This window comes from Symphalangus syndactylus, chromosome 5, assembly GCF_028878055.3.
Source record: "Symphalangus syndactylus isolate Jambi chromosome 5, NHGRI_mSymSyn1-v2.1_pri, whole genome shotgun sequence".
Lineage (NCBI taxonomy): Eukaryota > Metazoa > Chordata > Mammalia > Primates > Hylobatidae > Symphalangus > Symphalangus syndactylus.
In genome coordinates this window covers 37,844,202-38,074,785 of record NC_072427.2, presented here as the reverse complement: position 1 = coordinate 38,074,785, position 230,584 = coordinate 37,844,202, and the positions used below count along the sequence as shown (strand labels likewise).

At 39.5% G+C, this 230,584-nt stretch overlaps 2 protein-coding genes and 1 pseudogene across 5 annotated transcripts; 1 reads left to right on the top strand and 2 right to left on the bottom strand.

The window, feature by feature from the left end:
* The first annotated feature begins 490 nt into the window (after window positions 1-490).
* PIAS1 (protein inhibitor of activated STAT 1) lies at window positions 491-225,357 on the top strand. Of its 4 annotated transcripts, XM_055277990.2 has the most exons (15): window positions 87,043-87,909; window positions 88,479-88,593; window positions 118,860-119,304; window positions 178,115-178,199; window positions 178,459-178,506; window positions 181,856-181,946; window positions 182,607-182,741; window positions 189,396-189,501; window positions 201,386-201,459; window positions 211,074-211,234; window positions 212,971-213,101; window positions 213,808-213,988; window positions 218,526-218,668; window positions 220,957-220,994; window positions 224,899-225,357. In XM_055277990.2, exons 2-15 carry the CDS (start codon window positions 88,564-88,566, stop codon window positions 225,190-225,192), a joined length of 1,962 nt encoding a protein of 653 aa, XP_055133965.1. In that variant the 5' UTR covers window positions 87,043-87,909; window positions 88,479-88,563; the 3' UTR covers window positions 225,193-225,357. The 4 variants fall into 4 exon arrangements, with proteins under 4 accessions (XP_055133964.1, XP_055133966.1, XP_055133965.1 ...); XM_055277989.2 differs by lacking the exons at window positions 87,043-87,909; window positions 88,479-88,593 and adding an exon at window positions 491-572; XM_055277991.2 differs by lacking the exons at window positions 87,043-87,909; window positions 88,479-88,593 and adding an exon at window positions 86,921-87,011.
* Window positions 5,732-6,607, bottom strand: LOC129482346 (small ribosomal subunit protein uS8-like; annotated as a pseudogene).
* LOC129482347 (small ribosomal subunit protein bS21m) lies at window positions 194,452-194,921 on the bottom strand. The gene has a single exon (XM_055278001.2). The coding sequence runs from the start codon at window positions 194,854-194,856 to the stop codon at window positions 194,593-194,595; it is 264 nt and encodes an 87-aa protein (XP_055133976.1). The 5' UTR covers window positions 194,857-194,921; the 3' UTR covers window positions 194,452-194,592.
* Window positions 225,358-230,584: the final 5,227 nt, after the last annotated feature.

Sequence of the window (230,584 nt, the reverse complement as noted above, 5' to 3'; positions counted from 1 at the left end):
CCTGAGCACCAGCAAGCCGGTCTCAGGCCTCCAAAGCTCTGCATACGTTGCCCTGGCAAGGTCAGACCCTTTGGCTGCAACACGTCCGCCAAGAAGCCAGGCAAATCTAGCATGCAAACCAGGATCATTTTCGGGCGTTGGAGCCCCCCGACCCCCCGCCCCCCCCCGCTTGAAATCTGGTTTCCATGTTCACAAAACGCAGCCCTACTGGTGGAACTCGCGACTCCAGACGCAGAGAAGCTGTGGGCAGAGGCGGAGGCAGAGGGTGGGAATGCAGCCTGGAGTTGGAGTGGGGAGAAAGGGAAGGGAGGAACCGCGCGTCCAGGCCCCACCCGGTTGCCTAGGTGACGGGGAGCGGGAGGGAGAAGTGGGGGCTGAGCTGGTCCCAGCATTTCAGATTTTAATACCGAACAGCTCAGCCCCCAAGAGGGAGTAGGACGGAAGCCCCAAGCCAAGGGAGTTATCTTCATTATTTTACCCTGGTACCTAGTGTTCTGCTGCTCATGGAGAAACAGAATGTCAGTCCTGGAAAAGAGCTTGTGAAGTCTCCTTGCCCAGTGGTTTTCAAGCAGGTTTGTAGCTAAAGATTCTCGTTTCAAAGTAAACCTTACCAAGAACCTCAGTTTGCAAAACAGACCTATAGGGAGTTAAGTCACCCCACTTCACCTTCCTAGATTGTGGAAAAACTCTGGTCTGGGCCCAAACCCTCCTTGTAGAGATGGGAAAACTGAGGTCTCCAGACAGGCACTGCATTGCCCAGGGACACCCAGACATAAATTCGCTGCAGAACCAGGGTTGGAAACGGTCTCCCAGTGATCACCATAGAGCAAGCATGAAGAAGCGGATCCCTTGAAGTAGCTGGGAAGTGAACAGGCAGGCACACAGGATGTTTCAGGAACCTGGAATTTCCAGACCTGCCGAGACAACACAGTCCCTTTATTTTACAGACGAGGAAACTGAGGCCCAGAAAGGAGGCAGTGGCAAGTTAGTAGAGTGATCCTAAGTGGAGTAATATTCTCTTAGAAAGAAGATGAATTTGAGCATTTGGCTTTTTGGCTAGCTCAAGCAATAAATCTTTGCTGAAATTCTGAGGTGCCAGATGGCGCAGGGGAGGAGCCCTGGCCTGAGAGTTTCATCCCCCTCTGTTACTGACGAACCCCGTGACCTTGGGAGATTTATTTTAAAGAGTCAAAGGGATCATCCCCCGGTTTGTAAGAGGTCCAGAAGAGTAATAGGATTAAATGGTGCTTCAGAGTGTTTTATATTGTTTCTAAATGTCAGGGCCTCTTTGGGGGAAGGGAAGTAAGCACACTGCTGTTTAAAGGCTGAATTTGACAGTGGGTTTTTTAAACGCGCTTTATTTTTCTTTTTCATTTTTCATGGCTAATTATAAAGTAACACATGGCCATTTCAGAAAATGTGTAAAGTACAGAAAATGAAAGGAAAAAAAAGCAGAAAGGAAAATCACCCATAAACACATCACCCAGAGGCAACCATTGTTATATATTGTTGTACATTTCCTTTCAGTCTTTTTTCTATAATTTTTTTCTTGTACAGCGTAAATTGTATTTTTAATTATGTTGTAATTTTTAATAATTTCATTTGATTATTTAATAATTAATATTTAACTTAGAATATTAAAACTAAAGATCTGTCCGATCACCACCCACAGCCCTGGATTCTTTGATGTATAATTTTCCAGACCATTTTTTTCCCCACTTATTTACACTCACTTTTCATTTATACCCATTTCATTTACGTAGACCCACAGGAAATGTACAGTGTAATAATAAATATATATATATATAATATTGTATATGTGTTTTACACAATGGTATAGTGTTTTCTCTGCAATTTGCTTTTTTCTTTTTTGCTCATTTGACACCTATATGATTCGATCTTATGTATAAGCCACTTTATATCTGCCCATTTTGTTCTTGATGAGCATATACATTGGTTCCAATTTTTTGCTACTGTGATAAATTCTACAATGAATAACCTTTGCATGTTACTCTGCACAGGGGCTAATGTTTCTCTGGTGGTAGATGCACAGAAGTAGAATTGCTGAATATGCATTTGTTTACTTTTAATCCACACTGCCAAACTGCCCTCTAAAGCTACTGTGTTAGCTTATGACACTGCTTTGCTTGATTATAAAACTTCACTTTTTAAAAAAAACTTACATTTTTTAGAATCTACTGAGTGAAAATAATTTATTTTTGTATGATTTTCCTGATTATTAGTATGATTAAGCATATTGTTTACTGGCTATTTAAAACATTAGTTTATAGAGTTGCTTTATACATTTAGGCCACTATCTTTTTTTCTATATCTATCACAAACATTTTCCTCAGTCTGCTGATTGTTTTTTAATCTTGTTTGCAATGTCTTTTGACATGCAGAATTTTAAATACTTAATATAGCAAAATTTATGTATTTTCCTTTATAGATTTTTGTTTTTTGTTCAAAAAGATTTGATCTACATTTTTCACTAATAATTTTAAGTATCTATTTACTTATCTTTTTTTTAAACATTAAAACATTGACTCTATCTGGATTTATTTTGGTGTATGTATGTGATAGGAATCTAATTTTGTTGCTTTGCATATGGGTCATTAATTGCTTTAATGCCAATTATTGAATAGTCTTTTTTCCACTGATTTCGAATACCAACTCTATTGTATACCAAATCCCCATATAAACACAGATCTATTTCCTGACCCTTTACTCTTTTCCATTTATCCATTTATCTTCTTTTCTATTTTTACGGAAATACTACACTGTTTTGACTATTGATTTATAATGTATCTTAACAGCTGATGGGCAAGTTACCCACTCTTTCTGTTCCATTGCCTTGGTTCTTGCTGTACATTTATTCTTCCATATGAATTCATTTACGAAGGTCTGTGAAAAGTCTTTTGAGTAATTTGATTGTTATTGCATCAAATTCATACCTAGATTTTTAGAAATGTATCTAGAATATAGCATCTTTCTATCCAAGAATTTGACATGTTGATTTATTGAGTCTTTTAAAATGTGTTTTAGTCAAGTTTAAAATCACCTTCATAAAGATCTTATCTTTTATTAAAATTTCTCCTAAAGACTTTATAGTCTTTGTTACTATTGTTTTTTTTCCAATTACATTTTCTTATAGCTTATACTTGTATGTAGAAAGGCAATTAATTTTGGTACATTGGTACTATTCTAACAGCTTGTTCATTTGTTCTTTTAGGTCTTCTAGATAAGGCAACCAAATCTCATCTGTATATAATTAATGCTTTGCTTTGTCTTCTTCCCTTCTAATATTTATATCTCTATTTTGGAGGTAATCTTATTACATGAAGTTGGGTATGATGAAGAAGGGGAATAGTGGGTATTCTAATCTTGCTCTTGACATTAGTGAGAATACATCTAATGATGCACCTTGTTAGTAGGCTCAGTGCTGTAACAGAAAACTCCAATACCTCAATGGCCAAACACAACATACTGGATTAAGGTGGGCCCTAAATCCAATATGACTGGTGTTCTTGTAAGAAAAGAGAAATTTGGACCCTGAGACAGACACACAGGGAGAATGCCATGTGATGACTGAAGCAGAGATTGGAGTGATGTGTCTATAAGCCAAGGATTGCTGGCAATCATCAAAAGACAGTAAGAGGTTAGGAAGCCGCCTCCTTCGTGAGAACATGGTGTCACCAGCACTTTGATTTCAGTTCTAGCCTCCAAAACTATTAGACAATACATGTCTATTGTGTTAAGTCACACAGTGTGTGGTAATTTGTTAGGCAGCCCTAGGGAACCAATGCAAAAGCTAAGTTAATTCATCATTAGTCTTTCTTGCTTTATAATAAGTGCAAGTAAGTTTATATATTTCCCTGAAGACTACTTTAACGTCATCTGAAAGTAGTACTTCAGTTAATTCTAATTTTATTGTAGTTTTTTGTCAACCCATTAATTATTTAGACCTGTGTTTTAAAACTTCTCGGTGTATACAAGTTTCTAGCCATCTTCCTGTTGTTGTTGACATAAAATTTTATCATTAAATGTTTTATACTATTTCACTTTACTTACTTATTTTTTGAGATGGGGTCTTGCTATGTTGCTAAGGCTGGACTCAAACTCCTGGGCTCAAGCAATCATCCCACCTCCTCCTCCTAAGTAGCTGGGACTGTGCCCAGCTATATCACTTAAAAAATTTTTTCGGAACTTACTGTGCAGTTAAATACTTAGTCAATACTTAGTCAATTTTTATAAATGTTCCATTTGTATTTGTGAAGAATGTACATTTTCTATTCAAAGTTCTACTTATATCCATTACATTCACAGGTCGTCTGTTCATTGCTGTGTTAAAGACTAGCTAATTGATGAACAAACTTGTTCCCCTTCCTCCTGGGCACACAACTAGGCTACATTTCCTGGCCTTTTTGCAATTAGATGTGGTCTTGTACTGAGTTTTGGCCAATGGAGCATGAGCAGAAATTATGTGTGCCACTTCCAGGCCCAGCTCACGTGTGATTCTCCTTTCTGTCTGTCACTATGAATGCCAAGATCTCAACACACAGAGTGACCTTAGCAACTACATGTTGAAGGTGGCAGAGTTTCTATCAGCTTGAATTCCTGGCAGAGACCCTTCCTCTGTGCCCCACAACCAAACATTGAACTTTATGTGAAAAAGAAATTAACCTCGGTTGTCTAAGTGTTCAGCTACTCTTAGTTAAGGTTTATTTGCTACAGTTGCTAGTGTGACTTAAACTAATACTGTTTTGCTCTTCAGATACTCTATACTTTTATGCTTTTTTGTCTTCTTGATTTGTCAGTGTCTGATGAATGTGTGTGAGTCTCTCAATATAAATATAGGTCTAGCCTGGGCACAGTGGCTCATGCCTGTAATCTCAGCATTTTGGGAGGCAGAGATGAGAGGATCACTTGAACCCAGGAGTTTGAGACTAGACTGGGTAACAAAGTGAGACCCCATCTTTACAAAAACTAAAAAAATTAGGTACAGTAGTCTGTGCTTATAGTCCCATCTACTTGGGAGGCTAAGGCAGGAGGACCCCTTGAGCCCAGGAGTTCAAGGTTATAGTGAGCTATGATCATGCCGCTGTACTCCAGCCTGGGTGACAGAGCAAGAGCCTGTCTAAAAAAAAAAAAGGCTGGGCACGGTGGCTCACACTTGTAATCCCAGCACTTTGGGAGGCCGAGGTGGGTGGATCACCTCAGGTCAGGAGTTCAAGACCAGCCTGGCCAACATGGTGAAACCCCATCTCTACTAAAAATATAAAAATTATTCGGGCATGGTGGTGCTTGCCTGTAATCCCAGCTACTCAGGAGGCTGAGGCAGGATAATCGCTTGAACCTGGGAGGCGGAGGTTGCAGTGAGCCAAGATTGCACTGCTTTACTCCAGCCTGGGTGACAGAGTGAGGCTCCATCTCAAAAAAAAATAATAAAATAAAATAAACACACAAACACACACACAGACACACACAGCTATGTGATTCCAGATGTATACAAATTATAAATTACTCTTAGTAATCTATAAACTCTTGTTGTATATTTCAGAGCTATGTTGTTAGATATGTAAATTCATGTTATAATTTTTTGGAAAAGTATTCCTTTTATCAGTATGAAAATTATTTTTGCTGATATTTGCCAGGTTTTAACCATTTTATTCATGTTTTGAAAGCACCAGGGTCCATTGAGACATTTTATTTGTAGGTATATATTACACCCCTAGAAAAAGAATCCCAGGATTTTCCCTCCTATGTGTTCTTGCCTTGCTTTTTTTTATGGTCCATGATGCCAGCTGAGGTTGTTAGTACAATGAATTGAAACTGGTGGGATGAAAGCAGGTTATTCTGCCATTTTTCTAGATCTTTGAGTTGGACATTGATATGGTTTGGATGTGTGTCCCCCTCCAAATCTCATGTTGAAATGTGATCGATCCTCAATGTTGAAGGTGGGGCCCAGTGGGAGGTGTTTGAGTCATGGGGGCAGATGACTTAAGATTGGCTTGGTGCCCTCCTTGCCATGATGAGTAAGTTCTGGCTCTGAGAGTTCATCGAGATCAGGTTGTTTAAAGGAGTGTGGCCCCCTCCCTCCATCCCTTGCTTCCATTCTTGCCACGTGATGTGCCTGCTCCCGCTTCACCTTGTGCCACGAGTGGAAGCTTCCCGAGGCCTTCACCAGAAGCAGATGCTGGTGCTATGTTTCTTGTACAGCTTGCAGAACTGTGAGCCAAAATAAATCTCTTTTTTTTATACATTACCCAGCCTCAAGTATTTCTTTATAGCAATGTGAAACTGACCAACACACATCAAATCTGGGGCTGATCACTCCACACTTGTTTAACCTGCCTGTGAGGTTCACCATTTTCTCAGCTCTGTGATCATCAATGGTTTCAAATCACTAATGTAGCCATGCTTCTTCATCACAGTTAGAAACTGGATGATGACTTTGGAGAATGGCCTAATAAGAACCTGGCATTTGCCCCTCTTCTCAGCATTGTTGATGCTCTTGAGAGCATCAGCCAGGACATTCATGTTCACCATTATGGCTGCTGGGTAGCCTCACCCTCCCAAGCTCCCAGTAAAGCCCCAGCAATGAGAAGCTGCACCGCCCACCTGGCCACAAATCCCCAATGCTGCCTGCCCCAGGCCAAGGCCAAGGTGCTGCCTGTCCCAGGCCAAGGCACTGCCTTAGTTGCTAAGAGGAGCCAGGCACTGCAATGTGAGCCTGGGCTACCACCTCTCTGGGCGGTTGAAAGTTCCGGCTCTCACCAGTGCTGCAGCCTGCACTTCATGGACCCGGGTCCCCAGAATGTGGACCATGGGGTGTCTGGACATGTCTCTCCTCTATGCCTGTCTAGGACCCTGCAAGGCCAGGATTCCTGCCCAGTGGGGCCCAGTGTCCTCGAAGAGCACTGAACCTGAGCCTTAGATTGCAGGATGGTGCCAATGACTGATGATCTTAACCATTTTGAAGTGTAAAGTTCAGTGGCATTAAATACATATGCATTGTTGCACAACCATTACTACCATCCATTTCCAGAACATTTTCATCTTCCCCAACTGAAACTCTGTACCCATTGAACGCTAATTCCCCATTCTCCCCCCACTGCCCTCCTAACTGCCGTTTTACTTTTTGTCTCTATGAATTTGACTACCACATATAGATGGAATCATACAATATTTAGCCTTTCGTGACTGGCTTATTTCACTTAGCATAATGTCTTCAAGGTTTCTTCATGTTGTAGCATGTGTCAGTTCTTCATTTTTTTTGCTGAATAATATTCTATTGTAACATTCTTTTTTTAAAAAAACAACAGGTTGGGCTGGGTGCGGTGGCTCACACCTGTAATCCCAGCACTTTGGGAGGCCGAGGCAGGCAGATCACAAGGTCAGGAGTTCGAGACCAGCCTGACCAACATGGTGAAACCCCGTCTCTACTAAAAATACAAAAATTAGCCAGGCGTGGTGGCGCGTGCCTGTAATCTCAGCTACTCAGGAGGCTGAGGCAGGAGAATCACTTGAACCTGGGAGGTGGAGGTTGCAGTGAGTTGAGATGGCGCCACTGTACTCCAGCCTGGGCAACCGAGTGAGACTCCATCTCAAAAAAAAAAAAAAAAAAGATTTATTAAGATACAATTTACATACCATAAAATTCACCCTTTTAAAGTATCTAATGATGGCCAGGCACAATGGCTTACGCCTGTAATCCCAGCACTTTAAGAGGCCGAGACGGGCAAATCACTTGAGCCCAGGAGTTTGAGACCCAGCAACATGGAGAAACCTCGTCTCTACCAAAAATACAAAAAAATTAGCTAGGTGTGGTGGTGTGCACCTGTAGTCCCAGCTACTTGGGAGGCTGAGGTGGGAGAATTGCTTGAGCCTGTAAGGCAGAGGTTGCAATGAGCCTCAATTGAGCCACTGCACTCCAACCTGGATAACAGAGTGAAATCCTGTCTCAAAAAAAAAATAACATTTAAAAATTAAGTACATATTGGGCATTTTTCATATATTTACAGAGTTGTCCAATCATTACCACTATCTAATTTCAGGACATTTTCATCACCCCTGCAGCCATTAGCAGTCAGTCCTCATTTTCCCTTCCCTCCAGGACCTAGCAGTCATTAACGTATTTTCTGTCTCTATGGATTTGGCCCTTCTGGACATTTCATATAAATAGAATCATACAGAGCTGGGCATGGTAGTGTGTACTGGTAGTCCCAGCTGAGGCAGGCAGATCCTTGGAGCCCCAGAATTTCCAGGCTGTAGAGTGTGATGATCATGCCTGTGAATAGCCACTGCACTCCAGCCTTGGCAACATAGTGAGACACTGTCTCTGAAATAAGTAAATAAATAGGGTCATACAATATATGGCCTGTTGTGTTTGACTTCTTTTGCTTATAATATTCCCAAGGTTTACTTGTTATAGCATGTATCAGTACCTCATTCCTTTTTATTGTTGAATAATATTCCATTGTATGAGTATACCACATTTTGTATATCCATCTATCAGTCGATGGACATTTTAGTTGTTTCCAATTTTTAGCTATTATGAATAGTGCTGCTATGAACATTTGTATACAGATTTTTGTGTGAACATATGTTTTCACTTTTCTTGGGTATGTACCAGGAGTAGAATTGCTGGATTATATAGTAACTCTATGTTTAACATTTTGAGGAACTGCCAAATAGTTTTCCAAAGTGGCTGTACTATTTTACAATTCCATCGGCAATGTATGAGGGTTCCAATTTTTTCCACATCCTTGCCAATACTTTTTATTGTCTATCTTTTTTATTATAGCAAGCCTGGTGGGTGTAGTGAGGTGCCTCATTGTGGTTTTTATTTGCATTCCCTAATGACTAATGTTGAATTCTTTTCATGTGCTTATTAACATTCATTTTTAATGCACATATGCAAGTATATTTTAAAGAACTAATTGGTATCTATGTCTTCACTGTCAAAAGACAAAATTACAACAAATTTAGTTTAAACATCTTAATTGGCTTTATTCACATTTCTAGAATCAGGCAACACTTTATTCCACAAAATAGAATAAGTATCCCGATGAGCTGAGCAGAAGAGGTTGGTTTTTATAGGCAGAGAAGATCTGAAGAAAGCAGAAACAAAGAATGAAAAGTGGACTGGTAATTTCAAAGTTACTTTTTTTGTAAGGCAGGGACAAAGAGAAAGAATAATGGAAAGATAACTGATTGGTTAACATCAGGTTACTTTTTTGGTAGGGATTAAAGCGGAGGGAACTTCATTATCATGCTGACTGTAACTGGCCTATTTGGGGAATTGTCTGTTATCTCTCTCCTCTTGTTACCAAAACACCAGGGGTTTGGTCTAGGTCCTGCTGCTCACAGCACAGAAAGCCAATCACTGAGGCAACAGTGTTGCCAAGAAAGAAGGATTTAATTGAGTGCTTCAGCTGAGGAGAAAGGAGATCAGTCTCCAATCCATCTCCCTGATTGACTAAAATTAGGGGTTTATATAACAGGGAAGAAATGTAACTACAAATGGGAAAACAGGAACTTGGGGTAAGGACACAATCATGATGAATGAGGGACCTATCATCTCATTGTCTGAATACTATGATCTCTTGAGTTTCATTTATTTGATACTTCTTGAGAAGCCAGGGGTTTCTTTCCTGAGGAAGGAACTCAGATAAAACAAATGTAAGTTTCGAGCTTTAATACCAGAAGTGTCCATTTCTATGTTTATCAAAAAAAATCTATGGGACTGTTGGGTTGGTTTCATCCTGATTTCTCAGAAGGTCAGATAACAACTTACTTTCTGTTTGGTGAGATGGAACTTTAGCATGGGTGACTCCATTTTGGTTTTTTTTAGCCTGGTCTGTTGAGGCCTAGGGCAGGAGCTTTGTTCAAAACAATGGCCTCCCATAATTATTTTTTACCATCACCCAAACAAGGCAAAAATATTAACAGGAAGCTTTATTTCATTACCTCCACTTTTTGTGGAATGTTCCTATGCACACTCAGTATGCTAACCTCAAATTTTAGTTCCAGGTTGTTATAACTTTTCAGGAAGTTATTTAGATAAAAATAAGATTTATTCAATCATTTTAAGAAATTCACATCTGGGTGTGGTGGCTCATGCCTATAATCCCAGCACTTTGGGAGGCTGAGTCCGGATGATTGCTTGAGTTAGGGAGTTCAAGACCAGCCTGGACAACATGGTGAGACCCTGTCTCAACAAAAAATAAAAAATAGCTGGGCATGGTGGTGCACACCTGTGGTCCCAATTACTTGAAAGGCTCCCAGCTACACCCAGGATTGCTTGAGCCCAGGAGTTCAAGGTTGCAGTGAGCCATGTTTGTGCCACTATACTCCAGTCTGGGCAACAGAGAGAGACCTTGCCTCAATAAAAGAAATTCACCTTTGGTTTTTGCATGCCACTGTTTCCTCTTGGGTTTTTTAACTAGAGTACAACATCTAATTGCTTTTCTTTTTTCCCAAAAAGGATCTGGAAGGGAAGGAGTGAGTAAATTTTCTGAGTATTTTTGTGTTTGAAAATACCTCTATTTCATCCTCACATTTAAATATAATTTTGCTATAAAATAATAAACTGAAATATCCCTTACTTTAGCATTTTGAAGGTATTGAATTTATGTTGCTAAAAACGTCTGATATCATTCTTTTCTAGTGGGTACATCTAATTTTTTTTTCTCTGAGCATTTAGAATTTTTTCTTTATCATTGATGTTGTACAGTTTCACTATGATGAGTCCAGATGTGGGTTAAAAAATTATTTTATTGGTACCTAGTGAAACCTTTCAATCTGAGAACCTACTTGTTAAAAAATACTGGAAAATCTCTAGTTATTATTTCTTTAAATGATACTTTCTCCCTGTTATCTCTGGCCTGTAATTCTAGAACTCTTATTAGATGAATATTGAATCTATTCCCTATATCTTTACCTTTTATTTCTTTTTAAAATCCATCTCTCTTACTTCATGTTGCATTCTGAGAGAATTTCCATACCTCATCTTCCAGTTCCCTGATTCACCCTTTAACTGTGTTCATTCTGCTACTAGCCCATGCATTTTTTATTTCAATAATTATATCTTTTATTACAAAATTTCTGTTTCTTGGCCAGGCGCGGTGGCTCACGCCTGTAATCCCAGCACTTTGGGAGGCTGAGGCGGGTGGATCACAAGTTCAGGAGATCAAGACCATCCTGGCTAACATGGTGAAACCCCATCTCTACTAAAAATGCAAAAAATTAGCCGGGCATGGTGGCGGGCGCCTGTAGTCCCAGCTACTCGAGAGGCTGAGGCAAGAGAATGGCGTGAACCTGGGAGGCGGAGCTTGCAATGAGCCGAGATCATGCCACTGCACTCCAGCCTGGGCGACAGAGCAAGACTCCGTCTCAAAAAAACAAAACAAACAAACAAAAAATTTCTGTTTCTTGTTTACAACCAGCTATTCCTGTATCATGAATAAAATACTTTCTTATCTCTCTGAGGATTTATAATCACATTTATTTTTAAGTCTAGTTCTGATTTTCCCTGTTAACTCTCTTTCTTCAGGTGTGCATTTGTCTGTTGGATCTGTGATCTCTTTTTTATAGTATTGCACTCCTCATGCATTTGGTAATCCTTGACTGTGTGCATTTTTGAAGTTGCAATGTCTTGTTAGGCTGACAGCTGCCTTTGGTTGAGCTGCCTGTGTATAGAGAAGAGCAAAACAGCTGCTGAGCTTGTGCTCCATACAATGTTGATAGGCAGGACCTGCTGCTAGGTGGGAAGCTCAGCAGCTGGTCTTTTAGGCTTGTATGTTTCTCATTCCTCCCAGATTTTGACAGCCACTCAATACATGACCCCTTCTCATTAATCCAAGTCCTTGTCCCCTAAACTCCTACATGCAGGGTAGGTGGAGAAATCCAAGGTTGATAGGCCTGGCTGCTCCTGCTACAGGTCCCCAATTAATTCCCTTGTCAATTTCCCTGGAGTATCTTTTGTTCCAACTTTCTTCCATCACCTCTGGACATGAGACATCTTAGTGTTGCTCCTCCTTTTGAGGTGGTTCACTACAGCTATTGTATCCTGGATTAGAAGAAATTTTTTTTCCTTTCACTATAAAGCATATTATTAGGACAATGATGAGTTTATGTCTACGGATTAAGTAATGGTGATATGGTGTCATATCATCATTAATTTCCTGATTTTGATTATGTTCAGGTTCAAAAAGTCTCTATTTTTAGAAAAAACATATTAAAATATTCAGGGATAAACAGAGCACGTACACACACGTACATATTTTTATGCCATTAAAAACTCTTCTATAAACATCCATTGTAAGGCCTGCCTAAGACTCCACTGGCTGGGTACATTATAAATTGCTTAATTATGACCTTCATTTTGCCATTTCTATTATTTCTTATTTGTCTCTATGACAAGTAATCCTGAAATGAACACTCATATTTAATACTTTGTCTACATTCATTCTATGAATAAATCCATAGAAATGTTAACTACTGTCTAGGGGTATGAACATTTTAAGATTCTTGGGCCAGGTGTGGTGGCTCACACCTGTAATCCTAACACATTGGGAGGCCAAGGAGGGAGGATTGCTTGAGCCCAGGAATTCGAGACAGGCCTGGCAACATGATGACACCTCATCTCCACAAAAAATACAAAAGCTAGCCAGGTTTGGTGGTGTATGCCTGTGGTCCCAGCTACTCAAGAGGCTGAGGTAGGAGGACTGGTTGAGACCAGGAGGTTGAGGCTGCAGTGAGTTGCCATCACACCACTGCATTCAAGCCTGGGTGACAGAGTGAGACTTTGTCTCAACAACAAAAAATCCTTAATACATACTTGATTAATGTGAATTGGAATAACTCAATCGTTCGGGCATATTCTCATTCATTTCATTTAAAAGTTTTGCTAATATTTCATGTTGTTTTAATTGGCATTTCCTTTATCCCTAGAGGGGGTGATTTTTTTTCTCTTAAAGTAGTGGATTTTGTAAGTGTCTGCTCCTTGTTCCTGAGGGGATTTGTGACAGTCACATATTCCTCTCAGGGGTGGGAACAGCAAAGCTGTTTGTAACTTCTAAGAAGTAATACATGGTGATTATCACACTAGAACATGCAGTCAAATCAGTTGTGACATATCCATATTACAGGACAAAATTGAATTGACAATTTATTTAGACTCCTAGAATGAGAAAACACAATATCCCCAGGGAAGGATAAAGAGTGGGTGACAGAAGGAGGTAATTTCTTTGCCTGCTTGTTTACCTACTCCCCTCTTTTCCTCCTCCCATCTCTCTCCCTTATATTCTATATGCATAGATAATATATTGTATATAGATATACATCTAATGTGTACATTCTCATATATATTATAATTTTCATGGAATTATAAATAATCCATGATAATATAATATATGCATGATGTTTCCAGGCGTCAAGAAGATTTACAGCTATAAAGCCAGCTGTCTTTCCTCTGGGGCATATAATCTAGTGAAGGCAAGAAGACACACGCCTCATGATTGCAATGCAAGGGGGCTAAGCCTGGCTCCAGCACCTTTACAAGCATTCTCACCTTACCTACCAACCTGAGCTCCACCTTTTCTCTGAAACCCTCCTTGCTTTTCTTGCTCAGCCCCTTGCTGTGCCTGGAATTCCCTTATCTTATTACCTCTCATCTAACCTAATCATCCTTCAAGGGCTGCTCAGATGCCACCTCCTCCAGGAAGCCTTCTCTGATCCCCTACTCTTAGATGCAATGCTGTCTCTTTCTGCACGCTCCACCTCTCCAATGGGACTTGGCACTTTAAACTTGGCATTGTGGCTGTTGCTGTACTTGACTTGTGTCCTCAATTAGTTGTAAACTCCTAGAGAGTAGGACCTGATCTGATGCAGCTCTGTATCCCCGTGTTACATACCTCAGCTCCTGGCATAGAAAAGGCAAACTGTAAACCTGATAAAGGAGAGAATGAACACGTCTATACAGTGTCCTTCAATTTCACAGTTTTCCCACATCATCTGCAATGTGTGCCTTGTGTGTACCAAATGGGACTAAATGTTAAATGAACACCCCTCGATGACTGCACAGAGGTTGGTCCGTGGACAAGCTCCCAAAATGAAAGCAGGAACTGGGCATGTGAGTGTAGAATGGGCACAGGGCTGGGAATCAGGAAGGTGCCAGGTTTCTACCCCAGCTCGGCCTCTACTCAGCTGTGTGACCTTGAAAGTTCATTGCCTCCCCTCTAGGCTTTGGTCTACCCATCTGTAGAATGGGACTTGGGGGTGACCTCAAATGCAACAGGCTTTCTTTCTTACACATTCACCCTTCTAGCACAGAGTGTGTGTCAACTGCCCTGGCAGCCCCTGAAGGCTCAGTATTCAGAAAAGAGAAAGTAGCTGGGAGATACCAGGGCTGACATGTGCTCTCTGTTTTCTAGAAGGCTATGGAGCTTCCATAAAGATATATTTCATGTGAAACCTTTCTCCTTTTAGATTTCATAAGTTATTTTATTTACATACACTTACATGCATGTGGCCTGTCTTAAAAAGTAATCATGAATGAAAGGCACAGCCCAGAAGATTAACTGTCAAAATATAAAGATGAGTTCATTTTCTATGGAAAAAAATGTAAATGCATAAGAAAGGACAGAGAAGTTTCCACACCTAACTAATAATAATGGTCTCCTTTGGGGAGGTGGGGAGGAAACTGAGGTTAGGGGCTCCAAAAAAACTTTAGTTTTATCAATATTCAATTTTTTTTTAACGAGGATATACATATTATGATTAAAAATTAAATAGTGAATAAGTTAAAAGGCCCAAGTGGTATTTAATGCTGCACTAATTTTGAGTCTTGATACCTGTATGGGTATGTGTTTTTATTTCCCCAGTTCCCTCTCTCTCTCTCTCCTGTCTAAATGTGAGGATTGGAAATCATTTCTAGCAAGAAGAGCTTGATTAAATAAAGGTGCTTGATATGGTTTGAGTCTGTGTCCCCACCTAAATCTCATGCCAAATTATAATCCCCAATGTTGGAGGTGGGGCCTGGTAGGAGGTGTGATTGGATCATGGGGGTGGGTTTCCCGTTTGGTGCTGTTCTTGTGATAGTGAGTGAGTGAGAAGATCTGTTTTTTTGTTTGTTTGTTTGTTTATTTGACACAGGGTCTCACTCTGTTGCCCAGGCTGGAGTGCAGTGGCATGATCTTGGCTCACTGCAACACCCACCTCCCAGGTTCAAGTGGTTCTTATGCCTCAGCCTCCCAAGTAGCTAGATTACAGATGTGCACCACCACACCCAGCTGATTTTTGTGTTTTCAGAAGAGAAGTGGTCTTGCCATGTTGGCCAGGTTGGTTTCGAACTCTTGGCCTCAAGTGGTCTGCCCACCTTGGTCTCCCAAAGTGCTGCAATTAGAGGCATGAGCCACCATGCCCGGCCAAGATCTGGTTGTTTAAAGGTGTGTAGCACCTCTGCCGTCTTTTTCTTCCTCCTTCTCCAGCCATGTAAGACGTGCCTGCTTCTCCTTCACCTTCCCTCATCATTGTAAGTTTCCTGAGGCCTCCCCAGCCATGCTTTCTGTACAGCCTGTGGAACCATGAGTCAATTAAACCTCTTTTCTTTATAAATTACCCAATTTCAGGTATCCCTTTATAGCAGCACAGGAATGGACTAATACACTGCTTTAATTTACAAGAACACTTTGCAAGAATTAGGACTTCTATCTCCTAAGATTATACATTTGCATGGAAAAGAAGCAGGTTGCTTGAAGAAGAGAATCAAGAATCAAAACTTTGCAATGAAGGATAAACTTAAAGAAAGAGTAATAAAATAGAGAATGTGGCCGGGCACAGTGGCTCACGCCTGTAATCCCAGCACTTTGGGAGGCCGAGGTGAGCGGATCACGAGGTCAGGAGATCGAGACCATACTGGCTAACATGGTGAAACCCTGTCTCTACTAAAAATACAAAAACAAAATTAGCCAGGCGTGGTGGCAGGTGCCTGTGGTCCCAGCTACTTGGGAGGCTGAGGTGGGAGAATGGCGTGAACCTGGGAGGCGGAGCTTGCAGTGAGCCAAGATCACACCACTGCACTCCAATTCCAGCCTGGGAGACAGAGTGAGACTCCGTTTCAAAAAAAAAAAAAAAAAAAAAAAAATGCAGTTCAGGAAGAGGAGGTTGCAGACATACTTACAGAAGAGGCACCATGCTTTCTGGGACTGGGCATCAAGCCTGCTTCTGAAAGTCCTGGCAGCCAGGGAGGGAGAAAGAAAAATGCGATTTCTTCCATAATGCTTCTCATCAGAAAGAAGAATGCATTACAATTATACTGTGGGGCAAAGCTTGCCATGAAACGCTAAAAGAATTTTATGTAGGTATCATTATTATTGTCCCATGAAGAAACTGAGGCTCAGAATGATTTAGCATCTTGCCTAATATCCCCCAGCCAGCAAGTGGGATGGCAAGATATTAACGTGGTGCTTTTCCATTAATTATCTTTTTCAATCCTAGTGACAGCAGTAAGAAATAGGCATTATTGTCCCTGTTTTAGAGATAAGGACATGGTAGCTTCCAAAGGTTGATGTGCCCAAGGGCACATAGGGAAAAGGCAAACTTGGATGCAGGCCCACATCTTAGGACTTCAGTGCCAGGAGGCCACAAAAAGCCTCTGCAGCACCTCCTCTCCCATTGTCATGCCCTCTCCACCCCTCCAAGCCCCTATGTCCAAATACTCAACTGCTTGCTATTCTGCAGACACACAGTCCTTTTTGTCTACAATTCCCCATCACTGGAGTGCCCTTAATCACTGCCTTTCTTGGAAAAGCCTTCTCATTCGTCAACATCTCAATCAAATTCATTCTTTAACATCTCAATCAAATTCATTCTTTCTTTGCTCTCCCTTGTATTCATGATCATAACATCATTTGAGCACTTCTCAGTATGCACTGTTGTTTTCTATTTAAAAGTATTGTTAGCTGGGGGAGGTAGCTTAGGCCTTGTAATCCCAGCGTTTTGCAAGGCCAAGGCGGGAGGACTGCTTGAGCCTAGGAGTTTGAGGCCAGCCTGGGCAATGTAGCAAGATCCCCATCTTTACAAAACATTTAAAAATAAACCAAGTGTGGTGGTGCATGCCTGTGGTCCCAGCTGCTCTGGAGGCTGAGGTGGGAGTATCACTTGAGCCCGGGAGGTAGGGGCCTTAGTGATCAGTGATCACACCACTGCACTCCAGCCTGGGTGACAGAGCGAGACCCTATCTCAAAACAAAACCATTATCCTGCTTTTTGAGTTGCCATCTGCCATGGAACAATCACTGAAATGCAGATTTTCATAAAAAGTTTTACAGAGAAGACCATCACTCTTAAGGTTGAACCCTCAGATATGATGAAACATGCAAAGGTCAAGATTAGGAGAAAGAAGGAATTTCTCCTGATCAGCCTTTGCTGATCTTTGCTGGCAAGCAACTGGGAGACTGTATTTATCCATTCTCATGCTGCTGTAAGGACGTAACTGAGACTGGGTAATTTATAAATGAAAGAGGTTTAACTGACTCACAGTTCCACAGGACTAGGGAGGCCTCAGGAAACTTACAATCATGGCAGAAGGGGAAGCAAATACGTCCTTCTTCACATGGCACAGCAGGAAATGCAGAGCAAAGGGTGGGAAAAGCCCCTTAAAAAACCATCAGATCTCGTGAGAGTTCACTATCATGAGAACGGCATGGAGTTAACCACCCCCGTGATTCAGTTACCTCCCACTGGGTCCCTACTATGACACATGGGGATTATCCAGACTACAGTTCAAGATGAGATTTGGGTGGGGTCACAGCCAAACCATATCAGAGATTAACATGCTTTGTCTGTCTACCACATTTGCAAGGAGTCCACTCTCCACCTTGTGTTGAGATTTCACAATGGTGTTAAGAAAATGAAGTCTTGTTGGCCGGGCGTGGTGGCTCAAGCCTGTAATCCCAGGACTTTGGGAGGCCGAGGCAGGTGGATCATGAGGTCAGGAGATCGAGACCATCCTGGCTAACACGGTGAAACCCCGTCTCTACTAAAAATACAACCAATTAGCCAGGCGTGGTGGTGGGTGCCTGTAGTCCCAGCTGTTCGGGAGGCTGAGGCAGGAGAATGGCATGAACCCGGGAGGTGGAGCTTGCAGTGAGCTGACATCGTGGGCCACTGCACTCCAGCCTGGGCGACTGAGCAAGACTTCCTCTCAAAAAAAAAAAAAAAAAAAAAAGGCTTATGCAACTCCCATGGAGACCAAAGAGAAAGAAGGTTAAGCTGGCTGTCCTGAAATACCATAAGGTGGATGAGAATGGCAAAATTAGCTGTCTTTGTAGGGAGTCTCCTTCAGACAAATGTGGTGGTGACATTTTTAAGGCCAGTCACTTTGACAGACATTATTGTGGGAAATGTTGTCTGACTTATTGCTTCAACAAACCAGAAGACAAGTAATTGTGTATGAGTTAATAAAAGACATGAACTAAGAATAAAACAAAATAAATAAAAACTGTTGTCCTCTCCAGATTCTGAGTTCTGTGAAGATCTGGATTTTATCTGAATCATCTTTATATGACCAGTGCCTAGCATTGTGTCTGGCACACAGTAGGTATTCAATAAATGTTTGCTGAATAGATACGTAATATCTATGAAACTGCCCTTGTCCTGGATGGTGAAGGGCACACAATGACATTTGATGGTATGCCTATCCCAGAATAATTTATAATTTCATTGAAAATATAAGAAATGACACCCATGAAGAAATTAGAGAACAAAATAGGTGTAGTCAGACGCCAAATTGCATGGTTTAAATTCTGAGTGCTGAGGGGGAAAAGAAAGATGACATCTTTGGGGTGCTAGAGGGGGCTTTGGGGATGTGAACCCCCAAGGTGTGGGATGAATTTCCCCCCTTTAGTAGGTTCCATAATAGCTATGCAACAGCATTAGTTGGTCAAATAAATTGAAGAAAGGCTGTGCCTTTGATACATTGACGGGCAGAGTGACTCTCAATGGGACCATGGAATCTTAGACCCTTTAGTAAGAAGGATAATAAAAATTGTTTTGCCAAACAAAAAAGGAAGGAGAAGCCCACAGAAATTCACCTCTGTTGATTTCAACCAATGTTCTTTTTGTAAAATTTAAATTGTGTAAAATGTTTAAAGTACCTTAATGCATGATTTAAATTTTAATAATTAATAACTTTAATGTCTATGATTGAAGGTTAAAATCTGATAAGCAATTTAATTCTAAGCCTGATATTTCTATTTTCTCATAAAGTAAAATATGATGGGATTAAAGGCAGGACAGACTCACCCCTCCTGGTTTGTGATTGAGAAGGTCACTGATGGTCATAATTGCCTCCTTTTTTATGTGCTGTTGCCCTGCTGAGACATTTCTTGAAACACTTCATACTGTACTCACCCAAGGTTTCTAAAGCTGTCAATGTCAATTGCTTTCGTTCTTACCCTAACACATGTTGTCACATGAGAAACATAAAGCCTTTCTTGTGAAGATAAGGGGAGCTATTATGGGTGCCTACAAAGACTTGGAGATTAAGGATACCCTCTATGACAGTCAGGTCATGGCAAGAAGCAGAATGCACCCCAGATGGATCAAATGAAGACACTTGAAAGAAAAAGATACTTACAGACACATGAGCAGAGAATAGGGCACCAACAGTGGATGTTAGGGCACTCAGAGACTAGCATCTGAGGGACGGCGGGGAGGGAAGCTGTTATTACCCTTAAATCTGAAGAGACAAGGAGAGTAAATAGTGTTACTGGAGACGAGTATGAGCTGCACCAGGAAGAAAGGAACCACCCAAGAGGAGCTGTAGATATGGAGGGTGGCAAATACTGCCAAAGACAGGCATGATGACATCAGGGAGACGGAGAGGGAGAAAAAGATTTGATCTCACTCTCTTCCTGTCCCCAGTCTCCTGTTAATGTCCCCCCTGGCCATACCCAACCAGAAATGAGCTGTCAAGGGAGGCCAGGAGGTGCATCCACAGAGGTCAGACTTTGTGGCATGGAGTAGGGCAGAGAAGAGCAGAGAATAGATCTGAGTAGGGTGTGTGTGTGTGTTGCCAGGGAGCAGGCGGTGGCCAGCCAGGATGTTCTGAGAGCCCAGCTAGAAAAACCCCCACATGATGGATGCCATGAGCTACTCTGAAGCAACCCTTGTCAGGTAACCAAAGGGTTGAGCAGACCCAGGATTCCACTCACAGTGCTTTGGATATTATTCTTGGGAAGCAGAACTGGAACATAATTTCAGTTAAGGAACTCTGATTGAAAATTAATTGCATTGTACCCAATCTGGGAGTTGTAAGAACTCTCAGTCGGAGTGTGGACAGCTGGGGTGAGAAGGCTCAGAGAGCAAAAATTTGGCCATGTGTCTCCAGCACTGTCCAGGGGAGAAGGTAGGCTCACTATAAATCCCCTTCAAGCCTGCCCCCAAAGGGGAGTGAATGCATTAGACTATCATAGCTCAGTGATATCTGCCATGCACACCATTCGTTTCCTCCCATGGCTCTGATTCCAGAGTCCCCAGAAGCCTTATGTTTAGCATTTGACTTCTCATAAAGCTCTGTGCTGATTAGCCCACAAAGGGTTCTGATTCTCTTGACAGCTATAGCTCATTGTAAATTAATAAATTGGCATCCGGTGTATCTGATGAACTAGAGTATTCTGAATCAGGGCTTTACATCTCCTCAGTCACCTTCTGCTTCATCTTCAGGGACCAGTCACACCTAGAGTCAATAACTCAGTGTCTGAAGCTCTGATGAGGAGTACCAGATTTTGCAGCGAGGACTTTGCCTTTCTGCACAACCTCGCCAGGCAGCCTCACCAGAACACGTCTTTACTTCACTTTTCCAGCTGCAGTGGGAAGCTCACAGTACATACTCCACCTGCCTTTTCAATGCTTGTTCCTAGCAGAGTTTAGAACCCAAGGTTGTAAGGGGACTGTGAGACTAGCCATTCCATTCCCCTCTATCCCCCCGCCCAAATCATTTTTCAGAATAGGAAGGAGCATGATGAGTGGATGAATGCATGCATGAACAGATGCATGGATGGATACAGTCTATGGATGGAGACATGGCTGCATGGCTGCACAGATGAAGGCGTGGATGCATAGATGTTGCACAGATGTATGGACGGTGCTGTGGCCAGGGCTGCTCTTCAACACACACTCTGTTCTTGTTGTGGCAGAGGCTTAGGTGCCCTGTGCCACTGCTGCAGCCATGTTGTATATTTCCATGCATATTATTAGTGCCCCATCTCAGGCATCTCCTTTTTCTGCTTCAAATCTTTCTCCAAAGCTGCAGAAACTCAGCCTAAGTGCAGAGCAAGCAGGAAGTACAGAGGAGTCAACATCCTCAGGGGTAACCCTCAACCCATGGTGGATGAAAATCCATGCTTAAATGTTCCAGCCTCCCATCCTTCAAAGGAACAATTCTGAGATGCATTCTATATGATTCCTCAGAGGTTCCCCAGCAGGACTGACCTGCCCACAACAGTAACCAACTCAGCATCATGCCCTTTACTGGCTTTTCCTCCTTCCCTGCCTCACTCTCCCCATTCCCTCACTCCTGCTTCCTGGGATCATCTCCCCACAAATGCTCAAATCCTTCTCTGAGGCTCTGCTCCCAGGAGAAATGAAACACTGGTCAAACTGGTCTATTTCTCTTCCTCTGGAAGGAAGATGCTGGTATTTATTCATGCATATATGCGTTCCTCCTTTCCAGATGAGCAAATTAAGGCTGAGAAAGATTAAGGAACTTTCCCAGCTTCACAAGACAATAAGTGACATTGCTGAGCTAGGTGGATACCAACCTATAGGACAATCCTTAGTTGTGGGCCTGCAGAATCTCACAGCTGGAAGGACTCAGGACTCAGAATCACCTAGTGCAATGTTTCTCAACCTATTATGACCTTCCCAAAGAGTCTTTAGACTTTTTTTTCCTAATTACCCCCGTGACATTTTAGTACTGAAACTGTATTGCATATCTATCTATGGACTCTCTCTGTCTCTCTCTTTCTCTCTCTCTCTCTCTCTCTGTGTACTTAGCTAGATATTCTTTGTAATATTGACAATTTTAAATAATTTTCAGCAGTTGACATAATTACCGATGGGTTGACTCACTTAGCAGAATGAAATAGTAAAATATAAAGTATTTTTATTTATTTCTCAAGGCTTAAGTTACACACAAAAGCACCGAGGATCAAACATAAGCAATACCCACAAGGCAGCTAATGGCAGCCAATAGGCACACACAAACCAGCTGTCATGATGGAACTTTCTCATGCAGCAAGCAATGAAAAGAAAGTCCCCGCATCCCAACCATCTATTCACCATAGCTTTGCAGCACTGATCTTGCATACATTTTGCGTATCTCCCACAAACTTAACATCGATGCTGTTCATTTAATACCCAAGAAAATCCAATTAGAGAAATAAGTACTAAGGAATAAGATTTTTTTTTGCCTGGTATGGTTGCACTTTGGCAGGCTGTAAACTATTGTAATATATAAGATTTTTTTTTGCCTCCCCAAGAATCAAGTTTCACCCCCTTGCGTGAGCTGAGAATATATGATTTAGTCCAACACCATCATTTCCCAGATTAGAGGGACACTGAAGGCCAAGGCTGCAATCACATGATGAGACAAAGCCGAATGGAGTGAAAATCAGATCTTCAGACTCCAGGCGCAGAGCTCATTTTAAATTACCCAAGAGGCCGGGCACGGTGGCTCATGCCTGTAATCCCAGTACTTTGGGAGGCCTAGGCAGGCGGATCACCTGAGGTCAGGAGTATAAGACCAGCTTGGCCAACATGATGAAACCCTGTCTCTATTAAAAATACAAAAACTAGCCAGGCATGGTGGTGGGCACCTGTAATCCCAGCTACTTGGGAGGCTGAGGCAGGAGAATCGCTTGAACCTGGGAGGCAGAGGTTGCGGTGAGCTGAGATTACACCACTACACTCCAGCCTGGGCGACAAGAGCAAAACTCCATCTCAAAATAAATAAATAACCCAAGAACCTTGCTCACCAGTCAATATGAATTAGGCCTAGGCTCAGCTAGTCTTGGTGCTTTCTGGCCCTCAATAGTCGTTGGAAAAAAAAATCTTCATTTCACTGTGGAAGGTATGGTGAGTATTAAGCTGTGTTATGGTGTCTCCCTGACCCCATTTCCACTGGAGCATACAAAAGCAGAGAGCTAATTATATGATAGTAATTACCCGGAAGTTATACGTTTATTGGTTTTCCATTAGTGGATACTACTATTTTTGAACTCTTCATTGTTATGCTCTAGTGACAGGAGTCACACTGTCTCTACTCCAAATGTCCCCTCCAATCTCATGATTAGCAGGCTTTTTACATGGGGCCATTGCTGGCAGCAGGGACACCCCCAGGGTAGGGAAGGGAGGTTTGATTCAGTCCATACAGGAGGCCCCGGAAGTCTCCACCCACATTCACAGACACCTCACTTGACAAGAGCCTTTAATAATAAAGTACTCAACATCTTCTGGTCTAAATGAAGCACATTCCTATCTTTGCCCTTGGATACTGAGAATAGTATCCAATACAAAGGGGCCTCTGTCACCAGATATATTTATGTATCCTTCAATTATGTGTCTTGGTTAGTTGTCCTTTTCCTTTTTTTTTTTTTTTTTCTTGAGAAGGGGTCTCGTTCTGTCACCCAGGCTGGAGTGCAGTGGTGTGATCTTGGCTTACTGCAACCTCTGCCTCCCAGGTTCAAGTGATTCTTTTGCGTCAGCCTCCCAAGTAGCTGGGACTACGGGCGCGTCCCACCATGCCTGGCTAATTTTTGTATTTTTAGTAGAGACGAGGTTTCATCATGTTGGCCAAACTGGTCTCGAACTCCTGCCCTTGTGATCCGCCCACCTTGGCCTCCCAAAGTGCTGGGAATACTGGCATGAGCCCCCGCAGCCTGGCCTAATTGTCCCTTTTCTACCAGCTCTTCTTACAACAGAGAGATCCTGAGCCTCGCCTGTAATTATAGTGAGGAAATATTTCTATGAGCTTTTAAAAGGGAAGCCTAAACTGGGTCAAAATGTTGAAGGTGATAGGTCAGGGAGCAAGGGTCAATACTAGCTTTACTCTGATGAGTTGGTTGCTAGGGGCTTTGAGTGTCTTTTGCCAAACTTGAGGGCCCTCTCCTGGAATTCCACTATCAGCACCTCATCCTATTGTTGTTATTGTTACAACTGAGATTGATAGACATCTGTGGAGGATTTTACAGTCTGCAAAGTGCCTTTTACATGAAGTACATCACTTATCTTCACTGCAAATGCTGAGGGCAGGTTAGATGACTTGGCCCTACTTACTGCACTGTTAAAATGCATCCTTCACTCCTCCAGAAGGGCCACAGGGCACTTGTTTCCAGTCATATTTAAGTTTGTTGAGGGTAAAAAGCTAGCTTGGGCTGGGCATGGTGGCTCATGCCTGTAATCCCAGCATTTTGGGAGGCCAAGGCGAGAGGCCAGGAGTTTGAGACCAGCCTGATCCCATCTCTATTTACCAAAAAAAAAAAAAGCTAGCTTACAGTACTAGTAGCTCCTGCCTTATTCACAGGAAGATCTCAGTACCTAGCAAAATGCCCAACACATAGAATACAGGAAATGTTTATTGAGATAAAGAATGCGTGCATCTAGCCTAGGAGTTTTTTTCCTTTTTATTTTTTACTTCAATAGCTCTTGGGGTACAAGTGGTTTTTGGTTACATGGATGAATTGTATAGTGGTGAAATCTGAGATTTTAGTAGCATAGGAATTCAAGCGACTATTGCTCATTTTATAGGCCCTCTCCCTGTTCAGTACATTCTCACATCCATGCCTTTGCAGATTCCACGTGCTTGAAACTCCCTCTAAAAATGTCTGTCAGCTTTGGCATGGATGCTACTAATTTAGAGACCCTCTCAGGGCTACTGACCCACAGTGATCCTTTCTTCTCTGAACTCCTTCAGCCCTCATCACCCAAATCATCCGTGCCACTCAGCCTTGACATAAGATTGGAACCCATTAATTACCTGCTCGACTACCTCATGTAAGAAACAGGCCTAAAGATGTAAACAGCCTTGCCCAGTGAGTCAGTGGCAGGCAGGGTTGGACCCAGAATCCAGGTCTTTTATTAGCTGCCCAGTGTACTTCCCATTAACATCAAGAACAGGAAATAGGTTTCACCATGACTATCACCTTTGATCAAGCTGTGGTGGCCACCCAGAGTGATAGACTGAGAACGCCGGTGAGACAGCAGCCCAGGATGGTGGGAAAGAGTGCTGCGACCGCTTGATCATGTCTGCCGGGCTGTGGAAATGAAGTGTTTGGTGTGGAGAAGTGGCTCACATTGCAAAAGTTGGGACCCCCGTTTAACCTGACCTGAATCCTCCACTGTAAGGATGTTGTTGGCTGTCCCTTCACCCTCCCAACTCCAAGAGAATTGATTCAGGGCAACTCCCTTTTGCTCACATTGAAAAGAAATAATAAGCTTTTTTTTTCTTCTGAGACAGAGTCTTGCTCTGTCGCCCAGGCTGGAGCACAGTGGTGCAATCTTGGCTCACTGCAACCTCTGCCCCCCAGGTTCAAGCAATTCTCCTGCCTCAGCCTCCCAAGTAACTGGGATTACAGGCACATGCCACCATGCCTGACTAATTTTTGTATTTTTAGTAGAGATGGGGTTTCACCATGTTGGCCAGGCTGGTCTCGAACTCCTGACCTCAAGTGATCTGCTCGCCTCAGCCTCCTAAAATGCTGGGATTACAAGCGTGAGCCACCACACTTGGCCAAGAAAGCATAATCTGAAGGTCAGTCCTGGGGTTAGGTCAGAACTTCCCTCCTACCCTGCTTAGAGTTAAGGATATAGTGCTTGTTACTTGTCCCCCAACTCGAGTCAGCTTCAAAGATTTGACTGTGTATTTGTACAATTAGAAGAGTAATCTCTAAGAAACAAGCAGCTCAGTAATGAAACGTTACAATCCCAGCAGGGCCAAGCAAGCCTATTGTGGTGCTTTCAAGGCAGAAGGAGGCTTAAGGAAAGGACCAAGCACATTGCTGCTAAGAATGTGCAATACCAACTCCACTGAGAGAGAAGCACGTTTGCAAACTAGGGGACAATTAGATGTTTTCCTTCTTCTTTGTGGATTTGGAAGAGTGGTTGCAAACACAGATGCCTCTAAGGGCAACACAGAGAATATAAATAAGTGAATCGGCCTGGGTGTAGGGCAGCAGGGAGCAGTGGGGACTGTGGCTGAGAGTGCCTGTCCTACCTAAAGGATTTCCAATTCTCAGGTATTTTTGAAAACATAGTACTGGCCAGCCAGGTGCGGTGGCTCACACCTGTAATCCCAGCACTTTGGGAGGCCGAGATGGGCGGATCACAAGGTCAGGAGATTGAGACCATGCTGGCTAACATGGTGAAACCCCATCTCTACTAAAAATACAAAAAAATTAGCTGGGCATGGTGGCGGGCACCTGCAGTCCCAGCTACTCGGGAGGCTGAGGCAGGAGAATGCGTGAACCCAGGAGGTGGAGCTTGCAGTGAGCCGAGATCACGCCACTGCACTCCAGCCTGGGTGACAGAGCAAGACTCAGTCTCAAAACAAAAACAAAAACAAAAAAAAACATAGTACTGGCCAAATAGAAGATGTTTACAGGCTTCGTTTGGCTTTAGGACTTTAGACTGAAAACATTAGAGATATGTGTGTATCCAATCTATCTAATTTATCCATTACTTAATGGCAAAAACTGAAATTACTTTTGCACCAACCTAATAAAAGTTATGCACTGGTGGCCGGGCGTGGTGGCTCACACCTGTAATCCCAGCACTTTGGGAGGCCGAGGCAAGCAGATCACTTGAGGTCAGGATTTCAAGACTAGCCTGACCAACATGATGAAACCCTGTCTCTACTAAAAATACAAAAATTAGCCAGGTGTGGTGGCACACACCTGCAATCCCAGCTACTTGGGAGGCTGAGGCAGGAGAATCACTTGAACTCAGGAGGCGGAGCTTGCAGTGAGCTGAGATAGTGCCACTGTACTCCAGCCTGGGTGAAAGAGCAAGACTCCATCTCAAAGTAAAATAAAATAAAATTTATGCACTGGTTAATCAGAAAAATAAAGAATCATACCTGATCCTCCTGATGGTAGTTCTGTTTTATGGAACAGTGTGCCTCTACTGACTGTGATCAGTCCTGCTGACCCTGGATATCATCCCAGACTAAATAACTCAGACTTAAAGAATGGTACTGAGGAGAAGGAGATGCTTTGGGGTAAGATCAAGCCCTAGACTTTGAAGGTGAGATTTCCTGAAAAAGTGGGAGAAGATTTGCAAGCCAGAGTAAAAAGATGTGCAAGTCAGATCTGTAAGGCAGAAACACAAAGGAGGAAGCTTTCTCAGAGAAGCCTGAGGCTGGGGCACAGGATCAGAGTCTGGTAGGGCCCCAGGTAGGACTGAGTTGTGCAACATGGCAGCCCTGGGGAGGGTTTAACTTACTGATGTGCTCCGTCAAACTGTGAAAAAATATATAGCACGCAAGCTTAAAGTGTTTCCCGCTACTACACAGAGATTCCCCTAGATATCTTATCCTCCTAGTTTCGCCTCATGTGACATTGCTGTGGAGATAGAGAGGTCGGGCAGAGAGGGAGAGTGGCCTCTCCCTCCTGTGAGAAAAGGCACTTGCTCTCAACAGGATCAGGAGTGAGGACTCAGGTGGTCCTCGCAAGTCGTCAGAGGGAGCATGTGGTGTTGAAAAGACTCTGCCATTCAAACCTCCTTGCTGGCAATGCACACTGAGGGACGGGAACCCCTTAAGGGGAAGCAGCTGAGGTTTGGGCCAGCTCAGGTGAAGCAGGCTGGCTGGCCTCTGCCCTAATCCTCAGAAGGAGCTGGAGATGAGAAATGCTCTGACTCTCTCACAGGAGGGCTGGAAGACCCAGTTCAGTGGGAACTGTAAAATGCTTGGGAAAACAGAGACCCCTATTAATGCAAAATATTATTATGAACGCCCCCCCTCCCCACACACTTTTCAATCTCATGAGGTGTTGTCTTTAAGGCCCAGTCTGGTTTAAATTATAAGATGAATAAACTCACCTGACCTGACAAGCAAATGTTCTGCTGGACCCACAGAGCCTTGGAAAGAGCAGCCTTTGCTTCTCCGCCCGCTTAGCAGGAGCAAGCCTGTGGGCCAGTGCGAAATGCAGGGACTGGGTGTCTGGCAGGTCTGGGTTTGAAGCTCAGCTTCATGAGCAGTGGGCCTTGGCCTCGCTGCACCTCATTTTCCCCCCTCACAGGGCTGTCTCAAGGCTGGGTGGAGTAGTCCTCTGGAAGCCCTGAAGCTTTGACCATTCTAAAGCAGTGTTCCAGGTGAATTTATACACTGATGGGAAGGAAAGAAAGTCTGTCGGATTTTTAGACGATGCTTATGCTTTGGATACAATCAAGCTATTTGCCCAAGGGCCAGACCAAGGACAAATGAGCTGTATCCCTAGTAAGCTAGCTTTCTTTTAATATGAGGATGTATTATTTGCCACAAAAGACAAATGTGAAAACTACCTCTTGATCAGTCACAGTCTCTGGGCCTCTTGGGAGTCTGGGAGGTCACAGGTCAAGGCCTAGAGAAATGGCTGTATCCCAGGATTAGGGACAGTGAAACTGCTTTCCCTCCTGAGGCCCCTTTGGTGTGGTCATGGGGTGCTGCTGATGTCTGCAGCCCTCTGGGCACTCTCTCAGAGCTGCCCTGTAGCTGGATCTATCTGCATCCCTACTCAATGCAGAGGCAGTGAAATGGCAGCAAACAACTTCCTTCTATTTCCTGGTGGCTTGTTCTCTGGGACACAGAGAAGAGCATGGTGACCGCCAGCTTTCAGGCCTACCTAGCAGGGCAATGAGAGCTCCTGGGCACCTGGAAGATTCAGAACCACTTATTTCTTTCTTTTTTAATTTTTTTTTTTTTTTTTTTTTGAGACAAAGTCTTGCTCTGTCGCCAGGCTAGAGGGCAGTGGCACAATCTCAGCTCACTGCAACCTCTGCTTCCCAGGTTCAAGCAATTCTCCTGCCTCAGCCCCTTGAGTAGCTGGGATTACAGGCACATGTCACCATGGCCAGCTAATTTGTGTATTTTTAGTAGAGACGGGGTTTCACCGTGTTGGCCAGGATGGTCTCGATCTCTTGACCTCATGATCCGCCCGCCTCGGCCTCCCAAAGTGCTGGGATTACAGGCATGAGCCACCGCGCCCAGCCCAGAACCACTTCTTAATTGAAGAGAACATCTTCCTTCTCTTTGTCTATAGGATAAAGTCCTATACCTGTAACCAAGGCCATACCCAAGGCTCCCCCAAATGGCTCAACACCACTGGCTGATGCTCATGGGTAGCCATGACCCCTCCAGCCCATTGCCCAGCCTGTCACACGCTTCCTGCCTTTCCTATTTCTACCAGATGAACACCTGCCTGTTTATCAGCGTCTCTGAGAAAACATCCCCCCTTTCCCCCCAAGAGCAAGAGCAAGGCTCTGCCTTCATTGCATCCTTAGCCCTCCAATCTAGCTGATCTACTCTCACATCACTCCCCTGACCAGCGTGTAGAAGCAATCCACACAGAAGCAGGCCTGGCATGAAGTGTGGTCCTGGGGCCTCTGTTGGGCCATCTTAACCCATTGGTTGCTTGATCATGAGGTGGGGCCCAAAGAAGTGACAGGGCTGCTGGGACTGAGGGAATTAGGCAATTGATGCTGACCCTACCTTTTTGTGATCAATCTCGTCTCCTTGGTTCCAGGATTTGGAGCTCCGTGCTCCAGCAATGCAAGCTGCCTCTGCACCATTTGTCTTGTCCTCCTGCCCTAGGACTTTCCTTCTGCCTTTGACTTTAATTTTCTGCATGGATCCTGGACATGGTTCAAACTTCTGATTCTAGTGGCCCAACTCTCTATAAAGAGGAATTCCCTACCTCAGCCCCAGAATCAGGTCCTCACCCAGCTTGCTATCCTCAAGGGACAAGTCAGACTCTTTCCTCTCTGCATCCCATCTTTTTGTTCTATAACTTATTTTGGGTTTTGCTTATTTGTTTTTTGAGACAGGGTCTCGCTGTGTTGCCCATGCTGGGGTACAGTAGCATGATCACGGCTCACTGTAGGTTCGACTTTGGGCTTCAGTAATCCTTCCGCCTTAGCCTTCTGAGTAGCTGGGACCACAGGTGTGTGCCAACATACTCAGCTAATGTATTTTTATTTTTTGTAGAGGCAAGGTCTCACTATGTTGCTCAGGCTGGTCTTGAACTCCTGGGCTCAAGTGATCCTCCTGCCTTGGCCTCCCAAAGGGCTGGGATTATAGGCATGAGTCATCATGCCTGACCTAACTGATCATTTTGTCTTCTAACTATTTGTTTTCATGACTAAGCCCCTCCCTGAACTGTGAGCTATTTAAGGGCAGAGTGGGTGTCAAAACATATTTCATAAATTAATGCGTGAATAAATCATGATCAGTGTCTATAGCATTACAATCACTTGTAGTGCTACAGATGATATTATAGCCCTATGAATTACATAGAAAATCATTTTTATCATCCATGACTTCCATTTCAAGTCCCCCAAGAGGGAGGAAAAAGAATCTCTGCCTGTCTGGCCCCACGTGGAGTCCAAGGAATATTTTAGTCCTTTTCCTTGTATTTTTCTAACACTACTACCTTTTGGGGGGCTTATCCACCTTAGTACCTACTAAGTTCAAATTTGGACTAAGTCTGTAGCTCGGTTGTGCATTTTGAACTTCATCTTAAATTGGTCATGGCCCACTGCTACTGCTTCACATTTCATCTGTCGTGTTTTCTCTTTTATTGCTTCTATAGGTTGTGAGTTAGGATAATAAAGTCAAGATAAAATTGCTCCAAGCCATTTGCAGCTCTGGGAAGCTGGCACAGGGCTGCCAGGAGCTGGCTGGGTGCCACCAAGAGGAAAAAATATTCTTCCGTGTTGCCAGCCTTATCAGGACTCCTTACAGTTTCTTGCCAAAATTTTAGGAAAACGATGATCTACTCCCCTGCAGCTATTCTGTATGTTTCTATAGGTGGGGAGTCTTTCAACAAGGATTTTCACTAAAAATACCTCTCATGTTTTTCCCCTGGATTAAGACTGTAACTTGAGCTCCATATTGTGAAATACTGACATTGAGATATTAATCACTGTGCATAGTTGAGGCATCATTGTCATCATCATCAGCCACTCACACTAACTGAAAGTTTATAAGCTATAGAATCCCACTCAGCACGTGCTCATGAAAGAATAATTGGATTTTTTTTTTAACTGTGAAAAATGTTCTTTTGGAGGAATGAGGAGTTGGGAAAGTAGGAACAGATTATAGAAAGCTGGTAGGAAATCGCAATTCTATTCTTTTATTTTCTTTGTTTGTTTTTCCAAGATAAGGGGTCTCCTTATGGTGCCCATGCTGGCCTTGAACTGGGCTCAAGTGATCCTCCCACCTCAGCCTGCCAAAGTGCTGGGATTATAGGCATGAGCCATTCTGCCTAGCCTAAAATTTTCAATTTTTTTATGGACGTGTGGTCTCACTGTGTTGTCCAGGCTGTTGTTGAACTCCTCCCACCTCGGCCTCCCAAAGTGTTGGGATTACAAGCATGGGCCACTGTGCCCATCCCACACAACTCTATTCTTTTAAATATTTGCTCTACATCTCTTTGATGCCACAACAATGACTCAATTCCGACAATTCAATTTATTTATATGGGTGTGGCTTTTTTTTCTTATTTGATGGGGGAGTTTGTCTATCTGGCATAGACAGACAAGCCAAATTTCAAATTCTTGTTTAAGTGTTGAGAAGATGTGACCATAAGCATGTCATTGAACTTCAATCAACAGTGCCTACTGAGCAGTAACTATGTGCATGCCCAGTCCTGTTTTTGGAAGAATACAGAGAATAAGGTACCATTTCTCCCTTTTCTTTATTAATTTATAGTCTAGTCAGAATTTATAGACTAGTCAGGCAGTCCTGGGCTCAAATCCCAGTGCTATAACTTAGCAGCAAAGTGGAATTTTGGCAAATGATCTAATATCTCTGCACTTCTGTCTCCTCCTCTGTCAAATGGGGTGATAACATCTAATTCACAGGGCTGCTGTAGGAATCAAGGGAGATAGTGGGTGTATTCTGTGGGGTGTATCTATAAGTATTGGCTTTCTTCCCCTTCCCTTAGCCTTTAGCCTGGGGAAACCTCAGTGCAGAGGGTTCCTAGAAGCCCTGTGTGAAAGCCTTCTTCTTAAGGCCAAGGGCCATTACTTCCACGGCCACATGAAAATGGGCCCATGGTGGCTGGCTTTAAGTGAAGGCTGCAAACTGGCTGCCCACTGGCCAAAGCCAGAGTTAGACACTTCCAATTAGTCCTATATGATGTTAAAAAAAAAAAAAATCTGCTGGGCACAGTGGCTCATGCCTGTAATACCAGCACTTTGGGACGCCGAGCTGGGGGGATAACTTAAAGTCAGGAGTTTGAGACCAGCCTGATTAATGTGGTGAAGCCTCATCTCTACTAAAAACACAAAAACTAGCCGGGCATGGTGGTGTATGCCTGTAATCCCAGCTACTCGGGAGGCCGAGGCAGGAGAATCGCTTGAATCTGGGAGGTGGAGGTTGCAGTGAGCCAAGATCTCGCCACTGCACTCCAGCCTGGGTGACTGAGTGAGACTCCATCTCAAAAAAAAAAAAAAAAAAGAAATCTGTTTCAAGCATTTAAATATCAAAAGCTATTCATTAAAACCCCAATTTGGGGATTCTCTTGAAAATCAGAAGATTCTGGCTTTTGACACTTGGTTGGAACTGACCAGAAGCTACTTTCTTTGGATGGGTCAAGCACTCTCCAGAGTGCTTGTGACTTCCCACAGGGAGATCAGCTGTGGTAAAAGGACATCATTAGTTCAGATCTAGCCAAAGTTCAATGCTTAAGAAAAAGAACCAAGCCAAGAATGATGAGCTAGGGCAGCCCTGATAGGACCTACCAGAAGAGTAAAAGCTTAGTTCATTTAACAAATATTTTTGAGCACCTTGATGCGCAAGTCACTGCATTGGCTACAAGTGGGAAAGAGAAAGAACATGTGTTGACAGCCTACTAAGTGTCAGGCTCTGACGTGAGCACATCTAATCCTCCCATCAACTTTATGAGGTAGGTATTAAGATTTTTTTTTTTTTTGTAAATGAGAAAGTAGGATCAGGTGGTTAAATGGATCAACTGCTAAGTGCTGGAGTCAGGATCCCTGTACTCTGAGGGCCTGGGTTTGTCCTCTATACCACAAGCCTGCAAGGGCAGGATGGAATGCGTCGTATGTTCCTCTGTACTCTTCCATGTGCAAACTGGGGACATGACTGTGGATTGGGGACATGACTGTGGATTGTGTGAATTTTCTGGTGAATGATAGGATGATTTTTTCCTCTGGCTCCTGCTCTCAAGAAGATTCTAGAAGCAAGGGAGACAATGATTGGGAGACAATGACCAACCAAAGCCTGTGGGGCTCAAGGCTCTGGGAAGACGCAGCGTGTGAGCTGGGCCTTAAAAGTCAGGAAGTTTTTGATAGGCAGAGGAGGCAGGAAAGGATATGCAAGGCATGGGGACAGCCCCAGCAGAGACACAAGGAATAATCTGGAGTATGTGGAGCGCAAGGTGGGGCATGGATGGGGCCCAAAAGTCAGGATGCAGTCAGGTCTTGGATGACCCTGGTGCAGCTAAACAATCCAGACTTCCTCCATTTCCTTCCTGGGGCCATTCCTCAGGCTGATCCTTTTCTCTGTCCTTCTTGTCCACTGGATCCTTCTGCTCCCTGCCATGGCTTCTGGAGCACAAGAGAGATGAGGGAACTCAGGCAAATGTATAAATGATTGAAGGCATTGAGAGCTCATGATATCTAATAGGGATCTGTTTTAAAGAACTAAATAATATCATCATATAAAGCTGACCATCTCATACGAAATGACTCTGAAATGTTACCCCTGGATATATATTCCAGTCTAGAGAAACTCATGCTCAAAACTAATTATGGCACCATGATTTGTAATAGCCAAAATGTAAAAACAACCCAAATGCCCAACAATAGGAAACTGGATAAATAAATGGAGTATAGTCAGCTTAACAGCTGTGAAGATAAATGGATTCCAGTTACAGCAGTGGTTCTCAAACAGGAGTGATTTTATCCTCCACCCAGGGGACATTTGGCAGTGTCTGGAGACATTTTCAGTTGTTACAACTGGAGGGATATTACTAGCACCTAATGGGTAAAGGCCAGGGATGCTGTTAAACATCCTACAATGCACTGCACAGCCCCTCATAACAAACAATTATCCGGCCCAAAATGTCAGAGCATCCAGGTTAAGAAACCTTGAGTTACAGTCATTAAAATGGATGACCCTCATAATGTGGAGCACAGAAAGCAAGTAGCAGAAGAATATATATACAGTATAATACTATTTTTAAAAATTCAAAAGTAAGCAAAAAAGAATACATTGTTTAGGAATTACACATATACAGTAAAATTATGCTGTGATTTCAGAATCCACATTGCAACTAACCTTTAAGAAAGTATCACTTAATGAGTTTTAGTGTGATATCAAAGAGGAATATCCACAATTATTTGAAAAAGCTGTTAAAATACTCCTCCTTGTCCCTCTACAGATCTGTGTGAGGCTAGATTGTCTTCATGTACCTCAACCAAAACAATATATTGCAACAGATTGAATGCAGAAGCAGATAGGATAATTCAGCTATCTTCTGTTAGCCAGACATTGAAGATATTTGCAAAAATCTAAAACAATGCCACTCTTCTCACTATTTTTTTGTGGGAAAATATAGTTATTTTCCATAAAATATGTTATTTATGTTTAACATGTAATGAGTTTGTTGTTTTTTAGAAGAATAAATAATGTGTTCTGCTTTAATTTCTGATACTGTAAATATTGACAGATATAGCCCACATAAACAAAGTTTCTAGGATCCTCAATAAATTTTAAGAGTTTAAAGGATCCTGAGACCAAAATTTTCAGAACAGTTGCCCTAGTCTAAGACAGATCTATTTCCTTTATCTCCTTTCCCATTTTATTCTCTGGAAGAGTTCAATTTATTGAGCACCATATTGAGTTTGCTTTCCATTAATACCTCAATTATGGCTCATTTGTAAGTAACATGGAACAGTTATGAAATTCACATGGCTTGGTACCTCAGCCTTTGACTCCTGGGCTCTACCTCCAGTAAATAACTAAAAATATTTTTTCCAAATTTATTTTCTTCCTCCTCCTTTCTTTGTGTTTTCTTGTCATTTCATAAACATCATGGAACACCCTTTAATAATAGATAAAATTAGTTAATTTTAATCAAATATTTACCTTACCAAGACACTGTATTTTATATGAGTTATCTCATTTAAGCCCTCAAAAACCACATGAGGCAGATATTATTTCCACTTTTTTTTTTCTTTTTAAGAGACATAGTCTTGTTCTGTCAACCAAGGCTGGAATGCAGTGGCGTAATCATAGCTCGCTGCAGCCTTGAACTCCAGGGCCCAAGCAATCCTCCTGTCCCAGCCGTTTGAGTAGCTAGGGCTACAGGCATGCACCAGCATGCCCGGCTAATTTTTAAAATTTTTTGGTCGAGTCAAGGTCTCTCTATATTGACCAAGCTGATCTCAAACTCCTGGCCTCAAGCAATGCTCTCACCTCAGCTCTCCAAAATGGCTAGGATTACAGGCAGGAGCCACCACGCCCAGTATTTATTCTCATTTTACAAGTGAAAAACTGAAAGTTAAATGAGTGAATTGACTTGCTCAAGGTTGTGCAGGTAGCAGTGATGGAATCAAGACGTGACCCCAGGCATAGTGGACTGCAGACCTGGCGGGTTTAGCGTTTAGCCCCTATCCCGCAGTCATGATCATGCTTGACAGGGATGTGAATACATTGATAAGATATATTCACTGTTGCCAAGGAGCTTATAGTCTAGCGGCAAGGATTAAACAATTTTGCAAACATTTGGTAATTTAAAATTTATTTTTTATCCTGTCTTCTTCAAGAAAAACAAATTTTTAATGAAACTGATCAGTACCAAAGGGAAAAACACATTTTTAAGAGCTTTAGTGGTTTGTATTCCCTAGGAGAATACTGTCTGATTCTCCTAAGGATTTGAGAATATTATCAATCGTTCACTAAGGGTTGAGCAGAGCATTGGAGGAAAAAAAAACACACACAAAAATAGGCTTAGTACTCCAAGAGCATATGGGTGGGAGGTGGCGAGGCTCACAAATAGCTACAATATTAGGGAGAATGAGGCGAATTCAGTACAAGAGGCATACCGTCTTTACCAGATGGATAGAACACATCTGAATGCGGCAACTAGGAAAGGCTTCTCAGAAGAGGTGGTGTCTGAAGAGTGGGCTGGATTGGGGCAGAAAGAGATGGTAGGAGATGGGAAATCTAGGTGGGCAGAAGGATATGTTCAATTTCCTAAGCTTGGCCTCTCTGGAAGCAGACCATGAGAAAAAGTTTATTAGGGATCAACAGCCATGAAAGGAAGGAGAGAAGGGAGGATGAACAAAGGAAGAAGTAAAATTGCAATCCAGGCTTGATAAAGCCTGCCAACAAGGTGGGGAACTCTGTAGGAAGTAGTGCCTGGCAGAGTTGTTCCAGATCAGGTTAAAATGGTCAGGCCCTGATATAGTTTGGATATGTGTCCCCTCTAAATTTCATGCTAAATTGTAATCCCCAGTGTTGGAGGTGGGGCTTGGTGGGAAGTGATTGGATCACGGGGGTGAATATCTCAGGAATGGTTTAGCATCATCCATTTGGTGCTGTCCTCATGGCAGTGAGTGAGGTTTTTGTTGTTGTTTTTTCTTTTTTTTTTTTTTTTTTTTTTTGAGACGGAGTCTCGCTCTGTGGCCCCAGCTGGAGTGCAGTGGTACAATCTCGGCTCACTGCAAGCTCTGCTTCCCAGGTTTACACCATTCTCCTGCCTCAGCCTCCCAAGTAGCTATGCCCACCACCATGCCCGGCTAATTTTTTGTATTTCGTATTTTTATTTATTTATTTATTTGTATTTTTTTGTATTTTTAGTAGAGGTGGGGTTTCACCATGTTAGCCAGGATGGTCTCAATCTCCTGACCTCATGATCTGCCCACCTCAGCCTCCCAAAATGCTGGGATTACAGGTGTGAGCCACCGCGCCCGGCCAACAGTGAGTGAGTTCTTACAAGATCTGGTTGTTTAAAAGTGCGTGCCACCTTCCTCCCCAACTCTCTCTCTTGTTCCTGCTCTGCCATGTGAGATGCCTCCTCCTGCTTTGCTTTCTGCCATGAGTAAAAGCTCTTTGAGGCCTTCCCAGAAGCTGAGAAGCTGCTAGCATCATGCTTCCTGTATAGCCTGCAGAAGCATGAGCTGATGAAACTTTTCTTTGTAAGTTACCCAGTCTCAGGTATTTCTTTACAGCAATGCCAGAATGGCCTAACACAGAATATTGATACTAAGGAGTGAGGTATTGCTATAAAGATACTTGAAAATGTAGAAGCAACTTTGGAACTGGGTATCAGGCAGAAGTTGGAAGAGTTTGGAGGGCTCAGAAGAAGACAGGAAGATGAAGGAAAATGAGGAACTTATTGGGAACAGGAGGAAAGGTCACCCTTGTTATGCCTTAGTGAAGAGATTGGCTGCATTCTATTCATGCCCTAGGGATCTGTGGAAGTTTGAGCTTCAGAGTGATGATTTAGGGTATCTGGTGGAAGAAATTTCTAAGCAACAAAGTGTTCAACATGTGGCGTGGCTGCTTCTAACAACCCGTACTCAGATGCAGGAGCAAAGAAATGACTTAAAGTTGGAATATATATATATATATATATATATATATATATATTTTTTTTTTTTAAAGGGAAGCAGAGCATAAAAGATTTGGAAAATTTCTAGCCTAGCCATGTGGCAAAGTAAGAAAAAGCTCTTTTAGGAGAGGAATTCAAGCAGGCTGTGGAACTACTTGCTAGAGATATTTGCCTAACTAAAAGGGAGTCAAGAGCTAATATCCAAGAAAATGGGGAAAAGGCCTCAAAGGCATTTCAAAGATCTTCATGGCAGCCCCTCCTATTACAGGCCCAGAGACCTATGAAGGAAGAATGTTTTCATGGACTAGGCCCAGGGCCCCACTGTCCTGCACAGCCTTGGAACACTGTTTCCCACCTTCAGCTCCAGCCACAGCTCAAAGGGGCCCAGGTACAGCTCAGGCTACCACTTTGAATAATGCAAGCTGTAAGCCTTGGTGACTTCCACGTGGTGTTAAGCCTGCAGCTGAACAGAGTGCAAGAGTGGTGGAGGCTTGGTGGCCTCTGCCTAGATTTCAGAGGGTGTATGGAAAAGCTTAGGCATCTAGGCAGCAGCCTACTGCAGGAGTGGAGCCCTCACAGAGAACTTCTTCTAGGGCAGTGTCAAGAGGAAATACAGGATTGGAGGCCCCTCACAAAGTCCCTGCTAGGGCACTGACTAGTGGAACTGTGGGAAGAGGGCCACAGTCTTCCAGACCCCAGAATGGTAGATCCACCCACAGCTTGCACTCTCAGCTTGGAAAAGCCACAGGCACTCAACTCTAGCCCATGAGAGCAGCCTCGGGGCTGAACCCTGCAAAGCTACAGGGGCAGAGTTGCCCAAGGCCTTGGGGGCCTACCCCTCATATCGGTGTGCCCTAGATGTAGTACATAGAGTCAAAAGAGATGAGTTTGGACCTTTAAGATTTAATGACTGCCCTTCTGCATTCTGGACTTGTGTGGGGCCGGTAGCCCTTTTCTTTTGGCTGATTTCTCCCCTTTGGAATGGGAATGTTTACCCATTGCCTATATCCCCATTGTATCTTGGAAGTAAATAACTCTTTTTTTATTTTATAGCCTCATAGGTAGAAGGGACTTGCCTTGTCTCAGATGAGACTTTGGACTTTGGACTTTTGAGTTAATGCTGGAATGAGTTAAGACTTTGGGGGACTGTTGGGAAGGCATGACTGTATTTTACAATGTGAAAACAACATGAGATTTGAGGGGCCAGAGGTGGAATGATATAATTTGAATATGTGTCCCTCTAAATTTCATATCAAACTGTAATCCCTAAGGTTGATGGTGGGCCTGGTGGGAAGTGGTTGGATCATGAGGCCAGATTTCTCTTGAATGATTTAGCACCATCCCCTTGATGCTGTCCTTCAGATAGTTAGTGAGTTCTCATGAGATCTGGTTGTTTAAAAGTGTGTGGCACCTTCCTCCTGACTCTGTCTCTTGCTCCTGCTCTGGCATGTGAGGGTGCCTGCTCCCACTTCACCTTCCACCCTAAGTAAAAGCTCCTTGAGGCCTCCCCAGAAATGGAGCAGATGCTGACATCATTCTTCCTGTATAGCCTACAGAACTGTGAGCCTACTAAATCCAGCCAAACCATATCAGTTACCCAGTCTCAGGTATTTCTCTATAGCAATGCAAGTATGGCCTGACACAGGCTCTTACCTGCATCTCACTCAGTTTAACCATAGGGCAGCTATAAACCACCACAGGGCATGCCCACAGTTGAGGTGACTCTCTGCAGCTGAGGCAAGAACTCTGCTTTGGGAAGAATGATCCTGTGGCAGTTTGTAGGACAGATTCGAGGCCAAAGGTGTGTACCTTTATCCTTGTTTTTTGTTTGTGTTTTTTTGTTTTGTTTTGTTTTGTCTAGCTCCTCTTCTCTAAGAATGGCCCTGCCTCTTCCACATGGCAATAACTCTCATTCAGGGGTAGGGGATTGACACAACTGGGCAAGTCAGAGTCCCTTACATGGGGATTTGTAATTGAGGCAAGGAGATTTCAGCCCCTATCAGGTCTGGTCTCTTGAATGCAGACGTAAAACTTTATGGAGTAATAGCCATGTTCTCTACCATGGGGTCTGAGTAACAGGAGAAAGCGGTACAGACTAAAATCACTGAGGACACAGAGAGATGTACCAAAAGAGCTGGAGTGACTTTCTTGTCTTTGACTCCAGCATTTTTTTTTTGAAGTTTCATAGGTCATCCCTGAAATCTTTCAATAAATCTTTCTGGCCAGGCTTTTTTCTTTTTTTCTCTCTCTCTTTTAAAAAAAATTGGTCCATTTCCATTACTGGCTTCTGTTTCCAAAAAAGTCCTGATTGAGAGATTAGTTAGGAACTATCAGACTAAGAAATGCCAGGTGCCTTAACATGGGGCCAGCAATGGGAATGGAAGGAGGATTGATTTGAGAAGTATTTAGTTTAGCAGCAAATTGAATATAGAGGGAGCAAAAAAGAGAAAAGAGGAAGAGCTTTGGTGCCTTGTGAATGTGAGGATGGCAGTCCTAGAAACTGAAAGAGGGAAGTCCAGAAGAAGAGCTGGTTGGGAAGTGGGGCGGGGCATGGTGATTTCAGAGTGGCTTCTGCTGGTGGGTGCTCCACAAGTGCCTGGCATCACTCCAGCCTTCCTCCTGTCTGAATACAATGCTGCTTCTTCTTCTTTTTTTTTTTTTTTTTTTGAGATGGAGTTTCACTCTGTTGCCCAGACTGGAGTGCAGTGGTGCAATCTCAGCTCACCGCAACCTCTGCCCCCCGGGTTCAAGCGATTCTCCTGCCTCAGCCTCCTGAGTAGCTGGGATTACAGGCGTGCGCCACTGCACTGGGCTAATGTTTAAATACAATGCTTCTAAACAACCTCCCTACCTCCAATAGACTCTATATACTGAATCCCAAACTTTCATAACTCCATTCTGGTATACCCAATCATCTAGCCCAAGGAAGGATCTTATAACCCTTACAGTCTGAGGGAATTGAAGACAATTCTATCCATTCATATATTTAATCATTTATTCCATAACATTCCACGAACATTTGTGTGCCAGATCCTGGGACACAAAGAAGATGAAGGAAATGTCCCTGGATCACAATCTAACAAGACAGATAAACCAGCTGTGATAGAGTGATATGCGAAGACCGATGGGAACTCTCCGGAGGGGCATCTAACCGGGAGGAATCAGGGCAGGCTTCATAGAGAAAGCCAATTTTAAATCAGATTTTAAAGACTAGGAAAGACTTAGCCAGTTGAAGAAGTAGGAAATGACATTCCAGATGGAAGGAAGCATGGAGGAAGCGGTTCAGTGTGGTTAGAGGTCAGGATAGATGAGAGGAGGGATGAGGCTGGAAAGGCTCTGTTGGGCTAAGGAGGCTGGCTTTGATCTTGTATGTGGTGGGAAAATGCAAATGATTTTTGATCTGGACTGTATCATGATCAGGGACACTTTCATTTTTAAATAAACTTGTATTTAAATATAACATACAGATGGAAAAGTACACAAATCATAATCTACATCTTGATGAATTTTTGCAAAGTCAACACATCCACATACCCAAGAACCCAGATCAAGAAACAGAACAAGGCCAACCTCCCAGAAGCCCCTTTTGGTCACTACCCCTTCCCAAGGACACACGTGTTTGCAAAAGCCTTCTCTAGTAGCAGCACAAAAGATGGGTTGGAGAGGTTGGAACTAAAGATGGAAATATTCTAGGAGGCAACAGCAATAGCCCATGTGAAAGAGGCTGAGGCCTGATCCCAGGCAGTGATGGCAGAAAAGGAGAACAAAAGACTGTGAATGTGATAGAATGACAATATCCTCTCCCAGGAATTCACAATATGCATTTACTCCTCCAGGCAACTGTGATCTGACCCTGAGAATTCCCAGTAGCTCCCCTTGTAATTAAAAAATGCCTAAGACTTGGCCGGGTGCGGTGGCTCATGCCTGTAATCCCAGGACTTTGGGAGGCTGAGGTGGGCAGATCACCTGAGGTCAGGAGTTCGAGACCAGCCGGGCCAACATGGTGGAACCCCGTCTGTACTAAAAATACAAAAATTTGCTGAGCGTGGTGGTGCATTCGTGTAATCCCACCTACTTGGGTGGCTGAGACAGGAGAATTGCCTGAATGCGGGAGGCGGAGGTTGCAGTGAGCCGAGATGCAGTCACTGCACTCCAGCCAGAGTGACAGAGCAAGACTCCGTCTCAAAAAAATAAAAATAAAAATGCCCAAGACTGGATATATACAGCCACGCATCACTGAACCACCAAGATACATTCTGAGAAAGGCGTCAGTTAGATGACTTCGTCCTTGTGCAAACATCATAGACAAACCTAGATGGTATAGCCTACTACGCACCTTGATTAGATGGTCTAGCCTGTTGCTCCTAGGCCACAAACCTGTACAGCATGTTACTGTACTGAATATTGTAGGCAACTGTAACACAATGATAAGTATTTGTGTATCTAAACATAGAAACAGTACTGTCAAAGTGTAGTTTTATAATTTTAGGGGACCACCATTGTATAAGTGGTCCATTGTTGACTGAAACGTCATTATGCAGCATGTAACTGTATAGGTAAAGGGAGTTGCATGTCACTGTGATGCCACTTTTAAAGGGAGTACTTTGGGCAACTTTCTGGCATTGTTTAAAAACAACAACAAAAACCCAACTGGACCTTGTAATGAGAACTACAAATCCTTCCTGGGGATTGTTAGCCTGGAAGAGTCTTTTTGCAGGTTGGAACTGCTCACTGAGGCACACTGGCAGAGCTATGTGGCACCAACTCAAGTCGTTTAATTTCACAAACACCCACACAATATTAGAGGGAAAGAAATTTTAAAAGCAAAAAAAAAAATCCAGTTAATTGCCATACATGTTTTTGCATTCCTGACACAGAAATAACTTGCCTGTAAACACCTCCCTTGAAGAATTGGCTAATAGGATGTACAGTACATTGCAAAGGAAGTTGTTTATTCTACTAAGACTTTCAAAAGGGGCTGTCGATTCTTCTTATGAATTTGTGATGACTCTATAAGATTGGAGAGGATAAAGGGACAATTTTCTGTTTGTTTTTTGAGATGTAGTCTTGCTTTAATGCCCAGGCTGGAGTGCAGTGGTGCCATCTCGCCTCACTGCAACCTCTGCCTCCCAGGTTCAAGCGATTCTCCTGCCTCAGCCTCCTGAGTAGCTGAGATTCCAGGTGAGTGCCACCACACCCAGCTAATTTTTGTATTTTTAGTAGAGATGTGGTTTCATCATGTTGGCCAGGTTGGTATCGAATTCCTGACCTCAGGTGATCTGCCCACCTTGGCCTCCCAAAGTGCTGGGATTACAAGTGTGAGCCACCGTGCCTGGCCAAAGGGACAACTTTCTAAGGGTGTAGAGTGGAATAGATTTATGTGAAATAGAAATGTTCTGTGGCTTTGTTTTATCTGTAAAATGAAGGCACTGGGATAGACCTGTGGTTTTTTATTTTGACCTATAGAAGTGGGTCCCTAGACCTCTCTTGACACCACATCCTCCCTGCTTTAACTAGAGTGCCTCTACTCTCACCTGCTTTTTGGGTTGCCATGTAAGTTGTTTGAAAAGAGGGATTGCATAACTGAAACAAGAGTTGGAAAACCACTGGATGAGATGACTTCCAAGGTCCCCTATTGCTCTAAAATTGTAGGAATTCATCTCATGTCTGACTTGCGGAAGGTGCTGAAGATAACAAAGATTTGAAAAACAATTCCTACCCACAACAAATTCACCAGTGTAAGATATGCATGTTGAGTGGGTGGGGGGGGCGGGGGTGTGAAACAACATCTATAGTATCAGCGATAGTAACATGGCAAGACCTAAAATGAAGGTATGACTCAAACATTTGGGGGAGATGATTTTGGAAAGTTTTTGGAGAAGGTGACATTTAAGTGGATATTAAATGAATAATAGGAGCTCACCAGGTATAGAAAGGGGGAGGAGGAGGTATTGGAGACAGAGAGATCAGCATGAGCAAAGTCACAGAAGCTGTAAGATGGTGCATGGTTAGGGAATTAACTACATTCATTATGCTCATTATGTTCCCTGCATACCCACGGAGCATAGCTAGAGGTGGCCAAGAGGGATGCTGAGTGACACTGAATAGACTAGAGAAGCTTCTCCCGAACTCTCACCTTCTATGAGCTCTTTGGGGGTTGATGCTGGTTTCTGCAACTATGTGACCAACTAACAATAAGATTGTTTAATCATTGACTGCACCACACCTTACTTCTATTATTTTGTAACTCCACTGGGTTAAGGAATGTGTTGATAAGATAATGGGTGGGGCCGCAAGAAAAGCCTAGAATAAGAGGAGTCATAGCTAACTGCCCTGGTGGCCAGAACCAGGGCCAGGACTCTCCTCTAGGCCAAGAGGATTGCTTCAGGCTACAGGCCAGGTACCCTTCCGCCAATAAGACTTTGTGTTTAGCTCTCAAGCCCATTGTCTGGGAGAGGAAAGACTTCCAATGATGATGAGGGAGAGTCAGTTTCTCCAAGATAGGGAAGGTACCGAGTATTTAGGGGTAGTGGGTCCATGGGTGGTGGATTCCTGAACATCCATTAACACACAATGCCCCAGACTGAGGGTAGCTAAGTGCTGAGCCTAGGAAAACTGGACCTCAGACGCTGTGGAATGAAAGTGTGAATGAAAGATCTTTGGGCCCTGCTTGAGTTGGAGGGAATGGAGCTGCCTCACAAGTTTGACAAGGAGCATCTCGGCAGTGACCAACATGGACCCAGAGGGGTGTTTCCTAAACCTTCTGGCCTTTTTATCTTCCTGGGATTCCTGTACAATTCTAGGAAGGAAAACCCTCAATAATCTGCTCTCCTGAAAAAATGGATGCTCAAAAGCCATTTAATTTGATTTAGAAAGAGAATGAGATGTGATGTTTCCTGCATCTAAATATTGTGGAGCAAATGCTTGCCACTATAATGGTTTTTCAATGGGTGTCAGACACGACCAGACCTGTATTTTGGAAAGATCACTCTGGCAGCTGAAGGAGGATGTGCTGCGGGGCAGAGACTGACTGTGGGGAGACAAGCCACAAAGCCATTATGGCAGTGCAGGTGAGGCGGGGAAGGAGCAAGGGCAGTAGAGATGGAGATTCACAGCTGGTTAGGGACACATTTTAGAGGCAGAATGCACTGGTCTTGGCAACCAATTAAAATAATAAATGCTAAGAGGGAGGATTTATCTAGTCTATAACAGTGGTTTGCAACTTGACAGTGCATTAGAATCACCTGGGAATCTTTTAATCCTCCCCTCCCCACAAAGCCCAGGCCACATCTCAGACCAATTAAGTCTGAATCGCTGCCTGTGGTACCCAGCCACACATTTCCCTTCCCACATCCCCCGACTCTGTTGCTCAGGCTGGAGTGCAATGGAGCAATCATGGCTCACTGCAGCCTCAGCCTCCCATGGTCAAGCAATCCTCCCACCTCAGCTTCCTGAGTAGCTGGGAATATATGCATGTGCCACTACACCTGGCTAATTTTTTTTTTTTTGGTAGAGTCATGGTCTCACTATCTTGCCCAGGCTTGCATGTATTTTTGAATGAAGCCAAGATTGAGAACCACTGCACTAAGAGGTCAAACTTGGTAAGCAGAGTGAATTGGGATGCTATTAAATGAGATAGGGAACAAATAGTTCTTTGTGGTTAGGGTATAAAATAGGTAGAGAAGCAGGAGGAAGAGCAAGTTCAGGCAGGAAATAATGAATTCAGTTTGGGATGTACTGACTGCGGTTAAAGTTCTGAAATCCCGGAGGGGATGGCCAAGAGCCACAGATAGGGGGTTGGGGAGAGGGGACTTGGAGAAGGGCCAGTCATCACTTCCTCTGAAGTGAGGATGGGTAAAGATTTGGAGCAGCTGCCATGGGGACTGAAATGGTTCTAAGTTAAGGACAATAGCACAGGAATGTATGCATCAAGGGCTAGCAATGAGGGGTTAGGTGAGATTGCTCTATATTAACTCTAATATTAACCCTGTATTTGAATTTGACCAACAAACATTCATCTCAATCAGTGGTGTGCTAGAGCCAGCATGTACCAGTCTGCAAAAGCAGAGGATCAGATTTACAGGAATTTTGCCAGACAGTTATGAAACACAGCCATTATTAAAATTAAATTACATAAATGTAAATGTATTAAAAATAAAGGTAATAAATAATCTCTTATTTCTCATCCCCTCCTTCTTTCTTTTTTTCTGACTACATTCTGGCTTTCTTTGCTTCCCAGACAAGGTGACAGAAATCACCATTCCCAGATCCTGAGTTTATGAGTTCTGTCTATAAACCAGCCAGATTGAACAGTAATCTCTCAATCTTGATTCCAGATTCCCAGGGAAGGAACTCATTGGCTCAGCTTGTTCCAGACACCCAGCTCTGGACTTATCAAAGATTTTTCTATAAAATAAAGATATGGGAGATATGGAAGCCAGACCAAAATAAAAAGCCTACATCTCTAGGTCCATTTTTTTCTTAAGGCAAAAAAATACATCATTTGTACCCAGAATGCACTGGGTATTGAAGAGATGACAACTGTCTTCTGCTACCAGCCATCCAAAACTTTATAGGAGACCTCTTGTTCTTACTTCAGCCTAAGACAAAAACCAGATAGCTCTCGTCTCTGGCAGGGAGATGAACAGCTCCAGAGAGTGTCAGGCAAACAAAATAGATTAGCCTAAGTGGCAATTTATAATTTTAATGGCCCAGCTGCTTGTCATGGTAGGGTGGGATACATTTTAAGTTAGTACTATTTACTGTGAATAAGGCTAAATTTCCCCCATCATTCATTGCAAAATGTCCATGGCCCGCAGGTCTCATCAATGTTTAGGGCAGTTGCTGGCTTAGGGCTTGGCTGACTTCTTAGTTCATTAACTTCTCATTGACCAGCTTGAGGTTAAAAAGGGGAGCACAACACAAATCTGTGGAACTGAGCAAAAGCGAGGGTTAGGATTAGGACTGGCACACTGTTTATTATTTCCCTCTTCTCTCAATTTTTTAAATATTTTTTATTTTTATTTTTTAATAGAGACAGGGTCTTATGTGCCAAGGCTGGTCTTGAACTCAGGGGCTCAAGCAGTCCTCCTGTCTTGGCATCCCAAGGCGTTGGGATTACAGGAGTGAACACAAAACCTGACCCGTTATTGCACATCGTTAGACTGTGAGCAATTGAAAGCAGGGCTCTCTAGAATCTAGACTCCAGATTATCTTGGCCATCCCGTAGCTCCTGGTATCAGGCCTTGGGATATGGTTTGGATATGTGTCCCTGTCAAATCTCATGTTGAAATGTAATCCCTGGCCGGGTACGGTGGCTCATGCCTGTAATCCCAGCACTTTAGGAGATGGAGGCGGGCTGATCACTTGCGGTCAGGAGTTTGAAACCAGCCTGGCCAACATGGCGAAACTCATCTCTACTAAAAGTACAAAAATTAGCCAGGCGTGGTGGCACGCAGCTGTAGTCCCAGCTACTTGAGAGGCTGAGGCAGGAGAATCGTTGGAATGCAAGAGGCAGAGGTTGCAGTGAGCCGAGATTATGCCACTACACTCCAGCCTGGGCGATAGAGCGAGACTCCATCTCCAGAAAAAGAAAAACGTAATCCCAAATGTTGGAGGTGGGGCCTGGTGGGAGGTGATTGGATCATGGGGATGGGCTCTAATTATTTAACACAATCCCCCTTGGTTCCTGTGGGATCTGGTTGTTTAAAAGCGTGTAGCACTTCCTGCCTCTCTGCCTTCTGCTCTGGCCGTGTCAATGCTGGCTCCTCCTTCACCTTTTGCCATGATCGTAAGCTCCCTGAGGCCTCCCAGAAGCAGATGCCACCATGTTTCCTATTCAGCCTGTAGAACCGTGAGCCAATTAAACATCTTTTCTTTATAAATTAGCCAGTCTCAGGTATTTCCTTAGAGCAATGTGAGAATAGACTAATACACCTCACTTAGACTGGTCCTTGATTTTTTTATTTTTTACTTTTTTAAAGTAAGGTTTCACTCAGCCACCCAGGCTGGAGTGCAGTCATGAGCTCATAGAATAGTGTAACTTTGAACTCCTGAGTCCAAGTCATCCTCCTGCCTCAGCCTCTTGAGTAGCTCGGCCTACAGTTGTGTGTCCTAGCCAACTACATCTGGCTAGTTTTAAAATTTTTTCGTAGAAATTGGTCTCGCTGTGTTTCCCAGGCTGACCTTGAACTCCTGGGCTCACGTGATCCTCCTTCCTCAGCCTCCCGAGTAGCTAGGACCACAGTTGTGTGCTACCACACCCAGCGAATTTTTTTTAATTTTTGGTAGCAACAGGAGTCTCACCATTTCCCAGGCTGGTCTCGAACTCCTAGCTGTAACAGACCACAGGCTCTTTGCCTCCCCAAGCAATGAAAGTTAACATGGACCAAGCAGATTTCCCAGACAAAGCTTTTATTTCAGGGCTTGTGCTCAAGCACAAGGGAGACAGCGAAAGTGGAAAGGATCTCTCAGCTGACTACCAGAAAAAGCTGGTGGGGATTTTTTTATTAGACCGAGAGTGGGAATCACATCAGGGGTAAGGTATGCAGGCTGGGCTGGGCAGTGCACATGATGGGTACGGTATGCAGGTCACCATATCTGATTGTGATGGTTATCTTGAGTAATAGGCCACCTGATCGTATGGCCAGAGGCAACAAGGCCGTAAATCAGTTGTTCAGCATTCCTGCCCTAGGTGGGACTTGGCGCCACCTTGATAAGATATCTGGGTCTTCTGAGGCCAGTTTCTAGAATTCTTTAAGTAAAACAAATGGTTAAACTTGGAAGCACAGAAGAATGGCTATTTTCTTTGTATGACTAAAGCCTCAGGGTTAGGCGGTATATCATCAGTGAGATAGTGGTGTGGGTTTTGTGATCAGTGGGACAACAGAAGAAGGAAAAAGAAAAAAAGGAGGCTGAGGTGGGAGGATCGTTTGAGCTTGGGAGGTTGAGGCTGCAGTGAACCATGATCACTCCACTGCACTCCAGCCTGAGCAACAGAGTGAGACCCTCTCTCAAAAAAAAGGAAGAAAAAAAGAAACCAGCTGGGTGCCGTGGCTCATGCCTGTAATCCTAGCACTTTGGAAGGCCAATGAGGGTGGATCACGAGATCAGGAGTTCGAGGCCAGCCTGGCCAATATGGTGAAACCCCATCTCTACTAAAAATACAAAGAAATTATCCGGGCATGTTGGCGAGCACCTGTAGTCCCAGCCACTCAAGAGGCTGAGGCAGAAGAATCCCTTGAACCTGGGAGGCGGAGGTTGCAGTGAGCTGAGATCACGCCACTGCACTCCAGCCTGGGCGACAGAGCAAGATACCATCTCAAAAAAAAAAAAAAGAGAAAAAGAAACTATTAGAGCCATGAATGAATCTGACTTTGATGACTCAGAGAGCATAAGAATATGTGAAGGAAGAACTCTGTCCCATTCCTACATGACATCAAGGGATCCTCCCCCCTTGGCCTTGCTGCATACTGGGATTACAGGCGTGAGCCACCATGCCTGGCCCTTGATATTTTTTCAAGAGGTAAAGACTTGTTCCTTATAAAATCCTATATTTTATTAAACAAATAAGATTTCAATGCAGTTAATTTTGTCCCCACTCTGGTCAAGGAAATGTATATTACGTTTACCAGTTACTCAGCAAATGTTTCTCAAGAACTGTCTTAGGCCCAGTGAAGCCAGTCAAAGAATTATCAAGCCCATTGAGGAGGGCTTGATCATTCAGTCATCTACTTGCAGGTGGTTGGTGCAAGCTATGTTATATTTAAGCTGTATTTGGATTACCAATTTTCAGGAAACTAAGACAGAATGAAATATACTTGGCATTGAAACTATTTTGAGCCAGGCATGGTAGCTCATACCTGTGATCCAAGCACTTTAGGAGGCCATGGTGGGAAGATTGCTTGAGCCTAGGAGTTCGAGACCAGCCTGGGCAACATGACAAGATCCTGTCTCTACAAAACAAATGTTTTTCTAATTAGCCAGGAGTGGTGGTTTGCGCCTGTAGTCCTGGTTACTCAGGAGGCTGAGGTGGGAGGATTGCTGAGCCTGGAAAGTCGAGGCTACAGCGAACCACAGTCACTCCACTGCACTCCAGGCTGAGCAACAGAGTGAGAAGACCCTGTCGAAAGAAAGAGAAAGAAAGAAAGGAGGGAGGGAGGGGGGGAAGGAAGGAAGGGGAGAGAAAGAAAGAGAGAGAGAGAGCAAGAAAGAAAGAGAAAGAAAAGGAAAGAAAATAAAAGGAAAGAAAAAACTACTAGGGCCATAAATGAATCTGTCTTTGATGACTCAGAGGGCGTATTTTTTCCTTTCTTCATTTAACAAATATTAAAATACTGAATGTCCCTTATGCGTGAGGTCCTGTTCTAGAGCTTAGAAATATAACCATAAACAAGAGACAGCCCCCACCCTCAATGAAGCCTCTAGTGTAGTTGGGGGAAGCCCGCAGTGGGAGAGGAGTGGGCTGATGGGCTGGTGAGTGGGGATTTCAGTGCTCAAGGAGCAGTGCATGTTGGGATTGCCTAGAGAAGGGGTGTGTCACTCAGATGTTTGGGTTGGGCATGGCCCAAGAAGGCCCTCCAGAGGAGGTGACATCTTCTTTTGAGACCAGAAGATCAGTAGGAGTTTGTAAAGGGAAAGTAGGGAGGGGAGGGTGGGGCAAGATGTTCCAGGTAAGGGAACAGACTGTGCACAGGCTGGGACCAGAGAGCTTAGCCTCCAGGAACGAACCACACTCAAAGGTCCAACAGGGCCTCAGGGCTGTGGTTGAAGTGCTAGTTGTTATTGTTCTTCTTCCTGACTGTATTGCTAAACTGGGACATTTGTACATTACAGTTTGTTTCATCTCCATCATCTGCCCACCATGAGCTCTATGAGGTGGGTAGGTGTTGCACCTCCATTTCACAGACAAAGAACCTGAGGCTTGGCATTGTTGTAAGGTTCTGTGAGTATGGGGAAGTCTTGGGGAGTTGGAGGTCATGCCTGTCTACCCTGGCCTCTGTCACTCCACAGCTGCCTTGGATGAAAGATCACTTGAAAGGGTATCTGATCTACCTTCATACCTCTGGGCAAAAGTGTCATTTGCTCCTCTGGGAGCTGATGGCGGTAGGAAGGCACAGAATTTCTGCAATCCTGCAGCGTAATTAAACACATGGATGCTAACACAGGCAGACCTGGCCTAGCTCTGCCACTTGTTAGTAGCCATGTGCCTTGGGCAAGTTACTTAACTGAGGCTCAGCAATGCCTCCATCCAGCTGAGACTTGACCTGAGTTCTTCCCCACTTCAGCAGCAGGAGTGGTGTGACACAGCTCCAGGGTCTCACCTAGTGCCAAGATCACTGTTGGGGAGAGGGATAGCGGGGGGTGGCAACGTGCTCCTCATCAGACATGTGGTGCCACTGAGACAACCATCGGCCCTGCCCGCATGGTCCCTTTGGGCCCAGTAATACTGTTATCTTCATGTCATGTTTGGAATTCCGGCACCCTTTGTGAGTCTGCTTGTAGTCACAAGCCAGGGCCGATTCCTTCCTGGGGACGTGCCACCTCTCAGGAAGCAGAACCATGCTCCCTGCTGATCAGAGACCCTCAGGCCTCTCTCATCTTCTTCCCCACCAAGAAGCTCTATTTTTGTCCCTAAACACCATCAATACCTGCAAAGCAGCTTCTTCCCTTCATTCCTTAGCAAACTCCCTAATTTTCCCTCAGGCTCCTTGGGTTTTCCGCAAACAAAAGCCAGAAAGCTTTGCCTCCTTCTGCCTTCTGCTCTGCCTGAGACCTTTTTCAAGGTTTCATAGTTCAGAGATAACTCTGTTTAAATGAGAGGAATGGGGAGGAGCAAATGAGGGAGGGAGGCAACCTATTAAAATCTCAGTATATAAAATCTAGCTGCGCAGGCAAGAGACAACTGAGGTTCCCAAACTCGAGAAGCAAGGGGTACATAGAAGGGGACAGATCCAAGGGATGGGCAGAAGAGAGAATCATTGACACTTACAGATCAGTTCAATGTGGGAGTCCCACCATACATGCCTGAATTAGCACTCTGACCCAGGTCAATCAAACAAAGCAATCAGGAGTTGTCATTTTAAGTTGACGTTCAGTTACCTGCAAGTAAATGAATTGATTTACCATCTGTTGACTCCTCTCAGTCAACTGAACACAGTAGAAATAAACACGTATGTTTTAGGCTGATTGGGCTAGATGAAGGGTATAAGGGGCTTCATATGATTTTGTGTGTAAATGTTTAAATTTTTGCATATTAAAAATGTTTAAATAAGTAAATCCATTTAAAAGCCAACTTTCATGATCCATCAACTCTTACATTATAAAAAGAAATAGTTGGCCAGGCGCGGTGGCTCCCGCCTGTAATCTCAGCACTTTGGGAGGCCAAGGCGGGCAGATCACGAGATCAGGAGATCGAGACCATCCTGGTTAACACGGTGAAACCCCGTCTCTACTAAAAATACAAAAAAAAATTTAGCCAGGCGTGGTGGCGGGCACCTGTAGTCCCAGCTACTTGGGAGGCTGAGGCAGGAGAATGGCGTAAACCCGGGAGGCGGAGCTTGCAGTGAGCCAAGATAGCACGGCTGCACTCTATAACCGTTAGTTCAGATCTAATGAATGTTTGAAACTTGAGAAGATCTCTTGCTAAAGAATGAAAGAAACATGCAGAGCAAGAGAGCAAGAAACGAGGGGGAAAAACCCTAAGGCCATAGGAGCCATGTCTGTATTTTCTTTTTTTTTTTTCTTTCTTTTTTTATTTTTTTGAGATGGAGTTTTACTCTTGTTGCCCAGGCTGGAGTTCAATGGTGTGATCTCCACTCACTGCAACCTCCACCTCCTGAGTTCAAGTGATTCTCCTGTCTCAGCCTCCCGAGTAGCTGGGATTACAGTCATGCGCCACCACACTCGGCTAATTTTGTATTTTTAGTAGAGACAGGGTTTCTCCATGTTGGTCAAGCTGGTCTCGAACTCCCAACCTCAGGTGATCCACCCACCTCAGCCTCCCAAAGTGCTGGGATTACAAGTGTGAGCCACCGTGCTTGGCCCACTTCTGTATTTTCTTAGAGGTGAAACTAAAGCCAGAAAGGAAAAGGAGAGTATCACAACATGAGTGAACTTGGCCTTACCCTCAGCATCCTGGGTTAACAGGGAGAGCAAGGGGGCTGGAGCCTGCGGGTACAGAGCAAGAGAAAATGACCCCACCTCAAACTACGCCCCAGGACAGCCAGCAGAAGTCAAGACACAGTGTCCAAAGAACATGTTGTACTCGGAGTCAAACAGGAGGAAGCACCTTTGTTCTAGGTCAATTTATTCAGAACAAGGCTACAGCCAGAAGTTGGGATTTTAGAGAACAGTGGCCAGTTCCTCAAAGGGAGAGGCTGACAAACGTAGGCAGAGTGTCCCTGTCACTGGTCCAAGGGTCAAGGCGGGAAGTGGAAGGACAAGACAGACACAAGGCAGATGCCCAGCTCTGGTGCCTGGCTGAGTGTGGTCCTGAGGCTGTTTCCAGTTGGCAGGAAGGGAAAACAACTTCTCATTATTTCAACTGATGTTCAGGATACGTTGAGAAAGTGACTTGACCCCGTCTACTTTTTTTTTCTCATTTTTAATCTGTGGCTCCTGACCTTGGAATGACTTCTGTGACAAGTCTGTCTGGTACCTCATGGCTTTTGCTCACCGTCTTCTTAGATGGTCTCCAGCCTTCAGCTTCCCTGTCTGCTCCACACTGTCTTAGGATGAGTTCTCTCGGAAAAAGCCCCTGAGGCGCATATTTGTATGCTGGAAGTTTACTGGGGAGAACTCTCAGGATCAACGCCTGTAAGGAGAGAGGGATGAGGGCCTCAGCCAACCTTGGGGGGAATTCTGGAGTTGGGATGGCTTTTCAGAGTTGCCTCCAATGAAGGTAATGTAATCACCTGATGGGTTCTTTTTTTTTTTTTTTTGAGACGGAGTCTTGCTCTGTTGCCCAGGCTGGAGCGCAGTGGCACAATCTCGCTTCACTGAAAGCTCTACCTCCTGGGTTCACACCATTCTCCTGCCTCAGCCTCCCATGTAGCTGGGACTACAGGTGCCCGCCACCACGCCCGGCTAAATTTTTTGTATTTTTAATAGAGACGGGGTTTCACCGTGTTAGCCAGGATGGTCTTGATCTCCTGACCTCGTGATCCGCCTGCCTCAGCCTCCCAAAGTGCTGGGATTACAGGAGTGAGCCACCATGCACGGCCCCACCTGATGGGTTCTACCTGCCTGCTGCACAAATAAAATCAGTTCACTTAGACCATAGTATTGCAGTAAAGAAAGTTTAATTAATGCAAGACTGGCCAAGTGGAAGATGGAGTTATTACTCAAATCAGTCTCCCTGAAGACTTGGAGGTTAGGGTTTTTCACAGATGGTTGGGTGTGCAGGGGCCCAGGGAATGAGTGCTGCTGATTTGTTGAGGATGCGATCATAAGAGTGTGGAAAATGGTCCTTGTATGCTGAGTCCACCTCTGGGTAGGGGCCGCAAGACCGGTTGAGTCATGAGTCATGAGTTCAGGTGGGGTCAGTCACTTACCAGAATGCAAAAGTCTGAAAAACATCTCAAAAGACCAATCTCAGGTTCTATAACAGTGATGTTATCTATACGAGCAGTTGAGGAAGTCACAAATCTTGTGACCTCTGGCCACATGACTCCTAAGCAGTAAAGGATGATAAAAACTATGCCTACACTTCACCAGATTTCAGGCCCTTCTCATAGTCCTAATCTTATGGCCTTTCATGAGTCTTACAAAGGCTGTTTCAGCCTCCAAATGAGGAGGGGACCCGTTTTAGGGAAGGAGTGTTACCATCTTTGCTTCAAAGTTAAACCATAAATTAAATTCCTACCGTGGTTAGCTTAGCCTATGCCCAGGAATGAGCAAGGACAGCAAGCCTGTGAGGCTAGAAGCAAGATGGAATCAGCCATGCTAGATTTCTCTTGTTTTCATAATCTTTGCAAGGTCTGTGACAATGACAGCAAGAAGCCAGGGCTTTGTTCTCCCACTAGGCATTGGATACTATCTGCTTCTTGGAAAGGGGTGTAACTTGGCTGAGGGCAATCTTCAGAGACAGAGACTTAGCTATGGGGAGTCAATAACCAATAATGCCAACAGCTGGGCAAATAGCACCTGCATCCTGAAGAGGATATGGTGGCACAACTCAGCATCCCTTACATCTTCTGTCTGACTCTTTCCTAAAGAGTGACTCTTGTGGGTCCCACTGGTTACTCTGCAGTACAGGAGATGTCCATTTGTGAGTGTTTATCACGTCCTTTCACCCTACAGGCTTCCCTCATTTCCATCCTATAAAGATGGCCACCACTGGCCAGGCATGGTGGCTCACGCTTGTAATCCCAGCACTTTGGGAGGCCGAGGCAGGCAGATCATCTAAGGTCAGGAGTTTGAGACCAGCCTGGTCATTATGGTGAAACCCCATCTCTACTAAAAATATAAAAATTAGCCAGGTGTCATGGTGGGCGCCTGTAATCCCAGCTACTCTGAGAGGCTGAGGCAGTGAGCCCAGGAGGCGAAGGTTGCAATGAGCCAAAATCGCGTCACTGCACTCCAACCTGGATGACAGAGTACGACTCTGTCTTAAAAAAAAAAAAAAAAAGGGAAAACCAAAACCAAACAAACAAAAAAGATGGCGAACATTGACTTGGGCCTGGTCCGCTGTCTAATCAGTTGGGGGATAGGTTGCAGAACTACACCACTCAGAGCAAGACAACTTTTTCAGAAGGGCCTGTAAAAAGAACACTGTCACATGATAGCTGTAACAAAGATGTTGGGGAAATGTATGTCTGGTACCCAGAGGCCCCAGCAAGATTGCAGAAGCTCACTTAATTCCAAACCCAACTGCTTGAAGGATCTGTGGCTGTTAATACTCTCTCTACCAGCGTCAATATTGGCCTGGAGCCTGTGTGGAGTTGAGGCTGCCCATGGCTGGCTGGCTGGTCTCTAGCTGAGAGGGCCTAAGGAGGAGATAGGTGCTGACAGAGACAACATGGTTTATGGCACATAAAATCTTCATTCTTCGGGAGACAGAGCTATCGTAGGAGTGAGGAGAACCTAGGCAACATTGAACTCAGGGTTAAGAGACTTGAATTTGAGTTCTAACTCTGGAACTTGCTAATTATAAGCAAGTCACTGGCCCAAGCTTAGTCAGTCAGCAAATGTTTAGTGAGCATCTATGGCCAGGAACTGTGTTTAGCACTGGAGAGTCCCTCTCTGGCCTCATTGTTCTTCTTTGTAAAACTTAAGTGTGGAGGCTGAGTGCAATGGTTCATGTCTGTAATCCCAGCACTTTGGGAGGCCAAGGTGGGCAGATCACTTGAGGCCAGAAGTTTGAGACCAGCCTGGGAAACATGGAGAAACCTGGTCTCTATAAAAAAAAAAACAAAAATTAGCTGGGTGTGGTGGTGCACCCTGTGATCCCAGCTAATTGGAAGGATGAGATGGGAGGATCACTTGAGCCTGGGAGGTGGAGGTTGCAGTGAGCCAAGATCACACCACTGCACTCTAGCCTAGGCGACAGAGTGAGACCCTGTCATACACACACACACACACACACACACACACACACACAAATGGGCTTGGGAGATTATCTCAATGAATTAAAATGATGGCAATACTTTTAGAAACAAAAATCCAAGGTGCATACTCTGCCACTGCCAGAATATTTGATATTGAGGATACCCCCAGGAAGCTCAGGATGTAGGATCTCATTATATACCTGCAGAGACTCTATTTCCCAATCCCCCACATTTGTTTCCCCCAGACATATTACATAGACTGACTTAATCCTTAGACCATGGTGAGAAGGGAGAGGTAGATGTTATATAAGTTATATAGTCTCCTATCTTGCTAATTTTTTGGGGGGTGGGGGTGGAGTCTTGCTCTGCCGCTCAGGCTGGAGTGCAGTGGCATGATCTTGGCTCACTGCAACCTCCGCCTCCCGGGTTCAAGCGATTTTCCTGTCTCAGCACACCCCCACACCCGGCTAATTTTTGTACTTTTAGTAGAGACGGGGTTTCGCATATTGGTCAGGCTGGTCTCGAAATCCTGACCTCAGATGATCCACCTGCCTCAGCTTCCCAAAGTGCTGGGATTACAGGCATGAGTCACCACACCCCGCCTTTTGCTAATCTTTAAAATCCTTTAAGTGTTTACCTTGATTTTTTTAATTCTTTAGAATTTAAATGGTCTGAGTTTAAATAGTCCTGAACACATTTCTCAAACACTGTTATGTAAACAAAGCCCAGCCATGGTGATTACATAGCCGGGTTTTTTCCAACCCCTGGAGACTTGTATCACAATCTTATCTTAGGGTCAAGCATCGGTACTGCTGAAGTGGTTTGCATTTGAACAGTCTTTCAGAAGTTGGTGCCAGATTCAGAGTTCTCTGGATAGCAGATCTGGTAAGGTAGGTGTATTAGTCTGTTTTCATGCTGCTGATAAAGACATATCTGAGACTGGGTAATTTATAAAGAAAAAGGTTTAATGGATTCACAGTTCCACGTGGCTGCGGAGGCCTCACAATCATGGTGGAAGGCGAAAGGCATGTCTTACCTGGTGGCAGGCAAGAGAGAATGGAAGCCATACAAAAGGGAAAACCTCCTATAAAACCATCAGATCTCATGAGACTTATTCACTACCACGAGAACAGTATGGGGGAAAACATCCCCATGATTCAATTATCTCCCACTGGGCCCTTCCCACATCACGTGGGATTTATGGGAGCTACAATTCAAGATGAGATTTGGGTGGGGGCACAAAGTCTAACAGTATCAGTGGGGTCACTAAGGTATATAGGTATATAGAAAAACCACAGTGAGATACCATCTCACACCAGTTAGAATGGCCATCATTAAAAAATCAGGAAACAACAGGTGCTGGAGAGGATGTGGAGAAATAGGAATACTTTTACACTGTTGGTGGGACTGTAAACTAGTTCAACCATTGTGGAAGTCAGTGTGGCGATTCCTCAGGGATCTCGAACTAGAAATACCATTTGACCCAGCCATCCCATTACTGGGTATATACCCAAAGGACTATAAATCATGCTGCTATAAAGACACATGCACACGTATGTTTATTGCGGCACTATTCACAATAGCAAAGAGTTGGAACCAACCCAAATGTCCAACAACGATAGACTGGATTAAGAAAATGTGGCACATATACACCATGGAATACTATGCAGCCATAAAAAATGATGAGTTCGTGTCCTTTCTAGGGACATGGATGAAACTGGAAAACATCATTCTCAGTAAACTATCACAAGGACAAAAAACCAAACACCGCATGTTCTCACTCATAGGTGGGAATTGAACAATGAGAACTCATGGACACAGGAAGGGGAACATCACGCTCCGGGGACTGTTGTGGGGTGGGGGGAGGGGGGAGGGACAGCATTAGGAGATACACCTAATGCTAAATGACGAATTAATGGGTGCAGGAAATCAACATGGCACATGGATACATATGTAACAAACCTGCACATTGTGCACATGTACCCTAAAACCCTAAAGTATAATTAAAAAAAAAAAAAAAAAAAAAAGGTATATAGGTATATAGTGTATTAAGATGGTGTCACCTTAATCACATGTACACTCTACCCCTGGTCACAGAACCCTGGGAGCTGAATATTGAGGAGCAGAGAGGAACAGGGATCCGAGGCACAAAATTTGGCTTGCTCTTGTAGATAGCAATAGAGATGGGCACAAGGCTGAGTGAAATCTCATCAGAGTAGTGAGTGCTTAGCACATACAAGGCACTGTCCTTAGTGCCATAAGAGATATCAAGGGAAGGTAAGAAAGATTAAAATGTATCGTGTTTGTTTTATGTTACTCACTTTATACGTACTAGTAGTCAATCAATAATAATAGCAATGATAAGTGCTTTGAAGTACCTACTATGGGCCAGGCAATGTGCTTAATACTTCATATCTTCTTTTCTTTTATTTCATGCATTCATTCAACACATTTGTCTTAAGATCTACTAGGTAGTAAGTGCTGGGAGAGACTGATGAATAAAAATCTCTGCCCTGGAGGACTTTTCATTCTGCTTGGAAAGACAGGCCCATAGATGTAGTAAAGAAGTGATTAAGTGGAGTGTTAGAAGACGACAATCACTGTGAAAAGGATAGATCTGGGTTAGGCGGATCAGGAGTGCCTACATCGGGCGAGCACAGAAACGGTTTACAATATTAAATAGATGGTCTAGGTGAAGCAGGACAGTTCCCTGACCCCTTCGTGGGTGGGAACTGGAGTGCACTGGCACTGGCAGGGGCGAACTCCACTCACTCTCTGCTCCACCCCACGCGGGAGTGGGAGCACAGGTGAGCTGGTGCAGGAGCCACGGTGTGTGCTTTTAGGTGCCGGCAAGACTGAACTCCGTACTGGCCCATGGCAGCATCTAAGGGAGGGTGCCCAAAGCCCCAGAGGAAGTGTTGCAGTGCCCCTATAGCTTTGCTGTCTGCAGGCAGCTTAACAGCTCAGTAGATGGTCAGTGTGACAGCCTTTTGTGCCCACACTCGAGGCACACAAGTTCTTGTCTGGAGTCCAGGAGGAATAAGGTCTCACAAACGAATTGAAGGTGGTAAATGTGGGAGGGGGGGATTTTATTGCCAATGAGAGTGGCTCTCAGTGAGAAAGGGAGCTGAAAAGGGGACGGAACGAGAAGGTAATCTTCCCCTGAAATTCTCCAGCCATCCCTGCCAGACTCCTCTCTTCAGAGGATGATAAAAACTATGCCTACACTTAGGATGAGTCCCTCTCTCCGACATCCAACCATAGTCTCCGATGTCCAGCTGCTTTCCCTCTCTCTGCCAGGTGAGCCTGGGGTTTTTATCCACACAGGATGTGGGGCAGGGCAGGCCATGGTGGTTTTGGAAAAGGCAACATTTGAGTGGGAAAACAGGGATGTAAGTTCTCGCTTTGGACCACTGTTCCAGGTTCGAGGGTGGGGTCCTCGCTGGGGACCTGCCCTCCCAGAATTTTTCTGCCTCCTGTCCCTATCACACATAGTGCTCCATGGGAAGGTGACGTTTGAGCCAATATTCAATGGAAGGTGATGAAGGAGTTAGCTATGCAGATACATGGAGAAGGGCATTCCAGGGTAAAGGAGCAGCCAGGGGAAAGGCCTGAGGCCAAGTGTAACTGGTATATGGACAGCAGGGAGGCCAGAGTGACTGACAAGATGATGAAGTGCTTTTGTCTTTTACTCTGAGAGAGATGGGAAGCCATCAGAATGCTTATTGTTTGTTCTGCTTTGTTAATCTGTGTTTTAGAGCAGGGCTTGGCAAACTTTTCTGCAAAGGGCTAGATAGTAAATATTTCAGGCTTTGCTGGCCACGTGGTCTGTGTTGCAACTATTTAGTCCTGCCATTGTAACACAAGAGTAGCCATCAACAGTGTGTAAACAAAGGAGCATAGCTGTGTTCCAACAAAATTTACCTATGGACACTGAATTTCACATAATTTTCATGGGTCACAAAATATTGTTCCTCTTTTGTTTCTTTTTTTAACCATCTGAAAATGTGGAAACCGTTCTGAGCTCATGGGCTATAGTTACCCTGTGAGCCATAGTTTGTGGACTTCCATTTTAAAGGAGTGTCATGATCCGACTAAGTTTCAACCAGATCACCCTGGCTGTTGCCTTGAGAAGAGTCTGGAGGCTGAAAGCAGGAAGGCCAGGCAGAAGCCATTACTGTGAGCCAAGTGAGAGATGATGATGATTGCTCTGACCAGAAAGACCACAGGATTACATTCTGATTGTATCTCCACCCAACCTTTGAAATAGGTGTCGTAATGATCTTTTACAAACGGGAGGAAATTCAGGCTCAGAGATGTAAAGCAACTCGCATAAGAACACAGAGCACACAAATGGTGAAGCCTGGATGTGAAGCCCAATCCAAACTTGAAGGCTTGTTCTCTTTTTTCTTTTTTTTCTTTTTTTTTTGAGATGAAGTCTAGCTCTGTCACCCAGGCTGGGATACAGTGGAGCGATCTTGGCTCACTGCAGCCTTCACCTCCCACATTCAAGCGATTCTCCTGCCTCAGCCTCCCGAGTAGCTGGGATTACAGGCATGCACCATCACTCCTGGCTAATTTTTGTATTTCTAGTAGATACAGGGTTTCACCATGTTGGCCAGGCTGATCTTGAACTCCTGACCTCAGGCGATCCACCCACCTCAGCCTTGCAAAATGCCGGGATTACAGGTGTGAGCCACCACGCCCAGCTGAAGCCTTGTTCTTCAGTGTTATAACTCTGCAGTCATGTCACATGGGCCTTTTTTATCCCAAATTACAGATGAGAACACTGGGGCTCCAAGAAGTCAAGGAACTTGCCCAAGATCAATTAGGTCTTGATGACTCCAAAGCAACTATCCTTATTATAATCTAGGCTAATTCTCAATTTAAAATGGGATTACTGACCACTAGATGCTTCTATTCTGGGTAGCAGGATTCTTTATACAATCAGTGCCTCCGAGGTGTCAATAAAGAGCCTAGGGCATTCAGGCTGGGCATGGTGGCTCATGCCTGTAATCCCAGCACTTTGGGAGGGCGATGGGGGTGGACCACCTGAGGTCAGGAGTTCGAGACCAGCTTGGCCAACACGGTGATATGCCATCTCTACTAAAAATACAAAAATTAGCTGGGCGTGGTGGCACACTCCTGTAATCCCAGCTACTCGTGAGATTGAGGCAGGATAATCGCTTGAACGCGGGAGGCGGAGGTTGTAGTAAGCTGAGATCACACCACTGCACTCCAGCCTGGGCAATAAGAGTGAAACTCCATCAAGGAAAGAAAAAAAAAGCCTAGGGCTTTCAAAGAAGGTGGGGTGACATTCATCTGGAGGGACAAGGAGCGATTGTTGCCATGGGCCTTAAAGAATAACTAGCTGCCTCTAGCTATTTTTGCTGACAGGCTGATTCTTACTGAGACAGGATTGCTTGGTTCTTCTCCCAGATATTTTGTTTTATTTTGTCTTCGTTTTTTTTTTTTTTTTTAAGAAAATGTTTTTATACATAGATAAAGCTATAGATTTTTTTATTAGATATTTAATATTTTAAAGCTAATATATTTGTGACAAGCCAAGCAATATAGAGATATATACAAAAAATTTAACAATCTCCTCATTACCGTCCTCCAGTTTCACCAGTCTGTGATAAGGTGAATCAGGAAAACAGAAAATACATCAGTATGTTAACAGAGATCATTTTATCTAGGATGGGGTGGAATATTAACGCCAGCTGGCCAAATTCTACCCATTGCGTATTTTTGTAACTAAAGCTTTGCCAGAACACCGCATGCTCATTCATTTCTGTCTTGTCTATGGCTCCTTATATGTTACAACAGCAAAGTTGAGTGGTTGTGACAGACACTTCATGGCCCACGAAGCCTAAAATATTTACTGTCTGGCCCTTTACAGAAAAAGTTTCCCAAGCCGTGATCGAGGGGATTGGTGGAGTAGGGAGAATAATAATTTCCCAAAGATGTCCATGTCCTAATTCCTGGAACCTGTGAATGTGTTACCTTACATAGCTAAAGGGACTTTGCAGATGTGATTAAGATAAAGATCTTGAGATGAGAGATTATCCTGGATTACCCAGGCAGGACATATGTAGTCACCCATTGTAGTCTGTAGTCACACTCTGTAGTCCTCAGAGGTGACAGAGAGAGGCATGAGAATCAGAGGGAGATTTGAAGGTGCTATGCTGCCGTCTTTAAAGGTGGAGGAAGAGGCCACAAACCAACGAATGCAGGCAATATTTAGAAGCTGGAAAAGACAAGGAAAAAGATTCTTCTCTAAAGCCTCCAGAAGGAATGAAGCTCTGCTGACACCTTGATTTTAATCTCAGTAAAGCCCCTTTTGGATTTATGACTTCAGAACTGGAATATAATACATTTGTGTTGTTTTAAGCCACAAATTTGTGGCAATCTGTTACAGCAGTGACAATAAATTTATACAGTCAGCTTAACAGTTATTGAAAGATTGAGATGTCGAAAGGGGGCACTGAGGTAAGGGAGGAGCTACAGGAGGTGGCTTCCACCCCTAGGGCTGGGAGCAAAGGGAATTAGCCAGGGTCATTTGAACCCAGAAACATGGAGGACAGACCCTGTGGAGTTGGGACCCAGACCTCTGAGGAGTGGGCAGTGGCATATTGGTGCTCTGAGGAGCACCCTGAAGCTGATTCTGGGAATATGGAAAATACTGGAAACTGGAACCAGCTGCTGCTGCCAGGGTGAAAAATTACTGGAGCTACTCTGACAGGAATAGGAAGCCTTTAGGAAGCAAACAGGAGATCCCTCCTCCAACTTCCCTCTCTGCCTCCAGTACCCCCTATGAACAGAGTGTAACAGAACAGCTGACAAAGCAGAAATGAGGTTTGTGGAGTCTCAGCCCCAGCATCACAAAGCAGAATGCCAAGATTTGGAGCTGAGACTAGTAACAAGTATACAATGTTAACTATGTATCTGCATCATTATGCTTTTTACTCTATGCTGACACACATTTACATTTATTCTAGGCTTTCCTCTCTCTTTCCTATTTAGTAAAAATGTGGTCATGTACACTTTACTCTGAAACTTATTTGTGTTATTAAACCATATATCATGTATACCTTTCCATGAAAGCATATTAGAGTAGTCTCATTTTTAAAAAATTACCCAGTAATATCCCATCCAGACATCAGAAAATTGACCCATTCATTTCCAGTGACAAAGATCCTTTGCTTGACCAAACTTTTAGTCAGGCTCCTGAACCTCCTCCTAAGCCCATCCATGCACTTCCTTGTACAATCCAGTTTCAGCAAAGAACCCTGCTAAGTCAATTTAGCAAGAATCCCCTACCCTATCCAGTCAACCTCTGTATCTGATCCGGTTTCATTTCTTATCCTCTGAAGTCTAATCACCCTGGCCTGTCTTCAGATAGAATCCTGTTAGGTTGGTTTCTCTAGAATCCTTCTACTCCTAATGCCACTTCTTAGTAATTTTCTCCCCACCTACTTCCACCTGCTCCTTGGCTATAAATTCTTCTTGTCCATGCTGTATTCAGAGTTGAGCCCCATCCCTCTTCCCCACTGCAAAACCCTGTTGCAGTTGTCCTTATACCTATCATGATAGTCCTGAATAAAGCCTTCTTTAGGCCGGGCGTAGTGGCTCATGCCTGTAATCTCAGCACTTTGGGAGGCCAAGGCAGGTGGCTCACTTGAGGTCAGGAGTTCAAGACCAGCCTGGCCAACATAGTGAAATCCAGCCTCTACTAAAAATATAAAAATTATCCGAGCATGGTGGCGCATGCCTGTAATCCCAGGCACTCCAGAGGCTGAGGCAGGAGAATTGTTTGAACCTGGGGGCAGGGGTTGCGGTGAACCGAGATCGTGCCACTGCACTCCAGCCTGGGAGACAGAGCAAGACCCTGTCTCAAAATAAATAAATAAAGTTTTCTTTACTATGCTTTAACAAACGTTACAAATAATTTTTTTTTTTTCTTTAACATCAGACCCAGTGATTGGTTCAGGGCTTGGCATGTGACTTAATCCAGTCTGGGCACCCCCTAGAGCTGACAGTGTGGTCAAACCTACACAAATCACATGTCTGAGAATGTGAGAAGGGCGTTCCCCTACGGGAAACCTAGCTGCTTTTGTCAGGAGAAGGAAAAACAATGGTAGAGAAGCAAACAACCAATGTCCACCACAACTTCCTCATATTCTCTGCCCATTGTTTCTACTGGGTTATTAAATATTTGTTGTCAATTTATTGATGGTCTTTATATACAGTCAGTGTTAACCCTTTGCATGTATATGTGTTACAAATGTTTTGCCCAGCATATAATTTCTTTTAAGTGTGTTTTACTATACAAAAATTAAAATTTATATGTAATCTGATGTAACTTTTTTTACTTTATGGTTTGTACATTTTTTTTCCCTGCCTAATATTTTACTCTTCAAAACAAAAATAATGTCTTACTCTACAAAGATTAAACATATTAGTCAGTAGATTGATCAGAATAGGTTAGGGTTGGCAGAACACTCTACTGGCCATAGTCACGGAGGGACCCAGGTTGATGGGGACTCCACTTCATGATGTGTTTCTATCGTCACCCAGACAGAGGAAGAGGAGAAAAAGGAAATGATGAGTGAGCACTGGCTCTTAAAGCTTCTGCCCCAAAGTGACACACATAATTTCCTTTCACGTTTTATTGACCAAGTTCAGCCACATGGTCAGGGTTAATTTCAAATGGAATAAGGAAGCACAATTTCACCATGTGCTTAGGAGAGAACAAATACACACATAAGGACTACTGTAATCCACACTTCTAGTCACCAAACATCTTTCCCACACTCAAAATACCCTCACCCACCCCTTCCTAAGGGAGTCAACCCCAAAGTTCCATTCTGGTTGGACCTTTGTTCTGAGAACACCTCAGCCTGTTCAGAGATTTTGACCATGAATGTGATGGCAATAGCCTTGATTAGATCCTTGCTGTGAAGCTGAGTCTTTATTGTTTTATCTTTTATCTAATCTGTATTGAGAAGAAAGCTGCCTCACAACCCTGCCAGTCTCTGAATTTCTGGTCAATTTTTTCCTTTCACTCCTACTTGCAAACTAGCTAGCCCTCCCCTGAACCCCTATTTATTGTCAAATATATTGGCTATCTACACCATTATGTTTTCTAGTTGCTTCTTCTAGAGCTACAAGTTTGCTAGGCACATCATCTACCTTCCAAGTGACTTTACCCAACAGCTTTACCAAATGTGTCACCATTGTGTAACATGGCTCACCATCCTTGTCAGTACCACCTGACCACTAAGCCAATGCCACTTTTTTAGGTTTTTGTTCTGGCAGCATCCCATATTAGAGATTGGTCAAGATAAGGTAGATTATGCTGTAATAACAAACTCCAAAGTCTCAATGACTAAAAAATATATCAGTTTATTTCTTGCCTATATTACATGTCCAGTGTGCATCAGCAAGGGCATCTGCTTGTTGTAGTCACTCAGGAACCTTGGTGATGAAAGCTGTACTTCAACATATGCTTCCACAGTTATCACAGCAGGAAGAGGATGGACATGGCACAAATCCATAGCTCTACCTGGAAGTGGCACATCTTCCCCTTGCTAATGCCTTCTTATTTAAAGCAAAACCAATGGGTATGTCTAACTTCAAAAGTGTGGGAAAGTGTCATCTTATCAGATTCACAGAAAAGAGAACCTGGGTATTTGAGAACAAACTTAGTGACTATCAGAGGCATTTTTGTTTTGAGGATATATTGCAGTGAAATAGAATGAAGGTAACAAAAACAGTAACAACCTTTGATTATCTATATCCCAGGATCTATTTTTAACTCCAAGCAGGCTTCTGCTACCCTGATTTTATGGTCCTGAGAGTAGACCACCATATTTTGACCCCATTAATTGAAATTTAATGTTGCTTTAAAACTGAACAAAAAAATCTAATCCTTGAGATTGAGTTCCTTCCAGTAAGCCACACTCACAATAAGATATAATTGGAATATTTCCTTATTCTCTCCTCCTTCATTACCTAATGTTTCTTATTTCTTTTCTTTCTTTCTTCTTTCCTTTCTTTCTTTCCTTCTTTCTTCTTTCTTTCTCTTTTCTTTCCTCTTTTCTCTCTCTTTTCTTTCTCTCCTTCCTTCCTCTCTCTTCCTCCCTTTCTCCCTTTCCTTCCTCCCTCCCTCTCTCTTTCTCCCTTTCTCTTTCTTTCTTTCTTTCTTTCTTTCTTTCTTTCTTTCTTTCTTTCTTTCTTTCTCTCTCCTTCCTTCCTTCCTTCCTTCCTTCCTTCCTTTCTTCCTTCCTTCCTTCCTTCTTCTTTTTTGAGACAGGGTCTCACTTTGTCACCCAAGCTGGAGGGCAATGGCACCATCTCAGCTCACTGTAGCCTTGCCTTCCCAGGCTCAAGCAGATCCTCCTACCTCAGCCTCCCAAGGAGCTGGGACTACAGGTGTGAGCCACTATGTTCAGCTACCATGTTTTTATTTTTTTGTAGAGACTGGATCTCCCTATGTTGCCCAGGCTGGCTGGGCTGAACTGATCCTCCCTCCTCTGTCTCCCAAAGTGCTGGGATTACAGGCATGAGCCACCATGCTCATGCCTGTAATCCCACGCATATTTCATTCTACTATTCTACTGATGACTGAAAACTACAGTTAATAATGTGGAGTTTTTTAATTTTTAAAAGTTACTCATTTGTGGGATTTTTTTTTTTTTTGAGACAGGGTCTCATTTTATTGCCCAGAGTGCAGTGGCATGATTATGGCTCACTGTAGCCTCAGCCTCCTGGGCTCAAGTGATCCTCCCACCTCAGTTTCCCAAGTAGCTAGGACTACAGCTGTGCACCATTACACTTGGCTTTTTTTTTTTTTTGACACAGAGTCTCACTATGTTGCCCAGGCTTGCTTTGAACTCCTGACCTCAAGTGATCCTCCTGTCTCAGCCTCCCAAAGCATTGGGATTGTTATCCAGGCATTAGCCATTGTGCCTGGATATGAATATTCTTAAAGTTATAATACCAAGAATGTTAGTGAGAAAGAAAATTGAACTGCTTTTTAATGACTAAAAAGTTAAACTTCCATTCTGAAAATAGATCCTATCTTCACTCTAGGCTCACTAAATGGTGGTTTCTTAATCATTGGTTTAAAATGCCCTGACTAGGCAATATGCCTAGTTAAACATTAAAATGAAGATAGTGAGAGGCTTCAAGATGGCTGACTAGAGGCATCTTGTACTCGCCTCCTCCCCTAAGAAGAACCAAAATAGTGAGTAGATAATTACACTTCGAATAGATCATCCAAGAGAGAACACTGAAATTTTACAGAAACGTGACACGCAACGCTTAACCAAGGAAGGAAAGAGAAGCAAGACAGAGTGCAGGGAAAGGTGGCTTAGAGACCCCCAGCAGACCAAATTTCCACTGTGTACCTCTGCAATCCTAGCCTCAGGAGAGCCCCAGAGCCTTGAGGGCCCAGAAACTAACACAGGGAAGTGCCTGGAGAACACGTGATGGTATTGATCCAGGGAGGGAGATTGTGCTGGGTCACATATTCCTCCTGAGTCCTAGGCAGCTACAGGAAGGTGCCATTTTGAGATCCCTGCCACAACAGACTGCACACTGTCCTGGGGCCCAGTGGTACCAGGTCTGAGGCACAAGCAAGGAGCAGGCTGTTGCTGCCAGGGCTGAGGCACAAGTGAGGCATGGGCCACTGCCACCAGGGCTGAGGTACAAGCAAGGCATGCATTCCCCATCTGTCAGCCTAGGCTGCCACCACTAAAAGCAACCATGGCCACTGCCACTGCTAACCCAAGCATTCCACCAGAGGCCTGGAAGTTGCTTCATCTCTGCCTATCATGACAGACACCTGCACACACCACTGAGGAGCCCTGAGGACAAACTCACATGGCACCAGCTTCACCTCACCCTTGCCAGAGCATGCAGTTCAGGGCACTGAAGATTGCCCAGTCCACTACCATTGACACCTGACCACTCCTCCCAGGGGCCTGCCCACCCTGCCACTACCACAATAGCTTGCAATTACCTGTGCATGTCACCTGCAGGCCTGGAGACTAGCTCACACAGCCCATCACAGCTACCACCACCACCAGTGTACACTGTTTATTTTTGGATAAAATACAAAATACATTTGAAAGCTTCAACAATAGGGTAGATTAAGGAGAAGGAAGAATCTCAGAACTTGAAGAATGGTCTTTTGAAATAACCCAGTTAGACAAAAATAAAAAAGAATAAAAAAGAATGAGCAAACCCTAACTTGACACATGAAACACCATAAAGCAACCAAATATTCAAACTTTTGGAGTCCTAGAAGGCAAAGAAAAAAGAATTAGAAAACCTATTTAATGAAATAACAGATAAAAACTTCCCAAGTCTGGCAAGAGATTTAGACATCCAGATACAAGAGGCTTAGAGATCCCCAAATAGATATAATGCAAAGTTCTTCTCCATGACACATTATAGTCAAACTGTCAAAAACAGAGAGATAATTCTAAAAAACAGCAAGAGAAAAGCATCTGGTTCCCTATAAAGGGACCCATATCAGACTAATAGTGGACTTCTCAGCAGAAACTTTACAGGCCAGGAGAGTATAGTATATGCAAAGTGCTGAAAGAAAAAACTGCCAATTAAGGATGCTATACCCAGCAAGATTATCCTTTGTAAATGAAGGAGAAATAAAGTCTTTCCCAGACAAGCAAAAACTGAGGAAATTCATCACCACCCAGAATCAAAGCCAACACGTCCTATGCAACCAAGACCATAGACACATATTCAGGATAAAGTCCTCCTCTCCCCTCTGCTCCCTACAAGTAATGCTTAAGGGAGTCCTACAGATGGAAGTGAAATAACAAAGAAATCAGAAAAACAATTCAAGATATGAATAAGAACTTTGCCAGAGAAAGAATGTTATTTACCATTATGAAACACGTAAGAATGTAAGAACAACTGGTAGAGCAAATGCACAAACAAGGAAAAGACTCAAATGTCATCACTACAGAAACCATCAAACCACAGTGTTAAACAATAATAAGAAAAAGACTAAAGGACTTACAAAACACCCAGAAATAATTTACTAAAATGATAAGAATAAGCTATCGCGTATCAATAATAACTTTGCTTGTAAATGAGTTAAACTTTCCACTTAAAAAATGTAGACTGGGCCGGGCACGGTGGCTCACGCTTGTAATCCCAGCACTTTGGGAGGCCGAGGCAGGCGGATCACGAGGTCAGCAGATCGAGACCACGGTGAAACCCTGTCTCTACTAAAAATACAAAAAAATTAGCCCGGCGTGGTGGCGGGCGCCTGTAGTCCCAGCTACTCGGAGAAGCTGAGGCAAGAGAATGGCGGGAACCCAGGAGGCGGAGCTTGCAGTGAGCCCAGATCGCGCCACTGCACTCCAGCCTGGGCGACAGAGCAAGACTCCGTCTCAAAAAAAAAAAAAAAAAAGTAGACTGGCTGAATGGATTTTTTAAAAGACCCAATTATTTACTGCCTACAAGAAACAGATAATCATGTGGAAAGACACATATAGACTGAAAGTAAAAATATGGAAAAAGATATTCCAAGCAAACGAAGTGAGCAGGAGTAGCTACACTTAGATAACATAAACTTGAAGTAAAAAACAATAAAAAGAGACAAGATATATTAGCATTCTCTAGAGGGACAGAACTAATAGGATATATGAAGGGGAGTTCATTAAGTATTAACTCACAAGATCACAAGGTCCCACAATAGGCCATCTGCAAGCTGAGGAGCAAGGAGAGCCAGCATGAGTCCCAAAACTGAAAAACTTGGAGTCTGATGTTCAAGGGCAGGAAGCATCCAGCATGGGAGAAAGATGTAGGCTGGGAGGCTAGGCCAGTCTAGTCTTTTCACATTTCTTTTCTGCCTGCTTTGTATTCTAGCTGTGCTGGCAGCTGATTGGATGGTGCCCAGATTAAGGGTGGGTCTGCCTTTCCCAGTCCACTGACTCAAATGTTAATCTCCTTTGGCAGCACCCTCACAGACACACCCAGGGTAAATACTTTGCATCCTTCAATTCAATCAAGTTTATACTCAGTATTAACCACAGAAGGTCATTGTATAATGATAAAGGGATCAATTTAGCAAGAGGATATAACAGTTCTAAATACATATGCACCCAACACTGGAGCACCCAGATATATAAAGCAAATTTTATTAGATTTAAAGGGAGAGACAGATTCCAATAAAATAATAGTTGGGGACTTCAACAGCCCACTCTCAGCATTAAACAGATCATCTAGACAGAAAATTGACAAAGAAACATTAGATATAAACTGTGCATTAGACCAAATGGGTCTGACAGATATTTATAGAACATTTCGTCCAACAGCTACAGAACATACATTCTTCTCATCAGCACACACAACATTCTCCAGGATAGACCATATATTGGGACACAAAACATGTCTCAACAAGTTTTTGAAAATTGATATATCACAATTTTATCAAACCACCAAAAACCAAGTCAATAACGAGAGGAACTGTGGAAACTGTACAAATACATGAAAATTAAACAACATGCTCCTGAATGACCTTGGGTCAAGGAAGAAATTAAGGAAGAAATAAAAAAATTTCTTGAAACAAATGAAAATCAAAACATAGCATTCCAAAATCTACAGGATACAACAGAAGCAGTGCTGAGAGGGAAGTTTGTAGAAGTAAGTGCCTACATCAAAACAGTAGAAAAATTTAAAGTAAATAATCTAATAGTGCACTTCAAGGAACTTGAAAAGCAAGATCAAACCAAAACCAAAATTAGTAGAAGGAAAGAAATAATAAACATCAAGGCAGAACTAAATGAAATTGACACTAAAAAAGTATACAAAGGATTAGCCAGGCGTGGTGGCTCACACCTGTAATCCCAGCACTTTGGGAGGCCAAGGCCAGCAGATCACAAGGTCAGAAGATTGAGACCGTCCTGGCTAACATGGTGAAACCCTGTCGCTACTAAAAATACAAAATATTAGCTGGGCGTGGTGGCATGTGTCTGTAATCCCAGCTACTCGGGAGGCTGAAGCAGGAGAATCACTTGAACCTGGGAAGTGGAGGTTGCAGTGAGCTGAGACCGCGCCACTGCCCTCCAGCCTGGGCAACAGAGTGAGACTCCATCTCAAAATAAATAAATAATAAACAATACAGAGGATCAACAAAATGAAGAGTTGGCTTTTTGAAAAGATAAACAAAATTGATAAACCACTAGACTAAGCAAAAAAAAAAAGATCCAAATAAAATCAGAAATGAAAAAGGAGACATTATAACTGATACTCAGAAATACACAAGATCATCAGATACTATTATGAACAACTATATACCAATAAATTGGAAAATCTAGAGAAAATGGAAAAATTCAATATATATAACCTACCAAGATTGAACCAGGAAGAGACAGAAAACCTAAACAGTCCAGTAACAAGTAATGAGATCAAAGAAGTAATAAAAGTCTCCCAACAAAGAAAAGTCCAGGACTAGATGGCTTCACTACTGAATTCTACCGAACTTTCAAAGAAGAGCTAACAACAATTGTCTACAAACTTTTCCAAAAAATTGAAGACGAGGAGATCTCCCTAACTCATTCTATGAGGTCAGTCAGCATTACCCAGTTGCCAAAACGAGACAAGGATGCAACAAAAAAATAAAACTATAGACCAATATACCTGATGAACATAGACACAAAAATCCTCAAAAATACTAGCAAATCTAATCCAACAGCATACCACAAAGATAATACACCATGATCAAGTGGGATTCATCCGAGGGATGCAAGGATGGTTTGACATATGCAAATCAGTAAACAGCATACATCACATCAACAGAATGAAGGACCAAAACCATATGATCTCTCAACTCATGCAGAAAAAGTGTTTAATAAAACTCAACGTCCCTTCATGATAAAAACTCTCAACAAACTAGGCAGAGAAGGCATACCTCACCATAATAAAGGACATGTATGACAAACCCACCGCTAACACCATACTGAATGGGGAAAAGCTGAAAGCCTTTCCTCTAAGAACTGGAACAAGACAAAGATGCCCACTTTCACCACTCTTATTCAACATAATACTAGAAATCCTAGCCAGAGCGATTAGGCAAGAGAAAGAAATATATGGCATCCAAATTGGAAAAGAGGAACTCAAACTGTCCCTCTTTGCTGATGATATGATCTGTGATCTTATATCTAGAAAAACCTAAATACTCCACCAAAAAACTCTTTATTGAGAAAATAATTCAGTAAAAGGATACAAAATTAACATACAAAAATCAGTAGTGTTATTAATAATAAACTAGCCAAGAGAGAAATAAGAAAGGTAATTCCATTTACAATAGTGACAAAAAAATATACGTAGGAGTAATTTAACCAAGGACGTGAAAGATCTCTGCAAGGAAAACTACAAAGTACTGATAAAAGAAATTGAAGAGTACACAACCAAATGGAAAGACATCGCATCTCATGACTGGAAGAATTAGTATCATTAAAATGACCATACTCTTTAAAGCAATCTACAAATGCAATGCAATCTCTATTAAAATATCAACATCATTTTTTCACAGAATTAGACAAAGCAATTTTAAAATTTGTATAGAACCAGGAAAAAAAAAGCCTGAATAGCCAAAGCAATTATGAGCAAAAAGAACAAAGCTAGAGGCAGATATAGTAAACAAAACAGGATGGTATTTGTATAAAAACAAACATATAGACCAATGCAACAGAATAGAGAATCCAGAAATAAATTTGCATGTTTACAGACAACTGATTTTCAACAAAGGCACCAAGATCATACATTGGGGAAAGGTCAGTCTCTCCAACAAATTGTGCTAGTAAAATTGGAAATTCATATGCAGAAGAATGAAACTGGACCCCTATCTCTCACCATATAGAAAAATCAACTTAAAATAGATTAAAGACTTAAAGGTAAGATCTGAAACTATTAAAATACTAGAAAAAATATAGAGAAAACACTTCAGGACACTGGTCTAGGCAAAGATTTCATGGCTAAGACCTTGAAAGCATAGGCAACAAAAAGAAAAATAGACAAATGGGACTGTATTAAACTAAAAAGCTTTGACACAGCAAAGAAAACTATCAACAGAGTGAAGAAACAGCCTGTTATAAGGGAAAAAATATTTGCAAACTATTCATTTGTCAAGGGACTAATATCCAGAATATACAAGGAACTCAAGTAACAATCAATCCCATTAAAAAGTGGGCAAAGGCTGGGTGTGGTGGCTCATGCCTGTAATCCCAGCATTTTGGGAGGCTGAGGCGGGTGGATCATGAGGCCAGGAGATTGAGACCATCCTGGCTAACACAGTGAAACTCCATCTCTACTGAAAATACAAAAAATTAGCTGGGTGTGATGGCATGCACCTGTAGTCCTGGCTACTCAGGAGGCTGAGGCAGAAGAATCGCTTGAACCTGGGAGGCAGAGGTTGCAATAAGCCGAGATTGCACCACTGCACTCCAGCCTGGGCGAGAGAGCAAGACTCTGTCTCAAAAAAAATAAAATAAAAAATAAGAAGTGGGCAAAGGACATGAAGAGCCACTTCTCAAAAGAAGACATACAAAATGCCCTGTCTCAAAAAAAAAAAAAAAAAGTCTGTGTCTAGTAAGTCTGACGTCTATGCTGCCTCAGCGATGGTTTCTGTCAATTTATTTTTCCCACTGCTTTCCTATTTCTTTGTATGCTTTGCGGGTTTTTGTTGTTGTTTTGTTGTTGAAAACTGGACATTTGAATATTATAATGTGTTATCTCTGGAAAACAAATATTTACATTCCGTAGAGTTTGCTGTTCTTGATTGTTGATGGCTTAACTTTTGTACAGCCAGCATTTTTACCGAAATTTCCCTGAACACGGGGAACTTAAAAAACAAAAAACTTTTTCCAATCTTTGAGATCTGACTTTTTGCAGGAGCATCCCTTTAACACTTAATAAGGCCATTTGAAATTCTTCCTCAGCGTTCATTTCCCGGTTGCAATGAGTCTATATATCAATCAGTGGTGGAATCTTAGGCTGTTCTCAGTTCTCTGAACATGCATCCTGTCCCAGACATATGTGTTCCTTTCTAAGTTGCCCTATATACAGAGAACTTTTGAATTTGAATGCCCTAATTTCCCAACAATTATCTCTCCCTGGCTTTCACTCCCAGGCTTTAGGAGGGTTATTCTATGTACCAACTGTACTCTTCGGCCCCAGGCAGTTGCAGTTTGTTTGTTTGCCTTACAATGTCTAAACAATGCCTGCTGCTTTTCTACAGTGGGTTACGGTGTGAAAACAGAAATGAGCACATTGTATCAGTTTTTCAGGTAACACCCAGACAGGTTAGAATAGACATACATAATAATTGTGTATAAAGTTGGCTCTGCTCTCTATAAAAAAGGACCGGAGTCCCACCCTGGGAAGGTGGGCTGCTGTCGCTAAGACTGCTATTGAGTCAGGAAAGGGTTCATAAAGTTTTCTTTCCATTTTCAAGTTGCCTTAAAAAAAAAATTGGCTGGGTGTATTGGCTTACCCTATAATCAGAGCACTTTGGGAGGCTAAGGCAGGAGGATTACTTGAGCCCAGGGAATTCAAGACCAGCCCGGGCAATGTGATGAAACCTTGTCTCTAAAAACATAATAAAAAAAGTAACAAATTTTTTTAAATGAGCATTTGCTTGGTTGCTGTAAATCTTTAACTATTTCCCAAAGTTCTGATAAAGTTGCTCTGACAATTTCTGGTTATTTGTTCAATATTTCTGTGGTGGTGTGAAAGTTTGTAGCTGCCTATTTCTCCATTTTGCTGATGTCCCTCTCTCCACAAATTTTGACATATTGTATCTTCATTATTCACACACACACACACACACACCTACCTAAAAATGTAATAATAATGTAATTATAGAGATGGAGATGGCCAGGCTCGGTGGCTCACACTTGTAATCCCAGCACTTTGGGAGGCCGAGGCGGGCGGATCACTAGGTCAGGAGATTGAGACCACGGTGAAACCCCGTCTCTACTAAAAATACAAAAAATTAGCCGGGTGTGGTGGTGGGCGCCTGTAGTCCCAGCTACTCGGAGAGGCTGAGGCAGGAGAATGGCGTGAACCCGGGAGGCGGAGCTTGCAGTGAGCCGAGATTGCGCCACTGCACTCCAGCCTGGGTGACAGAGTGAGACTCTGTCTCAAAAAAAACAAAACAAAGCAAAAAAGATGGAGAACAGGCTAGTAGTTCTCTGGGAATTATGGATGGGTAGAGAGGATGGGTGTTATCAATGTCAATGTTTTAATATATGCAATATATGTATGTACATATATACATACACAAACACACATATATGTATACACAAACACATACACATACGTATACTTTTCATATATATACACATACAGATGTTCCTCAGCTTAAGATGGGATTACATTCAGACAAACCCATCATAAACTGAAACTATCTCAAATTGAAAATGTATTTAATCCACTTAACCTACCAAACATCATAGCCTACCCTAGCCTACCTTAAATGTGCTCAGAACACTTATATTAGCTTACAATTGGGCAAAATTGCCTAACACAAGCCTATTTTATCATAAAGTGTTTAATATCTTATGTGTTAATTTATTGGATAATTTTTTTTTTTCTTTTTTTTTTTCTTTTTTTTTTTTTTTTTTTTGAGACGGAGTCTTGCTGTATCGCCCAGGCTGGAGTGCAGTGGCGCGATCTCGGCTCACTGCAAGCTCCGCCTCCCGGGTTCACACCATTCTCCTGCCTCAGCCTCTCCGAGTAGCTGGGACTACAGGCGCCTGCCACCACACCCGGCTAATTTTTTGTATTTTTAGTAGAGACGGGGTTTCACTGTGGTCTCGATCTCCTGACCTCGTGATCCGCCCGCCTCGGCCTCCCAAAGTGCTGGGATTACAAGCGTGAGCCACTGCGCCCGGCCATTTATTGGATAATTTTTGAAAGTGAAAACAGAATGGTTGTATAGGTACTTGAAGTATGGTTTCTACTGAATGTGTATTGCTTTTTTTGTTTGTTTGTTTTTTGAGATAGAGTCTTGCTCTGTCGCCCGGGCTGGAGTGCAGTGGTGTGATCTCAGCTCAGTGCAACCTCCACCTCCTGGGTTCAAGTAATTCTCCTGCCTCAGCCTCCCCAGTAGCTGGGATTACAGGCACATGCCACCGCGCCAAGCTGAATTTTGTATAAAAATACTACTAAAAAGTAGAGACAGGGTTTCACCATGTTGCCCAGGCTGGTCTTGAACTCGTGATCTCAGGTGATCCACCTGCCTTGGCCTCCCAAAGTGCTAAAATTACAGGCATGAGCCACTGCGCCTGGCCAAATGTGTATTGCTTTTGCACAGTGGTAAAGTTTTAAAATTGTAGATCAAACCATTGTAAGCTGGGGACAGTCTATATACACCTACTTTTTATTTTGAAATTATTGTAGAATCACCTGCAAGAGAAATGTACAGGGAAGTCACATGTACCCTTCCCTCAGTCTCTTGCAATGTTCACATCCTATGCAACTATAATACAGTATCACAACCAAAAAATTGGCATCAATATCACCCATCCTTTCTACCCTTCCCTAATCCCTAGAGAACGACTAGCCTGTTCTCTATCTCAATAATTATGTTATTATTATTATTATTTTTAGACACAGGGGTCTTGCTATGTTGCCCAGGTTGGTCTTGAACTCCTGGGCTCAAGCAATCCACCTGACTCAGCCTCCCAAAGTGCAGAGATTATGGGTGTGAGCCACCAAGCCCGGTCTATGTCTATAATTATGCTATTACATGATTGTTACATAAAGGCAATAATGTACTATGTATTCTTTTGAAATTCTTTTTTTTAACCCAGCATAATTTCCTAGAGATTTATCCAAGGTGTTGTATTGTTTTTTCATTGCTGATTAGTAGTCCATGGTATGTATGTATCGCAGTTTTAGCCATTTATTCACTGAAGGAGATTTGGGTAGTTTCCAGTTTTGGACTCATAAATACAGCTGCTATGAACATTCTTCTACAAACTTCTGTGTGAAAATGTCATTTCTCTGTCTAAGGGTGCAATTGCTGAGTTGTACAGTAAGTACATTTTGTTTTCAAAGGAAGTACCAAACTATTTTCCATAGTGGCCGTACCTTTCCTACCAACATGCACGTTGGTATTCATATCTAAGTGTGTGATCCATATCTAAGAAGACTGTGTCTAACTCAATAGCATAGGGATTTTCTTCTAAGAATTTTTTAATTTTAATTTTTAAATTCAGTTCTATGATTCATTTTGAGATTTTTTTTTTTGTAGTGGCTGAAGGCCACAATAATCTTAGGGTCCCATGAAAATGCTTTAAATCTTTTCAAATAATAAGAACAAATTAAGCGCAATTGATGGCAGCAGCGGGCTGTCCACGGCGGTCGCTGTCATCAGGTCAGCTGCTGTGGGGAGGGTGCCAGGAGGAGGCAGAGCTGGGCTGGAGTAGTGCTGTGCTCTACAGAGCCAGCAGGAGCCAGGGATAAGTGAAAGCCCCCCTGCCAAGCCTGCCACATTGGGTGCCACTGCAATGGGGCTGGGCTAAGCCACCTGCCAGCAGGGAGCAGCATGGTTGGGCACAGAGGGGTGGGCAGAGAGGGGCCCAGTGAGGACCTGGAGCTGCAAGGAGGCATGGCCAGGACTGCTTGCATGCTGCTCCACAGACTAGGCAGGCAGGAGTCCTACCCTCCCAGGCATAGGACCTGGGCATCTCTGCAGTCTGCACCCTTGGGGTCCTGGGAAAGTCCCCCTCCCCCATCAGGCTTGGGGGTGTCTGCTCCTGCTGCCTGGCCTCTCCCTGCTCCTGGTGCCTGCTCCAATCTCAGAGCAGGGTTGGGGCTGAGCCCAGGCACTGTTACAGTTTGGCCAGGTGTGTGCACACTTGGGGCAGAGCTGACACACCAGCCCCCTGCCATCTTGGCCCTTTCCGGAATTTGGGCCCCAAGGAGCTCTGGGGGGAAGCTGAGGGGGGTCTGAGGGCAACTCAGCACTGGCCTGCAGGTGCCCTTTTGCACAAGCAGCCTGGATGGTGGCAGGAGGCAGATCAGCTCCTGGGTGGAAGAGGACAGTTTACCGGTGAAGCCCCACTTTCAGGCCAGGGAGGGCCTGAAGGCTGGAGGCCAGGCTGCTAGTCCTGCTGACTGGAGTGGGAACTTGTGGTGCCTTTTCCAGGCCCTCCCATGGCCGCCCCTGGACCAGTTGGCAGCACTTCCTCCCATCTGAGGCCCATAAAAGCCCTGGGCTCAGCCAGAGCACTGCAGATGATGAGACGACCAGCTGCAGAGTTGAGCTACCCTCTCTGCTGATAGCTGAACACTTGTCAGGATGACTAGCTGCAGAAGGAGCTACCCTCTTTGCTTCTAGAACTCAACACTTGTTGGGATGACTTGCCTAGCAGAGAGGAGCTACCCTCTTCTCGCCACCTTGCAGGCAAAGAAGAGGAAAGAAGAACTGTGGCCCTTCGGGGAGCTCAGACCTGGGAGCTCTTCAAGCCAGAGCTGACTCCCTCTTTGGAGCCCTTCGGTTCCTGGTGTCTCCAAGCTTCCAGGCACCACCATGTTCCCTGGTGCCAGGAATGGAAGCTGCTTGCATGTGCCTGGTCCAGGTGCAGCCTTGCAGAGAGCCAGTGTGCAAGCCGGCACCTAGAGTTGCTCACCCCGCTGTGGCAGCCAGCATATCTGACTGCACAGTTGGACTCCACGCTTACTCACACACCCCTCACCACTTCATGCAGTTTCCCTCGGCAGGGGTGGGATCCTGGTTGGTAGTGTGAGCTGAGCACAGCCTGCAAAGCCAAGTGGGCAGAGTGAGCCCAGTGGGCCTGAGCAAAACTTGGACAAAGGCGCCACCAGCCACAGAGGTTTCCAGCCAAAAACCAACACCCCAAAGATCCACTAACATAATCAGCTGGGATTACATTTGTATTTATAGCAACACAGTTTTAAAACATAACTTTTTGCCGGGCGTGGTGGCTCACGCTTGTAATCCCAGCACTTTGGGAGGCCGAGGCGGGCGGATCACGAGGTCAGGAGATCGAGACCACGGTGAAACCCCGTCTCTACTAAAAAATACAAAAAATTAGCCGGGCGCGGTGGCGGGCGCCTGTAGTCCCAGCTACTCGGAGGCTGAGGCAGGAGAATGGCGTGAACCCGGGAGGCGGAGCTTGCAGTGAGCCGAGATTGCGCCACTGCACTCCAGCCCGGGCGACAGAGCGAGACTCTGTCTCAAAAAAAAAAAAAAAAAAAAAAAACATAACTTTTTGGGCTTGGTGGCCTGTGCCTATAATCCTAGCTATTGGGAAGCTGAGGTGGGAGGATCACTTGAGGTCAGGAGGTCTGACCAGCCTGGGCAACATATGGAGACCCTCTCTTTAAAAAAAAAAATGAAATATAGGCCAAGCACAGTGGCTTACGCCTGTAATCTCAGCACTTTGGGAGGCTGAGGCAAGCAGCTTACCTGAGGTCAGGAGTTTGAGACCGGCCTGGCTAACATGGTGAAACCCTGTTTCTACTAAAAATACAAAAAATTAGCTGGGTGTGGTGGTGCATGTCTGTAATCCCAGCTACTTGGGAGGCTGAAGCAGGAGAATCGTTCAAACCCGGGAGGCAGAGGTTGCAGTGAGCCAAGATTGCGCCATTACACTCCAGCTTGGGCAACGAGTGAAACTCTGTCTCAAAAGAAAAAAAAGACATTTTTTTTTTTTTGGCAGGGTGTGGTGGCTCACACCTGTAATCCCAGCACTTTGGGAGGCTGAGGTGGGCAGATCACTTGAGATCAGGAGTTTGAGACATAACAAGCCTCTTTTCATAACAAGCCTCTTTTAATCACACCTAATGAGGTGACATGGAGTGGGGCCCTTAAATGGCTTTAGGATGGGTGCTGGTCCCCACAAAATTAGAAGGTGGGGCCGGGGATGGCAAGACCCTGTCTCTACTAAAAATGCAAAAATTAGCCAGGTGTGGTAGTGCACACCTATAATCACAGCTACTAGGTAGGCTGAGGCAGGAGAATTGCTTGAACCCAGGGGGCGCAGTTGCAGTGAGCCAAGATGGCACCACTGCACTCCAGCCTGGACGACAGAGTAAGACTCTGTCTCAACAAAAAACAAAGAAAAAGAGCAAACATAATTAATTTTTTTAATAGAAGAAGGTACCTCTGATGTTCTTCCTGACACTAAATACATGGTGACTTTCCACACCAATGCTTCAATTCTCTGTCAGCAACTGGAGTGGCCTACAAGTCATTTCAATTCTGACGTCAACTCCAGGAGTTAGTTCAGACCCCACAAATTAATGGCTCAGTCCCACAAGGATACCCTCCTTCAGACACCAGTCACAAGTTCCTTAGGCCACCTGCACTCTGACTGACCAGCTGTAAAGTCAAGGCTTCCTACAATTCCTTCCTCAGGGTGAATAATTCACTAGAATGACTCACAGAACTGAGGAGAACACGTTACTTACATTTACTAGTTTATTATGAAGGATGCCACTCAAATAACTGAATGGAAGAGATGCACAGGGCAATGTAAAGGTGGAATATGCAGAGCTTCCATGCCCTGTTGCCCTTCCCCACAGTACTCTCATGTGTTTGCTGGTGCAGAACCTCTTCTATCTCTTGTTGAAGAATTTATAACTCAATCACCAGCCCCTTCTTCTCCCTGGAGGTAGGGAATGGGGTGAGGCTGAAAGTTCCCACTTTTCAATTATTTTGGGGGTGGAAGGAGGAGGTCTCTCTGTCACCCAGCCTGGTGTTCAGTGGTGCAAACACAGCTTACTGCAGCCTTGACTTCCTGTGCTCAAGCGATCCTCCCACCTTGGCCTCCCAAAGTACTGGGATTACAGGTGTGAGCCACCATACCCAGCCCCACCTTCTAATTTTGTGGGGACCAGCACTCATCCTGAAGCCATCTAGGGGCCCCACTCCATGTCACCTCATTAGGTGTGATTGAAAGAGGCTTGTTATGAAAAACAAAAGATACTCCTGTTAGAAAATTCCGTATGTTTTAGGAGCTCTGTCTTAGGAACGAGGGACAAAGCCCAAATACAGTTGATCTTTGCACAACCAGGGGATTAGGGGAGCTGACCCTTCACACAGTAGAAAATTTATGCATAACTTTCACTCCCCAAAAACTTAACTATTAATAGCTTACTGTTGACAAGAAGCCTTACCAATAACATAAACAGTCAATTAGTACATACATTGTATATGTGTTATGTATTGTATTCTTATAATAGAGTAAGCTAGAGAAAAGAAAATGTGATTACAAAAGTCATAAGGAAGACTGTTCATTAAGCAGACATGGATCATTATAAAGATCTTCATCCTTATCTTCACACTGAGTAGGCTGAGATGGAGGAGAAAGACCAGGGGTTGCTCTTGCTCTTTCAGAGGTGTCATATGCAGGAAAAACAGCCACATATGAGTGGGTCTGCACAGTTCAAACTCGTGTTGTTCAAGCATCAACTGTATATATTTTTACTGTAGCACAGAAACCAAGAAAGCAAAAGTGCCTAGGGCCATGGAAGTCATAATGTGGCCCTTTGAGTTAAGTAGTTTTACCAGCAGTTTTGAGACCATGGCAAGTTGGAATGGGTCCAAAAATAAGCATCAATGGATGATGGTAGCAGAGATGCAGTGAAATGAACTGGCTTGGGCTTTGATTTAGAGTCAGTTGGACCGGCTGATGGATTCATTTGGGAGGTGAATGAAAGAGAAATCAGGATGTTTTTATAGCTTTTAAAATTTGAGGCCAGGTATGGTGGCTCACACCTGTAATCCCTGCACTTTGGGAGGCCAAGGTGGGTGGATCGCTTGAGCTCAGGAGTTCAAGACCAGCCTGGGCAACATGACGAAACCCTGTCTCTACAAAATATACAAAAATTAGCCGGGCATGGTGGTGGGCACCTGTAATCCCAGCTGCTCAGGAGGCTGAGGCAAGAGAATCACTTGAACCCTGGAGGTGGAGGTTGCAGTGAGCCATGATTGTGCCACTACACTCCAGCCTGGGTAAAAGACCAAGACTTTGTCTCAAAAAAAAAAAAGAGAAAAATAAATAAAATTTGAAACCTTGCTGGCTCTCTTTTAATAGGTTTTCTTTTTCAATATTTAAGGAAACTTTTTTTTTCTTTTAAGCTGCTGGTAGCTTACAGCAATTTGGTAAGGCATACTTTTGCAAACAAAAATTCAAAGATTTGCTTTTCCTTCCTAATTACTCCAAAATTTGGAAACTATTCATGAAGATTCTTATTTTTATGACAATATGGTTATTTGCATAAGTTCAATAAGAAGCTCTTCTCTTCAACAAAATACAACTGGAAATATTGGTTACATTACCAAAGCTTTGACTGCAATGTCATATTGTATTAGTCTGTTCTCATGCTGCTATGAAGACATACCTGAGACTGGGTAATTTATAAAGAAAAGAGGTTTAATTGACTCACAGTTCCACATGACTGGGAATGCCTCAGGAAACTTACAATCATGGTGGAAGGTACCTCTTCACAGGGTGGCAGGAGAGAAAATGGTTGCCAAGCAAAGGGGGAAGCCCCTTATAAAACCATCAGATCTTGTGAGAACTCACTGTCACGAGCACAGCATGGGGGAATCCCCCCCCAACCCACTGCCAGTGCTGTTCATTCATTCATTCATTATCAGTTGAATTGATAACGATTCAATTATATCCACCTAGTCCTGCCTTTGACACTTGGGGATTATTACAATTCAAGGTGACATTTGGTTGGGGACACAGACCCAAACCATATCATTCATATATATATATATTCACATATATATATATAGCAATGTCATATTTTAAAATGTGCATAGAATCATAGAATGCCAATTTTCAAGGGTTCTCAGCCTTATAGTGAATAAAAGTTGTCACTTCCGGGCAGGCCCAGAAGCCTCAAGATATTAGATATTGCAGGCAAAATCTGATGTCTGCCTTGGTTTGACTTCCTAACATCAAAAGGTTTTTAAAAGTCCAGATTCGTTGTCACAATTTCCAGCAAAATAAATTTAAAAGAAGCTTATGTGGTTATTCTTGCTGCACTTATGTAAATAATCAGGTCAAGTTTGAAACTAAATTAATTTTAAAAACAAATTGGTCTTACCATGATTATCTTTGGTAGAAATGGGAATGACTGTAGAGAGAAAAATTATGTTTCTGAAGAAAACCATAATACACCTGTTATTAGATTGCAGCTTTGTTCATTGTTTTTGAGTTTTTATCATCTATCTATAGACTAGACTGGATCCTGAGTTCTTACTGCCTTCAATATCTGACTGCAATTCTCCAACCATGAACAAAAACTGCTAAGCTGAACAACTCGATATAAATTTCAAGGGACAAGTCCCATGCTTGACGAGGGAGCCACATAGAGAGTTTAGCAGAACACCTGATGCCACAGCCAGAGACATTTAAACTGCAAACCAGGATGAGAAATTGCTGACATCATGCTGTGGACAGCTTTTTCCAAGACTGCCAGAATAAGACTAGCTACCATAATAAGACTCTTTCCCTTCTTAATTTTTTTCTTGCTTATGCCCACCTCTTCCACTTGGCAGGATAATGCTGTAGTTAAAATTTCACAATTAGTAGCTTTTGTGGGTAAGTTGATAAAGTGTAGCACGTCAAACCCAAAACTTTACAGGACCCAAGAGAGCTTTTATTCCACCTAGTGGGTAACTTTAGCAACATCCCTAATGCAACTGTTTGTTCAAATTTTACTAGTGGCCTCTTTTGTAGAGTTAGCACTCTTTGCTTTAACTTAACCCATTCCTGAGATGCTAGATGATAGAATTGCTACCTACTAACCAAACAGGGAAATCTGTGCTGTTGCTGACACTTCTTGTTGTACATAAATAATCTGGTATTGTAGAGACTCAGTTTCAAAAAGTTAGCAGGCTACTTGGTTAAAACAGGTAGATTTCTCATCTGGCTCATTCTTTGATCTATTTGATTTTAGTTGGTTTGGTTTATGGCAACCCTAGCTAAGAAGCCTACTCTGAACTCTTGGCATTGTCCTTCTGATAGTCATAATTCTCAATTATGTTCTCTCAAAAAGTTTTAAATGTTTGTATACAGCCAATTGTTGAATGTCAAACAGTCTCTCTTCAGCTGCATGACAGAAATGCAAAATCATGAGGACACTGTAATCTATAAATGATGTGTTGAGACTGGAAACACAGAATGATGTTAAATGAGGGTAGTGCTAATGCTCTCAGTCTTAGTCACAATTTCACCTAGGTTGTTAAATAAAAATCACAGGATGCCATTGTTTTGAACCAAATTCCTGCATCAGGCCTCCAGACCAGACTAAAAATCAAAATGGTGTCACCCATGTTCACCAAAACAAAACTGAGTTATCTGGTTTTCCAAAAAATCGTGAGAGATAGCCAATTTTCCAAACAGAACAGTTTCAATCTTTAACAGGCATGATAATGAAATTTCCTGTTTTAATCCTTAAAATAGAATACCTGAAGTAACCCAATGTTAACCAATCAGTTTTCTTTCTATTGTTCTGTCTCCATGTCTCCACCTTAAAGAAAAGTAACTTTGACATAACCAGTCTGCTTTTTGTTGTTTCTGCCTTCTTCAGTCTATTTTCTGTCTCTAAAGCTAACATCCTCTGCTTGATTCATTGCAACATTTATTCTATTTTGTGGAATGAAGTGTTGTCCAATTCTAGGATTGCAATAATGCCAATGAGATCTTTAATCTCAATTTGTTTTAATTTTGTTTCTTGACAATGGAAAGGTTTAGGCTAGAGAGCATTTTCAAAGTCATGAGCATATAGACTTCAAGTCAAGCAGTTAGATGAGATCACCTGGTGATAAAATAGAAAAGAATGCAAGGACCGAGCCCTGGTGCAGTCCAACATTTAAAGATTGAGCCAAAGAGGAGAAATCAGCATATCAAAAAGGTGGCCCCGTGAGGGAACAGGACCATCTGTGACGACGTGTAGGTAAGTTGAGGGGGAAAAGTGTTTCAAATCAAAGGAACCATGCCAATTATTCATGATTCTACAGAGAGGTCAATTTAGATGTGGATAGAGAATTGGCAATTGCCTTTGAAAACAAGATCATTAGTAATCTTGATAAGTGATAACAGATGATGGAAGCCAAAGCTCAATCAGGGTAGACTGAGAAGTGAATGTGAAGTGAGAGGTAGGAACAAGCACTATTGGAGAGATCTTGAAAAACCTTTCTGAGAATTTATGAAGATAGCAGAAAAATAGGGCAGTTCCTAGAGGTGATTTTGGAGTCAAAGGAAGTTTATTTTAGATGGGAGAAATTTCAATATATTTATATGCTGATAGGAGCAATTCAATTGAGAGGAAAAAACTAATGATGCTGGAGGGTAGGTAATTGTGAGAGTAAAATGCTTAGGAATGTGCGTGAAAAAAATTCAGGTCACTTGTAAAGGGACTGGCCTTCCTAGGCGCAGGGACACTTCATTCATAGCAACCCAAATGTTACTATGCAGAGAAGGGTAGTTTTGATGGTGAGAAGATAAGGGAGTTTATTTCTGATATCTTTCATTTTTTCCATGAGGTATGAGGCAAAGTTGATTAGTAAAAAGTGGGGGTTGGGGAGGAGGTATATAGAAGGCTTTTAGTAGAGACAAAAAGGAATGAAATAATCCTTCCATCAAGTCTACTTAAATGTCAATTTAGTGGATAAAACCCTCCCAGAATTAAGTACATCTCCCAAACCCTTTTTCTCTCTCAATGACCTTTTGCTCCTTTCTGGTACTCACTAACATTTGCAATTGTATCTTTGTTCGTTCACTTGTCTGATTCCCCATTAGAGAACTACAGAAGGGCACGGACTTTGATTTCTCCATGTATATTTAGCCGTTAGGACAAGGCAGCAGATGGTCAATAAACACTTTTTTAACAAAAATGTTAATGAACACCTTCAAAATTTTGCCTTACGCCACCTCGTTAAAATACTTGTTTGTGCAAGTCACCTTGCCTCTCTGAGCTTTCATTTCTGAATCTATACCATGGGAATTATCTCTTCCTTGCCCACCTCACCTCATTATCAAGAGGAGGATCTGAGCCAATAATGCTAGAAATGCTTCATTAAGGGCCCCTTAAATGTAATGGATTTCTATTTTTAGCCCACTGGTAGCCTCGCAGGTAGCAGGTGCTGGAAAAGCCTTGCTTACTGGGGGTTGGGGGACAGCATTGTTTCTGTGACCGTAGGCGTCGAATCTATGCGGAAGCGTTCCGCGGACCGCGGAGAGATGGGGCTCAGGCTAGCATCCCTCTCGCTCCGGCCCTTCCCGGGAGGAGCTGGCTGAGCTGGGATAGGGGGCTGGGAGGCCGAGGGGGCAGTAACTGTCAAACCTCGCCGCTTGGCGCCATTATTTAAATGGAACGTGCCTGTCTCGCAGCTGTACGTGCCCGGGGCGGGGCTTCGAGCGCCCTGAGCGGGGCGGAGGCCAGAGGCGGGCTGGGAAGGTGGAGGGGCGGACCGGGGCGGGGCCAGGCCGGCTAGAGGGGCGGGTCTAGCGGCGGCCCCCGGCGAAGTTCACTGCGCTTGCGCTGACAGACGCAAGATGGCGGACAGTGCGGAACTAAAGGTAAAGCGCAGCTCGAATTCACTTCTAATATTCGGCCGCGGAGACGGCGCCGCTGGTGCTGGGGGGGATGGGTCCGACCCTGGGGGGCCGCTCGGGCCTGACTCCACCCGGGCCTGGAGTTGTAGGGAGAGAGGCGCGCCCGGTCTTAGCAGAGGGGGCCCGCCTGCGGCGGGCCGCGGGCCCCGGGTGCCTCGGGGGCGCTGACGGGTCGTCCCCGGCGTGTTATTGTTGTGGGCGCCTCTGGCGGGGGTGGCGGGGGAAGAGATAAGGAGTCGGGAGATAGGGGCTGCAGCTGTCTCATGGGCTCGGCTTTTTCACCTTCCAGTTAGCCTCCCCGCCCCCCATGGGGAGCTGGGGCTGGGGGCAGGGTGCTCTTGTAGGGGGGATTGGGAAAGCTCCCCGTGGCCGCTTCCTCTTCCTCCTTTGCAGTCCCGGGCTCCTGTCAGGCGCTCTTCTCAGACCACCGGGAACTTGGCTCCGGCCGCCCCGCCCCTCCGTGGATCCCTGTAGCCCCCGCCCCGGACTCGGCTTTCCCCCGCTGCTCGCTTGTCAGGAAGCGCCTGGGGTGCCCAGCTTGTGGGAAGCGCGATCCCGGGGCAATAGGGTGGGGATCTGGGGGAGAAGCTCTGGTAAAGTTTAGCGAGCCCCGGGCCGGCGTTGGGGTTCGGCTGAGAGGTAGCGGGGGGGGAGTCAGCCTGGGCGGGACGTTACTCTTTCTCTCTGATTCCGGGCAGCCGAGGGGAGAAACCCCCTCGAAGAGTGTGTCTTTGGAAGCAGTGTTGGGAGGGGGGGATGCAGCTGCCACTCTCCCTTCTCTTGCCTTGGCTGGGGTGGAGGGTGAGAGGAGCCTTTGGGGGTCTCTGCACACACCATGATGGCGATGCTGTAGCTGATGGAGGTGAATGGTTCGTGTTTATATCCCCCCATTGCCTTTTGTTTGTAGGGACATCTTGCTGGCCATGTTGATTTGAACGAAATTCTCCCCTCATGGTACTCCAACCCCCGATAAATAGAACGTTCCTCTTAACTGGTACCAATTACTCACGCCTCACGAAATTAGATGAAAGGGTGCCTCCTTTTCCCCGCTTTTCTCCCACCCCAATCTTTACCTGATGATGGCTTCTTTACCGTAGCAGATATACCACTACACAAGCAGTTGGGGGAGGGGGGGGTGGAACCCTTATGATTGGATTGTGACAAATGGGGCTCCGCTTGAATAATTTTGGTTTAGTAGCAGGCAGTTCTTAACTAACGCGTATTATTTCGAGGCTCTGAACGCGATCTTCTCTGTGGCTTCCTGTGTGTGTGAACCCAGCAGCTGGTTATGTCTCGACCCAGAGAACTGACATTTCTGTCAGGGTGGAGATTGGGATATACAATTGTAAATCTTTGGGGAGAGTCTTCTTTTTATAATAAATAAAAATTATTTAATTTTTTTCTCCGTTATAATGAAACGACAACTTCTAGAACAACCAAATGCCAGATTTGATTCTGTAGAGTTTTTCCTGTGGAATATCCTCACCGAAAGAGCTTTTCTCCTAGTAACTTCACAATGTTTACACTCCAAGATTCGTACATTAAGGTATTGGCTTTGAGTGTCATTCTTTTAAAATGTACTTCTAATTACAAATTTACTTAAGGGAGAGCAGATTTACAATGGATGGTTTTGATTTTTGCCCAGTTTCAAACTATTGACTGAAGTGAGAAAGCCTTAGGAATTTGAATATTTGGAGATAACCCTTGCAATAAAAAAAAGCACACAACTTTAAGACGTTTTCTATAATTTTTCTCTTAAAGTAGAGTCACCATGTTGCTGTGATCTTTGCCTTCTAATATTTATTTTGTTAGGAGTTCTTTTGAATGATAGCTAATCAGTTGTTATACATGGACCATAGGATAAAGCTGAAAAGCTTGTGCAGACTATATTGTCACTCTTGATGCTGTCCAAAGAAACTAGTATGGAAAGCACATGCTGAGAGATTTCCTTCTTTGTTCTTTCTCATTTTAAGAAAGTGCCTTTGGGGATAGATCAGATCCCTGGTGTGAGTCTTGTTAGGTAAAGTTTCTCTTTACGAAAATGAACCAGGATCAGATAAACACCAAACACTTGAAGAAATGTTATTTTTCTAAAATTAGTCTCGTTTTTTGCTCTCTCCCAAATCTACTTGAGTTTTTCCATAGGAAGTTTTTTTTTTCTACTCTTATGTTCCTGTTGTATAATTTTTCAAATTATAATAACTGTTTTGACATGTTGGTATGTCAATGTGTGTGTCTGAGACTGAGGAGCTGTGTGATAAAATTGCTTAGCTGGTGATAGCGGCGTTAAAAAAATTTGGTTAATACTTTATTGTGGTTAGATTTGCTGTTCTTTTTTTGGGGGGTGGAGGAGGTGATCTCAGGAACGCCTACCGTAGTTATTTGAGAATGTGTTAAAAAAAAAAGAGAATGTGTATATATAATTTTCTGTGCAGTAAGGTTTGGCAGATACTCCTTTTGGAAATGATATTTTCTGAAGGCTTTTTGTTTGTGATTTTTTGGAGGTAAATATCATACATTCCTAATATGATAGGAAAAATCAGAGTTAAGAAGAAAAAGATCTAGATTTTTTGAAATTTTAAATGGGAATAGAGTACTTAAACTGTGAAGCTTTGCGTAAAATTCAGTGACTTTTCATTATCTTAGGTTTCAGCCCCATACTTCATTTTGCTGTGGATTGTATTCATAATTATTTTCCTCATGGCTTTTTTATTGAGTCCTTTTTAATCTATAAGAAATCTGCGAAGATCAGATGGGAAAAACAGATAGATCTTTATCCCCTGTAGGAATTGTGCAAGCTGCAACACTTCAAGATATTGCCAATAAAAATTAGATTGTGAGTCATACATATCAAAATGAATTCTCTATGCACATTTGTTTATGAAAGGTTTAATTTTTCATTAGGGGAATACCCATAAATGACGTTTTTAAGAATGTGGAGAGTATTTTGTCATCTTTAAGAACTTAGAAGCAGGAGGGTGTGATGGCCAGATGATCTTGGTAGTTAATAAGCTGACAGCTTCATGCAACTCCTCTTAAAGTACTTTAAAAAAAAATGTTTTTTTTTTTTGGAGTAAAACTCAAACCAAGTTATATTGCCATTTTAATTTACAGGAAGAAGAGTGGGAGAGAAGAAGTCCATCATCATTTTAGTGGAGTAAATAATGAAGTTAAATGGGAAGAGAAACCATAATTATAAAAGTTCCTATGAGTGTGTCAGTGAATTCTATTGTTATTTTCTGCCTCTTTATTTTCAAGAAATAGCCACTTAATTTTGATCCTTACGCTGTAATTTGTCTGCTTTTATTTCAGATAGAGGCAAGTACATCTGACAGTTTATTCATGGATTTGATTTGAATCTCTGTAACTTGCTTTTGTCAAGTACCACATTTAGATGGCTTTTGTTTTATGTCATTTTTATGAACAGTATTTAAAAAACTACAGTATAGTTCATAAAATACTACAGTATAGTTTCTAAGTATTTCATATGATTGTTTTGAAATACCGCCTTCTTTTCATCCACCGTTTTCTCCTGGGCGATCCCATTGTCTTTCTCTTCAAAGAGTCTCTTGTAATCCCTGTTGATTGCAGTAGTGCTTAGTGGCGAGTCCATAGCTGATTAACCTTGGGTTTCTCCTGGTGAACTCCATCAGCATGCTGCTCCAGGGTTCTTGCTGAGGCTTTTGAGTTTAGTGTAATTTGTACCCTTTCTTGCTGGTAACCAGGGATAAGAAAATAAAATGGCCAATGGTTGTAGTGGGAACTGGGAAAAAGTATCCAAGTCTCAGAAAAACTGGGTGTTTATGATGAGATGTAGCCTTTAAAAACAACGACCAAAAACGGATTCATTACTTCATAGAATTGATTGTGGTGTTTTCTGAAGTGTTTGACTGTGGCATGAAGCATCTTGCTTTTTTAATGTTTGAATAATAATCTTATTTATATCGTACTTTGCAGTTCATAATATATTACATTATCTCTTTTGATCTTTCCAACAGTTCTTTGAGGTAGGAAAGGCAAGTAATAACTAAATCCTTTTTATAGATAAAGTGAGCCCAGAAAGGGTACGTGACTATTGCAAGGTCATACAAATAAAAGTGGCAGGGACTTAAAAGTGTAGTGCCTTAAAGGTACTACAGCAGACCTGGAGTCCTCTAGGGTGCCCAGTTCACAGATTTCTACTTACGTTGTTGCCGATACTTTCCCTTTTGAGAAAGCTCTATGCTAGGGTATTTTTGGATATACTAGGGCATTTTGCAAGCTTCCTTGCAAAAAGTTTGGAGTTTGTTAGTTGGAATCATACACATTAATTTTTTGTAAGTATCATTTTGCTTGGGAAAATTTCAGAGAAGCTGAAAAGTAAGCAGAAAAATAAACAGTACCTGTAATCCCAACACTCAGAAATATCATGGTTAACATCTGGGTATTTATCCATTTAGACTTTCCCTCTGTGAGCATATGTATATGTATATTCATCACAAAAAGAAATAACACTATTCTTTATAATCTGCTATTTGCATGTCTATCCAGGTTAGTAAATACAGGTCTATATGATCATTTGAAAGCTTACATTGTATTTTATTAAACTAGTCCCTATCAGATTATTCTACTTTTTTTTTTTTTTTGAGACAGAGTCTTGCTCTGTCGCCCAGGCAGGAGTGCAGTGGCGCGATCTCGGCGCACTGCAAGCTCCGCCTCCCGGGTTAACGCCATTCTCCTGCCTCAGCCCTCGGAGTAGCTGGGACTACAGGCGCCCGCCACTATGCCCCGCTAATTTTTTTGTGTGTTTTTAGTAGAGACGGCGTTTTACCGTGTTAGTCAGGATGGTCTCGATCTCCTGACCTTGTGATTCGCCCGTCTCGGCCTCCCAAAGTGCTGAGATTACAGGCGTGAGCCACCGCGCCCGGCCCAGATTCTTCTACTTTTTTTTGCAGTGTCTTTGCAGCCATGTACCAAAGTTTGCAGATGTTTTATTTTAACTAAATGTATTGATATGACAGATCTTTTTTTGTGCTTTAGAAAGCAAGGCAGGCCGGATGCCATGGCCCACGCCTGTAATACTAGCACCTTGGGAGGCTGAGGTGGGCGGATCACGAGGTCAGGAGTTCAAGACCAGCCTTACCAACATAGTGAAACCCCGTCTCTACTAAAAATACAAAAAATTAGTTGGGCGTGGTGGCGGGCGCCTGTAATTTCAGCTGCTCAGGAGGCTGAGGCAGGAGAATCGCTTGAACATGGGAGGCAGAGGTTGCAGCAAGATTGCGCCACTGGACTCCAGCCTGGGCTACAGTGTAAGATTCCATCTCAAAAAAAAAAAAAAAAAAAAAAGAAAGCAATAGAAATGTTTATTTTATTTTTGTAGTCAGGGGTCTCACTGTGTTGCCCAGGCTTGTCTCAAATTCCTGGCCTCAAGCAGTGCTGCCTCGGCTTCCCAAAGTGTTGGGATTACAGGTGTGAGACACTGTGCCACTGTGCTCGGCCTGCAAATGGTTTTTACAGGTGTGAGGTATTGTGCCACTGCACCCACTCTACAAATTAGATAAAATGTCAGTGAAATAAATTAGTCATTCTTGGTTTGTTCATTGTCATACCTTTATTGTTTATGTTTCTGTAATGTGTGAGATAAGATTATTAAATGATGGCAGATACAGGTTTTACAAAATGTAAGCAAACATTACTTCAGCATCAGAATGATAAAGTATGTAATCGATTATGAAATAGTATTTTATAATCTATTCATACTATTCTATGAATAGTAGAATTTCAAGTATGCAAGTATGTTTGATTTTGGATATTATATCACAGTGATCAAATATTGCAAGTTTTTGTACCTTATTTAGATACTTATCAGTTTTTTTGTTTTGCTGGGATTACAGGTGTGAGCCACCACACCCAGCTGATGCTTATCAGTTTCTAACTGGCATTTTACAACTATATTGAACATTGCCAGACGTGGTAATCCCAGCACTTTGGGACCCAAGGCGGGCAGATCACGAGGTCAGGAGTTCGAGACCAGCCTGACCAACGTGGTGAAACCCTATCTCTACTAAAAATACAAAAATTAGCTGGGCGTGGTGGTGTGCACCTGTAATCTCAGCTACTCAGGAGGCTGAGGCAGGAGAATTGCTTGAACCGGGGAGGTGGAGGTTACAGAGAGCCGAGACCGTGCCACTGTACTCCAGGCGGGGTGACAGTGAGATTCTGTCTCAAACAAACAAACAAAAAAATCCCCCAAAGAACAAACACTATACTGAACATTAATATAGAGAAGATGGAAATAAGACTTTACCATATTTTTAATCTCAAAACAAAGTGTTGCCATAGTATTAAATTGGGAGGTAACATTGTTTTAAGGATCCGCAATCTCGGCCTCCCGGGTTCAAGCGATTCTCCTGCCTCAGCCTCCCGAGTAGCTGGGATTACAGTCACGTGCCACTGCACCCAGCTAATTTTTGTATTTTTAGTAGAGACAGGGTTTCACCATGTTGGCCAGGTTGGTCTCTATCTCTTGACCTCGTGATCCACCCGCCTCGGCCTCCCAAAGATCTGGGATTGTAGGCGTGAGCCACCATGCCTGGCCCAGGATCTGGTTTTAGAAAGATAACACAGGCAATGAAAGCATTTTTATTTTTAGAAAAAACCTTTATGAGTTAAATCAATTAATAAATGCATATGTGAATTAAGAATGCTATTTGTGCAACATCTGAAAAGTAGTGCATATGGAAGGAACTTGAGGAAATTGATCGTACTCTAAATTTGATTCGTTAGACTTTGGTCTTCACCTAAATCTGCATTTATGTAACATTTTATCATTAGGATTTCTTTGAAATAGGCAGTAGAGACAATTTTAAAGTACTTAGTTGTCATCAATTTCAGAAGTATTAATTGCCACTGCACTTTTTGCTACATGTTTGTGACTATACTTCCCCTTCCATGTTAAAAATTGTGCAACTCCTGGTACTTTTGATTCCCTCTACTCTTGGTTTCAGTAGTGTCACATGAAAAGATAATTCCATAGAACCCTTACTTCAGAGTTTTCTGGTAAGTCTTCATTCTTAGCTATGAACTTCTAAAATTCATCAAAAGGAAGAAACCACCTTTTTGTTTTTCAGCTTTTCCTTAGATCAAGCAAACAAAACAAACATAAATCCTTTGAATATTAACTAGTAATGGAGATATCAGTAACTCTTATAGGACTGTTGTAAACGTTCCTTTTTTTGGAAACTTAATCTCTTTTTTACCTTTTCTGCTATTCACTGCTTTCAGTTTCCCCCCTTTGGTTGCCGGGTTAATTTCACCAAAACACTCCTTTCATTCTGTCACTCCTATCTATAAAAACTTTGAATAGCTTTCCATCAAAAACTGGATAAAGTCTTAGTTCTCAGTCTAGTATTCAAGATTTTCTATAGTCTGACCCCAGTCCACTTTGTGTGTTTTGTCTCTTCAGCTATATAGCAAAAACCCTTAACTTAAAGCCAGAGCTGTTAGTTTGCATCTTTTTGTTGGCTGGTGTTCTGTTTGTATACCCCTCCATTCTCCCATCCCTACCCTGTGGACACAATAGGTGTTTTTAATATACATGTGTCAGATGAACAAATTACGTTTAAGATTTGTTTCTGTCAGAGACTGGGGCCTGATACTCTTGTCTATAAGACAGTCTAAATTGAAAATATTCTTAGGGTCGTATCTTCGCTCTTTTTCCTTGCTGCTGCTTAGATGAACTTGAATAACATTAAATCCAGAATAATTTATCAAGAGCTGTTTTAGATTTACCTTTTACATTAAGTTATAGAGATAATAAGTGAATACACTTCTCATTGTAATGATCTAACAGTAAATAGGGTAAAAATGGAAAGACCTCATCATCTTCGTTCTTAGAGGCAATCACTCTGGTGTATATCTGTGTATTCTTATTTGGGTGGGCAGGGGGAGGTAACAGCTTTATTGAGATAAAATTAACATATCCCATTACGGTTCACCTCTTTAAAGTGCACAATCAGGTGGTTTTTGGTATATTCACAAAGTTGTGTAACCATTAACCACAATCAATTCTAGAATATTTTTTCACCTCGAAAAGCAACCCTACATCCTTTTAGCATCATCCCCTTCCCAAACCGTACCTCACTGTTAGCCCTAGGCAACTGATAATCTATTTTGAGTCTCTGTAGACTTGCCTATTTTGGGCATTTAATATAAATGGAATAAAAATATGTCACTTTTTGTGTCTGGCCTTGTATTCATTTTTTTCTCTGCATGGGCATTTAAATATGTATGTCTGTATAATATTTTTAATTTATTGTGTGTGTGTATGTCTAGATGAGAACAAAACTAGGCACATAGAAGGAACTTAAGTGAATGTACATGTACATAAATATCTTTTCTAAAACCATAAGTGAGACCATACTATATTTAGCATCCTACAGTTTGCTTTTTTTCACAATAGATAGTGAAGATCTTTCCATGACATGTCCAAACAATGAGATGGTCTCATTCTTTTTAACAGTGCATAATATTCCCTGCATATGTTTATGGAGATTTACCTCTTGAATTTATCAATGTATATGGTTAAAAGTTCTTAAGAACTTGTTTTGATGGTTTTGCTCTACACTACTGGTTTTTTAAAAAAAAATAATTGCCACATTTAATGTAACCTCTATAGTATTAATGCTGGAGTTTCACTTAACAATAGGAATGAAAACATCACAGGTAAGGGTTGTACAGCTTGAGGAGAAATGGAACGCAGGGTCTTTATGCAGTTCTGGCAGTGCTCAGCCAAAGCAATTCATTTTGTATTTGGGTTTCTGAATGTGAGCAAGCCTGTTTTTAAAAAAGCTCATGGCATAGTGCTTAAAATAGAACTTAACATGCTATCTTGTGCTTTATGGTGAATTTTAAGACTTTTTCTTGCAGTCATGCAAGTCTAATCTTAAAGATTGGAAAGATTTCAGAGTAAATATTTTTTCTCATATGTTAAAATCATCATTCTGGTCTATGGGCTTCTGTAAGTTACCCAAGAAGGGGACTGAAGAGGCACAGAACTGGCTCAGAAACTGGCTTATAGTAGATTCTCAGTAATTGTTATTTATTAAATAATTATTTATCATATTCTGTTATTTATTATATTTTTGGGTATCTGCTGTGTATGAGGTACCAGGTTATTGGTGATTTTAGTATATTATCACATATGTGTGTATATTTATTTAAGTATTTCTGTTATAGTGGAATGTTTACTAAAAATTATCTTTTTAAAAATTATAAAAGTAATGCATCAGTTCTTACAGAGGTTTTCAAAGTCTATTTCTCAGGCCTCTGGTGGTTCCCCGAAGTTTTTCTGAGGGTTCTCCAGGTCACAATGATTTTCCTAATAATAGGCATTATTTGCGTGCTGACATTTGCAAAATCAGTGGTGGGTAAAGCTGCCAGCACCTTGGCACAAATTAAGGCAGTGGTACTAAATTGTACTAGCAGTTGTGTTGTTCATCACTATGCACTTGGAATTAAAAAAAAATGCCGGTTAAACTTTATGTCCTTGATGAAGCAATAAAACTTACTAATTTTATTGTATCTCAATCCTTGAGTACATTTAAAAATATATTTTGTATGATGAAATGAAAAGTACCTGTAAAACACTTTTATTGAATATCAAATCTGATGGTTAACTTAAGGAAAAGAACTTGTGCAGTTGAGTTGTGAGCTTTTTAAATGGAATACCATTTTTACTTGAAAAAATGGCTGGCAAAGTATGGCTATACAGACTTGGGTATTTGGCATACATTTTCCTGAAAATAAACAAAGTGTGCCTGTCACTACAAGGAAAACAACTGACAATATTTGTTACTAATGATAAAATTTAAGCTTTCAAGTGAAAATAGAACTTTGGAAGACATGTATTTGCCACTGTGAGCTTGACAGTTTCCCAATACTTGACTTTTTTGATAAGATCAGTGTGATATTAATGAATGTGTTATGTTGAAGTTGCATAGTGAAATATGTCAACATTTGGAAGAACTGCATAACTCAGTGAACTAATATTTTCCAAATAACCAATGCATGATATTACAAAATCATGCCTGGATAAAAAGATCCATTGGAAATGGAAGATAGACCAATGAATTTCAGTTTATCAGAGTGGGAAATATTCATTGATACGTTTTCAGATTCCTGCGTTGCAGCAGCCCTTAAAAACCTGCCATTTGTTGTGTTTTGGTGAAGGATCAAAGAATATCGAAAGTTATCTGAAAAGGTTAGAGCATTTTAATAAAAATACTCTATTTTTTCCCAACTCTATAGAGCTTCATAAGGCTAGATTTCCTTTATATTTTTCAACCAAAACAATCTAATACACAGATTGAATGGGAAAGTAGATGTGAGAATCAAGATGTCTTTATTAAGCTAGATGTTAAAGAGATCTGCAAAAATGTAAAACCATGATAGTCTTCTAATTTTTATTAAAAATACTTTTTAAATATGAGATTTATGTTAACAAGTAATGGATTAATTAATTAATTTCTTTTTTGAGATGGGCTTTGCCATGTCCCCCAGGCTGGTCTCGAAGTCAGGGGCTCCAGTGATCGCCTGCCTCGGCCTCCCAAAGTGATAGGATTACGGGCGTGAGACACCATGCCCAGCTATTATTATTTTTTTTAATGACAAATATTTTAAAGTTTTCTGCTTTGACTGTAAATACTGTAAATATTGATAGATTTAATCAACAAAGTTTTTTTTTTTTTGGGGAGGATGGTCCTCCACTTTCAGGAGTGTAAAAGAGTCCCAAGAGCAAGAACTTTGAAAACTTGATCTTTTTTAAAATTTAAAATTTACAGTACAGCAGTGCCTAATTTAAAATGGGACGATCCCTTTGACCTTCTCACTCATGGTATTTTTTATAACTTAAAAGGAAAAATAAGGCTGAGAGCAGTGGCTCACACCTGTAATTCCAGTGATTTGGGAGGCCAAGGCAGGCAGAGTGCTTGAGCTCAGGGGTTCCAGACCAGCCTGGACAACATGGCAAAACCACATGTCTACCAAAAATACAAAAAATTAGCTGAGCATGTTGATGCACACCTGTGGTTCCAGCTGCTTGGGAGGCTGAAATGGGAGGATTGCTTGATCCTGGGAGACGGAGGTAGCAGTGAACTGAGATCCACTGTACTCCAACTGGGTGACAGAGTGAGACCCTATCTCAAGAAAATAAAAAAAAGGAAAAAGTTTACTTCTAGTGATCCTCTTACAAGGCAGTTTGCTAAGCAGAGTTATTTGATTAAATCCTGTATCTCTGTAAGTAATGCTAAGGGTAGTAGCTTGCATTGTACTGAATGAATGTGCTTGAAGTACTTTTTTTTTTTTTTTTTTTTTTGGAGACAGGGTCTCCCTCTCTTGCCCAGGCTGGAGTGCAATGGTATGATCATGGCTCACTGCAGCCTCAAACTCCTGGGCTCAAGTGATCCTTTCACCTCAGCCTCCTGAGTAGCTAGGACTTTAGGTGCTTGCCACCATGCTCAGCTGACTAAAAGCTTTTTTTTTTTTTTTTTTGAGGTGGGGTATTGCTGTGTTGCCCAGGCTGCTCTCAGACTCACGTGATCCTCATGCCTCAGCCTCCCAAAAGTGTTGGAATTCAAGGTGTTGAGCCACTGCACCTGGCTTGAAGTACTTTTAATCAGTAATGGTGTGGGAAATATGTAATTTTTTATTTTTTCAAGGTTATATTTTTTTCTTTTTTCTTTTTTTTTTTTGAGACAAAGTCTCGCTCTGTTGCCCAGGCTGGAGTGCAGTGACATGATCTCAGCTCACCACAACCTCCGCCTCCTGGATTCAAGCAATTCTCCTGCTTCAGCCTCCCGAGTAGGATGCGCACCACTGTGTCCAGCTAATATTTGTGTTTTTAGTAGAGATGGGCTTTCACCATGTTGGCCAGGCTGGTCTTGAACTGCTGACCTCAGATCATCCACCCGCCTCAGCCTCCCAAAGTGCTGGGATTACAGGTGTGAGCCACCATGCCTGGCCTGATTACTTTTTCTGTAGTAAAATATAAGAATCACATGAATAAATGAAAAATTCCCTAACTTAATGTTAGCCAATAATTTCCTCTCCAGCAGAGCGTAGCTCTTATCAAATATATATGATTGATTTGCATTCTACCTATTTTGTTTTTTTCCTTTCCCTTTTGTGAGATAAACATGAAACAGGACCTAGAAATTGTAACACTGAATGCTTTTCAGTTTCTTTCTGCATTTCTTTAGAGTGGTGTGTGAAAAACTCTAGCCTCTGTTCCTTAAACATCTTTCCCCAGGGTTCAAAGTAAGACTGGAAAAGGAATATTTTTGTCCCAGAAGTTATTCTAATATGTGATTTCAAAATCAGGTAGCATCTTAAAGGTTAAAGACCTTTAAAAAAAAGTATAGTATTTTGTGTCTAATTGAATCATAATCAGGGAAAAGAACATGAATTTTAGAATTGCCATTAGTCTTCACCTCTGAATTTAGATAGTTCCTGGAATGAGATTAATGGTCTTCTAAGTGTGAGTAGGTCTTGGTCTGTCCATTTTTTCCAGAGAGGAATTCTATAATCTCTTGTTGAGGCTACTTACGTGGCTGATAATGTTTGGGGAACAAGGCAGGATAAAGGTGTCCCACTTACGAGTATGCAGACTTTGCTTAATCTCCACATGTTTAGACTTGTGCCTCACCCTTGATCTTAGCTTCATGCTGGTCTGAGTCTGGAGCCTCTCTGGTTCAGTTGTTCCAGTAAGCCTCTGGCCTCTTGTGTTACGAGAGGCTAGTGGGCATGTTAGGGAAGTTGTCTCCTGGATATTTAGTTAGAGGAGACCTGAGGGTCTAACCATCCTGTGTGTTCAGATTTTCCAACAGACCCCTGTCTTTTTAGGTTTGCTTGCCTTTCTTTAGTATTCCCCTCTGTAGGCATTTGTAGGTTGTAGCGTCCTCTTCTGATTTAGTTATCACTGCATTGCCTGCTTTTCATCATCAAAAAGTTTGTTGAAATTTCTAGTTGGTTATTTTTTTCTTTTTGTCCTTGTGGATTAAAGATTTTTCTTTTTCTCTTCCCTCACTATCATTTTGTTTCTCTTTATGGGGGGAATATGGCAGACATTTGTATATGGTGAATTCATATTTAACTGGAGGTCATTGTAAACTTTCTATGAAGCTTATAATACAAACTATATTAATATATAATAATGATTCTTAAATAGTTGCCTGTGTTGAATTAAGATTTACATTGAGTGGTAGTAGAAATTGTGTTATTTTCTAAGAGAAAGCTTGGTTGCTTTTTTAAAAAAAAATTAAATTATATACAGCATAGTATGTATAACCTTGTAGAAAAATGTGTAACTTATAGACAGGTAGTAAAACAAACATCAAGCCTAATAAATAGAGCATTCTAAAACCTTGAGGCCTTCTTTTGTGCACCCTCATCCTCTCTTCCCCATTTCCTCTAGGTAACTTGTATCAGTAGTTTATTTTAAAGGTAAAAACTAGGAGTGAAACAATAGTTTTGTATATTATTTGTAATGTTGTCTTAAAACCATTGCATCTAATATTTTATATCATAGTCTTGTAAATTTCCAAATTTACTATAGCATTCTTCAAAGAGGAGGATTTCATAGGAGAAGGTGGAGAGGAAAGTTTTGGAGACCTGAAATATGTATAGGGTGGACATGGTGGCTCCCATCTGTAATCCCAGCACTTTGGGAGGCCGGAGTGCGCAGATTGCTTGAATGCAGGAGTTAGAGACCAGCCTGGGCGATAAGGCGAAAACCTGTCTCTACAAAAAAACACAAAAATTAGCTGGCTGAGGCGCATGCCTGTGGCCCAGCTACTTGGGAGGCTGAGGTGGGAGGATCGCTTGAGCCAGGAGGTTGAGGCTGTAGTGAGCTGTGATTGCGCCACTGTACTCCAGCCTGAAGGACAGAGCATGGCAAATATACGTGCTCATAGATTCCAGTAAGTACATCTGATGATGTTTGTGGAAGAAGGGACTTAAGTTAATTACCACAGTAATTTACCCAGGGTTAAGTCTTTTTTTTTTTTTGAGACTGAATTTGCACTCCTGTCACCTAGGTTGGAGTACAATGGCGCGATCTAGGCTCACTGCAACCTCTGCCTCCTGAGTTCAAGTGATTCTCTACCCTCAGCCTCCCGAGTAGCTAGGGTTACAGGCGTCTGCCACCACGCTTGGCCAATTTTTGTATTTTTGGTAGGGAAGGGGTTTTGCCATGTTGGCCAGGCTGGTCTCGAACTCGCCAAGCAATTCTCCTGCTTCAGCCTCCCGAGTAGGATGCGCACCACTGTGTCCAGCTAATATTTGTGTTTTTAGTAGAGATGGGCTTTCACCAGAAAGGTGAAACACCTCAGGTGTTCCACCCACCTTAGCCTCCCAAAGTGCTGGGATTACAGGCATGAGCCACTGCCTCGGCCTGAGTTAAGTCTTGAAAATTGCTCAGGTTTATATCTGTCCATGCTGTCATCCACGAAGAAGTTGAATCATCAGAGTTATGAGAAAAGTCCAGTTTTTTGGCAGAATCATAGACCATTAAAGTCTGTATTACACCTTAAATGTTTTTGTCCTTTTTTTTTTTTTTTTTTTTTGAGATGGAATCTTGCTCTGTCACCCAGGCTGGAGTGCGGTGGCACAGTCTTGGCTCACTGCAACCTCCACTTCCTGGGTTCAAGCCATTCTCCTGGCTCAGCTGCCCCAGTAGCTGGGATTACAGGCGTGCACCACCGTGCCCAGCTAATTTTTTGTATTTTTAGTAGAGACAGGGTTTCACCATGTTGGCCAGGCTGGTCTCGAACTCCTGACCTTGTGATCCGCCCACCTCAGCCTCCCAAAGTGCTGGGATTACAGGCGTGAGCCACCACACCCGACCTTGTCCATTATTTTTTTGGATACATTTAAAAAACTCTTAGTAAAACATAAAAATAGTTATTCCTTTACTGGGCTATAAGTATTCTTTGCGGCTATAGGTATTCTCTGCTAAATCTTGCAAATAAATAAGCATTCTCCCTTGCACTTCCCTCCTCCTTCCTTTTGCCCGTTTGGCCTTTGGTATCACATTTACTTAAAGCAAGGTTCTTATCCAGTCATTCTATCAATAAAAATGAGTGCTGATTTATATGCCAAATCAGCTGTGTTAAATGCTCACATGTCATTTGGGAATGAAATAGAGTTTTTGCTTTTGTAAAATTACATTCTAGGCCGGGCATGGTGGCTCACGCCTGTAATCCCAGCACTTTGGGAGGCCGAGGCGAGCGGATGACAAGATCAGGAGATCGAGACCATCCCGGCTAACACGGTGAAACCCTGTCTCTACGAAAAATACAAAAAATTAGCTGGGCGTGGTGGCGTGGGAGCCTGTAGTCCCAGCTACTCGGGAGGCTGAGGCAGGAGAATGGTGTGAACATGGGAGGCGGAGCTTGCAGTGAGCCGACATCGTGCCACTGCACTCCAGCCTGGGTGACAAAGCAAGACTCCGTCTCAAAAAAAAAAAAAAAAAAAAAGAAATTACATTCTAGTACTCCCATAAGTATATGAAAAATAGTTTGGTTCTCTTGTACCTTTCCACATTTGAATTTTTATAGAGAGCAGATTTTCAATAATTAGCAAAAACTTTATTTTGGGAAATGTTTTCTGAATATGAAATAATGTTAAATGCGTTGTTAAAGTTTAATAGTCATTTGTTTTATATATGCTTCCTAAAGGTAGTTTTTGGAGGAAGGAGATGTGGGAGGAGCAAGGAAAAGATACGAAAGAGTTATTGTAGGAAGTTTGATTGCTGGCTCACTGGAAAGTTTAGTGAGATGCCTGTGCCCATTGAGATTGACGACTGTGGATGTAAAATAACATCCATCTGCATGAGTGCATGCATTCTTTTCTCCTACAAAGTGGGAACTAGTTGAATGTGCCAGGCATGGAGGGAAAAGGGAATTTTGCAAAGAAATGTTTAGGGGCTAATGGATAGGGCATGACAACATCAGTGAATTAGAGATCTTTGTGAAATTGAATTCTTGAAATGAAGCAAGTAAGAAAAGGAGGTTGTAGTTGGAAAATGAAATGTTCGAGTTAGTGATTTTGAAGGTGGTGCAGGTTCTGCTGGAAAGGTGTAGGATATGGCCCGGGGAGTGGGTAGCTGAGGGTGGAAAGTAATGATGAGGAGTTAAGTTGGAGACTGAATGGCCAAGGCAGGTACTAAAACTTTACTTCAGTGAATGACAGGATGACCTAGAAGATGGACTGTCCAGTACTATGGCCACTAGTTCTGTGTGGGTATTCAGAACTTGAAATGTGGTTAGTCCTAATTAAGATTTGCTGTAAGTGTGAAACATACTGGATTTCGAAGACATAGTATGAAAAAAAGAATGGAAAATATCTCATTAATAATTGATATTGATTGCATGTTGAAATAATATTTTAGGTTTATTGGATTAAGTAAATATATATCATTAAAATTAATTTCACCTACTTGTAATTTTTTGAAATAGAGATGTGGTCTCACTGTGTTGGCCAGGCTGGTCTTGAACTCTTGGGCTCAAGTGATGGTCCTACCTCAGCCTCTGAAAGTGTTGGGATTACAGGCGTGAGCCACTGTGCCTGGCCTTTTTACTTTTTAAAATGTGGCTAGTAGCACATTTAAAATTACGTGTGTGTCTCAATATTTGCAGCTTACATTGTATTTCCTTTGAACAGCACTTTTCTAGAGATATTACTGCTCATAAGTAGAATGGGAATTAGGTGGGAGGACAATTGTAGGGGTCTGTAGAACCCAGTGTCAGAATCCTTTGGGAGAGGGGGTGGACGTTGAGGCTTATTTTCATTGAGTTGCTGGTGCTTTCTCTTCTGCTGTTCTTTGTTCTTGGAATTAATGACCTTCTTTTCGCCCCCACTCCCCGCCCCCTACCTCCCTTCCCTCCACGGAGTGGCTAACCTCAGGGAGTTTGCTTCATTCTTTTTTTTTTTTCTTTTTCTTTTGACAGAGTCTTGCTCTGTCACCCAGGTTAAAGCAATTCTCCGCCTCAGCCTCCTGAGTAGCTGGGATTACAGGCACGTGCCACCACACCCGGCTAATTTTTTGTATATTTAGTAGAGATGGGGTTTCACTATGTTGGCCAGGCTGGTCTTGAACTCCTGACCTTGTGATCCACCTGCCTTGGCCTCCCAAAGTGCTGGGATTACAGGCGTGAGCCACTGCGCCTGGCCAGCTTCCTTCTTTTGAGGAGAAAAATAATAAACGATAATAGAAAGCAATACGAACAAAACAAATAACCATGTAAATCTAAGTAGTTAACAGTGTCATAAGAGGAAGAGGTCACTTCTGGCTAAGCTTATTTCAGACTGGGCCTTAGAAGAGTTTTGGAAGTTGGTGGCCAGGCACAGTGGCTCACACCTGTAATCCCAGCACTTTGGGAGGCTGACGTGGGGCGGAACATTTGAGCCCTGGAGTTTGAGACCAGCCTGGCCAACTCTACAAAAAAACAGAAATTAGCCATGGGGAGTGACGTGAATCTGTAGTCCTGGCTACTTGGGAGGCTGAGGTGGGAGGGCTGCTTGAGCCTGGGAGGTCAAGGCTGCAGTGAGCCGTGATCATGCTATTGCATTCCAACCTGGGTGACAGAGTGAGACCCTGTCTTTAAAAAAAGAAAATTAAAAAAGGTGATTACTGGGATATTCTTTGAAGCAGGGGGAACAGCATGAGCAAAGGTAATGAGGGAGAGAAAACATTGAGGTATGTTTGCGGAACAGCTACTAGATCCACATGTGGATATCTGTGTGAGAGTAGTAAGAGTTAACGGGAAGTTGGCCGGGCGCAGTGGCTCACGCCTGTAATCCCAGCGCTTTGGGAGGCCAAGATGGGCGGATCACGAGGTCAGGAGTTCAAGACCAGCCTGGCTAACACGGTGAAATCCCCGTCTCTACTAAAAATACAAAAAAAATTAGCTGGGCGTGGTGGCGGGCACCTGTAGTCCCAGCCATTCGGGAGTCTGAGGCAGGAGAATGGCATGAACCCAGGAGGCGGAGCTTGCAGTGAGCCAAGATCACACCACTGCACTCCAGCCTGGGCGACAGAGCGAGACTCCATCGCAAAAAAAAAAAAAAAAAAAAAAAAAAAGAGTTATAGGAAGTTGGGGCCAGATTGTTATGAGAATTTTCCACATTGAAACTATGTATAGTCTGATACTATGTTGAATGCTATAAAGGAAAGGGGCAGAATTTTGCAAGAACATTAACCAGGAAACCTGACTGAGTTAGTGTACTCAAAGAAGTCTTCCCTATTTCTGAACCATCTGAACTACAGACTTCCTCCACATCCAAGTCTTTTCAAATCTTCTTAATGTTATGCCTTCCTTTCCTTCTCAGTTGTTACCATCACTATTTCAGAGTCTTGTAGTGTCAATTTCGTATTCATAAAACAGCCTCTAAATTGGACTCATATCTTACATCCCCCTTCAATTAGATTGATTTTTTTATGTCCGTTTCCTCCCTTTAACATTTTCTGCAATTGTAAATGTTTTTATAACTTTTCATTCTTTATAGGATTAAGTATAAACTTCAGTTTAGCCCTTAAACTAAAAAATTATTTTTTGAACACTAGTTGCTGAGTTTGGATGCCAGTATGCTCAGTAGGCACTGGGTACATTTATATAATGTCCTTATTTGTGAGAGGTTATATGTATAATTTATTTTTTTTGAGATGGAGTCTTACTCTGTTGCCCAGGCTGGAGGGCAGTGGCACAATCTCAGCTCACTGCAACCTCCGCCTCCTGGGTTCACGCCATTCTCCTGCCTCAGCCTCCTGAGTAGCTGGGACTACAGGTGCCTGCCACTATGCTCAGCTCATTTTTTTGTATTTTTTTAGTAGAGACGGGGTTTCACCGTGTTAGCCAGGATGGTCTCGATCTCCTGACGTCGTGATCCGCCCATCTCGGCCTCCCAAAGTGCTGGGATTACAGGCGTGAGCCACTGTGCCCGGCGAGGTTATATGTATAATTTCTAATAGATTTGCATTACCAATATGGTTTGTAATAATTAACAGGTGCCAAACCGTTGTTACTCGTGTTTATTGACAATGAACAAGACAGTCTCTATAGACAGAGTATATATTTTGGTCAAGAATTGACAAGTAAACAGGGCCTCTCTACATATGGCATAACAGCAGTAAACTGAGTTAAACAGGAGAGCGCATAAAAGGGTAAATTTTTTTAATGTTAGGAGTAGATTAAGGAAAATATCCCAAAGGTTGTGACATCAAAATTGAGAACTGAATGAGTTGGAGTTAGCTAGTAAAAGGCTGGGATGGGAGTGGGGAGAAGAGCTTCTCCTTGAAAGAACAGCATATGCAAAAGTCCTGGAAGATGGAGAGTTGGTTAAAAGATTGGTTACAGTGGTCATGCTAAGGAGATGGGTCCTCTGGGTGCAGTAGATGATCACGGAAAAGTTTAAGAACAAGCGTGACATCATTAGATTTATATTTTAGAACGATCACTGGCAATAGTGAGGAGAATGACTTGGAGAGGATAATATTGGAGGCAGGGAGAAAAGTTAAGAGTCTCTTGCAGATTCTGAATTAGAGTGGTCATAGGGACTTAGACATTTTAAGGTGTTAAGATTGACAGGACTTGGTAAATTGATTGGACATGAACAAGAAGATTGTGTAGCAGCTTCTGGGTGATTAGATGGATGGAAGGTTTGGAGAGAGTTGATGTGTTAGATTTGAATATGTTGAGTTGATGCCTCCAGGGATATAAGGAGAGGTGTTTAGCAGATGTGGATTTGGAGTTTAGGAGACCAAGGTTAGGCTGGAAATAAAGATTTGGAAATTGTTAATTTAGGGATGGCGTTTTGAAGTTACGAGTGGATGAGATCACTCAGGAAGACTGAGCTGAGTGAAAGGATTACTTTAGACTTAGGATTCAGTGATAATTGTTTTTCTTCTGTCATAGAGTTTATCTCTACTTTTTTTCCTTTTTTAAAAATTAAATTTTTTTAGTTTTATTTTTATTTTAAACAGGGTCATGCTCTTTCGCCCAGGCTGGAGGCTTGATCAGCTGGGCTCAAGCCATCCTCCCACCTCAGCCTCCTGAGTAGCCTCCCAAAGTGCTGGGATTACAGGAAGTAAAATAACTTTTATTTTTAAATTTTTAAGAACATTGGCTGCATTGAGTATTTGGAGAAGTACTCTGGAATTTGATTAGCTATATGTTCAAGGAATGGTATTAAGAATGAGTTTTCAGTTATTGTTCTTTTGACTGATTTTCCTTTTCCATAAATTTCAGGAAGAATGTGTAATATGTTTTCATGGGCCTCACCTTGAAAATGTATTTTTATGTACATTAATGGAATTTTTGAAAGAAAATAAAAACATTTTCTTTCTTTTTTTTTTTTTTTTTTTTTTTTTTTTTTTTTTTTTTTGAGGCAGAGTCTCTCTCTTTTGCCCAGGCTGGAGTGAAGTGGCGTGATCTCAGCTCACTGCAACCTCTGCCCCCGCCCCGAGTTCAAGCAATTCTCCTGCCTCAGCCTCCTGAGTAGCTGGAATTACAGGCACCTACCACACCCAGCTAATTTTTGTGTTTTTAGTAGAGATGACGTTTCACCATGTTGGCCAGGCTGGTCTCGAACTCCTGATCTCAGGTGATCCGCCCACCTCGGCCCCGCAAAGTGCTGGGATTGTAGGCGTGAGCCACTGTGCCCAGCCAAAATATTTTCTTAAACTTGCTTTTGCTACTGTAGTAACTTTGTGAATGTTACTTTAAATCATAAAACTTAAATTTTACTCATAATAATCTGTTCTGAAAATAATGATCATAATGATCTGTAAGTTTCGTGGAAAGTTAGCAGTTTTACTTTACATAGACTAAAGGATGCTTTTGTTGTGAAATTATTTCTCTTATCTATAACTAGTAGAATAATCAAGTAAAAGTGTTCCATTCTGTATAGAAAAGAAAGGGTTGTTATTATTAATAGGCTTCTGATGGAATTTTAAAAAATATTTAGGCAAGCTGTCCTTGCAAGACTTGAATAACTTTTTGCTGTAACCTATTGTTTTCTTTTTAATATTTCTCTGTGTAGTTTGTAAGGAATCATTCCTAGGGCTTTTTTTGTGTGTTTTTGATGGAGTTTTACTCTGTTGCGCAGGCTGGAGTGCAGTGATGCGATCTCGGCTTACTACAACCTCGGCCGCCCGGGGTTCAAGTGATTTTCCTGCCTCAGCCTCCCAAATAGCTGGGATTACAGGTGCCCACCACCGCACCTGGTTAATTTTTATGTTTTTAGTAGAGATGGGGTTTCACCATGTTGGCCGGTCTGGTCTTGAACTCCTGACCTCAGGTGATCTGCCCGCCGCCGCCTCCCAAAGTGTTGAGATTACACGCATGAGCCACCGCACCTGGCCACCTGGGGCTTTTAGAACATTTGTGTACATCTTTTTAAAAACCTGTTTCTGTCTAAAACTTACAGATCAGGACTGAAATATGATAACCTTAATTTTCTTGTGCACTCTGGAAGATATTTATTTTTACCTGAAGATAGGGGAATCAGGCTGGGCGTGGTGGCTCACGCATGTAATCCCATCACTTTGGGAAGCCGAGGTGGGTGGATCATGAGGTCGGGAGATTGAGACCATCCTGGCTAACACGGTGAAACCCCATCTCTCCTAAAAATACAAAAGATTAGCTGGGCATGGTGGCATGCACCTGTAGTCCCAGCTACTCGGGAGGCTGAGGCAGGAGAATCACTTGAACCCAGGAGGCACAGGTTGCCAAGATTGCGCCACTGCACTCCAGCCTGGGCGCCAGAGTGAGACTGTCTCAAAACAACAACAACAACAAAAAAGATTGGGGAATCCTAGGAGAAAAGAGTCATCTTAATCGCAAATAGTTGAATAATCTTCATTTGTAGCCTTAAATTTTATTGTTACTTGGAGGATAATCTCTTATGATATGCTCAGGGCCCTAGAGAGTTGACACTGTCATATTCCAAGTTCTTAAGGATGACTTGGGTGAATATTTAAGGGCACAATTCTCAGATTTTATATATGGCACAGAACTGGAAAGGGTGTGTTAAGATGATAAAAGGAAGAGGAATTCATATCATCATCTGTTGGGCACTTACTTGGTGTCATTAACTATACTTGCATAGGGTATATGGAGATGAGTGTTCACCCTTGAAAAACTCAAAATCTATGGGAGGACATAAACTGGAAAATCAGTGTTTTACCACATTTTGTGATAATTGTACAATAGAGGGGTGTAGGATATAATTTTTCAAAAGGGATTTGAAAAGCTGGAATGAAGAGGTGAAAAACATGAAGTTTAATGGCATGAAACATTAAGTTCTACTTTTAAATTAACAAAAATTGTATTCGAGGATGAGGTGGTTTGACTTTATACTGTAGCCGTTTATGTGAAAAAGATAGAATAAAGGTTTTAGTTAACATAAGCAACAGGATGATGTGGATGCAGCCCCCTCCCTGCTGAAACAAAAGAATAACCCATACCGTACATCCCCTCTTGTCCAAATAAAACAAACCTAAAATGTGAATGACTTGTTAGGTTATATTGGTAAAAATATCATGTTCATATTAAGAGGGATAGTAATACTGCTGTGTTGGAGACTAGTCACACCATATCTAGATTATTTCATTCACTTCTGAGTACTATGGACTGCAGAATGCTTGAGAATGATCAGGAGTGGGAAGGGGTCTAGCTAGTTGAAGGAAAAGAGTCCTTTTAACACATTTTAAGCATTTTAAGAGTCGATTCTGGTATACCAAGAGGACGAAATTTTAGAACCATTGGGCGGACTTTAAAGGGAACTTTCAGTTCCTAGAGCTTTTCGCTGATGTGGGCAGCTTTTAAAGGTTGTGAACTCTTAGAAGTGTTTTAGCAGAGGCTGGGGGACCAGTCAAGAAAGTTGTAGTAAAACTTCGTATATTAGATGGAGTTTTAGACAAGAAGATCTTTAAGTTCTATTTTTGATACTCTGTTGCTGTTGTTTCCAAAAACATTTTCATACTATCTGATAGTGTCTGTAGTTATTACTGTGTAGCGTTGTGTGGACATTGGCATTTGCCTTTTGAGTCTGAGCTCCACTACTTGCTAGCTCTGTTACCTTCAGTAGGTTACTCCTGTTACTCTGAAATAGTTCAGTACCACCCCTCTAGGACTTTTCCTTAATCTCTCTTCTAGGACCCAAACTGAAGGCTGTAATTTAGACTGTTTAGTTTAGAAGATGCATTCTTCTCACTTTTTGTTTTGTTAATACATGTTTCTTCTTTTAGGCTTTTCAGCTTTCTCTCAGATAGGGTATACTGTTTCTTTCATTGCCTCTTGTCTTATCTGAAACTTAGATCATCTAATTGCAAATGCAGTGTTTTGTTTGTTTTTGGTAAGGGGACAGTTAGGAAAGAATAATCATCTTTTAGAATTTAATAGACTTAAAACTTCTTAAAGCCCTACTTAGTATTTTTAAATTCTAGATTTTATTTGAAAAGTGAATGATGATTGTTCTCATGATCAAGTACAGTACTAATTTTTAAAAGACCTACCTGTTTGTAGAATATTGAACATGGCCTATAGTTTTTCTTTGCAGTATTTCTTGGTCCTGTCTCCTGTATTTCCACTGCACAGTTCCTTCTTACCTTACATGTAGATAAATCCTGCTTGTTGCCGTGTCTTTTAGCTAGAAGGTTTATTTCTTAGTTTTTTTCTTATTTCAGCCATCCTATTGGGGGTTACTTCAGTAACTTCCTTAAGCACTATTTCAGTTACATCTTTACTGCCTCTAAAATATGCATTTATTCCACTGCCTGCTCACATTATACTGTATAAATTCCTTGACTGTCATTTTGTGCCCCCTGTCACCCATTTCCTGTCCCTGTCTCAGTGTAACATATACTCAGCCCTGGCTGAGCTTGTGATAAGACATTGTATTAGTTAGTTATGAACTCTGGAGTCAGGTCAGATTTGAGCCCTATCTCCATCATATTATTTACTGTGTGATTTTAGATGTAATGTCAGTTTTCTTATCTATACAGTAAGAATAATAATACTCTGTCTTGTGGGTTCATATGAGGATTAAATAAGATAATCATGCTTACTATAATTAGTATGTTACTGGTACATTATAAGTATTTAATACATACTATGTTTTGTCATTTTTAGTCTATCAACCCATGTAAATGACACTAAAAATTATGGTTGAAAACATTTTTAATATAGAAAGATTTCACTAACTGTATGGATTGTATTTCCTCAACTATAGAAGAGTAGAAGAATGAGAAGAAAATTTCATTTAATACAATTATAATGTTGAATTTTGAAATTTTAAGGAACCTTTGAGAACCTCTAGTTAATCCCTCATTTGTTTTTTTTTTTTTTTGAAGTGAGAAAACAGAACCTGTAAGATTGTAATTTGGTAAATTAGTGGCCAAGTCGGTACCAGAATCCAAATTCTGTATATGCCAGTACCATTATATTGTATTGTACATTTACTCAGCATATTTTAGGTATTCAGTAACTTTTGAGAATTGAATTAATATGATGATTACACATGTTTTTGAAGACTAGTTTATTTCTATGTGTTCATTGTTCCTATCTTCCTATACATACTCATTTAGGGCCTGTGCATTGATCGAAAAAGCATTTATTGAACATCTGTGTGCAGAGCAGCCTTTTTCTTAAATAAGAGCCATATTTTCCCACCTCTGCATAAGAAGTTTGGCAATGTGTTAGAAATTTACACTCTAAATTTTAAAATTAAACTAAGCCCTTAAAAATTTTTTTTTCCTTTTTTCTTTTTGAGACAGTGTCTCACTCAATATAGACTGGAGTTCAGTGGTGTGATCACAGCTTACCATAGCCTCGAACTCCTGAGCTCAAGGGATCCTCCTGCTTCAGTCTCCTGAGTTGCTGAGTTGCTGGGTCTGTAGGTGTGTGCCACCAATGGGCCTGACTAATTTATTTTTATTTTTTATTTTTAGTAGAGATGAGATATTGCTGTGTTGCCCAGGCTGGTCTCAAACTCCTGGGCTCAAGTGATCCTCCTGCCTCAGCCTCCCACAGTGCTGGGATTACAGGTGTGAGCCACCACACCTGGCCTAAACTTTTTAGGAAAAATATTGTTCTCCAATGTTATAACATCTGAGTTGGATTTGTTATTTTTATTTATTTATTTTTTTGAGACAAAGTTTCACTCTTGTTGCCCAGGCTGGTGCGATCTCAGCTCCCTCCACCTCCACCTCCACTTGGGCTCAAGAGATTCTCCTGCCTTAGCCTCCCGAGTAGCTGGGATTACAAGCATGCGCCACCATGCCTGGCTAATTTTGTAGTTTTAGTAGAGATGGGGTTTCACCATGTTGGTCAGGCTGGTCTCAAACTCCTGACCTCATGTGGTCTGCCTGCCTCAGCCTCCTAAAGTGCTGGGATTACAGGCCTGAGCCACCACGCCCGGCTGGATTTGTTATTTTTAATGTTCAGGTTATCGTCCAGAAGGAGCTTTTTGAAGGATAGAAGTTTCATGAAATGTGGTAGTATATAAATAAAGATGATGTTTAAATTATCTATCAAAAATTGAAGCCATGGTGCACCATTTCAACAGTGTTTATACTTTGTTTAAAGAAGAATGGAATCTCTATGTATAATTGCAATATTTTGTCATTTTGTGGGACCTCACTGCAGTCAATAAGATGGACCTGGAGAGGTGGAAGATAATTAACTAGAGGAGTAGGCACTACAGGTCATTTTCCAGTTATCTTATGCTGCGAAATAAATAGAAGTTGAGAAATTGGGTGAAACAAGATTATGGAGAAGTATGTAACCAACCTGATTTACTGCTTTGAATAGAAACTGTCTAACTAGGTTTTCTGGTTGAATGGGGCATTGTTGACAGATTGCTAATAGCTGCTTATTAACAATTTATAATGAGAAGATTTAGAAATCATCCAAAAGTAAGCCCCATTGAATGAAGAATCTGACTTTGAAAATAATAGAATACTTTTGTTGTTGTGTGCAAGCTTTAATGTGTGCAATTACAGAATTTGTGATTATTCATTTGCTTTTGTGGATAAAAGGCAAAAGTATAAATGAAATATTATGACATTATTAAATGCCTATTTTGTCTGTCTTCAGAATTCATTCTGGTTTACAATTAGTTATAAATTTATACCAGATAAAGACTCATAATATAGAGTCTGCTTTATGACTAATCCTGTAAATCACTGCAGTGGGATGTGTGAACAAGAGTAATTATCTTGTTCAACAAGAAGTACCTAATTCTTATCCACAGTGTAGATATAACCTTCAATAATGGAAGGTCACAACTAATGAGACAATAAAACTGGCACTTGCTGTTCAGTTGCAAAAGCCCGTTTGCTTGTTGACGTTGTTTGAGTATTGTCTGTATTTATCTTTCTCGGAACATGGCCCCTGCCTCTGTGTAGTTGGGACAGAGTTTGCGTACGTATATATGTGTGTTTTTGTCAAGTTTTACATATCTGAAAAGGGGATTGAGTAAAATGTTATTGTCTTGAATGGTGAGGACCTCCCATTGCGCACTGCTCTGCCCTTGGAACACTAGAAGCCAGCCTTATACCACCAAAACGGGAGATTGGATTGTTCCTCTCTGTCAAAAGTGATCAGACAAAAGGAAGCAAAGGGAATCCAAACAGAATAGCCAGGTTATTGCCCAGTCATTCTAGATGAAGTACCCTGGTCTGCTCACTGACATAGATTTTCCCATCATCTTTTTAGTATCTTACTCTTAACTGTGTATGCACAGCCCAGGATTGCCTCTCATTTAAGGAAAGCTTCAGGCATGAAAGGCAGATACCAGTGTAGGGAGAAGAAGAAAACGACATCAACACCCAATTTATATTTTCAAAAAAGAGAAATAACAAAATGTAGAGGAAAAAGAAAAGAGAAATACAGAAAATTAAAAGAGTTCATGGAAATTAAAAATTTAATGTAAGCGTTAGGAGATAAAATTGAGGAGAATTCCAGGAGATAGAGCTAAAAGACGAGATTTAAAAATGGATAAGGAAAAAGAAAATAGAGTAAAGGAAAAATTAGATAATCAGTCTAGGAAGACCAGTGTCTGAATAATAAGTACATAAGAAAGAACACAAAGACATGGAAGATTATTGTAAGAAAACTTCCCAGAACTGAAGGACATACATCTCTAAGTTTAAAAGGCTCGACAGTTATCAGTTTATGCAATTAAAGAAAAGACCAACCCCAAGGCACAACACTGTAAAATTTCAGAACACATTAAGAGAAGCTGCTGTGATTCCAGATGGGGATATATAGTTGACTATGAAGGATTATGGGTCAGATTGGTACTAGGCTTCTTAACACTGGAAGCCAGAAAACAATAAGGAAAGGCCTTCAAAATCTTGACAGAACATTATTTCCTGCCCAGCACTCTGTACTGAGCCAAACTCAGGCGTAAGGGTAAATGAAGATTTTAAAAATACAATGCAAGGAATAAAAACATCGTACCTCACATACCCCCTTTCTCAGAAAGCTGCTGGAGGAAATACCCCACTAAAAAGAGAAAACCAAGAAAGGGGAAGTAGTGGGATAAGGAAACGGGATCCAGTATAAAAGAGAGACAAGGGAATTCCTGGGATAAGCTAAAGGGAAATTCCATGACCATAATTGTGCACCAGGCCTAGAGAGCTTACAGTCCAATTTGGAACACGGTGGAGGGCTACAGGAAAGAAATTAAAACTGATTTACCTGATATATTTGAATATATTGAGAAGAAAGTTAATACTTTTAGCTGTTTGCAGATGAATTAGCAGTAGGTACCTAGAAACCTAAGCAAATGGAAAAATGGTGTAGTTATTAACTGTAAGGAAAGCAAAGTTATACAGAAAAGGAAGAGTAATCATGATGTGCTTTTGGCTCAGCTGTGAATATTATTTACAGCCATAGTAATAATGTAAGTACTGACAATTGATTCAACCAAAAATTATGATAGAAAGATGAGGGAGAAGAGATGTAACAGAGCTAAACCATTATATTTTATAATAGGAAGTCAGTAGAGTCCTCAAAGAAAAAATTAAACAGCTGCACAGACCTACTACATAGAATATAGAGAAAAAAATGCCAGAGGAACTAGCTAAAAAGACTTGAAAGTGGTTGCCTCGGGGATTTGAAAATTGTGGGGTATGTTAAAGGGGGAAGGGACTGCTGTTTTTCTTGTAAAACTTTGGTTTTTTAAATTGTGTTCACGTCTGTCAGATTACAAAAATTAGTTTTAAGAGGTTGCTCCTTACAGAATGTTCTTGTATTCAAAGTATATACAGTTCTGAGGCATTCTAAATCCCCTAGGATTCTGAGAACTCTGTCAATTGAGGACGTAGTCAGCAGAATGCTATGAAATTGCTGAGGAAGTAGTGATTTCTAATAGTAGTAGTGGTTGATGCAATCCTTAGTTGTAAATATTCATTTTGTTGTAGTGCTAACAAATGGAGATTTTTAAACACCTTAAATAAATGCAGATTAAAATATATTTCATTTCAACATCTCAGATGTATTAGTGTTTAGTTTTCCTCAGTGTTGTCAGCATTTTCATTGTGAATTGACTGTTTTATGCTTCTTTGCAGCTTTTCTGTTGAAAGATGCTTCAGTGTTTCCCGCCCCCTTCTTTTATTTCATTTTAAAAAATACTGCATGCTTATCACAGTCCTTGAGAGTATGCAACAGCTGTTCCAATAATAGCAATAGATAGCACCTGATTTTTCATTATACCTGATTATAAGTTGCAATGGTTAATTTGAATCCACATTCTTTTCTTATCTTAATCACCAGTTTTTAAAAGCCAAAATGTTGAAGCTTGAAATGGAGATTGAGTTAAATAAATTAATCTTCAAATAGGTTTTTCTGTTATCCAATTAAAAGGCATGTGGTTCGTTTCCTCTTAAAGTCAGCATATTATAGCGTGAAAGAAAGTACATTTGGAGTAGAACCAGTTGCATGACATTCAACAAGTTTCTTAACCTTACTAAGTCTTATTTTCCCACCTGAAAAGTGAGAACAGTACCTACCTGATAATTATGACAATTGATGATGAATCCTGTAAAAAAAAAAAAAAAAAAAAAAAAAAAAAAAACCACCCAGTTACTCAGGAGGCCGAGGCAGGATCACTTGAGCCTAGGTGTCTGAGAACAGTCTGGGCAACATAGCAAGATCCTGTCTCTTAAATAACAAAACGAAAAAGCTTGGCTTGCTGATAGCAGCTACTATTTGAGTACCTGCTATGTACCAAGTATTGTTATTGCTGCTGCTGTTCTTTGTTTCAGAGAGAGTCAAAAAATGTAATTGAGGGCTCTCAAGTTTATTGTTGTGTCATAAACTTTTTTGGACCGTCAAGCATGAGATTTTATGAGAAATGTCAACATATTCTTCTACAAAAATAGGAAAATAATACATCTGCGTTGCATCTAAATCTTTGTACCTATAGAATAAAGACAAAAGCTGTCATCAATGCAGAGTTTACAGTAGTCACTGAATTTTGCTGGTTTGTTTTTGATTTAGGAGAATGGAGTTGAAATAGTTCTCTTTAAAATTTGTACTTTTTTTTTCTGTAAAATGCAGTACATTTGACCCATGCCAACTTAAATTTATTTTTAACCTCTAATCCTTGAAGTTTCACATTATTTATTTAAAAGCAGTTTACTTATTAACAGTACATTTCAGTTTGAAGTCCCTGTTCTTTTTAAATAATAAAAGTCTTTAGAAGTATTTTGTACTCTCTTGGTGAGTAGGGAGAAATTGATATCCTGCTGATATTATAGTTAGTAATTATTTACTATCTTTGATAACATCTAAAAAGAGAAAACATTTCTAAGATTTGGATAGAATTTGTTAAGGTTTACATTATATCTTTGCATGCCTCTACAGAACATGAATTTGAGCATTTATTTGGATAAGTTATCGCTGTAGAACCTCCCACCCTTTCTTCTGGTGTCCTTTCTTGTTTGTTCATTTGTTCATTCATTCATTCATTCATTGTGCAGGCATTTGAAGAGTTTCCACTGTTGTCAGGCCCTAGTTTTAGATGCTGAGGGTAATATGGTTATGTACCATGGAGAACCCTGGTTTGGTTATAGAATCACTTGTGTAAACAGAAAATTACAATAAAGCAAAATAAATGCTAAAATACAGATATGAAAAGTGGCCTTTGTAAAAATAGAGTAAAAATCATCCTACCAAGTCTAATGGGCAAAGGCTAACAAAAGCTGGACCTTGAGGAAAGAGTTTTCCAAGCCAGAGAAGTAGAGGAAGGACTCATATTTCTTTGATTAACCAGCTACATTGCTTATAAAGCTCTTTATATACTTTTCTCCTCAGTATTTTATTTTTTGCTTAATGGTTTTGCCACCTGCAAAGAACTCTTAGAGAATTGGCTGGGGTCATCATCGTGAGTGGTGGTGAGTTAGGGAAGGCAGCATAGCTTTTGTGTATTTGGTATGAGGTGAAGGAATTAGTTGGAGAAATAGAGAGCAAATGGTAAGCTTACATGTGTCTTTTTATCCTAATACTCCCTGTCAGTGGTGATGCAGTCTTTTAGGATTCTGCTAATAGCTGGGTGATCCTGGGTAAGTGATTTCTTCTCTTTGGATTCCATTTTCCACCACTTTAAAATGGGAGGATTGGTATAGATGGTCATTTCCTATTAGTAGGTGGGGAAAAAGGAGAAACAGTGACTAAATAAGTTTGTGAACATAGGTAAACAAAGTTAAATAGATTTCTTTACTGCAGCCTCATGCATTATGGTGTATGAATTGGGTTGCTGGACTTCTAGCTTGGCCTTGCAAGTTAAGTGAGAGTAATATGAGTTTAGCTCTGTCTTTTTCCTAATGGTTTAGTGGAAAGAGCATGGGCTTTAGAATCAGACATACCTGGGTTTGAATCCTGACTACTCCTTAGTAGCTTTATGGCTTTATAAGTTATCTAACCTTTCTGAACTTGTCTCCTCGTATGTAAATCAGGCAGGATAATACCTTGGGGAGTTGTAAAGATTATGACATTCCATATGAAAATATCAAATAGAATATCTGATATATAATTGGTCAAAAAAGGTATAACTTAAGTCTACAAATTGCAGAGTTAGTATAGAATGTAAGTAACACTTGATACTAACCTTTCTGAACTTGTCTCCTCGTATGTAAATCAGGCAGGATAATACCTTGGGGAGTTGTAAAGATTATGACATTCCATATGAAAATATCAAATAGAATATCTGATATATAATTGGTCAAAAAAGGTATAACTTAAGTCTACAAATTCCAGAGTTAGTATAGAATGTAAGTAACACTTGATAATAGCTATTGATATCCTGCCTACATCTGGTGTTTGAGGTGGACTTTTTGTTGTTTCATATATACTTATAATTTTTCCCCAAGAAAACAAAATGTTCTTGAGGGCATATCATTACGTTTTGCCATCTACATAGCACTCGACATTCTCCTGGAGACTCAATAAGTGCTTGATAAATACCTGAGAGTTTCATCAAAACAGTGGAATAAAGTGAGGTGTGGTTTTCCCTGATGTATACTTTATCCTATATTTCTTATAACCAAGGGTAGAAGTCAGTGAATTTATGAATATTAATTTTAAATTTCTTTGGTTACTTACGTTAAATGATTAAATTTGAAGTTTGAAATAATTAGGGTTATAAGTGAATTGACCTTTATTTACTTAAGTAAACCATAAGAAGGGGGTTATAACAAAGTGTCATTTAATAGTGTAAATTATATTATTGGAATACTAATGTTTTACGTTTTGTTTTTTCTCTAAGCAAATGGTTATGAGCCTTAGAGTTTCTGAACTCCAAGTACTGTTGGGCTACGCTGGGAGAAACAAGCACGGACGCAAACACGAACTTCTCACAAAAGCCCTGCATTTGCTAAAGGCTGGCTGTAGTCCTGCTGTACAAATGAAAATTAAGGAACTCTATAGGCGGCGGTTCCCGCAGAAAATCATGACGCCTGCAGACTTGTCCATCCCCAACGTACATTCAAGTCCTATGCCAGCAACTTTGTCTCCATCTACCATTCCACAACTCACTTACGATGGTCACCCTGCATCATCGCCATTACTCCCTGTTTCTCTTCTGGGACCTAAACATGAACTGGAACTCCCACATCTTACATCAGCTCTTCACCCAGTCCATCCGGATATAAAACTTCAAAAATTACCATTTTATGATTTACTGGATGAACTGATAAAACCCACCAGTCTAGGTAAGATTATTGTATGATGGTATTTGTTTACTTTTGCGGGATGAATTTTCATTTTAGGCATTTACTTTGACCCAGTTTATTATTCATAATGAAATTTTCATTTGATAGTAACAGCTGGATAATAATGAAGATCTTTCAAATTTAGATAAAATCAAATATATAAAAGCTATCTTTCAGGAAAAAAGGTAGTATAGTGATGGTTACTGACAAAGTAAATATTAAAAAGTTTCAAGAATATAAACTTCCAAAGAGTAGTATTTTAGGAGGTTGATTAATATTTTATAATATCTCTTATAAATTAAAAAATTAAAACCAAATAAATCACTATGAGTCTCTGATTAGTTCTTAATTTTCAGGGGTTGATGATCTCTAAAACAAATCACTGACTAGTTTTGATTATTTAAATGAGTGAATGGTTTTAATGATCATAAAAGGAGACTTGAGCTTTGATGTATGCTAGTTAAATTTCAGCTGATTTTTTTCAAGTGAAGAAGTGCATGCTTTACAAGCATGCACGTGCACACTCATGATTATGGTTATATAAATGCTTGAAATGTATTTTACTGTGTTGTTCCATCATTTGATTTGTAGTCTAGCATATAGAATTCAATATATTAATCAACTTGTAATTTTAATTGCTATAATGCTACCTTATTTATTTAATGTAGACTAAAACTCAACTGTTGTGACCTCTGATGCCTTTGGTATAATACATTTAAAATATCAGACTTCTAAATGCTGGTTTGTTGGCATGCTATGGCTGGCAAGCTAAATCCAGTCTGTGGCCTGTTTTTGTGTGGTTCTGAGCTAAGAAATCTGAAAAATATTCCTAAAGAGTTATTAACAAAAAAAGAAAGAAACAAAAACAAGGAATATGTAACAGAGACCATGTGTGCCTGCAAAGCGTAAAATATTTACCCGTATAGTAAAAGCTTGTGAATCCCTGTTACAAATCATTGAACATTTCAGTTTGGGGGATTGGCAAGTGTTGAGAACATTTTTTGTGAATTTTTGAGAACATTTTGAAAATGTTTACTGAAATTCTATCTTTGAAATATGAAGTGTTTGTTTTTAATTATATTTAGCAGAAATTATCTGAATACACGAAGATTATAGGAGTCATTTTCAAACAACATGAGTTTTGGATCACATTATTTTATTTTTTAAGTGGCCATAATAAGAAAACATTTTTTGAGAATCTACTGTATGCTTATAAAACTGACACATGCTCATTGTAAAAAATGGAATTGCCAGAGTTCCTTCCTTGTTAGCTGTTTAGTGTGTATGCATATATAGTACAAGCAAATTGTTTCTTGTTTTTTACAGAAGGAATCATATACATAGTATTGTATAACTTCCCTTTTTTCCCCTTAATAATATATCATAAGCATCTTTTCTTGTCTGTCTGATATATATATATATCTCCCATTTTAAATTAAAGGCCATATCTATATCTATCCATATCTCTGCATATAGTCTGTATGTGTACATGTATGTACGTGTACATATGTGTTATATATTGATCAGTTGATGAAAACATTGTGACCAGGGGCTTGCAGGAACCTAACCGTATACTTCCCCTGGTAGCAGTGATTATATATTCGCAAATTCAGTGTTTGTGGTGATTTTATGAACATAACCGTCACAAATAACAATAATTGACTATATTTGAAGTATGATGTGAATACCAGTTTTCATGAATAAATCTGCTGTTTGTGGTATGTGTTCACAGAAAGTCACCAAATGAATAGGTGGTATAGAATTGCTTAGTGATATGTAAATAGATTTTCAGTATCTCATTGTTATAGAATTAAAAAAAATTTGAATATGCATAAAAAGATCTCACCAGAAAGTAATTTGTGGAAGTTTATTGGCTCAGTAAATATTTGTTGAAGGGGAATGCTTATTGAATGTGAAAAATATTTATTAAAAAAATATTTTATGTAATTAGCCTTCAGGGTTTAGGATGAGTATATTTTAAGGCTCTGTTTTTATAAATTCTTTAACATTATTAAGACTTTTTCTGTACTTCATTAAATGAAGTGGCTACATTTGTGACAGAACTTAGTTTCCTAAATGATTATTTTTGCCAGCAGTTCATTTGTTTTAAATCTAAGAAAACCGTGTTTTCTGAAAAATTAAATAGCTTCCAGCATTCTTTTCATTTCTAAACATACATACATTTAAAATCAAGTTTTTGAGAACATAGTTTCGAACACCAGCTGGCTAGTTGATCACAACTATCACTGAGTCCAGAATGGGACAGGCACATTTACTTTTTCATTTTTTCCCATCCATTGTGGCCTTAAGCACTAGATTTAAACAGATTTTAAGATGTTCAAATGTAAACTGAATGTTTTTATGCGTGGTTTGTATTTCTAACTAAAATGGAAAACAATAGTTCTGATAATTCCCGTTTTATTAGATAATTCTCATTCATTCTTACAATCATTTTGTTATTTCTTTAAAACAATTTAAAATAATTTTAAGGCCTTTATTTTGGAGCCATAATTAAAGTATTCTTTTCATTGTCCATAATTAACCGTAAGAATTGAGAGGTGAAGTAAAAGGTGATTGTAAAGTAAGAGGTTTAATTTATTGTTTATTTTTGCCTCTCATTATCTCAATTCTGTTTGTTTCTATGAGGCTTATTTCAAATGCTTTATTTCTTTAACCTTTTTCATTTATCTTTCTAGGCTTTCCTCCTTTCATCTGTATATTTCTTCCCCAGCCAGAATCAATTTCACTTTCCCTGCATGCTCTCATAACATTTATTTTTTATTTTTATTTTTTTGAGACAGAGCCCCATTCTGTAGCCCAGGCTGGAGTGCAGTGGCACAATGTAGGCTCACTGCAACCTCCGCCCCACTGGGTTCAAGCGATTCTCATGCCTCATCCTCCCAAGTGGCTGGGACTTACAGGCACATGCCACCATGCCCGACTAATTTTGTATTTTTAGTAGAGATAGGGTTTCACCATGTTGGCCAGGCTGGTCTGGAGCTCCTGACCTCAGTTGATCCGCTGACTTCGGCCTCCCAAAGTGCTGGGATTACAGGTGTGAGCCACTGCACCCGGCCTCATAACATTTATTTTTTAAGTTTTATTTTATTATTTGAGACAGGGTCTTGCTCTGTTGCCCAGGCTGGAGTGCAGTGGCACAATCTCAGCTCACTGCAACCTCTGTCTTTTCGGCTGAAGCAGTTCTCCCACCTCAGCCTCCCCAGTAGCTCAGACTACAGACACTTGCCACCATGCCTGGCTAATTTTAGTATTTTTAGTAGAGACAGGGTCTCATCATGTTGCCCAGGCTGGTCTCGAACTCCTGGACTCAAGTGATCTTCCCACCTTGGCCTCAAGTGATCTTCCCACCTTGGCCTCCCAAAGTGCTAGATTACAGGTGTCAGCCACCACACCCAACTTAAATTGTATTTAATTATTATTATTATTATTATTATTTTTTTTTGAGACAGGGTTTCGCTTTGTCATCCAGGCTGGAATGCGGTGGCGAGATGTTGGTTTGCTGTGGCCTTAACCTCCCCGGCTCATGCAATTTTCCCAACTCAGCCTCCCAAGTAGTTGAGACCACAGGCATGCACCACCACACCTGGCTAATTTTTGTTTTTATTTTTTGTAGAGGTGAGGTCTCATTATGTTGCCCAGGCTGTCATAACATTTAATTTACCTCTATTAAGTGTTTTTGTTTTGTTCCTCAAAATGATAAGGCTTCTGAGGCATTTATCTATGAATCCCTATAATAGCTAGATACGAACCTGTTATATGGTAGTTCAGTAAACATTTATTTAGCTCTCCAACTCGTTTTAATGCAATAGATGGAATCTTTTATTTCATTTTGATTCAGTGGATTTTAACCATTTTACCTTGCAAACACAACTGAGCCATACCACACTCTGTAATTACAAACAGTGGCTATGATAGGGATGGGAAATAGAGTAGGGAAAAATGGTATTCTTCCTCTTATTGCCCTATCCTGTCATCTCTGAGGTTAATTGATGTCTTTGAAATTTAATATACCCAATGTAAAAAAATTTTCCCTAATTACAAAAATGTCATGTTTAATGTAGAATCCATAGAAATTATAATTATGTGCTTACTTTACAGATAAGCTTTTAAAATACTTCTGTGGTGTTCTTTTTGTTAGTCATTTATGGGTGGGGGTGTGTGTGTGTGTGTGTATTTCTGGTTTCATTTTGAAGGAGAGGAGAACCTCACTAGCTCACTTAACCCGGCAGCCGCATATGTTACTGGTCCATATAAATAATGGAAGAAAATTTTAATCTTGATAGGATGTTGAGCACATGTGTTAAGGGGTACTTTGTTTGAAATACCTTATTGCTTAGTGTGCCAATATTGGTGTTGATGAGGTATGAAATTTACATAATTATGAAAATAAAAGGAAAAATAATTTTGGATTAAAATATCTTGTCCATTCAGGGACAAGATAATTATTTGATATTTCCTCTCAATCCTTTAATACTGTTTTGTTTAGAATAATACCTGTATCATTCAAAATAGTTTATAATATTGTTTATAGTTATTGTTTAAATTGGCTTTGTTAGAACATAATGGCAAAAACACAGAATACTTTCATGGTGAATAAAATAATAGTTCTTTAGGATACAGTATTTGATTTGATTCAGACTTAAGTATAAACACATCTATTAATAGATTTATATTTGTTACTGGTTTAGCTATTTATATCTTCCTTGACTCAGGTAAATTTTCAAATAGAAAATACATTTTTAACATAGTGCTTTTAAATATTTTTAATATATTTCAAAGGCCAACATGTATAGAACAGAGAGCTTTGCATTCATTTGGACTACAGATACTCCTCTGGTTGTGTCCCAATAAATCCATCATAAATTGAAAATACCCAAAGTCAGAAATGCACTTAATACACTTAACCTACCAAACATGATAGGTTAGCTTAACCTACCTTAAACATGCCTAAAACACTTATATTAGCCGACATAACATCTAACACAAGTCCTGTTTTATAATTAAGTATTGAATAGCTCATGTAATTTATTGAATATCATACTGAAGTGAAAAACAGAATGGTTTTGTTACCACAGAATGGTTCTGTAGGTACTGGAAGTAATTTCTACTGAACACCTATTGTTTTCCTACCACCGTAAAGTTGGAAAATTAAGTCGAGCCATCTGTAGTCATATAAAAGTATGGTGACTCATCTTGTTTGCTTTATATCAGATTGAAGTCAAATTTTACCTTCTCAGGGGATGTCTTTTCAAGTTTTTAAATATCTCAGGCAATATATCTGAATAAGTTTACATCATATGTCTTTATTGATTAGAGATTTCTCATTGATTGCTATGAGGCATAATAATTATTGACTATGAGTGTTACTTATTTTTTTTCTTTTTTTTTGCCAAGATGATCTCGCTCTGTTGCCCAGGCTGGAGTGCAGTGGCACATTCTTGGCTCACTGTAACCTCCGCTTCCTGGCTCAAGTGATCCTCCCACCTCGCCTCCTGAGTAGCTGGGACGACAGGCAGGAGCGACCATGCCTGGCTCATTTTTGTATTTTTTGTAGAGATGGAGTTTCACCATGTTGGCCAGGCTTGTCTTGAACTTCTGATCTCAAAGCAGTCCACCCACCTCAGCCTCCCAAAGTGCTAGGATTACAGGTGTGAGCCACCGCACCCAGCTGAGTATGAGTGTTATATCTAATGTTCTAATTCAATGTTCTTCTACTTGATTACTGAAGGATACAGTATCTCCTTGCTGTGGTCTGAATGTGTCCCTCACAAATTCATATGTTGAAACCTAATTCCCAGTGCAATAGTATTAAGAGGTGGGGCCTTTAGCAGGTGATTAGGTAATGAGGGCACAGCCCTTATGGATGAGATTAATGCCTCTTATAAAAGAGGCTCCAAGGAGCTTGTTTGCCCCCTTTCATTTGCCCCCTTTCACCCTGTGAGGACACAGCTAAAAGGTGCTGTCTATGAGGAGCAGGCCTCACCAGACACAAAATCTGCAGATGCCTTGATCTTGGACTTCCCAGCTTCCAGAACTGTGAGAAATAAATTTCTGTTGTTTATAAATTATCCAGTCTGAGGTATTTTGTGATAGCTACCCAAATGGATTAAGATACTCCTTTTAGCCAATCTAGTTGAAACCAGTAGTGAATTGATAAAAAATGATACATAAGTTAAACATCTTACTTTAATGTATATTTATTTGCCAATCTTTTGATGTTGATCAAGGCCTTTTCTTTGAGAGTGATGACTTCCCAGTTTTAGATTATTTTAGCAAGAAGACTTAAAGGCTTTTATGAAGATATTTGAGTATAGAATCTGTTGCGAATGGGGAAAAATCTTTTATAGTTGGCTTTATTGGCATTTTTAAAATAGCAACTTGGCTTTATCAGGTCTTTCCAGAGCATTTAACTTAGTTTTCATGAAAACAGCAACTTCCTTTTTACACTTACATTTTAGCAGTTTTTGTAATATTTAATTCAGTTTTGTAATTACAATTACAAGTGCAACTAACATAAGCAAGTTTGAGAATAAACCTCTGGTTCTTGGTAAGCATACCACGTGGTGTGAGCGGAATTGTGCGGAAGCACTGTAGAATTGTCTACTGGCCACAAGCAGTTAGCTTGGTAGGGCATTGGTCTGGATGTTCTATAAAGGGAATGGAGAGCATCAGTTAATCATAATACCAGTTAAGAGGGCTTCTACTGAATTTCTTTTGCGCCATTCTTCTTAAACTCCCCAAAGGCATTGAAATTAGAAGTTTGTTTTCTTGCCTGAGAATAATTTAAGTGGTTTATTTTGTGGGGAAACAACATGGATTATAATTGTGGTTGAGTTTTAAAAGAAATCATTTAGTTCCCTTTACCCCTTTGAGAGGGTTATAATGGGAGGAAGGATTGGGAAAAGTAGAGAAGCAAATTATGTTTTTTATCATACAGTTGTATGTTTATAGTCTCTTTTAGAACTCATTTCCGTTTCTTTTCTCATTGAGCACAGTGACAGTAAATAATGAGTATAAAAATGAAATAATTTCCTAGGCATTTTTCCTTAAATCTCTGTTTTTTCACCAAAAATTATTTAAAATTTTGAAATTATCTGTAAAGATCACTGCCTTTTCTTGGTCCTCTTAAATTCTGAAAGTGTCCTAATATTGTTTAGAAAGTATTTGGACGCTACAGACGGAAGAATCTGAAACATTGAGAAACATTTAAATTGACCACATGGGTGTCCTGCAATTTGTGATTAAACAAACTGTGTTTTATTTTTCTCATTTTTAAGCCTGGGAAGGTGGCTTCTATTTAAATTTTGATGTTTATGAAACAATCTTTTCCATTAAACACCAAGAATGTCTGTTTTCTGGGCTATATATATTTGAATTTTCCTGTGCTCTGTTAAAGGTACGGTTTTCTTACTTGACATGGGATAGTATACCAATAATTCTGGAGAAGACCAGCAAGCTAGATGTGCTGGGTGTATAGTCTTAGTATTTAAGAAAACTAGATTGACCCTTTTTCCTATTTAAAGTAGAATATTTCTTTGTAGATATTTACAACTCTTTTAGGTTTGAGAAGATGTAGAAATAATTTATAGAAAATATTTGAAATTTTTATATATATTTATATAAACTTGGGTTTTGCTTTAGGCCAAAAGGGAACAGATGCTTTAACACTCCTAAATAGTTAAAATGATCCATCATGTTTTGTGCAGTACAGGTAAGGTTTCTGCTACATCTTAATAACATTGGTTACCAGTGTTTTCTGCCAAGGGCTTCTCTGACACTGGATTATATTTCACAGTTTTCTTCTTTTCTCATTTTTTATAATTGAGTTTTCCTTTTTCCACATGCCTAATATCCAGTGCCTGGAGATCAGGTGATGCAAATTCAAGGACGCAGGCTCTGATAAGTATCAGAAAGGGCATTCAAAGGTTTTATGATTCATTCTACTCTACTTTTAGACAATTCATCATAAGTTGTGCTCCTCTATACTTGAATTTTGGGAAATCAAGAGCACTAATTTTTCTGTAGGTGGGTTTCTTTGGAAATTTTTCTCCCTAATTGGCAGCACTGGTTTCTGACCTTCAAAACGAAATCTAACACCTGCTAAGTCGTACATTCCTTTGTAGATAATATTCTGTCTTTTTATCTGGTGATTTTAATGTAATAGTCATGTTTGTATAGTTGTCCAGAATTCTCCAAGGCATCCAGTGTGTTTTTGATAAATGGATGTCTTTGTACTTGAGTGTGATCTTGGGAACTAAGAATGATTGGCTTTTTTGGGATTGGAAAGGAATCTTGACCATTAGAATCAGTGAAAGAACCACTCTATATAATTATAAATATGAAATAATTTTTTTAATTGAGAGATTAAGGAGCCAAACACTTAGGGTCAGAAGTAAGTACAGTTTATCAAAGAAATCTAACATTTAAGATCTTACTGAGATGGAATTTAAAGATCAAACATCTAGTATAATACTGTATAGTGTTTGAAATGCAGCATTTCAGAATTTAACAGTGAATTCTGCCGTGCTTCGCTCAGCCTCCTGTGTACAAATTGGGTTGCCATGAGTTGCATAGCAGCCACCTGGAGGACTTGGTTGTGGTAATCAGGGGGCATGTGGTCATCATGGGGCATGTGGTCATTATGGGGTACGTAGGATAATGTAACGAAAGGGAGAATCTAATTTTGGCGATCATTTCTTTCTTTCTTTTTTTTTTTTTTTTAAAAACATTTATTGACGCATAGCTGGGTGTTTGGAAAATAATTTTAAACCATTCTTTGGAGATGGAGTCTCACTCTGTCACCCTGGTTGGAGTGCAGTGGTGCGATCTCGGCTCACTGCAACTTCTGCCTCCCGGGTTCAAGTGATTCTCCTGCCTCAGCCTCCCAAGTAGCTGGGACTACAGGTGCCCGCTGCCATGCCCGGCTCATTTTTTGTATTTTAGTAGACAGAGTTTCATCATGTTGCCCAGGCTGGTCCCAAAATCCTGAGCTCAGGCAGTTTGCCCGCGTTGGCCTCCCAAAGTGCTGGGATTACAAGTGTGAGCCACCACGCGTGGCCCATTCTTTTTCTTTACTTCATTCCTGACAGTGATTGCAGCAGACCCCAATAGCTCTGGGCAGAGATTAGTTATTATAATTCTTTGGCACTACTCTTGGCTAAATTTATTAAAACTGAAATGTAAATAAGCTTTGGATGTGCCAAAGATGGAGATATTACAGTACAAAAGAAACTGAATGTTGGATGTAGTATTATAATTAAATAACTTTAAGATAGGTAAAAATAAAAAGCCTGAATTGTTGAAAAAACAAATAAATTAGTTTATTATCTCTATATGTCCTTTCAAGATAATCTGTAGTTCCTAGAATTTTATTTAAATGTTTATTTTGAAACTATATGTTTGAATAAAAATTGAAGACTGTCCTTTTTCCATTGTGTGGTTTTGACAGCCTTGTCAGAGATCATTTGGCTATATATGTGTAAGGGTTTGTTTCTGGGCTCACTATTCTGTTCCATTGGTCTGTATGTCTTTATGTCAAGACCACACTGTTTTGATCACTGTAGCTTTGTAATATGTTTTGAAATCAGGAAGTGTGAGGCTTGCAGTTTTGTTCTTTTTCAAGATTGTTTTTGCTTTTGGGAGTCCCTTGAGATTTTACATGAACTTTAGGATTTTTTTTACTATTTTTGCAAAAGATACCATTGAGATTTTGATAAAGATTACATTAAATCTGTAGATTGCTCTGAGTATTATGGACATTTAAACAATATTGTTTTTAATTCATGAGCATTATCCTTTTTTTATATTTTTAATTTATTTCAGAAATGTTTTGTAGTTTTCAGTGTACATGTCTTTTGCCTCTTTGGTCAAGTTTACTCCTAAGTATTTTATCCTTCTTAATTCTACTGAAAATTGAATTGTTAAGTTCCTTCTCAGTGTGTTCATTGTTTGTGTATGGAAACAGGACTCATTTTTTGTGTGTCGATTTTGTATCCTCCAGTTTTCCTGTTTGTTTCTTAGTTCTAATAATTTTTTTCTTTTGCATGAAACTTCTAGAGTTTTCTGCATACGTCATGTCATCTGTGAACACAGATTAATTTTACTTCTTCTTTTCAAATTTGAATGCCTTTCATTTTTTTTTCTTGCGTAATTGCTCTGGCTAGTACTTCTAGTACTATGTTGAGTAGAAGTGGCAAGAATTGCCTTGTTCCTGATCTTAGAAGAAAAGCTTTCAGTCATTCACCGTTGAATATGATGTTAGTGGTGGGTTTTTCATATATGGTCTCCATTATGTTGAGATAGTTTCCCTCCATTCCTAGTTGAGTGTTTTTTATCATGAATGTTGTTGAAACTTGTCAAATGTCTTTTCTACATCCATTCAGATGATCATGTAGTTTTTTTCATTCTGTTAATGTGGTGTATTATATTGAATTTCATATGCTGAACCATCCTTGCATTCCAGGAATAAACCCCACTTGATCATTATGTAAAACCCTTTTCATATGCTATTGAATTTGAAGTGTAGACATTCTTTTCTTGTTCCTTAGGAAAAGCATCTTGTCTTTCACCATTAAGTATAATGTTAGCTGTGGATTCTTTCATAGATGCCCTTCCTGTTGAGTTTTTTAATTATAAAAGCATGTTGTAATTAATTAATTAATTTATTTATTTTTGAGATGGAACTTTACTCTTGTCACCCAGGCTGGAGTGCAATGGCACGATCTCAGTTCACTGCAACCTCCACCTCCTCGGTTCAAGCGATTCTTCTGCCTCAGCCTCCCGAGTAGCTGGGACTACAGGCGCGCACCACCACGTCCGTCTAATTTTCGTATTTTTAGTAAAGGCGGGGTTTCCCCACATTGGCCAGGCTGGTGTTGAACTCTTGAGCTCGGATGGTCTACCTGCCTCGGCCTCCCAAAGTGCTGGGATTACAGGTGTGAGCCACTGTGCCCGGCCTGCACGTTGTGATTTATTAAATGCTTTTTCAACATCTGATGAGATGATTGTATAGTTTTTCCCATTATTCTATTAATATGGTGTATAACACTGATTGCTTTTCATATATTAGACCAGTAGCTGTTGGATTTTGTCTGTCTGATTCCAGATGACCTATGCTACCTCCTAGAGGAGTAAATAACATTTTCCATTTCTGACATTTATGGGGTTTTTTAATCAATTCTGGATTTTATTTTTATTTACATGAGTATAGGACTCTAATTTTATTTTCTTCCCAAAACTTCCTTTGAATATTACTCTAGATCTTACTCTGTTCCACTGGTCTAATTGTATACTTTTCTGCTAAAATGGAATTATTGTGTAGTTGACCCTTGAACAACAAGGGGATTGGGATGCCACCTCCGCAACACACACACTCAAAAATTCACATGTAACTTTTGACTCCCCCAAAACTTTACTATAACCTATTGTTTACCAGAATCCTTACCAATAACATAAACAGTTAATTAACACATATTTTGTATATGTATTGTGTACTGTATTCTTAAAGTAAGCTAGAGAAAAGAAACCGTTACTAAGAAAATCATAAGGAAAGAAAATATATTTACTATTCAGTAAGTGGATCATTATAAAGGTTTTCATACTTGTTATGTTTGCATTGAGTAGGCTAAAGGGGAGGGGTAATAGGAGGATTTTCATCTTGCTGTCTTAAGAGGTGGCAGAGGTGGAAGAAAATCTGCGTATAAATGGACCCACACAGTTAAAATCTGTGTTGTTCAAGGGTCAATTGTATTTAATTTTTTGATTTTTTAAATTTTTAAATAGATAATACATTGATGTACAAAAATCAAAAGTTACAAAAGGGTTTGTAATGAAAAGGAAGTCCCTCTCTTACCCTTATTTCAATCACAGGTGTTGCTTTCAGTTCTTTTTATATCTTTACTGAGATAGCTCCTGCACATACAAACAAACATATTTGCCTCATTCTTTTTTAGCAGCTACTTAGTAGGCATTGATTCGTTGGATTCTGTGTTATTAAATATTCCCCTGTTGGTTAAGATTTGGGTAGTCTCTTGCTGTTGAAAACATTGCTATAGAGAATATTCTGTGGTATATATCACTATGCACTTGTCTAAATATAGCCAGCAGTTTTATAAATCCTAGAAATAGAAAGCACATCTAAATATTTTTTGTAGATATTGCCAAATTTCCCTCTAGAGAAAGGTGTGTGTGCTAATTTATAATCTTACAGGCTCTGCGAGAGACTGTTTTTTCCTCCTGTGCCTTCAACGATACCATGTGTTATTAAACTTTTTGATCGTTCCAAATTAACAGCTAAAAATTTATAACTCATTATAGTTTTAACTTGCACTTCTCTTATGGGTGAGGGTGAAGTTTTTTTTTGTTGTTGTTGTTTTTAAATATATATATTTTTTTTAATTATAAAAGCACATTGTTATTTATTTATTTATGAGTGGAGTTTTACTCTTGTCACCCAGGCTGGGTGATTTTATATATATATATATTTTTTTTTTTTTTTTTTTTTTTTTTTTACGGTTCAAAGTTCTTTGAGCTTTTTATTTTGAAATTTGGTGGTTGGGCTTTTTGCCCTGATTTATAGACTTAAGAAATTTAGCACTTTGTGATATAAGTTGCAACTATTTCCATTGTGATTGTCTTTTTAGTTTTTTTTATGATTGGTGTTGCACATTAGCCATCAGTTCTTTTTTGTTGCTAAGTAGTGATTCATGGTATGATCATAATTTCTTTAACTATTCAACCTATTTAAGAGCATTTTGGTTGTTTGCAGTTTCTGGCTATCACAAATAATGTTATCCTGAGTACAGGTGCTTATATGGACATAAGTTTTCTTTTCTCCAAATACATGCCCAGGAATGGAATTGCTGGGTCATATGTGTAAGTATATGGGTTTTTTGGGGGGATTTTTTGGGAGAAAATACCAAGTTGTCTCCCTGAGTGGCTGTACCACCTTCTGTTTCTTCTGGTATTGTATGAGAGGTCCAGTTTTTCTCTGTCTTTGCCAGCATATTTGTTATTGTCACTTTTTTTATTTTTAGGTGTTTATTATGTATGTAGCGATAACTCATTTTGGTTTTAATTTACATTTTCCTAATGACTAATGATGTTGAACATCTTTCCACGTACTTATTTGCCATCTGTCCACATACTTATATTCTTTGGTGAAATGTCTGTGCATATTTTTCTCATTCTTTAATTGAATTACTTGTTTTTATACTATTGACTTTTGAGAGTTCCTTTGCATATTGTAGATACTAGTTTTAGTCAGACATGTAGTTTGCAAATATTTTCTTCCAGTCTGTAGCTTGTATTTCTTTGAAAAAAAAAAAAAAAAAAAAAACCCACCTTTTGATTTTGAAATAATTATAGATTTGTAGGAAGTTGAGAAATGTATAGGAACATCCTGTGTACTCTTAACCTAGCCTTCTCCATTGTTAACATCTTTCTTAATATAGTGCAGTATCCAAACTAGGACATAACATTGGTACAATACACAGAGCTTTTCAGATTTTATTAGTTGTATTTGCACTCCTGTGTATTTGTAGCTCTGTGCAAATTTATCACATGTAACTACCACCACAATAAAAGATACCTAACTGTCCTGTCACCCACAAGACTCACTCTTGCTAACCTTTTGATAACCTCACCCACTCTCTCTAGCCCCAGAGGTGTACATCCAAGTTGCTGTGTGTAATCACTAGTTTGTTCCTTTTAGGGGGTGGGGGTGGGGGCGCTGAGAAGTATTCTATCATATAATGTACTTTCATTTGTTTAAACATTTACCCACTGAAGAACATTCGTGTAGTTTTCTGTGTTTGGCTGTTAATGAATAAAGTTGCTATGAATATTCATATACAATTTTTTTTTCTTTTCAACTCTTTTTATTATTAATTTTTTTTGCATACAAAAACAATAAACATTTTCTAAAAATACATACAAACAAAAAGATGCGAATATTCATATACAATTTTGTGTGCGAAAATAAGTTTTTATATCTCTGGGGTAAATGCCCAAGGGTTATCAGTTGCTGAGCTGTATGTGGTAGTTTTAGTTTTAGTTTTAAAAGGTCTGCAAAATTATTTTCCAGAGTGACTCTATCATTTTACATTCCTAGCGGCCATGTATGAATGATCCAGTGTTTCTGCATCTTTGTCAGCATTTGGTGCTATCACTATTTTTTAGTTTTGCCATTTTGATAGGAGTATAGTGATATCTCATTGTGTCTTGTTGTGGTTTTTGTTTTGTTTTGTTTTGTTTTTTTGAGACAGAGTCTCGCTCTGTCACCCAGGGTGGAGGGCAATGGCACGATCATGGTTCCCTGCAGCCTCAACCTCCCTGGCTCAGGTGATCCTCCCGCCTCTCAAGCCTCCCAGGTAGTTGGGACTACAGGCACACGCCACCACACCTGGCTAATTCTTTGTACTTTCTGTAGAGACAGGGTTTCGCCATGTTGGCCAGGCTGGTCTCAAACTCCTGGAGTCAAGTGATCTTCTCCCCTCAACCTCCCAAAGTGCTAGGATTACAGGTGTGAGCCACCGTGGCTGGCCTTCATTGTGGTTTTAATTTGCATTTCCCTAATAGCTAATGATGTTGAACATCCTTTTATTTGTTTATTTGCCATCTGAATATCCTCTTCAGTGAAATATCTTTTTATGTCTTTTGTCTTTTCTAATTGCAGTGTTTGTTTTTTCTTAACTGATGAGTTTGCAGAGTTCTTTCTAGATTCTAGATTCTAGTTCTTCGTTGGGTTTATGGTTTGCAAATCTTTTCTGCTGTGGTGTAACTTGTCTTTTTGTTTGTTTCCTTGTTTGTTTTTGACATGGGATCTCACTGTGTTGCTCAGGCTGCAGCGCAGTGGCTGTTCACAAGAGTGATTATAGTTTACCTTAATCTCAAATTCCTGGGCTCGAGCAGCCCTCCTGCCTCAGCCTCCTGAGTAGCGGGGACTACAGATGCATGCCACTGCACCTGGCTTGTCTTCTTAATAGGATCTTTTTACACAGAACAAAATGTTTAATTTTGAGGAAGTCTAATTTATTGATTTGTTTCTTTGTTAGATTTGTGTTTTTGGTTTCTAGTCTAAGAACCCCACTCGCACACCCACCCCACTTTTTTGACTTGCTCTGTCACCCAGGCTGGAATGTGGTGGCATGTGATCATAGCTCACTGCAGCCTTGAACTGCTGGGCTCAGGCAATCCTCCTGCCTCAGCCTTTTGAGTAGTTGAGACTGCAGGTGTGTGCCACCACACCCAACTAATTTATTTTTTACTTTTTGTAGAGACGGGGTCTGGTCTCATACTCCTGGCCTCAAGTGATCCTCCCACCTCAGCCTCCCAAAACACTGAGATTATGGGCGTGAGCCACAGTGCCCAGCCAAGTCAAAAATCTCTCTGCCTGACTTTAGATTTGGAAGATTTTTTTTTCCCCGGAAGTTTATATTTTCACATTTTACATTTAAATCTGTGATCCATTTGTTATTACTTTTTATAAGGTGTGAGATTGAGATTGAGATTCATTTATGGAGATCTAACTGTTCTTAGGCCTTTGTTGAAAAGGCTGTCCGCCTCCATTGAATTACTTTTGCATCTTTATCAGAAATCATTGTCCGTACCTATGTGGGTCTCTTTCTGGGTCCTCTGTTCTGTTCCATTCATCAGTGTTTCTGTCTCCCACCATTACCACATGGTCTTGATTACTGTGTCAGACTATGTAGTAAGTCATAAAATTAGGTAGAGTAGTTGCTTTTACTTTGTTTAAATATACTTCTAGTTCTTTTGCCTTTCCACACAAATTTTAGAATTATCTTCTCTCTCTACAAATAATCTTGCTGGGATTTTGCTAGGAATTGCATTAAACCTGCATATCAATTTAGGGATGATTAATAATTTTTCTATTTTGAGCCTTCCAGTGTATGAACATGGTATGTTGCCGTTTGTCTAGATCTTTTTAAAAATTTTATTCATCAGCATTTTATAGTTTTCAGTATATAGTTCCCACACTTGTTTTGTTAGACCTGTATAAATATTTTGTTTTTTTCTGAGTGATTATATCTTGTGACCTTGCTGAGCTCACTTTTAGTTCTAGGAAGTTTTTTGTAAATTTGAGGGGTATTTCTTCATAGACTACCTTGTTTTCTGCAAACAGGCAGTTTTTATTTCTTACCGTCTGCCTGCTGCCTTCCATTTATTTACTTTGTCTTATTGCTTTATGGCTCTAATAGAGGGTTGAATAATAGTGGTGACAGTGAACATCCTTCTTTGATTTTTGTTTCTTTTTTTTGAGACAAGGTCTCATTCTGTTGCCCAGGCTGGAGTATAGTAGCACGGTGTCGGCTCACTGCAACATCCGCCTCCTGGACTCAGGTGATCTTCCTGCCTCAGCTTTCTGAGTAGCTGGGACTACAGGTGCATACCACCACACCCAGCTAATTTTCGTATTTTAGTAGAGATGGGGTTTCACCATGTTGGCCAGGCTGGTCTCGAACTCCTGGCCTCAAGTGATCCGCCTGCCTCGCCCACCCAAAGAGCTGGGATTACAGGTGTGAGCCACTCTGCCCGACCCTTCTTTGATTTTGATCTTAGGGGGAAAGCTTCAAGATAAAATGATTTTTTTTTTTTTTTTTTTCTGTTTTTAGGCTTTTGCCCTTGAATCTACCAGGTTTTGTATTATTATCCTTTTTTTTTTTTTTTAAGCTTTTTGTTAGCGTTTGTCTGACATAAACATTGTTCTTTTGTTTTCAACCTTTTGTGGTGTTTATTTTTGGGTTCTTTTTGATTTTTTGTTTTAAAATAGCTTTATTGACATATAATTCATATACCATAAAATATATTCCTTTAAAGTGTACAATTCAGTGGTTTTACTATATCCACAGAGTTGTGCAGCCACCATCACTATCAATTTTAGAACATTTTCATCACCCAGAGAAGAGACTCTCTACCCATTATCAATCACTCTTTAGTCCCACCTCTCCCATCGCCTGGAACTACTAATAGGGCATCTGTCTTTATAGATTTTCCTATTTTGGACATCTCATATGAATGAAATCGTATGTTATATGACCTTCTGTGACTGCCTTTTTTCATTTAGAATGATGTTTTCAAGTTCATAAAGTTGTATGTGCCAAAACTTTATTCTTTTTAATGGCCAAGTAATATTCCGTTACATGGATATACCACATTTTGTTTATACATTCATCAGTTGATGGGCATCTGAGTTGTTTCCACTTTTTGGCTAATATGAATATTCGTGTGTAATTTTTTGTGTGGATATATGTTTTCAATTCTTTTGGCTAAATACCTAGAACTAGAAATGCTGGCTCATATGGTAACTTTGTTTAACCTTTGAAGAACTGCCAGACTGTTTTCTAAAGCAGCTGTACAGTTTATATTCCCACCAGTAATTTATGAGGATTCCCATTTTTCTCCAAATCCTTAGCAACACTTGTTATTGTATGCCTTTTTTAATATAGTCATCCTAGTAGGTGTGAAGTGACATCTCATTGTAGTAGATTTCTCTCTTACAAATAGCATGTACCTGGCTTTTTAAAAACTCAGTCTTAAAATTTAACTTTCATTTTTATGCTAACGTTGTTGCATTTGGTCTTTGTTCTGCCATCTTAATTTGTTGTCTTGTCATTTTTTTCTGAGCTCTGTGATATGAATTATACTTTGTTTCTCTTTTATTTTCTGATGGTTTGGGAGTTCTGCCTTCTATTTCTGTAAGTAGTTACTATTGAAATTTTAGCCAACACATTTAAGCCTAAATTTTACTACCAACATCAACAACTTTTAAGAGTAATCACTGTGTCTTGCCTCTTCTCCTCTTCACTAATTTATTCTATCAGAAATGTATTCATATAGTTGTTTCTTCAAAATTCATATTAACCACAGAGAGACAAATATTTCGTGTTCTCACTTATATGTGGGAGCTAAAAACGATTGATCTCATGGAGGTAGTGAGTAAAATGGTGGTTACCAGAGGGAGACTATAGTTAATAAGAATTTATTATGTATTTCAGAATAGCCAGAAGAGAAGATATGATGTGTTCCTAGCACAAAGAAATGATAAATGTTTGAGGTGATGGATATCCTAGTTACCCTAATTTAATCATTGCACATTGTGTGCATGTACAAAAATATATATTCCATAAATATGTACAGCAGTTATGTAACAAAGTTTACATAAGGGTCTCTGACAGAAGAGGCATTTTCTCACATTGCATAGTGACAGTCAAAATCTTAATAGGTTCAATAGTTAAAGTTATGAAAGAATTGCTATTGAATGAAGAAAATATTTGTCTTTAGTGCTTTACTTTAGATTATTTTGAGAAGACTATAGTTTATAGCTAAGAAGCAATCATTCAACTCAGGTTTAAGAAAATCTGATGACTGCATTGAGAATTGTATTAAAGCTCAGCCAAGAGAGCTGAGCTGTAACAATATTTAATTTGCCACATTGCAATTTCATCCATCTAGAAGTTTAGGAAATTGAGGTTTTTAGGTTCACTCAGGATATGAATTGTTAACTTCCTCTTAGCAGAGATAATATATTACTATTTACCAGATAATCTTAATACTCTAACTTATATTTTTACTTCAGAAGTTTTTCTAGAATTTATCTAGATTACTTTTAGATAAGTAAATCAGGCCATTTGTTTGTATTTATTATTGGTATATTTGTGTATAATTTCCTTATGCCTGTGTAGATCGTAGAGTTCTTTTGAAGTCAATTTCAAGTCAAGATTATATTTATGTACATGATTTTTTTCTCATATTTCTCACTTTCCCACCATATGATCTAGGTTTGCTACATCAGAATTGGAGAATGACATTTAACTTAGTGTTTCCAGAATAAAGAATCTGGAGCTTTTACTACCTCATAAGTAATCTATTTTAGCCTAAGTCTGCAGCTTCCTTTCACTTTGCTTTCCAATCTAGCATTTCACCTCTAGTTTTACCCCAGTTATGCTTCTTTAACCCCAGTTATGCTTTATAGATTAAACCTCTGAAATGTGTTTAATCTGTATAAAATGAAATTATAGCTGGGCACAGTGGTGCACACCTGTATTCCCAGCTACTTGGGAGGCTGAGCATGAGAGTCGAGCAGGAGTTCCAAACCAGCCTGGGCAACATAGCAAAACCACATCTCTAAAAAAATTTTTTTTTTAATAAATAACTAACAGTAACCTTAAAATGAAATTATGGTTCTTAATGATAGTGGCTTGTTAAATCTCTTATAGCCCCACATAGGTTAGATTTTTCAATACAAAATTAGAGGATAGGCACATTCTTTCTTTTTAGATGCTTAAGAAATTACCTCACATAAACATTTTACCATTTAAAAAATGATGTTTACCAGTCCGTTTCAGTTCTTCAACTGAGGTCCATTATAAAATATACTACTTTTGCTGTATAGCAAGCTACAGTTGTAGATATTGATTCAATTAAAGGTGATACTTCCTTTTCCAGTTGATTTTTATACTCTAATTTGTGTATACATACATTTTCACACATGAATATGTGTGTGTAAGAGACAGAGTGCATTCATTTGCACCCAGGGTTGGAAGAAAGAAGAGAAAGAAATGAGAATATGTATATTGGAGATACTTGGTTATTTGTACCTCACCTGCCCATGAAGGCTATAAATGGATGGTTAAACACCTGTCTCTGTGCTCATGATGAAAATGACCTTTGCAAAAAAAAAGAATAAACAAAAGAAACACGAACAAAAAAACTTTAGAAAATAACCTTTGCTTCTAGACCTTCTAAATTTTTCTGAATGGAGAGTTTTGTGGTTTCTGAAAGTGAAATAGTAGAAGCAGGAAGAAAATATTCTCTTACCTAGGTGCAAAACTGGCCCAGGCCAAATTCTAATAGAAAGTTGCCTTTGGCAGTCTCCCAGTTGTCTCTCTTCATGTTTCCCCCACCTTTGTCTGCCCCCTCCTTAGTTGTCTCGTGTGTTCAGCTCCTCACTGTGCCATTTTCCTCAGGTCTGTAGATATGCCTCTTCTTATACCCCACAAAATCCCTTCCAGTTTCCTTCTAATATTATCTATAAAGCAGAAGAAAATAGTCTGATCTGTAGAGTGAAGGGGGGTTAGGCTCTAATGTCAGTGTATTAGCCCTACTGCTGAAAATTCCTGAAATTCTTAATTGATTACAATAGTGTTCCATACTTAAATACAGCACAGCAAGCTTTTCTCCAGCATTGTGTTGGATCACTGTTTCTTTGGTTGAACACAGATGAAGTTGGGTTATATTTAGGGGCCACATAGTTTGAAAATAATTCATGGGTGTTTAAAAGACTAGCATATTCAGCATGGTAAGATGCACTCATGAGGAGATGAGACCCTTTGTACTTCCTAGAGTACAAAGAAACAGACTGACCTAGAGAACCATATTCTAAGAAGTCTACTTTTGTTTAAGCATTTTTCTGGGTCAGCTCCAGTAAATGAATCTTGCTATTCATAATATTTCTACTTCTGAACCTACAGGTTTTTTACTTAGGGATGAGAGTCCAGGATAGTAGCTGTTTGTACATATTTGCTTATTTGCAATTTATGTGTTTGTTAGGGATTGTCCATTAACTTACAGCTGTTTTCACTCTGATCATCGTTCCTAGCAAGTATGCTTAGGTGTGGTCTCACTTCCTATCACCTCACTCTAATGAGTCCTCTTAATCCTTATCAGAAGGAAATTCCATTTCTTCTTAGGGGAAAGTGAACATAATAGTGTGTAAGATTGAGTGATCTTAAGTTGTATATTTCAGAAGTATAAATCAATATTTACTCAAATGCCTGGAATTTCTGGTTCATTTGTTGTGAATACAAAACCGCTTATGGGCAAATGTTAAGTGTCTAGTATTTATACTAGATATTTATAGTCTTTGGAGTCTTTCCTGGGATCATGAATTTAGGCTGCTACTCAATTTTTAATACTTTACCCTTATACTTTCATTTGAAAAAGAAATGATTGTTTAGAATAGATTTGAAAGTGTCTATTAAACTGTATCTAAGAACAATTATAAAACTAATAATAATGTGTGATGAAAGATAAGGCGGCCATCAGTTATAAACAGGAAAAAAGCTGATGGTAAATACTTATGTTTATACTTAGCTAGAGAAAACACACATTTAAGAAAAAAAAAAAACTAAATATACAGTCACTTTGTTTCTATCTATACCACCAGTAAATACAATATATGGTTTATAGGTAGTGAAATATTATTTTAAGTGATATTTCTTTCTAGAATTAGAGTATAGCCAGAAACTATTAACTAATCTTGTACAAGAAAACTACTAGAAAATCAACAGTGAGGAAGAGTTAGAATTAGTTAAAATCTACCTAAAACTAGCATGAGCATAAAAGCTAATCCATCAATATATATAACCAAAGATTAAGGAGCTTGATGCAGAGCTCAATGAACATCACCATAATCTTTTTCTTGACTCTCCATTTCTCTTGCCAGCCCCTGCCACATTGCTTTGATCCTCAGTGTGGCAAAATTCCATAGATAAGTTTTCTGTAGTCACTGTCTCCAGTTCCTCACCTTTCATTCTCCTGTAAGTCTACTTCAGTCATGCTTTTGCTTCAGTCAATCCACTGAAACTTCGCTTGTCAAGAACACCTGTGATGCCAAACCCCACGATCTCTTCTGAGTCTCCAGGTTCCTTGATCTATTCGTATTTGACACAGTTGATGAGGTTCTCCTACTTGTGCACTTTCTCACTCGACTTCTAGGTTCCCACACTCTCTTGATTTTCCTCCTATCATGCTAGTCATTTCTTCTTAGATATCTTTCCTCGTTCTTCCTCTTCTCTTCTCACACTCACTCCCTTGATGGTTTGAACTAGTCTCAAGGCCTTAATAGTAATTAAACACTGAGGACCCTAAATTTATATCTCAAGACCTCTCTCATGAGTTCTGGAGTTTCATCTGACTGCCTGCTTTATATCACCATTCATATAGCTATCTCGCACTTAACATGTCTAAAACAACTTTTTTTCTTCTTCCAAAATGAAGTCTACCCTCAGTATTCTCCCTTTTGGTTAAGAGTATCTTCATCCTTTTTGTTGCTCAGGTCAAAAACTCTGGAGTTATCCTGACTCTTCTCTTTTGTTATGTTCCAGTTTCATTAGTTAGGATGTTTTATTGGCTCCACCCTTAAAGTATACCTAGAATCTGACCATTCTCATGACCTTTACTGCTACTACGCTTATCTGAACCGCCATTATCTCTCACCTGGATTATTATGTTAATCTCTGTGCCTACCTTTGTTCCCTGTATAATATTCTCAATTTAGTAGCCAGAGTGATACTTTTAAATAAAAGCTAATCATGTTACTTCTGTGTTTAAAACTCTCCATTTGCCTGGCCATCTTTGTTACCTGTCTGATATCATCATCTGTAACTATTCTTTCTGTTACCTTGACTCTAACGACACTGGTCTACTTGCTCTTTCTCAGATACTGTGTATGTTCTTGTCTTGGGCCTTGGCATGAGTGTTGTCTTTACCTGGAATACTCATCCCACAAATATTCACATGGCTATCTCCTTCATCTTCTTCTAGTCAAGGTATTAATATTTCTGATGAGACATCTACCCTGACTACCCTATTCTTTCCAATTCCCATTACACTGCCCTATTATTTCCATAACATTATCAGCATCTGACATACTTTACTGTGTATATTATTTATTTTCTTTGTCTTCCGATTAGAATGTAAATGCCATAAGGGCAGTGGTTTGGGTCTCTTGTTTATTGAAGTATGCTAAGCACCTAGAATATTATTTTACACATATTAGGTACTCAGTAAATATTTGTTGAGTAAATATTTGTAGAACAGATTCATTTCATATTCTCCATTTTGTGGTTCTGCTTCCTTTATGTCAATCCCATTTTTAGGCATTGTATGGGTCCCAGCAGTTCCTGGAAACCCTCCAGATTCAAATCTAGCCAGAAAGAGGATAAATCTTTGTCCTAGCATTCCCAGGAAAAAGACTGAGGTTCACTAAACTATTTTAAAATGCCTTATTCAGCCCTTGACCAGTCAACCCTGGCCAGGAGAAACGCAAAACTCTTTTTGGCCTAGACTTGAAAGTTGGTCATATGTTCCAAGTCTGAAACTAGAGGTGAAGATACAAACAAAAATGTCTATTCAGGGAATTAGAAGCTACTGAATAAGCATACAAGAAATGTCTACTCACTTTTGTATACCATTGGTTTACAACTGTGATCCTTTGTTACTGGCTGCATGAGATGTTAGTAGGTGCTCTTTGGCCATGCCCCATTAAGTTAAGAAACTTAAACAATTTTTACTCTTGTGGAATTTCTCAATTTTTAATATGGTAATGTATTTTGTGAATCTCTAAGCCAGAGATATTTTATGCATCAGTTTCCCCAGATTCTTTGAACATGAAACCCTTTTTCCTCTAGAATATCTCAAGGTATATTCTCATGCAGCTCACTATGAGAAATATTGGTATGTCTGCTAAGAATTAGAAAATTGAAGAAAAGTCTCATCCAACAATAAAAAAACAAAAGAATACTTTTCAAATGTACAGGACCTATTTGAAGAAAAAATTTTTTACAGGCCCCCAAATATTTTAATATATAGAAAGACAGTCCTTTGAAAGATACTTACGGCTGGGTGCAGTGGTTCACACCTGTAATCCCAGCACTTTGGGAGGTCAAGGTGGGTGGATCACCTGAAGGTCAAGAGTTTGAGACCAGCCTGGCCAACATGGTGAAACCCCATCTTTACTAAAAATAAAAAAATTAGCCTGGTGTGGTGGCGGGTACCTGTAATCCCAGCTACTCAGGAGGCTGAGGCAGGAGAATTGCTTGAACCTGGGAGGCAGAGGTTGCAGTGAGGCAAGATCGCGCCATTGCACTCAGCCTGGGCAACTACAGTAAAACTTCTTCTCCAAAAAAAAAAAAAAAAAAAAATTAGTTGGGCATGGTGGTGTGTGCCTGTAGTCCCACCTACTCAAGAGGCTGAGGTGCAAGGATCACTTGAGCTTGGGGAGATCAAGGCTGCACTCCAGCCTGGGTGATAGAGTGGGACCCTGTCTCCAAAAAAGTGTTTATTCTCAATAAATTTTATGTAGTTGCTGTTTAAAATCTAGTTTAGTAGAGCGGGGTATGACGGGAAGAGGAGAACTTAACCAAATGATTCTAAAGTTTCATTTTGTTGTATACTGTTTTTATTGCAAGAAAGAATAATACCTCAGGTTACCTAAGAAAAGTTTATTGTATTGAATATATAGGGTTTAAAACCAGTATCAGAAAGTTATGATTATGTACTTTTTGTGGTTGGCTGTATGCTTTTTTCTCTCCCTCTGTGGCATCCATATATCTTTGTAAGCGTCTGTTTTGTTTGCTTATGGTTACCTGCTCTTAGTCCCTATACTCCATACTCCAAATCTTGAATTAAACTGCTTTGGGTTGATTTTAGCTAATCTGTTGCTGATGGATGGATCCCTTTAGGCCTTGTCATTTTATTGATTGTCCAGAAGTCAGTAGGTGGGCTACCCCTGGGAAAATTATGCTCCCTGATCCTGTCAGCGTCTGCTTAATGCTACTTCTGTGGTCAGAGGTAAGGGTTGGGAAGATTTAACTAGAAGGCGAAGTTGAGTGTGTTAGGTATCATGACTAAAATAATCTAGAAGAAAAAATAAGAATAACCAGAGGAATTCTGAAAAGAGAGTATCTCTATATATTGCAGGGGTGTAGTAATTTAAGCTGTGGAACTTGTGCCTGAATAAGCAGTTAATAAAGTAGAAATACTATTTTCAAATAACATAAAAGTGAAATTACTAATTAGAGGTGTGAATTGGATATTAAATTGTTCAGGAGTACCTAATTGGCCATTAAAAAGTAAAATTCCTATCTTGCAATTTAACAGTAATATCAAAATGGTTTAGAGATTTAAATGCTTAAAAATGAAACACAATATCAGAGGAAAGTACAGGTTGCACTGAAATAAATGCATAGATAATATTTAAATAATATTGAGGTGAGGAAGGAATTTTCCCTAGAGTAAAAGCACAGAGAGAGAGAGATGGTTAAGATTTTATTGTGGAGACTCAAAAAGAAAAGTTTATTATACTAAACGGGAAAATGAATAAACTAAGGGGGAATATTTGAAATATGACCATAGTACATATTTTAATATAGAAAGGACTGTTAGAAACAATTTGTGTGTGGATTGGGGGTGCTTAATCCTATCTGGCCATCATACAGAATTACCCTAGTCCATACATTCTCCCACTTTCTTAGGTGATTTTCGTATTTTATTCTCTTACTACGTACTTCCAACAACTGTTGTTGAGCCGTAACTCTTTGGTGATTACTTTGCGTCTTATTTCTTCCTCACTGAGAAAATGGAACCTGTCAGAAGATAACTTATAAAGGCTTCCACCAATATATACCTTATGCCTACATCTCTGCCCATTTACTGTATATGTTTTCTTCTGTAACTGAGGGTGAATGCTCCGGTATCTGTACTGAGACCACATTCTACACTTGCACATTAGATCCTACTCACTTGCTTATTCAAGAATATTGCTTAGTAATTCTTTCTCTGCTACATTATCAATTTTTTTGCCTCTTTACTAGCTCAGTCCCCCTATCTTAAAAAAACTACTTTTCTCCTAATTCCCTTCTAGCTGCATCCCTGTTTTCTTTTCCTTCACCACAAATTCCTTTCCAGAGATGTCTCAATTTACTGTCTTTGATTTCTTTCCTCCTCTCTCTCATGAACCCTTTCCAGGTAGGTTTTTGACTAGCTCATGCCAAAGAAACTGTTGTTATCTAGGTCATCAGTGACCATTATATCACCAAAAACAGTAGTCATTTCCCAGTTTGGAAGAATTAAGTCTTTTTAAAAAATGTAAAGAATGCCTACTACAGCCTAATAGGGTGGTTCACAATACAGAAAAAGGTCAATAAGGGTATGAAAAGTAGTCAATTTCTAGAAAGTCAAAGAAATGCAAATTTAAGACAATAAGATGTTTCTTATTCACTGTCCAGTGTCGGCAAGGAAATCTAGAACTCTCATATACCATTTGGTTATGCAAATGAAAATTAGTACATTTCTGTAAACAATTTGACAACTTTTACGAGAGCTTTAAAATTGTGTTCGTCTTTTGACTTGCCCATTCTATTTCTAAGAGTATGTCTCGGGGAAATAACATACAAATGCATGATGCATCCACACACATACAACCAGGGAGGGAAGGATTCATCAAGGCATTAATTCTGGAAGGGAAACATGAAAATGACGTAAGCGTTTGGCAATAGGAGATTGGTTAAAGTATCGTACATCTGTATGGTAGAATACGAAGTAGCTACTTAAAATGATGACATTGATTTGTTTATTTATTTGAAGTTATTTTAAACTTTTTTCACATCAAGTTGCCATTAAATATATGTTTATTAACATGGAAAAGACTTTAATATGTTTTAAGAGGTGTATTCAGTGCAAATTTTGTGGGGAACAAAGTATATTACATGCATGTGGTTACATGTGTGCACATACATATGTACATATGAATGTATGTATAGGAAAATGCCTAGAAGATTGTATGCCAAAATGTTTTTCAGCTGCTGTCAAGTAGTACAATTTTAGATGTTCTTTTAAAACTTGGAATGCTTGTATTAACAACAACAACAAAAGAAAATGAAAGTTTTGCAAAAGAAAGAAAATCAGTATCCCAATTATAGTCTGCTTACTTTTTCTGGTTTTACATTCAAACATTGATCATTAGATTTGGTTCATAGCTGGCTGGCTTGAACTGACCCAGTCCTGTTTCATAACCCTGCTGAACTTAAAACAGCCTAATGATCTGCCAGCTGTGAGAGAATAGATGAGCCAGATAAAGTGTATTTACCATACTTTTAACTCCTGAGCCGCTTAGGAGTCTTTATAGACCCCTTTGATTAAGTCTACCAGGAGACTAGCTACTAACTCAGTAAACTAATCTGAGGAATAATGTAAAGATAGAATAAATAGGATAGGTAGAGTTAAACTCCAGAGAAAAAAGATGATGAAAAGCATAGGCAAGCTTACTAAGGATGGGTTTATTAGGAACCTGATAAAAGGATGTGATAAAAATGAAATCAAAGGGTTTTACAGTGCTGAAGTTTAATAGTATTACATGTTGCAATTGTTTCCTGTTTCTTAGTATAGGTAATTTCTGTATGAATGGAAAATTAATGTGTAACTTTTGTTGTACTCCAAAGAACTTTAGCCAGAATTTGTTGTGAAATCTTTGCAACCTTGAAAATTCAGAAATCTAGCAATAGGATATCTCTCTCTCTTTCTCCCTCTCTTGCTCTAGCAAACGGCTGTATATATTTCATACACACACACACTTATATACATGTATAGTATATTGGTTTTGTACAATATATAAAAAGCAAATTATTGTAAAAGCAATACATATGCTCAGTGTGAAGAATTTTATAAATAAAAGTTAACAGCGCCACTGCACTCCAGCCTGGGCGACAGAGCGAGACTCCGTCTCAAAAAAAAAAAAAAAGTTACAAAGGAATCAATTTTTGCTGCCATTTAAAATCTTTCAACGCATAATATGTAAATTTGCTTATTTATGCTCTACACTTCACGTTTATGTCTTGTCTTTTTCACTTAATATTTTATGACTGTATTCTCATATCATTAAGTATTCTTCCCTTAAAAAATTCCCATTTAAAGATAGTCAAAGCAATATGAATTTGTCAATGATTTAGTATATGAATTGGAGAAAACATATTTTCTGCAGTCTTCTCTCTTAATGGGAGCTGACAGCCTAATGATGAAACTGTATCATTCCAGCTATATTTAAAAAAATTACATAGTTGTCAAGTTTTTGTTTGAGTAAGCCAGAGGGTTCATTAAAGATTGTAAGGCTGACATTCCTAGATAGGAACTTTAGTTTCACTTTCCCTAAGACAGCAAGAAATATTCTATAACAGAAAGATGACTATTTTTAGCTTTTCTTTCTGCTGGTGAGGTAGAATAGCAAATATTTTTAGAGCAATTGAAAGTACAGCCTCTTGGATTAGCTCAGTGTTTCTATCATCAGAATCTCAATTATTTTATGTATCTAGGTTTTTTTTTACTTCCAATGTTTTGAGTTTATGTAAATTGCAACATGATTCGTCTTTTTATTTTTGATCTAGTTCGTTTCTCTGTGGAACAGTATAAAAGATGAAATTTCTAAAACCTTAGGTTTTCTTTCTGCAGTTTTTATGTATTTTGAGTTATACTCTTCTGCTTATTATGGGCAATTCTCTTCTTTCTTGGAGATGAAACTTTGGTAATTAATACTTACGGGGAGATGGTGTTACAAATCATCTTTCATAGTAGGCTCTTAATATTCACAAGAGAGATCCCCCGTGACCATTGTAAGTACCCTTAATTATGAACACCACTAGAACATTTCATCTTTCCTCAAAACGATGCCATAGGATAAGTGAAAATTTGAGGGACTTCTGTTTTTACTGTTAATGAGAGCTACTGATGACAAGTACACAATTTGGGTCACACTGACTGACTGAGTTACTAGCTGAGGGACACTTATCCCAGGGCCCCCAAACAGTCAATATCCAAACTCCTCTCTTAGCAAAATTTGAAATTACTGTGCATTATAGAACTTTGAGGACCTTCAGGATTGATGACAATTATTGAAAACACTATAGTAATTCACAAATCTGAGGTATTAATATAATTTCCTGTTGCATGTATGAAAGCAACTAAAGATCTAATACTTAAGTGTTAAAGTCAATAACTTAATAAACCATTCACACTTGAAACTGTTACAGTCTGTCTTCAGTACCTGCCATTCCACTGAAACAGCTCCAGCTGAGATCACCTATGACTCAGTAGTTCTTAAACCTAGTTCTCAGTTCTTATCATAACTGACCTCTGCAGTATATAACACTGTCCATACCTGCTTTGAAATTCTGTCTTCCCTTGGTATCAAGGACACCATTTCCCCCTTCTTTTTCTTCTGTGTTTCTGGCTATTTTTTCCTTTCCTTGACTTGAGCCTTAAACTTTGGTACAAGTTTCCCCAGGGTTCTGCTGCCCATGCCCCTTCTCCTGCCTTTGTTTACTATTTTGCCTTAGCTGCTTTTTTTGTTTTGTTTTGTTTTGTTTGTTTGTTTTGTTTTGAGGCAGAGTCTTGCTCTGTCTCTCAGGTTGGAGTGCATTGGGGGTGATCTTGGCTCATGCAATCTCTGCCTCCCAAATTCAAGTGATTCTCCTGTCTCAGCCTCCTGAGTAGCTGGGACTATAAGCGTGTGCCACCATGCCCAGCAAATTTTTTTTTTTTTTTAATTTTTAGTACAGATACGGTTTCATCACCATGTTGGCCAGGCTGGTCTGGAACTCCTGACCTCAGGTGATCCACTCACCACAGCCTCCCAGAGTGCTGGGATTACAGGCACGAGCCATCTCACCTGGCCCTGCTGTTTTTTAAAACATTTATCAAAATATCCCTGACATACCACACAATGCACATATTTAAAGTGTACAATTTGATACATTTTGACATTATGTAAAACCATTACCACAATCAAGATAATGGATATATCTATCATACCCCAACATTTCCTCATGTTTATGAGTCCTCCCTAGATTGGGTGTGCTTTCTTTCACTGTAGATTAGTTTACAATTTCTAAAGTTTTATATCATGAAATCATTTAGAGTATATACTCTTGGGTTGTGGGGGAGTCAGGCTTCTTTCACTGAAGATTTTAAGATTTGTCCATGTTGTTGTTTGTATCAGTAGTTCATTCCTTTTTGTTGTTGAGCAGTATTTCATTGTATGGCTATACCACAATTTGTTTAATTTTTCACCTATTGATAGACATTTTGGTTGTTTCCAGTTTTGGGCTATTAAAAATAAAGCTACTGTGACAGTAGGACCCAAACCTTCTTTGTATGGTTATATGCTTGTATTTTTCTTGGGTAAATTACTTAAGAATAGAATAGGTGGGTCATAATGATAAATGCAGGTTTAACTTTTTAAGCAACTGCCAAACTGTTTTTGAAAGTGTTGGACTATTTTATATTCCCAGTAGCAGTCTATGATCATTGTAATTGTTCTGCATTCTTGTCAACATTTAGTATTGTCATCATTTTAATTTTAGACATTGGATTAGGTGTGTAATGGTATTTCATTGTGGTTTCAATTTGCATTTTTCACGCTAAAGATGTTGAACATTTTTTAATGTGCTTTTTTGGCTATCCACATAACTTCTTTGGTGAAATATCTGTTCACATCTTTTGCTCATTTAAATTTTTTTAGACTGTTTCCTTTCTTGTTAGTGACTTGTAAGAGTTCTTTATATATTCTGGATACAAGTGCTTTAATGGATATGTGATTTCTACATATTTTCTCTCAGTCTGTGTCTTTTTTTCCATGTCTTTCCAAGAGCATAAGTTCTTAATTTTGATGAAGTCACTTCATCGGTTTTTAAAAAATGGATTGTATATTTGGTATTGTATCTTAAGAAATCTTTGCCTAATGTATGGTCACAAAGATTTTATGTTTTTATTCCTCTACAAGTTTCATAGTTTTAGGTTCTACATTTGACCTATCTTATTAATTTTTTTTTTTTTTTTTGAGACAGAGTCTCGCTCTGTTGCCCAGGCTGGAGTGCGGTGGCGCAATCTCGGCTCACTGCAAGCTCTGCCTCCCGGGTTCACGCCATTCTCCTGCCTCAGCCTCTCCGAGTAGCTGGGACTACAGGCGCCCGCCACCACACCCGGCTAATTTTTTTTTTGTATTTTTAGTAGAGACGGGGTTTCACTGTGGTCTCGATCTCCTGACCTCGTGATCCACCCGCCTCGGCCTCCCAAAGTGCTGGGATTACAAACGTGAGCCACCGCGCCCGGCCCTTATTAATTTTTATATTGTGGTTTTTTATATATATATATATCATAGATAAAATTTGCCATTTCTACGTGTACAATTCAGTGGCAGTAATTACGTTCACATTGTTATGCGAACATTATCACTATTTCCAAATGTTTACATCACCCCAAACAGTAACTTTGCACCCATAGAGCAATAATTCCCCATTCCTCCCTCCCTACCCTAGCCCCTAGTAATCCCTAATCCAGGGGTCCTCAACCCCCAATCCCTGGCCTGTTAGGAGCTGGGCCACACAGGAGGAGGTGAACAGCAGGTGAGCAAGCATTACTGCCTTAGCTCTGCCTCCTGTCAGATCAGTGGCAGCATTAGATTCTCATAGGGGCACAAACCCTATTGTGAACTGCACATGCGAGGGATCTAGGTTGTGTGCTCCTTACAAGAATCTAATACCTGATTATCTGAGGTGGAACAGTTTCATCCCAAAACCATCCCTGCCCCAGCCATGGAAAAATTGCCTTCTATGAAACCGGTCTTTGATGCCAAAAAGATAAGACTGGGGACCACTGCTGTAATCTACTTGTCTCTATGAATTTGCCTATCCTAGGTATTTCATATAAGTAGAATCATGTAATATTTGTCCTTTTGTGTCTGGCTTATTTCACTTAACCTAATGTTTTCAGGGTTCATCCATGTTGTAGCATGTACCAGAACTTCATTCCTTTTTATGGTGCAATAATACTATTTTGTGTGTATATACTACATTTTGTTAATCCATTCATCTGTTGATGGATACTTGGGTGGTTTTCACCTTTTGGCTATTGTGAATAGATCTGCTATGAATATTGGTGTACAAATAGCTGAGTCCCTGCGTTCACTTCTTTTGGGTAGTATATATAGTACCTAGGAGTAGAATTGCTCTGTCGTATGGTAATTTTATGTTTAACTTTTTGAGGAACCACCAGACTGTATTCCACGGTAGCTGCAGTGTTTTATAGTTCCATCAGCAATGTGCAAGGGTTCCAGTTTCTCTACATTCTCACCAACACTTATTTTCTGTTGTTTGTTTGTTATAGCCATCCAAGTATAGGTGTGAAGTGGTATCTCCTGGTGGTTTTGACTTGCATTTCCCTAATGAATAATGATGTTGAGCATCTTTTCCTGTGTTTATTGGCCTTTTATATATACTGTTTGGAGAAATGTCTGCTCAAGTCCTTTGCTCATTTTAAAATTTGATTGTTCTTTTTATATGCTGGATATTAATCCATATTAGGTATATGGTTGCAAGTATTTTTTCCCATTCTGTGGATAATCTTTTCACTCTTCTGATAGTGTTCTTTGATGTACACAAGTTTATTTTAATGAAATCTAATTTATCTTTTTTTTTCCTGAGGTTTTGGTGTCATATTTAAGAAACTATTACTAAATCCAAGGTTATGAATATTGGTTTCTATGTTTTCTTCTAAGCTTTTTACGTCTTTGACCCATGTTGAGTTCATTTTTATAGATGATGTGAGGGTCCAACTTCATTATTTTGCATGTGAATATTCAGTTGTCCCAGCACCATTTGTTGAAGAGACTCTTTTCTCCCCCATTGAGTGGTCTTGGTATACTTGTCAAAAATCAGTGGATCGTAAATATTAGGATTTATTTCTGGCCTCTCAATTCTATTCCATTAGTCTATATGTCTATTATAATTTTTTGTTGAAAACTAGGCATTTTGAGTATTAGAATATGCTAAAGATGGAAATCAGATTCTGTCTGTCTTCAGGGATTGCTTTTGTTTCTTGTTGAGGGCTATAGCTGTCCACTTGTATAGTGTCTTTTCCACACTATCTTTGCAACACCTGCATATCTTCTTGTGTGTGGCCTGTAACGTTTGTGTTCTGTTATCTCTGTGGTCAGCCAGACACCTGACAGACATTTCCTTTAAACTTTGCATTTTAAAAATTAAAAGTGTGTACATATCTTTAAGTCTTCTGGTATACGATTTTGGGGTAGCTGCTCCAGCCTCAAACAGGCCTTGAAACAAAGGCAAATTTCTTATCTCTGGTCCCTCAGAGAATCCCCAGATGAGCCAAAATACACAACCCTGTATTTTTGGAGGATAGGGTCCTTACTGTACATACTGGCACAGTCAGCTACTTTAGGAATGTTAAAGCTGTGGTCCCCACAACCTCAGTGGGGCTGAGGAGTGGGGGATAGTTGCTAGATCACTACGCTCTCAACTAATTACAGCACCCTTTTATTTCATCAGGCACTCTGTTGGTTGCTATAAGTGATCAGGTTCCAGAGTTCTGAAATCGTTGATCCTGATTGTATTTTTCCAGCCTAATAGTAATTTTTGTGGAAGAGACTCCTGGGGTTTCCTACTCACCATGTTCTGTGATGTTACTTATGGCCTATTTTGAGTTAATTTTACTATATGAATTGAAGTTTTTTTTCTTTCCGTATATGGGTATCTAGTTGTTTCAACACATTTATTGAAAAGATTTTTTTTCCACTAAATTTCCTTTGCACCTTTGTCAAAAATCAGTTGTTTATATGATGTGTGGATCTGTTTTCACACTCTCTTTTCCGTCTCATTGATCTGTTTTTCCATCTTGACACCAACATTATATTTTGTTAATTATTGTAGTTTTATAATAAGTCTTGAAATCAGTTAGTGTTAGCCCTCTAGCTTTGTTCTTCTGTTTCAAAATTATTTTAACTCTTCTATTCCCTTTCCATTTCCACATGAATTTTAGCTGCAACTTGTCAATTTCTACCAAAAAACCTTAGTAGGATTTTGATTAAATTGCACTGAATCTGTAGTTCGATTTGGAAATAACTGGTGTCTTAACAGCATTAAGTCTCCTGATCCATGAACACTGTATATCTCTTTATTTATTTGGTCTTTAATTTCTCTCAGCATTGTCATTTTGCAATATATTGCCCTTGTACTTTTTTTTTTTGGTCAGGTTTATCCTTAAGTATTTCATTTTGAGGGGATACTGTGGTTAGTAGGTTTTTTTTTTTTTTTTAAAGACTTTAATTTTTAGAGCAGTTTTGGCTTCACAGCAAAATTAAGCAGAAGGTACAGAAGTTTTCTCATACATCCCACCCCAACACATGCATAGTCTCCTCCACTATCAAATACCCCGTCAGAGTGGTATATTTATTACAGTTGATGAACCTGCAGTGGCACATTATTGTCACCCAAAGTACATAGTTCATATTATGTTCACTGTTGATGGTGGTGTACATTTTGGGGGTTTGAACGAATTTAAAATATGTACCATACGGAGTAGTTTCACTGCCTAAAAATCCTCTGTGCTCCACCTATTCATCCCTCCTGCCTTCCTTTCTAAGCCTTAGCAACCACTGATCTTTTTACTGTCTCCACAGCTTTACCTTTTCTAGAATGTCATATCGTTGGGATCATATAATATCTAGCCTTTTCAGACTGGCTTCTTTCATTTACTAATATGCATTTGAGTTTTCTCCATGTCTTTTCATGGTTAGATAGCTCATTTTAGCACTGAATTATATTCCATTGTCTGGATATTCTACAGTTTATTTATATATTCACCTACTGAAGGACATCTTGGTTGCTTCCAGGTTTTGGCAGTATAAATAAAGGTGCTGTAAGCATCCATGTGGACTTGCATTTTCAGCTCATTTAGGTAAATACTAAGGAGTGTGATTGTGGGACTACATGGTAAGAGTATGTTTAGCTTTGTAAGAAACTGTCAAACTCTCCCACAGTACATGGTGCTGTACTGTAAATGGTATTTTTTTAAATTTCAGTTTCTGATTGTTTGCTGTTATTATATGGAAATACGACTGGTTTTTGTATAACATCTTCACCTTGCTAAATTCGGTTGTTCTAGAAGCGTTTTGTAGATTCTATTGAATTTTCTACATAAGTCATATTTTCTATGAATAGACAGTTTTACATCTTTTCCAATCCTGATGCATTTTTCTTGCTTTATTGTGCTGGCAAGAACCTTCAGTATAATGTTGAATAGAAATGCTGAGAGCGGATGTCACTGCCTCATTCCTAATATTTGAGGGAAAACATTGATTCTTTCACCTCTCAGTAAAATGTTTCCTGTAAATTTTCATAGCTGTCTATTATCGAATTGAAGATGTTTACCTCTATTCCTGGTTTCTTGAGCATGTTTATTAGGAATGGTTGTTGGGTTTTTGTCAAATCCATTTTCCTTATTTATTGAGCTGTTAATATGGTGTTTCTTTTTTAGTGTGTTAATATGGTGACTTGATTTTTGAATGGTGAACCAGCCTTGTATTTTTGGAACAAATCTCCCTTAGTTATGATAAATTATTGTTTTTCCATATGTTTGGATTTTATTTGCTAAAGTTTTATTAAGAGTGCTTGCATTTATGTTCATGACAGGTAATGGTTGGTAATTTTTTGTCTAATAAGGTCTTGGTCACATTTTGGTACCAAAGTAATACTGGCTTCATAGAATGAGTTAAGCATTTCTTTCTTTTCCATTTTTTTGGGGGGGATGGGGAAGAGTTTGTGTAGAATCAATATTTTTTCTTGTCAGGTAGAATTCTTCAGTGTTTTGAAAACATTTATGTAGGGTTGGTATTATTTTTTTCTTAAGTATTTGGTAGAAGTCCCCCGAGAATACCCATGGGTCTAGAGTTTTCTTTCAGAGAAGTTATCAAACTACAAATTCAGATTCTTGTAGGGCTATTCAAGTTATCAATTTTTTCTTAAGTAAACTTTGGTAGTTTTTTGTCTTTTAAGACATTTGTCCATTCTTGCTGAGTTGTAAGTTTTTGGCATAAAGGTATGCCAAATACTGATAATATTCTCTTAACATCCATAGAATCTGTAGTGATATAACCTCTTATTCCTGATATTGACAATCTATGTCTTTTCTTCTTTGTTCTCTTGATTAGTCTTGCTAGAGATTTATCAATTTTGATTTTCAAGAAGAAACCAGCTTTTGGCGTCACTGATTTTTCTATATTTTTGTTTTTCAATTTGATTATTTTCTGCTTTGATCTTTATTATTTTCTTTCTCCTGCTTCCTTCAGGTTTCATTTCTCTTCTCTTTTTGTAGTTTCTTAAGGTGTAAACTGAGACCATTGATTTAAGACCTCTTTTTTCTAATATAGGCATTTTACAGCTGTAAATTTCTCTCTAAATACTGCTTTAGCTGTATCCCACAGCTTGTGATATTGTTTTCATTTTCATTCAGTTCAAAATATTTTGTAGTTTTCCTTTTGATATCTTTGACCCAGGAGTTATTTAGAGTGTAATAGTTTCCAAATATTTGGGCATTTTCCTGATATATTTCTTGTTTTTTAAACTAGCACATAATAATTGTACATTTTTATGGCGTACAATGTGATGTTTCAATACATGTATAAATTGTGTAGTGTTCAGGTCGGAATAATTTGCACGTCTATGGCCTTAAACATTCATCGTCCGTTTGTGATGAGGACATTGAAAAACCTCCCTTCTAGCGTTTTTTTGTTGTTGTTTTTGTTTTTTTGTTGTTGTTTTGTTTCTTGAGACAAAGTCTCACTCTGTCTTGTCCAGGCTGGAGTACAGTGGCATGATACTGGCTCACTGCAGCCTCCGCCTCCCAGGTTCAAGTATTTCTCCTGCCTCAGCCTCCCGAGTAGCTGGGACTACAGGTGCGTGCCACCACACCTGGCTAATTTGTAGTTTTAGTAGAGATGGGGTTTCACCATGTTAGCCAGGCTGGTCTCGAACTCCTGACCTCAGGTGATCCACCTGCCTTGGCCTCCCAAAGTGCTGGGATTATAGGTGTGAGCCGCCATGCCTAGCCCCTTCTTGCTGTTTTGAAATATGCAGTACGTTATTGTTAACTCTAGTTACGCTACCATGCGTTAGAACACCAGAATTTATTCTATCTATCTAACTGTAGCTTTATGCTTGTGGACCAATCTCTGACTATTTCTCTTCCCTCTATCCTCCCCAAAGTTCTCGTACCCCTATTCTGTTCTCTACTTCTATGAGACCAGCCTTTCAGATTCCACATGTGAATGATACCATGAGATATTTGTCTTTCTATGCATGGCCTATTTCACTTAATGTCCTCCAGGTTTATCCGTGTTGCCACAAAAGACAGGATTTTATTCTTTTTGTGGCTGCATAGTATTCTATCATGTCTCCATACCACATTTTCTTCATCTATTCGTCTCTCTGTGGACATTTAGGTTGATTTCATATCTTGCGATTGTGAGTAGTGCCACAATAAACATAGGGCTGCAGATATCTTTTTGACATGCTGATTTCATTTCTGTTGGGTGTATATCCAGTAGTGGGATTGCTAGATCATATGGTAGTTCTATTTTTAATTTTTTGAGAAACCTCCATACTGTTTTCAGTAATGACTGTACTAATTAACATTCCCACCATCATTGTGTTACGGGTTCCCTGTTCTCCATATCCTTACCAACACTTGTCTTTTGGTTCTGTGTAGAGTCAGAGTTGGGCCAGGTGCAGTGGCTCATGCCTGTAATCCCAGCACTTTGGGAGGCTGAGGAGGGGGGCAGATCACCTGAGGTCAGGAGTTTGGAACCAGCTTGGTCAACATGGTGAAACCCTGTCTCTACAAAAATACAAAAATTAGCCAGACGTGGTGGTGTGCACCTGTAGTCCCAGCTACTCTGGAGGCTAAGACATGAGAATCACTTGAACCTGGGAGGTGAAAGTTGCAGTGAGCTAAGATTGTGCCACTACACCCCAGCCTGGATGACAGAGTGAGTCTCTGTCTCAAAAAAATATATAATAATAATAAATAAGAGTCACAGTCTTGCTCTGTCTCCCAGGCTGGAGTGCAGTGGCACAATCATAGCTCACTGCAGCCTTGACCTCCTGGGCTGAAGTGATCCTCCTGCCTCAGCCTCCCAAGTTGCTGAGACTAGGCATGTACCACCATGCCCTGCTAAGTCTTTTAATTTTTTTTTTTTGTCAATGGGATGTTGCTATGTTGCGCAAGCTGGTCTCAAACTCCTCGCCTCAAGTGATCCTCCCACCTCAGTCTCCTGAGTCACTGGAATTACAGGTGTGATTCACTGTGCCCAGCTGTCTTTTGATTTTTTGAGAGTAGCCATTCTAACTGGAGTGAGGTGATTTCTCATTGTAGTTTTGATTGATTTGCATTTCCCTTATTATTAGTGATGTTGAACATTTTTTCATATATCTGCTAGCCATTTGTATGTCTTCTTTTTAAGAAATGTCTAAATTCAAAGTGGATTAGAGATTTAAATGTAAGATCTGAAACTATGAAAATAGTAGGAAAAAAACACAGGAGAAAAGCTTTGTGACATTGGTCTAGGCAAGGCTGAAACTTTGAAAGCACAGAGAACAAAAGCAAATATAGACAAATGGCATTAAATTAAACTAAAAAGCTTCTGCACAGCAAAGGAAACAATCAGCAGAGCACAGACAACCTACAGAATGGGAGAATATATTTGCAACCTATACATCTGATAAGGAGTTAATATATAAAGAACTCAAACAACTCAGCAGGAACAAACCAAATAACCCAGTTAAAAAATGGGCAGGCTGGGCACGGTGGCTCACACCTGTAATCCCAGCACTTTGGGAGGCCGAGATGGGTGGATCACTTGAGGTCAGGAGTTTGAGACCAGCCTGGCCAACATGGTGAAACCCCGTCTCTACCAAAAAAAAAATATACACACACACACACACACACACACACACACACACACACACTCCAGACGTGGTGGTGCACACCTGTAATCCCAGCTACTCGGGAAGCTGAGGCAGGAGAATTGCTTGAACCTGGGAGGCTGAGGTTGCAGTGAGCTAAGATCATGCCACTGCACTCCAGCCTGGGCAACAGAGCAAGACTCCATCTCAAAAAAAATAAATGGGCGAAAGACCTGAATAGACATTCCGGATATATTTCTGTTATTTAGTTTAATTGAATTCTACTGTGGGACAGTATACTTTGTATGACTTGAATCTTCTTAATTGAGATTTGTTTTTGGCTCAGAATATGGTCTATCTTCGTAAATGTTCTGTGTGCATTTGAAAAAATACACATTCTGCTGTTGTTGAGTGGAGTGTTCTATAAATTTCAAAGGTCAGATTGGTTGGTAGTATTGTTCAAAGTCTTCTGTATTCTTCCAATTTCCTGACCAGTTGTTCTATCACTTATTGAGAGAGGGATGTTAAAATCTTTGCTCATAATTGTGGATTTGTGTATTTCTCATTGTAGTTCTGTCAGTTTTTGCTTCATGTATTTGGAAGCTCTACTATTATGTACATGTCCTCTTGACCCCTTTGTCACTATACAGTGACTCTCTCTATCCTTAGTAATATTTTTTTGTTCTGAAATCTACTTTCTCTGACAGCTTTGGTTTTTGTTGTTTGCTTTTTGCTTTTGTTTTTGTTTTTTAAAGATGGGGTCTACTGTGTTGCCCAGGCTGGATTCAAACTCCTGGGCTCAAGCGATCCTCCTACCTCAGTGTCCTGAGTAGGTGGGACTACAGGCCCATGCCACCATGCCCAGGTCATCCAGCTTTGTTTTGGTCATGATATATCTTATCCTTCTTTGTTATCATGATATGTCTTTTCCATACTTTTACTTTCAACCAATTTGTGTTCTTAAAGTGGATTTCTTAAAAACAGGTTATGGTTGTCTTTTTTTTTTTTTTAACTCTCTGATATCTGCCAATCTGATAATACCATCCTTTTAATTGGGTTATTTAGACTATTTACATTTTATGCTATTGTTGATATGGTTGCTTTTAAATTTACCATCTTGATATTTATTTTCTTTTTGTCCTGTTATTTTATTCCTCTTTCCCCTTTTTCATATGTCTTCTCTAGGGTGATTTTTTAATGATTCAATTTTTGTCTCCTTTGTTGGCTTATTAACTATAACTCTTTGTTGTGTTATTTTAGTGGATGCTTTAGGTTTTGTAGTATACATCTTTAATTCATCACGGCCCTCCGTCAGGTGACATTTTACCACTTTACAACAGTTCATTTTTATTTTCCCCCTCCTGGTCTTTGTGCTGTTCTTGTCATACATTTTACGTCCATGTAAGTTTGTTGTTGTTTGAAACAGAGTCTTACTGTGTCGCCCAGGCTGGAGTGCAGTGGCATGATCTCAGCTCACTGCAACCTCCACCTCCCAAATTCAAGTGATTCTCCTGCCTCAGACTCGCAAGTAGCTGGGATTAGAGGCACCCGCCACCATGCCTGGCTAATTTTTGTATTTTTAGTAGAGACAACGTTTCACCATGTTGACCAGGCTGGTCTTGAACTCCTGATCTAGAGTGATGCGCCCACCTCGGCCTCGCAAAGTGCTGAGATTATGGGTATGAGCCACCGGGCCTGGCCTACTTCTATAAAAGTTTTAAACTGCAGTACGTTCTTATTATTTTTGCTTTAAGCAATCAGTTCTCTTTTGTGGATACCTAAATAAGAAACAATTCTTTTTTTTTTTTTTTTTTTTTTTTTTTTTTGAGACAGAGTCTCGCTCTGTCGCCCGGGCTGGAGTGCAGTGGCGCAATCTCGGCTCACTGCAAGCTCCGCCTCCCGGGTTCACGCCATTCTCCTGCCTCAGCCTCCGAGTAGCTGGGACTACAGGCGCCCGCCACCGCGCCCGGCTAATTTTTTGTATTTTTTTAGTGGAGACGGGGTTTCACCGTGGTCTCGATCTCCTGACCTCGTGATCCGCCCGCCGCGGCCTCCCAAAGTGCTGGGATTACAAGCGTGAGCCACCGCGCCCGGCCTAGAAACAATTCTTTATATTTATCGATGTTGTTTCCATTTCTGATGTTCTTCATTCTTTTATGTATATCCAGATTGTAATCTGGTGGTGTTTTCCTATTCCTTGAAGGACTTTCTTTACCTTTTCTTTAAAATGTAAGGACTGTGGTGAATTCTTTTACCTTTTGTATGTCTCAGAGTTTTTATTTTACCTTTGTTTTTGTAAGATATTTTTGCTGAGTAAAGTGTTAACAGTTGACATTTTTTTTTCTTTTGGCACTTCAAAAATTTTACTCCACTTCTTACTCTGTTTTCTGCTTGCATTATTTTTGATAAAAAATCTGCTGTTATCTGTATCCTGTTCTTCTATATATTTCCTTTGTCTTTTTTCTTCTGGCTGCTTTGAAGATGTTCTTGTTTTCACTGGGTCTTAAGTGATTTGGTTGTGATTTGCTTTGGTGTTGCTTTATTCTTGTTTTTTTGTGCATAGGGTTTATTGATTGCCCTGCCTGAGCACTAATATTTCTTTTAAATTCTCTCTTCTCCTGCTTTTTCTTCTGTATTTCTGGCCACCTCTTATCTTACCTAAGCTTTAAATATTGGTGGTCCTAGGGATTCTGTTGTGTTTTGATTCTACAGGGTATTCTCAGGTCATCTCATTCACTCCCATAACTTAATCTGCTCTCTGTATGAGAGATTTCCTAATTGTTTATCTCCACCCAGACCTCTCTCTAAGCTTCAGGTTTGTATTTCTTTACAGCCATCCCTACTTAAATCCAGAGGAGCCCTAATGAACTTATTTGGAATGAATAGACTTGGAGGACAGCTCACTAAAAAACTTCAAGAGGCTGGGCATGGTGACTCACATCTGTAATCCCAGCACTTCGGGAGGCCAAGGTGGGCAGATTGCTAGAGTCCAAGTGTTTGAGACCAGCCTGGGTGATATGGTGAAACTCTGTCTCTACAAAAAATACAAAAAATTAGCCAGATGTGGTGGCACACACCTGTAGTCCCAGCTACTTAGGAGGCTGAGGCAGGAGGATCACTTGAGCCTGGAAGATGGAGGTTGCAGTGAGCCAAGATGAAGCCACTGTACTCCCGCCTGGGTAACAGAGTGAGACCCTATCTCAAAACAAAACAACAAAAAAACTTTAAGAGCAAAGGATAATCTCAGAGTACTTGGGCAAGTTGCTAGAAAACAGTATTCTCGGGAAGAATCAAAGGGGAAAATGGCTAAGTTGATATAGTAGTTGACTTCATTGTAGTTCCACCAGAAAGACAAAAAATAAACAAAACCCTTATATCTGACACTTGCAGGTAACAGCGTTGAATACTGTGGTGAACTAGAAATTGAAACTATAGTTCTCAAGGGAGTTAGGCCTTAGAAGAATCACTTGTGAGCCAGAAGGGAGGAATAAGGTGGCAACTATTGGATAGTTTAGAACTCTGCCAAGCTAAAAGGATAATGTGAGATTTACCTGAACTCTGAAGTGAAATGCAATCCTAGAGGCTAGAGAGCTGCTGCTAGGAAATAACAATGAAAAAAATCCTTTCACAGTGGTTCTAAAACACTTCATAAATCCTATTTCTTTTAATTATTTAATCATTTTATTTTGGTTGGTTTTATAGGAAGAAAATGAAATGCTATTAGCTTAATTTGATTGCCACACCAGGATGAGTAGACTCTCTTCATAAAGTGGGAAACAAATGAAAATCTTTGAAACAGGAGTGATATGATCAGTACTGTGCTTATTATATATACCCAAAATACATTTTTGGAAGAGTAATAGTCACTATTTTTTCAAAACTTAGCAGTGCGGTATCTGCAGTGATTCCCTTTCATTTAGTTACTCACCCAACTAAGCCAACTAGAGGAACCCTAAGAAAATAGAATTTTATTTCCTTTCTTGGGAAGTATCTGCAAGAATTGAGAAGCTTGGAAACATTTCTTGTAAGGTAAAAGCTGTTTTTTTTTAAGTCTAAATCTCAGTGTTATATATACAAAATTCTTTTTATTTTTTTCTTTTTCTTTTTGAGAGAGAAGGTCTCATTCTGTCTCCCAGGCTGGAATGCAGTGGTACAAGCATAGCTCACTGCAACCTCAAACTCCTAGGCTACAGTGGTCCTCCTGCCTCATCCTCCCAAGTAGCTAGGACTACCGGTGTGAGCCACCATGGCTGGCAAATTTTTTAAACTTTTTGTAGAGAGTGTCTTGCAGTGTTACTCAGTCTGGTCTCAAACTCCTGGCCTCAAGCAGTCCTCCTGCCTTGGCCTCCCAGAGTGCTGGGATTACAGGTGTGAGCCACCACACCTGTCTCAAAATTCTTATATACAATTCTACACACCCTCTCACAGAGACACACAAAGTTGTGAGTTTACTGTTCTGGGGCATTTTTTAAATGTTAAAATTGCAACTACTACTTAGTCTCATTTTCTTGTCTATAAGTCTTGGCATATATCATGTATCTATTTTAGAAAAGTAATTTTAATGTTAGTAGATTAAGAAACAACATGGGTGTACTAAAAAGTGCCTTATATGAAAAAATCTTTCCGTGGAATACCATGGAGACTATTTTTCCTTATGTTAAATAACATGGAGGATGTCTGCACTATAGGAAACAATTTGCTTAGAAACTGATTTAAAATTACTCAGAGCCACATCTAGAAATTTAAGTGAACTCACAGGAGTAGTACCTAATTAAGTATATTCTGTGATTATTTATAGAAACCTTATTTATAAAAGGAAACTTGTATAATTTCTGTCTTCAGGGCGTTTATTGATAAAATAGATATACCTTCACTACTCCTATGCTTCATTGTAAATGATAATGTTGGTCTGTATTTGTACCATGTTCACACATAATTATAGGCGGAACACACAGGCAACAAAGATGTGGACATAATATAAACCTAAATATAGGTGTATGTGTACCTATGTGTGAATATATATATATGTATACACATGCACAAAAAGATCTGAGAAAGTATATGCTAGTAATACCTTTATCTCTGTATTGTCTGAATTTTTATAATTGTGTAATGTTTATTGATAATGATGGTGGGAAGTTATTTTTATTTTGAAATGAAAACAAAATAACATGGGTATTCCAGAGAATTTGAATCAGGTTGTTACTCTTGCATTCTTCAACTACTGGTGGCTATAACTATGTGAAGAAGTAAAACATTTCCTATAAAGACAATCAGAAGTTAGGAAGATCTCATCTTTATCCTGTGGACATACAGATATTTTTCGTTTGGCCCAGTTACCATACTTGTGACTTCCACTATTTCTTGGGTTGTGTTTTTTTTTTTTTTTTTTTTTTTTTTTTTCATTCAAAGTTATAAATGAACAGCTAGGTATGGTGGTTCACTCCTGTAATCCCAGCACTTTGGGAGGCTGAGGCTGGCGGATCACTTAAGGTCAGGAACTTGAGACCAGTCTGGCCAACACGGTGAAACCCCATCTCTACTAAAAAGTACAAAATTAGCCAGGTGTGGTGGTGCATGCCTGTAATCCCAGCTACTTGGGAGGCTGAGGCATGAGAATCTCTTGAACCGGGAGGCAGAGGTTGCTGTGAGCTGAGATTGCACCACTGCACTCCGGCCTGGGCCACAGAGAGAGACTCCGGCTCAAACAAACAAATAAACAAAAAACAAAAGTTATAAATGAATACAGTTTAAAATGTCAAATAGGCTCATTTTAAAAATCCCATGTTCTCATATTCTATCATTTGTGTCTTTCTAGGGGCAAGTATTTTGATCTCTTTTGGCTTTTAAAAAAATGTATAAATAATATGCTTGCATTGCAAATTGTTGCATTTTCAGTTTTAGGCATTATATATTGATTTCCCACCATGGGAAATAGGATTTGGCTTATTTTCCACTCCTGCCATATAATGTATTTGTTGCCCTCTCTTGATTATATTGTAATTTTGTTTGGGTCATCCCATTTATACTTTATTATGACTATGTAAACACTATTTGTAAGTGAGTAATGTAGTGAACTATTTTTCATTTCTTGAATATCTTTTCATTTTGCCTGTTCTGGTCATTTTCTTTTCTTTTTTTTTTTCCCCTGTGTACTTATTTCTCATTCACTGCCAAAATGTTTTTGCCACTGTGTAAATCTCCAGATGGGTAAGATGAATGTCTAAATTCATGTGCGTGAAGTAATTCTGTCAATTTCATATTCTATAAGAATTCCCTACCAGAGCCTTCTGAACTGATACTCTGCTAAACCCGAACACAGGATACATACTGTGTCATCCTGAGGTCTTCTTTCATTACATCTCAGATATTATTTTGCCTCTTGCCTGTGTTAATCTTGTATTTCATAGGCCCATGTCCTGTTCTTTCTTAGTTTTCTCCCTCTTTTTAGTGTGGCATATCTCTTAGTAGTTCATAGGAAAAAGCTGCATGGAAGGTAAATTTTTTTAATGAAGCATGCCTGAAAATGTTTTATTCTATACCCATACTTTATTTGATAATTTGGCTGGGTGTAGAATTCAGCATAAGAATAATTTTCCTTTAGAATTTTGAAGGCATTAATTTTTCCATTGCTTTCTATTTATAGTGTTGTTGAAAAGTTCAAAGTTATACTGGTTTCTGATTTTTTTTTCTCCTTTTTAGAGACAGGGTCTCACTGTGTTACCTAGGCTGGAGTACAGTGGCATGATTATAGCTCACTGCAGCCTCAAACTCCTGAGCTTAAGCCATCCTCCTGCCTCAGCCTCCTGAGTAGCCAAGTCTAAGGCGTGTGTTATCATGCCTGGCTAATTTTGTTATTTTTTGTAGAGACAGGTTTGCTATGCTGATCTAAGATGACCTGAAATTCTTGGCCTCAAGCAATCCTCCTGCCCTAGCCTCCCAAAGTACTGGTATTACAGGCATGAGCCACTGCGCCCAGACCAGTTTCTGATCTTTTTCTGTAACCTATTCTTTCCCCACCTCTCCAGAAACATGTAGGATTGTTTTTATGCCCAGTGTTCTGAAATTTTATTGCCATATGAACCAATTTTAGCCATTATATTGGGGATACAGTGGTAATCTGGAAACTTCTTCTTTACTTGTAGGAGCTTTTCTTGAATTATTTCATTAATTATTTCTTATTTCCTTCCATTTTCTCTGTTCTCTCTTGGGAACTCCTATTCCCAGACTAACCCTCTAATTTTCATAACTGTTTTCTTCCTCCTTGTCTCTTTGCTTTACTTTCTGGGAGATATCCTGAACTTTATTGTCCAGCCTGTCTATTGAGCTTTTCCTTTGTGCTATCGTATTTTTACCCTCCAAGAACTTTGTGTATACATATAAAATACAGATGTTTCTTTTTTTTAAACAATAACTAGTTAACTGTTTTTGTTTTTGAGACAAGGTCTCACTCTGTCACCCAGGCTGGAGTACAGTGTCGGGATCTTGGCTCACTGCAACCTCCACCTCCCGGATTCAAGTGATTCTTATGCCTCAGCCTTCCCAGGAGCTGGGATTGCAGGTGTGTCCCACCACACCCAGCCAATTTTTGTATTTTTATTAGAGGCGGGGTTTCACCATGTTGGCCTGACCTCAAGTGATCCACCCACCTCAGCATCCCAAAATGCCGGAATTACAGGCATGAGCCACCGCGCCTGGCCTTGGTTAATTGTTTTATAGTTGCACCATGGTTATAAATGATAGCTTTTTTCAGAGCCTTTGGAAATTTATGTAGTTCTTGCATAATCTCTGCCTGTTCCCAGCTACCTTTTTTTTTTTTGGTCATTTTGGTCACCATTATTCCACATTGAAGGCTTTCCTCTGATACTTGGTCGTGTTGGCATGTCTGTTCATTTTTTATTTTTATTTTTAACTTAATTAATTAATTTATTTATTTTGAAACGAAGTCTTGCTCTGTCACCCAAGCTGGAGTGCAGTGGCGTGATCTCAGCTCACTACAACCTCTCCCGCGTTCAAGTGATTCTCCTGCCTCAGGCTTCTGAGTAGCTGGGACTACAGGCGCGCGCCACCATTTTTGTATGTTTAGTAGAGATGGAGTTTCACTATGTTGGCCAGGCTGGTCTTGAACTCCTGACCTTGTGCTCTGCCCGCCTTGGTCTCCGAAAGTGCTGCGATTACAGGCATGAGCCACCGTGCCTGGTCATTTTTTAAACCTGAATATGCCATCAAGCTTTATAGACCCATTTCTAGTTTTGAATTTCTTTTTTTTAAGCAGTTCTATCTCAGTTTTGCAGGATGAAGGAAGGGCAGTTGTCCAGCTAACGAGAGAGGATAAACGGACCTGGGGATCTGGTTACTTCATAAGCAGGTTTTCAAGAAATTCCCCTTACTTTAGCTATATTCTGTTAGCCCCACTTGTACAGGTATTTTGCATTATAAATTAGATCAGTTCTCCTATTTCACTCAGCTTCACTGCTAGTTGAGGATGCGTTTTTCATTGGTAACTTTGTTACCACTTATATATTTGCTTTCCAGTTTCTACACTTTTTGTTGCCCTCCTATCCCTTTCTCCTCATTTGGGTTTATTCTTTTACAGCACAAAAACAAAACAAGCAAGCAAAGAAAAATCTTTACTGACCTTAGAGGGAATTTTAGGATAGAGTAAAAGTAGATGATGTGCTAAGCTAGCAATCTCTACCAAGACTAATTTTTTTTCCTTGTTTTTTTTGAGACGGAGTCTCGCTGTCTCCCAGGCTGGAGTGCAGTGGCGCAATCTCCGCTCACTGCAAGCTCCGCCTCCCGGGTTCACGCCATTCTCCTGCCTCAGCCTCCCGAGTAGCTGGGACTACAGGCGCCCGCTACCGCGCCCAGCTAATTTTTTGTATTTTTAGTAGAGACGGGGTTTCACCATGGTCTCGATCTCCTGACCTCGTGATCCACCCGCCTCAGCCTCCCAAAGTGCTGGGATTACGGGCGTGAGCCACCACGCCCGGCCTTTTTTTCCTTTTATTTTTATTTTATTTTATTTATGTATTTATTTATTTTTGAGATGGAGTCTTGCTCTGTTGCCCAGGCTGGAGTGCAGTGGTGTGACCTCAGCTCACTGCAACCTCCTCCTCCAGGGTTCAAGCAATTCTCCTGCTTCAGCCTCCCAAGTAACTGGAATTACAGATGCACGCCACCACGCCCAGCTAATTATTTTGTATTTTTAGTAGAGATGGGGTTTCACCATGTCGGCCAGGCTGGTTTTGAACTCCTGACTTCAAGTGATCTGCGTGCCTCAGCCTCCTAAAGTGCTAGGATCACAGGTGTGAGCTACCATGCCTGGCCTTTTTCTCCTTTTAGATCTTTTATTTAGGCAGTTCAACTTAGCAGTCTAGAATGGGAATTTTCAAATATGGCTGCCCATTTGGAATCACCTGGAAAACTTTATTATTTACTTACTTTTTGAGACGGGCTCACTCTGTCGCCCATACTGGAGTGCAGTGACCCAATCACAGCTCATTGCAGTTTCAACCTCCCAAGACTCAGATGATCCTCCTGCCTCAGCCTCCTGAGTAACTTGGGCTACTGGTGTGTGCCACAATGACCAGCTAATTTTTGTGTTTTTAGTAGGGACAGGGTTTCGCCATGTTGCCCAGGCTTAAATGATCCACCTGCCTCAGCCTCCCAAAGTGCCGGGATTACAGGTGTGAGCCACTGCTCCTGGCCAACCTGGAAAACCTTTAAGAAATATTATATCTGTATCTCACAATTAGTGGGATTGGTTGTTAGCTAGGGTGTGGTTTTATTTCTCCAAGTTATTCTATCGTATAGCCGGATTTGAGAATTCTGATCTAAAAAAAAAAAATTTTTGGAACAAATGAGAAAAACCAGCAGATTCTAAAAATATGACTGTTTTTTATTAGAACATCGTCTGTTAAAACATTCCAGATTCTGCTAGAAGTAATAACCTTTCTCAGTGGTATTAGGAATTGAGAATGAGTTTCTCTGAAGGGTCTGTTCCTGTTTGCATTCCAACAGATGGATGCAGTAGCCAAAATTAAGTCTTCGTTGGAAGTGAGAAATAGTATTGTAGAAAATCAAATTAGTAGAACAGAGGACAAACTTGAGAAGCAGTCACAGAATGTACAATAAATAAATGTTAGAAAAGATAAACATTGACAATGAAAATCTAAAATAGAAATAATATTTTTTTTCTCTTGGAAAACTAAAAGACATGGATAAACAGCAGTAACCAGTGGTAAAACAAACAGAAAAAAAAACTTTTAATATATGTGTTATATAACATGTATTTCTTAAATTTTGTATCTTATAAATATTAGAGGATACAGTTTATTACTATTTTTTAGAGACAGGGTCTCTCTGTCACTCTGGCTGGAATGCAGTGGTACGATCATTTTTCACTGTAACCTCGAACTACAGGGCTCAAGCAGTCCTTCCCGCCTCACCCTCCTGAGTAACTAGGAATATAGACACATACCACCACGCCTGGCTGATATTTTAAAGTTATTTTTTGTAGAGACAGGGTCTCACTATATTGCTTAGGCTGGTCTCAAACTCCTGGCCTCAAGTGATCCTTCTGCCTCAGCCACCCAAAGCACTGGGTTGACAGACCTGAGCCACTGCACCTGGCCCAGTTACTTTTCAAGTGTCTGCAATATTTATAAAGCTATATATATACTTGACCATAAACATAGTATCTAATTCAAAACAGCAGAAACTATAAAAGTTGTTGCTGTGAGTATACTAAAACAAAGATTTTTAAAACGACATTTAAAAAAATAGATTATGAAAATAAGGCATTAATGAAAAGCCAAAAGAAAACACTGCATGCTTTTATCATTTAAAAAGATGAAGAACCAAGAATTTAGTATAAAATTTAAGAAAAATAGAAGTATTATATTAAAGATAAAGGTAAAAATTATTTTTAAATTGTGTTTATGTAGTAGATACTTTGCAGACATTGAAGTGGATTAGATAATTTATGTATATGTTGAAATGAAAACATCCTCAAAACTTAAAATCTTAATGAAAAAGATTGCAAAATAATTGTAATTACACACACACACACACATACACACACACACTCTTACAGAGATTTATGTGTGCTTATAAGTCCCTATAGTTGTATACCAGATTTTTCATAATGTTCGGGGGTTTTCTTCATCCCGTGGGGAAGCAGCTAAATTATGGGGTAGACTTTTATTTTGTAATCTCGTGTGGTTTTAATTTTTGTTTTTTACAGCCAGTATTGCATATTTTCTGTAATTGGAAATAAAAAACAAAGATGTTCATTTTGAGGGGGGAAAAGCAATATTTCATCATACGAAACTAGAAAAAATAGTTTATTATGCATTGCATGCCTGTATCAAAACATCTCATATACCCCATAAATATATACACCTGTATACCCACAAAAATTAAAAATAAAGATTTTTTAAAAATAGGAAAAAGGGTGGAATTAATAAATAAACCTAAAAAGAAAAAGGCTCATGAAAGAATATGCTTCTTGCAGATCTGATTAAACAAAATTAACCATAGAAAGTAGATTTAAATCACATAGAAGGAACATAGGTATATAAATATTAGGAGTGATACATTAACACAGTTATATGTTAATAAATTTCAGAAACCTCAATGAAGTTTCCAGATATATTAAACATTCCAGATGTTTTTTTCTAAATGTATATGCAGTGAAAATAATGTATAAAATGTGATATACTGATAACTTGACAATATTATCAAAGAACTACTTTTTTAAAAAAGAAAAACTCTGGGTTTGATGCATTTGCTGGTAAATTCTTCAGAACATTTTTTGAGGAATAAACAATTTCTGTATACTACAAAATGTTCTCAGTTATTAAAAAGTAAGCAGGCCAAAGAGGAATACAAAGAAACAAAGGTAACACTTTTAAAAAAAAAGCTATCATTCAGTTTCACTTTTTGAATATAGTTGTGTTCCTTAAAATATTAACTGGTAGAATTTATCAGAATATTGAAGGAATAATAAGATTTAAATTAGGCTAAGTCTACTGGAGTAAAACCTTGATAGAGATATATCCTCTATCTAGAAGTCATAAATAGTTCAGTATTAAGAAATATATTAATTCATCAGATGTGATAATAGCTAACATTTATTGATTGCTTACTTTGGGTTAGGTAGGCACTGTTATAATAAGCGGTTTTATATTTTTATTTAGTTATCAAAATAATTCTAAGGTTCCTCTAGGGTTATATTACCTAGATGAAGAAACTGAAGCATGGAAAGGTCGGACAGTTTGCCCAAGGTCACACAATTACTGAATGACAGAACTGGGGTAAGCACAAGGACTTCTGACTCCAAGAGTCCATTAGCTTATTTGGAGTTTAAATAGGAACTTTAAAAGGTTTCATAAAATTAAATGCCCATTAATAATTTTTAAAAAAAAGAAATAGAAAAAGTGTTCTTTAACATTATAAGGAATCTTTATAATCAACAGACAGCTTTATATTTATTTATTGAAAAATTATAGGTGTATATATTTATGGGGCACAGAGTGATATTATGATCTTCGAATACCATGTGAAATGCTTAAATCAACTGATGTATTAAGCTGATTAACATATCAATTTCCACAAATATTTTACATTTTTTAGGTGATGAGAACATTTGAAATTTACTCTCAGCAATTTTGAAATGTTACTAGCTGTATTCACTGTGTTGTGCAATAAGATCTTAAAAAAAAACAAAACTTATTTCTCCTATCTTCTAACCATATCTGGTAACCACCATTCTACTCTTTGTTTCTATGAGTTTGATTGTTTTAGATTCCACATATAAGTGAGAGCATGCAGTATTTGTCTTTCTGTATTTGGCTAATTTTACTTAATAAGCGTAGTATTCTCTTAATTCCATTCATGTTTGTCACAAATGAGAGAATTTCTCCCTGTTTTAAGGCTGAATGCTTTTCCATTATGTATATATATTTAGTACCACATTTTCTTTATCCATTCATCTGTTGATGAACACTTAGTTTGATTCTGTTCTTGGTATTTTGAATAGTGCTGCAATGAACATGGGAGTGTAGACATCTCTTTGACATACTGTTTTCAAATCTTTTGGGTAAATACCTAGAAGTGGGATTGCTGGGTCTTTATTTATTAGTTTAAAAAAAAAAATCTAGGCTGGGCGTGGTGGCTCATACCTGTAATCCCAGCACTTTGGGAAGCCAAGGCAGGTGGATTGTTTGAGTTCAGGAGTTTGAGACCAGCCTGGGCAATGCGGCAAAACCCCCTCTAAAAAAAAAAAAAAAAGAAAAGAAAGGAAAAGAAAAGAAAGAAGAACCCTAGATGTAGTTACTAATAATGGAGGTGCATCAGAATTATTTCCACTGGTGGCTAAACTCCCAGGCATGTATATTTTGAAGCAACTTTGCAGGTGATTGTTAAAAAGTACAATGTTGGCCGGGCATGGTGGCTCAAGCCTGTAATCCCAGCACTTTGGGAGGCTGAGGCGGGCGGATCACGAGGTCAGGAGATCGAGACCATCCTTGCTAACATGGTGAAACTCCGTCTCTACTAAAAATACAAAAAATCAGCGGGGCGTGGTGGCCCTCACCTGTAGTCTCAGCTACTTGGGAGGCTGAGGCAGGAGAATCGCTTGAACCCGGGAGGCGGAGGTTACGGTGAGCTGAGATGGCACCACTGTACTCCAGCCTGGGTGACAGAGTGAGACTCTGTCTCTAAAAAAAAAAAAAAGAAAAAGAAAAAAAGAAACCACAATGTTAAAGGTACATCAAATTTTACAGCAAAGAAATAACCCTGGAAGATCTACAAATATTCTTGTAAAAGTTCTGGCCTATATAATAAGACATGAATTAGAACTAGAGGTGTAAATGTTAGAAAGGAAAATTAATTTTTCCTTACTTGTAGTTAAGGGAAGGTTTATCTGCAAATCCTAAGGAATTGGCTATAAAACTAGGGTTAAGTTCAATTTGACTGGCAAAATAGAGCTTAGAAAAACAAAAATTGATATTATGTAATAACCACTTTGAATAACCAAAATGAGAGTCCATGCAAAATACCATAAATATTAAAAAGTCAGAAATACTCATTTTTGCTTAATTTTATCTTTTGAATTTGATTTAAAAGTAAAAATTAACTAGAAAACTATATTAAAATTCTTCCTATTTCTTATCCCATTCTCTGTCTCTCATAGGTAATCATTTTTAATTAATTTCAGTTTATCCTTCTGGTTTTCTTTTTTTTTTTTTTTTTTTTCCAAAAAAGCCCGTAGCTTTATATATTCTTACTTCCTCTCTTACACAGAAAGTAGCATACTGTATTTTTTTAATCTTGTCATTGTCACTTTAATGATGTATCTTAGAGAGATCACTCCCATACCGACACATAGAAATCATCTTCATTCTTTCTTTGGTTTTAGGGTATTCTATGAATGTTTATTCAATCATTCTTCTATTGGTAGGTATTTTGCTAAGAATGACATTAATGGGAACAGTGTAACTAATCTATGATAGAAATAAAACCTTGAAGATATGAATAAATGGACACAGGTACAGTAGTCCAAGACAGGAAGATTAAAGATGTAAATATATCAGCTCTCAAAATAATTCATAGGTTTATTGTAATTCTATTCAAAATACTATTGAGCTGTAAAAATCATAAGAAAAAGATTTGGAAATTCATCTAGATGAATTAAAAAAATGGATAGAGAAAAACCTAACTATAAGATAATGAAACATAGTGAAGCTATAACAAAAAATAGAGTACTAGCACCAGGATAAAAAAGATAATTGGGAACATGGCCCAGAATGAAACATACAGGACATAAGGATTTAATATATGATAAAAGAAGCACACATATCCATAGGGAAGGGAAAGTTTATTTAACAAATGGAGTTAATGTAACGGTAAGCAATTTGGAGTACTAAAATTTAGATTTTTAAAATATGAACTAAAATTTCAGATATATTAAATAATTACATAGAAAACAATAAGCCAAAAAATTAATTGTATATTTATTGAATTTATGCAGAGAAACAGGTAAGTTCAGAATTAGCAGAAGAATTTAAAAGGAGATTGTTGACAGATTGGACCACATAAAAATCTTTCGTATCATCTAAAAATGTAGCCCAAATGAAATTCTAAAAAATGTAGTAGACTGGAGGAAATATTTGTAGCAAATTTCCAAGGTTTTAATATTCTTGTATATGAAACCCTTATGCAAATACATAAATAGACGTAGGACAAGGTTGGACAATTAGCTAAATAGGAAATTCAGCAAATAACAAAACATGGAGATATTTAGATGCGAATTAAACTACTCAAGAGTTAACAGAATCCATTCATTAAATTAGCAGCAACTCCCATGCTGGCCAGAGTAGAGTGTAATCACTAGATGCGTAAATTGCTGATGGTCTTATATGTAAAACAACCATTTGAAAAGCGCTCTTGTGATGTGTCAAGATTCATAAAAATCTTCATACTTTTTGACCCTGAAATCTCACATCTGGGAATTGATCCAAATAAAATAATAACCTGCCCCCCTTCCAAAAAACAAACCTTTAAGCCCAAAGATATCCACAGAGTTGTTTCAAATAGTGAAAAATTAGAAATAACCTAAATGACTAATCAGGGGAGTAATTAAAATGTTCATATGTCCCCTGAGAGAATACAATAATTAAAAATGGTAATAGAGACTGCAATTGAAAATGTAATAAGGGTAATTTTTTTAAAGCAAGCTTTCATATTGTATCTATAGTTTGATATGAGAATGACTGGAAGGAAATAGATAAAAGTGATAAGCAGTTACGATAAGAGGATAATAGGTAATTCTTTTCCGATTTTCTGTGATCCGGTGTAATGCAAGGCTGCACTGATAGAAGTACAGCACCGAGATCAAGAGAGCTAATAAACCTATGTTATGAGAGGAACACGGACTTTGGAGGCAGGAGATGTACAGATTGAGTTCCAGTTCTGAGTTTTCTACTTACAAATTTGAAGCCTTGACAAGTTAGTAATTACTCTGAACCTCAATTTCTTCATCTGAAAAATGGTCCGATAACATTGTCTTCATGATTATTGTATGGATTAACTACCAGAAAGTAGTTAATGAAAGTAGTGTTCTACTGACATCACATCTGGAAGAATATATCAATCAACTTAGAAGCAACCTTAGATCTCAATGGCTAACAACCATTAGAAACAACCAAAGAAGATTTGGGCATGTAATTCCAGGACTTTGGGAGGCCAAGATGGGAGGATTCTTGAGGCCAGGTGTTCTAGTTCAGCCTGGGCAACATAGCAAGACCTCATCTCTACAAAATAAAAAATAAAAAAAATTAGCCGGGCATGGTGGCTGAAGCAGGAGTATTGCTTGAGCACAGGAGTTTGAGGCTGCAGTGAGCGATGATCATGCCACACTGCACTCTAGCCTGGACAACAGGGCAAGACCCTGTCTCTAAAAAAGAAAGAAAAAATAACCAAAGAAATAAAGCTTCTTTCCCACTTAATGTTACTTAACTAGCTGTAGATTGTGACTCTGCTATATGTTTTGTTTGCCCTGGGATTAAGGCAGAGGGGAAACAAAGATAGTAAAACCTTGGGTGCCTCTTAAAGAACTGCTTGAAAGTGGTACACTACCACTCCTGTTTCATTGGCCAAGGGTAATGTCCATGGCCCTGAACATGATCCTCCCATTGGGATAGGCCAATACAGAAGGGCAACACGTATTTTGAACAAATAATATGTGCTGTGACAGTGCTGTCCAGTTCTGTCTATTTATTTATTTATAAATGAATGAATGAGATGGAGTTTCACTCTTGGTGCCCACGCTGGAGTGCAGTGGTGTGATCTCGGCTCACTGCAACCTCTGCCTCCCAGGTTCAAACTATTCTCCTGCCTCAGCCTCCCAGGTAGCTGGGATTACAGGCGCATGCCACCACACCTGGCTAATGTTTGTATTTTTAGTAGAGACAGGGTTTCACCATGTTGGCCAGGCTGATCTTGAACTCCTGACCTCAGATGATCTGCCCGCCTTGGTCTCCCAAAGTGCTGGGATTACAGGCATGAGCCACCGTGCCCAGCCAGTTCTGTCACTTTAATAAGGGTGTAACAACCTGGGGTATGTCTGGAGGAGGAAGATTTGGACAGTGAGTAATTCTGAAATCTTTACTAAAATACAGTGGGAAGAGTCATTGGAAAGGGAGGGGCATATTAAGTCTCTTCAAATATTTGAAGAATGGCTGTCACTGGATAGTGAGATTAGTTCGCTGTGTGGCATCAGTGGGTGGAAGTTACAGCCTCATATATTTTGACTCAGTATAGTGTTAAGGAGAAAAGTGAGAAGAAAAGGAAATTATTGGTTGTTTTCAATATGTTACTCATTTACATTCTTCAAAATAATCCTATCAGAGTGTGTATGTTTCTGTGTTTAAATATTGGAAGAAAGATTCAGAGTGAATGAATACCCAAGGTCACATGGCACATAAGTGGCAAAACCGGTTTGGAATCTAGGTCTGTGTAATCTTGTCCCTTTCTACAATATTCTACTACTCTCTATTGGGCTGCAAGCATTTTTACAATTAAACTGTTCATCACCAGTCATCGTTTGCCTGACAAAGTAAAGGCCACATCTCCCACATGTCTAAAAGGGTTCAAACAGAGAATGAATGGAAAGGTTGAAAGGAAGGTTGAACTCTAGATCAATGATCTGCAAACTTATTTGATCATAAGTACCTCTTAGCAAAGTATTTGTACATATTATATATATAGCTTATACATAAACTATTGTACTCATATGTTGTAAAACATACAGGACATTCCCAATACAAAGAAATGGTAAACATTTGGGATGATGTGTATGCTAATTACCTTGATCTGATCACTATATACTGTATGTGTCAAAACATCACTGTGAACCCCATTAATATGTATAATTATTATTTGTCAGTTAATTTTTTTAACCTATAGGAAAAATAAGAGTTTAGAAAGGTTAAGATTTTATATAGCATTTTAGTTTTTTCTTAAATTAGATTTTCGGTTTTATGTAAAATCTCATCTTTATAAAACTTTCGTTTTGCAGATAGATACTTTTTTCTGTATCCCTGTGGATTGTCTTTTGTACCCATGGAAATGTATACCCCCAACATTGAAGGTCATTGTTTTGGATGATTTCATAAGACTCATTTCAGTATGAAGATTCTGTAATTCTTTTTGTCCAGAATTTTTTTGAAAGGGCTAATGGTAGCTTACTTCACTTTCAGAAAGGTTTTTAAATAGTTTTATCTAAAACCAAAACTATAGACTTCACTGTCATTTGTAACAGCAATTAAGCCCAAAAACTACAAAGTGTGAAAGGTGCTCTTCTAGATAAATAGTAGCAACCCCATGAGCATTACAATATATATATTAAAGGAGATGGAAGTAGGGGCTATTATTAAGTAAGAAACCTGACTTTTATTTGTGACATAAGAAATAGCCTCATTATTTTAGTTATATCTTCTCTTTCTAAACCTATATATATCCAAAACTTACTGTAGTCATATATTCTAAAATGTATCTGAAATTTTGCCTAGAGAGTAATATGAATTTTTGGACTTGAGAAATTATTTTTAGCACTTTTAAAAAATATAGCCAAAGATTTAAATTAGGCTAAGTCTACTGGACTAAAATCTTGATAGAGATATATCCTCTAAGAAGCAAAGAAGTTAGTTACTTGCATTGCCTGACAGAGGGAAATGTTAGCTGGTTTTCTATATTCTGGGCCTTATTTTGGCATTGCCAGATTGATGCTTCACAATTAAGACAACTTTTTCTGTTAGTGACTGCTCCTTGGTGATAGATTCTTTAAGAAAAAGCCATCCCAGAACACATAAAGCAGGAAGCAAATCTAGCCTTTAAAAGATATTGTTAATATTGAGATAGAATTCTAGATCAACAGTGCTCTTTTCTATTTCTTTCTCTTAATGATACGTTTGGTATCAACTTTTTAACCTGACATATTGCAATTTGGTTGGAAGTTGTAAAGGAAGTGTTTCTTGCAAGTATAATCAAACTCAGTTTAAGCAACAGATTGAAACAGCCAACTTCAGCTGCTTATTCAGCGCAGGCCTTAAGTGCCCCAGAAGCCGGTAGTTTCTTAATAATAACTCTTAGTGATCATTTTCTTCTAGAAAATTACCCTGGAAAAGTAGTATAAATAATTTAATCTGGTATTTCTTAAACTTTTGTATTCCTTTACTCATTCAACAAATAAATAGTATTCAGTGCTTCTTTGTGCCAAACACTGCGGACTCGTTAGTGAGCAAAAGGGATATTAACCACTGTTGTAAAAAAAAAAGTATCTAACATCTACTAAAAGCCAATGGATGTGGTGATGCATGCCTGTAGTCCTGCCTATTCAGAAGGGTGAGGCAGGAGGATCACTTTGAGCCCAGGAGTTTGAGTATGTGGGTGCCACTGTACTCCAGCCTGGGCAACAGAGCAAGACCCTGTCTCTTAAAAAACAAACAAACAAAAAGTCTAATGGAACTATTGTTGCTCATAACAGCATACTTTAGAAACCCCTGCTCTAGTCTGACTGTGCTTACCTACCTGCTTGCATGCGTTTTTCTTTCTTCCCATCTGTCTTCCCTTCCCTTCCTTCCTTTCTTAATTCTCTTCTGTTTTTTACAACTCTTTTCCTTCTTTGAGTTAGTGAGAATAAGCAAATTTTGAACTCATCTAAGAGTAGGAGAAAAACAGTACGTGATATTTATTGTATAAAACTTGCATGGTGGAGTTAAACAGGAGATGGTAAAATTCTTAATTTACTTTATAAACCAAATGTCATCTCACCTGTGCAGCTCTCAAGGTAGGTATGTTTGTTACTTCTTCCAGAAACCATGTCTCTTTAAATGGGTTTATATCATTCTATTTTAAATAAAATTCGTATGTTTTTATACAAGTGTGCTTTTTAGATGCAAACGTTTATATGATTAGATAAATTTTCCTTAGTCTTTCTTTGATTATGTGTTGTCTGAATTTGAATCCTGATCTGTTATTCTGGAATTAGCCATTTTTGTTTCTGTTTGTTATGTTACAATTAGTGTATTTCTTATTTTTCAATGCTTTAATTGCCTTGTTATCTAAACTCTAGAATATATACCAGTTAATTAAAGACATGTGAGTGTGTTTTTTTTGCTTTTGTCTTTACTGGCAAATTTAAAGGTAATTGAAAGTATAATTCTTGTCTTCTTTAGCATCAGACAACAGTCAGCGCTTTCGAGAAACCTGTTTTGCATTTGCCTTGACACCACAACAAGTGCAGCAAATCAGTAGTTCCATGTAAGTTGTCGTCAAATGTAACTTGAAGTTTGAGCTTTGAATCCAGTAGTGTATAATAAATGATTTTTAAAAACAGTGATTGGTGAGGTAGTATTTGTGTGATGCAAATATTAGTAATGAAAATATAGTGTGTTAGTTACTCTAAGAACAGTTATATTTATGATAATTTGAAAAACTTTTCTGGAGTAACAATGTCTTTGAATGAACTTTCATGCAAATACTTTAAAAGTAATTGTAATTCCTATTCTGTCTCTTCTAGGGATATTTCTGGGACCAAATGTGACTTCACAGTACAGGTCCAGTTAAGGTACAGTGCTGACTATAGGGTATATTCAAAGTTTAAAAGATAATATTCCTTATCAGGAAGGGGAAATGGAAAAAATTTTTAAGGAATAAGAGGAAATCTACCTGATTTTTCAGTAAGTGTATTGAAAGTATTAGGTTTAGATATTTGGGAAAACATTCTCCTGTTATGAGATATTCTAATTTTCATCCAATTTAGATTTTTCCCCTGCCCGCCCACCCTCCAGTTTAGATATCAATATAACAAGTCATATTCTATATATCTAACCATATTTGATTGCCCTCCGTTGGTTGAGAAGCTCCAGCTAATGATATCTTACAATATCATGTCAAGTTTTATGAAAGCATGGGCCTTATCTCCATAAGAGGCAAAGTACTGTGGGTAAGGAATTAGTACTTAAGTCTACAGTATCTCATGGACTAACAAACACCAAAATATTTGTTTTGTTCTGTATTTTAAATAATTAATTTAAATATGCTCTAATTTAGGATCCATTTGAGACATCTCTTAAAATTTTTCAAAGACTAATGGGAAATTTTCCAACATGGATTCACAACCCCTTATTGAGTTTCTTTTCTTAGCCCATTCATTTATCTTAGAATATCTAAGAAATGTATTATTTCTCTCCCTTATATAAACCATCATATTATGCTTTTATTATTCAACTTACCAACCTAAATGTCCACACTGTTGGAATAGGGATGGAAGAGAAAATATAAGACAGTTGTTTTCCTCAGTAAGCTGTTTTCCCTATAATTGTCAGGAGGATAAGTCAAACAGCCTTGTCTCAATAATCAGATACTAAGTTGTATGTACAAGTTACAAATACACTGGGAGGCTAAAAAAGGGATTAATCTAAAACGCCTGTTCAGCACTTCATTGAACTGTTTGAAAACCTCTCATCTAAGCTTTGAAATAATAAGGTAAAAACAGTGAGAAAGCAGAGTTGAAGTCGAAAGTTGAGTTGAAGATTCTCAAGAGGATATGACTATACTTAATAGCTTTTATACCGTAAAACAGTATGACAGGACCTTACCGCAGTATACTAGTGATAATCCAAGTTTCAGTTTTGGAAGGCACTGCCAAAGATGATTCTGTATAAAAGGTATATTTTGTGTTGGCCAGATTGTGATAATGACTGAAGAAATTAAAGGACAAAAATAAGATGTCTCCATAGTTATTTATGTATTGCTGTAGTCTTCTTTACTTCCTGCCCCAACAGTTTACATTTTGCTTGTGCTGATACTTGACATTATCCTTTAAATCAGTGATTTTCAAACTTGTTGCATGGAGCCACCCTTAGGGGCTCATACTCCTCTGCCATCCTCCACTTCTCCCTCCCCTTCTCTCCTAAACACATACACAGTCTGAAGCAAAGTGGGGCTTCTTTTATATCTTTTATCTGTTTTGCGTGTTTGACTCTGGGTTAGTTTTTGCTTGAAGACAGGGTCTCAAGACTAAAATAGAGTTTAAAAACCATAGCTTTAGAATAAAAGATCTAGTTACTAAGTATTTTGTATTAATATACATACATTCTTTAAAGCAGCAACAGGTGTGGTCTACATTTTGAAGTAAGGTTGTCTAGATAGATCAGCTATAATTCAGAGATTCCAAGGGAATCTTGATGACTGCTATTTTAATTGAAATTTATCTCCAGGACTTGGAAAAGAAAAAAAAAAGAATGATGTTGTGTTATATTTGGTAATTGTTAGGTGATTCTTAGTGTTTTAATAAAATAGTTCATCTCTTTCCCCACCCCACGTTGCTAAGTCTGCAACCATAGTGTGTTATTTAAGTTAGGAGTGTATGCCTATCTGCTATCCTAATTATAAATGTTTATCTAAAGCATAAAAATAATTAGTTGAGAATTAGGATCCAAGTTTTCTTTATTAGACACCTAGTCTGTTTTCATTTATGTTGCGCCTCCCTGCTCCACTCCCTCCTCTCTGCGCCATGAACCACTTCACAGAAGCTTTCTGCTATTCCTTTTTTTCTTTTTTCTCTTCAGTTCATTAGGGTGATTTGGATTAGTTGAATAGACACTGACTTGTCATTTAAATTACTCTTTTCTTATAGGAAAGGGTTCAGGCAGCCAGGGTCCATGTTTTAAATTGATCACTGTGTTGGAATAATTATTTAAAAACTGTGACATCCTTTTAACTGTTGCAGCATAAAGAATTAGCCTGTAATGGAAGGTTCTGCTGGGGTTAGGAGTGGTCCTGTGAGCTTTGACATCTGTTTGCAAAGTATATTTCTAGAAAATCTTTGTAGATCAGTAAATCTTAACTTTTTTATGGATCCCTGATCCCTTTGAGAATTTGATAGAAGCTGTGAATGGTTTCCCTATAAAAATGAACATGTATATGTGCTCAAAATAGTTTACATATAAAATTGTTTTATATTGTGCATTATCCCCATACTCAGATTTCATGGCCAGCAGGTTAAGACCCCATACCACAGGTGTTGAGAGGAGTTGTTTGCACATGAGGAATATTTCACAGATTTCAGAGATAGGGTTCTCCCTACTATGTAGCTCAGGGGTGTTATGAGCATTCTATAACAGTGCAATGAGCCTTAGGTGTATATTGAGAATAGGTACTGATAAAGAATAAATACCTTAAATAGCAAAATAATAATAAGAGTGAATAGACTGAGAATTTACAAATTATGTATCCTTGATTTTTCCAAAAGACTGCATTTAATTTAGAAATATTTTTATGTTTCTAAAATAGTATTCTAAATTTATGTGGATATAGCACAAATAATATTCAATATCTTCAGTTCTCAAAAAGTAAGGAGTACTTTGGCTTATTGATCCTGGGGATGGCCTTAAAAGCATTCTCAGTATTTGCTGCTAAGAACCAGAAAAGTGTTTCACAGGCAAATAAATTTGGAAAATACTGCATACAGGTGCTAGGTCTTCCTCTTAGAGATTTATAATGCTTATTAGCCTGTTAAAAGCTCTGAAAAGTTCTGTATTAAGGAAGCTTAATTTAATTGTTTTGACTCAGAATTTCTTAATTTTATTTGACTAACAAGCCTTTTTTTCTTTTAACACCTGTTAATTGCTGAAGAAGCTAGTGCTTCTCAGAACATGCTTAACCAAATAATTGGCAATATCACGAAGACAACTACAGCGTGATAGTCATGATTGCCACAACTCTACATTGACAGAATTATTTATTTTAAGCCTATTTACATATACTTATTAATTGGGTGAAAAGTCCAGTTCTTATAGTTTTCTCTTTTGGTTGTTTCTAAATTTGCCATCTTTTAAATTTATCTATTGAACAATAATACTAATGAAGTCATCCTTTAATAAAGGAAATTAAACTTGTCCTTTATTGTTTAGATTTTGTTTATCAGAAACCAGTTGTCCACAAGAAGATCACTTCCCACCCAATCTTTGTGTGAAAGTGAATACAAAACCTTGCAGCCTTCCAGTAAGTCCTAAAAGCTATTTTTTAAAATTCATTGCCAACATAACTATCAAATAAGTAAGTCATCACAGCTGTTGTTAAATCATAGTTTTTCCTTAAGAAAACATTTTTATTTTGGATATATATTCATTGACTGGGTGAAACACTTGTACCAACTATGTACAGTTAGCAGCAGTAGCATTAGCTTTGGGGACATAGGATTTGGAGTTGGGTGTGGTAGCTTTAGTGTTGTACTGGATTTTGGGGAGAAGTTTTTTCAACAAAATCTCAGCTGCGTTCATGTGAGTCTATAAGCCTGTGGTAGAATGGAGATTTGAAGAATGCTATGTCTTAAACAGGACATAAGGGTGAGGACTGTTTTTGGTGCCCTTGAGATACTCCTCATATACCTGTCTAAGCTTGTTATGAATTCATCCTGATTTTTAAATTTAAGAGATTTTGAATTTTCCCCGCTAATAGTTTTCTCAGGTTTACTATAAGGAGAGTATAAGGTTGTTTGGAAAAATAATGACACAAGAAACTTGTAAATGTTTGCTTCTGTACTTTTTAATGAAAACATTAATATTTTCTAGTATGCAGTTTGTAGGGGTTTTTTTCTTAAGGAATGAAAGTCAAAATGATTGTGGAAATAATAAATATAAATAAATTATATTTCATTTTTAGGGTTACCTTCCACCTACAAAAAATGGCGTGGAACCAAAGCGACCCAGCCGACCAATTAATATCACCTCACTTGTCCGACTGTCCACAACAGTACCAAACACGATTGTTGTTTCTTGGACTGCAGAAATTGGAAGAGTAAGTGAATTTTTGTTTCTACCAGATTTTTGTATTGTAAGGAGGGGTTAATCACCATGCCTACCTGAATTTATATGTAAATTATGTAAAATGAGCTGCAAAAGGATTTATTTTTGTCTCACAATGAATTTTCAACATGTTTCCATTTGAAAAATGGGATTATGAAGTATCCATTGTTTTATAACCTGGCCCTTTTACTCCACAATTGATCATAAATGTCCTCCTGTATCATCACATGTTCTTCTGCATTATTTTAAATGATGATATCATATTCCAATATGAGTGTGCCATAAATTTGCCTGTTCCCTACTATTGAGCTTGTTACTTGATTTATTGATTGATTCATTGGTATGTCAAAGAACATTTTGAAGACCATCTTAGTAGCTATAACTTTGCCTGCATATATGATAATTTCCTTAGGGTAAATTCTCAGAAGTGGGATTGCTAAGTCAAAGAGCATACAGAATTTTAAGAAATTTTGTGTACATTGACAGATTACCTTCTCCAAAGATGTTGTACAAATTTATTCTCTGACTTTCAGTGTTTATTTGTGTGCTCGTTAACACTATTATCTTCTTTGAAATTTTTACCAATTCTGTTAGGTAAATAATGCCACCACTGTGTTTTAATTAGTACTTTTTTCATTGTTATTGAGATTGAATATGTTTTATATTTGTGATTATTTACATTTTAAAACTGTATCTGTGTCTATTTCTCTATTGCTGTTTTTGTTATTGATTATGAGATCTTCATATAGTAAAACTTAACTCTCTGTTTCATGTTACAAATATTTGTTTCCAGTTTGTTGGCCTTTTATTTTTATGTTATTTAATATGCAGAATATTATTAATATTATTTAATATTGGCTACACAAAGTTTTTGTGTAGCCAAAACTTAACCAGTTATTTCCTTTATGTAGTCTTTTCTCGTCTCCATCATGCTTTGCCTATCTGCCCTTCCCAAGCTATGGAATTATTTGTTTATTTTCTTCTAGACTTCTAAGGTTTCATATTTTACCTTTAAATATTTAGTTCATATTAAATATATGTGTGATGTGAGGTAAAAATTGCTTTCTTTCACTTTTTAAATAGCTGGTTCTAACACTGTTAACTAAATAAATGTTGATTCTGAAGCCACCATTGTTACATATTTAATTTTTACATATCCTGAGTGTGTTTCTGATCGTTTTCTATGTTGTTTCTTAGTCTAGCATTCTTTTTTGGGACAATTTTCATGATATGAACTCATATGTATCCACCAGTTCATTTGAAATTTATTGAATGCTTACCATGTGCCATCTACTATACTCAAAACTGGCAGTACCATAGGGAGGGAAAAAAGTTCATTTTCATGAGGCCTGTGATGTAGGGGCCTGGTGACACACACAAAGAATGTGAACTTACTTAGAAGTACTATAAAAGAGAGGCACATAGTGATTTTACAGTGTATCAAAGGGCACTTTGAACGAGAGAGAGCAGTCAGGGAGGGCTTCCCTGAGGAAGTAGTGACTGAGCCAAGAGCTGAGAAAAGAGTAGGAATTAGGTGAAAGGTTCAGAGGAAACTACCCACACAACATCCCAGTGGTAGGAGTGAGCCCGGTTTTTACAAGAAGCTGAGAGGGATTCACTGACTAGAGTGCAGAGAATGGGAAAGAGTGGTATATGAGATGTGGCTAGAGGGGTAAGATAGGACTAAACCATTCAGGGCATTGTAGGTAATGTTAAAGTTAAGGATTTTCTTTTTCTTTTTCTTTTTTTGAGACAGAGTCTCACTCTTGCCCAGGCTGGAGTACAGTGGTGCGATCTCGGCTCATTGCAACCTCCATTCCCTGGGTTCAAGCGATTCTCCTGCCACAGCCTCCCAAATAGCTGGGATTACAGGCGCCTGCCACTGCACCTGGCTAATTTTTGTATTTTTAGTAGAGACGGGGTTTCACCATCTTGGCCAGGCTGGTCTTGGACTCCTGACATTGTGATCCACCTGCCATGGCATCCCAAAGTGCTGGGATTACAGGCGTGAGCCACTGTCCCTGGCCAGGATTTTCTCTTTTTAAGCAGGAAGTTTATAGTTCTGTATTTCTTTTTAGAAAAGGTCACTCTTTGGAGTGGTAAATAGTTTAAATGGAGGCCAGAATCGTGCAGAAGGACATCTCTTAGGAGCCAGCTCTTGCGGAAGTATTAATGAAGTAGTATCTTTGTCTAGAGTGGTGGCAGTAGAAATGGAGGTAAGTAGGGGCATCTGCAGGATTAAGTGATGAATTGAAAGTCGAGGGCTAAGATGTGACTGATGAGTCCTTGGTTTCTGGGTGGGTAGCTAGGTGAATGATACTGCTGCTGAGATAGAGGAAACACTGGAAAAGGACTGAATGTGGGTGTGTTTTGTTTTGTTTGTTTTGTTTTACTTTGAAGAATGGGCATTGGAGGACAAGATGGAGAAAATTATGAATTTACTTTTGAAACTTTTGAGTTTGAAATGCCTGTGAGACATCCTGAATAGGCAGTGGGGCAGATAGGCTTAAAGGATACACTTGGGCTAGAGGGAAAAAATGTGTGAGTCATCTGCATATTGGTGGTTATTGGAACCACACCGGCAGGGCTGACATTGATTCTCCTGTATTACTTTTTTTTTTTTTAACATTCATTCTTCCAGATAAAGTAGAATTACTGTATCACATTTCTTTTCCTCCCTCCTGTACCCCACTTGCACATCTTTCTGAGAATTTGGATGAGATTTCTTTAAAGTTATAGATTAAGTTAGGGAGAATTTATTTACAATATTTAATATAACCATTCTAGGAACTGTATTTTCAAATATTCTTTTATGTTCCTCAGCAATTTAATAGGTTTCCTACAATTCCTGCATATTTTTTGCTAATTCCTATGTTGGTTGTTATTATTACTGCTATTATAAAAAGAGATCTTTTTTCCTGTTATATTTTCAAAGAATTTATTTATTGTTGGTTTACTTAAAAACTAGTTATTTTTAATATGTATTTCATAGCTAAATTCATATATCAGTTCTATTAGCTTTTTAGATGATTTATTGATATTTCTACATTGACAGTTTTGAGTTTGAGGTATGTCATATAAATTATATTACCCTAATACTTTTGTCATTTATTTCTTGTTCGACTACCTAGAACTTTGTAAACAGCGTTAAACAATGCAGGCAGTAGTGGACATATTTGATTTGCTCCTTATGTTAATGAGAATACTGCTACTGTTACAACATTATTATGTTGCTATTAAGTTTGATAGAACTTTATTATATCAATGATGTATTTCTATATTTCTTTTTTACTGGATATTTTTGTTAGAAATGAATTTTGAATTATATCAAAATTCTTTTTGACATCTCTCAGGGTTATATTTTTTTCCTTTAACTCGTATGTCACCATTAGGTTTTTAAAATCCTTTTAAATATTTTATTTCTAGTGTACCTTGGAGTTCCCTTTTTCCTCCTTTTTGAGGAAAGTTTTGAAAATGTTCTGTTTTTGTGTATGAAAAGAACAGCTCACCAAGGAAGAAGGGGAGTGTTTTTGGTGAAATAGGAAAGAAGTCTGAAACTGTAGGAGAGGAGGGGACTATGGCTGCTGATAAAAAGCACCAGAGGAGAGGGGGAAATACTCTTCCATAGGAAGGTTTCCAAACTACAAAGATTTGAAGACGTTTTTCTGGGGAAGTAAAACACTACATCAGCATTATTTTCCAAAGCCCAGAAAATAACTTAGTAGATTGTTTTTAAATTCCTGTTTTAATTCAGCTTGTGAATATATTCTGAATAGTTCATGTAGAATATCTTACTATTTTGCAAATACTTTTGTATAATCAGTTGCCAGTGAGAAATGTTGCAACTATGTCTTTTCAAATGAAATAAATAGGAGAGCTAGTATAGCTCTCTTCTGAAAGAAATAAGTGAGTTATATTGTAACTTCTACCTCTACCTCAGGGTAATCACTGCTTTTAGCATTTATTAAACTCTCATTATTTGTAGAGAAATTATTTAGATGTAGGTTGAGTATCCCTAATCTGAAAATCTGAAACCCAAGGTGCTCTAAAATTAAAAACAGGATGCTCAAAGGAGATATTTGTTTGAGCATTTCAGACTTCAGATTTTCAGATTAGGGATGCTGAACTGGTAAGTATAATGCAGATATTCCAAAATCTGGAAGAAAAAAAAATTCAGAGTCCAAAATACTTATAGTCCCAAGCATTTCGGATCAGGGATACTCAACTTGTACTAGTGTAAGGGGCACATAATGAACAGAGTATATTTCAATTATAGAGAAAGGATCTCATGAACTTGACAAATAATTTTTAAGACTTTTGAAAAAGCCATAGACAAAAACATCAGTATAATATAATATATATCAGTAGTTGGAATTAGTATTTGAAGGATTAGCAGGAACAATAAAATACTGTCTACCTAGAAAAGAATCTCTGTCACTGTTAATCTTTGGTGGTTTTTTTTTTTTTTACTGCTGAGCCTCTTTCATATTATGTAAAAATTTCATTTTATATTACCAGTACAAGTGGCATTTGTTAGTACCACATTCTTTTTGCTGCTTTTACTTTATTTTTTCTATTTGGTTACATGTTTCAACTAGAGTGAGCATATCTTTTCACTGAACTTGCTGCAGTTTCTGCTCGATCTCTTCTTAAATATTTATATAAAGCCTTAGGGTAATTCCAAGTTCTGAAGATTCAAGTTGTCAATACATAGTTTCACATTGTTAATTAGCATTTCTCCAGTTTCTGTCATACTTGAAGCATTAAGCAAGTAAATAATAATAATGGTGAATAAGATTTTTTTCTAAAAGAAGCTTTTCAGTTGGGCCCGGTGACTCATGCCTGTAATCCCAGCACTTTGGGAGGCTGAGGCAGGTGGATCACTTGAGGTCAGGAGTTCGAGACCAGCCTAGCCAACATGGTGAAACCCTCTCTCTATTAAAAAAAAAAAAAAAAAAAAAAAAAAAAAAAAAAACCACAAAAATTAGCTAGATATGGTGGTGCACACTTGTAGTCCCAGCTACTTGGGAGGCTGAGGCAGGAGAATCACTCAAACCTGGGAGGTGGAGGTTGCAGGGAGCCTGGAGTGCAGTGGTGCCATCTCGGCTCACTGCAAGCTCCGCCTCCCAGGTTCACGCCATTCTCCTGCCCCAGGCTCCCAAGTAGCTGGGACTACAGGTGCGTGCCACCACACCCGGCTAGTTTTTTGTATTTTTAGTAGAGACGGGGTTTTACCACGTTAGCCAGGATGGTCCCAATCTCCTGACCTCGTGACCCGCCCGCCTCAGCCTCCCAAAGGGCTGGGATTACAGGCGTGAGCCACTGCTCCCGGCTGGGAAAGTTTTAATGTTACTTGTTCCTCATTAATGTGAAATTTATTAATGAAGGTAAATTAGCTTTTTTGACACTTCTTTTTCCTCCCTCTCAGAAAATGTGTAGCACGTAAACACAGATAGCTTTCCGAACTTTAAATAAAAATATGACCTTCCAGAGAGTATTGTAATATATTTTCTGTCAAAAGACGGGAGTGTATTAAGTTCCTTGTCTTAATATTCCCACCCTTTCCCTTTGGTTTCTACTGTCTGCTCTGTCATCAAGCAGTTGCCTAATCATGAGCAGATTGCACAATCTTTTTGTGCCTCAGTTTCATCAGCCCTTCACTTAGAAAAATACCTATCCTACCTATGTCTTAATAGGCCTTCTGCAAAGTTTAAATGAAGTAGGCAGTGTATGTTAAGAATGCTTTGAAAAATATGTGTAGCTATAAAATACAAGATGGCAGCAGTTATTTTCCTTTTACTTCTTTTCAAGTCTCTTGATCTTCCTCTTGATCCTAGCACCAAATAGAAAGTGATCCTTCTCATTTAGATCTCCTTCCTACCCTTCGTGAACCCCAGCCATCTTTTCTTTCTCTTATCTAACCATGTACCCTTCACTCAGTCTTAGCTTGTTGGTTAACTGTTTTTTTTTTTTTTTTTTTTTTTTTTTCATCCCCTTCTCCCTCTGTCATCTCTGGGTAATCTGTCTGCTGGTAATGGATATTCATCTGTTCATTTGCCAAACCAGCAGCTTCTCTTTGAAAACCTTCTTTAATATTCCCTCTGCTTGCTGTGATAATGGCCCAAGTATAATCTTTTCAAGAGCTAATTGAAGGCATAGAGAAAGGTTAAAAGGTATAAATTAGGAAGCCCATCTCATTTGTAATTTAAAAAAAAAAAAAGATACTATTTTAGATATATCTATTACCTACTAAATATGGTTTATAGCTTTGACATCTTATTGTCTTTGGCTTATACTTAGTCTTAACAGTATTCTTTCATGTAAGTGCCTTAAATTCATTAGTTTCAAGTATAGGTAATATTAAATCCAGGACAGACTTGGGTTTAAATTCTAGGTTTGATACTTGAAAATTGCAAAATTAGGGCAAGTTCTTTTACTTCTCTGTACTTTAGTATCCTCATCCATAAAAACAGGTTTTTGGTCAGGATTAAATGAATTACTGTTCATGAAAACACCTAAGACAGTACTTGACACACAGTAGGTGTTTTAAGAAGTGTTAGTTTTCTTTCGCTATCATGGTGAGAGTAAAATATGTATACTGTTTACTTACATATGTTGTTTGCTTTCTACATCTTTTTTTTTCCAGAACTATTCCATGGCAGTGTATCTTGTAAAACAGTTGTCCTCAACAGTTCTTCTTCAGAGGTTACGAGCAAAGGGAATAAGGAATCCGGATCATTCTAGAGCTTTAAGTACGTATGATAAACTTATTTCACTTATTCAGCTAACTATTTTGTTAAAGGTTAGAGTAGTATTTTCTCAACTCAAGAAATTTTAGAATTTGTTTATTCACTGGAGCCTGTTGTAGAGGATTAAAAACACTGAGAACCTTCTGAACTTGTAAAACAAGACCTTAGAGTAGTTCTAATATCTTTGTCATGAGCTATATTTTATAAACTATATTTTACTAATCTTAAAATTAACTTTGTGAAGTCAGTGCGTGAACATGGAAGAATATTCTTCTACAACTTCATAAAATCAATGTTTAAGGAATTCTGGGAAGTGGGAAGGGCATCTTGGCATAAATTTCAAGAAAGTTATTTTAGATTGGAGGTTTATCCAGGAAAAATGTACAGAATTATATCATGGCCTCACCCCTGCATTTACAAAGTGAAGAGAGCCAGTGGGGTGGTAGAAATAATAATGACGTGGGTTCTGCCTTTAATCAGTTATATGACTATGGACAAGTAATGCTGTTCCTGAGTTTCATCTTCATCATCTGTAACAAGAGGTTTATGCCATGTGATTTCTAATGCTTCTGCAAAGTCTGGATTCATACATGTGAATTACTGGATGGTTTGTTTTGATATGTTGAATTTGAGATTCAAGGTCTTCAAATGGGGTTGTGCTGACCTCTGTTTTTAAGGGTTAAGGTCAGAGGGTTTGGCCTTTCCAAAGAGGTGAACTAAGTTCTTCGTTTATTCTTTTATTTGTGAGAGGTGGAGGCTGAGTGGATTTAGGAGTGAGGGTTGGGGACTTAGAAACAAAACTTTTATAGGCAGGTGTTAGATAGCTGTCCTTTAAGGACTTGTGATGTGAACTGATTAATGAAGCCCATTATCAGATTTGTACTTAGGAACACTCTGGTGGAAAGAACTAAGATAATAGCAGCTTTCCTTTTGTAGCATAGCTATTACCCCTTTCTGTAACTTATTTCTGTGGCAGAGTAAAAGATCCCACTACCCCTGAATATCAATATACCCTTAATAGTTCATTGAAGAATTTTTCTGTATTAAAATGGTCCTTTAAAAATGCAGCTAATCCTGAATCAGTGGGAGCACACTTTGGGCTAATGCCTCTGTAGGCATGCATTGACAGATGATGTAGACCTAGAAGGACAGCACTGATTTGGGATCTGCGGGAGTGGTGGCACCATTTGGCAGGGACGGGAAGATGGTGGGGATCCTGAAAGAAAAGACAGACATCTGCCTTGAAGGAGAGTATAAGATAACTTCTCTTCTATCACAATCTTGCTGAAGTTATTCCTGGTCATTCTACTGAGAATCTTCATATTTGCCTCACAATACTAGAATCTCAGCCAGTCAGAAAGCAAAGAATTATGTGAGCCTGTATGGAAGAGGGAATACCAAGAACTAAGGCAGTTAAAGTTATTTTATTTAATAGTAACAGCAACAACAACGATAGGGCCAACTGTCTTTGCTCAAGCTGTTAACTTGTCTCCGCTTGTAGCTATAGCACCACCTGGAGGGAGAGTGGGAATGTGAGTCTGGAATTGAATTATTTTATTTTCTCCGAGAAACCACTATTAGCTACCATTAAGCAGCAAAAATTGTTTAATTCAAAAGCTGTTTCTACTCTGATATACTGATGGAGAATAATTGTACACTGGATGAGATTTTTGTGGAAATTGATACCTTACCTTACTTATTGGCCAGGGAAGTCAGTGGAATATTAATTTAGATCCCACCAGTAAGAAATTTGTTGTAATTTAACTAAAAAAACAGGTTAACTACCTTTACCTGTATGCTGCCTGTAAAAAAAAAAAAAAAAAAAAAACTTTCCCAACAAATTATATAATTAAAATTCTGTTTACAGTAACTTGACAAAAGGAAATGTCAGGTATTTTAAAAGAGTCAAATTACTTAACAAATATGTTCTTTGTAAGTCATTTTTAATAAAATAAGTACTTCTAGCAAAGTTGTCAAGCCCAACACTCTTACGTTCTTGAAAGAATAAAGTTGGTATTATTAAGACTTTTCACAGAGAAATCCACTCTCTGATTCATTTGATTTAGTAGGATTTTGTCTTGCAGTTTCTACCGTTGTGCAGAGTTGTCCCCTCACAACTATCAAAAACAGTCTTTTACCAACTCTTAATCAAGTTTCTTTCTCCTCTTCCTTCTCCCTTCAGCAGTTATTTCAAGCCTTAGCCATAATCTAGTCAAACACTATCCCCCTCTCTCAGCACTCTGCCAATGCATGAAAATTGGGGCTACAAGGCATGAATTACCTAAACCACCCATTTCTTCCTTAATCTCAGTGCCACCATAATTACTTTTTAGCTTATCTACATTTGTGCCCAGTCCTCACTTTATTCCCTTCAGTGTCAAGAGGAAATGTCCCTTTCCCTGCTTCAAGTTAATCTTTTATTCATTTATTCTTTTCATTCAAGAAATTGTGTTAAGAGTCTCCTGTGTTCCAGGCAGAGGAGAATATAACATTAAACAAGACACATACCATCTCTGCATCCCCCAGAAGTTTGCAGTCTGGTAAGAAAGACAGGCATTAAATAATTGCACAAGTCATTAATGAGTTAAAGTTTTGACATGTGCCTTGAAGAAGGTAGGGAAATCTGTAGAGGTACAATAGGGGAACATAGTCCTCTCTGGTATTGTGATACTTAAGGCAAGATTATAAGTATGAGGAGAAGTTAAGCTCCAAGGTGGGAACAGAGTATGCCAGGAGAAAAGGCCAGCGCAGCTGGAATAGAGCCAAGAAAGGCTGGGTGCAGTGGCTCACACTTGTAATCCCAGCACTTTGGGAGGCCGAGACGGGTAGATCACTTGAGGTCAGGAGTTCCAGACCAGCCTGACCAACATGGTGAAACCCCATCTCTACTAAAAATACAAAAAAATTATCCAGGCATGGTGGCATATGCCTGTAGTCCCAGCTACTCGGGAGGCTGAGGCACGAAAATCGCTTGAACCCGGGAGGCAGAGGTTGCAGTGAGCTGAGATCGCACCACTGCACTCCAGCTTGGGCGACAGAGAGAGACAATGTCTTTAAAAAAAAAAAAAAAAAAAAGAGAGAGCCAAGAAGGAGGGTGACCAGAGAGTTGGACATAGATGATAAGTTGACATAGACGATATGAAGATAGATGATAGAAAACCATTAGAAGATTTTTAAGCAGAGGAGTAAACGACATGATTACATTTAGACAGTCTGATTCTCACTTTGAAGACGAATCAAAGGAAGGCAAGGCTAAGGCAGTGAGGCCAGTTGAGAACCTGTTTGTAATAGTATACATAAGAGATGATAATGTCTTGCACTAAGGTGATAGTGGTAGATTTGAGTTTTGAGAAGCATTGAAATGGCATTGACTGTGTGTGTGGAGTGATGAGTCCAAGGAGGAGTGCTAAGCTTCTTACTCAAGCACCAGGTAACATGGTAATGCCATTTACTGAAACGGAAAACTGTGTTGAAAAGATCAGATTGCAGCGGGGAGATCAGAGTGCACTCTTAGACTTGCGGTGTTTGAGATGGGATGAGACATCCAGGTAGAGATGCTTGGTAGCAGTATTATGAGACCTGGCTCCCTCATATATCTGCTCTTTGTCCTGTGTTTTTAGTTCCTCCCTGTCTGCAGGCTTTTTCTGTCACTCTATGCTGTGAAAACTCTTATATCTTTAAAAAAAATAGGAAAACAAGCTCCTCTATGGATAGAGCTCTGTGTTCCTCCCGTTGGTCTCATCCTAATTTTTGTGAGAGTAGTCTACACTTGCTCTTTTTACCTCCTCACTGCGTCTCATTATGGTCTTTAACCCTTTATCATTCCAGTGAAATTGCTCTTTCAGATGTCACAAATGATCTGATTGCTAAATTTAAAGTGTATCTTTTCAGTTTTCATCCTGAATACTTCTGCTGCGTTTGATATGAACAACTTTCTCCTTGAAATTCTCTCCTTTCTTCTCTGACCATATCTTCTCAATCACCTGCCTTCAGTGGATTCTGTTAAGGGAAGCATTCTAAATGTTGCCATTCCTTGGAGTTTTATCCTGGGTGCACTTTTCTACACACCCTTATGGTTTAAAATTAACACCCACCCCAAAATACATGTCTTCATCTCAGACCTCTCCCCTGCATTTCACACTTACATAGCTAACTACCTTCACCTGAGTATTTCACTGGTTCCTCAAATTCAAGTATTTAAAACTGAACTCACCAACTCCTGTCAAACTTACTCCCTAAATATTTCTCAAATGTACCTTCTATCACTGCTGTCATTGCCCTTGTTTAAGCTCTCATATCCTGCTTTTATTTTAAAAACCATTCTTAGATAAAACATCCCTCTCCTTGACTCCTTTTTCTGTCTCCTCTGGTAGCCACCCAAGTGATTTATACAGATCTAAAATCTACCATTCTCATTCCCTTGCATTTCATGGCTTCTTAACACCAAGGGAATAAAAACTCCAACTATGTTAGCATGACACGTAAACTTTCCATCATGTGGCACCTGCTTTTTACTTTCCAGGGTCGCCTGTATTCACTCTTCTTTTTAAAACTTTCCATGACGTGGCACCTGCTTATTACTTTCCAGGGTTGCCTGTATTCACTCTTCTTTTCATACTTCACATTCCATTCCAAAAATATGGAACTCTTTAGTCTTTCTTCAGTGCTTTAGTTTTGTGCCCTATGCCTCAAAACTCCCCTGCTGCCTCCTCTGCCTAATGTCGTTATCCTTTGTTTCACTTTTTTCCAGGAGGCATCCCAGAACCCCCAGAATAGATGAGTTGACTTTTGGTTAGCTTCCTGAACATACTCCATCAGAGCGCATTAGAGATGATCTCACTGAGCATCTTTACCCTGTACTAGATTATGAGTTCTTTGGAGGAGGAATTTAATCTTATTTTTTTCTTGAATTCATATTGCTCAGCACATTGCCACATACATAGTAGATCTGCGTTTTTTTTTTGTTTTTTTTTTTGCAGACATGTGATTTGAGTTTATTGCAGAGAACGGTAATAGGAAACGGGATTGTACAAACAAAAGAGATGGAGACAAAACTGGATGAGGGTTTCGCACTGGGGGTCCCATCCACAGGCCTCAGCAGCCCTGCCACGGATCTGCCCGATTCTTTCTCATCAAGAAGTTGATCTTGCGAGCCATTTCCATGTTGTAGATCCGCCGGCACCTTTCATAGCTTTCCCTCTGTCGCCGGCGGCATGGCTTCTCATAATACCGCCGACGCTTAATGTCCTCAATGAGCCCATCCATAGTGAGGATTCTGTTTAGGGTCCTGTATGCGCTTTCCACGTTCCCTTCCTGTACCATCACAGTCCTGGTGATGAACATCAGATGTTTTGCCATGACCTTGGATTTAAACCTTCACTCTGTAGAGCCTAGCGCGCTCAGTACCTAGCCGACCGGAAAGGTTCTCCAGATCTGCGTATTTTTGAAGTAAACTGATGAAAAGACATCTACAGAAAAAAATCAGGTCTCAGTGCCTGTTTCTTTGCTTATAAAATGAAATATTGATCTTAATATGTTTGATTGTTTTCAGCCTTAAAATTTTAAAAGGCTGAATTAAAATAACCTGATATTAATGAAGGATAGAAATTATCTTGAAATAATAACAACCCTAGAACAGCACTAATAGAACAATCTGTGATAATGGAAGTGTTCTCTATCTGCACTGTCCCATATGGTAGCCACCAGCAACATGTGACTATTGAGCACCTAAAATGTGGCTAGTTTAACTGATGAGCTGAATTTTTTATTTAAATTTAAATACAGCATCATGTGAGTAGTAGCTAATGTAGCTCATGACAACAGGGATTAAGAACAAGATTAATTCTACTCCCAAATCGACTTATTGGGTAAAACAAGATTAATTTTGAATGTGACTAGCTATATAACTTTATTATAGTCATATAATAAAATACTGTTACCACTGCAGATCACTGTAACAATGTGAAAACTTCAACTCCCAGAGAACTTCCCACATGTTGACTGATTACTGCAGGACAAATATTATATGTCTTATTTTTATTTTTATTCCCTTGCTCACAAGTAATAAGTGCTTTTATTTTACTTTATTTTTTCGTCATACTTTCTTATGATTAAATATAGCATAGTGCTTTTCCCCTCCATTTTCTCCCTTTCTTTTGAGAAAGTTTATTAAAGTATAATTTATAGGCAATAAAAATTCCTTTGACAGATGTATACAATCATGAACCACTGCCACAATCAAATATAGAACATCCTTTACCCCAGAAAGTTCTTCTGTGGCCTTTTGCATTCCATCCCATCCTTTTACCATTGATGTGATTTCTGCTCTGTAGTTTTGTCTTTTCCAGAATGTCAGATAAATGCAATCCTACAATATGTAGCCTTTTGCTTCTGGCTTCTTTCACTTAGTATAATGCTTTTGAAGTTCATCCATGTAGTTTGTTCTTTATTGCTGAGTAGTAGTTCATTTATGTACTATAATTTATCCATTTGATAAATGATGGACATTTATCCATCTGATAAATTGATGGACATTTGGATTATTTCCAGTTTTGCAGCGATATGAATAAAGCTGCTGTAAACATTTACATTTTGCATATGGATACCTCAGTTTTGTAGACATATGTTTTCATTTCTCTTGGGTAAATACCTAGGAGTGGGATTGCTGGGTCACATGATAAGTATATATGGAAAACAGTTTGGCAGTTTCTTTTAAAGTAAATATACCATTTTTGCATTCCCACTAACAATGTGTGAGATTTCAAGTGGCTCCACATCCCTACCAGCATATGGTATCATCAGGCTGCTTTATTGTAGCCATCGTGATTGGTATTTACTGGTATTTCATTGTGCATTTTTCTGATGTCTAAGGATGTTAAGCATCTTCTCAGGTGCTTATTTGCCATTCTTATAGCTTCTTTGATGAAGTATCTGCCAAATCTTTTGCCCATTTTTTAATGTCATGCTTTTGATATATTATGAAATCTTTGCCTAAATGAAAGTCACAAGCACTCTCTTCTATTTTTCTTCTAGAAATTTTATTGTTTGAGCTCTTGGATCTAGGTCTGTGATTCGTTTTCAGTTAATTTTTGTATATGATGCAAGGTGAGAGTAGAGATTCATTTTTTCCCCCACATAGATATCGAAATATTCCAACAGCATTTGTTGAAAAGACTGTCTTTCCTTCCATTTCATTACCTTGGCACCTTTATCAAAAACCAATTGACCATAGATGTATAAATCTATTTCCGGACGTTATTCTTTTCCATTGACCTGTATGTCTGTCCTTATGCCAAACGAGCCTTAATTACTGTAGCTTGATAGTAAGTCTTGAAATCAGTTAGAATTCTCCAACTTTGTTTTTCTTTTTCAGAATTGTTTTGAATATTGTTAAGTCCAGGATGTGAAACAATACATGGTGACCAGACAGAATTTATTTCTGTAATACGAGGTTGGTTTCAGCATTCAAATGCTGAAATATAATTCACCTTCTCAACAAACTAAAAATGAAAAATCATATGATCATCTCCAGAGATGCAGAAAAAGCACTTGGCCAAATTCAACATCCATTCATGATAAAACTGTCAGCAAAATCAAGAAGGGAGCTGCCTCAGTGTAATAAAGAGTATTTACAAAAAGTCTACACTACAGCTGGTATCATCACTAATGGTCTAAAACTTGAATGCTTCACTCCTAAGATTGAGAACAAGGCAAGGATATCTGCCCCTAGCGTTGCCCTAGAGATCCTAGACAGCACAATAAGACAAGGAAAAGTATTAAAAAAGAAACCAACACACAGGTTAGAAATGAAGAAATAATTATAGTCTTTATTTACAAATGACCTTATGGTCTACATAGAAAAAGATCCCAAAGAATCTCCAAAAAAGCTACTAGAAATACTATGTGAGTTTAGCAGAGTTAGAGAATGCATGGTCAATATACAAAAACAAATTGTATTTCTGTTAGTAATGAACAATTGGAAATTGAAATTCAAAAAACAAGATTTTACAGTTACATCCAAAAATATGAAACACTTAGGGATACATCACACAAACTATGTGCAAGATTTGTATGCTGAAAACTACAAAGCATCGTTGAGAAAAACTGATAGAAGACCTGAATAAACACAGAGATATATCTTGCTAAGAGATCAAAAGATTCTATTGTTATATGTCAGTTCTCCAAATTAATCTGTAGAATTAATCCAGTCTAATCAAGATCTCGGTAGGACCTTAAAAAATATCTTTACAAGACTAAATGGACTAGGACTGGGTCTATAATGGCAAAAGAGAAGGCATAGGTTTTTTTTTTTTTTTAATAGAAATTGGCAAACATTCTAAAATAATTTCAGAAAATTCTCGCACCTCTGAGAGAAAGTGAATATACAAATCATGTTTTATTTTAAGTAGCAACAGCTAATATTTATTGAGAATAATATTAGGTTATTTTAAAACTTTTTTTGTTGCCAGCACGGTGGCTATGTCTGTAATGCCAACACTTTGGGAGGCCAAAGTGGGCAGATCACCTGAGGTTGGGAGTTTGAGACCAGCCTGGCCAATATGGTGAAACCCTGTCTCTGCTAAATACAAAAATTAGCCGAGCCATGGTGGCACACACCTCTAATCCCAGCTACTTGGGAGACTGAGGCAGGAGAATCACTTGAACCTGGGATGCAGAGGCTGCAATGAACCAAGGTCTCACCACTGCACTCCAGCCTGGGCGACAGAGTGAGAGTCTGTCTCAAAAAAAAAAAAAATTTTTTTTTCTTCTTGTTGTTGAGACAGGATCTCACTCTGCCACCCAGGCTGGAGTGCAATGGCAGCAATTTCAGCTCACTGCAACCTCTGCCTCCCAGGCTCAAGTGTATTTTGAAACTTTTTATGTGTATTAACTCAATCCTTAAAACAGTTCTGTGAGGTACTATTATTGTTCCCATTTACCAGATGATGTAACAGGCATAGAGAGGTTAAGTGACTTAACTGAGACTAAATTCTAAGCTAGGCTATCTCTAGGTCCTATGCTCTTAACCACTACTTTATGTTGCCTCTCTTATTTCAGTTTATTTTCTGAGCACTAAACACTGAGCTTTGTTTTGTATAAGGTTGATACTATGATCTATAGTATTGCTTCATTTAAGTGGAAATTTAAATATGCAAAGTTCAAAGTCAGTTACTATACCCATTGCTTGCTATATCTATAAAGGGTGCTGGTGGGATGGTTGGTGAAGGCATGTAGAGTGGTTATTAGTCAGGGTTCTCTAGAGAGACTCTAGGAGGGGAAGGAGAGGGAGAGGGGAAAAGGAGAGAGAGAGAGATGAGAGAGAGTGAGTTGAGAGGAGATGTATTAGGGGAATTGGCTCACATGACTATGAAGGCTGAGAATGCCCACAATAGATAGGCCATCAGCAAGCTGGAGAACGAGCGAAGCCAGTAATATGACTATTGAAGTCCAAAGGCCACAGATCCGGGAAGCCAACTCTCAATGTAAGGCCAAAGGCCTAAGAGGGGTGAAGAGAAGGGCTGATATGGTGGTACAAATCCCAGCATCCCAAGCCCAGAGAACCTGGAATTCTTTCTTTTTTTTTTTTTTTTTTTTTTTTTTTGAGACGGAGTCTTGCTCTGTCTCCCAGGCGGGAGTGCAATGGCGCGATCTCGGCTCACTGCAAGCTCCGCCTCCCGGGTTCATGCCATTCTCCTGCCTCAGCCTCCCGAGTAGCTGGGACTACAGGCGCCCGCCAACACGTCCGGCTAATTTTTTGTATTTTTAGTAGAGATGGGGTTTCACTGTGTTAGCCAGGATGGTCTCGATCTCCTGACCTCGTGATCCGCCCGCCTCGGCCTCCCAAAGTGCTGGGATTACAGGCTTGAGCCACCGCGCCCGGCCGGAATTCTTTCTTTTTAAAGATGGGGTCTCATTGTGTTGCCCAGACTGGTCTCAAACTCCTGGCCTCAAGCAATCCTCCTACCTCAGGCTCCCAAGTAGCTGGGATCACAGAAGTCCAAAGGCAGGAGAAGAAGGGTATCCCAGCTCAAGGAAAAAGAGAAAGTGAATTTATTTTCCTTTCCTCAGCCTTTTTATTCTTTCCATGCCCTCCAGCTGATTGGATGGTGTCCGCCAAGATTGAGGGCAGATCTTCCTCACTCATCCACAGACTGACACACCCATCTCCTTTGGAAACACTCTCACAGACACGTTCAGAAATTATGTCTTGCCAGCTATGTAGGTAGCCCTTCGTTTAGTTAGTTTAGTTGACACCTAAAATTAGCCAACACAGTGAGTAATCACATTAGAATTCTATTTGCATGTTTATTTCATATGGCGATTATTTGTTGCCTTTAACAAAGATACTACTTTTTAAAATCATATTTATAAGAAAGGATTGACTAAGATTTGGTGTATAATGACAAAGGCATACTTTTTGTAATTTATGTATGGTATTCATTAGCATAGTGTTACAACTATATTTTCCAGACTAAAAACCAGAAGTTGTATGCCTTTTTTGTGTGTCAGGAGACAGCCTGTGAAATACATTAAGACTTTGAAAATTTGGAATTTCGAGGCCGTGAAATGACTTTTTAGTCTGGCATTAGAATCATATCTGGAGCTTTTAAAAAACTACCAATTGGTGTCCCTCTTTTCATTCTGACTCAGGAAGCTTTATAGGTAGGTCTGATGTGCACCTTACTTGGGATCCACTAATTTATGGAAATAGTTGGATAGGTTATCCAGGATTTGGACCATCTAAAAAAACCCAGACTAAAATCCAAGGGACTGTGTTTAATAAAGGTAGGATTTCTCATAAATGGTTATCAGAACAGTAGACTCTGAAATTATAACTTACCGGAGTACTTCTCCCTCTCTTCATTTTCTTTTCTATATGGTGTCTATCTGGTCACACTTAGTTGTAGCACAGCTCAGAAATTCTGTTGACTGTGTATACAGCTACCCAACTTACGGCCCCTTTGTACAGTATAGACTTTAAAGTTATTATGGGACAGTTTCTATCATTGTTGGAATATTACATATATGTATTTCTTGTCTCACCCCCTATAATGTTTTTTTCTTGTTACTGTTACTGAAGTTTTCAGAGGTAACAGATAGCTCAGGTTTCCAGGTGAGAAGTATAAAGAGTCTTTTATATCAGACTGAAAGAGAATGAAAGAACAGCCTTGGAAAAGTAAAATTACTAGTGTCTCCTCCCTTAAGAACCATAAGAAGTTTGAAGTGAAAAGACTTAAAGATTATCTAGTGTGGGTTCCAGTTTTACTATAAGTAAAATTAAGCTGAGAAAGGAGGATTGACTTGCCCAAGAGGGCACAAGTATTTTATAGAGAAATAGATTAAAATTCAAATAATTGTATAGTTAAAAAAAAGAAATAGGACTCTTTTCATAATTTAAAGTTTGAATTAAGCTGTTTTACAGTAAATATTTTTATTTTCTGAGCTTTCAAAAATGTATAAATGTTATTCTTATTAATTATTAATGTCCTCAAAAATAGAAGAGCCCAAATAATATTAGTCATAGTTTAAAGGAAAGAAAACCTTGATCCAATATCTTAGAGTTATAAAAGAAAAAGGGTCTACCATTAGTTGAATATGTCAACATACTAGAGACATTTCTGTCATATTGCTGCAGGTTTTTGTCCCCTGAGTGAGAAATAGGAAATTTACAGGAAACATAGTCATTCTACAGATAAACAATTGTTTTCCATCCATTGCTTATAGAATTAAAAGCCATATGGTTGTTTTTATCTTTCCATTCAATTGATTGGGAAATAATTGAGCAGATTCGTTTAAGTTTTTTATTCTTTATAGTAATGCTCCAGTAATGTATCTTTAATAAACTTACTCTGTTTGTTTGCTTTTTTTCTTCTTCAATGAACATCAGTTAAAGAGAAGTTGACTGCGGATCCAGACAGTGAAATAGCTACAACCAGCCTAAGGGTTTCTCTACTATGTCCAGTAAGTGTTAACTATTAACTTGCTTTCCAGAAAGTTTAACATACATTTTCTCTTTTTATTAAGTATTTTTACTATTTGAGAAATTCTGTTTACTTCTAAAATATATCCACCATTGTTACAGTTTATGAAAAGTGGAAAGACATCTAAGCATTGCATTTGGAATCTAAACAAGTCTTTAAAAATGATCTGCTCTTAGTAAGACATATGTAAATGTGGCCTGTGATTAATGACCATCTCTCAGGCTGAAGTGTAAAATCTCAAAATAAGAAATGTTTATTGTCTCAGTGTATTTATAAAAATTTTACATTTATTTATTTGTTTTTATTATTATTATTTTTTTGAGATGGAGTTTCGCTCTTGTTGCCCAGGCTGGAGTGCAGTGGTGCCATCTCAGCTCACCAGAACCTCTGCCTCCCAGGTTCAGGCGATTCTCCTGCCTCAGCCTCCTGAGTAGCTGGGATTATAGGCATGCCCCATCACGCCTGGCTGATTTTGTATTTTTACTAGAGATGGGGTTTCTCCATGTTGGTCAGGCTGGTCTCAAACTCCCGACCTCAGGTGATCCACCTGCCTCGGACTCCCAAAGTGCTGGGACTACAGGTGTGAGCCACCGCACCTGGCCAAAAATTTTACTTAAGATAGTACCTTTCTGAGTAAAAATCTAGCCATGATTACCCACACGTCTCATTTAACCATTTTGCCAACAATGACCACATTATAACAATTCACCAATTAAAAACTTTTGTTCAGCCTAAATGCTGAATTTGTTATACATATAAAAAAACCTTGAGATATTTTAAGCCAGAAAATGAGGTCAGAATCAATCATTTTCATGAAATAAATATATGGTCCCAAGACTTAACCAAATTATTAAACCTGTAAAGGAAAAGGCCTCAAAAAAATGTTACACTAATTTGATGTTAGGCTCATTGGTAGGGGTGGTGGTTGAATATGGCCATACGAAAATATGTGAAAAATTAATAATAAATTACCTTGACATTTTGGTTACTTTTCTATAATTAATCCAATTAATCATATTTAAATTGGGGAGAAAGAATGAAAGGACACATCTGTTTTCCTGATTTGTCTGATTGTTCAGACAGGCCTGATATTGAAAGCTTTTGATACTGAGATCCTATTAATCTCAGATAATGATGAAGTTACTGTATTCTTAAAGAAACAGAATTTAAATAGAAATTAAATGTTATTTGTAATTACAAATATTAGTCTTTTGTAATTTATGAAACTTCAAACATGAAAAAATTAGTAGATCATGAATTTCTGTAAGTTATAGAAAAAATTACAATGAAGTTAATTAAAATCATCAAATTGTATCATTGTGTATATATGTAACATTTTTATTCATTTTTATAATAAAGCCAATTTTTTTCTTGCGAAAAATATTTTGACTCCAAGCTTTTTATATTAGTGTTAAAAATTCTTTAAGTAACCAGGTAAATGTTATAACAGCTTAGGTTGTAAAGGAGACTGGTGTGGATTTTTGTGTGTGTGGTTTTTTTGTTTTTTTTTCTTTTCGTGCTTAGAAAAATGATTCACAGACTGGGGAAGTAGAGGGTGAGAAAAAGACAAATTTTTATAAAAAGGTAAAAAGATGTATACTTATTCTACCCTCTTTCTCCGAAACCCTGATTTATCCATTCCCCCATCTGTTGTTCTTTGCCACCTCATTTTGTTGTAAAACACCAATTCAGAAAATACAATATGTTTAGAAAAGTACATACACTTCCTTTTCCATTTAAATCACTGGAAAAAGTATTGTTTTTCTGCAATCTCACTTAAAAGTGTTTATAGTTGTACTAATATATATGATGCTTTATGTTTAGCACATATATGAAGCATTTATTCATATAAATAAGCACACCAATATAAATCTTAGAAGTTTTATTTGTGGAACTGTGTTTTAATCCTGTAGTGCAGGTGCTCATCTCTGTATTATTAGAAACTATTAATCACATTTTGCTCTTTGCACCTTTATTTATTTATTTTTTTTGAGACAGGGTTTCACTTTGTCACCCAGGCTGGAGTGCAGTGCTGCCATCTCAGGTCACTGCAGCCTCCACCTCCCAGGTTCAATTAATGCTCCTGCCTCAACCCCCCAAGTAGCTGGGACTACCAGCACGTGCCACCACACCCAGCTAATTTTTGCATTTTTTTGTAGAGACAAGGTCTTGGGGCTGGGTGCAATGGCTCACGCCTATAATCCCAGCACTTTGGGAGGCCGAGGCGGGTAGATCACAAGGTCAGGAGATCGAGACCATCTTGGCTAACATGGTGAAACCCCGTCTCTACTAAAAATACAAAAAATTAGTCGGGCGTGGTGGCGGGTGCCTGTAATCCCAGCTACTCAGGAGGCTGAAGCAGGAGAATGGCATGAACCCGGGAGGTGGAGCTTGCAGTGAGCCAAGATGGCGCCACTGCACTCCAGCCTGGGCGACAGAGCAAGATTCCGTCTCCAAAAAAAAAAAAAAAAAATCTTGATATGTTGCCCAGGCTGGTCATGGACTTCTGGCCTCAAGCAATCCTCCTGCCTTGGCCTCCCTTGGGATTACAGGCGTGAGCCACCACGCCTGGACAGCAGTTCATTTTAAATTGACATCTGCTTTAAAAATTCAGATTATAAAACAAAACAACTATATATGTATATTGTGTGTGTGTGTTTGTGTAAAATGTATAATTATAATACTTTCATGAGTTTCTGTTTGGCTAAAGGGATAATCCCTTACAGTTATTCTGAAATAGTAAGATCATATATTTTAGGTATGTTTTTACTCAAAAATAAAATTTAATAATACCTATATATCAAATTTATAGGATAATAAAAGAGATTTGTTCTCTTTGAAATATGTAAATATGATGTCTTACTGTGCATTACAATTGCCCTTGTTGTGATGTACAGAGCTCAAAATAAATGAGTTTCTGTTGTTTCTGTGCCATTTAGCTAAAGGCAACAAAAATAATTAAAAATGTTTTTACTCTTTGGGAATTTTATGGTTCTGATTTATTAAAAATAGAGGTGGAGGAATCTTTGAAAAACTGCTTTGTAAACCCAAATACAAATGACATGGAATTGATAGAAGAAAAGAAGATAAACTCTGGAAACGTATTTATGAAATATTTATTATTGTGAAAAAAACTTGTGAAATTATTCTTTTTTTTTTTTTGAGACAGAGTTTCGCTCTGTCACCCAGGCTGGAATACAGTGGCCAGATCTTGGCTCACTGCAACCTCCACCTCCCAGGTTCAAGCGATTCCCCTGCCTCAGCCTCCCAAGTAGCTGGAGCTACAGGTGCACGCCACCACGCCTGGCTAATTTTTTGTATTTTTAGTAGAGATGGGGTTTCACCGTGTTGGCCAGGCTGGTCTCAAACTCCTGACCTCAGGTGATCTGCCTGCCTTAGCTTCCCAAAGTGCTGGGATTACAGGTGTGAGCCACCACTCCCAGCCTTTTTAAAATTTTATTTTTTGAGACAGAGTCTTGTTCTGTTGCCCAGGCTGGAGTGCAGTGGTGCGATCTCAGCTCACTGCAACCTCCACTTCCCGGGTTCAAGCAATTCTCCTGCCTCAACCTCCTGAGTAGCTGGTATTACAGGCGCCTGTCACCACGCCGGGCTAATTTTTGTATTTTTATTGGAGACGAGGTTTCACCATGTTGGCCAGGCTAGTCTGGAACTCCTGACCTCAAGTGATCCGCCTGCCTCAGCCTCCCAAAGTGATGGGATTACGGGTGTGAGCCACTGTGCCCAGCTGAAATTGTTTTTAATGTCACGCTTTTTCCTTTCCTTTTGCAAGGAAAAAACACGTTTTATTGACATTTTAGGGCTTTTTAAAAATATAAGTTGGTTAAAACTTTTATCTAGAATGTTTTCTCTTGCAGCATCATCAGTTACTAATATAGATAGCACTATTATTGTAAAGTTAGTGGCATTAGAAAACACATTTGAGAGTTAAAGTGCTTATTTGCAAATAATGCAAACATAATTTATGTCCTATAAAGGGAAAGGAAGAATTTGTAATCACAAGATGAAGACGTTCAAAGTTCAGCTTCTCTCCTGATACCAAGTTAGAGAAAATCGCTATCTGTTTTTCAGATAATTATTTAGAATTTAGTGATTTTTTTTAAAAATCAGGAATATGAGAATTATAATAGTTATTTTATGATTCTAAGGCTTTTGTGTGACAGCTAATAATGCATTTGAAAGTGAACTTTTGCTTTCATGTACCCATTTATGTCTTTCTTGTACCATTTCTGTGTCAGTGTTCCTTATAAACTCTGTAGGTAACCTTATCAGTATAGCTGAAGATAAAGGCTTGAGAGTTGCTCTCTTGCCTAAAAGATATGAATTGACAGCTGGAGATCACGGGGTAAAGGTATGTGAGATGAAGGCCTTTGGAAAACAGCTGCTTTCAGAGTATAAATTTCATGGCCTATGGCTTGGATTCTGAAACAGTCTTTATTTCTTATCATCTTATCTGTTGTTTTCATAAACGATCAGAAGTAGTCTGATGGTTCTATAGTTCATAAACCTTGTGTACTACTACTGTATTTGTCTAGAATTTTTAGTCTGTGGTTTCTCTACTTAGTATTAAGGCAATAGCAAAAGTACCTTATAAAATAGGAATTTGTATTTCATAGATAAGTTAAGGTCTGACATAAGATATAAAAATGTAACTTGGCACCACCAACCAGATTGCTATTTGGAAAATGTTTCTGAACTAATGCAACATGATATCTTGCCTAATGGTAATTTTTCTGTTATAATAGCTACTTTGTTCTTTTGGCCTTTTTATCAGGTGCTTATGTAAATCAAATCATAAAAAATTGGCTGGGCAGGTGGCTCATGCCTATAATGCCAGCACTTTGGGAGGCCAAGGTGTGCAGATCACTTGAGGCCAGGAGTTTGAGACCAGTGTGGCCAACATGGCGAAACCCCGTCTCTACTAGAAATGCAAAAATTAGCCAGGCATGGTGGCACCTGCCTATAATCCCAGCTACCTGGGAGGCTGAGACAGGAGAATTGCTTGCGAGAGTCTTTCTCAAAAAATAAAAAAATTAAAGTTGAGTAGAAATGCAGTAAGGGAGTCTAATGAAGCTGTTTAATACTTTGTGAGCCCAGAGTAAAAGAATGACTACTAAGCTGAGGTTTGGGTGGGTCTCCTAGTGTACAAAGTGATTTAAAGCAAATATGTTTCTAGGCCGGGCGCGGTGGCTCAAGCCTGTAATCCCAGCACTTTGGGAGGCCGAGGCGGGCGGATCACGAGGTCAGGAGATCGAGACCATCCTGGCTAACACAGTGAAACCTCGTCTCTACTAAAAATACAAAAAATTAGCTGGGCGTGTTGGCGGGTGCCTGTAGTCCCAGCTACTTGGGAGGCTGAGGCAGGAGAATGGCGTGAACCCGGGAGGCGGAGCTTGCAGTGAGCCGAGATCGTGCCACTGCACTCCAGCCTAGGGGACAGAGAAAGACTCCGTCTCAAAAAAAAAAAAAAAAAAAAAGCAAATATGTTTCTGTACTTTAATTAATACTATTGTTATTTATTGAAAACTTACTATATGTCAGGTACTATGTAGTAAACATAATTGAATCCCCACAATCATATTGTGTGGATCCCATTTTTATCCCCATTTTACAAAACTGAGCCTCTGAGTGATTAAGTAAAATAACATCAGGATTCACACAGTAGGTAGGTAGTGGGGCCAGGATTCATTCTAACACCAGAACTCACACTCAGGCTGCACTATAAATTACTGAGTACGACTGCATACCTTCCATGAGTGGTGCCTCCTGGAATTGCCCATCATGCACAACTGAAGCCTTATCAGTGCACAGGACTGTCTTACTGCTGTATATTTCCAAGTATGGGGACAAGGAAATTAGTCCAACCTGTTTCTAGTAGGAGGAGACACATATAAATAAAAATATGCAGTTGTGCATGCCTTAATGATGGGGATGCCTTTTGAGAAATGCAGTATTAGGGGATTTTGTTGTTATTCAACAGAAGCATCATAGGTGTGCTTACACAAACCTAGATGGTATAGCTTACTATGTACCTTGGCCTATTGCTCCTAGGCTGCAAAACTGTACATCATGTTACAAAACTGAATACTGTAGGCAGTTGTAACACAATGCTAAGTATTTGTGTAGCTAAACATAGAAAAGGTACAGTAAAAAGTATAAAAGATGAAAAATGGTACACCTGTATGGGGCACTTACTATGAATGGAGCTTACACGACTGGAAGATGCTCTAAATAAGTCAGTGAGTGGTGAGCAAATGTGAAAGTCTAGGACATCACTTTACATCACTGTAGACTTTGTAAACACTGTACACTTTGGCTACAATAAATTTAAAATATTTTTCTTCAGTAATAAACCTTAGCTTACTGTAACTTTTTTTTTTTTTTTTGAGACAGAGTCTCCCTCTGTCACCCAGGCTGGAGTGTAGTGGTGCGATCTTGGCTCACGGTAACCTCTGCCTCCCAGGCTCAAGCGATTCTCCTGCCCCTCAGCCTCCCAAGTAGCTGGGATCCCAGACGTGTGCCACCATGCCTGGCTAGTTTTTGTATTTTTAGTAGAGACGGAGTTGCACCATGTCGGCCAGACTGGTCTCAAACTCCTGATCTTAGGTGATCCTCCCTCCTCGGCCTCCCAAAGTGCTGGGATTACTGGCATGAGCCACCGCACCTGGCCACTGTAACTTTTTTATTTTATAAGCTTTTTATTTTTTTAACTTTTGACTCTTGTAATAACAACACTTAGCTTAAAACACAAGCACATTGTATAGCTGTACAAAAATATTTTCTTTATATCCTTATTCTATAAGCTTTTTTCTATTTTTAACATTTTTTACTTTTATTTTCTACTTTTTAAACTCTTTTGTTAAAAACTAAGACACAAACACACATTAGCCTAGGCCTACACAGGGTATATATATATGAAAGAAAAATATAAAGGCTCGAAAAGAATATGAGTTAAATGAGGAAAAGATTCTTGGCTTGCTTAGATCAATTTCGGGGAAATGTGCAATTTCCTAGTCTACCAGGAAATTAATTGTCATTTGGGGCCCAAAATAATTGCTTTGATACCAGTGATTTACTGTGTCTTTAAGAAAGGCATTTAACCTTTCTGGGCCTCTTTTACTTTCTCTAAATTAACACTGTTTCCTCCTTACTTCAACCAGATGTAGCCATGATGAATAAAAATAGAACACTGAACATGCTATAAACTTACTGAGACTAGAGCAATGCCAGTTTACAATATCAGAAGTATAACCTGGAGGGACCTAGAGTAAAAACTGGTAACTCCCTTCTGTGTACTCCCAACTCTACACTCCTGCGTATGATTACAATCAAGCACCACATAACATTTTGGTCAACAATGAACCGCATATACGATGGAGGTCTTCAAATTATGTACAGTACATAATACCTGATAATAGGCAGCCATGTTACTGGTTTCTGTATTTACTATACTTTTTATCATTATTTTGGAGTGTACTCCCTTTACTTATATATATTTTAAAAGTTAACTGTAAAACAGCCTCAGGCAGGTCCTTCAGGAGGTATTCCAGAAGAAGGCATTGTTACCATAGGAGAGAACAGCTCCATGTCTGTTACTGCCACTGAAGACCTTCCAGTGGGACAAATGTGAAGGTCTAGTAAAAAATGTTAAAAATAGAAAAAAGCTTATAGAATAAGGATATAAAGAAAATATTTTTGTACAGCTATACAATGTGCTTGTGTTTTAAGCTAAGTGTTGTTATTACAAGAGTCAATTCATATATATATGAATATATATATGTATATATTACTTTAAGTTCTATGGTACATGTGCACAACGTGCAGGTTTGTTACATAGGTATACATGTGCCATGTTGGTTTGCTGCACCCATTAACTCGTCATTTACATTAGGTCTTTTTCCTAATGCTATCCCTCCCCCAACCCCCCCCCCCCACAACAGGCCCCGGTGTGTGATGTTCCCTGCCCTGTGTCCAAATGTTCTCATTGTTCAGTTCCCACCTATGAGTGAGAACATGCGATGTTTGGTTTTCTGTCCTTGTGATAGTTTGCTCAGAATGATGGTTTCCAACTTCATCCATGTCCCTGCAAAGGACATGAACTCATCCTTTTTTATGGCTGCATAGTATTCCATGGTGTATATGTGCCACATTTTCTTAATTCAGTCTATCATTGATGGACATTTGGGTTGGTTCCAAGTCTCTGCTATTGTGAATAGTGCCGCAATAAACATACGTGTCCAATGTGTCTTTATAAGTAGCATGATTTATAATCCTTTGGGTATATACCCAGTAATGGGATTGCTGGATCAAATGGTATTTCTAGTTCCAGATCCTTGAGGAATTGCCACACTGTCTTCCACAGTGGTTGAACTAGTTTACAGTCCCACCAACAGTGTAAAAGCATTCTTATTTCTCCACATCCTCTCCAGCACAAGCATTTATATTTTTGAAGTTCACAAATCTTTTCCTAGTACTTGGCAAATAATGTGGTTATTGAAAGTAGATAACTTCTCTACTATATGGCCATTGTGGGATCTGGGGACCCTACAGTGGTACAAGCTGGCTTCTGGGGAATGAGATAGTGATATGGTACCTCCCTGTGCAGGTTTCTGGGTGGCTTCTTTGCCTTGGGCTAAAGCTAGCAGCTCAGGGACCAGATGAAGCAGATTTCCTCTTCCTGGATAGACTCAACCCGTGTCAGCTGAAGCAATATTTGCAGGGCAAGAAGTCTCCTAACATGCTGGAGATGCTAGAGGTCCAGGGCTGTAGGCTGAATTGCTCGTGATGGTTCCCAGTGAGGAAGCAATGCAGAGTGTGTGCACCTGCCTTCCTCCTCAGAGCTGCCACCTGGCAATTATGCCAAACATCATGGGGGATGATCACTATTGATTCAGTTGTGTCCTGTGAACTACTCTCATTCATAGATAAGACTGATAGCAAATATCAATGCATCTCTGTATTGTGCAGTATTTAATAAGACATTCTTTATTTTCCCTAATCCCTAGTTAGGTGGTTCTTAAATTTTTTTGGATCAAGGACTGCTTTAAGAATTTGAGAAAAGCTGGGCACAGTGGTGTGCGCCTGTATCCCCAGCTACTCTGGAGGCTGAGGCAGGAGGATTGCTTGAGCCCAGGAGTTTGAGGCTGCAGTGTGCTACGATTGTGCCTGTGAATAGAGTTGGCACTTCAGCCTGGGCAGTATAGCAAGACCCCATCTCTTAAAAAAACTGGTGAAAGCACTCTCTCCAGAAAAATGCACACACGAAATTTTGAATATAATTCAAGGGGTTTATGACCCTCTCCACCAAAAGCTGATCTGTGAGCTGTGGATTTTAGTAAATAACCCTTGTTGTAGACTTTCCATAGTCATTTCATTTGATAGCCAAGGAAATACTGTAAGTTTTTAACCTATGGATATTTCACAGGAAATGTGTTTAATGTTCTTCTACATTGATGAAAAGTAAACACCGTATGCTTTAAATCAGCATGCCTACCTGTTGTGTTCTAGGAAATTTTTGTCAAAGCTTAAATGTTGAATAGCAGTTATCTAATATTTACTTTTTCTCCCTTTTTAAAGCTTGGTAAAATGCGGCTGACAATTCCGTGTCGAGCCCTTACATGTTCTCATCTACAATGTTTTGACGCAACTCTTTACATTCAGATGAATGAGAAAAAACCGACCTGGGTTTGTCCTGTCTGTGATAAGAAGGCTCCATATGAACACCTTATTATTGATGGGTATGTTACTTTAAGTGCTTTTGGTACCTTGAAATGACCATATATTATCTGGGTTTGTTACACATCAGATTTGGGATGAAAATTCGAAGTTACATATTTGTAGGATTTTTGTGAGTCTGCAAACCAATATTTTCAAAGTAATTTATTTCAAATTAGTGTTATGAATATTTTATCTTTTTAAATTGATGTTCCCTTGTTTTGAAAATGCGTGTGTTACTGTCAGTGCCTTCTGGCATTTGTCATTTAAAGCACTGGTGGTTTTAAGCAGGGTGTGCTTATACCTTTTCCTTTTCCTGTCATTAGTCCATCCATCCCTAGATATGCAGACCATATTGGAAAAAGAATGTATGGGGAAATTTGGGTTAACTCAGTTTCATCCAAAATTGGGCTTTTCAATAGAAGTTAGCCTGTTTCTGGAGATTAGATCCACCTTCAGTCATGGTCTTCTTTTTCTTTTTTGTCTTGCCCACCTGTAGCATCACAAAACCAATTATTGCTTTTAACACCCCTTTGTTTCATCTGTCCTACCAGACATCTTGGAATGTTCCTCTAAATTTTCTGCTATCCTGCAGCCTCCTTTCCCCCCCACTTTTTGCCACTAAACAAAAACAAATTGTGAAAAGGAGGACATCTCCTTGATTTTTTGAGGGTTGCGGGGATAGAGACAGTCTTGCCATTTTGCCCAGGCTGATCTCGAATTCCTGGGCTCAAGTGATCCTCCTGCCTTGGCCTCCCAAAGTGCTGAGATTACAGGCATGTGAGCCACCGCACCCGGCCTCTACTTAATATTTCCTGTACTTTCTAGCAAAACACTTAAGGCAACTTACCTGTAGTATTTAAGAAAACATAGGAGCCTAAAGGTGGTAATATCAGAAATTGAGTATATTTAGCAATACAAGTATAACCTGAAGCTTGAAAGATGTCAGACCAGTCATGGGAAAACAAACAAACAACATGTAACTTAAATGTTTTATGTTTAATTTTTCAGAAGTGACGATCATTTACTAGTAAATCAGAATTAAATAGTAATATTTTCCAACTTTATATGTTACATAGCTTTAGGTTCTCCCATTTTTTGTTATAAAAGCCATGTACACACATACTCTTTTAAAGAAAAATTGAAAAACACAGGAAAATAAAAAGCTTTTTTTGGTATATAATTTTCTGATTTTTGTCTTTCCATAATTGTGATTATACACTGTTAATAATTTTTGTCCTTTGGTTTCATTTAACATTATAACCTAAAAATTTGGCCATAATTAATTTTATGCTTTCTTTATACATGTTTTTAAATGTCTGTTACAATACTTTATCAAAGAGATTTAACCTTTGATTACATATTTGTATATGTATTGCTTTAGTTTATCAAATAAGACATGCTTATTGTGGGCAATTTAGAATATGCAGAAAAGTATAAAGAAGAAAAATAAATACCCATGAAGATACCACCCAGAGGTAACTACTGTCTATATACTACTCACACAGAATTTTATTTTTGAAATGAAGCTTTCTTTTGTTGACCTTTTCTCACTTTTTGTGAACATTTTCCCATATGATTAAAAATCTTTGAAAATGTCATTTTTCATGGTCACATGATATTTTCTTACATAAATGTGACATAAATTAGGCAGCTATATTCCTAGTTAGCACTAGATTTTAAGAATAAATATAACTTCAGTTGTTCAACCTTTATTTTCATTTAAAATATATTCTAAGGATGAACTGTTTTCTTATAGCTTGTTTATGGAAATCCTAAAGTACTGTACAGACTGTGATGAAATACAATTTAAGGAGGATGGCACTTGGGCACCGATGAGATCGAAAAAGGAAGTACAAGAGGTTTCTGCCTCTTACAATGGAGTCGACGGTGAGTAGTTCTTCACAAGGAAGGGGCAGTCTCCCTACTGCTGTAAGTCTGGTTTTCAATATTAAAATCCATATATTTTTAAAAATCACTGAGCAGTTTGTGGATAGCTTAATAATTCCTATTAACTTATTGATTAAATGTTCAGAAGTAATAGAACTCCTTTTAAATTCACTTTTTTGCCAGCTTTAAAAAATTTACTGATATAAGATTTCAAAGTAATGTAATATAATTAGTCATTTGTAAACTCATACTTTTGAAACTGTACCCATTTTAAATTTTTAACAGATTTGGTACAGAGTAGTAAAGGTTCTTTTTTCATTTATTTTTTCCTGGCTTTTAGTATGTTTTTGCTATAAAGAGACTATGAGTTTTGAAAATGCTAACGTCGTATTTCTTAAGTATGTCAGATACTATACAGACAAAAATTAATATACCGTCTGTGCTCTCAAATTACTTTTCTTCTGAAGTGGACATAGATACATTTTGATTGTTTGCTCTAATTCAGTAATTTATTATTTTGAAAAATAATTTACCGTTATTAAATAATAGTTTTAAACTTAGAAGAACGGAGCCACTGTTGGTTTTCTACTCTCTGGCTCCAACAATATTGTGAATCTAAACTGTAACTGATAAACTATAGTGACAGTGAGAAAAGAGAGATGTCATACCTCTTGCCTTGCCTTGTATTTTAATCATTCCCATGTAGGATGCTTGAGCTCCACATTGGAGCATCAGGTAGCATCTCACCACCAGTCCTCAAATAAAAACAAGAAAGTAGAAGTGATTGACCTAACCATAGACAGTTCATCTGATGAAGAGGAAGAAGAGCCATCTGCCAAGAGGACCTGTCCTTCTCTATCTCCCACATCACCACTAAATAATAAAGGGTAAGCGCTGAGACATTAAAAAAAAAAGTAATCGTGAAAATTAACTTGGCAAATAGGGATTAAAGACTTGCCAAATAAAATGATTCTTGATTGTGAAACTTAACTTAGCAATCAAAGAATAGTTTGAATTTTTCCCAGGTTTGTAATACTCTGGAGGGATTGGGGTAATGCACTAAAAGAGTACTTGGATATAGTATTCTTCATATCAAAAGATGATTCTAGTACCGTGGTTCTCAAACTGTGGTGTATGTACATCAGAATTACCTGAGAGCTTAATAAAATGCATACATTGCTCCCGTGTTTGAGTCAGGAGTAGAGACTAAGAAAATTTGTCTTTCTAGGCCAGGCGTGGTGTCTCATGCCTGTAATCCTAAGACTTTGGGAGGCTGAGGCAGGTGGATTGTCCGAGCTCAGGAGTTTGAGACCAGCCTGGGCAACATGGTGAAACCTCGTCTCTACTAAAATACAAAAATTAGCCAAGCGTGGTGGCATGCGCCTGTAATCTCAGCTACTCTAGAGCGTAAGGCAGGAGAATCGCTTGAACCCAGGAGATGGAGGTTGCAGTGAGCCAAGATCGCACCATTGCACTCCAGCCTGGGCAACAGAGCGAGACTCTGTCTCAAAAAAAAAGAAAAGAAAAGAAAATTTGTATTTCTAGTAAGTTCCCAGGTGATCCTGCTCCTGCTCACAGGATGTGTAGAACATTTGTTCAAATGAGAATGTATGCTGTAAAATTCACCCCAAGTTGAATGTTTCAAGTGGAAAGCAGAGGAAGACCAATGATTTAAATCTGCCTCAGAATGTGAATGAGGCTGGCAGTGAATGACTTCTGTTGCAGTATACAACATTTCCCACTTTGCAGACTTTTCTCCCATATTTTCCATTAGTCTTATATCAATAACAGTGTACCTAGATTATACTTCAGTTCATGAAACATTGTTATCTACTTTGTATAAAACACCCTCAGCTGAGCATGGATGATAATAAAATGAGTAAGTACAGTCTTAACCTTAAAGAGCTTAGCACTTTCTAGGGGGTGGTAAAACAAGTAGCATACTCCAACTGTACTCTCAAAACAGGCTGTTAGTCCTGTAGACACATCAGGGATTCTGAGCAAGATTTCTAATTGTGCTGAAGCACAATTGTAGCACACTAATTGTAAATCTAGAAATAGATGTGTCCCATTTTTAGGTATAAAGCAGGAGAATCACATGGCCTGTTATAACTGAATAGAAGCTAACCAGAAACTCTTCCAGCAAGCAGTAGGGATTAAAGAAAGAATGTAGGAGAGAGAAGGAAAGTCCATAGATAGCATCGTTACAGCACCAGATCAAGAGCAGGCATTTCTGTGCTTGGAGTCAAATCACTTTCAGGTTTGACATTGTATGATGAGATTAATGATTTCAGTCAGTTCGAGACCAGCCTGGGCAACATGGTAAAACCCTGTCTCTACCAAAAAATTAGCTAGGTATGGCGCTGTGTTCCTGTTGTCCCAACTATTCAGAGGGCTGAGGTGGGAGGATCACTTGAACCTGGGAGGTGGAGGTTGCAGTGAGCTAAGATCGTGCCACTGCACTCCAACCTGGGTGACAGAATGAGACCCCATCTCAAAAAAAGATAAGATTTCAATCAAACATATTTCACACATTGGTATTTTCATTCTAGAGTAGTCTGTCTTGGCATACGGACAGAAACAAAGACATTAAAAACAGTATCATCATTCTAAACAAAGTTAATAATTTAAGCACAAATCCTACTCTTATGAACATGACCTCTGATAAAAGCCTACCTTGATGGCTATAACCCAGCAAGCCTGACCTTGTTATTACACCAATGTATTTTATGTCTGAGTAGGAGAAAGGAAAAGTCACGTTACCTAAAGTTAGAACAAGTATCTATAGAATTTCAATTCCAAGATATTTTATAAATATCAAACCATAGTATGACCAAATACACATTGTCATGTGATTTTTTGAGTGCCATAATCACAATTTTAAAAAATATTTCATAAACCTCTGGATATATAAATACTTTTGGGCTAAATGCATCTTAATATATATATTTGTTCTATTTAGACTATTAATAGTAGTCATATGTATTTATGTAAACTATGCAGTAGTATTACTGACTATATATTTTTTCTTTAAAGAAAACATTTGAGTGTTTAGGAATCTAATATTTCTTCTTTGGATATTTACTTTGCTCTTTCTCCAAAAATATTTGGAGAAAATAAAATAAATAATGTTTATTATGTTTGGAAAATTACATTAGATGCATTAACTGCTTCCTGAATTTCCCAGTGACTGATTGAACCCAGATATAGTATTTGCAAATGCCAGACATTTCTCTATTTGCAGATAAAAACAAGAAACTTGAAAGTTTACATCCTTAGAAGGAGAATAACACCATAGTCAACACTAGTAGCCATTTTATAATAATGACTAGTTGGTAACTGGAAACCTCAGTCCAGCATATTGTGTTTGTTATTGTGCAGTATAAAGGTTGAAATGCATTTCAAAACATTATCACAAATTGCAAGAAAAGCATGCAGCCGGGAATTAGAGGCAAACGCTAAATGTAAAACATTTTGTTGTCTTTAGCCACTGAGTGCTTAATGTTCATCCAGAAATTGTCTATGCTGTTTGAGATGTTTTCAAAGACTAGCATTTTAAATCCTCTCTTATAATCTCTTAGACATTGTGAGAGGACTCAGCTAACGGTAAATGGTACTTTTTCTAGATATAAGAGGTTTAACAAAGTTTCCATTAGATGAAACATTTTTATGAGGCAGACGAGAGTGTGTTTTATGTTTCATATCCCATTCATTAAAATGTGGTAGATGGTCATAACTGGAACTCTATTCCTAGAAATCCAACCTTGTCATCTTTTGAAATGTTCTTTTTTTTTTTTTTTTTTTTTTGTTGTTGAGACACAGTTTCACTCTTATTGCCCAGGCTGGAGTGCAGTGGTGCCATCTCAGCTCACCACACCCTCAGCCTCCTGGGTTCAAGTGATTCTCCTGCCTCAGCCTCCCGAGCAGCTGGGATTACAGGCATGTGCCACCACGCCTGGCTAATTTTTTGTATTTTTTAGTAGACACGGGGTTTCTCCCTGTTGGTGAGGCTGGTCTCAAACTCCCAACCTCAGGTGATCAACGCTCCTTGGCCTCCCAAAGTGCTGGGATTACAGGCATGAGCCACCACACCTGGCCCTCTTTTGAAATATTCTGTACCACTGAAATTGCATCCCCATGCCCCAAGTACTTTACATGAAGCATTAAAAGCAAAAGAAGCCTCTTTATTGCTTCCTTTCTCTTTATTTTCTATAACACATATACCTTCAGCCTCTTGTATTGTTGGGGTAACATATAACCCTTATGTTTCCTTCCAAGAGGGCTACTATAATTCTTTTTCTTTTCAAAATTAGTTTTGTTTTTGTTTTGTTTTGAGACAGGCTCTTGCTCTGTCACCCAGGCTTGAGTGCAGTGGTGCAATCAACGGCTCATGCAGCCTCGACCCCCCAGGCTCAAGCAATTCTCTCACCTGTCTCCCAAGTAGCTGGGACCACAGATACGTGCCACCAGGCCTGGCTAAGTTTTTTAATTTTTCGTAGAGACAGGGTCTCCCTATGTTGCCCAGGCTGGGCAACTTCTGGGCTGAAACTATCCTTCTGCCTCAGCCTTCCAAAGTATGGGGATTACAGGAATGAGCCACCATGCCTGGCCCCAAAATTAGTTAAATTATTATTTTTTCTTTCTTCTCCTTTTTGCCTTTCCCTTGTTAGTAAATTTTTTTTAAAAAGCTACTCAGCTATTTAGACTTTTCACTGTTTTTTAGAGTCCTAATTTTTGTTTTATGTTTTCTTTTTCCAGTTATACTGTTCTCTCTTTAAAATCTCTCCACTACCTATTCATTTTGGAGTATTTCTTCTTGTTTCACTACATTTATGAGATTCAGCAGGGCTTTTATGCAAACAATGTGCTGATAACTGTACTGGGCATTGGGTATACTAAACAATACCCAGTTTTTGCCCCCCTAAGAATTACAATCTGAGGGGCCAGCTGGTAACTCCGAACCACTCAGATTGCTTCATTCCCTCTGTCTTATTATATGTATTTTCTTTGCTAGGGCATATGTATGCTTCTTACTAGCCAGTACTCCGGTGTTGTTTTAAAAGGGTTTCCGACTTTCACTTGATGTAGGTATCTTTCACTCATATCCTGTTAAAGTGGCTCAACTGTACCTTTCTCTTGCATTCTGAAAGCATAGGTGATGATATTCCAAAGGCAATGTGAGGTTTGTGAATTTTGGATACCATTACATCTGTCCATTTCTTCCTGTGGCCTCTGTTAAATGCTATTATGTATACAAATTATTTTCTCATAATTGTTTATAATCTAAATTATACATTGCTTTGCTTGGTTTTGTTCTTATTTCCAGCACAAAACCTAGAGTTCATTGTGAGATACAACCCCTTTTTTTGTTAACCTTGAGAGTTTAACTGGCTAATGAAAACTGCCAATCTTTCCTTCTTCCAGCATTTTAAGTCTTCCACATCAAGCATCTCCAGTATCCCGCACCCCAAGCCTTCCTGCTGTAGACACAAGCTACATTAATACCTCCCTCATCCAAGACTATAGGCATCCTTTCCACATGACACCCATGCCTTATGACTTACAAGGTGAGTCACTGGTTCTTCTGTATTGTCACATAGCATTATGAATGCCTTTGATCTATAGAGTTCTCTTCTAGGTCAATCTAAGGAAGAACTGGAAGATTGAGCCAACAGGGCCTTGGACCCAGGGAACTGAGAGAAATAATATGCCGTCGTTATAAATACTGACCCATTTCTTTGATTGTACTGTCATTAGTAGCCAGTGTTTTACTCCCAGTGGTAAAACTAGTGCAATAATCTTTAGATTTTGTGAGCTCCTAAGGACTCTGCAAATTGTTTTTGAATGACTGCTAGTATGTGGGTTTGAATTTTGGTATATATGAACATTATTTTTTTTTGCCATGGGGGACAGAGTCTCGCTCTGTTGCCTGGGCTGGAGCGCAGTGGCACGATCTCAGCTCACTACAACCTCCACCTCCCAGGTTCAAACAATTCTCCTGCCTCAGCTTCCCGACCGAGTAGCTGGGATTATAGGCGCGCCCACTACTACACCGGGCTAATTTTTTGTATTTTTAGTAGAGCCAGGGTTTCACTATTTTGGTCAGGCTGGTCTCAAACTCCTGACCTCGTGGTCCTCCTGCCTCGGCCTCCCAAAGTGCTAGGATTATAGGCATGAGCCACCACGCCCAGCCCTATGAACATTATTTATTGTACCCTGACTTTAGTTGTAATGCAACAGGCATTGTGGGTAACTATGTTGTATTATGTTTTAGATAATGGTGAGTTGAGACATTTGAAAGTTTTAGCTTTTATTCTAATGAATTTGATCCTTTAAAAAAATTTTTAATTTTGTGGGTACATACTAGGTGTATACATTTATCTGATCCTTCTTTTTAAAAGCAGTTTGAAATGTCAGTATACTCATTTCTATATTTTGAATTCATAATCATTTATATTATCAAAAAGAATTGTTTTTATATATTTTTGTAGCATAATTTGAATATTAGTCGTATAATCTAAGAACTTTTTTTTATTAAAAAAGCCATATATGCTCATTGTAGAAAATTCAACACAGAAACATAAAGTGAAAGTTTCCCTCTACCTATCCCCCAACCCCACTCCCCGGAAGTTACAGCTACTGTGTGTGTGTGTGTGTGCGTGACGGAGTTTTGCTCTTATTGCTCAGGCTGGAGTGCAATGGCGCGATCTCAGCTCACTGCAACCTCTGCCCCCCGGGTTCAAGCAATTCTCCTGCCTCAGCCTTCCAAGTAGCTGGGATTACAGGCACGTGCCACCACACCTGGCTAATTTTGTATTTTTAGTAGAGACGGGGTTTCACCATGTTGGTCAGGCTGGTCTCAAACTCCCGACCTCAGGTGATTCGCCTGCCTTCGCCTCCCAAAGTGCTGGGATTACAGGCATGAGCCACCATGGCCGGCCAGTTACAGCTACTCTTAACAGTTGGTTAGATATCTTTCTATACCTTTTTTTCTACATGTATGAAACGCACTGTCACTATCAAGAACAACAGTGCTATGCATTTTGTAAGCCTTCATGTTGTAATCGGTTATAATGTAGACAGTGAGTAGATGCCCAGAGTATCTGTGGTGTTGTAATGTATTTATCTACAGCTGCGTGTTTTACTTTTCCCCGTTTAGATATCATAATGAAACATTTAATTCATGCTTGTTTACTTGCTTTTCATCACATTACACATTGGGTGATCTAGAAAAGAATGTTAATTAGAAGGGGCCTCCTTGCAGTTAATCCTCAGCAGCCAGGTAACAGAGCTGTTCCTTCTTGTATAATAGTAGCCAGTTTTCAGGCACTCAAATCTCTTCTCGTCTCATGCCACTGCAGTCTGTCAGTTGAATCTGATAGCAAATGAGCAAATTTAAGAAAGAGAAAAATCAGTACTACAACTTACTTAACCTAACTCTTTCAACTTCAAACTTTCTCACCTGCAAAATGAGGGAAAAACTAATTACATACCTCATGAAGTGCTTGTGAGGAGTAACTTAGAGCAGATTGAAAGTTTCCTTAAGAGGAGTCGAGAGCATTTGTTAAAAGTACTATGCCAGTTTAAGGATCAGTGTTAGATCTGACAGAGTAGTAATGGCCCCAGATCCCCCAAATGGGGTCACGGAGAAGACAAATCATTGCCAAAGCTTAGTTTTCAGCCTTAGTAATCTAAAGAAGGGAGAAACATAAAACATTTAGCTCAACTCTTCATGTTTAAATAAAATTCTGAGTGACGTAGCATTTAAGACTTGTATTTGTTTTTGAAGTATTGGGGCATTTGGAAGAGTTTTTCCTTCTTTTTCTTTTAAACTGAAAAATTTTTTCTTCCACAGGATTAGATTTCTTTCCTTTCTTATCAGGAGACAATCAGGTATGTTATGAAAAATTTACTATTATTTTAATTGTACATTAAAAATACAGTCATGCACCGCATAATGACATTTTGGTCAATGACAGGCCATATATGCATTCCATAAGATTATAATGGAGCTGAAAAATTCCTCCATCAGTTATAGCCATGGTAACATTGTAGCACAAGGCATTACTCACATGTTTGTGGTGTTGCTGGTGTGAACAAACCTATGCTGTCAGTCATGTAAAAGTATCACATGTATAATTATGTACAATATAATGATAAACTATGTTACTGGTTTATGCATTTACTATATTTTTTATTGTTATTTTAGAGTGTACCTCTACTTTTTTTTTTTTTAAGTTTGCCGTAAAACAGTGTGCCATGTTATTCCAGGACAGCCTCATACATCCCAGTTTGCCACATCTCTTGATTGCATCATTTCCTCTTGTGCTTGATTAAAATCTTGTCTTGTTTTGTTCATCATGGCCCCTAAGCATACAAAATCCACAGCTAATGTTGCCAGTAAGAGGTCACATCGAGTGATTGACATGGAAAAAAATTAAGTGATTAAGGACGATGAAAGTGGAAGATCAGTGATAGTTATTGCTCCGCGGTCAGGCAGTCCCATTCTACCATAGCTACAGTCTTAAAGAACAAGAACAAAGTGATAGAAGCTATTAAAGGATCTGCTTTGTTGAAGGCAACAAGACTAACAAAAATTTGAGAAGGGCCTGTATCAGATATGGAGAAACTTGTAGTGACCTGGATTGAAGACCAGACACAGAAACATATCCCTCTCAGCACCATAATGATCATGGCCAAAGCAAAAAGTTTGTTTGCAATGTTTAAAGAAAAGACTGGACCCAACTACACTGTTAAATGTACTGCTAGCTCCGGGTGGTTTAAACGATTGAAGAATCATTATTCATTATGTAATATCAAAGTGAGTGGAGAGTCTGCAAATGCAGATGTGAAGGCAACTGAAGAATTTTTGGAAACTCTAGATAAGCTGATTATGAAGGAAGATTACTTGCCAGACAAATTTTCAATATGCATGAAACCTCCCTATTCTGGAAGTAAATGCCTGAAAGGACTTTCATCCATAAAGAAGCCAAGTCAATGCTAGGTTTCTAGGCTTTTAAGGACTAGATAACAGTCTTGCTTGGGGCCGTATTGCAGGCTACAAATTGAAACCCTTTGTGATCTGGCACAGTGAGAACTCCAGAGCCTTCAAGCATGTCAGCAAGCACACACTGCTCCTGTGTACTACAGGAGCAATAAGAAGTCATCGATGACCCAGCTCTTCTTCCAGAATGTCCTCCTGAATTGCTATGCCAGCAAAATGGAGAAGTACTGTTTAGAGAGTAACATACTTTTCAAGATTATGATTTTTGTTGATAATGCTCCCACACATCCTCATTTGATTGGTGATCTTCATCCCAATATCAAAGTGTTGTGTCTCCTTCCATATACCACCTCTTTGATCCAGCCAGTGAATCAAGGAGTTGTAGCAGTTTTTAAGGCCTATTAAAAGATCCTGAGGAGGATCTTTGCCCAGGCTATTGCTGCAACCGAAAAACACTGAGAAGACACTGATGCAATTCTGGAAGGTTTACAACAGCTATGGCCGCATCAAGAACCTTGCTTGGGCATGGACTGATGTCACCAAGGAGTTTATGAATGACATCTAGAAGACACTGAAGAAGTTTATTCATGACTTCAAAGAATCTGCTAAGGATGAAGAGGTTGCAGAAATGGACAAGGCTGTGGTTGAGATGGCAAACAACTTTAACCTAGATGTAGATGAGGATGACATTGAGAAGCTCCTAGAGGTGGTTCCTGAGGAATTGACTGAGGAGCTGTTGGAACTGGAACAGGAACACGTAGCTGAAGATGCAAGAGAAAAGGAAACTGCAGGAGACAAAAAGGAAGAAACTCCAAGAAAATTCACAGTGAAAGGTTTAACAGAAGCTTTTTCAGACCTCGACAAGCTCCTTAAAAAATTTAAAAACATGGGCCCTGGCCGGGCGCGGTGGCTCACACCTATAGTCCCAGCACTTTGGGAGGCCAAAGCGGTTGAGGTCAGGAGTTCGAGACCAGCCTGACCAACATGGTGAAACCCCGTCTCTACTAAAAATACAAAATTTAGCTGGGCGTGGTGGTGCATGCCTGTAATCCCAGCCACTCGGGAGGCTGAGGCAGAAGAATCACTTGAACCTGGGAGGCAGAGGTTGCAGTGAGCCGAGATTATGTGCACCACTGCACTCCAACCTGGGCGGCAAAGCAAGACTCCATCTCAAAAAAAAAAAAAAAGAAAAAAAAAAAAACATGGGCCCTAACAATGAAAGGTTTTCATTAATAGAGAGGAATGTTTATGGTACATTGTCTACATACAAGCAAATCTATGATAAAAAAGAAACAAACCAAGCCAAACACCATGGACATATTTCTGAAGAGTGACACCTCCTTAAGAAGAGCCTCAGGCAGGTCCTTCAGTGGGTGTTCCAGAAGATTGTTGTCATAGCAAATGACAGCTCCATGAGTGTTATTTTCCCTGAAATGACAGCGCCATGCGTGTTATTTTCCCTGAAGACCATGCAGTGGGACAAGCTGTGTAGGTGGAAGACAGTGATGTCAATGACCCAGACCTCCCTGTGTAGGCCTAGGCTAATGTGTTGTGTGTGTCTTCATTTTTAACAAGTTAAGAAGTAAAAAATATTTTAAAATGTTAAAAATAGAAACTTACAGGATAAGGATATAAAGAAGGAAATATTTTTGTTCGGCTGTACAATGTACTTGTGTTTTAAATTAAGTGTTGTTACAACAGTCACAGTTTTAAAAAATTAAAGTTTATAAAGTAAAATTAGTTAGCTAATGTTAATTTATTATTGAAGAAAGAAAAATATTTTTAACACATTTAGTGTGGCCATAGTGTACAGTGTTTATAAAGTCTACAGTAGTGTATAATAATGTCCTATGCCTCACATTCACTCACCATTCACTCACTGGCTCACCCAGAGCAACTTCCAGTACTGCAGGCTCCATTTATGGTAAGTGCCCTATACAGGTGTATCATTTTTTAATCTTTTATACCATATTTTTACTGTACCTCTTCTATGTTTAGATACACACATACTTAGCGTTGTGTTACGATTGCCTATGGCATTCAGCACAGTAACATGCTGTACAGTTTTGTAGCCTGGGAGCAGTAGGCCAGACCACACAGCCTAGGTGTGTAGTAGGCTCTACCGTCTAGGTTTGTGCAAGCACACTCTGTGATGTTTGCACAACCACAAAACTGCCTACTGATGCATTTCTCAAAACACATCCGTGTCGTTAAGCGACGCATGACTGTATTTAAAAGTATAATGTATAGCTGAGAGAAAGATAAATTTCCTTGGAAAACTTAGAGTAATCATACCCATTACCATTATGGGCTTTAAAATTTAAATAAAAATTCTTACTTTCAGTGGTGCCTGAGCGTATAATAACGGTGTCTGTTGGTTTCCAGTACTGTTTTATAAAGAAACATGACAGTGAGTCATATTGACTGATAGATTTCTTGGCTAAGTATCTCCTTACTAGCAAGAGCGTGGACTGTCTGCCCCTCCTACTGCTTCTGAGCATATGCTTCTTGGGAAATAGAATTGATAATTGCTTGCAATACAAACTAAAACAAAAAACAATAAAATTTTTATTTTGTTTTTCCTCCAGTTTCAGATACAAAAATGTCTTCTCAAGATCAATGCTCCAGTCCTTACATAAGGCCATTTGATTTTGCAAAATGTCTTAGTAAATATTTCAGAAACCCTAGATACTCAGGCTATCTTAAATTTACGGCTGTGTTCCACTGAGGAGAAAAATGTATTAATTTGGAAGTATAATTAACATTTTTGTGTCTTTTGTTTCCCCTCCCTAGCATTACAACACCTCCTTGCTTGCCGCTGCAGCAGCAGCAGTTTCAGATGATCAAGACCTCCTACACTCGTCTCGGTTTTTCCCGTATACCTCCTCACAGATGTTTCTTGATCAGTTAAGTGCAGGAGGCAGTACTTCTCTGCCAACCACCAATGGAAGCAGTAGTGGCAGTAACAGCAGCCTGGTTTCTTCCAACAGCCTAAGGGAGAGCCATAGCCACACCGTCACAAACAGGAGCAGCACGGACACGGCATCCATCTTTGGCATCATACCAGACATTATTTCATTGGACTGATTCCCAGGCCCTGCTGCTCCCATCCCCACCCCAGATCAAATGAACTTGGCAGAAAGAAGAGAACTTTGTGCTCTGTTTTACCTTACTCTGTTTAGAAAAGTATACAAGCGTGTTTTTTTTCCTTTTTTTAGGGAAAAAATTAAAAGAAATGTACAGAGAACAAAACTATATTTTCAGTTTTACTTTTGTATATAAATCTAAGACTGCCTGTGTGATAAAACACTTGTTTAAAAAAAAAAAAAGGAAAGAAAAGAAAAAAGAAAAACAAGCACCCACAAACCACCTTCAGTTCATTTTTTTCTGGATTCTGAAGATTTTTCATCATTTGTCCTATGGTTTTGGTTTTATTTGACTTCAATGGCATTATTTTATTTGCAATAACAGAAAAGGAATTGCATGTATGAAGTTTTCAATTGTGGGCTTTTCTTTGTTGTGGGGAGGGGGTCGGGGGATAGTTTGATTTCCATTTTCTGAAAACGACAGACTTGGATTCTGTTTGTGTGTGCATATTTTATCCAGCCTTAAGTTATAAAGCTCATCTGTCACGCTGCATTCCCTGTGTATTTTCAGGACATGGCTCGTGGGTGTGTGTGTTCATTGTGTGCGTCTGTATGTATTTTTCTGTCATCACTGTTCCCTCTCCTCCCGAGTGTGCATTCAGTTAATATAATCAGTTGCTTGCTTCTTTCAAAGTGCTTTGAAGGTCTTGAACTCACGTGTGAGCATCTTTATCAACTATCCCAATTGCATGTTCTCCATCACATATTCTCTTATTTGCTCTGTACCCCCTGAGAATATGTTTTAGAGATATTGGAATAAAGCTGTCTGGGTAAGGAGTAGGCTTAGCCGACCTATGAATAATACACTTTAGTCTAGTTCTTTATTCTAAATCTGGATTGCCAGTATTGTGTATTTAAACCAAGTCTGTGAATACCTGCTTTTTTTGGCCACAGAGTAACAAGTAAGTTTTCATGTAAGATCTTCATACCAAAGTAGGAAGTAAAAATAGCTTAGAAAGCCCTGTCAGGTGTTTTGTGCAGCTGACAGAGGTAATGTTACATCACCTCAAAAAGAAAGATACACAGTCAGTTATCCTAAAAATAAATTGTTTGGAAAGTACAATGCACCACATTTTTGTAGAAGTCTACTATTTGATAAACAGTTGAAATTCAAGATGTGTTTGACCCTTAGTTATTTTTAGTCTTTGGTTCTGAGTATACCTATTTTCTTAGCCTATCTACCTTGTTTATCTTTTTCTTCACCTTTTAATAAGTAAGTATGACATAGGAAAGTCATTTTTTTTAGAATTCATGGATCAGTCTGATCTACTCTTATTCATAATGGAACATGTAAATATACTGAAAACTGTTTTTCAGGAGAGAAATATGAGTTGGAGGGAAGGAAGAGTGGTTCTACTTATGTTCCAAAATCCTCATCAGAGAAGGTATGATGTTCTCAGGTGTGGAAAATATTTTTTAGTTGATTGAGAATGCAGGTTTAACAGAAAAGATAAAGAAGGGGCATAATGATTTTCCGGTTTTCCAGACTGGATTTTCTTACAACTGTTAATGTTCTCAGAGTTGATGAAGGACCACCTTTGTGTATACACTTGTAGTTTTAAACCTTGCATTGGTAACAAAATGATCAACTTTAATCCAGGTGGAATTCAAGGTGGCTGTACTTCAGTTGTATGATAAAATTAATGGTTCTCATGACTGTGTGGCATCTAAAATTAATGTTTTTATAGCATCTCTCTGCCACTAAATTGTTGACTTGAATTTTGGGAAAAAAAAAGTTGGTGTTGATATGTATATGTGTGTATGTATATATGTATTTATAAACAAGTGTGTTTGAGTAACAAGTGAGTTTCATAGTCTTCCCCTACGCATGTGTATTCCACACACAAATGGCTGAGTTGTAGTCATAAAACAATTTGCAATAAAAAAAAAACAGATTGTCAGTTAACCAGGAAACAAACAGTTATGTTTTTTAATGAATCTGGCATTACAGTGAGCAAATGTCATATTAATTTAGGCTAATTTCTAATAGTACCATAATTTGTGTCTAAATTTCTATTGGGGTAGAAATTACTAAAATTGTGGGGAGTTTTTTCTGATTTTTACATTGCTTTAGGAAACATTTTTACTAATTCAGCTGTCTTCGGTAAAATGAATAGTTTTCTTCCTGTTTTATGTGTCATTGTTAGTGGTCTCAAAATTCTGATCAGTAACTTCGTGTATGATGCTGAATTACAAACTGTTTGAATGATCCAGTTGAAAACATATCCCTCTACTTTCTTCAGTCCAGTTGTAGAGAAGGTTAATTTCCCTCAGTGTCCCACATTATACCAACCTAAGAGAAGAACAGGTAATAGGGAGAAATAAACATATGGTGGTTTCAGTGGTTTTGGTCATGTGTCCACAGGAGAAACTAACCATTCAGTTGTCTTAATTTTAGTTCATTCCACCCTGTGAGGAGTTTGTTTCCATCAGTTGTTGACTTTCAAAATGTTGCATTAATAGTTGTCACTCTGTTGGTCTCATGGTCAATATCAATCACACTTTCATGATCTCTACTAATTATTAGTAGAGTCTTGTACTATGTCTTTAACTCCTAAGTTTAAGGAAAAGCACATAGTCACTTCATCTCTTTTTTTCTTAGCCTACCCTCACTACCCAACCCATCCCAACATTGACATGCTATCTATCTATCTGTGGACAAATAGTTCTCAGAATCTAGTCAAGTTGCCATCATCCCCCTTGCCTTGGCCGTTCATAGTAGGTATGCATATGTTTGTTTCTGTACAGTACTGTGTGTGTGTGTGTATATATACATCTGTATGCACACATCTTTGATAAAATAGCTATTTGACTAGCAGGGTTAAAGTGGCTTTTAATTACTTCGTGAGCGTTACTGGATACATCATCTTAAAAAAGAAATCTGAACCAGAACCATGCCACGCTTGGTTGACTATTTTGAGCATTAAAATTGCTTTACTAATTGTTTAGACATTATCACAATTCTGTATCTTTACTGACTTAGGAAAGATTCACATAAGCTCTGAAAAATCTGATTGCTTGGCAGATTTTCCTTTGAGTCAAGTGTCTGAAATGGGATGGAAATATATCCTAACTCTAAATTAATGTGGAAAGAGCATTTTTTAAAACAATTTCAATTTTAAATACATAAAACTTTCAAGATCTTCAGGACTTTTTAAAGCACATTTGAAATTATTTTAGTAAGAATTTTGTTTTATCAATATATGTTGAATTCTGTTTTTTAATTAAACACAAAGCTTAGATTTCAGAAAGAGAGAGGGAAAATAGCTGGTGGTCCCAGAGTGTGCTGCTGTTGTTTAACAAAGGGGAAAATGTATATAAACAGATAAAGTTACCATAAATTCCATGAACTTAAATCTGTGATTCATTGCCTTAAAACTTTCTCTCTTAGAATTTCCATACCGCATGCCAAACCAGTAAAATGGCTTTTAAAAATGTATAGTAGACAATGTCAGTTTGTATAAAAGTACCAAGTGAAAATATTTATTACATGCATTGGAAAAAAATTGTTTACCTATTGAATGTTACCTGTTTATGTAGAGCTCTTTAGATGTAATAAAAGAAAAGCCTTCAGTTAATTTGTCTGCTGTAAAATAACACTGCTGGATGTTCACAGGGACAATCCCTATGAGACAAGTGATAATGGTTTGTGCTTCCAAAGCACCTTTCATCCAGAGATTTCAAAGCATGACAAGTAACTAATTTTCTTGCAGCATGCTTTGAGGTAAGTAATGAATATCTAGCCGTCATTTCCCTTTCTTGTTGAAATATGGCTAGCTCTTTAATAAATCACAGCATCTGTTTAGTATAAGTCTGTTTAGTATCTGCAGTTTGAATGCTAAGAGCACCGTGGCCTTCTTGTAAACAACACTAGGTGCTAGAGAAACCAGCTGGAATTTCAGGAATGAGCTTGAAACCAGGACAGGAGTAAGGTAACAGCCCTTCCTCGGGTAGAAGTTTGAATCAAACACTTACTTAACAGGATCTTAGACTCTGGACACTGAATCCCTTGAGGAGCAGGGAGTCCGTGAAGACAGCTGTGTGTTTTTGGCAAGTTATACTTCAGATTCCTGTTAGGCACATGAGATTCATAAAACTTGCTTTAAAACCATATTGGGACTATTCAGTGATAAATATAGAAAAGCTTTGACAGAAAGTACCCTCATTTATTATAGCCAGAACTCACTCTTCCTGTCCCATCTAAATCATTGGTATCTATCTCCCATCTAATCTTTGGTATTCCAGGTTGGCTGTGGAGGATTTACTTCCTAATGTCCATGACTGGAGCTCAAAAGAGGTGTGGGCCTAGGACCTTTGAGCTTTGCCTGAAAGTGACAGCAGTTCTCTCGGCGGGGCCAGCATCTAACCGGCCCTCTGGTGGACTTACCATGAAGGTAATGAAGTTTAAGCACCAGGACCCCTCACTTGTTCTGGTCCTAGGAGCAGCCCCAGAAATTCTGCATTTCTGTTTTTGTATTCTTAAGGCAGCCAAATCTTGTAAACCTCAGACCCCAAAAAACATCTGCTCCTACACTGTGCGGACCTGGGCTTCCCAGCCAGATGGTCACAACTTCACCTAGTTGGCATTTGGACCATTTATTTACCCTTACCACCACAAAACTCTTCTCTGGCTCCTAGGAATTCCTACTTACTCTCCTTGCAGTTAGGCTTGGGGAAGTGAGAATCTCCTTCCTCAGGGCCTTGTTTGGGTCTGAAGCCACACAGCATCATTGAGACAGTTGCACTAACACTACAACTCTTGTTCCCTGCAGTTTTCCCTGTGCGCAGTGCCTAGTGAAAGCTTTGTGTCTTGTACATCCTCCCAAAAGACACATCCCATTTGATTTGGTTTTCTTCTGCTTTAGCCACTGTGGCACCACTAGACAAAGCCACAGCCCAGAGAACCCACTTTTGATACATACATGGATGCAAATCTTTGTACTTGGAGCCCTGCACCCCTACCTGTGTTGGTGTGGTACTCCAGCCCTTTTAGGACTGTGGTGGCACTACAAATGATCCAGATTTGACAAGTGTATGGCACCTCTGAATCTCTGGCAGCACCAACCTGGCACCTTCCGGCTGTGTAACTCACTCAAAGCCACTCCAGCTGGATGGACTCCCAGAAAGCCTAGTGCTCCTACTACTGTTCTCCAGGACTATTATACCCTGGCCATTGCCAGTTACATCTCCTTATTTCTCTCTGTAAGTCCTGGGGAAGTGGCTTAAGGCTATGACCAGTGTGGGCCACTTGAGCAGACCATCCCGGAACCTCTCTGCCTGATAACAGAGCCCAGGGAACAGCTCAGAATTCTCACAGCATTGGAAGCCCCCTT

Excerpts from the sequence above, each read along its gene's own strand:
- PIAS1 (XM_055277989.2), top strand. The coding sequence starts at position 504 with ATGGAGAAACAGAATGTCAGTCCTGGAAAAGAGCTTGTGAAGTCTCCT. Across the intron at positions 119,305-178,114 it reads GATAAAACCCACCAGTCTAG|CATCAGACAACAGTCAGCGC; the intron begins GTAAGATTATTG and ends TGTCTTCTTTAG. Across the intron at positions 213,102-213,807 it reads CTCTTACAATGGAGTCGACG|GATGCTTGAGCTCCACATTG; the intron begins GTGAGTAGTTCT and ends ATTCCCATGTAG.
- LOC129482347 (XM_055278001.2), bottom strand. The coding sequence starts at position 194,856 with ATGGCAAAACATCTGATGTTCATCACCAGGACTGTGATGGTACAGGAA.